Source organism: Megascapheus bottae, chromosome 18, assembly GCF_031878675.1.
Source record: "Megascapheus bottae isolate mThoBot1 chromosome 18, mThoBot2.hap1, whole genome shotgun sequence".
Taxonomy (NCBI): Eukaryota; Metazoa; Chordata; class Mammalia; order Rodentia; family Geomyidae; genus Megascapheus; species Megascapheus bottae.
This window is the reverse complement of record NC_143526.1, coordinates 48,142,666-48,388,045: the sequence shown is the minus strand read 5'-3', so window position 1 is coordinate 48,388,045 and position 245,380 is coordinate 48,142,666. Positions and strand designations below refer to the sequence as shown.

The 245,380-nt window shown below is 52.6% G+C and overlaps 14 protein-coding genes across 31 annotated transcripts; 8 read left to right on the top strand and 6 right to left on the bottom strand.

Annotated features, from left to right (window-relative positions):
- Positions 1 to 27,921: 27,921 nt before the first annotated feature.
- Npbwr2 (neuropeptides B and W receptor 2) lies at positions 27,922 to 39,207 on the top strand. Its single transcript, XM_090352740.1, is given in 8 exon segments — positions 27,922 to 27,944; positions 30,695 to 30,956; positions 33,330 to 33,389; positions 33,719 to 34,161; positions 34,163 to 34,233; positions 34,236 to 34,774; positions 38,657 to 38,774; positions 39,008 to 39,207. Coding segments are annotated over 8 exon segments (1,716 nt in total).
- Positions 39,080 to 48,349, bottom strand: Oprl1 (opioid related nociceptin receptor 1). The gene is made up of 5 exons (XM_090352912.1): positions 48,309 to 48,349; positions 45,004 to 45,302; positions 44,263 to 44,528; positions 39,810 to 40,165; positions 39,080 to 39,731 (listed from the first exon to the last, which is right to left on the bottom strand). Exons 3-5 carry the CDS (start codon positions 44,493 to 44,495, stop codon positions 39,208 to 39,210), a joined length of 1,113 nt encoding a protein of 370 aa, XP_090209038.1. The 5' UTR covers positions 44,496 to 44,528; positions 45,004 to 45,302; positions 48,309 to 48,349; the 3' UTR covers positions 39,080 to 39,207.
- Positions 48,350 to 49,929: 1,580 nt separating this feature from the next.
- Lkaaear1 (LKAAEAR motif containing 1) lies at positions 49,930 to 54,353 on the top strand. Its single transcript, XM_090352911.1, has 4 exons — positions 49,930 to 50,007; positions 53,053 to 53,450; positions 53,802 to 53,924; positions 54,240 to 54,353. The coding sequence occupies exons 2-4, from the start codon at positions 53,211 to 53,213 to the stop codon at positions 54,294 to 54,296; spliced, it is 420 nt and encodes a 139-aa protein (XP_090209037.1). The 5' UTR covers positions 49,930 to 50,007; positions 53,053 to 53,210; the 3' UTR covers positions 54,297 to 54,353.
- A 2,985-nt stretch (positions 54,354 to 57,338) lies between these two features.
- Rgs19 (regulator of G protein signaling 19) lies at positions 57,339 to 62,062 on the top strand. Of its 2 annotated transcripts, none has more exons than XM_090352678.1 (6): positions 57,339 to 57,448; positions 58,910 to 59,005; positions 59,139 to 59,260; positions 61,016 to 61,105; positions 61,196 to 61,418; positions 61,492 to 62,062. In XM_090352678.1, the coding sequence occupies exons 2-6, from the start codon at positions 58,976 to 58,978 to the stop codon at positions 61,681 to 61,683; spliced, it is 657 nt and encodes a 218-aa protein (XP_090208804.1). In that variant the 5' UTR covers positions 57,339 to 57,448; positions 58,910 to 58,975; the 3' UTR covers positions 61,684 to 62,062. The 2 variants fall into 2 exon arrangements, with proteins under 2 accessions (XP_090208804.1, XP_090208803.1); XM_090352677.1 differs by having other exon boundaries at positions 57,340 to 57,448; positions 61,184 to 61,418.
- A 784-nt stretch (positions 62,063 to 62,846) lies between these two features.
- Positions 62,847 to 70,324, bottom strand: Tcea2 (transcription elongation factor A2). 4 transcript variants are annotated; one of them, XM_090352674.1, is made up of 10 exons: positions 70,165 to 70,324; positions 67,615 to 67,677; positions 67,185 to 67,290; positions 66,194 to 66,284; positions 65,063 to 65,193; positions 64,762 to 64,818; positions 64,297 to 64,451; positions 64,079 to 64,225; positions 63,199 to 63,311; positions 62,847 to 63,034 (listed from the first exon to the last, which is right to left on the bottom strand). In XM_090352674.1, exons 1-9 carry the CDS (start codon positions 70,234 to 70,236, stop codon positions 63,240 to 63,242), a joined length of 894 nt encoding a protein of 297 aa, XP_090208800.1. In that variant the 5' UTR covers positions 70,237 to 70,324; the 3' UTR covers positions 62,847 to 63,034; positions 63,199 to 63,239. The 4 variants fall into 4 exon arrangements, with proteins under 4 accessions (XP_090208800.1, XP_090208799.1, XP_090208802.1 ...); XM_090352673.1 differs by having other exon boundaries at positions 63,199 to 63,270; XM_090352676.1 differs by having other exon boundaries at positions 63,199 to 63,270; positions 67,615 to 67,736; positions 70,165 to 70,247.
- A 12,326-nt stretch (positions 70,325 to 82,650) lies between these two features.
- On the top strand, positions 82,651 to 84,049 carry Sox18 (SRY-box transcription factor 18). Its single transcript, XM_090352910.1, has 2 exons — positions 82,651 to 83,089; positions 83,228 to 84,049. Exons 1-2 carry the CDS (start codon positions 82,771 to 82,773, stop codon positions 84,022 to 84,024), a joined length of 1,116 nt encoding a protein of 371 aa, XP_090209036.1. The 5' UTR covers positions 82,651 to 82,770; the 3' UTR covers positions 84,025 to 84,049.
- A 7,609-nt stretch (positions 84,050 to 91,658) lies between these two features.
- C18H20orf204 (chromosome 18 C20orf204 homolog) lies at positions 91,659 to 96,055 on the bottom strand. Its single transcript, XM_090352739.1, has 5 exons — positions 95,961 to 96,055; positions 95,808 to 95,829; positions 92,709 to 92,975; positions 92,001 to 92,153; positions 91,659 to 91,874 (listed from the first exon to the last, which is right to left on the bottom strand). The coding sequence occupies exons 1-5, from the start codon at positions 96,053 to 96,055 to the stop codon at positions 91,659 to 91,661; spliced, it is 753 nt and encodes a 250-aa protein (XP_090208865.1).
- A 1,705-nt stretch (positions 96,056 to 97,760) lies between these two features.
- On the bottom strand, positions 97,761 to 150,642 carry Prpf6 (pre-mRNA processing factor 6). Of its 3 annotated transcripts, XM_090352671.1 has the most exons (22): positions 150,410 to 150,642; positions 149,950 to 150,140; positions 140,919 to 141,087; positions 138,622 to 138,740; positions 135,049 to 135,127; positions 132,729 to 132,905; positions 132,158 to 132,313; positions 124,805 to 124,899; positions 123,964 to 124,120; positions 122,856 to 123,018; positions 119,910 to 120,028; positions 115,315 to 115,533; positions 110,825 to 110,947; positions 110,474 to 110,595; positions 108,536 to 108,674; positions 106,207 to 106,326; positions 105,618 to 105,794; positions 104,591 to 104,724; positions 103,994 to 104,085; positions 102,321 to 102,435; positions 98,732 to 98,858; positions 97,761 to 97,989 (listed from the first exon to the last, which is right to left on the bottom strand). In XM_090352671.1, exons 3-22 carry the CDS (start codon positions 140,979 to 140,981, stop codon positions 97,837 to 97,839), a joined length of 2,649 nt encoding a protein of 882 aa, XP_090208797.1. In that variant the 5' UTR covers positions 140,982 to 141,087; positions 149,950 to 150,140; positions 150,410 to 150,642; the 3' UTR covers positions 97,761 to 97,836. The 3 variants fall into 3 exon arrangements, 2 of the variants coding, with proteins under 2 accessions (XP_090208797.1, XP_090208796.1); XM_090352670.1 differs by lacking the exons at positions 149,950 to 150,140; positions 150,410 to 150,642 and adding an exon at positions 142,762 to 142,961; XR_016538691.1 differs by lacking the exons at positions 102,321 to 102,435; positions 149,950 to 150,140; positions 150,410 to 150,642 and adding an exon at positions 142,762 to 142,961 and having other exon boundaries at positions 97,902 to 97,989.
- Positions 145,637 to 150,561, top strand: Samd10 (sterile alpha motif domain containing 10). The gene is given in 7 exon segments (XM_090352672.1): positions 145,637 to 145,762; positions 147,894 to 148,075; positions 148,292 to 148,463; positions 148,983 to 149,083; positions 149,269 to 149,364; positions 149,366 to 149,548; positions 149,550 to 150,561. Coding segments are annotated over 7 exon segments (879 nt in total). The 5' UTR covers positions 145,637 to 145,671; the 3' UTR covers positions 149,604 to 150,561.
- Positions 150,643 to 154,799: 4,157 nt separating the features above from the next.
- Znf512b (zinc finger protein 512B) lies at positions 154,800 to 165,504 on the top strand. Of its 4 annotated transcripts, none has more exons than XM_090352663.1 (18): positions 154,800 to 154,905; positions 156,647 to 156,772; positions 157,005 to 157,147; positions 157,465 to 157,593; positions 157,687 to 158,309; positions 158,408 to 158,634; positions 158,734 to 158,805; positions 158,905 to 159,051; positions 159,209 to 159,333; positions 159,414 to 159,506; positions 159,640 to 159,738; positions 159,832 to 160,002; positions 160,585 to 160,776; positions 161,016 to 161,117; positions 161,445 to 161,507; positions 161,926 to 162,024; positions 162,294 to 162,547; positions 163,940 to 165,504. In XM_090352663.1, the coding sequence occupies exons 1-18, from the start codon at positions 154,800 to 154,802 to the stop codon at positions 164,016 to 164,018; spliced, it is 2,850 nt and encodes a 949-aa protein (XP_090208789.1). In that variant the 3' UTR covers positions 164,019 to 165,504. The 4 variants fall into 4 exon arrangements, with proteins under 4 accessions (XP_090208789.1, XP_090208791.1, XP_090208790.1 ...); XM_090352665.1 differs by having other exon boundaries at positions 157,005 to 157,168; positions 162,294 to 162,432; positions 163,940 to 164,027; XM_090352664.1 differs by having other exon boundaries at positions 162,294 to 165,504.
- Positions 165,505 to 165,578: 74 nt separating this feature from the next.
- Uckl1 (uridine-cytidine kinase 1 like 1) lies at positions 165,579 to 181,864 on the top strand. Of its 4 annotated transcripts, none has more exons than XM_090352667.1 (15): positions 165,579 to 165,748; positions 175,137 to 175,327; positions 175,415 to 175,521; positions 175,634 to 175,804; positions 175,898 to 175,969; positions 176,622 to 176,811; positions 176,900 to 176,961; positions 177,628 to 177,644; positions 178,372 to 178,420; positions 179,170 to 179,268; positions 179,650 to 179,712; positions 179,867 to 179,989; positions 181,183 to 181,290; positions 181,368 to 181,524; positions 181,594 to 181,864. In XM_090352667.1, the coding sequence occupies exons 1-15, from the start codon at positions 165,633 to 165,635 to the stop codon at positions 181,674 to 181,676; spliced, it is 1,608 nt and encodes a 535-aa protein (XP_090208793.1). In that variant the 5' UTR covers positions 165,579 to 165,632; the 3' UTR covers positions 181,677 to 181,864. The 4 variants fall into 4 exon arrangements, with proteins under 4 accessions (XP_090208793.1, XP_090208795.1, XP_090208792.1 ...); XM_090352666.1 differs by lacking the exon at positions 178,372 to 178,420 and adding an exon at positions 179,344 to 179,437 and having other exon boundaries at positions 165,580 to 165,748; XM_090352668.1 differs by lacking the exon at positions 178,372 to 178,420 and adding an exon at positions 179,344 to 179,437 and having other exon boundaries at positions 165,581 to 165,748; positions 175,137 to 175,216.
- An 8,011-nt stretch (positions 181,865 to 189,875) lies between these two features.
- Dnajc5 (DnaJ heat shock protein family (Hsp40) member C5) lies at positions 189,876 to 208,286 on the bottom strand. Of its 2 annotated transcripts, XR_016538690.1 has the most exons (6): positions 208,121 to 208,286; positions 192,187 to 192,304; positions 191,302 to 191,515; positions 190,607 to 190,778; positions 190,449 to 190,522; positions 190,108 to 190,194 (listed from the first exon to the last, which is right to left on the bottom strand). XR_016538690.1 is itself a non-coding variant. In XM_090352661.1 (5 exons), the coding sequence occupies exons 2-5, from the start codon at positions 192,291 to 192,293 to the stop codon at positions 190,091 to 190,093; spliced, it is 597 nt and encodes a 198-aa protein (XP_090208787.1). In that variant the 5' UTR covers positions 192,294 to 192,304; positions 208,121 to 208,282; the 3' UTR covers positions 189,876 to 190,090. The 2 variants fall into 2 exon arrangements, 1 of the variants encoding a protein (XP_090208787.1); XM_090352661.1 differs by lacking the exon at positions 190,449 to 190,522 and having other exon boundaries at positions 189,876 to 190,194; positions 208,121 to 208,282.
- Positions 208,287 to 216,853: 8,567 nt separating this feature from the next.
- Tpd52l2 (TPD52 like 2) lies at positions 216,854 to 241,399 on the bottom strand. 4 transcript variants are annotated; one of them, XM_090352655.1, is made up of 9 exons: positions 237,907 to 237,990; positions 233,477 to 233,622; positions 227,916 to 228,064; positions 227,107 to 227,166; positions 221,847 to 221,948; positions 219,817 to 219,843; positions 218,679 to 218,720; positions 217,502 to 217,550; positions 216,854 to 217,132 (listed from the first exon to the last, which is right to left on the bottom strand). In XM_090352655.1, exons 1-9 carry the CDS (start codon positions 237,923 to 237,925, stop codon positions 217,037 to 217,039), a joined length of 690 nt encoding a protein of 229 aa, XP_090208781.1. In that variant the 5' UTR covers positions 237,926 to 237,990; the 3' UTR covers positions 216,854 to 217,036. The 4 variants fall into 4 exon arrangements, with proteins under 4 accessions (XP_090208781.1, XP_090208782.1, XP_090208783.1 ...); XM_090352656.1 differs by lacking the exons at positions 218,679 to 218,720; positions 219,817 to 219,843; XM_090352658.1 differs by lacking the exons at positions 218,679 to 218,720; positions 219,817 to 219,843; positions 237,907 to 237,990 and adding an exon at positions 241,207 to 241,399 and having other exon boundaries at positions 216,945 to 217,132; positions 233,477 to 233,625.
- On the top strand, positions 237,026 to 242,621 carry LOC150050711 (uncharacterized). Of its 2 annotated transcripts, none has more exons than XM_090352659.1 (2): positions 237,026 to 238,386; positions 239,344 to 242,621. In XM_090352659.1, the coding sequence occupies exons 1-2, from the start codon at positions 237,761 to 237,763 to the stop codon at positions 239,411 to 239,413; spliced, it is 696 nt and encodes a 231-aa protein (XP_090208785.1). In that variant the 5' UTR covers positions 237,026 to 237,760; the 3' UTR covers positions 239,414 to 242,621. The 2 variants fall into 2 exon arrangements, with proteins under 2 accessions (XP_090208785.1, XP_090208786.1); XM_090352660.1 differs by having other exon boundaries at positions 239,250 to 242,621.
- The last annotated feature ends 2,759 nt before the right edge of the window (positions 242,622 to 245,380 follow it).

Here is a 245,380-nt window from a genome sequence, read left to right as displayed (position 1 = left end):
ATTAGCGTGAAAACACATTAAGCTGGGTCACTCCTGAAAAGTCAAATCTATCTCCCCTGGACATGCTGGGTGTGCCAGGTGACTTCCCAAACTGTTAGCATTCCAGAATTCTGTCCTCTGGACAGACTGCATGCAGGCCCCGGGTAACCCAGCATGCCATCGTTCCACGGAGAAGGTAGGATCAAAGGGAAGATCTGTGCTGAGTCACCCTGTCTTCCCAGCAGTTCCAACCAGCTCTGGAAAGCCACTTAACTCACACATGGGATGGTCAAACTTAAGAAACAACACAAGACAGAAGCAGCAACGGGAAGAAACTAACATGTACAACAAAAGAACTCCAGGGAGCATTACTGGTTTTGAGGGGATGGGAATTGTTTTCTTTACAATCCTCCATCTGCCAGCATTTCACATACCCTGTGAGTAACCTGGGCTTCCAGAGGTCTCCTCCAGTGGTCACCTGATGCTGCCCTTAGATTGCACACAGAAACCAAATCAGAACCTCCCTACTGCAGAACCTACAGCCAGAGCCCCACTGAGAGCTTAAGGGTGTACACGCGTTTTCAGATGAGTAAGGATATAAGATCTTTAGCTGGCACCAACAGCAGAACAAAGTGGAGGCGGGGCTGGAAACAAGCGGGGGTGGCAGAGGAATTTTCAGGCATGTTCCTCAGCCTGGCCACCTCCCTCCTGCCCTGGAAAGAAGCCTGACAGAACGGAGGAGTGGATGCTGCAGGCTGGTCAGAACTTTGGACAGCGCTCTTCCCCGCTGAGCTTGGCCTTTGTTCTCTGACTCACACAGAAGTCTTCAGTTCCCCAGTCCCTGGACTTATCTCTCAGCTGAAAGAAAATTCCAGACCCAAGCAACCAACCCAAACAACTCCTGCCTGTGACACGGTATAATCTAAAGCTTTTCTTCCTACACAGACTGAAATTTTGTCAGAATTTTGTAAATCATAATATTTTCTTTCCCATAGTGTTGGTATGGCACATCGTGTTTCTTTAAGTTCCATCTCATAAAAATCTGTACGAAAAGCCTGTGATACAGCCCTAATCCTAGCTACTCAGGAGGTTAAGATCTGAGGATCGAGATTCCAAGCTAACCAGGGCATGAAAGTCTGGGAGACTCTTGTCTCTAATTAGCCACCAAAAAGCTGCAAGTGGAACTATGGTTCACGTGGTAGAATACCAACCCTGAGCAAAAAAGCTGAGGGATAGCGCTCAGGACCGGAGTTCAAGCCTCGGATCAACACCCACACACAATCACACACACACACACACACACACACACAAGAAAAGAAAAGGAAGAGAGGAAAAAAAGGAAAAGGAAACATCTGTACGGAAGTTATATGTGCCTTTTTAATTTTTAGATTTGAGAAGATCCACAGAGGAATATTTCGTGTTGGATTGTTGGATCCTCAGACTCTGCATGAGGAAGAAAAGGGAGACTTCTCAAAATTAAACTTGTGACTGCAGCCGCCTCACTAAGACAAGTGCTTTGCATGAGGGGGCTGGAGAGGGGCTTAATGATCGCTTAGCTGGTAAGATCATTTCAAATAAGGTGTAATTACGGGTGTAAATCTGCATGCAGACATTCCAAGTGTCAGTTCATTTGCTTCATAAAAACTCTTTCAAGTAATTTTGGTCTAAACTTTCTGCATCTGTAATTGGCACCACCTTCTCCGGTGACCAGCTGGGGGTGAGGTTTTCTTGTTTTCCTCTGAAAGCTTCCCCGCAGATGGGCGCCTGCCTTAATGCTGCCGGCGACAATTAGGGCGTTGTGTGCAGAGCGGAGATGGTCAGCATTAACATTGTACAGAACAGCTGAGGGCTGGGGCGCTGCCCCAGGCAGGCCCTGGCAGATGGAGCAAACAAAACCAGGGGCCACTTTACCCTCACTTTGGGCTGACTTTGTGTGGCCTGTCTTACACTCACAAACATTTGGCAGCCCAGTTGTGAGATTCTCAGATGCAAATGACGCAGACACACACACACACCCCACAATTGTGAGTGTGCGGAGGCTACAGCCTGACCAAACCCCTCTGCCACAGGGAATCCCTGCCACCACACAAAAAAGCACTGGACCTCACTCTACCCACCTACAGGCCTGAAGGCACCCACAGTGACCAGAGGAAGCTCACTGCCCACACAACCTCCTCACCCCAACCCTCATGGTCAGGGCAGCTTTGCCCAGGACTCAGGGCAGCCAGCACTTTGCTGGCTGGGGGAACCTGCAGAGGAGAGCGCAGGTGGTTCCCAGGGGTCCTGCCAGGCGTGAAGGAGGGGCATGTCACCTCCTTCGCTGCTCAGAAACACGCACTGAGTGCTGACAAAAAACAGGCTGAACAGGCCCTGGGGGGGGGGGGTACGCACCCAGGAAGCTCCTGCAGAGTGTCATCCTGGCCAGGCGGGCGGACCTCCTTTCTGGGACCTGGACACAAGTCACTTCATGCTGGAAAAAGTTGCTGCATAAACTTCAGTGTCCTGGGGTCCTGGGAGCTCCTACCACAGACAGCCAATCAAGATTGGGAGCATATAATCACAAATTGATGCCTGGCTGCCTGCCAATAAGGATTCTTTCTCCACACAATAGTCCTCAGCCAGACAATGGGCCCCGCCTGCACTACCAGAGAAGGGAAAAGGGGGAGGCCAAGACATGGCCCCTCCCTGCACTAATGGACCAACTGTGAGGGAGGAAAGGAAGCCGGGGTGGGGCTGGCAGACTAGGTCAAGGCTGCAGCCCGAGGGGGCTGGTCTGTATGAGTGGAGAGGGCCCATGCAGAGCCCGACTTCCCCACCCCTCACCAGTCCCAGACAGAAGCTATGAAGGAATTAGTCGGGAGACGACCAGGACCCCTCCCTGGAAACCTCAAGAAGCCATGCAGATGGAGGGATCCAAGATGAGGCACTGGAACGCTTGTGTGCCTCCCAACAACTCCTTCCAGAGGAGAAAAGCCTTGTCTGGAACGATTCCTCTGCCTCCCTCCACATCCAGGAAACTTGCTGCCCATCGAGGACCTTCAGAACAATGAATCTGGCCACACCAGGTACTCTCTCACCACTTCAGTACTCTAGAGGTCCCTGTCAGATGGAAACTAAGTCAATACCAACCATTATGTCCTCTCTCCCCCCCCCCCCCCCGGCCTCTCTCCCTCTGTCCCCCCTCTCCCTCCCCCTCTTTCTCCCTCCCCCTTCCCCCCTCTCTTGTCTCTGGACCTTTATACAGGGTATTGCTAGTCATAGAGGGGGACACACGGCCAGTTCAAAGCTCTGGAGGGGCTGGATATGGACTGAGCCCTAGCCTACCACTCACAGCTTGGTGACCTATGCAAACAGTTTACCATCTACAGGAAAAGCTGTGCAGACAGCAGACAATCAAGAGCAGTCCAGGGGAGGCATGGATTCTTCCCAAGTTTGCAGAATTCCTGAGGAAAGGGGCCAGGGTTTGGGGAGGCTGACTGGGTGGGGACCCCAGGGGTCCCTGAGCTGTAGTGGGTGTGAGGGAGCTGGCTGGGAATAGCAGCTCTACTGGAAGTCTGGGCATCTGTTAGTTACTGACTAACAATGGTAGGAGGTGGGCCAGAGTTAGAAGGAGGGGGAGGGGTGTAGGGTCTAGGGGGAAGTAGCTGTCAGAGGGAAGGTGAGGCCAGGAGAAGTGAGATAAGGGAAACCATCAGGAGGGAGAAAATGAGGGTTAGGGGGAAATGGAATGGGTAGAAGTGGGATTAGGGAGGGGTGGGCCAGAGGAATGTGAGGAAGGGGTAGGGTTAGGAGGGCAGTGGAGACAGGAGAAGTGGGCTGGGGAGGAAGGAAGAGAAGTGCTGGCCCAGGTAGAGGAGTGGAAAACAGTGATGAAAGTATCTACAGAAGTTGTTGTGGGCCGGGCACAGTGGCTCGAGCCTGTCATCCTAGCTACTCAGGAGGCTGAGGTCTGAGGATCCAGGTTCAAAGCCAGCCGGGACACAAAAGGACCTGAGACTCTTATCTCCAATTAACCTCTAGAAAACAGGAAGTGGGCTTGGCTCTAGGGTAGGGTGGTAGCCTTGAGCTGGAGAGCTCAGGGACAACGTCCAGACCCAGAGGTCAAGCCCATGACCCCCCCCCCAAAAAAAAGAAGAAGAAGTTGTAGAAGTGCCCACTGTTCTGTTGTTTCTCCCTATTAGCAGTGTTTAGAGAAGGTGATCTTGGATGTGACAACCTCTCAATTTCTTCACAAATCAAATGAGAACCTGGGGAATGACATTAGGAGCCAGCATGCGTTAATGTGACATATTGGACTCTGCCATCCCAGCGCCACAGCCCCAAGGCCTGGAGTTTGTGAACCCAGTACACACCTTACCAGGACCACTACCCTCAAGGACAGAAGTGGGGGTCCAGAATATACAAGCACTGATTCCTTGTCATAGGACCAACCAAAATGAAACCACTTGGACAGGCTCAGAATCAGGTAAGACAAAGTTAGTGCTCCCTCTAAAGGCTGGGTTTTAAGGGGGCTGGGAGCGTGACCTATGGTGAGTGCTTGCCTAGCATGCACGAAGACCCTGGTTTGATTCCTCAGTATCACATACACAGAAAAGGCCAGAAGTGGTGCTGAGGCTCAAGTGGTAGAGCTCTAGCCTTGAGAAAGGCCAAGGACCGTGCTCAGGCCCTGAGTTCAAGCCCCAGGACTAGGGGAAAAAATAAAAACAAGTTTGGGTTTTGAGGCCCAGGCTCACAGTGTGTGCTCACAACTTTCAAAACCACCAGGCAGCCTACATACCGAGGAGTGCTTGGGGACATTTGCCTTGAGCTGCATGAGCATGTGGCTCGCATGTGGCTCGCATGCAGCCTGCAGCCTGAAAGAGGCCAATCCTGTGTTTACCACTGGGCTGCTGCCATTTCGGGTTTGGTCTGGGCTCTGGGCATCACCTGCAACTATCTACCCTCATCCACACACAGATATTTCATTGACCCAAGGGAAGGCTCAGGGTTGCCATCATCTACCACAGCCACCCTCCTGCTTACAATGGAGCCCAGCACTCCACGTCACACAGGCTGAAGTGGGGCAGAAGCCAGAACAAGATCTTGCCTACTTGCCTGTTCTGGACTCCAGGGCCACAGGCACCCGGCAAGGGCTGTGCTTTGTGGCGCTGTCTGACACAGGTGCAGCAGTGACTGGGAGTGCTGCCATGAGGCACCCTACTTGCTCTTCACACCGGGCTCCCCTGCAGCTCCGCCACAACTCAGAGCCTCTCAAAGCCCCAAAGCCTTGGCATAGCCAAGACAAAACCCAAGGCATCTTCTTTGCCTGGGTCTCATCTTCCTAAGGCCTAGAGCTTCCAGAGCCACGATTCAGCATAAGCAAGCCATTAGAACAGTGCTTTGGAAAGGCATTCTTTGAGGATGGCGAGGCAAGAATGTATGGCTGCATAGCTGGCAGGCCAGAGCTCTGAGAATAGTGTTCGCTCTCTGGGGCATTTATATCCAGAATCCTGGGGTCTGTGGGTAGCTCACAACAGAGTCAGTAGCTGCCATGCCCAGGGCCAGCCAGGAGTGAGATGTACACCAGGAGAAGGAAAAGTCACCATTAATGCCACAGCAGAGAGGAAGCTTCTTCTTGCATTAGGGGCAATCTCAGTCAGATCTCAGGAAGTACTTCAGGAGACTGGCCTGTCCCCTGTCTATGAGACAAGTATCAAGTAGTATTGAGACCACTGTGGCCTATACACAGAAGTGGTTGAGCAAGACAGCCAGCTCAGCCAGGCTCAGGCACCCAAGTGGATGAGAAGCACCGCTGCCCAGGACACTGCACTGCCTACCTGCCCATGGCAGCCTGGGGAAAGGAAGTATCAAGTGAGGCCCCAGCATGCATAAAGCCTATGTAACTAGAGGAGAAGGCATGTTTGTGAACAATGGGGTGAGAAGCTGAGGAGGCAGGACTCAGGTGAGGGCTTCAAGATGAGAGGCTCAGGCTGAAGGACTCTGGTGAAGGGCTCAGGATGACAGGCTCTGTTGAGTTGCTCAGGGCAAGGAACTCCGAGTAAGGAGCCCTGATGAGAAGTAGGGAACATACCACTCCAGGTGTCAGAGCTCTAAGAGGCTGAGAAGCCTGTCCACAAGCCCCCGTGACCTGACCACACTGAGGTAGGAGAGACACAGAAGAGAGATAGAGGTGCTCAGAGCAGAGACTAAGGAATGGCCACCTCCCTTCTGCCCCAGGAACAGGCCTGTACTGCCTGGACAGGGAGTAGATGGCAAAGAGCATGGCTGTACTGCCTGGACAACGAGTAGATGGCAAAGAGCAGGGCTGTACTGCCTGGACAGGGAGTAGATGGGATATGAGGTGGAAAGAGACAAGGACAAAGAAACAAAGGCATATCCAAGAAGGAGGCCAGGAGACTCGATCAAGGGATGACACAACGATGAGCATAAGCCACTGCAGAAAGGGCAACAAAGGCCCTCCAAACAGAGAAGAGACAAAGGCGGGAACAAGACGGACGTGGAACAGGGTCAAAGGAGTAGACATTTACACACACACACACACACACACACACACACACACACAGATACACACAGGGATCCACAGACACATAAACATAGAGGAACACACAGACATACACAGGGACCAACACCTGCACTGACACACCAAACTTCCAAGACAGTAGGAAAAGTGAGCAGCTACTGGAAGCCCCTTACAGACCCTACCATTGCCCTGCACCCTGCAAAGAGCACACTGTCCCATGTGTGCATGTACACACACACACACACACGCGCGCGCGCGCGCGCACACACACACACACACACACACACACACACACACGAGGACAGAGTGCTGCCCCATTCCAGGCTCTGTCTAAGTGGCTTTGGAATTGTGCTTCCAGAACAGATGGTCTTGGAGATAAAGCCGCCAGGCGCCTGGACAGAGAGCAAGCTGCAGGCGGTTGCCATGGCAGGAGGGGCTGACCGAGTCTGTTGTTAGTAGAGACGAAGGCCTGCAGAAGTCTAAGAGGGCACATGGAGAGGAGGGCCCGTAGCAGATCCTTTTCAGGAAATTCTTGTAATCCTGAGAGCCTGGGCAGTCTGAGGTTCGGGAACAACAGTAGTGCTGCATTTGCCCCGTCAGGAGAGACAGCCCTCCCAGGTTTCCATCCCAATCTGGAGATGGACAGGCTCAGGGCGAGAGCTGCATCTCAGGGCGAGAGCTGGTCCAAGGACCAGCACGGTTCCACAACCGTGGAGGCCAGGACAGCTCTGGAAGTGCATGAAGAAGTGGTCAGCAGTAAGAGTTGACCACAGAAGACTCCAGAGCCTCTGGGACACCCCCATCTCAGTGGGGGACATAGCCCAATCAGAGAAAAGTGCTCTGAAAGGGTGAGGGACTGATGCTAGCTCCATTGCAACAATAGTACTCTGAAACCTGCAAAGCCACCCCTACCAAGGGAGCCAGGTAGATGTCCCAGTGGTCAGACCACCCACAGGTCTAGTCCCTAGGAGGAGAGAGAGGAACATTCCCATCACTGGCCAGCACCCGCCTTCTTGTCCACAGAGCCTCAAGGCAACTCTGCACTCAACACACTGTTCCTGACTTGTCCCTATAGGCTCAGAGGGTCAAAGGATGACCAACTCTCAGAATAGAGCTAGAACTGAAGCCCATGGCTATCTGACCCCCAACCTGATCCTAGCCTTCTGCACCAGAGAGACCCCAGTTACACCTTCCTCAACTGAGTCCTGTGCTAGGCTTGAGAGAAGAGGCCAGAAGGGGCCCCAGCTCTAGAGGGAGCCAAAGGCATCCTAAGCCAAGAAGGATATAGACATAGAGACAGCAGAGAGCCCTAGGATGCAGAGAGTCCCTGGGCAGGGGCCTAAAGAGCACACCCACCAGGACAAAAAGGAATACTGATCAAGGAGCCTCCAGAGCTTTGGGCCTGACACCCCAACTGTTCAGTGGACTTGAATTAAACCAGGACTGGCAGTTTTGCCCAGGCTCCAAGACCATACCACTCCTGGACCCCATTCCAATCCCAGTTCCACATAGGCAGAGCCCAGCTTCTGCAAGCTAGGGTAACTTGAAACCTCCAAGCCTTAGAGCCCATGTAGTCCCCATTCTTGCTATACACAGACAAAAATGTGTGTACACAACACATATGTGCCACAGGCACGCATCATGACTACAGATACATCTGTGATAATTATACTGTACATGCACATGTTCATGCTGTGTGCCACATAACAATTATGGTGTAAGGTATGCATGTTTTTGCATTTGTGTGTACATCTACATTTACACCCCCCAGAGTGTATGTATACTCATACATGTGTGTGGACATGTGAAAGTACTTGTGGCACATATACATATGTGGTTTACAGGTACACCCTCACACACGAGCATGCATACATACATGTGACACTTGCACATGTGTGTGATACATGCCACATGTGCACATACATGTATCGTGCATGCATATACACACCTGTTCAGTCAGATGTGAGTGTGCATCCTGTCACATGTGTGTATGTGCACATCTCACACACATATGCAGGCATACACACTAGTCCTGAGCCATCCCCATAGTCTGAACTTTAGGCCCCAGCTTTGAGGATCTTGAGTGCATGCACAGATAGGAATGGTGGTATAGCTAAGTTCTAGAGTCATAGGTGTGGTTCATCAGGTCCCTCGAGCTAAGAGCCCTGCATGGCCAGCCTCACCACACACCCACACACACACCCACGCCCACACATACACACACACACACACACACACACCACAGACCTGAATGAAGTTCATCATCCTACACCACATGGGGCTTTCCTGACTGGAAGGGGTCAGAAAAGCTGACAGAACAGGACTACCCTCACCAGGCGGGATATGGAAGGGGATAATGGAACAGGGCCAAGAAGTAGCTAGGAGGGGATTCCAGGTGGTACCAGATAGCACTGGGATAATCAGGAAAAGAACACTCTCTCTGATTCATGAGACTATTGTGGCAAACCAGTTTTACAAGATCAGTTGAGGCAGGTTAGCTATAGGGAAAGAAAGCTGAAACCAATCCCCTCTACTCCTCCCAGTACCTCCCATGTGGTTCAGCTTGTGGGCAGCTTGTAATTAGATCTTCTCCACAGGGGTAGAAAAACTTAGGATCAGTTCTAACAAAATAGAGGCATCTGTGCAATGGAAACATACTTAGCCTGACTTTTGTACAACACACTCCTAATTCATACATCTACACTACAACTCAAACATATGCTTAAAAACATGAAATGGAAAACTGGAAAATGCCCAGATCCCTTCCCTGCCAAGTCATGATTTCTCACTTTCCTAATAGCCCACCATCATTATAATGACCTCTTCCCACATTCCCAGATTTCATAAACCATGTGGCTCTTGAGCCACCTTGCTCAAGATCACCATTTTCCTTCACTGTGTGTTTTTTCTATTAAACTCCTTGCTCTGCCACTGTGTGTGTGTGTGTGTGTGTGTGTCTGTCTGTCTGTCTGTCTGTCTTCATTCATTCATTCTCTGGTAAAGTCTCCAATAATCTGAGGTCTTCACCCTCCCTATTTCAGTCACACACAGAGTGTAGTTGAATAGTCATTAGTTGCTGGATTCATTAACGCACGTGGGACATCATGAACTAGAATGGACATTTTGTTGCCAAATCAGCCTTGCATCCTGCCTGAATCAAAGACCCCATTTGGAGGGAACCTCCAAGGCAGGCTTTCGCCTGGCCTAGGTCTGAGCCTTTCCTCTGATGCACAGACCCACCTAGAGCACCAAACCCAGAGATCCTCAGATGCCCACCAAGCCCATCTACCAGCACAGGTCAGGTCTGTTCCTCCCCAGAGCTCTTCTTGTGCAAGGAATAGGCACTAAGCTTGCTCAGGCTCCAGGCAGAGGACACAACACCACCTCCCACCACTGGCATAGAAGCAAGGCAGAAGCCCCATCTAGGCAGCAGGGAGTAAAGCCCATGTTCAAAGTAGCCATTGTCCCACCACCTGCACTTCCTGTGCTGGCTGCTGGCCACACCCCCTCATTCAGCTGCACTAGCACCTGTATGCAAATCCTGCTGGACATGTTGCTGAGCTGAGCTGACCAGACCTGAGCAGGGTGGCAGAGAGAAAGGCAGGAACATGCCCTGAGGGTAACAGCTGTGTGATCAGGGTAGCTGCAGGTCACCACCCCAGAGGGATAAGCAAGACTATGGGAGGAGGGTGCAGAGCTCCTCCCTGAGCCTGGGAGCCTGTGCCCCCTGCCCTAAAGAAGGGGCTGGCTGAGGAGCTGGTGAACAGAGCACAATGGGCCCGGGCACATCACTGTGGAGCTCATGCGCTGACTCTGCCTTACACAGCTGCAGCATTTCCTTGGAAACATGGCATTGAACCCGCCAGTTTGCATGAAGTATTAATGCTCAATAGTTGCAGCAAGAAGAAGAGTAGTGACCATTAACTAATCAGACAGCCACCCCAAATGCCCCAGAAATCATCACTGTGCATCAATGTTGCGACTCTGTCTGACATGGGGTCTCAGAAGAGCTAGCAGGCTTTCCTGAGGTCCCCACCAGTGTGACCAAAGAGGGTCTTGTCATGAGCACACCAGGTCCCATACCCTATTTCACAACAGCCATGACAGACTCAGAGAACCCGAGGCTGGGCATGATACAGCATCGCAGAGAGCACATAGGTCAGATCCAACATGTAGACTTGACACTCATGCACATGCACATACCACTCGTGTACGCACCCACCCACCCACCCACACACACACACACACACACACACACACACACACAGTACCCTAGGCTAGACCTCAGGTCTGCCTATGCCCTCACTATGACCTTACCTTTGACCTGGGCTCCCCCTCCTGATACTGAATGGGATCCAGAAACATGGGAATATGCTGTTACTGTTCTTTTTCTGCCCAATCCTGGGCCTTGGACTCACGGTCTGAGCACTGTCCTTGGACTTTCTCAAGGCCAGAGCTCTACCACTTGAGCCACAGCACCACTTCCAGCTTTTTCTGTGTGTATGGTACTGAGGAACTGAACCCGGGTCTTCATGCATGCTAGGCAAGCACTATCACTCGGCCAAACTCCTGGCCCCCCTGTTACTGTATTTAATTACAAAACACCCTAGACGTCCCATTAAGCTCCAAATTAAGGAGGCAACCTACAAGGTCCCAATGCACCACCATCTCCCTTTGTGTCCTAAATACCTATGTTTACAAAAACCTCTTGTCCTGTAGCCACATAGACGCAGCTGCAGAAGGGCACCCGCAAGCTGGGCACCAGTGGCTCACACCTGTAATCCTAGCTACTCAAGAGGCTGAGATCTAGGATTGCAGTCAGCCCGAGGAAGGCGAGTTTGTGAGTCTCTTCTTTCTAATTAACTACCGGGTAGGAGTGGGAGGAATGGAAGCAGAGCTATGGCTCAAGTGGCATAGGAGCCTTGAGCAACAAAGCAAAGAGACAGTGCCCAGGTCGTGAGTTCAAGTCTCAGAAGCAGCACAGAAAAAATAGCACCAGCAGGAAGGAGGCTTGTCTGTGAGTTCTAATTTCAGATTGAAACTGCTACCTGCCTCCAATTTCAGTGCCTATTGCATGTGCCTGGAAGGGTGAGAGTCAGGAGCCTCCCTGGCAACCAAGAGCATCTTGTGGACAGAAGAGCCAGGCACACAGACAACCCAGTCTGAAAGAGAAGAACCATATGCTTCCAGTACAGAGAAGACAAGATGGAGCATATCCACCTCTGGGTCTTTTTCTCTGCTGGCCACCAGCAGCAAACTGGCCTCCTCTGCTTGGATAGTGGATACCTCCCATGAGACCACACTCTAAGTTCCACGCACTTTGCTCCCTGCAGGACCTTAGATGTCTTCAGCAAACATCGCCTTCAGCAAGGGAATAACATTCAGTGTTGGTGTGTTTTCTTCCAGGGAGACAGAAGCTTCCCAACAGCTCCTACAGCATCAACTTTGCTCCTGAAATATTTGCTGAATGAACACTACGTGTCTGGTTCATCTCTTAGTCCTTCCAGGGACAGGCCAAGTCTTGGACTTCTCAGGCCACTTTTGCACCTGCCCGTGATGGCCCTTAGACCCCATGCTTTCTTGGGCCAAAGCCCTGGTGGTGGTCTGTGCTCTCCTTGGTGAGCAGCACACTTAGGCCCACCATAGGCTGTGCTCCCCTCCTTTCCTTTCATCACCATCTCCTACCCCAGGATTCTCTTGCTCAGCCACTCTCTGGAAATTGCTCGTGAATATTCTGGTGGCCCTGGTCTAGACCTGTACAAATTGTGTCACTGTCTGCCCAATATGAGGCCAAGGCAAACGGCTGAATGAAGTTCCAGTGCTTCACTAGATAACTGCTCAGAGAATTGTGGACAGAGCCGGAAGGAAGGCTGTTGAAAGGATCCCTAAGGCTCCCACATCTGAAGGAAGCTGTGCTTATGGGGGTGTCACTGGGGAGACTCAGAAAACAGGCCTTCTTTGAGAGGCCGGGGAGAGGCGAAGGGCAGAGGGGAGGGGCAGGCCGGAAGGCGGGGTCCTACACAAAGGGCTCCATTGGCAGAGTCAGCCCTGCACCTGCGCCCCATGAGGGAGTATTGGGAGCCCGCCCCATGGAAGAGCCCCAGAGGCACCCAGGGATTGGCCCAGGGGTGTATCACTAAGAGCCCCCCACCACAGGGGTTGATACAGCACCAAAGCTGGCCCAGAGGCTGTCAGAACAGAACCCCTGAACTAAGCACACTGAGGAAGGCAGGAGCCAGATCTTGCTATACCATCTTGCCCTGACATACTCAGGGTTCTGTCTGAGGAGTGACCCCTGTCCCATGAAAGAGCCTGGCCTCTACCAGGGCCGGGAGCACTTGGAGGGCTTTTCCAAGGCATTCGTCAGTGGTCTTAACCTAACTGAGGCACTGCCAGAGTTAGAGTTCGGGCTGGCAAACACAAGAAAGGAGCAAGCTTGTTCCACAGTGTGTTCAGCCTCAGGATAAGACACAGCAGCACCCATACATAGGATGAGATGGGGACCTCAGCCTCTCTTATCCTCATGGAGGTCCAGGCCCCACCCTTCCTCACCAGGCTCCAGGGCCACAGCTGAAGAGCGTGCTGGTCCCCATACAGTCCATAAGCCTCAGCCTCACTGTGCCAGGTCCAGCACCAACTAGGGATCTAGAGATGCCAGCAGATGCCACAGCCTTTGTGTGACACATCTTAACACAATTACAACACATCTGCACCAACCAGGAGACTCACTAAGCGGGACCAGCCAGCTCCTCCCCCGGGCCTGGAAAGGAGGCATGGGCAAGAAGGCATGAGCTCAGGTCAGCTCCACATAGAAGCATGCTGTGGGGCTTTGATTCTCCACTCGGTAGGCCACCCGCCAACCCTCCATCTGCACAAAGCAGCAGGGCCCTGAAATCCCTCCTCTCACATGTCAGTTGTCCAAAGTAGGGTCCATTCTGTTCCTAGCAGGAGGAGCCGACTTTTGAGAGGCCACAGGGAGCTCAGGCAGACTGCTCCAGGCACCACTACAGAGTGTCCTTATTGAACACCAGCCCTGTGGAAGGGCACCCTTGCTGCCTCTGCCTACCATGGGGTCTCAAGGATCCAGACTGATAAGCTTGAGCCTGACACAGACCCAAATTCATGGAGGTTTCAGGTACTAATCCCATAGTGTCCGATGTCTCACACCCAAATGCTTCCTTGCTCTGTGTGGCACACAAGCAATTCATCACAAGAGCTCAAACCTGAAGCAATTGGTGGAGTGGACATGGTCTTTCTCCCTCTACCACTAAGAGCCCCCAGGACAAATGTGTTCTGCTAAGCTTGGCACTGGAGAGGTTTTTGATTCCCAGAATGGAGGGGAGGAATCTTCTGAAGGGCCCTTCCCATAGGAAGTATTTAGCCATTATCTCTGCACCGAAGGCCTCTGGAAAGGACCCCACAAGAATGATCAGTCACTCTCAGAAAGACCAGAAGCAAGGCCCAGGACTCCCACTGTCCCTAAGGAATGTAGGGACCTTTTCAGCCTCATGTAGAGAAATCCAGGTGGACTCAGGCAAGAGCATGCCTGAGTTCAGACTTCTGGATGCCAACGTTGTCACTGTACCTAATACCCCAGTAAACTCTCTGGCGCCCAAATACACTCCTAAGTCAGTGCCTATAAACACACTGTCTCACACCACAGAATGATGCAGGTTGCAATGTGTGTAGCTGTGTATCCACACTATACACATATACACAGACAGTTGTGACCAAGGCTACGCAAGCCTAATATCCAAGGCTGTGACCAGAGCTATTTTCTGGCCTCTGGCCAGCACAAGAAAAAAACCAGCAGAGGCCTGTGTGCATGTGGGGCAGACCCCCATTTCAGATGGGGTGCTTAGCCCTGCTGTCAGGCTCTGGTCGTATCTCCCAGTTGGTCCTCTCAAGAGCTAGCAGGAACTTCCATGAGACTTTCTGCTCCCTGTGTGTGTGCAATTGTGTATGAGGGAGGGTGTGCAGCCAGACACTTGTACATGATGCAAAATCCATGTACATGGATGCCACTCATGTAATACATTCACCACTTTTACACTCATTACATGTGTATACTTAGTGCACAAGTACACATGTGAAAGTGCTGTGTCACATATGCAGGTGCAGATGTGTGTAAACATTTGTTTGTATGGCATATAGTCACATGAACACATGGATATATTCAGGTGAGCATGTGCGTGAACATATATGTGTGAACATGTCCATCATGTACATGTATGAATGAGCATGCAGTTGCCACTTGCTTGCACACATGAACAACCTTTATATACATTTGTGTTTGTGAATGAGCATGTATCACCTATGTATGCACCATTCATATACACAAGCTTCTATGAATGCTGAGGGTACCCTGGCACCCATGAGCATGCTACATGTGCAATATACACACATAAATGCACACGAGTGGGCATCTGCATGCAGATATATGTTCATACATATATTTCTTTGTGTGTAGTGTATGTGCATATACACATGAACATGGTGTGCTCTTATAAATACACAGGCCTACGTGCACCAATGATTACATCCCAAAACAGGCCTTGATGAAGACAGGACATACACATGAAAGCTCTAGCTTCCTCAAGGAGGAGAAGCAATTGCCTCTGAAACTAGTGTGGCAGGACTTTTGACCAGGCAGATGATCTTTCAGCTGAGGCAGGTCCTAAGCCAGCCTGCCCTGGGAAGAAGGTAGTTGCATTCTGATGAACAAACAGATGTAGGTGTGAACAGAGCAGCTCTATCTTGCTCTCTGAGGCACACAAGCTAGCAAGGAACCCAACAGACACCAACAAACACACAGCAGGCAAGAGGAACAAGAGACAGTTTCTTCAGGGACACAGGTTTGTTTCATGAAATTCCCGTTGTCCTGAAAGATAGGTAGGAAAAGTTGGGCAGGTTGAAAGGGCCTCAGATAAAAGGTGTCAGGGAGAGAGGGTGCAAGGCATCTGAGGCTGTGAGATTTGGAAACCAAACAACAGAGTGGTCAGAAGAGCCCAGCAAGGCCTGGCAGGTTGGGTCCAGCCTGAGGACAGCTGCAGGGGAGTTAGTAAACGACAGAGAGGCAGGAGTGTGGAGAGAGGTAGCTGGATAATGAGCCCATTGGCAAATGAGTAAACAGCAATTGCTTGATGAAAAATGTTTACAGTGCAATTAGCAGCTGTGCCATAAATAAAAGTTTAACTGTGTTTATTATGAACTGGTGAAACCACAGGAAACAGCTCTTCATAACTAAGCAGTCTCTGATGGTATTTACTTTGAAAATGTTCTCTCTGATAATCCAATATCCCCTCCACATGCATTTACTTTAGATTGTCACCCCTCCCCTGACACAGAGCATGAAACAAAGAGGCACTGACTAATCTGAGCTACAAGTCACCTCTCCTGCCTATACCTCGTCCAGGTCCCTAAAACCCATTTAACTAGGCCCACGTGACCCCAGTGGACCGGAGGAACATATGTGCCTTGCTTCTCTCTAAGAAATGGGACCCTGGAGTCACCACCCCACTCCTAAATCCTGCTGGAGTCCTAGAAGTTCTCCGTTTGCCAGACTGACTACCAGCTACACTCCCTCTGGCCCCACCTAGGGGCAACATCCTGACACACTTCCTCATTCTATTCCCCAAACCTAGCCTACTGGTAAGACTGCTTGCCTAGCATGCACAAAGCCCGGGGTTCGATTCCTCAGTCTTACATACCCAGAAAAAGCTGGAAGTGGAGCTGTGGCTCAAGTGGCAGAGAAAAAATTGTCCAATGTCAGTACCCAGCCCCTGAGTTCAAGCCCAACTGGCAAAAAAAAAAAAAAAGAAAGAAAACTCAGGTACACTGGGCACCACTAGCTCACAATGCCTACAATCCTAGCTACTCAGGAGGCTGAGATCTGAGGATCACGATTCAAAGCCAGCCTGGGCAAGAAACTCTGTGAGGGGCCGGGAGTTTGGCCTAGTGGTAGAGTGCTTGCCTAATATGCAAGACCTGGGTTTGATTCCTCGGTACCACATGCACAGAAAAACCTGGAAGTGGTGCTACGGCTCAAGTGGTAGAGCACTAGCCTTGAGAAAAAAAAGACCCAAGGACAGTGTTCAGGCCCTGAGTTCAAGCCCCAGGACTGGCAAAAAAGAAAAGAAAAAGAAAGAAAGAAGAAACTGTGAAACTCTTACCTCCAATAAACAAAAACAAACCAAAAAAAAAAACCAAAAACCAAAAAAAACACTGAGAGAGGCACTGGTTCAAATAGCAGAACACTCACCTTGAGCAAAAGAAACTCAGGGACAGTGCCCAGGCCCAGAGTTCAAGGCCCAGGACTACAACAAAAATCCAGACACCTAATGAAGACATCCTTGAAAACAGTTTGCATCATTTCTCCGCATACTTTCATGAGTTCCACATCCAGCAGTAAGGCTTACCAGACTTTCAGTTTACATTAAAGTGCTCATCCAGAACAAAACCCTTTCCAAGGTGCATCTGCTTTTCAATATCATTTTGTGAGGTTTATCTGATTTTAAAGCATGTAGTGTTATGCTATCTGAATAAATCACATCTCTAATTTCCCGTCAAGGACACAGAAGTCCATACACATTTCAATAATGCTGATTCCTGCTGTTAGGATTTTTCAGCCCGGGCTCTGTGGAGTTTTGAGCTGGTCATACTTTTGCTGCAGCTGGAAATTTCCCACTTCACATGAACTCAACACTGTGTTTTGCAGTGACGGCTGATTCCAGGTGCTTTTTCATGCAGTCTAGGGCATAGAGACAGACTCATGGATAGGAAGGGAGAAACAGAAACTTGATAGCCAATAGCGCAGAACTTCTGTGGCCACAGAGGGTAGAAGAGGCTTGACTCCCTCCCCTCTGTCCTTACTCCCTGGATTTCTCTGAGTCTGAAAAATTTCTCACTCACATCAAACAGTGATGTCTCCTACCCTCAAACACTCTGCAGCAACCCACTGATATGGCAATTTTCTTCTTGAAAGGGTCACAAACATCAGTCTCTGCTCATCAGAAACAACTAGCTCCAAAAGGACCACGTCCAGGAGAGAGATCAACACAGCATATGCAAAGGCAAAAAAAAAAAGCTTACTGTTCCCCAGTTCTCCCAACACTGCTGCTCACTTTTAACTACCAGATAAAATGATACAAATGTGGGTTTTTTATGTATTGTAAGCATTTTTCCCTGGTCCTTGCTGATAGTGTGGGTTATAATGTGGATGATCAGCTGACTCCTCCCTTCTCTTTGCACCTTGACCTCTGCACTTGCACCTCCTTCTGAGCTCTGTACCCTGTGTTTCCTTCTGATGACTCCCCACCTCTTCCTAGAAATTAGCCCCTCTCTGAGGCAGTCTCACAGCACTTTTCAGCTTCACACTGCAAAAAGTTTCTAGTGTGTTTAGAATTGCTTTACATCACGAAAATAAAAAAATAAAGAAAAACAAGAAAAGATAAGTTTTCCACTTTCTTTTTTTTTTTTTTTTTTTTTTGCCAGTTAGCCTCAGCACCACTTCTGGCTTTTTTTCTATGTATGTGGTACTGAGGAATCGAACCCGGGTCTTCATTCACGCTAGGCAAGCACCCTACCACTAGGCCAAACTCCCTGCCCTGTCATTGCACTTTACGTTAATCCCCTAAGAGTACCCTCCTCTGGTCCCACTCCATGCAAATGCCTAGAGTCCTCACATGCCTACAGTCATCATAGCCAGCTTGTCTTTTTGAGCTGATGAACCTACCTGTTAAAAGACAAGTTTATGGGCCGGGAGTTTGGCCTAGTGGTAGAGTGCTTGCCTAGCATGCACGAAGACCCAGGTTCAATTCCTCGGTACCACATACATAGAAAAAAGCTGGAAGTGGTGCTGAGGCTCAAGTGGTAGAGCTCTAGTCTTGAGAAAGTCCAAAGACAGTGCTCAGGCCCTGAGCTCAAGACCAGGACTGGCAAAAAAAAAAAAAAAAAGACAAGCTTATATCAGGCACTGGCACAAAAATAAGTAAATACGTGCGCTAGGTTCAGCTGCGCACAGTGGCTCCTGCCTGTCGTCCTAGCTAGTCAGGAGGCTGAGATCTGAGCAGCCCCGCACAAAAGGACCTGAGACTCTTATCTCCAATTCACCTCTAGAAAACGGGAAGTGGAGTTTGGCTCAAGGGTAGGGTGGTAGCCTTGAGCTGAAGAGCCCAGGGACAGCGCCCAGCTGAGTTCAAGCCCCATGACCCACCAAAAAAAAAAAAAAATGCACTAGGTTGAATCGCTAGCACTGAAATAAATAAACAAATAATTAATAAGTAGCCAATCGTCAGTCCCTTCCCCTCCTTTGCTTCGATGGTAAAATCATCTGAGGGCAACATGTTCCCCAGAGAACATGTGTAAGTAGCCAAGGGTGTAAGTAGCCAAGGGTTCTTTACAAACCCCAGACAAATGTGGCCTGACCTCCCAGGCTCCAGGAAGACAGAAGATGCAGGACAGGCCTGGCAGGAGGAGGATGTGAGCCCCTAGCTACACTCAGTACTGAGTTTCAATCTCATCCCCATGGGAAGCACCCTCTGGCACTCACAGTGAGAACCCTTAGCCCAGGGACAACTGTCCACAGTCCTGAAATTGTCCTCATTCTTCCTCCTGCTCAACCAGTGCCTAAGAGCAGAGTATGCAGAAATGGATACCAAACAGCCCATGGCCCCCTCTCCAACACCTGCTTCCTAGGGTCTGTGCTGTGGTAAGTCTCCAAGTTGATCTGCCCTCCACTGTTGTTGCTTCTATGTGCCTCTGCTGCACACGGGAACTACATGTACTGTCTGTAGCTGAGGGGTCCCCGGGGCCTCTTCCTCTAATATCTGTGGGCTTGAAACGGAATCAGAAGGAAGATCTTGACCCTTCTCGAAGAGGTTTCTTCCCATTTCTTTCTTTTTTTGGGGGGGGGGGGTGCTGTTTTTCTGTCAGCTGGAGCTCTCCAGATCAGTGAGACCAGGCATCACTTTGCCCATTGAGCCTGCTAGGAAAAGTGGAGGAAGACAGGGATCAGAATGCAAAAACACTGCCTATGATTCAGGAAGCATGCCTCGCCACTGCCAAAGTCAGACTGGGATTGGGCAAGCGGCTGTGGTAGAGACCTGGCAGTGGGGAGGGGAGAGGCAGCTACCGTAGGCCAGCACATCCCCCTGGGGCAAGTACCACATACTGGCACAACATTTGGGGGCAGGCACGACAAGCCAGCACATGTCCTAAGGGGCCAGCGCCAGAGGGCAGCTAGTTACTACCATTCCTGCAAGCTGTCACAGCCACCATCACCAAAGCGACACCACTACCTTCCTACTGTTGTCATCATCACCAGTCTTGAGATTCATAATTCCAGAGGAGGCAGTGAAGGCCTCTTCCATTTTATGGCAGCTAAGTGCAGACAAATGCAATACACTGGTGCAGGTGGCTGTGTCAAGTTCAAAGCCCTGGAAAAAGTGCCAAGAACAAAGAAGCACCATGCTATGACAAACAGCTGACCACAAAACTGCAAGCTAGCACCTTTAGCTTCATTTATTATACCCTCAGATAGCTAAACCAGAAATTCTGTCCTAGTACTGCCTCCCTTGTGCTACCCCATAAGCCCCAGTGATGCCTAATTCAGCTGGTTTTGATTTGTCTTTTGTGATTTTATCTCTAATTGAGAAAAGGAACTCTCCACTAAGTGCTGGTAACACTGAGAACTGAGATCAGGTAACACTACAGCACCACTTTGCTTTTTTGTTATTCCTATATGAATAAGAAAAAAAGAAAAAAATAAGCCTTGGCTGATTTGTAACAAGCTGAAGGGTAAAGTATCCACAGTCCAGGACATAAGCACTAAGACGCCACCTTCACTATTGAACTGGCTTCCTTACAGCCTGTGTTCTCCCCTGAGTGGACCCTGCCAGAAGGTGAGGCCCCCATGAGCCTTTCCAGAAGTCAAGGTACCAAGGCCACACTAACCCTAATGTGGACCCTAAGGGCTAAAAGTGACATGAAAGCCATCTTCAGATCTACAAAATCACATTTTGTAGGTGACCTATTGCCATAGGGGAAAAAGCCCCAATTGATCTTTGTGGACAGTACCTCCTGTACGCCCTGCCTCCTCCTGTCTCCCATAAACTTTGTTTGGTGTGCCCTTCCCAAACACTCTGTATCCACCAACATGGAAAGGACCATAGACTGGATGTCTTAAAGCAACAAAAGTAGCTGGGAAGCAGTGGCTCACATCTGTAATCCTAGCTACTCAGGAAGCTGAGATCTGAGGATAACAGTCTGAAGCCAGATGAGACAGAGGCAGCAAAGTTCATAAGACTCCTAGAAGCCAGAAATGGAGCTATGGCTCAAGAAACGGAAGAGGAAGAGGAAAGAGGAGGAAGAGGAGGGGGGGAGGAGGGGCAGGAAAAAGCCAGGGGCAGGAGAAAGCCAGGGTCAGTGCCCAAACCCTAAATTCAAGCCTCACAACCAATACAGAAAAAAGAGAGAGGAAGAAAAAAACACAGAAGTTTGTGCTGTTACAATTCCAAAGGCTAGAGCTTAGGATCGAGGCATTGGCAGAAACCCTCCTTCAAAGACTCTGGGTGAGGCTTTCCTTTACTATCTCTGGTCATGATGGAACACTTGGCGCCTTGACAGGATCCACTTCTGTGCATCTCACCCTCCACTCTCACCAGTTTTGATTGGGCCTCCACAGACCATCCCAAGCCCTGCCGTGCTGAACACAGGGCTCCCGCAGGCTCTCCTGCACCCTCTGACCTCCGGAGGCATTTGTTCCCAGCTCTCTCCCAGACTCCTCCTCCTCAGCCTGAGTCCTGTCTCCACTCTCTGGATTGCTCACCCATTTCCCCATCTTCTCCAAAGAGATACTCATCTATGACAGAGCGCTCACCACTCCTGTATCTCCAGACTTCATTCCCCTGAAGAATCCCATAGCACCTTGGCTCAGTACATCCAACCCTGAAAATGTAATAATCCTTCTCAAAACCATAGCAAACATTCCCAAGTTCCCCTCTCAGCTCCCACCAAGTATCACTGGCAGAGAAGTACACCTAGGCAGGGATCCACTGGAGTTCCCAGGTCCCCACTGCTGAGAAGTGGAAGGACATATTTGAGGAGATGGTATTGGAAATGGGTCCAAATTCAGAGAAGAGGGGTTGCTGGGAAAGGCGACCTGGGTGGATGAGTGGGTGAGTAGGTGGGTGGGTATGTGAAAGGCAACCGGATGGATGTGTAGGTGGGTAGATGGACACAGCATAGTAGACGACTGGATAAGTGAATGGGTGTGTAGAAATAGGAGTGGACTGGTGAATGAAAATACAGATGGATGGACGGGTGGATGGAGAGATTGGAGGTATGGGTAGGTAGATGATGGAAAGATTGGTGGTAGGTGGATGGGTGAATAAATAAATGGAAGGGGGTGGATGAATAAATGGATGGGTAGATAGTGCTTCCATTTCCAATGAATTCAGACCAGCATCTCAAAAACAGTAAGATTATATTTTCCCTATTGTACAGATGTGGAATTGAGTCTCAAAGAAGGAGAATGGGCTACTCAGGATCATATAGATATAAGACCCTAGCCTAGAGCAGGCATCACAGCATCAGAGCTGGCAACCCCATCCTTTTGATGGCAGCACCCATCCTTCAGCTACAGATCGCATCCTCACCCTACATCCAGTTTATCCTCAGGCTCTTTGTCAGCACGTTCCTCTGACAGCCAGAATATCAGCTCAGCCCCTGTGGTTCTCACTGGTCACCTTCTACTCACCGTCCAGCCAGCAGCCAAAGTGGGGGTTCCCAAGCACACATGTAGCCATGTCCAGCCTATGCCTGAAGACCTCTGGGCCCCATTGCCTCTGATTGTCTCATCTCCTCACATGCCAGCCTGTCTACCCTGTAGTGTCACTGGTCCCTAACTACCATCATAAAACACACACAGTGCCCTCTGACAGCCTCACCCATACACACTTCCACCATGGCTCTTCCACTCACGCTCTCTCTCTACTCTACTGGAGACCAGCTCAAGAGACGCCTCCTTTGTCGTGCTAGTGGCTCACACATGTAATTCTAGGTACTATGAACGCTGAGATCTGAGGTTCGAGCTTTGACACCAGCACAGGAAAGACAGCCCCTGAAACTCTTTTCACTAATGAACCACCAAAAAGTTAGAAGTAGAGCTGTGTCTCAAGAGGTAGAATGTTACCCTTGAACACAGACGCTCAGAGACAGGGCCCAGATCCTGAGTTCAAGCCCCAGAACTGGAACAAAAGGAAAAAAAGAGGGGCGGGCAGCCTTTCCAGGAACTCTGCCCACAGACCTCTTGACACCAAAATGGAGCTCCTTGGAGACATAAATCCCCTAACGTCCCCATAAAGCCACATTTTCCTGCCCCCAAACCAGCCCGCAAGTGTGTGCTGCAAGCATGCCCAGTCCCAAAGTTCTGCCTGAGCCTCCCTTGAGGGGTTGTTCTGTTGGCGGACCTGGAGAGATGGGTTAGTGTTACTAGAACGCTGACGCAATGCTCAGGGATGGCCACTGGAGGTCAGGATTGGACTACACCCAAAGTGGCCCAGCCACCATCACAAGCCCCACCCTCCATTCCACCTCCCATCTACCTCAGCCCTGGAGGCAATGCTAACTCTCAGAGCAGGACAGAGCTAGTCCAGAGGCTTCCTGGAAGAGGAAGTTAAGATGCTTGCCCTACACACAGAGCACGGTTCTGGGCCAGCAGCTGACTCTCTAGTCTCCACGTTCCATACATAGGTCAAGAATCACTCTGCACAAATCTCCAAGCGTCCCTCACTTCCTCCTAACCTGCTGTAGATAACCTCAGGTCAGTGATCCCTCCAGGCCAAGATCCCAGACAAGGTCCAGAGCTGCCGTGGTGCTTCCTTCTAGCAGAGCCCCCATCAGTTAAGTGTACATAGACACCAAGCTGAGCCCCTCACCTAATCCTGCATGTCCTCTGAAGCAGGCAACTTACAGTAAATAAGAACTGAACAAATATACCACACAGACTGGGCTGACCACCCCACCTAGTCTGCTTGGTCTTCCTACTCAAAGGACTGTTCAAGCCGCAATGGCGGCCTTGATTACCTCAGGCCCAGAACACATGTGGAGAGTGCTCTTCATCCAGGCTTTGCCACAATAATTCCCAGCCACATGCAGTAAGTACAGCAGAGCAGCCTCTGGGCCCTGACCAGAGGCAAGGCATTTCACATGCTATCAGGGCACACACCAGAGGACAAGGATGGGGGGCAAAGAGCTTTGCCTGACTCTCCAGTGAGCTGGGTCTGGGAAGGCCCTATACTTGGCTATAGGGGTGTATAGTCTCTGTAGACAGGAAAAATCCCCAGGAAGACGATGCACTAGACCTGAGGTCTCAACCCACCCACAGAACTCCTGAAGAAAGCCACAGACTGAGGGTTTTCAGGGAGACTGACCCCAGCACCAGGCTGTGCTTGGCAGTTCCCATCCTGCAGTCCAGAGGGAACTGCATCTCCAGAAAGATGGGGCTAGAAGAGAGGATTGTCCACATATACTTGACCATGGGGTGCTGGGGCCCCTCCTTCTGAGCCAGCCTGGCCCTCCCCAAGGTGTAAAATGGCTCTCCTCCCCGCACAGACTTCCTAGGCTCTGTACCCTTTCCTGTCCCCCAAGCAGGTCCCACTGACAAACATGTGCTCCCTGGGAAATAAGACACTCAACACTAAGACTTAGACAGTCACAGGCAAACAAGACTGCTGATGACCCTCTTTCCCACAGAAGGGGACTTTCTGGGCCATTGAAACCCTGAGCTGGGGCCAGGCCTGGTGGCTCATACCTGTAATCCTAGCTACTCAGGAGGCTGAGATCTGTGGATCAAGGTTCAAAGCCAGCCCAAGCACAAAAGGAACTCAAAAGGAACTAATACTCTTATCTCCAATTAACCTCTAGAAAATGGGAAGTGGGGCTTGGCTCAAGAGTAGGGTGGTAGCCTTAAGCTGAAGAGCTCAGGGACAGTGCCCAGGTAGAGTTCAAGCCCCATGACCCATTAAAAAAAAAAAAAAAAAAAACAACTCTGAGTGGGACTCTGGAGAGGCACAGCCAGAACATGATCTATGCCCATAATGCCCCCTCTGGGTTGCCATGGCATTGAGAGAGTCAGCAATCACCCGCTCATACCTAAATAGGGCTGGGGTCTAAGCAAGGGAAACATCTCCAGCAGCCACTCAAATTTCAAGAGAAGGCTGGGGAGTCAGGGACGGGGGTTCACCCCTATTATCCTAGCTACTGGTAAGGCTGAGATCTGAGGGTCACAGTTCAAAGCCAGCTGGGGAAGAAATGTTCAAGAGATTTTTTTTTTTTTTGCAAGTCCTGGAGCTTGAACTCAGGGCCTGAGCACTGTCCTTGGGCTTTTTCAAGGCTAGAGCTCTCCCACCAGCCCTTCCCCTCCGGCCCAGGTTCTTTGAATCAACCCATAAGCCCAAAGAGGGAGATAACACAATCTAAAGCCATGCCCTGGTGTGGCTCTGATGTCCTCAAGCTCTGACAGGTCAGTGAGACCAAAGGGCTCTGCTACCCCACCAAATCAGAAACCTCTTCAACTCAAGATTCCAGAATCCAAAAGGGAGCCACACCAAGGGAAGAACTCTTAGCAGCAGGCGCGGTGCCCACCCACCCTTTCCATCCCTGGCTCGGAGCGATTTGACAGCTCTAGGACCCTGCTGAGGCCCCTACACAGCTCCTGCTCCCTGCTGAATTTGCTAGCTTTTTATCATTGTGACAAAATACCTGAGTAAAACAGTTGTTTGGGCTCACGGTTTTAGGCCATAGCTGGCTGTTCTCAGGCCTGTGGCAGGGAAAAACATCATGGAGAAAGGATGTGAAGAGCAGATGTTCCTCCTGGCATCCAGGAAGCAGAGAGACAGGAAAGTCTCTCACGGGACAAGCTATAGCCTCAATGTGCCTCAAGGGAAGGGCGGTGGCCTTGAGCTGAAGAGCTCAGGAGCAGTGCCCAGGCTGAGTTCAAGCCCCATGACCCACAGAAAAACCAAACAGTTCAGCTCCAGGACCCAACTTCTGTTGTCCTGTACCCACTGCAAAGCTGAATGGAGCTGGTGGACCCACCACAGAAACCTGAACCCTGATGGGTGAGGGAGAGAGAAGAAAGGGAGAGAGAAGGCCTTTTCTGGGGTTTATGCAGGGAGCCATAATAGCTCAAGCCACACAGGGTGGCTGCCCTGAGGCATGAACCGCTCATGTAGGCAAAGGCCACAAGGTTGTTTTAGGCAGCTGTTTGGCCCAAAGTAAGCTCAGAGGGCTCTGCACTCCCAATAAAGGCCTCAGGAGAGTAAGGGTAAAAGGCTCAATGAGAGGCAGCCGGGAGGTGGGTGGAGGAGAGCCAGTTACTCCTGGCACTTCTCATCTCCTGAGTTTCAGCACAATCTGTTAGGAAAATGGAGGAGAAAGACTTGATCTTCCACAGTTGAGGACTGTTTATTGAGAGAGATCAGTGAGGGACACCGCCTTTCTGTAGGCTTGGAGACTGTCAGAGCTGGAACAGGAGCTGGGTTTTATGAGGACTGAACAAGGAAGCAGAGGTAAGTGACAATGCCGTTAGGTCAAGGGCGGTGGGGGCTTTTCAGTTGGGTCCACAATGGAATGTTTACAGCCAGGCCTAGGTGGCTTGCCCTGCCTATGTCAGGCTGTCTGCATACATCTTTGGTGGCTTACCTGAGATTTATATGTACCTGGGAAAACTGGGTGGGGGTCAATCCTTTATATCCCATTGTTGGATACATAAAAAGAATGGGTCAAGAGGGGTGAGGCAGGTTCTTCACATAAGGTCTTAGGGTTCATACAAGAATGGGCTGAGAGGGGAGCAACATGGAGTTACAAGAACAACGCAGGTCCCCTTCACTGACCATGCCACATGCCATAACTGTACCATTCTTCACCTGTGCCACCCCTCACCAGTACCAGGCCCCCCTAGTCTATGGGCCACAACTGTGCCATGCACACTCATATCCACCCTACCAGAGCTTCCCACATGGCTTCTAAACAGACCAGCACATGGACACCACATCCGTGCCCACATGGCCATCCTGCGGCAGCAGGAACGGGGTTACTACGGCAACCTCAAGACTTTGAAAACATACTTCTGTCACTTCTTCCTCTCCTGTTTTTCCATCTGCTTTCCCTGGGGATGGATAAAGAGAGCTACATGAGGCCCCATGCATTAGGCCTAGATGCCCTGGGTTGGGCATGGAAGACTTAGGCCCCTCCTGGAACTCAAGAGAATGTCAGATGTGTCCTGCAGTGCACATGACCAAAAAGATCAGGAAAAAAAATGGATAAACTGACTCGTAAAGTTTTTTGTTTCCCAGACTGAAGCTGTTACTCAGATACCTGTCCAGCTCAATCCCCTAGACAAAAGTCAATGCTGAAGTCCTCTCTGGGCCAGAACGGGTTCTAACCTCCTGGCTGCTTCAGGGTTGTAGCAATAGGTCCTTTCAACAAGCTCTGGAAAGGGACAATACCTCCCCACGGGTAGGTCCTAGCCCAGTGTGGAGCACTGAGCTTCAGCTCTGAGTCTTGACTCTAGAGCGCAGTGCTATTCTAAAGGGGTAAGGGCAAAGCCAAAGACAGCATCACCAATAGGACGGGGCCACCGCTGGAGTTACCAGGCTAAAAATACCTCCCCCTGTCCTGGGTTGAACCACAAAATGCCAACTCTTTGAAAAGGATAGGAATGCAGAAAGAGAGGGGCCAACAGGCCGAATTCAAGTGCAGCCCCCAGGGTGGCACCCAAGCTCCCCTACACAGCTGTAACAGCCCCAGTCTCAGTCCACGAACAGGATCCTGGAACCCTCTCAGCAGCAGATCTATGGTTCCACCGATTTTTACCACAGCAGGACTTTCTTCCCTGGCCATGGGTGCCACAGAGAAGAACGAGTGATGAGTTGTTGGTGTTGGCTCATCTAGTGCCACCAGAGCCCCTCCTGAGGCTTCTCAGTCAAAGAAAGGGTAGAGGCCAACGCCAGGGACAGACTCCCCCAGGGAAGCTTGTCAGGCTCTGAACATGAGGGGACATCTCAGGCACATCCATGAGATGTGAAAGGTTCTGGGCAACTGGCATGTGCGGGCTGAGAAAGTACATTAAGTCCTGTGTGTGCCTCAGCTGTGTCGGCCTCAGGTGAGCAAGCTTGAAACATCATGAGTGATATTTCAAGATGCAGTGGTCACGAAGCATGAGACTGCATGCATGCACCAAACCTATGCAATGGGAAGGAGGGCGGCAAGGGTGTGATCCAGGGGGCTCTGTACCTGCCTCGCCCACTTCCCCCATCTCTCACACCCTGTACCACCCAATCCTCCAGCCAACTGGAGCCCACCCAGATAGCCAGCCAGACTTGCCCTGTCCAAATCAATCTGGAGAAGTTCATCGAAACATGATGCGCAAGTATGACTGTGGGTATGTGTGTAGGTTGGACTTTTTATTCAGACATGTGCACGCGCGTGTTGGGGCTCTGGTCATGTAGGCACTGGAACTGACCGTCCTCAGAGGTAGCTGAAACTTCTAAAACAAACATCCATCCTCTGGAGTGGAGTGGGTTCCAGGTAAGTGGAAAGGGAAGAAGATGGGCAAAAGCTCCCTGGGTCCAACGGGCCATCACCCTGTCCTGCTAGCTGCCAGACTATGTCTTCTCTCCCCATGCTGGAAGTCCAGGGAGAGAGATGATAGGTCTGCCACTGAGGGTTGGTTGAAGTCTCAAGAAGGTCCCAAAGAAGAAGGAAAGATGATCCTCAACTCAGCTCTTAGGTTCTCATCTCCAATCTCAAAATAAGAATCTCAGGCCTGGAGTGTGGCCTAGGGGTAGAGTGATTACCTAGCATGGGCAAAGACCTGGGTTCGATTTCTCAGTACCACATACGTAGAAAAGCCAGAAGTGGTGCTGTGGCTCAAGTGGTAAAGTGCTAACCTTGAGCAAGAACAGCTCAGAGATAGCACCCAAGCCCTGAGTTGAAGTCTCAGGACCAATATAAGAAATATTCTCTCTCTGTCTCTCTCTCTCTCTCTCTCTCTCTCTCTCTCTCTCTCTCTCTCTCTCTCTCTCTCTCTCTCTCTCTCTCTCTCTCTCTCTGACACAAGACAAGGTAAGGTAAGGAAAGAGAAGCAATTTATGTATTTATTTATTTCTTTTTTGCCAGTCCTGGACTTGGGCTCAGGGCTTGAACACTGTCCTTGGACTTTCTCAAGGCCAGCACTCTACCACTTGAGCCTCAGCACCACTTCCAGCTTTTTGCTGTGTATGTGGGGTACCAAGGAACCGAACCCGGGTCTTCGTACATGCTAGGCAAGCACTCTACCACTAGGCCAAACTCCCAGCCCCGAGAAGCAATTTATCTAGTAAAAGAAAGCAAAGGAAATGACAGCACACACCTGACCTAGTAAAGACACACATGAAAAAACCAGACCAAGCTTTCTAACATTAGTGTACTTATACTGGGAAGGTAGAGCGGGGCATTTAACTTAACCATTCCTTTAGGCAGTCATTTTTGTAGTTACAGTGTTTGATGTTATCAATCCAGTCTAAAGATAATAAATCTAGTCAGTTTACGACATTTGTGCCACTGTTATACACATGTCTCCCTGAGCATCCCTACAAAGGATATGCCTCGCTATGTTTAAGTTGTTTTTGCAAGCACTTCTATGATCAAATAAATCATTTTTGCCAAATGTTCTTTTCCAGGATAACTATCTTTCTTCAAGATATGCCTGTCTGGCTCTTATGCCACAGTAATCTTCTAGGCAAGAATGGAGAGGAGTGTATTTCCACTGTATGCTGTAGCTAAGAGAATGTGAGAGCAAAAAAAAAAAAAAGTTATGTATGCTCCTAATCAAGTCATTCATTAATGTGATTGGTTTGGGGCTTGGGGGATTTGGGGTTTTTTTGGGGGGGGATAAGAGGTTGGGTTTGTTTTGGGTTGTTGTTGTTGGTTTTTTTGTTGTTGTTTTTACTTCCTGGCTTTTGAGCCCCACTTCATTTTACCTAAGCTAGCCTGAGGCTTGACTCCGCCCCTTTCCTCCCCCTCCCACATCTGCTCACAGATGGTCAACAATTCTGGCCACTGGTGCCCCTCAGAAGGGTTTTCACAAGTGCTAGGCCCATAAACCAGGTTAGCACAGGTCCTGGCCCCACAGCAGGAGATAAGCAAGCCTATGGGCAGGATGGCAATAAAGAAGGAACTAGAGCCCTGTCATCCTAGCTACTCAGGAGGCTGAGATCTGAGGATCGTAGTTCAAAGCCAGGCCAGGCACTAAAATCTCTGAGACTCTTATCTCCAATTAACCACTAGAAAACGGGAAGGGGGTGCTGAGGCTCAATGAGTAGGGTGGTAGCCTTGAGCTGAAGAGGTCAAGGACAGCAACAAGGCCCAGAGTTCAAGCCCCACGACCCACAAAAAAAAAGAAAGAAAACAAAAAGAGAAAGAAAGAAAAAAGAAAGAAAGAAAGAAAGGAAGAAAGAGGAGGGAATCAAAGAGGGAGAGAAAGCCCTAGGTCAGGATCTGTCTTGCCTGTCTAAGGCTCATTCAGCAAAAATTCAGAAAGAAGAAAAAGATAGGTTCATGTTCAACATTGGCCCTGAAACATTTCTGGACCAGTCTTGGGAGTCTGGGAGGTCCTCCCAGCAAAGGCACTGGCAGAGGGGTCCACACACACTGGCATGCCAGAGTGACCCCTCCACTGGAGACTAGAAAGCCTCTGTTCACTCCCTGCTCATCCAGCTGCTGCTGCTGCTGTCCTAGTGACCACAGCCCTGCCCTACCCTCACAACAGGGGGCTGGGTGAAGCTCTCCAGTCCTCTCCTATCACAGAAGACTCTGCATCTCCAGCTCTGCTGACAGCCCTTCTACACACTAAGATACCCAGGGACACACCCGGAAGTCAGGCACAGTGACTCCTCCATGAATCCCTGGGAGACAGAACAGCCAGGGGGGGGTGGAGGAATGGGGGGAGCCCTGGGAAGGGGAGGTGCCCTTTCCCCAAGACTACCCCCTTTGGCTTGCGTTCAATCCCTTCCATCCCTCTTGGTGGATGGGGCCTCTATGGATGAGCAGAAGAGAAGTAGCCAACAAGTGCTTTGGTAATTGATTAAAACAATTCTAGCAGAGCGAGCAAGTGCTGAGTCCCAGTGGAGCAATTCTGCTCCTTCCTGTTAGTGCCTGTAAGTCACGCCAGAATCCCTCAGTGGGCCCTGCCGCCTACGTGAGCCTGCCGAGCCTGCGGGAAAGCGGGGAAGAGGTGGGCCAGCTAATAGCTTTCTCCCTCGGCCATTCCAAATGGGACGGCCAGAAAGCCCCTGCCGTTTTCCTGAAGGCCTGGAAGTGCTGTGCCTCCCACAGACACAGCATAGGGCAGAAAGGGTCGCCCAGGACCCACGGCTATCCAATCGCTGACTTCCCCGTCCTCCACAGTACCCAAGTAGGGCCCCTGCCAAGCCCCTGCTCCCCACTCTTGCCCCACAGAGACTCTGACCTTAGGTCCCGGCAGACAGCCTCCCCCTTTCTACCTGCTTGCATGAAGCTCTCACCTTCCTCTGTATTCTAGTCACTGTCTACCTCCCCAATCAGGGGTTAGCCCCTAGAGGCAGGACTTTCCCCTCTACTCCATGGTTGTATTCCATGGGCAAATATTTGTGAATGAATGAAGGGCTCAGGGTCTAAGGCGAGCAGACACCTCTACCCAGACAGCCCAATTTCCCCTCCCAATGTTCAGGGCCTGCCTCCCCTCACCTGAGCCCAGGCTCAAATGGCCCTTGCCAACAGAAGGCATGACACAGCCAAGGGAGCCCTGCAAGAGAGCTGGGAACCTGGATGTGAGCACTCTAGGCGGATCAGTTGCCCTCTGCAGGTCTCCTCCTGGGAGGGCATCTGAATACCTTCTAAGGATGGTGGATTTGGGGTTAGCTGCACCAATCTCCCCTCCCAGCCACTCCTTCACCCCCTGCACAATAAGCAGACTCAAAGCCACTTCTCTGAACAGCCGCCAGGTGCAGCCCCAGACCCTCTGAATCCAAGCACTCTTGCCCTCCTCAAGCTCTGTATACCCCACCTACACAGCTGCCCTTCTCTCTGCCGACCTGTCTGGAGCCTGTGGTCAGGTCCGATGAGATGAGACGCACTCCACAGCCTTGTCTGGGTCATAGGAAGCCTGGCTACACCCTGTGTCCAGGTGCTGAGACTGAGTTCAGCCATCTACTCCCTGGCTGCTGCCTGACCCAGCCCATGCTTCTGTCAACGCCTTGATCCCACTGTTACGTTTCCGATTTCCAGGAGCCATAAATTTATCCAATACCTCTGCCCCCTACAATTACCCCCATATCACAAAACTCAGCCTGACCAATCTTTCTTCGTGGTCATTTATAGCTCCCGACCTCATGGAACCCACTTCCTCCCGTTAGAGTTTCCCTAACACGCAGACCCAGTGCTAGCCCTGCCCCTAGGACCCTGCCATCCATGCAGCTTCTACGCTGAGTGTCTACATATTTGAGTCTATAGGGAGAGGTGGGGGCCCGCCCACAGGGTTCCTGGACAAGGTCTCAGGCCTGGTGCCTTCTGGGCATGCAGGGCAACTGTCTAGGTTCCTGCCCTGATCTTGTCCAGAGGAGCACAAGGACAGACTTGACACAGTAACTCATACAAGAAGCCAGCCTTCGGGGCTGGTAACGTGGCTTAGTGGTAGAGTGCTTGCCTAGCATGCATGAAGCCCTGGGTTCAATTCCTCAGTACCACAAACACAGAAAATAAATGAAAGGAATAAAATGGAATTGCAGCCAGCCTTCCAAGTACGTGTGATGGCCTTGAAATCCAGAGGACAGTTGTTTCCATTTCCATTTCCATGGACAACCACATCTCCCCAGACTGAAAACACACAGCCCCTCCAGCCGGCGAGTCCTCACTAAGGAACTGTCTGCCCCCAAGGCCACTCACCTCAGCTTCAGCACAGCCAGAGGCAGCTTGTGCCAGGTGCCCAAGGGAAGAGCATGACAGAGACAGGAGCAAAGTGTGGCTCCCCCTGCCCAGTAGCCCCCCTAATAGCTCAGAAGGGGCCAGGAGCAAACACCTTTCTCCAGAGCCTCTCTTCACTAGTCCAGCTTTTGCATAGGTCTGTGCTCCCTTTTAGGAAAAAGAATTTTCTACGTTTCCTGTAACCAAAAAAATCCCATTTCTGTTTGAGGATCTACAGTCCCTGGCCCTGTGTTCAGCCCACAACACAAGTGGACCCCTTAGAGGCAAGGAGGAGTCACCCTCAGAAACCTCATGAGGCTGACACGTGCAGCACATGAGCACAACATGTTCCACAGGCCCGTAGACACTAGACACGTGCAGCACACACACACACACACACACACACACACACACGGAATACACACGTATGGCATGGGCCGCACCCCACTCCCACTCAGGAGTAGGCCCAGGATACACTCATATCTTAGTATATACACAAGTAAGTGTGTCCAGGGCGGTAGCACTCTTAGGCAGAAGTACAGATGTCCTTAGTGCCTGTGTGGTAAACTCCCCGAGCACACCAGCACACATATGCACAGACATACGCACGCTCCTCAGCAGGCACTGGGGCACAGTGCCACGTGGAGAGAAGCACCTGCCTCCACAGGTCCCACGTCAGCAATCGAGGCCCACCTGCCTGCCTCCCTCCCTCCCGCAGTTAACAGCACAGCGGTGGGCTGGGAACCAGGCTGGAAGCCTTAGGGCTGAGTCACCCGCTTGGAAGCCCTGCCGGGAGGGTAGATTCTGGCCCCTGCTGGGAGCCTGTCAGCCAGGGCTGCCTCCACAGGTCACCTCTAGCTCAGGAGCATCCACCATCCAACAGCTTCTGGCCACAGGCCCCAGACAGGTTAGTAGAGGGAAGCGCAACTGTGCAAGTGGGGTCTACATGGCTTGAAGGGGACAAGAGGACTTGGATTCGGGGGGAGGTGCGTGCAGAGAGGGTGCCCGGAAGGGGGGACTGCTGCAGCCAACCCCAAATTCACCATCCTTAGAAGGTATTCAGATGCCCTCACGGGAGGGCCCTGCAGAGGGGAACTGATCCACCCAGAGTGCTCACAGCAGGAAGCTAGAGAGCTCTACCAGGCTCCCTCTGGCTGTGGGACCACAGGTGGGAGGCGACCTCTGTTCCAGCAGCCAGTTCCCAAACTTTTCTTGTTTATTTTTCCCAATACCCAGACCAAGGCGGGCCCTGCCCAGACCTCTGCCTTCAAACTCCCCAGGATGCCACATGTTGGGCGCTCAGAGTCTCCTGACAGCAGAGCTGGCGCCTTCCCTGTTTCTGTGGGCACCAACCTGTCCCAGGACAGGGGCAGCCACACCAACACCACCTTTCCTGAGCCACTGTCACTGCTCTACGCCCTCCCGCCAGCCGTGTACTCTGAAATCTGTGCCACAGGGCTAACTGGCAACAGCACTGTCATCTATGTGATCCTCCGAGCGCCCAAGATGAAACCCGTGACCCACGAGTTTGTGCTGAACCTGGCCGTAGCCGACGGGCTCTTCACCCTGGTATTGCGGGCCAACATTGCTGAGCACCTGCTGCAGCACTGGCCCTTCGGTGAGCCGCTCTGCAAGCTGGTACTGGCCGTCGACCACTACAGCATCTTCTCCAGTGTCTACCGTGATGAGTGCAGACTGCTACCTGCTGGTGCTGGCCACCGAGAGAGCCTGCCGCACGCCCACACGCACCCGTGGGGGACAAAGGTGGCCAGCCTGTGTGTCTGGCTGGGCATCACCGTGATGGCTCTGCCCTTCTTCTCCTTTGCACATGTCTATAGCAATGAGCTGCAGGTGCCCAGCTGTGGGCTGAGCTTCCCAAGGCCTGAACGGGCCTGGTTCAAGGCCAGCCGCCTCTACACGCTGCTGCTGGGCTTTGTGGTCCCTGTGTGCACCATCTGTGTCCTCTACGTGGACCTGCTGCGTAGGCTGTGGGCCATGCGGCTTCGCGCCGGCACCAGGGCCCTGAGCAAGGCCAAGAGAAAGGTGACTGTTCTCGTCCTTACCGTGCTGGCAGTGTGCCTCCTCTGCTGGGCACCATTCCACCTGGCTTCTGTGGTGTCTCTGACCTCAGATGTGCCCCAGGCGCCCCTGGTCATTGCCCTCTCCTATGCCATCACCTGCCTCAGCTATGCCAACTCCTGCCTGAACCCCTTCCTGTATGCCTTTCTGGATGATCGCTTCCGCAAGAATTTCCAGACCATGGTCCTGTGCCGGGGGCGCCGAACCCGCTCCGTACCGTAGAGAGAGACCTGAACACCACCACCATCTTATCTCTTTCCGTGTAGGAACAGCAACCGTCCTGGTCAGAATTCAAACCCCATCCCTGGGTTCTCCACAGATACAGACCATGCAGACACAACCAGTGAGGCCCTTGCCGTTCACTGCCTCTTGAGACAGCAGAAAGAACGCAGGTCCTAGCCTCTAGTAGCTATGTCCCAACAGATAGCCACTGTGTCTGGATCTGAAACCTTTCCTTCCTGGGTAGCCCTGGGGCCTGGCTATGGCCTGCCTGCTGCAGAAGCCACATTCTGGAGCCCCAGGTCAGAGACTGTGTAATACCAGGTGCTCCAGGATCACCAGCCGCCAAAGCTGTGGGTCGAGGGCATGCTCGCCAAGGCTGCTTGGTGGGTCTGGAGCAAGTGCCCACTCTTGGCCCTGGTTTCCAGCTGGCTCACAAGCCTCATCCTGCAGTGAGTCCTCTCGACTCAGAGATCGACATTCCCCCGGCCCCCTAGCATGCATGACCCGCCCCAGCCCACTCCATGTTCCAGCTTGTCAGATGTCTGGTCCTCTGCCTGAGTTCAGATCAGGGGTACTTCACTCTCCAGGCTTCCATCAGCTCAAAATGACAATGTCATCTGACCAGTATTGTCCCTGGTCCAGCATTGTATTAGTTTGCTAATACTGTATACTAATTTTTTTTCAAATTTAGAAGCTGAGAAATAATAAATGTTTTGCTACTGAGAAATATGAGTGCTTTATTCTGTGGTTCTGGCTCAGTGTCCCATCGATTTCAGGCAAGATGCCAGCAAGGCTTTAGTCTTCTGGAGGCTGGAGAGGGGCTGAGGGGTCCTCTGAAAAGGCACAGTCCCACAGCTGCTGGTAGGGTGCGATTGCTCCACTGAGTTGCTTGAGTATCCTCATGATATGGGGCTGCACTGAGGGCTATGTACTTTTAAAACCACCACCCACATCGTAATTCTGCCAAGAACAACAAGCTGCACCTTTCCACCCCCAACAGAATGTAATTACCACTCCTTGATGTTCCTGCATAAGGTAAGAGGCTCTCCAGGGTGCCAGCCAAAGCTTGATCACGCTTCCCAGAGCTTCGTGCATCCTAGGCATGGAAGTAAGAGAACCCGCTGTGTAGGGTAATGAACATGTAATAGAGGAACAAGGTGAGAAAAGGTGCAGGTCCGATGGGGGCAGGGACAGGCTGCTGAGTGTGCCAGTCTCAGACAAGGCTAGGAACCCTGGATCTGGCCTCCCACTCCGATCCCAGGAAGATGTCATTATACAGTGGGTGACAACCAAGTCTCCTCTGAAGGCCCAGACCCTTGATTCTCTAGATGGCTCCGTTGCTCTTCCACAATATAGCAATGGGAATAAATCTCCCTCCCTCTGCAGATCCCTTAGGGTGACTGGGAGAACCAAGACGCAGGGACAACCAGGAGCCAGCAAGACTAGAACGGAATGAGAACTTCTCACCAGGACCTGTTTCCCTACTATGCTCTCCTCATATCCAAGGGAGGATTACTCAACCAAGTAGCCCAGAGAGCCCCTGTCATGGCCACTGACATGGCAACCTCTCTAGGCCCTCTGCTGGGCCTACCCTAAGCCCACAGCACCCTCTGGTGGCAAAGTCAAGAAGCCAGTGAACTCAGTCTTTCCTGAGGTCCCTTGGGGCCCTGACTTCTTCCTGCCCACCACTACCTACCCCATAACCCTGTAAGGAAAGTTCTATGGTTCCCTTTACAAAAAGGAGGAAAACAAATTCCCAACAAGCTGGACTTGACCAAGCCCAGAAGATGATAGGAGCAGAGGCATATGGAGGGGGAGAAGAGGATGAGGGTCTGGATGGAGGCAGAAAGGACTCAGGGAGGAGTGTGGCCTTGGAGTACTGGGGCACACTCACCTGTGAGGATTCCCTCACCTTGCTTGCCTGCTCACCACCTCCTGCAGACATTGATGGGGGTTGACCATTTGGCAGGAAGGTCAGAAGCCTAAGACCACTCACGTGAGCCCTTTCAACCAGGTCCACGCCATGTGGCTCCCAAGAGCACTGTCACCACCGCAGTGGGGCCTACTCTGACAAACTTTCCCCTGATGCGGAGTTTTCTATTTGAACAATGTATGTCTGTTGCTGCGTCTCACACCTGGTATCCTAGCTACTCAGGAGATTGAGACCTGGAGGATCTTCGTTAAAACCAGCCTGGGCAGAAAAGTCTATGAGAATCCATCTCCAATTAACCAGCAAAATGCTGGCACAGAGACATGGCTCAAGTGGTGGAGCATCAGCCAAGAACAAGAAGGCCAAACTAGAGCACAAGATCTTGTGTTCAAGTTCCAATGCCAGCACAAGAAAGAAACGGGGGGAAGAGGGGGAACACCAATGGCTCCCACACCTGTAATCCTAACTACTCAGGAGGCTGAGATCTGAGGATCGTGGTTTAAAGCCAGCCTGGGCTGAAAAGTTGTCATGAGATTTTTAGACTCTTTTCTCCAATTAATCACCAAAACAGCCAAAGTGATAGAGCACTAACCTTGAGCACTAAAGTTCAAGAACAGCCCCGAGGCCCTGGATTTAAGCTCCAAGACTAGCAAAAAAAAAAAAATTACAGTGAAGAGAACTCCGCATGAGAAGGGCGTCTGCCATTGTCCCAGAGGGAAGGAGAGAGGGTGGCTCCACTGTTTGGGGACTGTACAGAAAGGGAGGCTTCAGCCCCTGTAACAGCATGAGCTAGTTTCCCTCCCACCAAATGAGATCCTCCTGTTAGAGCTTCTACTGGGGGCAAAACAAGTAGAAAATCTTATCCACCTGGTCCCACAGCCCATCCTGCCAGGTGCCAATCCTGGAGAAATCCCTCCAACATCCAGTCCTTATGTGACTCAAGTCAGAAACACCTCTTCTAAGGACAGCACCAGTCGGTGAGCAGGTGTTTACTATGCCCTCCTTCATTATGCCAGAGACAAGTTCAGAGCCAGAGCTGAACACATGCACAGAGAAATACATTTATTGCATGCATAAATACATGAAGATGTATACATCACCAAGTTTTCACTATTGGTGAAAAGCATAGTACAGGCGGGCAGCTCTCACCTGGATGTCCTGCAGGAAGGACCCCTGCCAGGTTCCCCAGTGCTACCTCAGAGGTCACCTGATCACAGTCTCTGTGATTGTAAATGTGATGGGTACTTCAGTTCTTGTCAGTAGGAGGAGCACTTGCAAAGCCATCTGATTTTCCTGGTGCCCACAGGTACAAGTCCCAAGATACAGACCCCTCGCGTGCCCCGCAAACCCAGATGGTCCTTGAAGCAAGCCCTGCCAAGCAAAACCCCTCACACTGGCTCTGCATGTGAAACCAAACTCTTGTTTGTCTGCAAGCTCATGCCTTTTCCAGAGACACACTGAGGCTTGTAAATGGAGAGCCATTGAAAGTGTGAGGCTGCCAAGTGTCCGTCCAATGGCAGGCTGCTGGCTTCTGATTTCAAGCAAAGGAGGTCTGTGTGGGAAAGCCTGGGAGGCTATGGGACCTCCAGATAGAGCATGTATCCTGCCCTGATAAGGCTGTCAAGACCAGCACACAAGGCACTGGCTTTACGAGTGCAGAGCTCGCCTCATGGTCCACAACACGATCGTTCATATGGTAGTTTCAAAGTGGACCTTCTGGAAGAAAGCTCACTGGAAAGCCTCTGGGCCAGAGCTCCCATGAGCCTCCTGAAGGGAAGGTGGCTGGGAGTAGGGCCAGGACAGGTCCAGGCCCACAGGCTGTAGGAGGCAGTGTGAGGAGACCCTTCAGAAAGCTGCCAGCACATGACCAACTCAAGGCCTCCACCTGTGAATCCATCCCATTCCCCCTCCCGGGCGACGTGGCCACACCCCGGCACCCACAGGCTGAATGTCAGAGCAGCTCCAAGCTGAGGGCCAGCCACACTCCAAAGAAACTGCCCGCTGTACTCCCGGGCACCACAAAGCTTATCCAGTGGCCCCATGGAGACACAACCCGGCAAGGTCGAGGGCGGCGGAATCCTGTTTGCCATGCAAACAGCTGATAGCACATAGGACATACACAACCACACGACTACTGCTAGACCTCAAGGAGGGAGCCCATCCAGGCAGGGCTCAGCTGACGCTGAAGGGGAGAGGCTGGGGAGAACGTGTGGACACTGACTCATGAGACATGTCCACCGGTGCTGTGGGGATTTCCAGGCCGAATCCTCGTGTGCCCTCCGGCCCTGCTCCAGGAGAGCAGCTGAGCCTGAGAGGCCGCAGAGGAGCCGAGTGCCTTGACCCGTCCCGGATGTTACTAGGCCTTCCCCTGGGCCAGAGGGAAGCCCTCCAGGGCTGCGGGCTCTGCCTAGAGACCAGTGACCTGTGTGAGTTCCGTGTTGGGTGTGGAGGGGCTCTGCGGGCTGACCGGCCCCAGGGGCAGCTCCACGCCTAGTCATGCTGGCCGCGGGACGGTCTCTGAGACCCTGCAGGCAAGGCCCACATCCCTGGCAATGCTGCGGACACGATCCGACACCTGCATCTCCCGGTGCCGGGCAGACGAGCAGCAGAACTTGCGGAAGCAAGCCTTGAAATTCTCATCCAGGAAGGCGTAGAGGATGGGGTTGAGGCAGCTGTTGACATAACCCAGGACTGTGCAGAAGCGCAGAATGGCCACGGCCGCCTTGCTTCCAGGCTGGACGCCCAGGCCCTGGACCAACACAAAGACCTGGACGGGGGTCCAGCAGCCCACGAACACAGCCACCACCACCAGCACCAGCCGGGTGATGCGCCGCAGATTCCGGTCCTTCTCACGGGAGCCCGAGAGCAGTCGGACGCCGCGAAGCCGCCGGATCATGAGGCCGTAGCAGATGGAGATGATCAACACGGGGATGATGAAGGAGAAGAGGAAGACGCAGACGGCAAACACGGGGCCCCAGTAGTCCTGGGGCTCTGGGATCTCCACCAGACACTCGATCTCTGCAGAAGAGAAACAAGGTCAGAGAGGCTGCTAGCAACCTGTGGGAGCCTGGCAGGGAGGAGGGGCTGCCCACTGACCTTCATCCTCCACCTGGGCTGAGCCCATGATGGCAACAGGAACACCCACCACCGAGGCCAGCGCCCAGATGGCCACGTTGACAGCCTGGGCTTTGCTGGAGGTCCGGACGTCAAGGGCTCGGATCGGGTGGCAGATGGCCACATAGCGGTCCACACTCATGGCAGTGAGCGTGAAGGTGCTGGTGAACATGTTGTAGTAGTCAATGGCGATGACTGTCTTGCACAGAGCGTTCCCAAACGGCCAGAACCCCAGCAAGATGTCTGTGCCCTGGAAGGGCAGCGTCAGCAAGACCAGAGTGTCAGCCAGCGCCAGGTTGAAGATGTAAATGTTGGTGGCTGTTTTCATCTTGGTGTGCCTACAGAGAGAACAGGGAAAGAAAGTCTCCAGGTGGCCACTGTGCCCAGACCTAGAGGCCAAGGACAAAAGAGAGTCCAGTCTTCCCGGCCACACAACAGAGTGCCCAACCCAAGGAAGCATGCCAGCCAAGTCAGACTTGGAGGACAGGCATGGGGGTAGAAAGCCTCACGAAGCTCCTCATGTGATTCTGACACCCGCCAAAGGGCTGCAAGCCCTGAAGTCTAGTCTGCCCAGTCTAGAGCACAAGGGGCACCAGCATGCCCTCCTGCCTCTGAGTCTCCCTCAAGACCCTGCTCAGACTCAACTGCTGGCCTACAAGTATCAGAGGTTTCTGAAGTCTTTAAAACCAGGCCAAAGGTCTTCCTACTTCTCACAGCTGTGTAACAATGGAAATAAAAAGGTGATAGGGCTGGGTGTGGCTCACGCCTGTAATCCTAACTACTCAGGAAGCTGAGATCTGCAGATCGAGGTTCAAAGCCAGCCTGGGCACAAAAGGACCTGAGACTCTTATCTCTAATTTACCTCTGGAAAATAGGAAGTGGGGCTTGGCTCAAGGGTAGGGTGGTAGCCTTGAGCTGAAGAGCTCAGGGACAGCACCAGGCCGAGTTCAAGCCCCAGTAGCCACAAAAAAAAAAAAGAAAGAAAAAAGAAAGAAAGAAAAGAAAAGAAAAGGTGATGGGGGACATAAAAAGGAACGGTGATAGGAAGAAGAGAGGCAATGATAGGATATAGCTGGATCTAAGTGTGTGAAACAAGACTGGGAATTCTGTAAGAAACTGATAAGTATATGTTATTGCTGTGGTAGTGGTGGAGTGGTGGGTAATGATGCTAATGGAATGATCGATTAAGATAATTAGGATAGCAATATAGTGATGGTAAGGGTGCTAGTGCTTATGTTGGTAGTGGTGGTGGTGCCGTGGGGACAGCAGTAGAGACAACAATATTCTACATCAGTGTAGCTGCCATAAAGGAACCTGGGGTTTAATTCCCTTAAAGAAAGAGATGAAGGGCCGGGAGTTCGGCCTAGTGGTGGAGTGCTTGCCTAGCATGCACGAAGACCCAGGTTCAATTCCTCAGTACCTCATACATAGAAAAAAAGCCGGAAGTGGTGCTGAGGCTCAAGTGGTAGAGCTCTAGCCTTGAGAAAACCCAAGGACAGTGCTCAGCCCTGAGATCAAGCCCACGACTGGCAAAAAAAAAAAAAAGAAAGAAAGAGATGAAGACTAAGCAGGAAGAGGCCTTATCCACACTAACAATGTAACAATGACCATGAAAATGGTGGATCTGGGGCAGGGAGTTTGGCCTAGTGGTAGAGTGCTTGCCTAGCATGCATGAACACTGGGGTTTCTAGGTACCACATACACAGGAGGAAAAAAAAAGCTGGAAGTGATGGTGTGGCCCAAGTGGCAGAGCTCTAGCCTTGAGGGAAAAGAAAGTCCAAGAACAGTGCTCAGGCCCTGAGTTCAATCCCCACAACTGGCAAAAAAAAAAAAAAAAAAAAAAAAGAGGAAGGGGCGGGGGGTGGATCTCCATGCCAATTTCTTTACATGGACTTTAACCTCATTTGAGATTCACAAACGCACTATTGTTAATACAATCTCGTTGTTATTATTAGGGCACCATTTCTTAGGCAATGACTACATTTCTTTTTTTGGACAATGTCATCCCTTCCTTTGCACTCCTCACCTGTCCATAAAAGCACCATTTTTATCTTTATGAAGGAAAAAAACAAGCTCAGTAGATCTAGTTCATTTTTGTAAGGCCTTAGAGATGGAGAAAAAAAAAAAAGCAAAGCAGGGCTTAGATCAGATGATTCTGATGCTTGGAATCTGGCCTTACTCCTTGCCAGTGTAGCCACTGACCACTACTGACCACGACTGACCTCTAATCCAGGAAGTGGGCCAAAACAGTTAGGAGAGACATAGAATATTACATGCACATCGCGCGCGTGCGCGCGCGTACAAACACACACACACACACACACTCACACACACGCACACACTGCATACCCATGGCTTACTTTGAGGTGAGGTAGGGTTTGCTGGGGAACCTCAGAGAATGTGGGAAAGCAGGCCCTGACCTCTCTCCACTAACACACTTCCACCCCAACACCTCTACTGGGATCTGGAAGATCATAGGGGACCATGACTGCTTCCTTCAGACCTGCCTCTTTCTAAATAAGGGAGAACAACCTAGATTATTAAGAACTCTCACTGGTGGCTCATGCCTGTAATCCTAGCTACTCAGGAGACTGAGATCTGAGGATCACAGTCCAAAGCCAGCAAGAAAGTCTATGAGACTCTTCTATTAAACAAACAAACAAACAAAAAACAAGAAAGAAAAAAAGAAAACAAAAGGGAAGAATCAAGAAGTAGAGCTGTGGATCAAGTGGTAGAGCCCTAGTCTTGAACAAAAGAAGCTCAGAGACAATTTCTACTAGAGTTCAAGCCTCAGGACTGGAACCAAAACATTAATAATAACAAAAGAAACCTCACAGAAATGAACAAAGAGTAAACAAATTCAGCAGTGTCCTCCCTAGCCACTATGCTGAAAATGAACTATAGGTTAGGATAGGAGGAAAAAACTGGGAAAGAGTAAAGGAAGGAGTGGAATTGTCCAAAAAGAAATGTACTCTTAGCCTGGCACTGGTGACTCACACCTATAATCCTAGATACTCAGGAGTCTGAGATCTGAGGATCTCAGTTCAGAACCAACCCCAAGGCACGAAATCTGTGAGACTCTTACCTCCAATTAACCACTAGAAAACTTGAAGTGGCGCTGAGTCTCAAAGTGGTAAGAGTTCAAGCCCCACCACCAACCAAAAAAAAAAAAGCGCAGGCAGGAAAGTCAACAACACTCTTGTCTCCATGAATCACCAGAAAAACCAGAAGCAGAGATATGGCTCAGAGCAATAGAAGAGTTCAGGGACAGCACCCAGGCCTAAGGCTAAGGGGGGAAAAGCCAAAAGAGAAACGGTATTCTCTACCTGACTTATATAACTAGAGCCCCTTGGTATATCACCTTTATAATAACCATTTTTTAAAAGAAAGAAACCTCAGCCGGGAGTCTGGCCTAGTAGTAGAGTGCATGCAGGAAGCCCCAGGTTCAATTCCTCAGTACCACATGCATAGAAAAAAGCCAGAAGTGGTGCTGTGCCGGAAGTGGTAGAGCTCTAGCCGTGAGAAAGCCCAAGGACAGTGCTCAGGCCCTGAGCCCAAGCCCAGGACTAGCAAAGAAAGGAAAGAAAGAAAGAAGGAAAGAAAGAAAGAAAGAAAGAAAGAAAGAAAGAAAGAAAGAAAGAAAGAAAGAAAGAAAGAAAGGAAGGAAGAGGAAAGGGAAGGGAAGGGAAGGGAAGGGAAGGGAAGGGAAGGGAAGGGAAGGGAAGGAGAGAGAGAAACCTCCCCCTAGCTGTGCCATTATTGATCGCTCAGGTACCTCCCACAGCAACCTAGTGCCCCCCAATCTGGCATTCAAGACCTTTCCAGTGTCCCCAGTCCCCCTAAAGGCGCTCGGCTCCATCACTGCTCGTCTCACACTGACCCAGGGCACACTCCCTGTCCATGTTCCTTGCCCACCCACCCTGCGCCTCGGGCTATCCTCCCAGGATGCCCTTAGCAAGGCCCCCACACGATCCCTAGCACCTAACTATCTAGCCTTAGTGGTCTTCCCTTAGCCCCAAGCTTGTTCGTCTCTGCCCACAAGACGAAGGTCGCCCTGGCCAGCCTCCTACCACAAGCAGAGAGCCCTAGAGCCACGGGGAAGGGGCTTCAGGCCCTTCCCAGCACCGTGCCCCATGTCTCCCTTTGCTCGTCTGGGGCAGGCTGGGAAGAGCCATCTCCTGGGCTTGCTCTGGTCCCCATGAGGCCATTCACACAAACCATTTGGCACAGAGCCTGACTGCAGCTCACACCGAAGTTCTAGGTGGTGATGCCTAGCCCTGGACAAATGGGGACAGGGCAGGAGTTGAATACCCAGAGCCTCAGCCCAGACAGAAAGAAAGAGGATTTAATGGAGAAAGCAGGACGCTCATCCAGAAGAACCCGTCACCTCAGTTCCCCTCCACACTTTGAAAGGACCGTGTAAGGCCTAGCCTACCTGAGAATGACGTACATGACGAGGCAGTTCCCCAGCAATCCCCCGATGCACACAGCCAGGTAGAGCCCCACGATGGTGACCTTGAGGCCGAGGGGCAGGAAGCTGCTGTCGCTGACGTTGAACAGCAGTCTGGGGGGCAGATCAGTGTGATTGGTGGTCTGGAGGGACAGGTTGTCCTGAAGGTGACTCTCGTAGAAGACCTCCCAAAATGGGGCAGGGAAGAGGGACTCCATCCCGCCACCCTGCAGAGCCACTCCGTTCAGCACCTGGGACAGAACACCAGAGTGAAAGACCAGTGTTAGAAGTCGCCTGCGGGAGACCTGGATCACAGGGGTACAGCCAGCAGCCGCACGAAGCCCCACAGGCCTCCAAAGACACATGGACACACCTGTGAAGACACTGACGTGCACACGCACGCCTGGGAAGAAGGGCCACCCAGGCAGAGGACACACACAGGACACCAACACAACCCCTCCCGTTTGAGCTGCAGAGGCGGCAGCTGCATGGAGATGGTTACACAGAAACATGGATCCACACACAGGGGCTTAAGACACTCGGACATGCACACAGAACCGCCCAAACTGCCCTCCTGCATGCCCAGACACCAGACCAAGGTTCTCCCAGAAATGCCCAGGACACAAACTCGGGACACAGTCTCCTTCTGCCCCTCCCTGCCCTGCTGAGCAGCCCCAGCCCCACCCCCCCTGGAGGGCTTCTGCCCAACCCCAGCCCAGTCCTTACCTCCAAAACCTCCTTGAGAGCGGGGACTGAGGTGACCCCAGCCCTCCACAGCACATGGGGTGGACAAGAGCAGAATGGGCTGGGCACTACCCCTTTTCTCCACGCAGGGTCTGCACAGGCTGAGCACGCGCTCCTCAGCAGCGCTCCTCAGCAGATTCCAGACGAGACGCAGCAGTCAGTGCGGCAGCCAGGAGCGGGGGAGGGGAAGGAGGCTGCAGCTCTAGAGCAGGCGGGGTTGTGCAAGCAAAGGGAGGGGGCCATGAGAAACAGGACTGTGGCCCACCCAGTGCCGCTGGGCCCTGTAGCAGATGGAGACAAACACAAGATAAAGAGATGGACTCACAGACCCCACACAGAAAGGACTAGGTCCCACCACAGAGACATCTACAGACACAAATGAAAACACGCACAGGAACCCAGACACAGACTCAAGGAGACGTTTGCTCACTTGGAAGCAGATGCAGATGTCCAACAACATGCAGGTTCTGGACTGCCTCCCTGCCCCAAAATGTGCCTTTAGCCAGGTGTCCAGTGAGGCTGACACAGCAGCAAGCGGGCAACTGCCCTGACTTGACCAGCTTTCAGGGTAAGGGTCTTGTTGTGAACACATAGGTGATTGCCTGGACCCAGGGCCCAGTACTAGTACCATGCCTACTATGTGTTGCTGGACCTACTGCATGTCCAGGCCAACACAAACATAAACTGGGCATCGCATAAGCAATGGCCACTGAGATCCTTCTCCTGCGGATGAAGCTTCACAGGTGTGAGACGGCCTATCAATAGTGTAGAAACATACGGAAATCCAGTTTCACTTGTCGCTTGGAGCTATGCCCCCACCCCATGCACCTCTGCACAGGCAGGTCCCAGAAATGAGCCTTGGCATGCACATGGCTAAAGGGTTCCTGTGAACTCTTCTCAGCATAGGGTTCACAGGCACAGTCCACTGCGATGACAAGGCCATATGGGTAACCTCTGCCCTAAGTATCCAGCTCCCACTGAACCATGGCATGTTCTGTGAGGGAGAGCAGGCCTTCCCCCCACAGGCAGGCCTTGCTCATTCTCCAAGGATGGGGACCTGGTTGCTAGGCAACTACCAGCAGTGTTGCTAGGATACCTGTAGAACCAGAAGAGGACAAAGCAAGCAGACCAGGAAAGGTCAAAGCATCCCAAACTGTCTCCCAGGACTCATCTCTGCATCTATATTACAGCTGAGATGTAAGGACATAAGGACATGCAGTGGACACACGAAAACAAATATACACAAAGTTGTCCCAAGGCAAGAGTGAACATGTATATGTTCAGGAATGGCCAACAAATCACATACAGGCACATGAGTAGACACAAAAGAGTATGGACAGCAGTAGAAACAGGAAAACACAGACCAAAGCCCTCAGATGCCCTAGAACACACACACACACACACACACACACACACACACACACACACACCACAATACACATACTCCAGACAAATATGACTTCCTCGACCTCAAAAGCCCAGGGAAACAGAAATCTGAGAAGGCTCAGACTCCTGCAGCCTATTCCCAAACCAGAACCCCTACCCCAGCAGCCCCTGCCCGCCCATCTACAGAGCCTCACTTCCTAATAGCTTTCAGCTCTCTCTCCATCCAGGCCTCGGGCAATCCAACCATGACCAGAGCTGGGATTCGATCACACTGCTGTCAGATAGGTCTATGAGCTCAGCTCTTCACAGATAACAAGGAGCAAGTGTTAGTGGAGCATGGCACAGAAGCCAGCTGCAGTTGCAGGTGGAAGGATGGACTTGGCTCCCAGCAGGTGGACAGCCAGGATGGGGCCTAGCAGTGAAGAGGAAATAGCTCAAGCTTCTCTTGACCCCAGCAAGGGCCAATGGTCTCTCTAGAAAGACAGAGGCCAGGGGCTGGGAGTTTGGCCTAGTGATAGAATGCTTGCCTAACATGCACTAAGACCCAGGTTCAATTCCTTGGTACCATATACATAGAAAAGTGGTGCTGTGGCTCAAGTGGTAGAGCTCTAGTAGTGAGAAAGCCCAAGGACAGTGCTCAGGCCCTGAGTTCAAGCCCAGGACTGGGAAAGAAAGAAAGAAAGAAAAAAAGGAAGGAAGGAAGGAAGGAAGGAAGAAAGGAAGGAAGGAAAGAAGGAAGGAAGGGGCAAAACTAGGGCCTGACACAATACACACTTGTCACCAAGGGTCAGAAGGGGACATGTTACACGAGCAAGTATGTGCCAAAGAAGCAACACATCGACGGCATGAAGTCCCCATGGAACGTTAGCGGTGACCTCATGTCTGTCTGTCACAGTTACTGGTAAGGGCCACATGCCGATGTTTCAGGCACCAGACAGGGCTGAGGTGAACACATCCCTGTACTTCAGCATCAAACCAGATGGCAGGGAGGCGCTCTAACCTCAACGTCTGAGCAAGGGTGCAACCTGCTCCCCCAGGCCCTTGTGGGACAGCTGTTCCCCAGGGAGTCCAACCTCCAGCGGCCAATTGATGGAAGTCAAATGAGCAATTCTGACTAAATAAATCAGCTCAGCTTTGTCTCTTAACTTTCTAAAATTTATGTACAAGACCAGCTGGCACCAGTGGCTCACGCCAGTAATTCTAACTACTCAAGAGGCTGAGATACGGAGGGTTGTAGTTCAAAGCCCTGGCAGAAAAATCCACAAGGCCCTATCTCAAAATAACCAGTAACTGGAACTTGAAGAGTGTCGCATGCTGCCGCACCTGTTGGGAGCCAGAGTGGAATTAAACTGTACCTTGACTTGCATCAGACGATGGCTTTATTGTCTTATTGCTTTCTGGCCCTATTCTATGTAAATGACCTGAGAATTACCATATGAATGTAACACCTGGAGGTTCCCTGGGTCAGGAGGAGGAAAGAAGGGGGAGTGGAAAATAAACGCGGCAGTCTCCCGGCAGTTTTTGCCTGGACTGCGGACATCCCGGACCCGGTGTGTCTGTCTCTCTTCTTTTTCTTCCTAGTCCTTGTCCCCTATTTCAGGAACCCCAATCTGCGAACCCTGGTTTGCTGCCGGTTGGCCCCAGCAGCACCAGTCTGGGCACTGTGTCCAAGACTCTTCTCTTTGATTAACCACCAAAAAGCCAGGACTGGAGCTAAGGCTCAAGTGGTAGAGCACTAGCCTTGAGCACTAGCCCAACGCAGGGACAGTGCCAGGCCCTAGGACCATCGGACCAGCGTGTACGCGCACACACACACACCACACTCACTCACACACACACCAGGGCACAGTTAGCAACAGCCTCCTGCAGAAAGGCCAGAACCTCAGCTAGAACCTACCTACCTCTCAGCCAGGAGGGACCACAATAGGTGCTCAGGCTCCAGACTACAGAAAGTAACATCTAACCATCTAGAAACAAAAGCAAAAGTTATACATAGACCCTGAAAGTAACAAACATGTGAAAAGATTAGTACAGTACACTTATTTTATCCTAGTGTGAGATGAGCGTGTAAATACCTAGACTCTGAGTTCAGGGCCTTGCATTTGCCAGTCTCTCTACCACTTGGATCATGTTCTCAACCCTTTTCTACGTTAAACATTTTTCAGATAGGATCTTACATTGATGCCTGGGAAGGACTTCAGATCTTGATCTTCTACCTATGCCCCTGAGAAGCTGGGATTATTATTCTTACCACAACACATGGCTTTTTGGTTAAGATGGAGTCTTTTCCCCCCAGACGGGTCTTGAATCTGATTCCCCTTCATCTCTGAGTTTACAGGTGTGCACTACCACATTTGGCTTCTAAATACAATGATTAATGCATAAATTACAGAATTGAACAGTTAAATAACAAAGTGGGCACCAGTGACTCACATCTATAATCCTAGCTACTCAGGAGGCTGAGATCTGGGGATCATGGTTTGAGGCCAGCCTAGGCAGGAAAGTCTGTGAGGACTCTTAGTTCTGATTAATCACCAAAAAGCTAGAAGTGGAGGTGTGGCTCAAATGGTAAAACACTAGCTTTGAACAAAAACTCTTAGACAGCAGCCAAGCCCTGAGTTCAAGCCCTAGGACCAGCACAAAAAAATTAATGGTAAGAATATAAATCAAATAGCTGGGTGTAGTGGCTTACACCTGTAATTCTAGCTACTCAGCAGGTTGACATCTGAGGATCAGGGTTCAAAGCCAGCCTGGGCACAAAAGAACGTAAGACTCTTATTTCCAATTAACCACTAGAAACAGGGAAATGATGCGGAGACTCAAGGGCTAGGGTGGTAGCCTTGAGCTAAAGAGCTCAGGGACAGCGCCCAGGCCAGAATTCAACCCCCCCACACACACACACAAACACAAAGAGCTGGGCACAGTGGCTCACACCTGTAATTCTAGCTACTCACGAAGCTGAGATCTGAGGATCATGGTTCAAAGCCAGTCCAGGCACTAGCAAGCTGTGATATTCTTATCTCCAATTAATCACTGGAAAATGGGAGGTGAGGCTGTGGCTCTAGGGTAGGGCGGCAGCCAGAGTTCAAGCCCCATGACCCCGTCCCCCCAAAAAAAGAATATAAACCAAGTATAAAATTTTGAAACCTATGGTTCAAAACCCTAGAGACTTAGGGCTCAGCAAACCTTTGGATGATCTCTAGACATTTGAGATCTCACACTTGCCCTGGAAGAAGTGAGAGTCTCAGGCAGAACCTCAGCCACCAAGGTGTTCTATAGGTGAGCCCCTATCCAGAAAACTACCTCCAATGAGTACAGCCAGAATCAGAACCTACAGCTCGAAAATGGTACATGAGTCCCACTTCCAGGGCTCCAACCCAGCATCTCATTCTCATTCCCAGACACACTTAGGACCAGATTCAGCCTAGGCCCCTCCTCTGCCTGTCATGGTGGGATCACTGGGGCTCCTGGTTGCTGGGCAACCATGTCAACAAGCCCAGAGAATCCTGGCTAAGCCAGAAGTTCCCACTGAGAATACAGAAAGCCTGAGGACACAGGGCAGGAAGGTCTGACTAAGGACTGGCTGGTGAATCCTGGCTGGTAGGTGGGAACAAAGGAGCATGAAGAAGGGCAGGGAACTCTAGCTGTGTGCCTGGCCCACAGTGAGCCAGGACCTAGCAGATGGCAAGATAATCCAGAAAGAGGCTAGTCTGGTTTCCCTTGTCCCTGTGATCCTTGCCCCTTCTTCTCCCCTCCCTGTGGTCTGCTCCCCACATGTACACACAGCAACAGACACCACACATACACACACACACTCACACATCTCCTCTGTGCTAGCTCTTCTGTCCATGACACTGTGAAGACCTATGCCCTCCCCTCCCATCCCCCCAGAGGGATGGGCATGGAAATCCTAGGCCCAGTCCTGGGCAGGGCAGACCAGACCAGTCCCTGGGGTTCCAGTGGAACAGGAGTATCTTGATTAAATAATGACCAGCGACCTCAAAGCCCAGAGCAGTCCCTTGCCTCTACGTAGGGTCTGAGATCAATTCTCATGCCTCTGTATTTTCTCCATTCAATCAGAACTGCCCATGGGACAGGAAGAACAATTTCTAAAACTTTTTTTTTTTTTTTTTGTGGGTCATGGGCTTGAACTAGGCCTGGGCACTGTCCCTGAGATCTTCAGCTCAAGACTGCCGCCCTACCCTTGAGCCAAGCCCTGCTTCCTCTTTTCTAGAGGTTAATTAGAGAGAAGAGTCTCAGGGACTTTAGTGCCCAGGCTGGCTTTGAACCTTGATCCTCAGATCTCAGCCTCCTGAGTAGCTAGGATAACAGCGCCTGGCTTTTAAGTGACTCAGTCAGGTAACCTAGGAGCCTGCGGAGGGCAGATGTTAGACCCAGGAAACTTCCTGGGCAAAAGGGCACAGGCCAGGGTATAGAGCCTACTGTGGCTGTGGGAAATCCGGAAGAGACAGCATCCCGCAGGACAGTATGGGTAGGGCCCAGAGGGTACAGCGTCCCGTGGGGACAGTGCCCCATGGGGACAGTGCCCCGTGGGGACAGGGTCCAGTGGGACAGCTTCCAGTGGGACAGCATCCCATAGGGACAGCGTTCAGTGAGACAGCATCCAGTGAGACAGCATCCTGTGGGGACAGCATCCAGTGAGACAGCATCCCATAGGGACAGTGTCCAGTGAGACAGCATCCTGTGGGGACAGTGTTCAGTGGGACAGCGCCCTGTGGGGACAGCGCCCCGTGGGGACAAGGCCCCGTGGGGCAATGCCCCGTGGGGACAGCGCCCCGTGGGGACAGCATTCAGTGAGACAGCGCCCAGTGGGGACAGCGTTCAGTGGGGACAGCATTCAGTGAGACAGCGCCCAGTGGGGACAGCGTTCAGTGGGGACAGCATTCAGTGGGGACAGCGCCCTGTGGGGACAGCGCCCCGTGGGGACAGCGTGCAGTGGGGACAGCGCCCCATGGGGACAGCGCCCCATGAGGACAGTGTCCAGTGTGGACAGCGCCCCGTGGGGACAGCGCCCCGTGGGGACAGCGTCCAGTGAGACAGCATCCCATAGGGACAGCGTCCAGTGAGACAGCGCCCCGTGGGGACAGTGCCCCGTGGGGACAGTGCCCGTGGGGACAGCGCCCCGTGGGGACAGCGTCCAGTGAGACAGCATCCCATAGGGACAGCGTTCAGTGAGACAGCGTCCCGTGGGGACAGCGTCCAGTGTGGACAGCGCCCCGTGGGGACAGCGTCCCGTGGGGAGAGCGTTCAGTGCGGACAGTGTCTCGTGGGGACAGCGCTCCGTGGGGACAGCGCTCCCTGGGGACAGCGTTCAGTGGGGACAGCATCCCATAGGGACAGTGTCCAGTGAGACAGCATCCTGTGGGGACAGCGCCCCGTGGGGACTGCGTCCAGTGTGGACAGCGTCCCGTGGGGACAGAGCCCCGTGGGGACAGCGTTCAGTGGGGACAGTGTTCAGTGGGGACAGCGTCCAGTGCGGACAGGGCCCCGTGGGGACAGCGTGCAGTGGGGACAGCGTGCAGTGGAGACAGCGCCCCGCGGGGACAGCGTGCAGTGGGGACAGATTCCGTGGGGACAGTGCCCCGTGGGGACAGCGCCCCGTGGGGACAGCGTGCAGTGGGGACAGCGCCCCATGGGGACAGCGCGCAGTGGGGACAGCGTCCAGTGAGACAGCGTCCCATGGGGACAGCGCCCCGTGGGGACAGCGTGCAGTGGGGACAGCGTCCCGTGTGGACAGCATCCAGTGAGACAGCGTCCCATCGGGACAGTGCCCCGTGGGGACAGCACCTAGTGGGGACAGCGTCCCGTGGGGACAGCGCCCCGTGGGGACAACTCCCGTGGGGATAGCGCCCCATGGGGACAGCGTGCAGTGGGGACAGCGTCCAGTGGGGACAGCATCCAGTGAGACAGCGTCCGGTGCGGACAGCGTCCAGTGAGACAGCGTCCGGTGCGGACAGCGTCCAGTGCGGACAGCGCCCCGTGGGGACAGCGTGCAGTGGTGACAGCGTGCAGTGGGGACAGCGCCCCGTGGGGACAGCGTGCAGTAGTGACAGCGTGCAGTGCGGACAGCGCCCCGTGGGGACAGCGTGCAGTGAGACAGCGTCCCGTGGGGACAGCGTGCAGTGGGGACAGCGTTCAGTGGGGACAGCGCGCAGGGGGGGACAGCATGCTGGGGGGACAGCGCCCCGTGGGGACAGCGTGCAGTGGGGACAGCGTGCAGTGGGGACAGCGCCCCGTGGGGACAGCGTGCAGTGGGGACAGCGCCCCGTGGGGACAGCGCCCCGTGCGGACAGCGTGCAGTGGGGACAGCGTGCAGGGGGGACAGCGTGCAGTGAGACAGCGCCCCGTAGGGACAGCGTCCCGTGCGGACAGCGCCCCGTGGGGACAGCGTGCAGTGGGGACAGCGTGCAGGGGGGACAGCATGCAGTGAGACAGCGCCCCGTAGGGACAGCGCCCCGTGGGGACAGCGCCCCGTGGGGACAGCGTCCCGTGGGGACAGCGTCCCGTGCGGACAGCGCCCCGTGGGGACAGCGCCCCGTGGGGACAGCGTGCAGTGGGGACAGCGCCCCGTGGGGACAGCGCCCTGGCAGGAGTCCGACGTAGGGTCCATTCTCTCCCGCTCAGGACGAAGCACGCCGCCGCCCGCCGCCAAGGGCTCCCGGCCGCGGGCCGGGAAGAGCGGGCCGCCCGGGGCCGGCGCGGCGGGGCGCGGCGGGAAGGGCGCGCCCTCCCGGGAGCCCCCGCAGCCCGGCTGGTCCCTGACGGCGGAGGGGCTGAGCGGCATGGCCCCCGGGCCGCGCCGCCGCCACCTGCTCTTCGGGGACCTGCTGGAGGACGTGGGCGCCGCCGCCTCCATCTTCCCCCGAGACTCGGTGGACATGCCGTACGCCATGCCGGACCCGCGCGCCTGGGCGCAGCCGCAGACGCGGGCCGAGCGCCAGAGCCGGCTCCTGGGCGTGCTCCGAGCCGCCGAGGCGCGCGGCCGAGTCCGCGCCCTGAGACTGCGCTACACCCGCATGCGGGTGGGCGTGGAGGCGGGGCGGGGCTCGGGGGCGGGGCTCGGGGCTCTGGGTGGGGTAGGGGCGGGGCGCTGGTGGGCGGGGCACTGGGGGCGGGGCGTGGGGCGGGGTGGGACTCGGGGGGCGCGGGGCGGGGCGCGGAGAGGCCCGGGGCGCGGCGTGGGGGGCGGGGCACTGGGGGCGGGGCACGGAGAGGCTCGGGGCGCGGCGGGGGGCCGGGGGCGGGCGAAGGGGTGGGGCGGGGCGCTGGGGGGCGGGGCACTGGGGGCGGGGCGGTACTCGGGGGGGGGGCTCGGGGGAGGAGCCTGGGACTGGAGAGGGAGGGACCGCGGCCGGCTGGGCTCCCGCCCGCAGGCGGAGGAAATCGCCCTGCTGGTCCAGCGGCAAGACTCGGCGCGCACCGCCATCCGGCTGGAGCTCTTCCTGCCGCCGCAGCTGAAGCCCACGCGGATCCCGGACCCCCTGGACCGACAAGAGGTGCCAGCAAGCCCGGGGCGGAGGTCCGGGGAAGGAGGCCGGGGACAGAGGCCGGGGAAGGAGGCCGGGGAAGGAGGCCGGGGAAGGAGGCCGGGGAAGGAGGCCGGGGAAGGGAGGCCCGGGGAGGAGGCAGGGGAAGGGAGGCCCGGGGAAGGAGGCCGGGGGGCGGAGGCCGGGGAAGGAGGCCGGGGGGCGGAGGCCGGGGAAGGGAGGCCCAGGGAAGGAGGCTGGGGCAGAGGCCGGGGAGGAGCCGGGGAGGGCGGGCGGCCGGCCCCGCGCTTCCCCGCGCACCAGCCCCAGCCCCTCTTCCCGCAGCGGCGGCGCGTGGAAACCATCCTGGAAGAGGCCGTGGACGGCAACGCCTTCCTGTGATGGAGGCGTCCTGAACCTGCGGCCGAGCCCCCTTCGCACATAAAGTTCTCTTCCGAAGCCTCTGGTCTTTCCCTTCACCCCCCCCCCACCCAGGAAGCAGGGCGCGTGGCTGCCAGGCTTCTGCGCCCCTGGAGCCCCTGGAGCCCCGGGCCGCCGTGGGGCCCTTCCCCGGTACGGGTGGCCACCCTGTCCCCAGACTCCGGGTGTCCCCCCCAATCAGGACTCTTCGGCATCCATCCATCGGGGGTCTGGAAATGGCATGCTGGGAGCAAGAGAGACCACCTAGGCCAAAGCTGGCCTCTGGAGAGGTGCCAGAGGACAGGAAAAACTGGAGAGGGGCCCCCACACCCAGGCCCCCCCACAGCCAAGACAGAAAACCCTCCTGGAGTTCTCCATCATAAAGAGCCTGTTTGTACCCTCACCATCCCCAGTGCACACTTGGCCAGGCAATGAGTTGGAGCCCCACGACTGACAAACAAAAAAGAAAAAAGGCATAGAGAATGCGCAGATCCATGAGGAAAAATTCCAATATACTGGGGTGCAGAGCTCTGTCCCTACGCCCACCCCCTGGATCCCTCCTGGATTTCTGGGCATGCTCCATGCCAAGGGGCAGAGTCCAACCAAGTAGAAAACAGGCCTGAAGTGCCAGATGACCAGGAGGAATAGGAGATACAGTGACCTTCAAAGGAAGAAGGTACTAACCCCCCCTCCCGCTGGCAGTTTTCCCCACACTGGAAAGCTCTATAGGGTCAGCCTAGTTTTGCATCCTTAGCCCATTTCTGCTCAGTCTCCCTGTCCTCAACTGCACTTGTCTCTCAGGCCTGTTATCGAAACTAAAGCACATCTGCTTCCACTTCAGAGGAGCTTTCTGCTTTCTGCTGGCACATCAGCATAGCAGCTAGAAAGGTTCTGAGCACTGAAGGCAGCGTGATGGCCAGCACACATCCACTGCTCTTCCTTCAGCCAGGCCCCCGGGCTTCCCGGCAGTGCTCTGCACTCTCCGTCCTCTTCATCTCTCACCCTACCACCTTCTACCCTGGCTCTCGCAGTCAACTTCAGGTTGGTTCGTGTAGCTCACTGCCTAATACAATACGTGGGGACCCCAGATACTTCCCTAAGGAATGAAGAACTCGTGTGAAATCTCCCGCGGCTCTGCACCTCTCAGAGCTTTGTAGTGCATGACGTAAGGCATTTTCTGAGCAGGATCCTGACCCTGGGACTTAGCTAGGCCCACCCCTGTGCTGTGGAAGGCAGGATCCCGGTGGCAGAGGGTGGAGTGGAGAGAGAGAGCAGGCCATTTCCAGAGCAGGGCCAGGGCTGCATAGACACTGGTTCCAGAACACGCTGCGATAGCGAGCTAACATCTGAACTCAATTACAAAGACTCAGAGGAAATGGCCGATGGCGGGGGCATTCCTGACAGATTATCGTAGAGCAGCTTCAAGAATCCACGGGGATTCAGTCAGGCCACACAGAACAAGAATGAAAAACCTGAAACTCTCACTGCTGCAGCTCAACACCTTTGCTTCTTCCTCGGGAAGGCCCCGTCTTGACCTGGGCAGGGTCAAGACGATGGCTAGGGACAGAGGTCAGTCCTTCCCAGAAGTCTCTGTCACAGCAGGATCATAAGCATGCTAGAGCCCCACACTGGGTACCACAAGAATGGAAAGGCAAGTACAGTTCTGATCAGAGCTGGGCATTGGCTCAGGCCACCATGCAACATACACACACACACACACACACACACACACACACGGGTGGCACTCTGTACCACACACATGTACAAACATACATGCACATATGCATACACATACAGGCCACCCTCTGACCACACACATAGACTTCCCTCTGACATGTAGATGCACACACACAGGACACCATCTGTATCACACCTGTGTGTGCATGTGGGCTACACTGTGGCACACACGGGCACGCTGCACCACACATGTGCACCACACGCATGCACATGCAGTGCATGACACATGTGTGCACAGGAGAGCCTCTGCACTGCACACACACACACACACACACACACACTGCCCACAAGGCACCCCACGCATGAGCATGCGCACACAGGTACATGCTGTAGCTCACACGTGCACCACATGCATGCACATGCAGTGCATGACACGTGCACACACGTGTGCACAGGAGAGCCTCTGCCCTGCACACACACAGCCCACAATGCACCCCACGCACGAGCATGCGCACACAAGTACACGCTGCAGCACACACGTGCACCACACGCATGCACATGCAGTGCATGACATGTGTGCACACATGCACAGGAGAGCCTCTGCACTGCACACACACACACACTGCCCACAAGGCCCCCACGCGCGCGCATGCGCACACAGGGACACGCTGCAGCTCACCTGCACGCAGTACACAGAGGACCCATTGTTCCACCGTCCTGTGCGTGCAGCCTTCCTCTGTCCCAAACATGCATAGATATGCCCGCCTGCGGATGCTCACAGGGGCCACCCTGCACCCTGTGCTCGAGCATGTACGCACACGCACACGCACACGCACACGCGGGCCCTGGCCCGCGAGGCCGGCGGCAGGCAGGCAGGCCGGCCGGCCGGCGCGGGCCCGGGCGGGGCGGGGCGGGGCGGGGCGGCCTCGAGGAAGTCCCGGCCCGGCCCGGCCCCCCCCCCCCCCCCCCCCCCGCTCTGGGGAAGTGCCGCCTAGGCGCCTGCGCACTGCGGCCGCGCCCCCTCCCCGGCACCGGCGGGCCCTCGGAGAGCGCGGGCGGCGGCGCGGGCGCGGGGCGGGCGCGGGGCGGGCGCGGCGGGCGCTCGCGCGCGGGGCGTCCACGCGGGCCGGGGCGCCGCGGACCCGCGCGGGGGGGAGGGGCGCCGCCTCAGTTCCCCTTTTCCGCGACTCGGAGCGCGGGGAAGTGATTGCTCAAAGGCGGGGGCCGGAAGAACCCGGGCTTCCGAGCCCGCCGCCCCGCCGGCCGAGCGGGGAGGGCAGACGGGACGCCCGCCGCCGCCGCCGCCGCCGCGCCCCACGCGGGGCTCCGGCTGCGACTCGGCCCCGCCAGCCGCGCCCCCCGCCGGCCTCCCTCCGGCCCGGCTCGAGTCCCGGCCGCCGCGCCGCTCCGGCCGCCAGGGTGGGGCCGCGCCTGGCGCTCTCCCGCCTCGGGCCCTGGTGAGTTTCCCCCGGGAAGGGCCGGGCGGGGGTCCGCGGAGGGGAGGAGCGCCAGGGAGGCGGGAGGGGCTCCTTCCCCTCGGCGGTCCCCTCGTGCTCGCCTGCACGGACCGGGTGGGTCTCCACGTCCCGTCCCCTCTGCGAAGCAAGCAGGCGCTTCTGAGCCAGCGAGCAGACCGCTGCCGCTCCGGGGCCCAAGGAGCGGGAAGGCTTCCCGGGGCTGCCGCGAGCACCCCGACCTGCCCCCTTCTCCTGAGCACAGCCGGCTGGAGACGGATCTCCAGGGACGGGCCGAGGGTGGGGGCCTTGAGGGAGAAGAGTGGCCTTCCTTTCCCTAGAAGCTTCCCACCAAACGACTTCTGAGCCTAGGCCCCTCTGCCCTGTCCCCCAGAGCCGGTGAGACTCCAAATTCCAGTCTGAGGCCAGGTGTCCTACGTGTGCCCAATTCAAGCATTCCCCCCCCCCCCAAACTTACCACTAGTTATAGGGTCCTGGGGGGAAGAACTAAGTGAGAAACTAAAGTTGGGACTCTCATGAGTCCCTGGCTTCTGAAGAGGGTGGCAGACATGCAGAAAGGGTTCAAAACTTGGCCCAGAGGTGGGCACAGGCCCAGGGGAAGCATTCAAATCTGCCTCTAGAATGCTGATTGGCTGTCTTGCTCCAGTACCCTGAGGACACCGGGGTTGTGGTGAGCTTCCTGGTGGCTTTCAGGAGATCCTGAAACACCCTTCCTCATGTGAGTGCAGCTCAAGCTGGGGAGGAATAAGCCACTCACAGGAACCCCTAAAGCCTCCTCAAGGCCACTCCACCTGGGAAGATGACCTCCACTTCCTGGCTGGAGCCCCTGAAGTGTTTGCAGCTGGGAAGCATTGGTAAACCAAGAGAAAAGCCAGGGGAAGATGGAAGGAGTGTGTCAGAGGGAGCAGAGAACCAAAGAGGGACATGTTCCCGGGATACCTGACTCACCAGTGCACTCTCTTATGCCATGCACTGTGGAGAAGAGTCCAGAGCCCCACTCAAGTCCTTAATGCTGCAGGCCTAGCCTGCTGCATCTGGCTGAGCTGCTCTCCTGCCTCACAGACTGAGGCAGAAACACCTGAAAGGGAGATAGTGGGTCACAATTGTGACACCCTTGCAGCACCACCCTATAATCCAGCCCCTGTGGGAGGAGCTAGGAACCGGAAGCCAAGAAAGAGGAACCCAGGCTTCCTGCTTTCCAGGGTCTGAGCAGATGGGGGTGTCCTGGAACCCATCTTTTTAGGTGAGCCTCACCTAAAAAGAGAGGCCAGAAGCTGCTCCAGCTCCTTCCTCACTAAGCTGGACCCCAGAGCCACTGGTGTAGGCTGGGCTGGGAAACAGAAAGGGCTGGGGAGGGCAGGGAAGAGACTCTCTACCACCCTTGACTAGGGGGTGGAGAGGCACAGGATCACAAGATGCTCGGAACTTGGCCCCTCTCCCCAGATCCCCAGACCGTGGTGAGGGTCAGAAGCTGGCACCACAGAGCCTGGGTGACCCCTCCACCCACCCATGCCCACCCCACATGAGGCTGAGAAGCAGGTATGCCACTTCCTGAACACCTGGGGGCCAAAGGGTTCTTCCTTTAGGAGCCTAGACATGTGGGTGGGTGGGCAGCTATGCAGGGTCCATGCGGTTCTGGCCTGAAGGCTGAAAGTGGCCCCATCTTCCCCAGCACACAGAGCCAGAGGAGGCAGACAAGCCTCCCTCCATGTCCAGCCATGAAGCAGCCCCCCTGGCAACCCCCAGCCGCAACCCTTGCTGTTTGTGCTGGTGGTGCTGCTGCAGCTGTTCCTGGTATGTGGGCCTGGGGGTGGGACGTGGTCTGCAGGGGCAGATCTCGCAATATGTAATTGGGATATGAAGCTTGTGAGGACAAACCCCATGATGGCCTCAGAGGCATCACCTCACAGCACTGTCCAGGGACTGCTGGACGCTGGTGACTAACGGATAGCACGCAGGTCCCCCAGGAGACATCATAACGATCCTCTACCTAGTGTACAGAGGGTATGTCTGTGTGCAGGCATCAGGCAGACTGCACGCACGTGGTACCATACACCCAAAAGATGCCTGATGGTACCAGTGTGTGCGTACTGGGTATTTGGGAATTGGTGGGACAAGCAAGTTCCAGATTTGAGCAGAGTCCTAAATGAAGGAGCAGCTAGCTCAGTGCCAGAAGTGTGCTGAGGGGGTCCTTGAGCCTCTGCGGGAGAGAGGGTCTTCAGGTAATAAATGGGGTTTCCTAGGACAGTGTGGAAGCTAGTGGACATTTGATACCTCACAAAATGGCCCTGAGCGGCCTTAGAAGACCCAAAGTGGGATCTAACCCAACTAGCAAGCCACTGAGGCCCTAGCCCAGAGAAGAAACAGTATACAGTTAGGCCTTACTGCCAGCTTGGTCATGGATTCAAGTGGTAGAACAAGGAGAAGCAACACAAGTTGTGTTGCTGCTGAGGAGCTGGGCATGGGAAAAGCAGTTCAGTCTGTGTCTTTGGATTAGAGATGTCTGTCATCTGGTATAGCTGCTGCCAGGGCATGGACAGGGAAGAAGGTTCCCTTAAAAAGAGCCAGGTTGCCAGGTGCCAGTGGCTCACACCTGTAATCCTAGCTACTCAGGAGACTGAGATCTGAGGATCACGGTTCAAAGCCAGCCCAGGCAGGAAAGTCCATGAGACTTATCCAATTAGCCCCAGAAAACCAGAAGTGGTAGAGCACTAGTCTTGAGCTGAAGAGCTCAGGGACAGCACCCAAGCCCAGAGTTCAAGCCCCTAGACCAGGTGTCAGGATCCAGGACCAGGCAAGTCCAGACATGTAGGCAGAGGGACTCAAATGGAATCAACCAACAAGTCACATCCTTGTATTTGTGTTTTCTTCAAGAAAAAGATGAAGGCTCATGCCTGCTATCCCACCATTTTCAGATGGTTTGAAGCTAGCCCTGGCAGGAAAGCCTGTGACTCTTACCTCTAATTAACCAGCAAAAAGCCAGTAGTGGAAAGCCATGTGTGTGTACGTGCACATGTGGACCTGGAGGCATTGTTCAGATGATACCTCAGAGTGGTGGCATTGAGCAGAAAAAGCTAAAAGGGGCCCAAGGCTCTGAGTGCAAGCACCAAAAAGGGGGGTGGGGAGGTAAAGGGGGGGGGCATCAGGGCTGGGCCTGGCTGCCCATCACACCTGTGAGCCTCACTGCTCAGGAGACGAAGGTAAGTAGATGCAATCTGCGAGCAGCCAGGGCAGTCTTGAGACCCTATCTGAAAATAAAAGACAGGAATGTGGCTCAAGTGGTACAGTGCTTGCCTAGCAAAGGCAAGCCCCTAAGCACCAATTCCAGGACCAACTCCTCCTCCTGAAATGAAAGGATAAACCAAGGTCAAACTGAGGAACCGTGCCTTGCCACCCGGACAAACACGTTCGGTGCAGGACAGTGTGTATAGAGGACCCCTTCCACTAACGCCCTCCTTGCAGCAGGCCAACACCCATGCCACGCATCTGCCATGGCCCACATGTGGTAGCCCTGGTGCATAGAGCAGTGTCACCATCCTTTATTGCCAGGAACCAAGAGCGGCGACATCGGCGGCGGCAGCGAGCGTGGCAGGCCCCACCAGAGAGCAAGCTGCAGCCCCTCCCCAGCTGCGAAACTTGGTGAGTCTGGCTTCTGTCACCTAAGTGCCAACACCCGGTTTTGTCTGGCTTGACATGATCTGGTCCCAATGCCCACAGTGCCCCACCAAGCCCAGAAGACGTTCAGAGCTGGGCGCAGTCCTTTGACAAGCTGATGCACAGCTCGGCGGGCCGCAGTGTGTTTCGGGCATTCTTGCGCACAGAGTTCAGCGAGGAGAACATGCTCTTTTGGCTGGCTTGTGAGGAGCTGAAGGCAGAGGCCAACCAGCACACAGTAGATGAGAAGGCGCGGCTCATCTACGAGGACTACGTGTCCATCCTGTCCCCCAGAGAGGTGCGCCAGCTGCTAGGCTGGGTGTGGGTGGCCTGGGAAGAGCACTCTCTGACCTCAGTGCCAACCCCCACAGGTGAGCCTGGACTCCCGTGTGAGGGAGGGCATCAACAGGAAGATGCAGGAGCCGTCAGCACACACATTTGATGACGCACAGCTACAGATCTATACTCTCATGCACCGGGACTCTTACCCTCGCTTCCTCAGCTCCCCCACCTACCGTGCGCTGCTGCTCCAAGGGGTCCCACAACCCTCCTCCGAGGCATAGGCCGCCTGCCCACAGCACGGACACCACCTTCCCCTGGACAGACTCAGGGCTCATACCTGGCCCTTGGCTGGCTAGAAGATCCAGTCATAGTGGGCAACTGCCATGCTCCTTAGCTCTGCCCTTGCCTGGCTCAGCAAGAGCTGTAGGCCTAGAGTGGGCTAGAAGCCCCTATTCAGTGTGTGACTGCCTCGCCGGGTCTCCTGCCTTGAACCAGTGCCTCACTGGAGCTGTCTTCTAGGGAGCTGTGCGTGCACCCACAGCACGCCTCAGGTGGAGACAGAGCCTCTGTGGCAAAAGATATTCCTGCTTGAGCCGTCTGTGCCCCAGAACCTCAGCCAGATGTGGACCCTCAGAATGAAGCTCAAGTGACAGAGCCTAAGTATATCTTGTATGTTCATGACTTTAACCCTGGAAGTGTGCTCACTGTGTGCTTATCAAGAAAAGATAAAGGTGTTTTCATAGTCATCCCCATTCCTCCAAGGACCTAAAACCAGGTTACCTTATTCTAGCAGGAGCCTTGAAGAGGAGGGTCATCCCTGACGAGGCCCGGCCCCACCCCAGTGCACAGCTGTGCAGGTCCTGTGCAGGCTGCTAAGTCCGTACCTCGCAAGGGCTCGAGATGTGACAGGACTCTCATCTCCCAGAGGGCCTAGCTGAGTCAGGACTGCTGAGGTGACCTTCCCAGAGGTCCCTTCGTGCTGGGCATAGTGTCATCTTCATTTCCCTTTGTTTCTGGAGCTTAAGCAACTTGGAGTTAAAATTGGCCTAGGGTCCCGAAACTCCTGCCCCATGGGTGAACTTCACTCTTGTCTAGAAGCAGGATGCAGGACAAACCAAGTCACCAGACAGGACAGCCAGTCCCCAGGCTGTCCTCCCTGAGGAGAGCAGGCAGAAACTAGCTAGGGCATAGGCTGAGGTCCTGGACGAGACCTTCCCAGCTCGCCTCACACACTGGTGTACATGTGTGAGCTGTGAACAGGCAGTGCCACCCAGCACCATGTTGTTCTGTCACGTAACTCAGGTTACTGCCACAAGTCCCAGTCTCCCGTCTCCTGTATTGCTTCACACAAGCTAAAAGTCCAAGCCTTCCCTGGCCTTAAGGAGTGGAGGACGGGACAAAACCCAGGTGAAGTCAGTGGACAGCCCACTAAACCAACAATGGCAAGAAGGCAAAACAAAACATTTTAATAATGAGAGCAAAGGGCAGGAAGGTGCGAGGCAGGCAGGCAGGCGGGTGGGCTTGGGACAGAGCATGCTGCCTTCAGGAGGGTCTCCAAAGAAGCTGTGTTCACCCAAAACGCGGGAGCCATGGCTGAGAGCCGCAGCACATCTGCACAAGGGCTCAGCAGAACTGCAGGGAAGCCACAAGGTGTCCAGCTTAGGCTCCACAGAACCAGAACCCCATCCCTGAGGCTCCCTGGAGACTTGCCTGGCTCCCACCATCAACCAACCCCACCTAGACTAACACACCCCCACCCCAGACAACAAGGCAAGGGGGCCGCCAGGCCCACCTACCTTCCAGCGGTTCCCACACTCATTGCAGACAACAAAGGTGGTCATGGGCTCATCAGAGCTGCGCGTCTGCACCTGTGAGGCAAGTGGCTGAGCCCTGGGGTCACACGGCCTTGCTGCAGAGAGGAGTCCTCTGACCTGAGCAGCACTGGCCTTCTAGACCCTGGTCCCATGGACCCACCAGTGACTTGAACTGAGGCTTCCCACACTCTCCCAACTCTAGAGCCGGGCCTCAGAAAGGCAAGCTGCTGTGGCACAGACCCCGGTTTAGGCCTAAAAGGCTTCATGCTGGACTAGGCCCAAAGAGCCTAAAATGCCAGCTGAGGACAAGAGCATCTCCCCCCGGGAGCTCCAGGATGGGGGACTGGCCAGGTTCCAGGGGCCATGGCCATTCCCACAGGTCCAAGAGTGAATCCATCCCACAGGCTGAGCCGGGCCGCACTGATCCAGGTCCCTGAGGCCCCAAAAGGGAAGATGGTGGTTTCCGTGACCCTTTGCGCAATCTGGCCTGACAGGAACCACCTCAGTCCACTCTCCTTTACAAGCCGCTAACACTTGTCTGGGTCCATAGCAAGGCCCAGGGCCCTGCAGCTGTTTCCAGGTGGTACGTCATACCTGCCTCCCATCTGTACCATCGCACATGCCCCTGTCACTCTGTGCTGGGCAGAGCGGAGCCACCATGCCCAGCGCCCCAGCACAGATGAGACCCAGGACTTGTAAGACTAAAATGCTGCGCTTCCTGGGGAGGTGGGCTTGGATCCCTGCCTAGAGGCTCAGAGGGAAACCCAGTCGTAGACCCTCATCCTGACAGGCCCAGTGCCCAGCAGAGGTGGACAGGTGTGAGCCTGAGAGAGGCCTGCCTGCCCCAAGCACACAGTCTCACCTGTGTATAGGTGCAGTTCTTCTTCCTGCACTTGCCACAGGTAAACAGGTCAGTCTGAGTGCCGCCCGTGCGGGCCATCTGGTGCTCTCGGATGGCCTCCTTGGTCATGGCCTTGCGGATCTCCTTCAGCTCGTCGCTGGCCATCTCCTGGGGTGGGGAGGGATGCTCAGCCTGCAGCTCCAGGGAAGCAGCCCCACTAGCCCTCTCATGGGGTTCACCTCTGATGTCATCACAGCAATCTGCTGGGGCGTTATGACGCCACACAGCACATTCCGCCGCAGGTCAGGGTTCTTGGCATCCTTCAGGTTGGAGATACGGCTCCGCACACGATTCTTGTACTTCATGTCTGTGTTTCCCACATCCCGGAAGATGAGTGCAGCCATTTAAGGACCCATCTGACAACACCATGCTCTGCAGGGGGGCTATGTGAGCTGTGTTCTCCCAGTCACAAAGGGCAATCAACTTACCCAGATCCCGTGGAGAGCTGCAGGGTGCAGCCCTGTGCCTTCCCTAGACCCACCAACAGGCAGAAGCAGTCCCTCGTCTGATCTAGGAAGGCCCTCCTGAGGGAAGGCCACTGGGTCTTGGAGAGGTAAGGACATTAGCCCAGCCGTAGTGCCCAGCAGCCACCAGGGGGAGCCAGCCCATGGCCTACAGACTCTAAAGCCCTGAACAAAGGATATACTCCTCGATCTGCGCCGACAGATGTTCACAGTCCGTACCAACAGCCACATGGTCATCTGCAAGAGGGAGCCCTCACTAGCTCTCCCCAGTGGCTTCTCCACAGGCCACCCCTCAGCCTACACAGCACCCTGCCAGAGAAAGAAAGGGTACACTCCTCTCTGGTAGACACCCTCAGCAGGTACTCTAACAACCCCAAGACTCCTTCCAGAGTCAGGCGAGCTGAGGAGGGGCATCCCGCTGCCTGGGAGGTGGAGGCCACGCCACACGTAAACCTGGGCAGTGTCGGGAGCAGTGACTCACGGTCTGTTTGCAGGGCAGCCGTCAGCATCTCTCGGCATTTGTTGCGCACAGCATCACAGGTAACTGGCACTGGGGGAAATGTGGTGATCCGTGGAGTGGACGGAGTCCTGGGCAGCTCTAACCTCTTGCGGCTGGAGAGACAAGGCCCAAGCCCGTGCTCAGAAAAGTGGATGTCAAAGTGACATTCCTACCCTCACAAACCCTAAGCAAGTCAAATGACTTCACCCATCTCCAATCCAGCCCAGCAAGCCTATGTGTCTGTCCTGTGCAGACCACGAGGGGCCCAATGGGTCACAGCTCAGTCCCGTTAGGGACAAGATGCCAGATCCTTCCTCAGCAGACAATGTCTCAGCTACTCCACCCCCACCCCTCCCCCCCACACATACACCACCGTCCTGGTCCTAACAGGCTGATGAATTCCTGCTACTTCTGGGGTTCCACCCTCCAAGAGGCTCTAGATATGGACTAAACTATTGAAAGAGATAGGCAGGTAAAATGAGGCAGGGTCACCTAAGATCAGCTCTTCTATCACAGGTGGCAGCATGACTACAATGGCTCAAGGATGACCCGCTCCTGGTTCGGCCCCAACAGGAGGCTGGCCAATTCCCCTACGTGAATTAACTATAGCAGGAGGAGTCCCAGAACAAAATTAACTGTACAGTTGTATGGATGAGCCCAGACCACACCACCATGCCAGGAGCCCAGAGCTCAGCCTGCCCACCAACCAGTGCTCCCAAATCTGGCCAAGAATGAAGCCCCTGCTCTCCCACATGCTGTCCCCAGGACAACGGAGTCCATCTTGACCATGTGGCCCCCGTCTTTGGTTCTGTGTGGGGTCTGTTGGAGGGGCCCTAGCCTCCAGTACCCCTGAACTGATGAAGGCCAGCAGACAGGCCAGGGAAGGTCATCCAAGACAGAGAGGCTCGTACAGGCTGAGTAAGAAGCAGCCCATCTCAGCTAGGTGGAGAGGAGGCCCCGCTGTACCGCTGAAGCTGTACATACAGCGGGGGCTGACCAAGCCTACGTATGGACGGAGCACTGTCCACAGAGCAACACTCAGGCACATGGACATCAGCAGCCTTTTTCTGCTGAGGAAATGGATGCTAGAAGATGGCACTTCTGGTATGCTACCTGGGATCCATGGCCTCTGGGGCCTCCTTTGAGGACGATGGGGGTAGAGACATGCCCCTCCCTCGATCCCTCGTTTTGACATCAGAAGCATCTGCCATTGCCAGAAAAGAGGGGGACAAAGTAATCGAGGGCAAGCAGACAGGGGGATAGCTACCGCCAAGGCCTACCCTCAGCCAATCAGTCCCTATATCCCCTCCCCCCACCCCTCCCTCCCAGCCCAGCCATGCCAGGCAAGCAAGGTGCAGGAGGCTATTAGGCCCTCCTGCCAGGGGGCTTTCTTCCCAGCAAGTCTGTTAGCCTCCCAGAACCCTCTTTTCATATCCCTCACTTAAGCAGACCTCTATGGAGCCTCTCAGGGGCCTACCCTCCCACCATGTTGGCCAGTGACCCAGCACATGTCCTTCAGTCTCCTCCTGGGCCCAGCTGTGAGGAGGGCCTGGCCTAGAGCCTGCCCTGGGGCCTAGGGCATGCTGTGCCACTTGTATCTCGATGGACACATAGCTGGTAAGAATAACTGGTTCTGTGGCTATCTCACAAAGGTGTGAACAGGAGAGCTGAGACCTCTCCAGGGTCCAGAGGTATGGCTATCTTCCTAATGCAAAGTGGACTCCTCTGTCCACAAGAAGAACTTCCTTCTGCCCAGTCTTCATCTGGAGGCACTCTCCAAAGCATCCTGGCCTTGACCTTCCCTCCCACTGGAGTGACACACGGTGGGTTAGCGTTAGCCCAGTCTCAGCCCTAAGCTCTCTTCTCTCCCAACATACACCCTTGTCCAACAGTCAGCCCTCCCTACCATCACCGACGGCGCCCATCAACAGCTCACTTCCAGCTCTCACCTCCATGCTTCTAGGTCTGGGTTAGTCCCACTCCCACATGGCTAAATTCAGGGCAGCATGGCCAAGACAATACTGTGCTGACCAGCAAGAGGCTAGCTAGCTAGCCCTTTTCAGATGTCCCTCCTCCAAAGCAGCCCTCAGTGTCTGACCCGCACCTAGGAGCTTCTTCCAAGACTTGATGAGGGACTTAGCCAAGGCAATGACCTCCTCGTCTGAGCTCTGCTTCCGCAGGGCGTTGACAGACATCCCGACACGGGTAGACTGCAAGGCAAGCAGCCTGGGTCAGGAAGCAATGATGGCCCAGCCAAGGGGGAGGGCTTCAGACCCTCATAGCACACCCCCGGTTCCCACAGGACAGGGGCTAGCACACAACTCTCCCAGGGGATACTGTCCGATCCTGTCACAGGACAAGGTAGGTTATCCTCAGATATCCCCTCCCCACGTCACTAAACACCAGACATAAACAGGAACCCTTTCCTCCGAACAAGTGTTTATGCCAAACAAGGCCAAGGGGAGATAGGGAGCCCTGCAGATGCTTTGGAAACTGCTGTCCCCAGAGCTGTCCAAGGCTGGGACAGGGCCTACCTGGAGCAGGTGCAGTGTGACAGGCATGGCCTTCAGCTCCCGCAGCAGGTCCATGGCTCCCTCCTGGAAGGAGGAGGGACCTTCGTCAAGGGTTCCAGATCTCCAGATCACCCTACCTCCTTCTGCCCACGGGGGAGGGGAGGGGGTAACATAAAGCAGTAGCAGTTTACACATCAAAGGAAGCCACAGTTCCCCCACCTTGAGATGCCCAGAGCTCTAGGAACATGTTCTTGCACCACCGCAGGGGTCCTTACTGCCCTCACCCCAGGCAGGGATGGAGGGGAGTGCTCTGCAGGCGGCTCCTCACAGGTCAGGTGGCTTCCCAACCCGTATCTGCAGCAATGGGGCTTACAGCAATCACATCACGTCACTGACTGAAACACTGGTGTGGAAGTGCCAAAGCCCCTCACCAGCATGGAAAGCTCCTTCCAGGCTCACTGGCCTCCCACCCGTCCACCCTGGTGGAAGGCAGCCTCTCCTCACCAATGTGTCCACCCACCAAGCCAGGAGAAGCTGTCCCAACAAGCACCAGACTCACTTCAGTGACAGCCACAAGGCATTGGTCCCACTCCTTATTAGAGCTCCCCACCGCAGGCCAGCCACTTCGTCTCCTGGACACTCCCTTGTTCTTCCACTCTGCCTTGCCCAACTGCTTGGTTCACTTACATTCCTTACAAGTCCTACAGATAGGCTGCGCCTCTATGGCAAGGAGGCTTCTTACTGCTCCTCAAAAGTATCATGTTACCCCAGGACCCTTGCTTCTGAGGCTGCTGCCTCAACACCCTTCCCCGGAAGTCAGGAGCATCCAGATTTTGTTAAATCACCCTTCCAGAGCTGTGTTAAATCACTCCTACGGGGATCGGGAGCATAGCCTAGTGGTAGAGTGCTCACCTAGCATGCATAAAGCCCTGGGTTGGATTCCTCAGTACCACATACGCAGAAAAAGCCAGAAGTGGTGCTGTGGGTCAAGTGGCAGAGCGCTAGCCTTGAGGAAAGCCCAAGGACAGTGATCAGGCCCTGAGCTAAAGGTTAAAAAAAGGGGGGGGCAGTCCAAAGGTTGGTGCCAAGGACCTCTGAGTTCAAGCCCCAGAACTGGCAAAAACAAAAGAAAGTCCTACTGGGCCTGGGCCTGGGAATGTGGCTTATGTGGCTTAGTGGTAGACTACTTGCCTAGCACGCACAAAATCCTGGATTTGATTACTCAGCACCACATAAACAGAAAAAGCCAGAAGTGGTGGTGTGGCTTAAGTGGTAAAGTGGTAGCCTTGAGCAAAAAGAAGCTCAAGGACAGTGCTCAGACCCTTATTAGTTCAAGACCCAGGACTGGCACAAAAACAAACAAACAAAAAAGCCCTCCTACTTTGAACTGAGATTAATTCATGTAATATTCTACCCTACCCTCATCCTGTCCTGATGAGTGCTCACTGTGTATCCAAGACTCGATGGCTGACCAGCCACTCAGCCACCCGTGTTCTGTAGTGGACAGGGGAAGGAACAGAGCCTACTCAGTCTGTGCAGTGTCTCTGCCCAGGCAGTAGTGTCTTCTCACACAGGTCCTACCCCTCTAGCTGGGCTCAGATGAGCCCCGATCTCCTGAAACCTAGGGCATTCTTCAACAATGCTGCACACCCACCCATCCACCAGGAAGGACTGGAGATAAAACCCCAACATGTGCACTGGGGCACTCATGAACCCCCCTTCTAATCCTAACCTTCCCATCCCTGGGCTGCTTCTACTTGTGATGTGCTCCCACCAGACCCTCAATCTTCTACTCCCAGGACCCAGAGGGTTCCCGGGGCATCTCTGCTTCACCCTCACTTAGCATTCGTCCTTTGGGTTTGCCTCCTCTGGCCAGCAGGTCACTGCCACCTGGCTCTGCTGCCCACCGAAGGCCTCCATGAGGGGTCGTTTCAAATGTAAAGGAAGGTACCGGTGCCTGCCGTCCCCCTATCCAGTTGGACCCCAGCCCTGAACCCTCACCAAAGCCCAGGCCCCACCACGCTCTTTCCAAAAGACTATCCCCCTCCCCCAGGCCCCCCCACAAGCACAGCTGGGGAGGGCTGGGCAGGCCCGCGGGACGCCTGTGACTCAGCTGCCTGGGCTGCCCTGCCGGCCCCGGGGGCTGTCCTCGGGGTCCCGGCGCCCCCTCTCCACTCAGGGCAGGCAGGACGCTGGTGCCACTGGCTAAAGATGCTCCGAAAAGAGGCTGCTCGGGTGGCCGGAGCCGAGCCGGCCTAGACACCCCGACGGCACAGCCACCCCGACTTCGCGCGCGGCCGCCAGGGCCCCGGCCGCCGCGGCCTCAAAGCCCACAGCTGGCCCCGGGTCTCCGCCACCGGCCCACGCCCGCGGGCTGCTGCGTGAGGCCTGGCCGGGGCGGAATGAGAACTGACTGGAGAAGCCTGGCTCTGCAGGGCGGGGCGGAGGGGCGAAACGGCTCGGCCCCCCCCCGCTCCGGCCGGGGCCGGGGCCTGGTTCTGCCCGCAGGCGGGCTCGACCCGATCGCAGCCGAGCCGGGGCCCCGGGGACTTGGCGGCCCGCGCCCCTCACCGCGCTCTTCTTGGTCACCATCTTGTCCAGTCTCCGGGCAATCCGCGCAATCTCCTCCTCCTTGCCCATCATCGCCTCGGGGACAGCGCCCCTCACCCGGCCCGGAGCGCCCCCCGCCGCGGCCGCCGCGGAGCAGATCCGCGGCCCAAACCCCCGCCCCGCGACCACGGGGTCGCGCTGCATCTCGGGACGCGGAGTACCCGCCCCCTGGACCACAACTCCCAGTTCCGCCCCCCGCGGTGCGCACAGCCTCCTGGGAAATGTAGTCCGGACGTGGCTGCCCTCGGGAGCGGCTGCCGTCGGGAGCCGCTCCTCACGAGCCCCGCCCCCGAGCACAAGCTGGGGGACCCGGGACCCAGAGCGACGGCGCCCGTGGCGCGCCCTTCCGGAACCCCCCGAGGAGCCGCGGTGCGCCCGGCCCTGCGGCTTCCAGGTGTCCGGCCTCCGCCCCTGCCCTGCTCTGCTCCACATCCCGGGCCTCCCTCTCTCCTTGCAGGGCTGCGTCGTCCACCTGCGTGCACGGCCACCAGTGGCTCAGGCCTGTGGTCCTGGATATTCAGGAAAGACGGTGAGACTCCAGGGAGTCGGCAGAAAGCAAGACTGGAGGCCCACATGATGAGAGCCCCAACCTGAGCCTCAGAAGCCTTGAGTTCAAGACCCGGTGCCGGCCGCACGCACACCAGTGCATTGATCCACATCACACACGGCGGCGAACAAGGCATGGCAATGGGAGGTCCCCAGGAGGACCCAGGAGGGCCCAGGAGGACCCAGGAGGACCCAGGAGGTCCCAGGAGGGCCCAGTAGGACCCCAGGAGGACCCCAGGAGGACCCCAGGAGGACCCCAGGAGGACCCAGGAGGGCCCAGGAGGACCCCAGGAGGGCCCAGGAGGGCCCAGGAGGTCCCCAGGAGGACCCAAGAGGGCCCAGGAGGGCCCCAGGAGGACCCCAGGAGGACACAGGAGGTCCCAGGAGTACCCAAGGGGGTCCCCAGGAGGGCCCAGGAGGGCCCAGGAGGACCCCAGGAGGTCCCCAGGAGGACCCAGGAGGGCCCAGGAGAGCCCAGGAGGACCCCAGGAGGAACCCAGGAGGGCCCAGGAGGACCCCAGGAGGTCCCCAGGAGGGCCCAGGAGGTCCCAGGAGGACCCAGGAGGACCCAGGAAGACCCCAGGAGGTCCCAGGAGGACCCCAGGAGGACCCACAAAGACCCCAGGAGGGCCCAGGAGGGCCCCAGGAGGGCCCAGGAGGTCCCCAGGAGGACCCAGGAAGACCCCAGGAGGTCCCAGGAGGACCCCAGGAGGTCCCCAGGAGGACCCAGGAGGTCCCCAGGAGGACCCCAGGAGGACCCCAGGAGGTACCAGGAGGACCCAGGAGGTCCCAGGAGGACCCACGAGGGCCCAGGAGGACCCCAGGAGGACCCAGGAAGTCCCCAGGAGGGCCCAGGAGGACCCAGGAGGTCCCCAGGAAGGCCCTGGAGGAGCCAGGAGGACCCCAGGAGGACCCCAGGAGGTCCCCAGGAGAGTCCAGGAGGTCCCAGGAGGACCCCAGGAGGTCCCCAGGAGGACCCAGGAGGACCCCAGGAGGTCCCCAGGAGGACCCAGGAAGACCCAGGAGGACCACAGGAGGACCCCAGGAGGACCCAGGAGGACCCCAGGAGGGTCCAGGAGGTCCCAGGAGGACCCCAGGAGGTCCCCAGGAGGACCCAGGAGGTCCCAGGAAGTCCCCACGAGGGTCCAGGAGGACCCAGGAGGACCCCAGGAGGGTCCAGGAGGTCCCAGGAGGACCCCACGAGGTCCCCAGGAGGACCCAGGAGGACCCCAGGAGGGTCCAGGAGGTCCCAGGAGGACCCAGGAGGACCCCAGGAGGATCCAGGAGGACCCAGGAGGGACCAGGAAGGCCCAGGAGGACCAAGGAGGGCACAGGAGGGCCCCAGGAGGGCCCAGGAGGGCCCCAGGAGGACCCCAGGAGGACCCAGGAGGAACCCAGGAGGGTCCAGGAGGTCCCAGGAGGACCCCAGGAGGATCCAGGAGGACCCCAGGAGGTCCCAGGAGGACCCAGGAGGACCCCAGGAGGTCCCCAGGAGGTCCCAGGAGGACCCCAGGAGGTCCCCAGGAGGGTCCAGGAGGTCCCAGGAGGACCCCAGGAGGTCCCAGGAGGATCCAGGAGGACCCCAGGAGGTCCCCAGGAGGTCCCAGGAGGTCCCAGGAGGACCCCAGGAGGACCCCAGGAGGTCCCAGGAGGATCCAGGAGGATCCCAGGAGGACCCAGGAGGACCCCAGGAGGTCCCCAGGAGGTCCCAGGAGGTCCCAGGAGGACCCCAGGAGGACCCCAGGAGGTCCCAGGAGGATCCAGGAGGATCCCAGGAGGACCCAGGAGGACCCCAGGAGGTCCCCAGGAGGTCCCAGGAGGACCCAGGAGCATCCAGGAGGTCCCAGGAGGACCCAGGAGGACCCCAGGAGGACCCAGGAGGTCCCAGGAGGGCCCAGGAGGACCCCAGGAGGTCCCCAGGAGCGCCCAGGAGGTCCCAGGAGGACCCCAGGAGGACCCCAGGAGGTCCCCAGGAGGGTCCAGGAGGACCCCAGGAGGTCCCCAGGAGGTCCCAGGAGGACCCCAGGAGGACCCCAGGAGGTCCCCTGGAGGACCCAGGAGGTCCCAGGAGGACCCCAGGAGGACCCAGGAGGACCCCAGGAGGGCCCAGGAGGACACAGGAGGACCCCAGGAGGGCCCAGGAGGACACAGGAGGACCCAGGAGGACCCCAGGAAGGTCCAGGAGGACCCCAGGAAGGCCCCAGGAGGTCCCCAGGAGGACCCCAGGAGGACCCAGGAGGACCCCAGGAGGACCCAGGAGGACCCCAGGAGGTCCCCAGGAAGACCCCAGGAGGTCCCAGGAGGACCCAGGAGGGCCCAGGAGGACCCAGGAGGACCCACGAGGGCCCAGGAGGACCCCAGGAGGTCCCCAGGAGGGCCCAGGAGGACCCAGGAGGACCCCAGGAGGACCCAGGAAGGGCCCAGGAGGACCCAGGAGGTCCCCAGGAAGGCCCTGGAGGAGCCAGGAGGACCCCAGGAGGACCCAGGAGGACCCCAGGAGGTCCCCAAGAGGGTCCAGGAGGACCCCAGGAGGACCCAGGAGGACCCCAGGAGGGTCCAGGAGGTCCCAGGAGGACCCCAGGAGGTCCCCAGGAGGACCCAGGAGGACCCAGGAGGGTCCAGGAGGTCCCAGGAGGACCCCAGGAGGACCCAGGAGGGTCCAGGAGGTCCCAGGAGGACCCCAGGAGGACTGCAGGAGGTCCCCAGGAGGTCCCCAGGAGGACCCAGGAGGACCCCAGGAGGACCCAGGAGGACCCCAGGAGGTCGGGCCCAGAAGGGCCCCAGGAGGTCCCAGGAGGACCCCAGGAGGACCCCAGGAGGACCCAGGAGGACCCCAGGAGGTCCCAGGAGGACCCAGGAGGACCCCAGGAGGTCCCAGGAGGACCCCAGGAGGACCCAGGAGGGCCCCAGGTGGACCCAGGAGGTCCCAGGAGGACCCAGGAGGTCCCCAGGAGCGTCCAGGAGGTCCCAGGAGGACCCAGGAGGACCCCAGGAGGACCCCAGGAGGACCCAGGAGGACCCAGGAGGACCCCAGGAGGACCCCAGGAGGACCCCAGGAGGGCCCAGGAGGACCCAGGAGGACCCCAGGAGGTCCCCAGGAGGACCCCAGGAGGACCCAGGAGGACCCCAGGCGGACCCAGGAGGACCCAGAAGGACCCCAGGAGGACCCAGGAGGACCCAGGAGGGTCCAGGAGGGCCCAGGAGGACCCCAGGAGGGTCCAGGAGGTCCCCAGGAGGGTCCAGGAGGTCCCAGGAGGACCCCAGGAGGTCCCCAGGAGGTCCCAGGAGGACCCAGGAGGACCCAGGAGGACCCCAGGAGGACCCAGGAGGTCCCAGGAGGACCCCAGGAGGACCCAGGAGGTCCCAGGAGGACCCAGGAGGGCCCAGGAGGACCCAGGAGGACCCCAGGAGGGCCCAGGAGGACCCAGGAGGACCCAGGAGGACCTAGGAGGACCCCAGGAGGACCCAGGGGGACCCAGGAGGGTCCAGGAGGTCCCAGGAGGACCCCAGGAGGGCTCTGGAGGACCCAGGAGGGTCCAGGAGGTCCCAGGAAGACCCCAGGAGGACCCCAGGAGGACCCCAGGAGGTCCCCAGGAGGACCCCAGGAGGACCCAGGAGGACCCCAGGAGGTCGGGCCCAGAAGGGCCCCAGGAAATCCCCAGGAGGTCCCCGGAGGACCCAGAAGGACCCCAGGAGGACCCCAGGAGGTCCCAGGAGGACCCCAGGAGGACCCCAGGAGGACCCAGGAGGACCCCAGGAGGACCCCTGGAGGTCCCAGGAGGACCCCAGGAGGACCCCAGGAGGGCCCAGGAGGGCCCAGGAGGTCCCCAGGAGGACCCCAGGAGGACCCCAGGAGGTCCCAGGAGGACCCCAGGAGGACCCCAGGAGGACCCAGGAGGACCCCAGGAGGACCCCTGGAGGTCCCAGGAGGACCCCAGGAGGACCCCAGGAGGACCCCAGGAGGACCCAGGAGGACCCCAGGAGGACCCCAGGAGGACCCACGAGGACCCCAGGAGGTCCCAGGAGGACCCAGGAGGACCCCAGGAGGACCCACGAGGACCCCAGGAGGTCGGGCCCAGAAGGGCCCCAGGAGGTCCCAGGAGGACCCAGAAGGACCCCAGGAGGTCCCAGGAGGACCCCAGGAGGACCCAGGAGGACCCCAGGAGGTCCCAGGAGGACCCCAGGAGGACCCAGGAGGACCCCAGGAGGACCCAGGAGGACCCCAGGAGGGCCCAGAAGGGCCCCAGGAGGTCCCCAGGAGGTCCCAGGAGGACCCAGAAGGACCCCAGGAGGTCCCAGGTGGACCCCAGGAGGACCCCAGGAGGTCCCAGGAGGACCCCAGGAGGGCCCAGGAGGGACAGGATGCGGAGGTATGCGGCAGGCCAAGAGGGGCAGAGCGCCAGCCAGGAGCTGCTGTGTGAAGTATCACTGAAATTCAAGTCAAGGAACCATGAGGCGAGGTGGCCAGGAGGACACACAGATGACCTGGGCTCACCATGACGCAGTCACAGTGTCATTATAAATTGAGGACTGGCCATGTGGCCTGGTGGTTGAGTGCTTGCCTAGCATGCACAAATCCGGGTTCGATTCCTCAGTACCACATACACAGAAAAAGCCAGGAGAGGTGCTGTGGCTCCAGTGGTAAAGTGCTAATTTTGAGGAGAAAAGTTTCTTTTTTTTTTTTTTTTTTTTTTTGGCTAGTCCCAGGGCTTGTACTCAGGACCCAGGGACTGTCCTCGGGCTTTCTCAAGGCTGGAGCTCTATCACTGGAGCCACAGCACCTCTTCTGGCTTTTTCTATGTATATGGTACTGAGGAATCAAACCTGGGTCTTCATGCATGGTAGGCAAGCAGTCTACCACTAGGCCAAACTCTGGGCCCAAGATGAATTCCTTGTAGGTAACAAAGCTCTTCCAAAACAGAAGCACATGGTGAATGAGTAACCCTATGCCCCAGCTTCCATATCAGCTCTACCCCATTCTGCCTACTGGGGCCATGTCTCTGAGCCCAGCCCAACCACACAAGTCCTAGTGGCCAGAAACCTAAGTGTGAGCATGAGTGGAGGCCCTGAAAGCTCTGCTACCCCAGGTATCAGGAGGCTGGGGCCACAGGTTCAGCCACACTCCTGTTTCTGTGGGAGTGTGTGTGTCTATGTACTGGGGTTTGAATTCGAGGGTTAACACTTCCTAGGTAGGTGCTCTGCCATTTGAGTCCTTAACCATGATGGCTGACCACTGGCCTCCCCAACAATCAGAACCTGCTTTGGGCAAACTTTCAGATGACTGGGTCTCATGCCTGCCCCAGTGACATGAGAAGCAGCAGCCTGTAGGTGGCATAATTGAGCTATAAACATGGCCAAGATTTGCTGTCCTCCCCAGGGAGGGAGGTCCACAGGGCTCCAGCCATGACCTCCGAGCAGTCAGGATGAGAATGTGGTCAGTCCGGAGGGGCCCTCACTGTGGCACTGGCCAGCCACACACTCCCACCACCTCCCTGCTCCCAGTTCAGGTCAGTCAAACTCGCCTCAGAACCACCCCCAGATACACCAGGAGATGGACCACATCTGAATCATGAGCTTCCCTGGAAGCTTTCACCCCAGACCCCACCCCACCCTCTTCAGGAAGAAAGGGGCTCGGAACCTGCCTAGGTTCCAGGTGGAGGAGAGACCTCCTGGGGAAGCCTTGCTGTTTGGTCCACCCAACACCTGGGCCTGCCCTCTCTTCCTGGAGCTGAGCCCCCAGCTTCACTTGGGGATTCTGTCCCCAGCTCCTGAGGGTCTTCCAACTTCAAGAGCCTTGACAAGCAATGCAGCGTTGCCCTGGGAGCTCCAATCCAGGCTGGAGGTCTAAAGGTAGAGACAGCCCTAGTGAGCTGTGGGAGATGCCCTGCTGGTCTGCCCCACCAGACCTTTGGCCCTTTGCACCTTTGGCCCAGAGCCTGCCCCTCCCCAATCCTCAGTCCAGGAAACAGCGGAAGCTTGGGCCATTTATTTTTCTATTTGTGTCCCCTGCCTCCTGCCTACCCAGAGGGAGCTGTGACCCCAGTGGTGTCCTGCACGCTTCCCCTCTGCCAGGGCAAGACAGTGGTGGGAAGGCTCGTGCTGCCAAACTCACACGGTACACCTTTGTTTCCGCTCACCATGGAAATGGGGGGCACCCTGAGCTCTGGGAGCCCCTGCCTCCGCCTCACCAGGACAGCCCTTCCCTTTCACCTAGTCCACCAGACTCTCCAACCCCTCTAATGTTATGGAGCTATGATCTCAGCCAACCCTCGCCTAGACCTCCCTCAGATGCTAACATCTAATCAGGGAAGTGACCAGGAGTACGAACACCTATGTTAGGGCCGAGCAGACACTGGACGGACTGCTGCTGGCTCTGCAGGTGCAGCTGCCAATTCTGTGGGCCTCAGTCTCCCAGTCTGCAAAATGGGAAGAGCCACAGGCTCAGGGCAGCTTCTCTTGGAAAGTCCCCAGCCAACCCACAGCCTGGCTGGGGTCCAGCTCTCCCCACCCCCCAGGAGACAGAGCTAGAAGGCAGGAGGCATCCCCCAGAGACCAGTGTGGTGTGGCCCTGGCCTGCTCCAGGCTGCTCTAACAATGCTCTTCCCACATACAATTCCCAGAAACACCGCCCTCCTGCCCTGCCAGCCCACCAATCCCAGCCTCTCCACCCTCGTTCTCCCACAGAGACTCCAGGCAGCCACAAGGTCAGGGGCAATGGGTAAAATCTTGGGGTAGCTTGTCTGCCTTTCTCTCCTGCAGAGCCTCACCAAGGCCTTGCCAGAGCAGAGATAGATCACAACCTTCCGCTCCAAATTCTTGAAGCTTCAGTCAAAGGAAAAGGCAGCCCCAACACCTACACACTGAACACTTTGTCCCTCCAATCCTCAGTCCTCCCCCTCAACCTCCCCTTCTACACAGCAGCTACCTTTCCTTCCCTAGGACTTCCACAGTTGCCCGCTGTGCAGCATGCACGTAGCTACCTCAGGTGTAGTCTCAAAAGCCCCTTGAAGAAAGACCACCAGGACACCATCACTCTCCATACCTGGCGCCCCAGCTCTCATGTTTTTCTGGATTTCTTGATTTTTTGTATCTTCACACTACAACAGAGGCTTCCTACAGCAAGGACTTGGGACTGTTCTCTGCTGAATTCCCACCAAAACACAGTCTGATGCCAGCAGGAACTCGATATGGATGCATGAATGGTTTGACTCTGAATAAGGGAAGGTGCCTGCCCCACCCAGCCCAGCCATCATCTCCAGCTAGTTTCCCACAAAAGCCACTTGTCAACCCTAGCTACTCAGGAGGCTGAAATCTGAGGATTGCAGTTCAAAGCCAGCATAGGTGTGAAAGTCTGTGAGACTTATCTCCAACTAACCACTAGAAAACTGCAAGTGATGCTATGGCTCAAAGTAGTAGAGCAAATGCTAGCCTCGAGCTGAAGAGATCAGGGACAACGCGCAGTCCCAGAGTTCAAGCCCCACAACTGACTCCCCCCGACCTCCCCCCACAAAAATGTCTTTTGGGACCAAGAGTATGGCCTAGCAATAGAGTGTTCACCTAGCATGCACGAGGCTCTGGGTTCAATTCCTTCATTACCACATACACAGAAAAAGCCAGAAGTGGTGCTGGGGCTCAAGCAGTAGAGCGCTAACCTTGAGAAAACCCAAGGACAGTGCCCAGGCCCTGAGTTTAAGCCCCACGACTGGCAAAAAGAAAAACACTTGTCACCAAAGCCAGGATAAACAACAGAAAAACAGCACATTGCTCTTTAGCCTCCCTTCCCAGCCCCACTAGGTGTGGGCAGATGGCCACCTGGGAGTGATTTTTCCACTCCAGTCCTGGCCTCCCTCTCTGAAATGCTTAGTCTGGAAGGAAAGGGAGATCCAGGCCAACCTGGAATAGAACAGAGTGGGTACTACCTTCCAGGAGCCCAGAGCACCCAGCATGTCTACAGACAATGGTGAAGGCACACTAAGAGCACCTGTGCCTCTGGGGTTCACAGAGGCACAGGGGCCTGGGATACCCGTGGACCTAGGATCGAAGAACCCAGATGGGGTGGGGGGACCATTTTGGTAGAGGCTGCCAGCTGCAGGCATGGGGAGGAGCCAAGGGTGGAGTCAACGGAGAACTTGGGCCAGCAGGGTCTGGGGCAACTGGACAGAATGTCTGGCGCCTTCTCAGCCCATCAGCTCCCTCAGGCAAAGAGGCCAGCCTTCCTTCCTGAGCTGCTGTTTCCTGGCCCCGCCCTGCAGTTGCCATGGAAACCAGAGCAGCCCAGCTTCCTAGACTGGTTCCCATGGTGGGGACCCTCCTCCCTGCTTCCCCCCCTGGCACAGAGCAACATTGCTGGGGAGGCCCACACAACATGCCTCAATTCTAGCAGTTGCACACAGCCATGCAGCCATCCCAGAGCAGAACACTCAACAGGTTGGACAACAGCCCCAAGGCTCACACAGCATGTCCCATCCAGTGACCCTATGACAGTACCCTGTCCCCTGCAGGCCCCACACAGTGCACCACCTCCACTTCCCTAAATCCAGAAACAGCCTTCAAGATCTTCCAGAAATGTCCTCCAAACACTGGAGCCCCTACAAAACCCCTCCACTATGTGCAATGCCCTCAGGTAAACACAGCTATATAGTTTGCCCTCACCCATAATGACAATGTAGACATAGACTCCACAATCCCCTGCCTCACAACAGAGATGAACCCCTTCTCAGTCCCACTGATACAAAGTAGCTAGGATAGATCAGAGTCAACTCCACAACACCCTGAACATGCCTTAGCCCTACAAAGGCCCCTGGTAGCACTATGTATCGGAGACCTGCCCTCTCCCCTCCCTGTACAGATCCAATCCCTCACCAGCACAACACACACCCCACCACCACCACCACCACCAGGTATGACCTACACAGAAAGATCAAGGAGAATCCCCGCCTCAAATTCCCTATCTCCAGCCTCTTCCAGCCAAGCCTGGAGCTAAGGGAGGTAAGAAGTAGGTGGGGTCTGAATGTAAGACTATGGCTTTAAAGACAAGGCCTCAGGAGGTGAGAGGCCCCCACCTGAAGCCACATTAGCCTTCAACAGGGACCCCCACCTCACCCTTTGGGAGTGGGAGTGTCCAAGCCTGAAGGATTCAGTAATTGGTCCCAGCCTCGGCTGCTCCTTCAGCGGCCAGGGGTTGGCTGGTGGGAGCCTGGGAGGTCTGTGCCAGGCAGTGCCTGGGAGGTCCCACCAGAGCCACCAAGGGGACTACCCAGAATCCTTTCTAGGCCTCACCCGGAGGCCAGCGTTCCAGTCCAGGCTGAAAGAGGAAAATTAGGTGGAAGGCCGAGAGCATGCACCAGACACTCAGGCCAGCCCCATGCTTACAGAAAGACTGCCTCTCTACTCTGCCTTTCTGGAGCCAGGGACATACAAAGGGCCCCTCCTTCCGGTAGGCAGCAGCTGACCTGGGCAGGGCCAGGCTGAAGTTGGGTTCTAGAAACAGAGGAATGCCTTAGGCTCATGAACTGCTCCTCCTTGCTCCCGTTTGGAACGGAATTAGGTTGCAGCTCACGGTGGCCAAAAAAGTCCTTGGGTGGTGGTGCCAAGGGCCATGCTGAGCCAGACTCCGGCCTTCAACCCAGGAGTCTCCACCTTCTCATGGGAGAATCCAGCTTGTCTGGCTCCCAAGGCCCCAGGCAGGCTCCAGATTCAGGTCCACCTCCCCAGGCAGGGAGACCAACAGACACAAACACAGATGCAGACCACACACACTCCCTCTCACTCCCTCCCTCTCCTCCCTCCCCCCCTCAGATGGCCCTCCCCAGCAGAGATGATCACACCCACACCAATTCTACACAGGCCTGGGGACCCAGCCAGGTTCAGGACCACCTCACTGGCTGACTACATTCTCCTTCCTCACTGCGGTCCCCCTATTCCACCTTCACCCCTGATAAGCAGTGTGTAGGGGAAGAGGGCCTGAGCCTGCAGAGGGGAGGAGCATCCGGGATGCTCCTTCCCAGCCTTACTTGCAGGACAGGACAGCTGGATACCTGAGCCCCACAGCTGGCTGAGAGGGGAGCACACCAGCTGCTGGTGGGGGAACAGGGAGTAATACAGGACACTGACAGCTACTGTGTTCAGAGTACTAAAATGGCTCTGGGTCTCTGAGGGACAGCTGAATACCAGGCCTCAGAGAACTTCCAATCTGCCTTAATGTGGGGAGAATCTGCTGCAAAGGGCCCTGGAAAACCCTTGAGGAGCCTCAGCAACCTTCACCTTAGACCAGCCACTGCCCAAGCTAAGCTTGGCTGTGGGGTGACTCCAGACTATACCCATAAGAGTATGGGGGTAGAGGTGGGCCCTGCCAAAGGATGGTAGAGGTTGGGAAAGATCAGAGCAGCTGTGGTCCTTTGTTTAGTTTGCAGTGCCGGGGACTGGGGATTGAATCCCAAACCTCATACATGCTAGGCACAGCTCCACTGAGCCACACTTTCAGTCCTCAGCTCTAGTCCCGTGAACTCATCCTTCAACCTAGGGTCTTCCCACAGCTTCCTACCCTCCCACTCCCCTCCCCAGCTGCCCAGTTCACCTACCCAGCTACACCTGGCCAAAGGCTGCAGGTACCAACAGTGGGGATGGATCCCTGAGCTTGTCCACACCGCTGCTGGTTCCTGATAAAAGACTAGACATTCCACCCCTTTCCACTGCAGCTTCCCTAGCACAGCAGCCCGGCTTCACGTCCTATGCATCAGGTTTAGGACCGAGGATGAGCCTAGGGCTATCTGGAGATCGCTGGTAAATCTGGCCACCTAGTGCAGGCCCAACACAACAATGTCCAGTGAGAAGGTGGGGACAGATGGGCCTCCTGTCACAACCCCCAAGCTCAGGGATCGCCAATGGGAGGGCAGGGGACAGAAACTGCCCCCAGGGGGGAAGCAGGACCCCCATGGGGACCCACTAGGAGGTCTGGACAGCCACCAGACACCACAGAGGCCTAGGGCCACTGACATCTGTGGCCTCAACCTGAGCTCCCAACTTTCACAGGGAGGGGGATCCTGGGTGGCAGGGAGAGACGGGTCTTGACTCTGCCTAGCTACCTCCAAGGAGACCGGAACACCTCCCTCCCTCCCTCCGCCAGTCCTGGGGCTTGAACTCAGGGCCTGGACACTGTCCCTGAGCTTCTTTTGTTCAAGGTCGGCCACTGTGGCCGCGGTGCACTTCTGGAGCGCTCCTCCGCCTCGAGGCCACGCTCCGGCCAGGCAGCACTGGCTTTTGGAGCCAGGACCCCTCCTGATGGCGCGAGTGCACGGGCTCCGGGCAAGCTGCGGAGCCAGGGCTCCCGTGGAGCTCCCGGAGGGAACCAGCTTACAGCGGCCCGGCAGGCGCCACCACCGCGGGGCCGGGGCCGGGGCCAGGGCGAGGCAGGTCGGGGCCAGGCTGGCCGGGGCCGGGGCCGGGGCCAGGGCGAGGCAGGTCGGGGCCAGGCGGGCCGGGGCTCCCTTTGCCTGCAGGATGGGGCCGGGCTCTGCCCGGAGGCGTCCCCACGGGCTCCAGGGAAGGGCTGGAGGCCATGCCTGTGAAGCTGGGGACCTCGAGCCGTCAAACACGCCGTGGCCTCCCAAGAACTGGGTCCAGAAACAAGTCTGTCCGCCCCGGACCGCTCGGGCCCTGCCCCCGCTCCTGGGTGGGGCGGCAGCTCGCACCCTGCCCGCACCGGGGGTCTCCCCTGCGGAGGCGGGCCGGGGAGGGGGCTCTGCGCGGGGAGGCCTGGCGGGATCCGGCCGGGGAAGAAAGGGAGCCGTGGGGGGGGCGCGCCCCGCCGCCCCGCCCCGCCGCCCCGGCCCGCCCCGCCGCGGATTGGCTCCGCGGCGCTATATCAGGGCGTCCGCGGAGGAGCGGACGCCGCGTCCCCACAGCCGCTTGCCAGGCACAGGCGAGCCTGCCCGCCCGACCCCGCAGCGCCCGGCCCCGCAACGCCCGCCGCCCTCCTCTGCGCTCCCGCGCCGCGTTCCGCCCGGGCCGCGCCCAGCTGGAATGCAGAGATCGCCGCCCGGCTACGGCGCACAGGACGACCCGCCCGCCCGCCGAGACTGTGCATGGGCCCCGGGACTCGGGGCCGCCGCTGAGCCCCGCGGCCTCCCCGCCGCGCCCGCCGCGCCCCCCAGCCCGCCGCGCAGCCCGGAGTCGGGACGCCATGGCCTCAGCCCGGCCGACGGCGGGGAGCGTCCGGCCGCCGACGAGTCGCGCATCCGGCGGCCCATGAACGCCTTCATGGTGTGGGCGAAGGACGAGCGCAAGCGACTGGCGCAGCAGAACCCGGACCTGCACAACGCCGTGCTGAGCAAGATGCTGGGTGAGCGAGCGGGGCGCGGGCCGGGGCGGGGCGGGCCGGGGCTGGGCCGCCCTCGACGGGGGCCGGGGCGGGGCGGGGCGCGGGCCGGGGCCGGGCCAACCTCGACGTGCTGACGGCCGTGTCCGCCTCCGCCCGCAGGCAAAGCGTGGAAGGAGCTGGGCGCCGCGGAGAAGCGGCCCTTCGTGGAGGAGGCCGAGCGGCTGCGCGTGCAGCACCTGCGCGACCACCCCAACTACAAGTACCGGCCCCGCCGCAAGAAGCAGGCGCGCAAGGCGCGGCGTCTGGAGCCCGGCCTGCTGCTCCCCGGCCTGGCGCGGCCGCGGCCGCCCGAGCCCTTCGCGGCGGCGCCCGGCGCCCGCGCCTTCCGGGAGCCGCCGCCGCCGCCGCTGGGCTCGGAGCTCGACGGCCTGGGGCTGCCCACGCCCGAGCGCTCGCCGCTGGACGGCCTGGAGCCGGGCGAGGCCGCCTTCTTCCCGCCGCCCGCGGCCCCCGAGGACTGCGCGCTGCGGGCGTTCCGGGCCCCCTACGCCCCCGAGCTGGCCCAGGACCCCGCCGCCGGCTACGGGGCGCCCCTGCCCGAGGCGCTCAGGACCGCGCCCGCGCCGCCGCTCGCCGGCTTCTACTACGGCGCCCTGGGGGCGCCGGGCCCCTACGCCAGCCCGCTGTCGCCGCCGCCCGAGGCCCCGCCGCCCGACGGCGCCGAGCCGCTGGGGCCTCCCGCCGACCTGTGGGCCGACGTGGACCTCGCCGAGTTCGACCAGTACCTCCACTGCGGCCGCACCCGCCCGGACGCCGCCGCCGCCGCGCTCCCCTACCACGTCGCGCTGGCCCGACGGGGCCCGCGGGCCATGTCGTGCCCGGAGGAGAGCAGCCTCATCTCCGCGCTCTCGGACGCCAGCAGCGCCGTCTACTACAGCGCCTGCATCTCCGGCTAGGGCGCGGCGCCGCGCTGCGCTGCGGCCCGGCTCCGGCTCCGCTCCGGCCCGGCTCCGCTCCGCCCTGGCCCGGCTCTGCGCGCCCGCGTTGCGCCCCCTCTGTCTGTCAGTCAGTCTGTCAGTCAGTCTGTCTGTCTGTCTCTTCCCCCCTAGCTCTCCCTTCTCCTGCCTCCATCTCCCATCTCCCTCCCTCTCTCCCTCCCTGGCTCTCCCCTCTCCTCCCTGTCTGTCTGTCTGTCTGTCTCTCCCTCCCTCCCTGGCTCTCCCCTCTCCTCCCTGTCTGTCTGTCCCTCCCTCCCTGGCTCTCCCCTCTCCTCCCTGTCTGTCTGTCTGTCCCTCCCTCCCTGGCTCTCCCCTCTCCTCCCTGTCTGTCTGTCTGTCTGTCCCTCCCTCCCTGGCTCTCCCCTCTCCTCCCTCCCTGTCTGTCTGTCTCCCCCCACCTCTCAGATGTTCCTTGTCCTCTGCTGCAGCCGCAGGCGCCCATGCCCCTGCCATCTTCTGGATTGCTGGAGCTCCGGGTGTGGACTTTCCGGGAGCCCTGGTCCAGGATCTGCTGGCCGTTCCGGCTGGGCTCACATTTATTGAAGCACCTAGTTCTTTTCTTGCGGTGTATTTTCTAGAACAAGGCTGTGTTTTTTTTATTTGGCCTTTTTTATATACGTAATACAATATATTTAATTTTTAATTAAACTTTTTCTTCCAAAGGTTTTTAGTGACCACCAGCATCCATGTAGCAAGGGCTTAAAAAAAAAAATGCAAGGAGTAGCAATGTTTGCTGTAAAGGAGTAGCCAGGAGCTGGATCCCCTCTGCTGGGGGCCACAATAAAACTGCCTTGGCCTTTCCTTCTCTGTACACCGTGTCTGTGGTTCCTCCTGCTGTCTGTCTCCCAGGAGCCCCAGTTTCTCTTCTTCCTAGTTGGAGCCGCTGACGGCATTACCCTCTTGCCCAGCCTGCAGTCCCTTCCAGTGACGTCCTAACTCACATGTATGAGGATCTTACCAAACCAAGTCCCCATGCCACCCATAACCAATACATTAGGGTTGCCTCTACAAAACTCCCTGCAAGCAGAGGCGCCTTCACCTGTGCAGGCCCACAGCACCCTGGGACCCTAGCAGGTGTTCTTACCCAGCCAGTCTCCCCCAAGATTACCTGTCCACTGTCTGCGGAGAGAGGGCCAGTGACCAGGGCAGGGGGCCCCAGACCTCTCATCTTGATCTCCCAAGTCCAGATCCCATCACACTGTCCCTGCCTAGGCTTCTAGATGGACTGGATCCCTTTTTCTAACCCACCTCCCTGGCCTTCCTAAGTCCTTTTCAAAGACCCCACACTGGACAAGCCCCTGGAACCAGGGAAGGCTGGATCAGTCATTTCCAGAAGTGTGCCCAACACAATACTCTCTGGGCCTAAATTGTCTCCTTAGCCAGAAGGATGGGAGAAACACGGGGTAAGATCCTACCCAGTACCCTTGCACCGGTGGCTAGCTGGTCCTGGAAGGTTGCCTTAGCCTGATCTCCCAAGTGCGGGGTGTGGCCAGCCTCGAGCTAGGTGTTTATGCATTCACGTATGTCTGCACTGGGAGCCCCCACTGCCCCGGCATGTGGAGAGGGGTTGCAGAGGTGTCACTGGCGCTGTACTTTGTGACAGGTGTCCCACCTTTGAAGCAGGATGTAATCACCTCTGTATACACCACAAGAAGCCCCTCACCTCCAATGGCAGGTGGGGAATGCTGCACCCAGGCTCCCCATAAGCTGCAGGGCCCTAAAACCAAGGCAGAGACAGAAGGGAACAGAAGCATGTTCCACACAGGAGTAGGAGGCAGGGTCTGGCCTGGCCTGCCTGAGCCCATGAGCATCCTTCAAGTGCCTGCCTGCTTAAGTGCACATCTTTGCACAGGCACCCAACACAGCGACGCCTTTGGACACACCCAGAAGTGCTGCCCAGACAGTGTAGACTGCCTGGAGCAGGCCAGGGTGCTCACACTATTCTGGGTTCCACCCCTTCACTCTCTTTAGAGGGCCCATCCTTCTAGACCAGCAGGGTGGGGGATCAAAGGGCACCTTGGGATGGCAGAAGATTCCCTCTGTGTGAGGCAGGGGCGGAGCAGGGTGCTCTGGAAGCCCGCCCTCCAGGTGTCAGTGAGAGGCCAGCTGATACTCAGCATCAGAGCCAGTCCCAGGAGCCAGGTCAGTCACTGTGGCAGGGCTGGCAGTGAGCAGTGCTGGGATGGGGGCTCAGTTACCCTGCCTGGGAAGCCATCCCTCAAGTCCAAGAACAGTCTCCCTTCCAGGCAGGAACTATGTCCCCATCCCTCTTGGCCCTGCTGGTCTCCTCCTTCCACCAGCTAGGGCTCTCCTGCCTGCTTGAGCCCCAGTCTGTACCTGGAGTGACCTAGGTGGGATACTGAAGCAAGGGGGACTGACAGCAAGTGCATGGACTCTTCATCTTGGACATGCTTAGGGACTCTAACACAGCACGACTCCAGAGACAATGCTGTGTCCAGGCCATGCTAGGACAGGCAGAGAGGATCTGTGTGTATATAAAACCTCAGGGCTGGGAATGGCTTAGTGGTAGACCGTTTGCCTAGCATGCATGAAATCCAGGTTCCACTCCTCTGTACCACATAAACAGAAGAAGAAAAAAAAAGAAAGAAAGAAAGCCGACAGTGGCACTGTGAAAGCCAGGTGAGGTGGCTCACGTCTGTAATCCTAGCTATTCAGGAGGCTGAGATCTGAGGATTGTGGTTCAAAGCCAGCCTGGGCACTAAATACTGTGAGACTTATTTCCCAATTAACTACCAGAAAACTGGAAGTGGCGCTATAGCTCAAGGGATAGGGTGGTAGCCTTGAGCTGAAGAGCTGAGGGACAGTGCTCAGGCCGAGTTCAAGTTCCACGATGACGACCACCACCACCAACAAAGTGCCATGTTGACTCAAGTGGGACAGTGCCCAGGCCCTGTGTTCCAGCCCCAGGACTGGCAAGTAAATAAATAAGTAAACAAATAAAACCTGAGCCTCCACCTTAGAAGGACCTACTGAAAGACTGACTGGACATGCTATAGGAACCCCAGCTACTTAATTTACATTTGCTTTTGCCATTCCCCAGGGATCTGCCCCAACTCTGACCTTACACCAAACTAGGTTCTCACCAGCCTCTGCCATGGCACTTTGGAGAGGGCTTCTAGGAAGCACACAAAGTTCTAGGTGCACAACTCTGGTTATTGGAATATTCACAGGCATGGGGAATACTACTCTATGAAATTTGGAGAATTTTTTCCCATCATCTCCATAAACAATCTGCTATTATTCCTTCGTACCTACTCATTGTCCCTAGAAAGCACGAAGGTAGCTGGGTACCAGCTGTACCTGTAAGATTACACCTGTAATCTTAGCTACTCAGGAGGCTAAGTTCTGAGGATCTTAGTTTGAAGCCAGAATGAGCAGGAAGTCTGAGACTCCAAAAATGGATTTGTGGCTCAAGTGGTAGAGCATTAGCCTTGAACACAAAAGCTCAGGGACAGTGCTAGGTCCTGAGTTCAAGCCCCAGAACCAACACATAACCCTTATATTAGAGCCGCTAAAAAAACAAACAAAACAAAAAACAGGTCTAAGTAGAAGTGCCAACCCCAACCTCAAACAGGTCTGTGGATCTAAGGCTCTGCGGGGTCACACACTTCCCTGCCCCAGGCTGTGGGGTCTCCAGACAGGAGGGGCATCTGAAAGGCCCCAGCTCTTCCCTTCCCGCCAGCGGGCTCCCGCCCCTCCTCTCCACTCTCCTTCCCATCCCCCTCTCAGTAGCCCCTTTCTGGAGACCTGACCACTATCTGAGGACCCCCTGTCGCCACCCTGCCCCTCAACCCCACCCAGCGTCCCCTGGCCCCAGACCCCCGGACCCCCAGGACCTCACCCTCTCTCCCACGCCCCAGCACAGCCAGGAGAAAACAGGAAGCGCCGGTCACAGCGTCACCGCAGCCCTGGGGAGCTCAGGAAGCTGCTTATCTCCAGGGGCAGCCCTGACCCCTGGCCTCACGCCGGGCAGGGGGTGCCGGACCAGGGACTGGGCCTGCTCACCTGGCGGGGAGCCCTGGCCACTCTTGGGTGCCGCCTGGGACATGGCTACCACAACTGGGCTACACAGTCCTGAGCTCAGGCTACACCAGTGTGTCCCCCTCCCAGATCAGTGGGCCCCCACAGCAGCGAGTCCCTGCATCAGGGAGCACTCCAGATCACTGTGAGGCCCCGCTCCAGGAGCAGAGTTCGGTTAGCACTGCAGGTAGACCAGGAGCCAGGACCCAGGGTGCCCCACATTCCCAGCCACACACCCACAACCAGGGCCTGACCTCCCCACTTCCCCCAAAACAAGGCTCACTTCCTACAGCAGGTGCCACATCCCTGTGGTTCTTCCGATTTTAGTGGCTATGGGTGGAGGGGTGATTGGGGCTTTCCTTGCGGGGGGGGGGGGGAGGGGGGAGCAGAACAGGGGCTGACCCTGGATCTTCCCCAGAGTCCTGAAGGTCTCTGGATGGGACAATGAGCCACAGCACCTGGCTTCCCTGCGCCTCCTGGGGTAGAGGGCCTTGTTTGCTTCAGCGGGAACGGGGGACCTCCTCGCACACCTGCAAGTCTCCAGACCCCACCCCCACTCACTCAAATGCAAGGGCAAAATGTCCACAAGGCCAAACACCTTCCGTGGCAGGTGTTTCCTCCTCTTCCTCTCTGTTCAGGGTGCTACCCAGCTCTAGGCATGCAGCCAAGCTCTCTGCAGCCTCCTGCTCAGCTGCGGCTCCATGCAGATGTGTCATTCCTCCCACGGCTTCACTTGCTCAGCTCAGTGGCACTCTTGGGCTTGGGTGCTGTGCTGGGTGGTGGGCTGGGATCACAGCAGGGAGCACACAACTGGGCAAAGGTCGGCTGGCCAATTCCAGATGTTCCTTCAAAGGTTCTGGATTGGGAGACAGTGGAACCGAAGCTCAATTCAAACCCTACCAGACTCCTCCTCCAGGCACTGTGCATGGGTCCTGGCTCTTCGACTACAGGGAATTACATTGCCCTGGCCAGTGCACTGGGACCCTGTCTTCCAATCTCCCACAGTCCCTTCTGGGCCACAGCCAACATCCTCCTGTATAAGGCAAGGTAATACCATGTCATGGGCCTAGCCCTATAACTGAGTCTGTGTCTTCAAAGGCCAGTTCCAGGCAGCAAAACATCTGTTGTGTGGCTCCTGTTGTGTCCTGTGCCAGGGGAAGATGGGGAAGACATACTTTGTCCTCCCAAACTCCAAAGGGCCCCTGGATACTCCACTGAACACTGCAGCTGAGCCCATGAAGCCCAGTGTCTCAGGGTCTAAGCATAAGTAGCTTCCAACTTCTTCCTGTCTCTGTCTCATTTTTGCAGCTCTGAGGCCATGGTGGGATCCCGGGGCTTCTCCCTGCTGTGTTCACAGGGGATCCCGGGGCTTCTCCCTGCTGTGTTCACAGGGGATCCCGGGGCTTCTCCCTGCTGTGTTCACAGGGGATCCCGGGGCTTCGCCCTGCTGTGTTCACCGTGGGATCCCGTGGCTTCGCCCTGCTGTGCTCACAGGGGATCCCGGGGCTTCTCCCTGCTGTGTTCACAGGGGATCCCGTGGCTTCGCCCTGCTGTGTTCACAGGGGATCCCGTGGCTTCGCCCTGCTGTGTTCACAGGGGATCCCGTGGCTTCGCCCTGCTGTGTTCACAGGGGATCCCGGGGCTTCGCCCTGCTGTGCTCACAGGGGATCCCGGGGCTTCTCCCTGCTGTGCTCACAGGGGATCCCGGGGCTTCTCCCTGCTGTGTTCACAGGGGATCCCATGGCTTCTCCCTGCTGTGTTCACAGGTGATCCCGGGGCTTCTCCCTGCTGTGTTCACAGGGGATCCCGGGGCTTCGCCCTGCTGTGTTCACCGTGGGATCCCGTGGCTTCGCCCTGCTGTGTTCACAGGGGATCCCGGGGCTTCTCCCTGCTGTGCTCACAGGGGATCCCGGGGCTTCGCCCTGCTGTGCTCACAGGGGATCCCGGGGCTTCTCCCTGCTGTGCTCACAGGGGATCCCGGGGCTTCTCCCTGCTGTGCTCACAGGGGATCCCGGGGCTTCTCCCTGCTGTGTTCACAGGGGATCCCGGGGCTTCGCCCTGCTGTGTTCACCGTGGGATCCCGTGGCTTCGCCCTGCTGTGTTCACAGGGGATCCCGTGGCTTCTCCCTGCTGTGTTCACAGGGGATCCCGGGGCTTCTCCCTGCTGTGTTCACAGGGGATCCCGGGGCTTCTCCCTGCTGTGTTCACAGGGGATCCCGTGGCTTCTCCCTGCTGTGTTCACAGGGGATCCCGTGGCTTCTCCCTGCTGTGTTCACAGGGGATCCCGGGGCTTCTCCCTGCTGTGTTCACAGGGGATCCCGGGGCTTCTCCCTGCTGTGTTCACAGGGGATCCCGGGGCTTCTCCCTGCTGTGTTCACAGGGGATCCCGGGGCTTCTCCCTGCTGTGTTCACAGGGGATCCCGGGGCTTCTCCCTGCTGTGTTCACAGGGGATCCCGGGGCTTCTCCCTGCTGTGTTCACAGGGGATCCCGTGGCTTCTCCCTGCTGTGTTCACAGGGGATCCCGTGGCTTCGCCCTGCTGTGTTCACCGTGGGATCCCGCCCAGTATCTCCTACACCTTCCATTCCCTCCCTGCTTAGATACTTGTTGATGCCCCAGCAGAGTCCAGGGCTTCTAACCACCATCTACTTCACCATTGGTATTTCCCAGTACAAGATGGTCACATGCCTTTAAGGTAGGACCATGGGAATCACCCAGCATGCCCAACCACACTGGGCCAGAGGATCTCTACCAGCGCTAACACCCCTCCCTTCATATCGTCTATGGTTGTGCTCAGAAGTGACCTGGACAGCTCTCAGGAGTGTGAATGTCCACTGGAGTCCAGGAGGCTCGGGAGTGGAGGCCGCCACCACCCCTGGGGCCCAGCGCCCGCCCTAGCTCCAAGAGGGCAGGTGAGGCAGGTGTGGTGGTTCCAGGTGGGCTTGGGGCCTCCTTCCCTAGGAGCCAGGGGGGCAAGCAGGGAGGAGGGATCAGGGAGGAGGGATCAAGGAGGAGGGAGCAGGGAGGAGGGAGGAGGGAGGAGGGAGCAGGGATCAGGGAGGAGGGAGCAGGGAGTAGGGAGGAGGGAGCAGGGAGGAGGGAGCAGGGAGGAGGGAGCAGGGAGGAGGGATCAGGGAGGAGGGAGGAGGGAGCAGGGATCAGGGAGGAGGGATCAGGGAGGAGGGATCACGGAGGAGGGAGAATGGAGCAGGGATCAGGGAGGAGGGAGCAGGGAGGAGGGATCAGGGAGGAGGGAGAATGGAGCAGGGAGCAGGGAGGAGGGATCAGGGAGGAGGGACCAGGGAGCAGGGAGGAGGGAGCAGGGAGGAGGGACCGGGGAGCAGGGAAATGACCCCGCGGGGCGCAGGCCGGCGGCCCAGCCGGCTTCCCCTCGGCCGTTTCCTTTATCCGGTTGTTTTGCGCTGACTGCGCCGGGCTTCGCAGGGCTTCGCCGTCCCCTGCACGTCCGGAGGGGGCCGGCCGGACGCCCGGCGCGGCCCGCGGGGACCCCAGGGCCCGTCCCGCGCGCGCCCCCTGCCGCCGAGCCGCGGTTCAGGGGCCCCCGGGGAGGGGGCCGCGGCGAGCCGGGCGCGGGAGATGGGCACGGTCGTGGGGCCCCGGGCGCCCGGGCCCGGCGGCGCCCAGCGCGAAGAGCTGGTTCCAGCAGGTGGCGACCGCGCCCAGGGCGCGCACCAGGAGCCGCCGCCGCCGCCAATGCCGATGTCCACGCCAACTCCGGGCCGGGGCCGGGGCCGGGCGCCGCCGCCTCTGCGGGCAGGCACGGCGGTCAGCGGGCGCCCCTGCTTCCCCCCCCCCCCGCCCCGAGCCGCCCCCGCTCCCCGCCCGGAAGGAGGCCACAGCCCCCAGCCCAGCAGCGGCACCCGGGATCCGCACCTGGAGCGACGCCCAGCAGTGGCGGCGCATGGCCGCCTCGGTTCTCACGGCCACCGTCCACGCGGCTTTCTCCAAGGCGCCCTGGCGGCCTCCGGCCGCTGCCCCGCGCAGGGTCCCCACCAGAGCCTGCATGGACCGCAGGACAGCGCGCTCCTGGGGGGGGGAAGCGCAGGTGCGGGGACCCGAAAAGAGGCCCTGGGGAAAGAGGGGGGCCATGCTGGGCACGGGGGTGGGGGGCAGGGGGGCAGGGAGCAGGGGGCAGGGGTGGTGGGGGCAGGGGGGCAGGGAGGCAGGGGGCAGGGGTGGCGGGGGCAGGCAGGGGTCAGGGGTGGCAGGGGGCAGGGGGTCAGGGGGCAGGGGTGGCGGGGGCAGGGGGATCAGGGGGCAGAGGGGCAGGGGGAGCAGGGGACAGGGGTAGCGGGGGGCAGGGAGGCAGAGGGGGCAGGGGTGGCGGGGGCGGGGGGCAAGGAGGCAGGGGGTCAGGGGTCAGGGGTGGTGGGGGCAGGGAGGCAGGGGGCAGGGGTGGTGGGGGCAGGGGGCAGGGAGGTCAGGGGGCAGGGGAGACGGGAGCAGGGGGCAGGGAGGCGGGGGCAGGGGGCAGGGGAGGCGGGGGCAGGGGGTCAGGGGGCAGGGGAGGCGGGGCAGGAGGCAGGGGGGCAGGGGGCAGGGGGCAGAGGTGGCAGGGGTAGGGGCCCACTTTCTCTATACCTTCTGGGCACCACAGGCCGCCCCTGGTGGTGGTCGCAGGCCTCTCTGGCCCGGAGGGTGGTGTCTGGAGCCTGGCCTTGGACGTGGGGCCCTCAGTGCGGGGAACCGCAGCTGCAAGGCCGCCTGCAAGTCTTGGAAGATGATGGTGCGGTAGTGGTGCATCATGTCGGGGAGGCTGCAGGAGGCAGGCCCGGCCCGGCCCCGCGTGGTCCTCAGCAGCACCAGCGGCAGCAGCAGCAGCACACAGAGAGCAGCTTTGGGGGACACCTAGAGGGAGCAACAAGTCAGGGGAGCTCCAGGGCTCCCAGGGGCACTGTCCCCATCGGGGAGCCAGAGTTGATGGAAAAGAGATTCAACAACGGTTCTAGGAAAGGGTTAGAATAAATGTTTGCTCCCCCTCCCTTTTTGGTAGGTTGTGAGACTTGAACTCTGGGCCTGGGCGATGTCCCTGAGCTCTTCAGCTCAAGGCTACCTACCACTCTACCCCTTGAGCCACAGCATCACTTTCCGGTTTTCTAGTGGTTAATTGGAGATAAGAGTCTCACAGACTTTAGTGCCCAGGCTGGCTTTGAGCCTTGAGCCTCAGATCTCAGCCTCCTGAGTAGCTAGGATTATGTTTGCTTGTTTTTGAAAAGCAGAGATGGTAAGTCTGTGAACTAGATATAGCACCAGGTTCTGCTGCGGAATTTGTGGGGTGTATATTGAGGGGCCATGTCATTGAGCTCTGAAGGACCAGACAGGGACACAGGAGACAAGTCCAGAACAGGGACTTGCTGCTGTGACGAATATGGGAGGGAGGCAGGCAAGTGATGGAGGACCCACAAGTCTGGAGGCCTGGCTGCTAGGGAGGAAGAGACTCAGAGAGAAAAGTCCATGAGAGTCTATCCCTGCAAAATGCTGGACTGGAGGCATGTCTCAAGTAGTAGAGCACCTGTTGTGAGTATGTACATAGATAGAGCTCAAAGCTGAGTTCAGGCTTTGCACAGGCACACACACACACACACACACACACACACACACACACACAGAGGGGCCCACCTGGCTTTGCACAGCAGAAGTGAGCTTATTCTGGTGTGGACAGGATAGAGTTGTAGGAAGTGAGCTCATGCCCAGACTCATACTTGCCAGCTGTAGCCCCAACACATGCAATACAATTTCCTCTTGCGAATCTCTGGGTGGCCTCTGGATAGGAGGAGCCTGTGCTGCTTTCCTCACAGGAACTGAGGCCAGAACTGCTCAGCTCTTGGAGGCTTAGAAACCCCTACTTCCTATCAATGACTGCACAACCAGCTCAGAAATCCAATATGAACAAAAGAACTCAGAACCCGAAATCATACCCCACACTGGAAGAGAAGGCTAGGAAAGAGGTAGCAGGGGAAAAAGGACTACATCCTACCCCACATGCAGGCCTCATCTTGCTCAGAATGGAAGGGACTGCCTGGGGGTAGGAAGACAGCTAGGTTCATCCCCTAGATTCATCCACTCAAAGGGGGACAATCTCCAAACCTGTCCCAGGCCTCCAGGCTGGAGTCAGGCAGCCAACTCAAGCTGAAAAAATCAATCATGTGAACCCAAGGAGATGACAGGATAGGACTCTATTCAGCTTCCCAGCCCTGGCAGGGGAGTCTGAGCGCCTCTCAAACCTCCCCTGAGAGCTGAGTGAGGCCTCCTAGCTGAGACAAAGAGAAAACAGTTTACTGTGGCCCCTTCTTGGGACTTACTGGATGTTCTAAGAATTGCATATGGCCTCTCGGCTTGCTGCCAAAAGAGGTTACACTAAGAAGAGTCTGCTGAACTAAGTCAATGGGAGCTGCTGGAGAAACATCCCACACCTCTGCGCCCCATGTCAGGTGGGTTGGCTCCCAGATACACCCCTTCAGCCTGTCCAAAACTCAGGCTTAGCACAGAGTGGGAGGGAAGTGTTAGGAATGCCAGGCTTGTCTCAGTGCAGTGAATCACAGGAAGCAGCAAAGTTTCCAAGAGGCACAGAAGCAGCAGCATTCCCTGGGCTGTGCCTGCTCCCAGCCCCTCCACCCAAGATAGCTACTGCTCACCAGGGCCTCTCCAAAGCCCCCTACTCCCCCCACTGCTCACCAGGGCCTCTCCAAAGCCCCCCTACTCCCCCCACTGCTCATCAGGGCCTCTCCAAAGCCCCCTACTCCCCCCACTGCTCACCAGGACCTCTCCAAAGCCCCCCTACTCCCCCCACTGCTCACCAGGGCCTCTCCAAAGCCCCCCTACTCCCCCCACTGCTCACCAGGACCTCTCCAAAGCCCCCCTACTCCCCCCACTGCTCACCAGGGCCTCTCCAAAGCCCCCCTACTCCCCCCACTGCTCACCAGGACCTCTCCAAAGCCCCCCTACTCCCCCCACTGCTCACCAGGACCTCTCCAAAGCCCCCCTACTCCCCCCACTGCTCACCAGGACCTCTCCAAAGCCCCCCTACTCCCCCCACTGCTCACCAGGACCTCTCCAAAGCCCCCCTACTCCCCCCACTGCTCACCAGGACCTCTCCAAAGCCCCCTACTCCCCCCACTGCTCACCAGGACCACTCCAAAGCCCCCCTACTCCCCCCACTGCTCACCAGGACCTCTCCAAAGCCCCCCTACTCCCCCCCACTGCTCACCAGGGCCTCTCCAAAACCCCTACCCCACCCACTGCTCACCAGGACCTCTCCAAAACCCCTACCCCACCCACTGCTCACCAGGAACCTCTCCAAAGCCCCCCACCTCTCACCAGGGGTCTCTCCAAAGCCTCTTCAAGGCCCCCCCTCCCTTGGCTGCTCACCATAGGACTTTCACAGAGCTAGTCCTCCTTCACAACCACCTGCAGGTCGGGAACATGGCCTGAGATTCACTGGCCTACATGTACAGGGCAGTGGCAATCGGCTACACCAATGTGCCCACACCAGGTCCACACTAACCAATGGGGCCACCTTGGAGAGGGATAAGGGGTAGGCGGAAGAGGCTTTTGAAGCTGTCTCCCCTAGCAAAGGGGGGCGGGAAAAAGGAAGGAGAGGCCAGCAATCCAGTCCTGCTCCCTCCCCCTCTCCACCCTCTAATCACTCCAATTAACCTGACCCTGAAGCCCAGCACTTGCCTGTAGCGGCAGATCCATGCAGCTGCAGAACCCAGATTGAATGTCAGTCAGGAAAACTGCCGCCAAGGGGCAGGAGTGGCTGGGTGGGCATGCAGGGTTTAGCAGAGACCAGCCAGGGCAGCCAGCCTTCTTAAGACAGAAGCAAGACTTTGCCCCTTGCCCAAAATCACGGTCCCCACACTGGGTCCTGCCCTTGTGTCCGGGCTCCCTGCTGCTGAGCTGAGGGGGCTTCCACCATGGGAAGCCATGGTCCCCAGAGTACTGCTCTGCTCCAAAAGGTTGAGCAGCCTCTGGGGTACCAGCCCTCAGCTGGGGGAGAGTTTACATGTGCTCTCAGGAATGGAAGCTGGGATGCACACAGCGAGTCCACCCTAAAGCAACTGGGGAAGAAAAAGCAAGCAGCTATTATAACACATTGCATCTTTCCATTGGGACCTGACAGGAAGCCTCACCAGGGCTTTTTTTCTTCTTTTTTGCCAGTCCTGGGGTTTGAACTCAGGGCTTGGGCATTGTCCCTGAGCTGCTGTTGCTTTTTTTGCAGAAACTAGCATTCTACCACTTGGGCCACAGTGTCATTTCTGGCTTTTTGTTGTTGTTTATATGAGCACTAAGGAATCAACCTAGGGCTTCAAGCAAGGTAGGCAAGCAGTCTGCCACTAAGCCACATTCCCAGCCTCCAGGGTATCCTTTTATGTAACCACTCAATCTCTCCTGGGTTTTTCATGACTTTGGCTGCTTCTTTAGATTGAGTTTCCTGGTACCCTCATGGCTCCTGGATATGAGAAAACAGCAGCTCTTCAAGCCACTCCTGTGGACAGTTGTGTGCAGGGAACCCATGACAACTCCCCTGACTTTGTGTCCAGGTGACCTGCTTAGTATTCACCAATCAGCAGGCCATATCCCACACAGGGTGATGGAGAACAGAAAAGGTGGGCATGCCGGTGCGCACATGGGAGGGGAGTGCTTCTAGGACTCCCTGCTCTCACTTGTGAGGAATAGGCAGTGCAGACGTGGCCTGCCCACCACTGCAGGGTCACTGGGAAACCACAGCTTAGCTTCTGTTCTCTAGGAAGGGGTCTCTGAGAACCATCCCTTCTTACTCAACATGAGCCAACCTGAGCATGGCCACTGCTACCCACTAACCATGACCTCTAATTAGGTGGTCTCTGGCCCATTCCACCCACGCCCTTCCAAGACAGCTGGCTTGTTTCATTTTTTTGTTGTTTTGTCAATCATGGGACTTGAACTCTGGGTGTGGGCGCTGTCCCTGAGCTCTTCAGCTCAAGACTGCCCTATCACTTAAGCCCACTTCCCATTTTCTAGTGGTTAACTGGAGATAAAGAGTCTCACAGACTTTAGTGCCCGGGCTGGCTTTGAATCTTGAACCTTAGCTCTCAGCCTCCTGAGTAGCTAGGATTACAGGTGTGAGGTCTGGCTTCATGTTTTTAACTCAGTACCCATACATACACACACAAAACAACACACACAAAAGAATCTGAGCCCGAGGAAGACAAATGACGTCAGTCACAAGTACTTTAGGATAAAATGCTATAAATTAGCAAAGAGTCACCTACAGGAGAGAGCTCAGAAGAGTGCCATCTTCACAGAGGCCTGGGTGGTGGTGGCCCTGCAATGCCCACCAGTAGAGCACGGTCAGCTATTTGGACAAACTCCAGAGGCCCCAGCTGTCACCACACTAAAGTCTCCAACAGGCTTGGTCCCACTGTTTGTTTCCGCAGCTGTGACTCAGTACCCCCACTCTCTCCACAGCCTGTGTTCCATAAAATCTGTGAGCCCTGGTGTCCCATGACTCCTTCAGGTGCAAATGGGCACCTACAGAAGACCTCTCCAATGCTAGGCTGACTTCCACCCCTTGTAGGTGTAGGTACCCAGACTGGGGAGAAAAGCATGAGCCAAGGAAGGACCAGGAGAAAACAAGAACCCCAGCCCCAACACACTGCATAAAAGCCTTTAATAAAGGTCAGACAGCCCAGGTCCTCATGTGCTCGTCCCTGTGCCACCTCAGCCATCAGAAGGTGTTCTTGATGCGTGCAGCCACCAGCACCAGGATCTCCCCAATCTTCTTCTGCCAGTTGGCGATATCTTTGGACACAGTGCACCACAGCTCGCCGTGCCGGGGTTCGGCGTTCTCACAGCGCTTCCGCACGTCCTCCTGCTGCTCCTGAGGGGAACGGGCCACAGCACCGCAGGGGGCCTCTCAGGGGCTATGTTAGGAGCGCCAACTGCTCCTCTGCACACCCGCCCACAGAACTCAACCTAGCGCCTCCACTTAGCGAGCAAAACCGGATGACCTTCTTCCCCAACCTCAAGACCCAAAACAGGGGTGGGGCATATAGGCCAATACGAGGCTTGAACTCAGGACCTTGGGCTCTTGCATGGCTTTTTCACTCAAGGCTGGTGTATTACCACTGAGCCATACCTTCACTTCTGGCATTTTGCTAGTTACATGGAGATAATCTCACACACATGCCAGGTGCGGTGGCTCACGCCTGCAATCCCAGTTACTCAGGAGGCTGAGACCTGAAGATCGAGATTCAAAGCCAGCCCGGCACTAAAGTCTATGAGACACTTATCTCCAATTAACCACTAGAAAACCAGAAGTAGCACTTTAGGCTCAAAGGCTAGGGTGGTAGCCTTGACCTGAAGGCTCAGGGACAGCGCCCTGGCCCAGAGTCCAAGCCCCACAACTTTTCTGCTGAGGCTGGCTTTGAACCTCATTCCTCAGACTTCAGCCTCCTGAGCTGCTAGGATGACAGACATGAGTCATCCACACCTGGCTAGAATATGTTGGTCTTTGCCATCTCCTGATCCTCTAAGGGATGAGTGGGGCTCCCCTACAGTGTCAAAGGCCAAGGGAAAGAGACAGGAAGGCACCATGGGCTGGTTTGCTTGCAAAGCCTCACCTCTGTGCCATGCTGGAGCTCAAACTTGTAGAAGAAGGCCCAGGCATCCCCCAGGTCGGAGTCAATCTTTACTGTACGGTGGAACCACTCCCGGGCCTTGGTGATCTTTCGCTCACTCCAGAATAGCCTGTTTCAGGAAAAGGGTGATTGATAGTGTCACCTAGGGCCATCCTTACTTATCTGTGTGCACTATCAGCGGTACCCTGAACCCCACCAGCTGTGGGCCCTGCCATGGGATGGGCCAGGAGTAAATGGAGGTCACTCCACACTGTCCTCCAAACCTCTTCTTTTTTCTGTTTTTTAAAAAAAATCTAACAAGAGTGCATCTCTCCCTCTCCATACTACAGATCCACAGCTTTCAGATAAAAAAAAAAAAAAAAAATCTAACGAGAGTGCATCTCTCCCTCTCCATACTACAGATCCACAGCTTTCACAGATAAAAAAAAAATCTAATGAGAGTGCATCTCTCCCTCTCCATACTACAGATCCACAGCTTTCACAGATAAAAAAAAAAAAAAAAAAAAAAATCTAACGGTACTGGAGCTTGAACACTCTTAGCCTTTTTATTCGTCTGATACTCCAACCACAGGTCCACTTCTGGCTTATACTTCTTTTAAAAAGATTTCAACTCCTTAAAAATACTTTTTTTTTTCAGCCGGGCATGGTGGCTCATGCCTGTAATCCTAGCTACTCAGGAGGCTGAGATCTGAGGATCACGGTTCAAAGCCAGCCTGAGTACAAAAGTCAGTGAGACTCTTATCTCCAATTAACCACCAGAAAACTGGAAGTGGCATTGTGGCTCAAGGGGTAGGGTGGTAACCTTGAGCTGAAGAGCTCAGGGACAGTGCACAGTAGAGTTCAAGCCCCACAACCGACCAAAAAAAATTTTTTTTCCCCTTTGGCCCAGGAGTTTGGCCTAGTGGTAGAGTGCTTGCCTAGCATGTACCAAGACCTGGGTTCAATTCCTCAGTATCACATTCATAGAAAAATCTGGAAATGGTGCTGTGGCCCAAGTGGTAGAGTTCTAGCCTTGAGAAAGTCCAGGGACAGTGCTCAGGCCCTGAGCTCAAGCCCAGGACTGAAAAAAAAATTTTTTTTCCCTTTGAAGCCAGGTGATAGTGGCTCATATCCATAATCCTAGCTACTCAGGAGATCTAAGAATCACAACTAAAAGCCAACAGGAGCAGGAAAGACTGTAAGACTCTAACTCAGGGTCTGGGCACTGTCTTTGAGCTTTCCCAAGGTTAGTTCTCTACCAGTGGAGCCACAGTACCACTTCTGGCCTTTCCTGTATACGTGGTATTGGAGAATAGAACCCAGGGCTTCGTGCATACTAGGCAAGCACTCTACCAGTAGGCTATACTCCCAGCCCCAAGTCCATGAGACTCTTACCTCCAATTAACCACCACCAGAAAACTGGAAGTGGCACTGTAATTTAAAGTGGTAGAGTACTAGCCTTCAGTGAAAAGGCTCAGGGCCAGTGCAAAGGCCCTGAATTCAAGCCCCATGACTGAAAATAATAGTAATTTGCCAGGCACTGGTGGCTCATCCCTGCTTCAATTCCTCAGTACCACATACATAGAAAAGGCTGGAAGTGGTGCTGTGGCTCAAGTGGTAGAGCACTAGCCTTGAGAAAGCCCAAGGGCAGGGCTCAGGCCCTGAGTTCAAACCCCAGGACTGGCTAAAAACAAAAAAGGCTCTGATTAGAGATCCTCAGCAGAATACTTGCTAGGTTATTATTCTGCCTTATCTAGCCCCATGAAGATAGATCTCAGCCAGCACCAGAAACTTTGGGCTGCAAGCCGCTCAGTCCAGACTCCAGTAAACGGGCTGGTGTTCCTGTGACTTTGACGTCCCCAAACCAAGCTGAAGTGGACCAGGCTAGAGGTCAGACTCTGGAAGTAAAGGGTCTCTACGGTGCCCTTCCCACAGAGTAGATAAGTGGTGGAAAGGACAGAAAGAGGACAGACAGCAGTGAAGGCAGTGGGCACATAAGGACAGACTCTCTGGCAGGCCTGAAATGTGGGTACTGCTACCCTCCCCACAACTCAGCTCCTCCTTTAGCCAGAAGCACCAAAGCAGCTAGAGCACAGCTAACCCTTCAATTCCAGACAGCTGTTTGAGCTACTCTCAAGTACTGAACAGTGTAACTTCATACTTTGATAACTTGATTGTTTTTTAAGCCTTATGGTATTCTTAATTGCTTGGTGTTAGATAAACTGTGATTTAAAGAGCACAAACTCAAGATAGCAGACACAGAGAACACTGGTTTTGAAAGAGCAAGAAATGACTTATTTACTTTAGCAAAGCCTTTTATAATGTTTTATGGCTGTCATATCTGAGGTCCACACAGTCCCTCTGGGAAGAAGCAGCACAAAGAAGAAAGGAGAAATCCAAAGCAAGCACAAGCCAGACCCTAAGAAGCCCCCTTCCTATGCAAAGGCCACAGGCATCCATGCCAGACCATAAAAATCCAGCGCCCCCTAGAGCATGGCCAAAGATGGCTCAAGGACAGCTCTGTCTCCACAGTTCATCACAGGAAGATGGAGGTAAGGTGGCACAGTTAGGTGCTATACCCTCATGTCACCTGCTAACTACTTCTTCCCCTGCAGACCATGTATCTGCCCTAAGAGATAGTCTCTGGTTGGTCACCTCTGTACTAGAAGGCATCCAGATCGAGGGTTGTTCCCAGGACCAAAGCTGAAAGTGTCTGATTTCTTTTCTTTTCATCTGCACTGGGGCCTGAACTCAGGGCCTGGGCACTGCCCCTGAGCTGCTTTTGTTCAAGTCTAGCACTCTACCACTTGAGCTACAGCACCGCTTCTGGCTTTTTCTGAGTAGTTTGATGAGACAAGAATCTCACTGAAAGGGCTGGGAGCATGATCATGACCTAGTTGTAAGAGAGCTTGCCTCGCATGCATGAAGTCCTGGGTTTGATTCCTCAGTATCACAAACACAGAAAAAGCTGGGGGTGTGCTGTGGCTCAAGTGGTAGAATGCTAGTCTTCAGCAAAACAAGTTCAAGGACAATGTCTGTCTAGGCCCTGAGTTCAAGTCCTAAGACTGGCCAAAAAAAAAAAAAGAAGAATCATCTCACTGACTTTCTTGCCTGGGTTGGCTTCAAACTTCGATCCTCGGATCTCAGCCTCCTGATTAGCCACTGGCACCTGGCCTGATTTTTTTACTCTAAGAAATGAAAACAAATTTCTTGGCTAAAACCCCTTAAGGCAAAGGCTTTGCTTATTAAATTCTAGGTTATGTAATCCAGGCTGTGTGTGGTACAAACTGAAATGTGGAAGTCAAAGACAGATTGAGGAAGGACACTGAGGAAGGGCCACCTGAAATGGCCTCTCCAAGGAGAGGGAGTGACCTAGAGGGAGTGCACACATGAGATGGGCAGGGAATGTCTTATGGCTTCTGTCTAGCAACATACTGACCCAAAAGACTGAGGCAGAGCTCCTCAAGTCAAGTACCAGGGGCCTATCCTGCTGAAATGCACAAGTTAGCACAGGCTAGGAGAGGCAGAGATGCTGGCAAAAGGCCGAATCAGGACCCTTGAGGTCACTAACCCCAAGAAAACTTCTACTCACTTGGCCACAGCCAGGAGCACATGGGGGTCATGCTCACACTTCTTCAGGGCATCTACACTCTTGGTCTTTCTCTGGGGTCTTGCCTCGAGGAAGACAGCTTCTGACCACAGAATGCCTGAAATTCAGAACAAAGACCTGGTGATCTTCAGTCTCACTTCTGGTTCAAAACACGTCCACCTTAACAAGTTGCCCTGAGTGAGAGAGGCCTACTTCGGGTCAGCCATAAAGGTCCCATATTTCCACTCACCCGGCTGCCTCCCCTGACAGTGCAGACTGGACAGAGTTCTGGACCATACCCAAAGGCATCAACAACCTTCACAGTTTCACTCTTACTGACTCAGGAAAACACACAGAAGAAAATGGAATCCAAAGCAGTATTATTAAATTAAAACACAGGAGACAGCTAGGCATTAGTAGCACCTATTTGAAATCCCTAAACATAAGAGGTTGGGGCAGGAGGTTCACAAGTTAAAGGCCCAGCCTGGACTATAAAGCAAAATCCTATCTCAAAAATAGAAAGTAAGGGCCAGGAGTTTGGCCTAGTGGTAGAATGGTTGCCTAGCATGCACAAAGACCCGGGTTCGATTCCTCGGTACCATAAACACAGAAAAAAGCCAGAAGTGGTGCTGAGGCTCAAGTGGTAGAGCTCTAGTCTTGAAAAAGTCCAAGGACAGTGCTCAGGCCCTGAGCTCAAGCCCAGGACTGGAGAAAGAAAGAAAGAAAGAAAGAGAGAGAGAGAGAGAGAGAGAGAGAGAGAGAGAGAGAGAGAGAGAGAGAAAGAGAAAGCAAGCAAGCAAGCAGGCAAGCAAGCAGGCAAGCAGGCAGGCAAGCAGGCAGGCAAAGCAAGCAGGCAAGCAAGCTGCACACAGTGGTTCATGCTTGTAATCCTAGCTATTCAGGAGGCTAAGGGCCGAGATCGAAGGATTGTGATTCAAAAGCCAGCATGGGCACTAAAGTCTGAGAGACTCTTATCTCCAATTAACCACCAGAAAATCAGAAGTGGCACTGTGGCTCAAGAGGTAGGGCAGTAGCCTTGAGCTGAAGAGCTCAGAGACAATGCTCAGGTCCAGAGTTCAAGCCCCAAAACCGAGTTAAAAGGAAAAAAAAAAAAATGCTGGGCTTGGTGGCTCATGCATGGAATCTTAGCTATTCAGGAGGGTGAGATCTGAGGATCAAGGTTCAAAGCCAGCCCAGACAGCCCGGGAACAAAGGGGCCTGAGACTCTTATCTCCAACTAACCTCTAGAAAATGGAAGTAGGGCTTGGCTCAAGGGTAGGGCAGTAGTCTTGAGTTGAAGAGCTCAGGAACAATGCCCAGGCCCAAGGGTAGGATGGTAACCTTGAGCTGAAGAGCTCAGGGACAGCACCCAGGAGTTCAAGCCCCATGACCCACAAAAATCAAAACAACAACACAAAACATTGCTTATAGAATGCTGGTGGGGGCTCATACCTGTAATCCTAGCTACTCCAGGAGGCTGAGATCTGAGAATCAAGGTTCAAAGCCAGTCTGGGTGGGAAGTTTGTGAGACTCTTATCTCCAATTAATGGCCAGAAAACTGCAAGTGGAGCTGTGGCTCTAAGTGGTAAAGCATTTTTAGCCTTGAGCAAAAGAAAGCAGCGGCATAGCACCCAGGCTACTGCTTGCTGAGTCTTGGGAGTCAAGGAGTTTCTTACCAGAGCTGGGACACTCCTGGAGAGCTTTGGCCATGAGTGTGTTGGCAATGTTCTTGAGCCCTGCACGATACTCCAGTCTCACAGACTCCAACCTGAGGAGACAGACCAGAGACTACATCCAAGCCCTACCTATCTACAACCTAACACCCCCTTTCTATTCCTAATAGCCATCTATTTTCTGAGACAAGGCTACTGTGTTCAGTCTGGTACTCGATGTAACTGGGGTTGGCCTCAAACCCATGATCCTTCCTCCCTTAGCCTCTCTAGTGCTAAGATTATAGCAGGTGTGAACCCTCACACCTGCTCCTGCTAAGTTCGTGCCCCTGAAGGCCGTCTGTGTCACGTCTCTCCTGGAATCTACTCTCTCAGCTTCATCCCTTACTATCAGCTCCTTGTTTCCCCAGTGTTTTCTATTAGAAGCCCACCTACCATCTAGCCCCAGCTCTCTCAAGGCAGTGACCTGATTCTGCATGGCAGCCAGTACCTGCTGCCCCATCCCCCAAGGGAATGTGGATGTGTGTGACCCAGCGACATGAGGGAAGAGCTGTGTGAGGACAGCACCCGATGGCAGGGCTAGACCAGCAGCCCAGGACTCACCACAGCCCAGGATTCTTTGGGTTCTTCAAACGTGACTTCTCCAAAATGGCTCGAGCACGGGTCAGCTGCCCAATCTTCTCCTCAAGCCGGGAGAGCAAGAGCCAGAGGGGTGTGGAGTGGGGACATTTCTTCAACTGTGGACAACCAACCCAGTAAGAAAGGTACTCAGGACAGGCACAGAAGCTCACACCTGAAATCCTAGCTATTCAGGAGGCTGAGATCGGAAAATCAAGGTTCAAAACCAGCCAGGACATTAAAGTCCATGAGACTCTTACCTCCAATTAACCACTAGAAAACAGGAAGGAGCACTGTGGCTCAAGGGGGTAGTGTGGTAGCCTTGAGCTGAAGTGCTCAGGGACAGTATCCAGACCCAAAGTTCAAGTCCCATGACTGACCAAAATAAATGAATGAATGAATGAATGAATGAAAGAAAGAAAGAAAGAAAGAAAGAAAAGAGGGCCGGGAGTTTGGCCTAGTGGTTAAAGTGCTTGCCTAGCATGCATGAAGACCGGGGTTCGATTCCTTGGTACCACATACATAGAAAAAAGCCGGAAGTGGTGCTGAGGCTCAAGGGGTAGAGCTCTAGCCTTGAGAAAGTCCAAGGACAGTGCTCAGACCCTGAGCTCAAGCCCAGGACTGGCAAAAAAAAAAAAAAAAGAAAGAAAGAAAAGAAAGGTACTTAGCTGGTGTCCATGAAAGACTGCACGAGCTGTGATTGGCTTCATCTGAGAATATTGCAGGACGGGTCTAAACAGCCCTGCTCTTGGGCTTTCACAGATGGAACTGTGCTAAATACATGTCTAAGTGTGCAGGTGCATAAGGCATGCAGGCATCACTTTAGCTGTATGACATGCTTCTCAAGTACAGGGTGTAAAACTTGGTCCAAGGAAAAATACAGAACCTACAGCGAGGAAAGCAAGGTGTGGCCCTGACCACTGGAACTCTAACTGTCCTCAGGGTTGGGGGACAATGACTAGCTCCAAATATCGAGCTTCCTGGGGTGAGCTGTTTCGGGGCAGACACTTACCCCCTGATTGTAGGCCTCCCGAGCCTTTTCCATCAGCTCCCCCTGCTCTTCAATCTGCCCCTTCATCATCCATAGCTTGGGAAAGTCCTCATAGTGCTTCAAGGCCTCCTCACATAGCTCTTGTGCAGCCTCGATGTTCCCCAGAACCCACTCCAGCTTCACAGACTTCATGAACACCTGCAAAGCAAACCAACACTGTTGCACACGGGAGTTGCTTCTATAGCACCTTCCACCTGTCTGGGTAGGAAGCACCTTTGTGACACATGTTCCACACTGCAGCTCATTTTCTGCCCTTCGATTACTTATAAGGTTTTCACAGATTTCTCATGTATACAAAAACTGAGGGAAAAGAATGAACAGCTATCAGAACAAGTTATGAGACTTGCTAATTAAAACTATTGTTAAATATACAGACCAACAGAATAAAATAGGAAAAAAAAAAAAAAGGATGCATTCCTAAAGCCTAATAACAAACGTGGGCGGTAGCCTCAACACATTCCTTCCTGGCAAGTGAGCGTGGCTCTCACTAGGTCCACATTTGCATCAAGGCAACCCTGTGACCCTGTCCCATCCACCTGTCCCCACTTACTCGGGCAGTGGGTGCACTGCTCCGTGCTTTGGCAAGTAGTCTCCGGGCACGCTCATACTCATTGTTCTCTGACTCCAGTTTCACAGCTGCCAGCCAGATCTCCTCACTGTTGGGGTTGGCCTGCAGGGCAAGCATAGAAGCATCAATAAGGCTCAAAATAAAAGTGACCAGGGCTAGGATCACATTTAATAAAAACCAGGTGGCCCAGGAACTGAGCCAGGTTTTACTCTACTACAGGACTTGTATGGTCCAAACCCGGCTCAGACTAGATGACAGGACATTTCCAGCCACAAACCCAGGATCACCTGAAAACATATCTGTTTTCACTCTAGTACACAGCATTATGAATAGCAGCTGTAGGGGCAGGAGTTTGGCCTAGTGGTAGAGTGCTTGCCTACCATGCACAAAGACCCGGGTTCAATTCCTCGGTACCCCACATATATAGCAAAAAGCTGGAAGTGGTGCTGAGGCTCAAGTGGTAGAATGCTAGCCTTGAGAAAGTCAAGGACAGGGTTCATGCCCTGAGCTCAAGCCTAGGACTGGCAAAAAAAAAAAAAAAAAAAAAGAATAGCAGCTGTAGAGCCATCCACACAAGACATTCACAGCTTCTCAAAGACTCTGAGTGGGTCACATAAGTAAGACATGTAAGGGTATGCCAGCCAGAGCAGAAAAGTCCATGGGACTATTATTTCCAATTAATGAGCAAAAAAGAAGGACGGAGAGCTGTGTCTCAAGCAGCAGAGCACTAGCCTTGAGCAAAAAAGCTTAGGAACAGCACCCAGGCATACATGTGTAACCCAGCCACACCGAACCCCATTCCTTCCTCTCAGCTTCCCTAGTGTACCCACATGAGCAGGGAAGATAAGATGCCCAGCATATTGCTGATGAGGTAGAGTTTAGGGAACACAGAACTATGCTTTGAAAGTCTCCTTGGAGCTAATACTGTACTAATCATTGCAGCCACTCACTGCCCTCTACAAGACAGCCACCTCACAGACCTAATAAGCAGCCCCATGGTAACAGGCAAGGAAAGCCACCTCAGGGATTTCTGTGTGTCACAGCATGAAGTATAGCAGGAGTGACCAGACACATAGGAGGTCAAAATCTATTCTGTTTAGCATTGTCTCCACTTCTGAGTTCTCTTGAAGAAGTAGGTGGAACAAAAGAATGACCCAGGCCAATCCTTCCTGTGGTATTCTAATAACACCAAGCTTTATTATGTTAGCCTGGACTACAATAGAAGACTGACACTCACAAATGAAGAGTATGCCATAAAACCACTGAACACTCACATTCTCATAAACTACTAGAATACTGCATGTGACAATAAAAATTTAAATAAGGTACTTTAAAAATATTCCATAAGCTGGGCATCAGGAGGCTAGAATATGAAGACTGTGGTTCAAAGCCAGCTGGGGCAGAAGTCTTTGAGACTATTTTCTCCAATTAATCACCAAAAGGGCAGCAAGTGGAGTTGAGTCTCATTTACTAGAGCATTAGCCTTCAGCAAAAAAAACCCTCAGCAATGGCACCCAGGCCCCTAGTTCAAGCCCCAAAACTGAAACCAAAATATAAACAGCATTTCAGCTGGACACTGGCCAATCACACCTGCTACTTGGGAGGTCGAGATCTGAGGATTACAGTTTGAAGGCAACCCAATCAGAAAGTTTTGTTAGACTCTTATCTCCAATTAATCACTATTGAAAAAAAATCCAAGGAGGCTGAGATCTGAGGATCTTGGATCAAAGCCCGCCAGAAGGAAAGACTGTGAGACTCATCTCCAATTAATCACTTGAAAACTGAAAGTGGGGCTGGGGCTCCAGGGGTAGGGCAATAGCCTTGCACTGAAGAACCCAGGGACAGCACCCAGGACCAGAGTTCAAGCCCCATGACCAACAACAACAACAAAAAAACAGAAGTGGAGCTATGGCTCTCATGTAGAAGAGCTCTAGCCCCTGAGTTCAAGTACCAATACTGGCACTCACAAAAAACACTTCATACCTTACAACAGTCAGGCTTGGCAAGTCTAATTGAAAGGAGCTCCACTTATTCGGGTCTATAGGAATGTAGGTAACCCATGTAAGAGTTGTGTCCTTTGTTCCGGAAGGTCTAGCCAGTGGTCATACTGAATGGTAGTGACTAAAAAGTCAATGTTCCTCACTGGGCTGCTCTTTTGTCCTTGACCCCACAGTCCTGGCCACCCATGGGGTCCAATGTCCCTAGACCATGTACACCTCAAGACCATGCCTGGGGGAAGTTCTCAGGCACCAGTGGTAGCAAGCTGGGTCTTCATGTACAGCCCTTCTAGCATAGGCAACCTTTCACTCACCTGAAAGGCCAGAGCCAAGATGCTCCTTGCAGCAGGTACATCCCCAGCTAGCCACTTAGACTTTGCACCCATGAGCCACAACACCTCTGCCTTTGGACAGTGGGCAACAGCTCTCTGTAGAAGTGCTTCCAGAGACTCCCTGCAAGACAGAGGCCATGATCACCAGAGCCAGGGCCATAAACCAGAGCACACAGAGCAGCCACAGCTGAAAAGACAGTTACTATTCCAAAGTTCGGCACTATAAATGATTTACCTGATTTTACAATGAGGTAAGTGTGGGGAAATCGTTTCTCTCCATTAAGAGTCTAAAATCAACTACTGAAGAGGGTTTTACAAAGCATCACATTGTTTAAATAGCAGCGCCTTTTATAGCCTGTGTCCTGGAGGCCCTGATAATGTGGAATTCTTGAACCCTAAAAGATATCTCCGGATCCAATGATTTAAAAAAAAAAAAAAATTTAGGCTCCTGAGTCTGTTCTGGCATCCCAAAAAAGTATTTATTGAAAGCAAGTGATTTTAGGTCACTACTAAGCAAGAATACTGCCAGCCTTGGGGAGCAGGTGTAAAAATCCCTGGACTCTCTTTGGCTTACACTGATGACTTCTGTAGGCCTCCGAACATACACAAAGGTAACAGGACAATAAGTAGGCCCAAAGCCAAACAACATGGAACTTGGTCAGGTTCCATGCTAGTGCAATATCATGCTCCCCAAAGTCCTAGACCTAGCTCTAGGTCTTCACCATCATTTTATGACTCAGCACCAAGGAGAAAGCAGGGTGGTAAGACAGAATTGACCACTGAGCCTCTGCGTGAGCAGTATGTACACTCAAGCTACGAGCTCAACTCAAGGCTGTCAGGCTGACTATATAGATAAGTGACATTCTATAGGGTGAGCCATCAAGATCAGTTCAAAACGTCCCCTTACCCCTAAGGAGTCAATGTTGAAACACCAAACCAGCTGGCAGGGGAGAAAAAGTCCTTAAAGAGACTGATATTAAACAATGCCAAAAAAGAAAAGGCTCAGTGTGCCCAGCTGCAGCCTCAGTAAAACCAGCAGGGCCTATACCCACCAGCACAGGGAGCACCACATTACAGAAGAGGACCCAGGAGAAGATGGATGGAGGATGTCTGGAGTAAGCCTGATGCCCTGGAGAGTTACCCATTTAAAAACAAGAAAACGCAATGCCTAATTTAATCAACATTTATAGCCAATAAGGCAGACCCAAAAGGTTTTTTCAATTAAGGCACACAATTGAAGAGAATTATCAAGGACCTCCTCTGTGTACAAAACCAACCAAAACCCAGAGTCAGCACAACTCAAATGAAAAACAGCTTGTATGGACCTAGACATTATACCGCCCACAGCTGAAGTGCCCTGGTACCGGTGCCCTGGTACTGACCACATTGGCTCCAGCCTAAAGCTTGCACCCAGGCACTCCTAAAGTGCCGTGGGGCACTTGGGTAAGGCAGGCCTCCTTGATGCCTTGTTTTCCAACTATAAATCAGTGATAATCCTATCACAAAAGGGCTATAAAGATCCAGCTGCGAAGTTCCAAGGACCATAAAAGCTTTTTGCTCTCACCACAGAGGGTGAGCAGCACTTGAAGATCTTTGGGAAAGTGAGGTTTAAATTCTGAAGCAGGACTGGGAATGTGGCTTAGTGGCAGAGTGTTTGCCTAGCATGCATAAAGCCCTGGGTTCGATTCCTCAATACATAGAAGAAAACAGAAGTGGCACTACGTGGCTCAAATGGTAGAATGCTAGCCTCGAGCAAAAGAAGCTCAGAGACAGTGACCAGGCCCTGAGTTCAAGTCCTGGGACTCCCAATAAATATACTAACAAATAAATATTAAAATAAATAAATAACTTCAAGACTAGACAAACAGGAATTGGAGGTAGAGGTTTAATTACACAGAGGCCCTGAGTCCGGGGACATACCTGGTGCCATGGTTCTTCTCAAAGTATGCAGCTCGTAGCCACACACTCTTCTTACTAGGGAACACCTGCAGGGCATAGGCATAGATGGCTCGTGCACACTCCAGGGCATTATGGGCCACACACTAGAACAGAGAGAAGGCCATGAGGAAGAACAGTCCAGCAATGCAATGGAGCAGATGGTATGATGTCCCCTCTAGCTTTTTAGGGCTCACGGTAATGGCATGTTCTAGAAAGTGCACAATGGCGGCTGATCCATAGGAACCACAATCCAGGACAGGGACATGACCTCTAAAACAAGCCTGTGGGGCTGCCTACCAGACTACCCTTAGCAGATCACAACAGCAAACTCACACTATCAGCATCTTCCATCCATGTGTGCTTCCGATCTTCTTCTTCAATCCCAATCCCAATCACAGCTCGCATGACAGCCTGGCAGGTGGCCACACTTCCGGCCCTGTCACACTCTTCAGCATCCTGAAAAAGTAACACAAAATTCTGGTGTTTTGGGGGGCTGGAAGCGTAGCCTACTGGTACAGTGCTTGCCTAGCATGCACGAAGCTGTGGGTCCAATTCCTTAATACCACATACACAGAAAAAGCTGGAAGTGGTACTAGCCTTGAGAAAGCCTAAGGACAGTACCCAGGCCCTGAGTTCAAGCCCCAGGACTGGCAAAAAAATAAAATAATAATTCTGGTGTTTTTTGTTTTGTTATGGGGCTTTGAACTCAAGGCCGGGGCACTGTCCCTGAGCTCTTCAGGTCAAGACTAGCATTCTACCACTTGAGCCACAGCATCACTTCCTGATGATTTTTCTTTACAGTATTTCTTTACTTTGTAGTACTGAAGACAAGACACTTAAGTATGTTAAGCTCGACATGATGGTGCACACCTGTGATCTCAGCAGTAAGGTGGCTGAAGCAAAAGGAGAGCAAGTGTAAGGCAAGACCATATCTCAAACACAAAATAAAATAATAATAGACTGGGAACTTGTGGATCACACCTATAATCCTAGCTACTCAAGATGCTGAGATTTGAGGATCATAGTTCAAAGCCAGCCTGGGCAGAAAGTCCATGACCCTCTTATCTCCAATTAACCACCATAAAACTGGAAGTGGCACTGTGACTCAGGATCCCCATAACTGATGGAAGATAAGGAAAGAAAGAAAGAAAGAAAGAAAGAAAGAAAGAAAGAAAGAAAGAAAGAAAGAAAGAAAGAAAGAGAGAGAGAAAGAAAGGAAGGAAGGCAGGCAGGCAGGCAGGCAGGCAGGCGGAAAGGCCACTGAGATCAAACCACAATAATGCAAAAAAAAAAAAAGTACAATACTTGATACAGCAATTTCATCTTAGATAATTCATCTTCTGAATACGGTAAAAACAAACTTTGCAACTATGAATATAGAACAAGAAATCTTGTAAAAATTATTTGGGGGAAGGATGAAGTAAAAAAGGGTCTGAGATTGGTTGGAATACATTGTAAACATGTAGAAATGTAACAATAAAATTCTTCTCTTTAACTAATATAAGTAAATTTTTTTGGGGGGGGTGAGGGGTCAGACATGGGGCTTGAGCTCAGGGCCTGGGCACTGTCCACGAGCTCTTCAACTCAAGGGTAGCACTCTACCACTTTGAACCACAACACCACTTCTCGTTTTCTGGTGGCTAACTGGAGATACAAGTCTCTCCGACTTTCATTCCCAGGCTAGCTTTGAACTGTAATCCTTAGATATCAACCTCCTAAATAGCTAGGCTAGGCTTACAGGTGTGAGCCACTGGGGCTGGGCTAAAAAAAAAAAATTAAAGAAAAAGAATTCACCTTATAGTACTGGGAGTTTGGCCTAGTGGTAGAATACTTGCTTTTAGCATGCACAAAGACCTGGGTTCAATTCTTTGGAACCATATACATAGAAAAAAAAGCCAGAAGTGGTGCTATGGTGGTAGAACGTTAGCCTTGAGAAAACCCAAGGACAGTACTCAGGCCTCAGCCCAAGCCCAAGCCAAAAAAAAAAAAAAGAATTCACCTTATAATCCCATATGTACCAGGGTATTTTTGTAGCAAGCAGAAACATGAGCAAGAATTATCCTAATCTTTCCACTGGTAAGAGATTGAGGAAGTAGCGTTGTGGCTCAAGGTGGTAGAGTGCTAGTCTTGAGCTGAAGAGCTCAAGGACAGCACCCAGGCCCAGAAGTACAAGTCCCACAACGAGAGAGAGAGAGAGAGAGAGAGAGAGAGAGAGAGAGAGAGAGAGAGAGAGAGAGAGAGAGAGAGAGAGAGAGAGAGACAGAGAGAGAGACAGAGACAGAGAGACAGAGAGAGAGACAGAGACAGAGAGACAGAGACAGAGACAGAGAGACAGAGAGACAGACAGAGAGAGAGAAAGATTAGTCACAGATATATGTGCAGGATGGCAGGGAGATATACAAACAAGCACATAGGCATAGACAAATGACACAGGGACATAACCAAAAATGAAATAAGGAAGCAAGAAAGGACAGGAACCCTATCACCACTGAGGCCACTCAGAGCACTGTAAGTATCTCAGAACAGAATCAAACACTGAGAGATTTGAAGTCTCATAGTCACTTTTTGGGGGCCAGTCCTGGGCTTGAACTCAGGGCCTGAGCACTGTCCTTGGACTTTCTCAAGGCTAGCACTCTACCACTTGAGCCACAGCACCACTTCCAGCTTTTACCAATATGTGGCACCAAGGAATTGAACCCCGGTCTTTGTGCATGCTAGGCAAACACTCTACCACTAGGCCAAACTCGTGGCCCAGTCACATTAAAGCATAACAGAGAGAATAAGGCTGAGTCCAGACCCTCAGGGAATACAGCAAGAGTACTAGTATTTACTACACATGAACAGGAAGATTAAGCTGTGTTTGTTGCTGTGTGGTCAGCAAGGAAGCATCAGAAAATACTTCTGTGTACAGTAAATGCTGGTGACCTGAGACAAAAGCAGTCACCCCTTCTCTTTGTGATGACTGCCTTGCCATTGAATGGTAAAACTCAGAGACACATGAGGCTAAAGTGCCACCTAGCAGCAGGTGCACAGTGAAAGCATAATACACATTTGGGGTTTTCTGGTATTGAAACATTCCAAGTAATGGATAAACACATCAACGTCTAGAAAAAGGACTTAGAACTAAATTTAGAAGACTGTAATCCTAGCTCCTCAGGAGGCTGAGATCTGAGGATCAAGGTTCAAAGCCAGCCCAGGCACTAAAGTCCATGAGCCTCTCATCTCCCGTTAACCTCTAGAAAACCAGAAGCGGTGCTGTGGCTCAAGCGGTAGGGTGGTAGCCTTGAGCTGAAGAGGTCAGGGACAACGCCCCAAGCCCAGAGTTTAAGTCCCACAACCAACAACAACAACAAAAGAAACAAACAAACCAGAAATAGATTAATGCAACCTATACTAAGTTAGGAATAATCTATCAAAATTGACCCAAGGGGGGCTAGGAGTTTGGCCTGGTGATAGAGTGCTTGCCTAGCATGCACAAAGAGCTGGGTTCAATTTCTCGGCACCACATACATAGAAAAAAGCTGGAAGTGTTGCTGTGACTCAAGAGGGGAGCTCTAGCCTTGAGGAAAGTCCAAGGACAGTGCTCAGGCCCTGAGTTCAAGCCCCACAACTGGAAAAAAAAAAAAAGAGAGAGAGAAAGAAATGATAGAGAAATGATAGAGAAAGATATAAGGGAAATGACACATCAGAAGTTTGGAACAGGGCCAGGAATGTGGCCTAGGGGTAGAGTGCTTGACTAGTTTGCATAAAGATCAGGGTTCATTCCTTGGTACCACATACATAGAAAAGGCCAGAAATGGTGCTGTGACTCAAGTGGTAGAGCTGCGGCCTTGAGAAAGCCCAAGGACAGTGCTCGAACAACAACAACTTTGGAGCACACAGAGGAACAGAGAGTATCAGAAATAGCAACCATGTGGTTTGAAGGAAGAAAGAAACATGCAAGGAAAGCCAAGTGGCTCACACCTATAATCCTAACTATTCAGGAGCTAGCTGTAGCAGAAAAAGTCTTAAGAGATTCCATCTCCCACTAAACAGCAAAAGGCCAGACTAGAGGCATGGTTCAAATGGTAAAGTGCCAGATATGAGCAAGAAAGCCAAGCAAGAGCAAGAGACTCTAAATTTAAGCTTCAATATTGGGGGGGAAAAGAAAGTGACAGCAAGTAAACAACACCAGTGCGAATGTACCTGCTTCTTCTGCCTGACTAGGGATCCCCAATGTGATCTTATACCTCATATGAGAACTCAATATGCAGAAGCACATGCCGTGTGTGTGTGTGTGTGTGTGTGTGTGTGTGTGTGTGAGAGAGAGACATAGACACACACACACACAGAGCCAGAGAAAGGGGGAAGGAGGGAAGGAAGAAGAGAGAAAAAGGGACATGAAAGGGCACAGACAAAAGTCTCAAAATGTGGCTCTTATTGGCTTTAAATATAGCCCAGGCTCCTCTCAAACTCAAATTCTCCTGCCTCACTGATAAGCTATAAGCAAGTAGCATCATATACAATCCTTTTCTTTTTTGTTACTGACCATGGATCTTGATCTCAGGGCCGGGGCACTGTCCCTAAGCTTTTATGCTCAAAGCTAATACTCTACCACTTTGAGCTACAGCTCTACCTCCGATTTTCTGGGGATTAATTGGAGATAAAAGAGTCTTACCAACTTTCCTGCCCAAGCTGGCTACTAACTGCAATCCCAGATCTCAGCCTCTTGAGTAGCTAGGATTAGAGGCCTGAGCCACCAGCACCCACATCACCCTGAGCCCACATCACCTTGAGCCCACATCACCTTTGAAAGCTGACATGAGGACTTGGAAGCAGCCTACCTGGATCCACTGCTCACGATTAATCTCCACACCATTAGCCCGTAAGGACGTAATGGCTCGGTCAATGATCTTCTCCACCATCTGTGTATTCCCGTTGGCTTCCTCAAGTTTGGCAGCTGTGATCCAGATGTGCCGGTCTGTAGGAATGTTCTCACGAGCTTTATTTAAGACCTTGCGGGCATTTTCATAAGTCTCCAGCCTTGCCAGAGCAAGCCAGAGCTACACAAAGAGAACAGCAGAAAGATAAAGACAGGGCTGAACAGGGCTCCTCTAGGTCAGATGGCGGTCCACCTCACGGCATAATACCTCCACAAAGCCCCCCCTAAAGACTGTCAGAGCAGCAGGGGCGGGGGGGGGGCAATGGTAAAGTTCCTGCCTAGTAAGTACAAGACCTCTAGTTCAAACTCCAGTTTGAAAAACAAAATGAAACAGGCATGATGGCACATAACTGTTATTACAGCTACTTAGGGGGTGGAGATCAGGAGAACTGCAGTTTGAGATCTGCACAAGCAAAAAGTTAGCAACAATCCTTCTCAACAAACAAGTCAGGCATAGTGATATATGCCTATAATCCAAATCAAACAGAAAATACATGCAGTATTTCAGTTTGAGGCTGGCCCTGTGCAAAAAGCACGAGATCCTACCTGAAAATTAACTAAAACAAAAAGGCCTGGAGGCATGGATCAAATGGTAGAGCACCAATTTCACAAGCATGAGTTCTGAGTTCAAAGCTTAGTATTTCAAAAAAAATCAAAATACCAGTAATAAACAGGGAGAAAGTGAAGGAAGGGGTGGCACTGTCCAACAAGAAATGAATTTTTTTTTTTTTGGTCATGAGGTTTGAACGCTGGTCCTGGCACCATCCCTGAATTCTTCAGCTCAAGTAGCTCTCTACCACTTGAGTTACAGCGCTACTTCCATTTTATTTATTTTTTTTTCTGGCGGTTAACTGGAGATAAGCGTCTCACAGACTTTGGTGCCCAGGCTGGCTTTGAAACTCAATCCTCAGATCTCAGCCTCCCGAGCATCTAGGATTACAGCATGAGCCAAAAGCCTGGCAAGAAATATACCCTTTACCTGACTTATGATACCGTAATGCTTCTGTAATGACCTTTACAAAAAATTAATGATAATAAACTATTAAAATATTTTTTAAATGTGCAATATAAATAAAAATAATAAAAAATGTAATTTAAACAACATAGTCAGGAGGTGGTGGCTCATGCCTAAAACCCTGTCTACTCAGAGGCTAAGATCTGAGGATTGTGGTTCAAAGCCAACCCAGGAAAAGAAAGTCTGTGAGACGCTTCAAATTAACCAGCAGAAAACCAGAAGTGGTACTGAGGCTCAAAATGATAGAGTGGGGCTGGGAGTTTGGCCTAGTGGTTAAAGTGCTTGCCTAGCATGCATGAAGACCCGGGTTCGATTCCTTGGTACCACATACATAGAAAAAAGCCGGAAGTTGTGCTGAGGCTCAAGTGGTAGAGCTCTAGCCTTGAGAAAGTCCAAGGACATTGCTCAGGCCCTGAGCTCAAGCCCAGGACTGGCAAAAAAACAACAACAACAACAACAACAACAACAAAAAAAAAAAACGGTAGAGTGTTAGCCTTGACTAAGAGCTCAGGAACAGTGGCTAGGCCCTGAGTTCAAGCCCCACGACTGGGAGGCAGGAAAAAAGTACACCATACCATATTTACCAGCCATCCTAAGATGTCAGCTTCCTGAGAAGGTAGGTTTTCAGGGAGCCACTGGTACCCGACTCTACTTATTTTTATGTAAATAAAGTAAGGGTGCTTATTAAAGATTTCACAAGACAACACGGAGGTGGCTCACGCCTGTAATCCTAGCTATTCAGGAGGCTGAGATCTGAGGATCAAGGTTCAAAGCCAGCCCGGGCGCAAAAGAAACTGAGACTCTTATCTCCAATTAACCTCTAGAAAATGGGAAGTGGGGCTTGGCTCCAGGGTAGGGAGATAGCCTTGAGCTGAAAAGCTCAGGGACAGTGCCCATGACCCACAAAAAAAAAAAAAAAAAAAAAAAAAAAAAAAAAAGAAAGAAAAGACTGCTCAGAGACAGCACCCAAGCCCAGAGTTCAAGCCCCACAACTGACAAAAGTGTACAATGCAGTTTTCTGTTGTGATCAGTGATGAGCAAATAGTTATTTATGCACGTCTATCTTGTGTTGCATGCCTACCACCTGTTCTGCACTTTCTCAATAGCATGACTAACTGATGCCACCTACTACCTTGCCTAGTAGATGCCATATCATCCTGGAGTTCACGTTCACTTTCTAATGCCAGGAACTAGACTGGGTAAGCAGACGCCTCCACATACACCACTCCCAGACACTGAACTAGATTCTGGCCTTCCTTAATGGGGATGGACTTGAGCCTATAGACTTAATGGCCAGAGGTTCTATATGTTCAGGCTTTCTTTGCTCTCCCTTCTTGCCCATGCTTGCATGTTCTCCATGCTTGCCCTTCTCTCTACCAATCCTGCTTAACTTCCCCTAGTCTCCTGGCACAGGGGCAGCTTGTCCCTGCCATATCACCTAAGAGCCTGGAGCCTCTTCCTAAACCTGAAGTGCCTAATCCCCTGTTCAACACTGAAGACGCTGCTCCTCCTCCCCAAGCTGAACCTTTCCTGCCTTCATCTCCTTTTTCCTCACCTCCGGAAGCCCACACCCAATCCTGCACTGGTGGCTCACAGCCTCCAGCAGCCCCCTTATTTCCTCTGCGAGAGGTGGCAGGGGCAGATGGAGTTTTTCGTGCACAGGCCTTCTTTTCAATGACCCATCTTTCCCAGATCAAGAAGCAACTGGGATCTTACTACCAAGACCCTAATAATTATACCAAAGAGTTTAAATACCTTGTTCAGACCTATGACCTCATTTAGCATGACTTGTATACAGTCCTGTCCTCTACCCTTACCTCTGAGGAAAAGGAAAGGGTTTGGGTTGCAGCCCAGGCACATGCTGACGAAGCCCACTGCCTAGACAATACTTTCCCAGTAGAGGCAATGGCTGTGCCCAGGGAAGAACTCAAATGGGATTACCAAAATAACGCTCCTGGAAGGGTTAGCAGAAATAGGATGGTAACCTGCCTGGTAGCTGGCCTCCAGAAGGCAGCCCACCATGCAGTCAACTATGATAAACTAAAGGAGGTTACCCAGAGACCCACTGAAAACCCAGCCAAATTTCTTGATTGCCTTACACTGGCACTCCAACGTTACACTAAGCTGGGCCTGGAGTCAAAGGAAGGTACAGTGGTCCTAAATACCCATTTTATCTCCCAATCAGCTCTTAATATTTAAAAAAAAAAAAAGGTTGAAAAAGGCTGAGGATGGCCCTCAACCCCCCCAAGGAGATCTGGTGAGCATGGCATTTAAGGTTTTTAACAACCGGGAGGAACAGAAAAAAGCTGATAAGGTTGCCCGTAATAGGAAAAATTGCCAGCTCCTGGCTGCTGCCCTTTGGGCTTCTCAAAGAAGAAGCGCCCAACGCCCACCACCCAGACCATGCTTTAAGTGTGGCAAGGAAGGCCACTGGGCAAGAGCTTGCCCTAATCTACAACTACCATCTGGACCCTGCCAAAATGTTGACAGCCACACATGGGGAGGAGCCCAACTTATCCGAGATACTCAGCTTGGCAACAGAAGTGTGATGCTGCCCAGGGCCGCTGGATCCCACAAGCATCACAATGGAGGAGCCCAGGGCATGTCTCCAGGTTGCAGGCAAGCTACTTGTATCCTTTCTTTTGGATATGGGAGCCGGTTATTCGTTGTTACCTGAGAATTCCAACCTGTCTTTTCCCTCCCTCAGTGGTGGGTGTAGATGGCCTTCTTACTTGCTCTGCAACTACCCATGTAGAATGACTTTCCTTTTTTACATTCCTTTCTATTCTTATCCTGCTCAGCCCCTTAAAGCCCTTTTCCTTCTCCCTCAATTTTGCCTGAGGATCAAGTCTTTCTCAAGACCCTTCATCTGTCTGGTTTACATCCTCAGTGGACAGGCCCTCATCAGGTCCTGCTGACCAGCTTCCACTGCCGTTTAGCTCAATGGACAGCCCAGTCACAGTGATTTCTTTTGTCAAGAATGAAAAAGGCTCCTACTCTTGCTCCTTCTATGACTCCAAGGTGTCTCCCATCCCTGAAGAAGATTGCACCCCTGCCTCTTAAGACTTCTTTCCTTCCACCCTCAATGTCAACGCCCTTTGTTAGCAGGAAGTAGCCAGAAAGAGTCAGCGCCCATTTACAACTATCAGAAGGAGAGAATGTTAGCTCTGCCTGGAAGAAATGACTTCTTCCCTTGGCTCTCTCCCCCTGCACCCTGTAAATACCCGCCCAGCACCTGTAACCCTGGCAACTGGCATGCCTGGGGGCAGTGGGAGATCCTCCAGTCTGAGGCATTTCCCTATCCTCTGAGATCACATTCACTTCTGCTGTGGCTACACCCCTCCCCCTATATAATCTCTGACTTCCCGCCATAAACTCTCTTGCTTGCCATCTTGGGCAGCAGGAGTCTGCTCTTTCCTCACGCAATTAACCCTGTTCTCCTGAACTTCGTGGAGTTTCCTTTCGATAGACCTTACACTTACCTCTACGCTAGTAGGACAGCACTCCACAGCTCTGCTGAGCATGATTCTAGCATCTTCAGGTTCTTCTAGTTCAACAGCTGCTTTCCACAAGCGAACTGAGTTTGGAACATGCTCAAGGGCTGCAAAAGGTCAAACAAGAACCCAGATCACAGGAAATGGAAATAAAAACAGGAGGCTAGCCAGGCACTGGCAGTTTACCCCTATAATTCTCGCAAGGTGAGAATCAGGGGCTGGGAATTTGGCCTAGTGGTAGAGCACTTGCCTAGCATGCATGAAGACCAGGGTTTGATTCTTCAGTACCACACACATAGAAAAAGCTAGAAGTGATGCTATGGCTCAAGTGGTAGAGCTCTGGCCTTGAGAAAAGCCCAAGGACAGTGCCCTGAGTTCAAGGCCCAAATCTAGCAAAAAAAAAAAAAAAGAAAGAAAGAAGGAAAGGACTCACCCACAAGGTCAGCATGAGATGACCCACTATTCAGAATGCCAAGAAACTTAATCTTATGAATTATTTACTTCCAGAATTCTCTATCCAATATTTTCAAGCTGCAGTTAACAATGGGTAACTAAAACCTGGTAAAGTGAGATCATAGCAGAGGAAGGACTACTGTAATCATTGCAATGTAGAGCTTGGGGTTCAGTTGAATAGTAAAAGTGCTTGACTAGCATATATAAATGGCCCTGGATTTAATCCTCAGCAACACACGCACACACACACACTGAAATGTACTCAAATCCATGAAGTAGTCATATTCAGAAAGAAAGAAGATCACAAGCCAGATGCAAATAGCATAACACTGCAGTACTAAGTAGTCAAAAAGCTTAAGTAAGAGTATCACCTGAACTCTACAGAGTGGAAACTGCAAAATACAGTCAGATCCACCTCTTAAAAAAAGATTAAAGCCAGGGGCTGGGAGTTTGGCCTAGTGGTTAAAGTGCGTGCCTAGCATGCATGAATACCCGGGTTCGATTCCTCGGTATCACATACATAGAAAAAAGCCGGAAGTGGTGCTGAGGCTCAGGTGGTAGAGCTCTAGCCTTGAGAAAGTCCAAGGACAGTGCTCAGGCCCTGAGCTCAAGCCCAGGACTGGCAAAAAAAAAAAAAAAAAAAAAAAGATTAAAGCCAGCCAGGCATGGTGGCTCTCACATGTAATCCTAACTACTCAGGAGGCTGAGATCTGAGGATCAAGGTTCAAAGCTAGCCCAGCAACAAAAGGACCTGAGACTCATCTCCAATTAACCTCTACAAAAGGGGAAGAGAGGGTTGGCTCAAGGGTAGGGTGGTAGCCTTGAGTTGAAGAGCTCAAAGACAACACCCAGGCCCAGGGATAGAGTGGTAGCCTTGAGCTAAACAGCTGAGGTAGAGCACCCATGCCTCATGACCGCCCCCCCCCCAAAAAAAAGATTAAAGCCAGTTGCTGATGGCTCAGGCCTGTAATCCTAGCTACTCAGGAGGCTGAGATCTGAGAATCAAGGTTCATAGCCGGCCTAGGCACAAAAAGTCTGTAAGACTCTTATCTCCAATTAACCACCAGAAAACTGGAAGTGGTGCTATGGCTCAAAGTGGAGCATTAGCCTTGAGCTGAAGAATTCAAGGACAGTGCCTAGGCCCAGAGTTCAAGCCCCATGATGGAGCAAAAAAAAAAAAAGAGTGCTCCTTGTATAAATTCAATAGAAAGCATCAATACACAAACTGCTCATGAAAGTTCTGACCTAGGGTGTGCAGGCAGCAGATTTCAATTTTCAGGGCTGAGGAGACAATCTAGTCAGTGAAGGAAGGGGTTCTGTCATCATGTACTCTAATGGGACCACCAGTCAGCTCAGGCTTACACCAAGGAGCACATGGCCTTACACACAGTGCAAAGGGCTTAGCTGAGCACATACTTCCTACAAATTTGTTTTATTTTATTTTTTTATTTATTTATTTTGGTGCTAGCTCAGGGCCTGAGCACTGTCCTTGGACTTTCTCAAGGCTAGAGCTCTACCACTTGAGCCACAGCACCATTTCTGGCTTTTTTTTCTATGTATGTGGTACCGAGGAATTGAATCCCGGTTTTTGTGCATGCTAGGCAAGGACTCTACCACTAGGCCAAACTCCCGGCCCCCCAACAAACATCTTATTCAGCCTCCAGGGTACCAGAAGCAAGTTGAGAGTTCATGTTATTCTCATCTTGAGGAAATCTTGGATGACAGTGACTGGCCCACATCACACAAACCGGAGAGAAAGAAGCACAGTCTTCAATCAGAGTGAGACACTCTTACAGAGGATCTAAGAACAGAGTCAAGCTAGTCTAGGAAAAAGCCCAGAAAACCTCCTCCTCCTCTAACTTTCTTAACAAAAGCCCAAGTCAAGGAAAGTGTCTCTTAAGAGCAGCGAATCAGGAGTGAAAAAAACATATCATGGGCTGGAAATGTGGCCTAGTGGTAGAGTCCTTGCCCACTATGCATGAAGCCCTGGGTTTCATTCCTTAGAATCACATAAACAGAAAAAGCCAGATGTGATGTTATGGCTCAAGTGGTAGTATGCTAGCCTTGAGCAGAAGAAGCTCAGGGATAGTGCCCGGACCCTGAGTTCAAGCCCCAGGACTGGAAGAAAAAAGAAAAAAAGAAAATGCATCAGTGGCTCAGACCTATAATCCTAGCTACTCAGGAGGATTGCAGCTTGAAGCCAACCTGGGCAGAAAAGTCTGAGACTCTTACCTCCAAATTAACTAATCAAAAACAGTGGAACCAGGTTGTGGCTCAAGTGTAATAACATTAACATTGGGTAAAAAAAAAGCTAGGGACAGAACCCTAGCCCTGAGTTCAAATCCCAAGACCAGCACACACATGCATGTACACATACACACACATGCACGTGTGCGTGGGTGCGTGCACAAAACACAGCCATTAAGGCACTAGTCCCTGGGTACAACTGCTTGTTAATGGATACCTTCAAAGGAGGCTCACCTTTTCGAAGAACCCGCTTCTTTGCTCGAATATCTGTTTCCAGCTCTGCTGCTCTGATGTAAATCCTAACAGATTGAGGGAGATGGCGGACAGCTTGGGCCACCACAGCCTTGGCTGTGTCCCCGGGTTGCAACCTGGCTGCTTCTAGCCAGACATCTTCACTCTAAGACAACATAAAAGAGCAGTAAGGACATGTGCAGACTGTGAGTTACAATGAACCAGTTGGTACCTCTAGAATTGCCAAATTCTATGAAAGTCAAATATCTTGGACATAAATATACCGATACCAGAGCTTGCTTTGTAAAACCAAGGCTCAGAAATGTGGCTACTGTGTTCAAATGAAGGAAATATAAAACACTTTAGTAAGAATACAATCTCCTACAAGACAAGCCTACGGACAAAGCGGGCCTTATGTCTAACTGTGAAGCTCTGATTTGTACCTGACATTCTCCAGTAGTTCTCCACAGGCTTCTTTCCACTAGCAGGACTACTTGGTCTACACAGTAAATACAAGGACACTTAAGAGGGTGTCATAGTATTTTTTTTTTTTTTTTTTTGGTGCCAGTCCTGGGCCTGAGCTCAGGGCCTGAGCACTGTCCTTGGACTTTCTCAAGGCTAGAGCTCTACCACCTGAGCCTCAGCACCACTTCTGGCTTTTTTCTATGTATGTGGTACCAAGGAATTGAACCCAGGTCTTCGTGCATGCTAGGCAAGCACTCTACCACTAGGCCAAACTCCTGGCCCGTATTTTTTTAAGTTTGTGTAAACATCCCACCCCCCCAAAGCAAAAACACTAGAATATTCTCCTGAGTTAGAACTCATTTGTATTTATTTATTTTTAATACTACATGGGATGATGATCTGACTAATCTTTAGAGTTAAGGCTACTCTGCCATTAAAAGTAATGGTATGTCGGTCTTTGTTCCATGTGTAAATAAGAAGAAAATGCTTTTCCACTAGTAACATCCCCGCTTTGGCTTGTCTTAGCATCTGCAATTAAAATACTAAGGGCAAACAGGCTTGCTTCCGTTTACTCCCACAGGTATCAGCCTGACCAACTGGAGACTGACCATGGTGCAGCTGTCAAGGAAATGCCCTAAAGCTTCACCTTGGGGCACATCTCTGTTCCTTTCATAATAAGGTTCCGAGCCACTTGCAGCTTCCCAGTTACTTCTTCCAGGCGGGCTGAAGCAATCCAAGCTGGAGGATGATGAGGATTTGTCTCCCGAACAGATTTGAGGAGCAGGCGTGCCTTCTTGATGTCACTACAAGAGAAAGCATACACAGAGTTAGACCACCCTGTAACAGATGTGCTGAGATCCAGAGAGAAGGCATCCCCTTCAGACATGATGTTGACCTGTCAATAAAGACCTAACAAGAGACAGGAGCCAACACATAACTCTGGTCAGCTGGACTTTTAAGCCTATTAGATATCCTGCAAACAAATCCTGAGCCCTGAAAGTCTACAATAAACACCTGGGACAATAAACAAGCTGCTTTCTAGCTCAGCACAGGTACCTTGACTATTACTTGTAAAACTTTTTTTTTTTTTTAAATGCCAGTGCTTGGGCTTGAACTCAGGTCCTTGTGCTTTTCATTCACAGCTGACACTCTACCACTTAAGCCACACTCTTGGTTCCAGTTCTGTGTTGGTTAACTGGAGATAGTTTCTCAAACCTGTCTGCTCAGGCTGGCTTCCAACCCTGATCCTCAGATCTGAGCCTCTACATTACTAGGCTTATTGTCACCAGTACTCAGCTTTGCAGAACACTTAACACATAGCGTAAATGGATGCTGATAAACTAGAAATGAAACTACACTTATTAAAACAGCATAGTTAACACATTTACACTTATTAAAATATCATACTTTGACTGCATATTTTCCAAATAAAATCTAAAACATTCTAGGGTTCTCATCCCAACCCAAGAGTTCTGCAAAACACTCACTTGATGTCCCCTCCATGGGTGGGGATCATAGAGTTTAGATCCGTCAGATAGCCTTTGGGGTCCACGACAGTCTGCCCACTCACCGAGTCAGACACCTATGAGATAGGCTAGGCTGAGAATCAGCTGGATATGACAAAAACAAAACTAAGACAGGTTCCCTAGAACCCTTCTTCCCTTCCCACAACTCTGGCCAACAGTGAGTGGATAGTCAGGAGGAAAGGATAAACAAAATTCTTCTATATGGAAAAAAAATAATAATAAAATTCCTCCCTAAAGGCAGGGGTGGAGGAGGTATTAGAACTGTAGGTAGACGGAGCAGAATCTACCTGGGTTCAATCCACAGCACCACAAAAATAAAATTTAAAAGAAAAATCAAGCTGGGAATGTGGCTTAGTGCCTAGCATGCTTGAAGCCCTGGGTTTGATTCCTGAGTAGTACTACATAAACAGAAAAGGCCAGAAGTGGCACTGTGGCTCAAGTGGTAGAGCACTAGCACAAAGAGGCTCAGGGACAGGGCCCAGGCTCTGATTTCAAGCCCCAGGACCAGCAAAAAGAAAAGGAAAAAAAAAAAAAACAAAAAAAAAAAACAACCATAAGAATCCCAGGAGGGGCACCGGGAGTTTGGCCTAGTGGTTAAAGTGCTTGCCTAGCATGCATGAAGACCCGGGTTCGATTCCTCGGTACCACATATAGAAAAAAGCCAGAAGTGGTGCTGAGGCTCAAGTGGTAGAGCTCTAGCCTTGAGAAAGTCCAAGGACAGTGCTCAGGCCCTGAGCTCAAGCCCAGGACTGGCAAAAAAAAAAAAAAAAAAAAAAAAGAATCCCAGGAGGAAAAAACTAAGTTGACATAAAAAAGGTCTTTACAAAAATGAGTGAAACCGGAAGTCATAAAGCAAAAGGTAAGTAATTTCAACTGTGTTTTAAAACTATCATCTAGCAGTTCTTAAACTATTCTACTTGTAAGTTATTTTTTCTTTTGTTTGTCCTGGAGCTTGAACTCTGGACCTGGGTTCTATACCCGAGCTTCATTTTGGCTAGGGCTAATGTTCTACCCACCTGAGCCACAGCAGCCACTTCTGGATTTTTTTGAGTAGTTTACTGGAGATAAGAGTCTCAGGGGGCCTGGAGTTTGGCCTAGTGGTTAAAGTGCTTACCTAGCATGCACGAAGACCCGGGTTCGATTCCTCCGTACCACATACATACAAAAAAAAAAAAAGCCTGAAGTGGTGCTGAGGCTCAAGTGGTAGAGCTCTAGCCTTGAGAAAGTCCAAGGATAGTGCTCAGGCCCTGAGCTCAAGCCCAGGACTGGCAAAAAAAAAAAAAAAAAAAAAAAGAGTCTCAGGGAGTTTCCTACCTGGTCAGGCTTTGAACCACTACCATCAGATCTCAGCCTCCTCAAGTAGCTAGAATTATAGGCATAAGCTACCCCACCTGGCTAAGTTTTTAAACTACCATGATAAATGACAAAACAAAAAAAATTTTAAGGGGAATGAAGAAAGTCAAGTGCAAGCACAAGGCCCTGAGCTTTAGCCCTGGTTTGTGTGAGCACACACATGAAGAGACTGGAGATATAACTCAGTAATGGAGTGCTTGTCCAGTATATGTGAGGTTCCAGGTTCAATCCCAAGCACAACAAAATAAAATGTGTGAGGGAAAAGACCTGAATAAATATTCTATTTAAAAAAAAAAAAGATATATGGGGCTAGGAGAATGTGGCTTAGTGGTAGAGGGATTGCCTAGCATGTATAAAGCCCTGGGTTTAATTCCTTGGTTCACATACTAAGAAAAAGCTGAATGTGGCGCTGTGGATCAAGTGGCAGAATGCTAGTCTTGAGCAAAAAGTGTCCAGGGACAGTGCCCAGGTCCTGAGTTCAAGCCCTAGGACTGGCAAAAAAAAAAAAAAAATATATATATATATATATATAAATATGTACATGTGCGCGCGCACGCACACGCACAACACACACACACACACACACTGAATTACGCTGAATGCTAATAACTCAACATCCATAATCCTACCTACTCAAGAGGCTGAGGTATGAGGACTGATATTTGACGTCAGCCAGGGCAAAAAAATCTGAGACTCTTATCTCTAACAAACTAAAAAGTTGGGAGTGGAGCAAAAAAAAGAAAAAAGCACAGGGACAATGATGATTAGTTCAAGCACCAGCACTGCTGCCACCAAAAAAAAAAAAAAAGAAAAAAGAAAAAGAAAAGAGAAGACAAAAGAAAGAAATGTAAAATGGAGTTGGACATAGTAGCCTCTATCTATAATCTTAGCACTTGGGAGGATGAGGTAGAAAGCTTATGAGTTCAAGGTCAGGTTGGTCTATAAAGTGAAATCCTGTAAAGGAGAGGGGAAGAGAAAGGGAGACCCTTGGCTAGGGTTATAGCTCAATGGAAAAGTGCTTGTCTAGAAATGAAAACTGATGCAGCTTCTGTGGAAAATAGTAAACATAAATCCCATGAATTCCAGCAATCCAACTTCTGGATAAGTAGAGATCACAGAGAACCCAGAACTACCAAGTTCTGTGCTAAACAATGACATGGACATTGGAGAAGAGAAATCCACACTCGTCTACCAAAGCAGTACACATCTATATTCTCAGCTACTCTTTTTTTGGTCTAAGATGGGGACTTGAACTCGATATCTCAACCCCTGTAATCTCTCTTGAAGTAGAGGTAGGAATATCTCAGGCTGAGGCTGGTCCTCAGTAAAAGACAAAAGCTTATTCTAAAACAAAAGAGGGCTGGGAGGGTTATCTGTCTGGGAAGCTCAACAGAGTTCAAATGACAGTATTACCACCACAAAAAATAAAATTCTGATCCAAAACTTCTATCTCAAAGCTATTGCACACAAATGCTAACTCACAAGGGACATAAAGCCTGAAAATTCATCAAAATACAGCTTGTAAGCGTGAAAAAAAAAGGGACCACCATAGTCAAGATGTCAGGTGTGACAGAACATGCCTGTTGAATCCCAACACTTAAGGCAAGATGACTTAAGAATCTGAAGCCAGCCTGCACTACATTTGGAGACCCTATCTCAAAAACACAAGTGTTAGGAAGGCAGCTAGCATTAGAGAGTTTGTCTAGCATATACAAGACTACAAGACTCCTATGGGTATTGTCAACAACACCACATATACATGTATAGGTACGTACGTACGTACACACACACACACGCACACACACGCACACGCACACAAAGGTAGACTCACACCTGTAACTCTAGCTACTTAGGATCATGGTTCCAAGCCAGCCCAGGCAGAAAAGTTCCCATAGGAATCTTGTCTCCAACAAATTCAAAGAAAAAAAGGCAGAAGTGGTGCTATAGATCAAGTGAAAGATCATTAGCCTTGAGCACAAAGAGGCTCACAGTGCGCAGATCCTGAGTTCAGGCCCAGGACCAGCAAAATAAACACAGGCAAACAACAACAACAACAACGTCCATGGGCTAGGAATGTGGCTTAGTGGTAGAGTAGCATGCAAGAAGCCTGGTTTCATGCCTCAGTATCACATAAACAGAAAAAGCCAGAAGTGGCACTGTGGCTTAAGTGGTACAGTATTAATCTTCAGCACAGAGAGGCTTGAAAGGTTCAGGGACAGAAGCTAGGCCTGAGGTCAAGCCTTATGACTGGGGGGGGAGAGGGGGGGAAGAGACTTTCAATTTGTAAGTGAACAGGTGATTTACTTTTTTTTTTTTTTGCCAGCCCTGTCCTTGGACTTTGTCAAGGCTAGCACTCTACCACTTGAGCCTCAGCACCACTTCCAGCTTTTTTCTATGCATATGGTACCAAGGAATTGAACCCGCGTCTTTGTGCATGCTAGGCAAGCACTCTATCACTTGGCCAAACACCCGGCCCTGTCATTTATTTTTATTATAAAATATTTTGGGCTGGCCGCAGTGGCTCACACCTGTAATCCTAGCTACTCAGGAGGCCAAGATCTAAAGATCGTGGTTCAAAGCCAGCCCAAAGTTTGTGAGACTCTTATCTCCAATTAATCACCAGAAAACAGGAGGCTACATATAGGGGTAGGGCAGGAGCCTTGAGCCGAAGAGCTCAGGGATAACGCCCAGACCAAGAGTTCAAGTCCCACGACTGGAGGGGAAAAAAAAAAAAATTGGAGCCAGGACAAGATTTTGAACTCAGACAATGACAGATGCTGGCGGGGTTATAGAGAAAAAGGAACCCTACTGCACTGCTGGTGGGACTGTAAGCTAGTTCAGCCACTCTGGAAAGCAGTATGGAGGTTTCTTAAAGAACTGAAAATTGACCTTCCCTACGATCCCACCATACCACTCTTGGGCATCTATCCTGAACATTAACCCAGGATATGATAAGGACACCTGTTCAGCTTTTTTCTTTTTTTTTTGCCAGTCCTGGGCTTGAGCTCAGGGCCTGAGCACTGTCCTTGGACTTTCTCAAGTCTAGAGCTCTACCACTTGACCCTTAGCACCACTTCTGGCTTTTTTCTATGTATGTGGTACCGAGGAATCGAACCCGGGTCTTCATGCATGCTAGGCAAGCACTTCAACCACTAGGCCAAACTCCCGGCTTCCTGTTCAGCTATTTTCATCTCTGCGCTATTCACAATAGCCAGGCGATGGAAACAATCCAGATGCCCTACTGCAGATGAATGGATACAGAAAATGTGATACACACACACAAACACACACACACAAACACACACGCACACAATGGAATTCTACATAGCCAACAGACATAATAAAATAATGGCATTTGTAGGGAAGTGGATGAATCTAGAGCAAATCATGTTGAGTGAGACAAGTCAAGACCAAAGTAACAAAAGGCGCATGGTATCCTTAGTATGTGGCTATTAGATCCAAACAGTACAAGAGCGATGACTCAATATTTGCCTACCCAATGGTACGGACAAGGTACTGGAAATATAAACACAACTATATAGACATAAAAATCTATGACTCTATAGATTTATTACATTCATAGATTAATATGTATCTATAACATACAAACCCTCAGCCTAATTTTAATTATGTTCTAAAATCTAAGTGCCAGTGACTGTATATAGAGATTTCCTTCTTGAATACTTGTTTGTTAAATATGCCATTTGAAATATGATGTAAAAATCAATGTTAATAAATTCTTTAATAAAAAAAAAAATTGGAGCCAGGAGTGTGGTCTAGTGGCAGAGTGCTTGCCTAACATGCATGAAGCCCTAGGAATGATTCCTTGGTACACATCCAAAAAACCAGAAGTGGTACTGTGGCTGAACTAGTAGGGGACTAGCCTTGAGAAACCTCAAGGACAGTGCCCTGGCCGTGAGTTCAAGCTCCAGAGCTGGAAAAATGTATTTATTTTACTAAATTATAAAGTTCCTTCCAATGAACCACAAAAAAAAATAGAAGTAGAGCTGTAAGCTGAAGTAACAGTGTTAGGCTTGGGCAAAAGAGCTCACGGTTAGTGCCCAGGCCCCAAGTTCAAGCCTCAGAATCAGCACACACACCAAAAAATGTATAGTGAAAGATCAAATGAATTTTATAACTTTCTACTGCAAAATGAGGAAACAAGGCAACAGTGCCTGCCTCATGCCTATAACCCTAGCTATTCAGGAGGTTAAGATCTAAAGATCATGGTTCAAAGATAGCCCAGGGAGAAAAATCTATGAGACCCTAACCTCCAATTCACCAGCAATAAAAGTCAGAAGTGTAGCTGTGGCTCAAGTGGTAGAGTGCTAACCTTGAGCAGAAAAGCTATGCGACAGTACCCAGGCTGAGTTTACTTTTACATTCAGGGGAAACAATGCTAAGCTGCATCATTAAAGGACATTCTCCTAAGATGTCACCTTAGACCTTCAAATGACAACCATATTACACAGGACTGGCCTTCTGCATATAGCACTGAGTACACTGCACTTGAGAGCCCTGGGTGTGAACCTAGGTACTCACCTGCACAGAGAATCTCAATCTCTCTCTCTTTTCTTTTTTTTGCCAGTCTTGGGCTTGAGCTCAGTGCCTGAGTGCTGTCCTTGGACTTTCTCAATGGTAGAGCTCTACCACTTGAGCCTCAGCACCACTTCTGGCTGTTTTCTATGTATGTGGTACCGAGGAATCGAACCTGGGTCTTCGTGGATGCTAGGCAAGCACTCTACCACTAGGCCAAACTCCCGGTCCTTCAATATCTCTTTATACCAGGACAGGTTGTCTTTTCTTGACAAAGCACTTAACAAAAGATGAATTTGCCAGGAGCTAGTGGCTCATATCTGTAATCCTACATACTCAGGAGGCTGAGATCTAAGGATTGTGATTCAAAGCCAGCCACGGAAGAAAAGTCCCTGTGAGACTTGTCTCCAGTCAACGGCTGAGCAACCAGAAGTGAGGCTGTGGCTCAAGTGATGGAGCACTAGCCTTGAGCTGAAAAGCTCAGGGATAGCACTAAGGCACAGAGTTCAAGCCCTACGACCAACAAGAAAACAATAAAAAAAAACACCTAATGAAGGTTAGGAGGTAGTGTAATTGTAGAATCTTGCGTAGAGTACACAAGGCACTGGGTGTAATTTTCCAACATTGCAAAAAGAAACTAAAAATGAACAAATTCAAAAGAGAAATGAGAAAATTCATCTTTTTTTTGAGGGGGGGAGGGAGGGAACTGGTCTTAGGGTTTGAACTCTGGGCTTGGGGGCTGTCCCTGAGCCGCTTCGGGGACAGTTTCTGGGTGGTTAATTGGAGATTAAGAGTCTCATAGACACTCCTGCCTGGGCTGGATTTGAACCTTGATCCTGAGATCTTAGCCTCCTGAGTAGGTAGGATTACAGGCAAGAGCCACCAGAACCTACCTTTCATTAGGTTTTTAAAAACAACTATAGGGGCCAGGAGTTTGGCCGAGTGGTAGAGTGCTTGCCCAGCATGCATGAAGACCCAGGTTCAATTCCTTGGTACCACACGCAAAGGAAAAAGCCAGAAGTGTTGCTATGGCTCAAGTGGTGGAACTCTAGCCTTGAGAAAGCCCAGGACAATGCTTAGGCCCTGAGTATAAGTCCCAAAACTGGAAAAAAAAAAAAAAAAAACCTTATAGTAGTTTTATCTGACAATAAAATTTTTTAAATACCACTTGTAAGAAAATGCATGACAGGACCAGGAGTTTGGCCCAATGGTAGAGTGCTTGCCTTGCATGCACAAAGACCAGGGTTTGATTCCTTGATACCATATACATAGAAAAAAAATGAAAAAAAAAAAAAAGCTGGAAGTGGTGCTGTGGCTTAAGGGTAGAGCTCTAACCTTGAGAAAAAGTCCAAGGACAGTGTTCAGGCCCAGTTCAAGCCCCACAACTGGCAAAAAAAAAAAAAAAAATACATGACAAATCCTCACCTGGCTCAGTCTCATGTCCATCAGAGTATTTCTGGCTTGGCCAATCTTCCTCATGTCCAGCTCCCCTGTACCAGGCGTCATCAATCCAGGTGTCATGCCACCTGGGTATGGGGTGTTCAGGCCACCTGGGTATGGAGTGTTAAGACCTCCAAATTGCTAGAGAAAAGACAGAATACTGAGTTGCATAGTCATGCTGAAGAACTTTTTGCCTCCTCACTAGTTTACAGTTTTAAGAATTTACTAGATTACAGCCCATGCCTGTAATCCAAGTTACTTGGGAGGTGGAGATTGCAAGGATTATATAGTTTGAGTTCAACCCAGGCAAACAGTTAGCAAGGTCCCAACATGCCAGGCAGAAAAACACCTGCCTAACAAGGATAGGGTCCTGAGCTCAATTCTAGGACCACCAAAAAGAAAATAAAATTTACTTGCTCTGAAAGGTCCCACTGTGGCCTGATAGGCACAGCTATGGAGACTGAACTATAGAAGCACTAATATCCTCTACAGTTCCCAGCAGGCATTTTCCAACTACACTGAAGAAGCCCCATCCACCTCCTATCCAGATGCTTACAGTTTGTCGAGGATCCACAGAAGTGTGGTTCTCTCCAGTCTGTAAATGTTTGGCAAAGAAACTATCGGGAACAGGGGTCAGCTTCTCATAGCGTGGATTCCTTTGGCGTTTGTTTCTGGCGTCACCAACCTCTGGGATGCTCAGCCACTCTTCTTCTGTGACTTCTGCCAACTTCCTCTGGAAACACATAGCCCCAAAACATTAATTGCCTTCAGGATTTCACAGATCAATAAAGATTATGGTCACTTCCGGACTACAGTCTCTCCTGTCTTAAAAAGAACTAAAGCAGGGTTGCAAGCATAACCTAGTGGTAGAGTGCTCCCCTAGCATGCATGAAGCCCTGGGTTCAATTCCTGGGTATCACATACACACAGAAAAAGCTGGAAGTGGTGCTATGGCTCAAGTGGCAGAGCGCTAGCCTTGAGCAAAATGTGTCCAAGGACAGTACCCAGGCCCTAAGTTCAAGCCCCAGGACTGGCAAAACAAAGAACTAAAGTAGGGATAGGGGTATAGCTCAAGCAGCAAAAGGCCTAATTAGCAAGCTTAAGATCTTGAGTTCAAACCCCAGTACCACCAAAGATAGAAAGATAGTAGAATGGGGAGAATGATGAAAGGGTTAATTTTAATCAAGATATATTCATGAACACTTTGTTGAATACCAACTCCTCTGTACAACTACTTAAAGATAATATAGCAAGACACTGAGTTTCATGCCTGTAATTCTAACTACCCAGAAGGCTGAGATCTTAGGATCACAGTTCAAGCCAGCTTGGGTACAAAAGTCCACGAGACTCTTATTTCCAATTAACCATCAGAAAACCAGAAGTGGCCCTTTGGCTCAAAGTGGTAGAGCACTAGCCTAGAGCTGAAGAGCTCAGGCATAGCACACAGGCCCAGAATTCAAATCCCATGACAGACCAAACAACAACAACAACAAAAACACATTAACCCTCTAAATATAACCTTTATAATAACAATAAAAAAAATGTTATGGGGCCGGGAGTTTGGCCTAGTGGTAGAGTGCTTGCCTAGTATGCACGAAGACCCGGGTTCGATTCCTTGGTACCACATACATAGAAAAAAGCCAGAAGTGGTGCTGAGGCTCAAGTGGTAGAGCTCTAGCCTTGAGAAAGTCCAAGGACAGTGCTCAGGCCCTGAGCTCAAGCCCAGGACTGGCAAAAAAAAGAAAAAAAAAAAATTGTTAGGCCGGCATGGTTGCTCACGCCTGTAATCATAGCTACTGAGGAGGTTGAGATCTAAGGATAGCTGTTCAAAGCCAGCCTGGGCACTAAAGCCCATGAGACTCTTATCTCCAATTAACCACCAGAAAACTGGAAGTGGTGCTGTAAGTGGAAGAGGTAGGGCAGTAGCATTGAACTGAAGAGCTCAGGGACAGCACCCAGGCCCAGAGTTCAAGTCGTCCCATGATTGACAAAAAAAAAAAAAAAATTGTAGGACGGGGAGTGTAGCCTCACTAGTGCTTGCCTAGCATGCACAAAGCCCTGGCTTTAATTCCTGAGTAATACATATACAGAAAAAGCTGGAAGTGGTGCCATGGCTCAAGTGGTAAAGCACCTTCAGAATGTCCAAGGACAGTGCCCAGGCCCTGAGTTCAAGCCCAGGATTGCCAAAAACAAAAACAAAAACTCTGGGCCTGGCCCAGTGGCTCACGCCTATAATCCTAGCTACTCAGGAGGCTAAGGATCAAGGTTCAAAGCCAGCTCTCAGGCACAAAAGGACCTAAGACTCTTATCTCCAATCAACCTCTAGAAAATGGGAAGTGGGGTTTGGCTCAAGGGCAGGGTGGTAGCCTTGAGCTGAAGAGCTCAGGGACAGCGCCAAGGCCGAGTTCAAACCCCATGACCCACATATACACGAAGGAGAAGGAGAAGGAGAAGGAGAAGAAGGAGAAGGCAGTACCACTCCCGGTTTTCTGTTGGTTAACTGGAGATAAGAGTCTCTCCGACTTTAGTGCCTGACTTTAGTGCCTGAGCTGATTTTGAACAGCAATCCTCAGATCTCATCCTCCTCAAGGAGTAGCTAGGATTATAGGTGTGAGCCACCACACTCCGCTGTATATCATTTTTTTTTGTTCAAGGTTAGCACTCTATCATTTGAGCTACAGCTCCACTTTTGGCTTTTTTGATAATCAGAAATAAAGAATCTCATAGGACTTTCCTTCTTGGTTTACCTTCCAGTGGTAATCCTCAGATCTCAAACATCCTGAATAGCTAGGATTACAGGCTTGAGCCTCTAGTGCCCAACTCTGCTACTTAATGATTAAGTGCATAAGAACTAGCATGTCAGCTTCTCCGCTTACCTTAAGATCAGAAAACTGCTGCTGGATTTTAGGACGTTCCATTCGGTATTTCTCAATCTCTTCTTTCTCTCTTTGCTCTCTAGGTAATAAAACATGTACATATATTAGAAATACTGGAGTCCATTCTAAAGCAAAGTTAGTTTGTTATAAGGTAATCACAAAAAATAATATAGTAAAATAATATTACTGAGTCACCTAAAAAAATGTGATTTTCTACATCTATCTATGTTACTTTAAAACAATCACAAAGGAGTTAAATAAAATTTTTTTTTTGGGGGGGAGGGGTTCTGGGGCCTAAACTCAGAGCCTAGGAGCATTCCCGGAGCTTTGAGCCACGTCTCTACTTCAGGTTTTTATTTTGGTGATTAACTGGAGATAAGAGGATTTTCTGCCTGGGCCTGGCTTTGAAACACAATCCTCAGAGCTCAGTTTCCTGACAAACTAGGATTATGGATGTGAGACACCCAGTCTTAAAATCAATTTTTTTAAGTAAAACACAAAGCCTACAGTCCTAGCTACATTCTGGCAAGGAAAGTCCATGAGACTTTATCTCCAATTAACCACCAGAAAATAAGAAGTGGAGCCATGCACCCATGGCTCATGTCTGAAACCCTAGCTCTTTAAGAGACTGAGATACCTGGTATGGTGGCTTAGGCCTGTAATCCTAGCTACTCAGGAGGCTGAGATCTTAGGATCATGGATCGAAGCTACCCCAGACACTAAAGTCCATGAGACTCTTATCTCCAATTAACCACTAGAAAACTATACATGGAGCTGTGGGTCAAGTGGTAGGGCAGTAGCCTTGAGCTGAAGAGCTCATGGCCAAAGCCCAGGCCCAGGGGTAGGGTGGTATAGCATTGAGCTGAAGAGCTCAGAGACAGCACCCAGGCCCAGGGATGAGGCAGTAGCCTTGAGCTGAAGAGCTCAGGGACAGAGCACAGTTCAAGTTCAAGCCTCATAACCCACAAAAAAAAAAAAAAGGTAACAATAAAGTACTTACTGAATATACAGAAAGCTTTAGGTTTGAGTACCAAAATCATCAAAAACACAGCTGGGCACCAGTGGCCCACATCCATAATGCTAGTTACTCTAGAGGCTAAATAACTAAAGCAAAAAGGCTGGAGGTGTTGCGGCGTATGTGGGAGAATGCCTGTCTAGCAAATCTTAGTTCAATCTTATTATTGCTCCAGCCCCACCAAAAGGAGGCCAGAAGTTGTGTGTTGGTGGCTCACAATAATCCTAGCTACTTGAAAAGCTAAGATGAGGACCATGGTTCAGAGAAAGCCCAGGCAAATCAGAGATTCTTATCTGCAATTGGGGGGTAGGGGGGGAAATAGAGGCACCGGGTAGTGGCTCATGCCTGTAATCCTAACTACTCAGGAGGCTGAAATCTGAGGATCTCCAATTAATCACTAAAAAGCCAGAATTAAGTAGAGCTGTGGCTCAAACTCATGATAGTGTCTAGGCCCTGAATTCAAGCTCCAGGACTGCCAGTCTCCCTCCCCCCCCCCCCAAAAAAAACTAACAAACCAGAGGTATGGGTCAAGTAGTAGAGTGCCAGGTATAAATGAAAAAGCCGGGCTGGGAGTTTGGCCTAGTGGTAGAGTGCTTGCCTGGCATGCATGAAGGCCCAGGTTCAATTCCTCACTACCACATACATAGAAAAATCTGGAAGAGGTGCTGTGGCTCAAGTGGTAGAACTCTCTAGCCTTGAGAAAGCCTAAGGACAGTGCTCAGGCCTTGAGCTCAAGACTGGGTCTGGAAAGAAAAAAAAAAAAAAAAAAGTCAGAATTGAAGGCATGGCTTAAGTGGGAGAGCACAAAGGATGAGTAGAAAAAGAAAAAGCTGAGTGTAGCCTAGTGGTAGAGTGCTCACCTAGCATGCACAAAACTCTGGGTACGATTCCCTGGTACCACATATTCAGAAAAAGCTAGAAGTGGTGATGTGGCTCAAGTTTCAGAGCACTAGCCTTGAGCAAAAAATGTTCAAGGTCAAAGCTCAGGCCCTGAGTTCAAGCATTAGGACTGGTGGAAAGGAAGGAAAGAAAGAAAAAGAGCTAAATATGAGGTCTTGTGTTCAAGTCCCAATACCAATACACCAATACAAAGAAAAACTGAGCAAAGAGCCAGGAGATTGACCTAGTGGTAGAGTGTTTGCCTAGCATGCATGAAGACAGGGGTTCGATTCCTTGGTGCCACATACATAGAAAAAAGCCAGTAGTGGTGCTGAGATTCAAGGGCTAGTGCTCTAGCCCTGAGAAAGTTCAAGGATAGTGCTCAGGCCTTGAGCTCAAGCCCAGGACTGGCAAAAAAGAAAAAAAAGAAAAAGAAGAAAAGAAAAATTGAGCAGAGTAGTCTCTTTTGTCAAGCCTGGGGCTTGAACTCAGGGCCTAGGCACTGTTCTTGGGCTTTCTCAATGCTAATGCTCCATCACTTAAGTCACACCACCATTTCTGGCTTTTTCTGTGTATCTGGTACCAAGGAATCCAACCTAGGGCTTTGTGAATGCTAGGTAAGCACTCTACCACCACTAGGCCACACTCCCAGCCAGGCCCTGTACCACTTGAGCCACAGCACTACTTCCACCTTTTCCTGTTTGTGATACTGAAGAACCGAATCCAGGGCTTCATGCATGCTAGGCAGGCACTCTGCCACTAAGCCCTATTTTTTTTTTTTTTTTTTTTAATGCTCGTACTGGAGTTTAAGCACAAGGTAACTTGCTTGTTCAGCTTGCTTGCTTGGCTACTGCACTAGCATTTAAGACATGCACACAGCTGCTTATGTTTGAGATTGGAGGCACTCCAACTTTTCCACCCTGGCTGGCTTCAAAATATATGATGTTCCAGATCTGTCTCCTGAGTATTTAGGATTTCAGTCATGAGCCACAGCACCAGCCATTAAATTATCTTTGTTGGTTACGCTACTAAGTCAACTGAGATCTGAATTTCAAAGTGCAAAGCCAGCCTGGGCAGGAAAGTCAGTGAGACTCTTATCTTCAATTAACCATCAAAAAGGTGGAAGTTGGGTAGGGAGTTTGGCCTAGTGGTAGAGTGCCCGCCTAGAATGCACGAAGACCCAGGTTCGATTCCTCAGTACCAAATACATAGAAAAAGGCTGGAAGTGGTGCTGTGCCTCAAGTGGCAGAATGCTAGCCTTAAGAAAAGCACAAGATGGGCCAGGAGTTTGGCCTAGTAGTTAAAGTGCTTGCCTAGCATGCATGAAGACCCGGGTTCGATTTCTCGGTACCACATACATAGAAAAAAAGCCATAAGTGGCGCTGAGGCTCAAGTGGTAGAGCTCTAGCCTTGAGAAAGTCCAAGGACAGTGCTCAGGTCCTGAGCTCAAGCCCAGGACTGGCAAAAAAAAAAAAAAAAGATGGCAGTTGAGTTGTGGCTCAAGTGGTGGAGCACCAGATTCAAGAGAAAAACTTAAGTAACAGTGCTTAGGTTCTGAGTTCAAGCCCTAGGACAGACATTTAAAAAAAAAATATTAATCTTTATTTTTATTTTTGGACAATACTGAGGGGTTGAAAATAAGTTGAAACAAAAATGTTCTTGTAAGGTGGATAATTTACCTTCTTTCTTTTCTTCTTTCATCCATCCTTTTATCCAGAGCTGCATAAATAGCATCTGCTTCCTCATCATCTTTTTCATAAGGTCCACTTGAGAAGAGGCTTCCAGCATAGCCATTAAACTAAAAACCAAACAACACTTTTAATATCCCCTCTAACACAATCCCAACCAATAACAGAGAAAATACCTGGTTGTAATCACTTGCTAATTATGTTTTCCATAAAACAATCCTAAAATAAGGGCTACTCTACAGCAGCTGACTAACATGCCTCAAGCATCAGGGAAATAAAAGATAGTGGAACTGGCAGGGTGGTGGTGGCTTGCACCTGTAGTTCTAGCTGGTACTCAGGAGGCTGACACCTGGGGATTACTGTACACACCAGCCAGAGCAGGAAAGTCTTAAGACTCTTATCTCCAAAAGGGTAGAAGTGGAGCTGTGCCTCAGGTGATAGAGTGCTAGCCTAGAACTGAAAAGCTCAGGGACAGTGCCCAGGTCCTTCAAGCCCCAGGACTGGAAAGAAAAAGGGAACAAAACAAAATACCAAGGTAGCAGTATTTTGACCTTCAAAGTATATCTCTTTTGTAAGGGAAAAAAAAGTGGCTTCTTGGGCCAGGAGTTTGGCCTAGTGGTAAGAGTGTTTGCCTAGCATGCACAAAAACCTGGGTTCAATTCCTTGGTACCACATACATAAAAAAGAAAGCCAGAAGTAGGGCTGGGAGTTTGGCCTAGTGGTAGACTGCTTGCCTAGCATGCACGAAGACCCAGGTTCGATTCCTCGGTACCACATACATGGAAAAAAGCCAGAAGTGGTAGAGCTCTAGCCTTGAGAAGGTCCAAGGACAGTACTCAGGCCCTGAGCTCAAGCCCAGGACTGGCAAAAAAAAAAAAAAGAAAGAAAGCCAGAAGGAGTCCTGTGGCTCAAGTGGTAGAGCACTAGACCTTGAGAAAGCCCAAGGACAGTACTTAGAACCTTAGTTCAAGCCCTGAGACTGGCAAAAAGAGAGAATTTTAAATTTTTTTCATTTATTATTGGGGTGATGTACAGAGGAGTTACAGTTACATTCATCAGGCAGTAGGTTGATTATTTCTTGAACAAGATTGCCCCTTCCTATGTTTTTGCCCCACTTTCCCTCCCCTCACCTCCTCTTTTTTTTTGTTTTGCCTTTTGCCAGTCCCAGGACTTGCAATCAGAACTTGGGCACTGTCCTTGAGCTTTCTCAGGACTTGAACCACAGCACCACATCTACCTTTTGCTGTGTATGGGATACCAAAGAATTGAACTAGGCCAGGAGTCTGGCCTGGTGGTAGTGCTTGCCTAGCAATGCACAAAGATCCAGGTATGATTACTCGGTAACATACTTAGAAAAAGCTGGAAGTGCTTGGAAGTGCCGAATGCAGTGGCTCATGCCTATAAATCCTAGCTATTCAGGAGGCTGAGATCTGAGGATCAAGGTTCAAAGCCAGCCTGGGCATAAAAGAACCTGAGACTTTTATCTCCAATTATCCCCTAGAAAACAGGAAATGGGACTTGGCTCAAGGGCAAGGTGGTAGCCTTGAGCTGAAGAGCTCAGGGACAGCACCCAGGCCAAGTTCAAGCCCCAGGACCCACAAAAGAAAAAAAGAAAAAGCTGGAAGCAGTGCTGTGACTCAAGTGGTAGAATGCTAGCCTTAAGGAAAGCCCAAGGACAGTGTTTAGACCCTGAGTTCAAGCCCCAGGACTAGCAAAAAAAAAAAAAAAAAAATTGAACGGAGGGTTTCATGCATGCTAGGCACTCTACCCCTAGGCCACACTTCTGCTCCCCCACACACACACCCTTTTTTTTTGTCAGTCCTGGGGCTTGAATTCTGGGCCTGGACGCTGTCCCTGATCACTTCAGCTCAAGACTACTACCCTATTTGTTTGAGCCACAGCACCACTTCCAGTTTTCTGGTGATTAATTGGATATAAGAGTCTCATGGAGGGCTGGGAGTTTGGCCTAGTAGTAGAGTGCTTGCCTTGCATGCACGAAGACGCAGGTTCGATTCCTTGGTACCACATACATAAGAAAAAAAAAGTCTCATGGAATTTAGTGCCCAAACTGGGTTTGAACCACGATCCTCAGATCTCAGCCTCCTTAGTAGCTTACAAGTGTGAGCCACCGGTGCCCAGATCCCATTTTTCTTCAGGGGATTTTTTTCCTTTGGATTTTTACTACTCCTCTCTCTCAAACTGCTAAAGATGTTCCATGAATCTAAGGCCTTCAGCACAGAGACTAGGTCAGTCCTTCTATTAACTGGTAGGCGCAGCCATGAAGTCACCTCATCATAGTTAGTGTCGTTTAGATCCTCATCGTCATCATCAGCAGCCTGGTTTTTCTTCATCTGGTCCCCCACAGTTCTCTTGCCTGGTGGGGCATGTCGATCATCCACAGGATCATTCGCATCACGAGCAGGTCCAATATCTGACCGAGTGGTGAAGCCTGTGGCACTACAAGAGGCCCAAGACATTTGTTATCTGGGTGAGCCTGATCCTCCTCCACCACTAGTCACCACTTAATAACACCTCTTTGTATTACCCCTCTGGGAAGCCCCAAACCTTCTGGTGATGGAAAACGCTGTTCTCAAGCCATGCTGCCTAACACTACTTGCCTGAACACTTCATCTACCTTGACAATTGCTGTCCACCCCAAGGTATCCACATTTCTCCTCTATGTGATTTCCAGGTCTTCAGACTTTCTTTCTTTCAAGGTCCAGCCTCATATTTCCAACTACCTGATGAGCCTGATCTTCCAACTTTCAACCAGGTCCAAACTAAGTTCATCCTTTTCAAACCTAGTAGCTAGCTGCTCTAGGCTATTCGGTTGTTAGCAGTAATACCATATCAAACACTAAGGCAGGCACCATGACATCATTTTTGCCTCGCTCTTCAGTCTTCTCCATTCTGTCTCTAAGTACTACTGTTTCCACCTCCAATCTCCCCTTCCTAGACCATAACACCCACCATAGCTAGAAATATAGCCATCCTTACCTGCTGGGTGATTCTTCCTAAAACACAGCTCTGATTGAGACAATCCTTAGTCGCTGCCTCTCCAAAGCCTATAGGAACTCTAGCCTAATACAAAGAGCCCCTTTGAACTCTTGAAGATCCAATCCACTTGCCCCACATTCCACTTGATGCTATTCCAGTCTTTTTTTTATGGTTGGTCATGGGGCTTGAACTCTGTGGCCTGAGTGCTGTCCATAAGCTCTTCAGCTCAATGCTACCACCCTACCCCTTGAGCCACAGCACCACTTCTGGTTTTTTAGCAGTTAATTGGAGATGAGTCTCACTGGATTTTAGTCTTTAGTGCCCAGGCTGGCTTTGAACTGCAATCTTCAGATCTCAGCCTCCTGAGTAACTAGATTTACAGGCATGAGCCACCACACCTGACTTTTTAAAGGTGTAACCCAGGCTGGTCTCCAACTCGTGACACTCCTGCCTCACTCTCCTCATTGAGTACTGGCATGCAACACCACAGCCAGCTTTTTTTTTTTTTTTCCCAGCCCCATGATGGACAAAAACAACAACAACAAAAAAAAAAAACCTGGAGGTGGTGTTGTGGCTAAAGTGATAGGGTGCTAGCCGTAAGCACAAAAAGGCTCAGACGGCGCCCAGGCCCTGAGTTCAAGTCTCACAACTACTCTCTCACACACACAGAAAACCATGCTTTTCCTCTACCCTACTGTGCCATGTATGACTTCCCCTGCACTCTGCAAGTCCCCGGCTCTCCAGGACTCCAATTATTCTCTTACTGACACAAGCACTAAGCTGTAGTGCAGACCCCTAGGGACATGGGAAGTCCCGTGTGCATTGTGCCGTTTCCAATACCACTATGCACGGCAGACCTGGCGCGCCTGCTCTCCAGCTTCCCCGTGACCCCGAGGGCTGAGCCCGACCCCTACACTGACCAGCCCCGCACGGCGGGGACCGGGCGGAGGCGAGCGTCGGGCCTCACCTACGGCGACGGCCGTCCTGGGTGCCCGAACTCCGGGGCCAGGAGCGCTGCCTGGCTTAGCCTCGCGGGCTGGAGAGCCCGGGGCGCCCGCCCGCCCGCCGAGGGGCGCTGCACCGGGACCCCACCGCCCGGCCCGCCGCCCCGCCCGCGGCAGCCCCGGGCCTCACCCCCGGCCCAGCCCCGGAACGTATCCGAGCGGAGCGGGCATGCCCAGGAACGGTTTCTTCTTCTTGTTCATAGCCAAGGCGACAAGCAAGACCGAGGAGGAGATGAAAGCACCGGCCGGCGCCGAGGCGTCGAATCGTCGCGGGGTCGCCGCAAGAAGCGTCGCGGCAGCCGCCTCACCCGCGCTCCGGAAGCAATCCAGCGCAGAGCCCCGCCCACCGGGACTCCCGGGCGGAAATCGCGGGTGCCCCGCCCCCGCGCGCTTCCGGACGCTCCTGCGGGGCGCACCTGGAGCGGGCTCAGATGCGGGAGCGCCCTCGAGTGGCCAGGAGGACCACAGGCAAGCAAAGGGGGCCCGGCCCCGCCCCCGCCGTGGCTCCGCCCCGCCCCGCCCCGCCCCGCCGCCAGCCTAACCGGAGGCCCGAGCTGAGCCCCGGTGCCTGCCTGCTCCGAGCCAGACCCGCGTCCAGGCCCTGGGCGGCGCGCTGGTCCTGCTTCCGAGCTGGCCCTCGTACTTCCAGCCCGACTGACTACGTGAACCTTCCTCTGCAGGCCCTGTGCGCACAGCTGCGCAACAAGCGCCTCCCCTAGCCCTGGGACCCGGGTTCAGGCCCCACGGCCGGCACTTCAGGACGTGGGCAATGTCGGGTGGCCCCAGCGTGTTTGGGGGGGACTCAGATGCGCCGTAGTCTTCACGTGTTTGTGGGTCCATGTGCGGCAGACACCTGTTATCTTCACCTGCCTCTAGGGAGAGACAGCCGGCGTCCTGGGCAGAGCAAGCAAAATAGCCAGCTGCAATCTGGTCATTCTCCCTCTTTTTGTGCTAGTACTGTAGCTTGAACACTGAACACCGCCCTTTTTCACTCAAGGCTGGTGCTCTACCACTTGGACCACAACTCCACTTCTGGGTTTGGTTTGGTTTTGCCTGGGGCTTGAACTTAGGACCTGGGCACTGTCCTTGAACACGTTTATGTTCAAGGCTAGCTCTCTGCCACTTGAGCCACAGCACCACTTCTGGCTTTTTCTGTGTATGTGGTACTGAGGAATCGAACCCAGGGCTTCATGCATGCTAGGTGAGCACTCTGCTACTAGGCTACACTCCTGCCCTCCCCCCTACTTCTTGATTTTTGTTGGTAAATTGGATAGAAGAGTCTCATGGACATGTCTACCCAGGCAGGCTTCAAATTGTAATCCTCAGATCTCAACTTCCTGATTAATTAGGATTGCAAGTGAAAGCCAGAAGCATCCATAAGACAGCGGCAGCTGTCTGATTGGTCATGTGCGTTTGTGTGTGCTGGCACTGGACCTTGAACTCAGGGCCTGCATTCTCCCCTGGCTTTTTCTCTCAAGACTGGTGCTCTAACACTTTACTACTGAAGCCACACCTCCACTTCTGCCTTTTTTTTTTTAAGCTTGTTCATTGGAGATAAAAGTCACACCAACATTTTTCACTAACATTCAAAACCATGACCCTCAGCTCTCAACCTCCAAAATAGCTAGGATTATAGGTGTAGACCACCATTGTCTGACTTTCTATGGCATCTTAGTGGGGGACAAAATATTTCACTTCCACTTCCGCAACCCTTGGCACTTTTTTTTCCCTCTTCTCCTCAATCCAATCCCCTTTCAGTTACTGAGTACTGATGTCCTCTCTCCTTGCCCTGGACACTAAGCCAGAGTTAAGAGTTTCTCTGGGGAAGAAGGAGCTCATTTGAGTGAGAGGCCTCCTAAGAGATCAACAGAATGCCAGGTGCTGGTGTCTAAACACCTGTAATCGTAGCTACTCAGGAAGCTGAAATCTGAGAATTGAGATTCAAGGCCAGCCTGGGCAGGAAAGTCAATGAGATTCTTATCTCCAGTTAATCCTAAAAAAGCCAGAAGTGGAGCAGTGGCTCAAGGATCAGAATGCTAGCCTTGCTCAGGACAGGGCTTAGGCTCTGACGTCAAACCAACTAGCAGAAAAAAAGGTGGGGGGGAAGGCAGGAGAGTTTGGCTTAATGGCCTTGGTCCTTGCCTAGCATGTGCTAAGAATCAGGTTTGATTCCTCCGTACCACATACATAGAGAAAGCTGAAGTGTTGCTGTGGCTTAAGCTGTAGAATGCTAGCCTTGGGAACACTCAAGGACAATGAGTGCTCAGGCCCTGAGCTCAAGCCCCCGGACTGGCAAGAAGAAGAAGAAAGAAGAGGAGGAGGAGGAGGAGGAGGAGGAGGAGGAGGAGGAGGAGGAGGAAGAGGAGGAGGAGGAGGAGGAGGAGGAGGAGGAAGAAGAAGAAGAAGAAGAAGAAGAAGAAGAAGAAGAAGAAGAAACAGAAGAAGAGGAGAAAGGAGGAGGAGGAGACAAAGAAAAGGAAAGAAAGAAAAGACAGAGTGCAAGAGAGAGGAGTGAATAAGCGGGGCCCAGTGGCACACCCCTGTGACCCTAACTACTGGGGAGATCAAGACCTAGAAGATCTCAGCTCCAGGCCAATCCAATCCGAAAAGTTGACAGACTCCATTTCCAAAATAAATAGCGAAAACATGGCTCAAGAGGAAGCGTGCCAAGCCAGGCACTCGAGGACAGACGCGGGCGTCTGGGAGGAGTGGGCGCTGCCCGGGCCCCGCGCTCCCTGGCGTCAGGTGCGCTCCGGGCGCCTTTTGTCCCGGCGGACACCCTCGGCGGGCAGCCCGCGCGCCCCCGCCGCCGCCGCCCGCCCCGGGGCACCCAGAGCGCGCCCGCCGCCGCCGCCGCCCGCCCGGCGCGGCTGCGCTCCTCCGCTCAGCTCGGCGGCAGGTGCCTCCGCGCGGACTCCCGGCCGCGGCTCGCAGCGGGCGGCGGGGCGGGGCGGGGCGGCGCGCGCGCTGCCCGCCGGCCACACTGGCCGCCCTGCGCCCGGCGAGGGGCGTGCGCCCGGGCCCGGCCCCCGCGGGCCCCATGTTCACCGAGCTGAGGCCCAAGCTCAGCCCCCCGCGAGGCCGCGCCGGGGCTGTGCGCCGGGGCTTCGGGGAGCGCCGGGATGTGGACGGTGAGCGGGGACGGACGGGGGGGGGGGGGGGCGGCGCGGCCGCGGCCCCGGGGCCCTGCGCCCTCCGCGCCCGGCCCGAACGCGGTCGAGGGGCCTTTGTGCGGCGGGGAGCGGGGCGGGGGCCGGCGCCCGGGCTGTCTCCCCGCTGGACCACCCTCTTCCTCGGGGAGCGGGGGGCCGAGGCGGGGCCGAGCCCGCCGCCCAGCCGGGCACGCCGGCTGCCCCCGCTGTCCCCGGGACTCTGACCTCGGTGGCGGGGGACGGGCGGGGCCGGCAGGTGCGCGCCCCGGCCGAGGCGTCCGACTGGTTCCCCTGGATGCCCCTGGAAGGCCCCTGGAAGCTCCGAGGCCACCGTACTGGTGACCTTGGAAAGTGGGGGCTTAAATCGTTTCCCACAGTGCGAGGGGGGCATCCTGTAGCCGACCTTAAACCGCAGCAAATTCAGTGCCACCAGGGGCCAAGTGCAAAGTTGTAACAATGGAGGCAGGGAAGATGCTGAGCCGCTGAAGCCGGGGGAACCTTGCCTAAGGCGTGCACCATCGCTAAGCCCCCGGGGGAAGGGAGGGCCAGCTCCTGCCAGGGCCCTGGCGTGGGCCTGAGCCCACCTTCCATTGTGCACCGGCAGACGGGACACCCAGCCTTCCTTTACTCATTTGCAGTGCTTCCGAGAGCCTCTGTGCATCCAGACCCGGGCAGCAAACCTGAGGGATACAGAAATCACCCCTTCACGTGGGTCATTGGTAATCTCAGAAATGACTCTAACCAGGCGCGGTGGCCCACCCCTGTCATCCCAGCTACTCGGGAGGCTGAGATCTGAGGATCGAGGTTCAAAGCCAGCCCTGGCACAAAAGAACTGAGACTCTTATCTCCAATTAACCTCTAGAAAAGGGGAAGTGGGGCTGTGGTTCAAGGGGTAGGATGGTAGCCTTGAGCTGAAGAGCTCAGGGACAGCACCCAGGTCCAGAGTTCAAACCCCATGACCCACCAAAAAAAAAAAAAAGAAGAAGAAAGAAAAAAGAAAAATTACTATAACACTGAAGCATGACTAGTATCATGCAGTTGGTATGGGGGAAGAGAGTCTCAAATGTGTGGATGGTAATCCACACCTGTGTTGAGCAGTCCATGCCCAGGAGAGATTGCATCCATACAGTGTCATGGGCCCTGTGGAGGAGAAACCGCAGGAAAATCCAGCGGCAAGTCCCTGTAGCTGGCTTGCCCAGAGTTCAGGCTTTTTGTCCGTCATAGCTGCCAAGTATTATCAGGGTTAGAGTCAAGTCTGGAACACCAGGCGGGGCTGCTGGAACTGAGTACTTGCAGTGGTAATGAGTGCCAGCAACCTCAGCCAGACCTCTTCCCATAAGGGCCTTTCAGGAAGTGGGGCCAGCTTTTTCCTTGAAGACACATCCTATGTAGGCACCCAGTTCTGTATGGGGTTTGTGAGTGTGTGAGCTTGTGTGCAAACCTAAGGCAAGAACAAAGGAGTTCAGGGAGGGTCTGGGAGTGGTTTCCCTTACCTAAACATAGGTCTAAGATTCCCTGGGAGGCAGGTTCTCCAACCTAAGCAAACAAAGCACTGAGGGGAAGAATGTGGACTGTAGACTTGGAAGGAAGAAAGACATGTCCACTTTATCTTTGGAGTACGGGGGGTGAGAGGGGAAGAGTCCTCTAGAGGACTGTAAGGGCATGGCTCAAATCATAGAGCACCAGCCATGAGCAAAGCATCTCAGCAATGCATCTCAGCAATAGAAGAACCAAGGTTTAAAGCCAGCCTGGGCACAAAAGAACTGAGACTCTTATCTCCAGTAACCTCTAGAAAAGGGAAAGTGGGGCTTGGCTCAAGGGTAGCATGGTAGCCTTGAGTTGAAGAACTCAGGGACGGGCCCAGAATTCAAGCCCATGATCCACAGAAAAAATCTCAGCAAGTGTGAGGCCCTGAGTTCAAGCCCTTGTACTAGCATACACACAAATCTCCACATATTTTCTTCTGCTTTAGGGGTCTGGGTTGTCCTTAGTAGGAAAGTGATTCCCCTCACAGAGATGGAGGCAAGATGGCCTAGGCAAGGATCTGGTTCTCAGGGGACGAGACTCTGGCCCTGGCTATGCCACCCTGACTGGGCATCCCTGCGTACAGCCACTGCCCACTTCAACTTCTGCCGGACCCTCCTGGAGCACACTGTGTCAGCTGAGAGCATCCCCTGCCATGTGCCTCCGACACCAGGCACAAGCCTCACATGGCACGACTCCCGAAGTCAGAGAGCCTCCAGCAGCAGACCAATCAAGCTTCTTCAGCAGCCTGGCACAGAGACTTCCCAGGTGCCCACTCATTTACCTAACCTGAACACTTGCCCTTTCTCCAGGTTTTTTGTTTTTTGTGGGTCATGGGGCTTGAACTCTGGGCCTGTGTGCTGTCCCTGAGCTCTTCAGCTCAAGGCTACCGCCCTAGCCCTGGAGCAACAGCCCCACTTCCCCAACATTTGCCCTTTCTGCTCTATTACCTTCACTCTACATGCCATTCCTCCTTCCTTGCAGGGCCGTCTGTACTCTGACCACTATGGCCTATACCATACAAGCCCTTCACTGGGTGGCTTGACCCGGCCTGTGGTTTTGTGGAGCCAGCAGGATGTCTGCAAGTGGCTCAAGAAGCACTGTCCCCACAACTACCTCGTCTATGTTGAGGCCTTCTCCCAGCATGCCATCACTGGTACGGTGAGGCCATGGGTAGAGAGGGGCCAGGATGCTCAAGAGAACATCTTCTCCCACTGGCTACCTGTGTCCTTCTGGGTCTTTACTGTGTGGGTCTCTCTATGTCCCGCGTAATCACTTCATCACATACTTCTCTACTTAGCCTCTCTTCTTTCATTCTTTATATATATAATTGCCAGTCCTGAGGCTTGAACCCAGGGCCTGAGCATTGTCCTTGGGCTTTCTCAAGCGTAGGGCTCTACTATTTGCGTCACATCACCCTTCCAGCTATTTTTCTGTGTATGTGGTACCAAGGAATCAAACCAAGGCTTTGTGCTTTGTGCATGCTAGACAAGCACTCTACCACTAGGCCAAAGCTCCCAGTCCTTCTCCTCTTTCTTTCTTGTCCCTGCCTTTGCCTGCTATTTTTTCCCCAATTCATTCTGAGGCAAGGTCTCACTACGCAGTTCATCTATTGTGGTCTTAATGTGGCTTCTGCCCTCACTAGGGCCCTCCTCTCTCTTCCCTCTTTCCACAGGCCGAGCACTGCTTCGGCTGAATGCAGAGAAGCTGCAGCGGATGGGACTGGCGCAGGAGGCACAGAGACAGGAGGTGCTGCAGCAGGTGCTCCGCTTGCAGGTGCGAGAGGAGGGGCGGAGTCTACAGCTGCTCAGCCAAGGTCAGTGGGAGGACCGGAAGTGCTGGACTGAGGGGGACTAAGCCTAAAGTGCAGGGTGAGTGGTGTAACTAGAAGAGGGGGGCTGGAGGCCCTGGTAAGGACTGAGATGTGGTAGGCCAGTTCCTCACACCTGTCCATCCCACAGCTTCCTTCGGAAACATGCTCTAGCTGCTGCCCAGGCTTGGACCCCAGACCCCAACACTGTGACCGGAGCCCCCAGCCAAGGATGAGGCAGAGCTGGCCCTAGGGCCCCACTTGGACCTTGGCAGGAGGCCCCAATGGCTAAACTCATCCCAGTGAACAGGCAGGACCAGAACCACAACTTCCAGATGCCTCTGGTTGGCAATCCAGGCTGTGCCCTGGGGAAGGGGAGGGGACTGCTTGTGTGTAGCCCCTCCTCCTGGGACCCAAGCCCAGACCTACTTCCTGATGCTGCTAGCAGCAAGCAGGGCAGATTCCTGGAGCCAAAATGAGGTTTGAATGGCCCCAGACTCCTAGGGAGTCTGTTTATTTACATTCCCTTCACCATGTGACCATCTTTCTCTTGACTCATCCAGTTGCTTCCTCCCTGGGCCCTGCCAGGCCAGGGGCACAGTGGGACAATCTGCCTTGGCTCCCTTTGGCTTGTGTTCCTGCCCTACCTGCTCCAGGCCCCGCAGGCTCCGCCCACTTTTCAGAGCAATGACCACCAGTACTGCCCCAACCCAGCCAGGCACTGGCAAGGGCAGAAAGAGGCCCAAGGAGCTCAAGTCCCAATGACAAAATGTGGCATCCAAGCTCTCCAGCCCTGTCCAGCTCACCAAGTTCAGCAGACTTCTAGCCTTACCTTTAGAAGAGTCTTGCTTTTAAGCATCTTCCTAACTCCCTGGCTCTTGGAGACCATCTTCAAGAAGCAGTCCTGCTGTGCGTCTTCTCTTGTTGCTTTCTCCAGGAGAGGCTGTCTGGAGGGTCTTCTCCTCACATCTGCCACCAGGCACCTGAGCAACCGCTCCCTGTGTGTTTGGGGGCTGGTGCTGCCTGGCAGAGGAATAAAAAGTGTGGTCTTAGCAGCCACCTTCTCATTCTTCTGCCCTTTCCCACTCCTCCAGGGACTTTGAAAAATCTCAGGGACAGGTGGGGCTAAGCCTGCAGTCTGTGTGCCAAGAGCTGGCTTTGGGACTTGAAGTTGATCATTGCAGGTACCAAGTCAAATTTGGACAACTGGCCTGATGCCTCTCATACTGTATGTACCCCTACCCACCAGGGACCCCCTGGCATATCTAGCTGCTTCCAGTAACCCTGCCTACCTTGTGCTGTCAGCCTGCAGTCAGAGGCCCGTCTCTGCCCCCTTTCCCTCCTCTAAACTGTCTATCCAATGTTCTTGTCTTGTCTTCCTTGTTTTTCCTTCACTTTTTTTATACTCTGACAAAAAAATATCAGAAATAAATCTGGTTCTCAAGTAAGTGCCCAAAGTACTGAGTCTGGGAGGAGTGGGTATCTAGCACAGTACCTACAGCTAGGGTCACTAGGAGGCATGGTGCCAAGTCCTGGACCCCAGGAACTGGACAAGAAACCTCAGGCAAGGGCTTGTGAATGGTACCGAGTGTCTGCACACAATGCTCCCCACACTAGAAGCCACAGAAAACCCAGAAACATGTTCCTGGGCTGCTGTAATAAAGGACTGTGAACAGTAGCTTCCAACAACAGAAGCTGATAGTGTAACTCGCTGGTAAAGCATGCACAGACTCTGATCTGTGATCAAGGTTTGATCTCCAATACCAAAAAAGAGGGAGGGAGAAAAAGAAAAAAAAAATATATATATATATATATGGCTCTGTAGATAAGAAATCAGCAAGGCCAGGCATGGTGGCTCACACCTGTAATCCTAGCTACTCGTAGGCTGAGATCTGAGTATCACAGTTCAAATATCAACCAGGCACTAAAGTCTGTGAGACTCTTATCTCCAATTAATCACTAGAAAATGGGAGGTAGGGTTGTGGCTCCAGGGGTAGGTCGTAGCCTGAAGAGTTCAGGGACAACACTGAGGCCCAGGGTAGGGCAGTAGCCTTGAGCTGAAGAGCTCAAGGACAGTGCCCAGGCCCAGAGTTCAAGCCCCATGACACACAAAAAAAAAAAGAAAGAGAGAGAGAGATAGAAATCAGCAAGGCTATACTCCCTCAGGATACAAAGGAGGAATTCTTCCTTGCTTTTTCCAGTTACTGGTAAGGGTGATTGGGATTCCTGCTCAGGGATGCAACATTGTATCTCTCTGGTCTCATCATTCTTCTGCCCTCTGCCCTCAAATCTCTCTGTATGTCCTATAGGGAAATTAGAGTTAGGGCCTACTTGAGTAATCCAGGTTGACCTATCATTCAATCAAATCTGCAAAGACTCTTTTCCCAATCAAACCTAACCACAGGTTCAGAAAGTTGATACAGTCATCTCTTAGAACCCACTATTCAGTCTCACATAGAGCTGTGCTCTGACATATGGAGTACACAGATCAGAGCACCCATCTGACACACATACACACAGCAAACAGACATATAAATAGGAGCACAGAGGTATAACACATGTACACAGAAACATAATGGTATAATATTCAGACATACAATATGCCTCAACAAAGATAAACACCTGTACGTTTGGCCAGAAACACAATCACAAAGATTCCCACAGATATATAATAACAACCTCACATACAAAGATGTAATTACACACAAATAGTACTGTACAACACAGTACACAACACATTTATGACATGCACAAATCTGCTGTATTGCACAATACCCTGACATCTAGATATACACAGAAAGCAATTGGTGCTTCACCTGGCAAAATAGATATTTACATGAGGTATCATATTCTAGATACACTTATGCTAGGATAGAGACATGTACTCTAAGGTCTAATAACCTGGATATCAACATACAGGTAAGCAGCAATCTTACATAGTACAAGATATGCAGCTATGCCATGATACTGTGATCTCCAAACATGAATGCCACCTGACACATAGGGCCACTTAGACACATACCTATTTGTAAAGATCCAGATTTACACAGGGAAAGCTAATAACCTTAGTGTACCTCAGGTGACACACTGACACCTCCCAATATCCTACTAGTCCATCTCCATGGTGGGGAAGACAGAAGGGTAAGAATATTTATTATGAGAGCAACTCTCTTCCTTTTGAGGTCCAGGAACGGACCAATTGATTAACTCTTCTACACAGGGCCCAATCCTTGCCTCTGTGTAGAGTACTCTGTGTAGGCCTCGTCCAAAATAGATTCCGAAAGGTCCTGTTGAAGCCAGGCACCAGTGGCTCATACCTATAATCCCAGGTTCTCAGGAAGCTGAGATCTGAGGATCATAAAGTTCAAAGTGAGCCTAGGCAGGAAGCCCATGAGACTCTAATAAACACCAGAAACCGTTCAGTGGAGCAGTGGCTTAAAGTGGTAGAGCACTGGGGCCAGGAGTGTGGCCTGGTGGTAGAGTACTTACCTAGCAAGTATGAAGCTCCAGGTTCGATTCCTCAGTACCACATACGCAGAAAAAACGCCAGAAGTGGTCCTGTGGCTCAAATGGTAGGACATTAACATTGAGAAAAACCCAATGACAGTGTCCAGGCTCTGAGTTCAAGTGGTAGAGCACTATCCTTGAGCAAAAGAGCTCAGGGACAACACCCAGGCCCTGAGTTCAAGGCTCATGATTTACGAAAATAAATAAAGGTCCCTTTGAGAAAAGCCAGATGCCATATCCTCGGATGTCATTTCTCCCTTGCTCCCAAGCAGTGCACTTAAAGGATGATCCAGGAAGTGTCTGGACAGGAGGCACTCCAGAGAAAGAGCTCCACTTGGAAATTTTATTTCCTCACTAGCCATTTTCAGCCCACCTCCTTTTTTTTTTTTTTTTTTTTTTTACCAATCCTGGGGCTTGAACTCAGGGCATGAACACTGTCTGGGCTTTTCAAGCCCAAGCCACAGCACCACTTCTAGCTCATTTTTTTTTTTTTTTAATGTATGTGGCATAGAGGAATCAAACCCAGGTCTTTGTGCATGCTAAGCAAGCATTCTACCACTAAGCCAAATTCCCCCCCCCGCCCCCCCACAAACACACATGCATACCACTTTTTTTTTTGCCAGTCCTGGGCTTGACCTCAGGGCCTGAGCACTGTCCTTGGGTTTTCTCAAGGCTAGAGCTCTACCACTTGAGCCTCAGCACCACTTCCAGCTTTTTTCTATATATGTGGTACTGAGGAATTGAACCCGGGTCTTCATGCATGCTAGGCAAGCACTTTAACCACTAGACCAAACTCCCGGCCCATGCATACCACTTTTGAGTCCAAAAATCTTTGTGGAATGCAACAACAGCAACAAAATACCTTTAATGTCAGTTCTAGACCAGGCACTGATAGCTCACACCTATAATCCTTGCTACTCTGGAGGCTGATATATAGAATTGTGATTCAAAGCCAGCCCAGGCAGGAAAGTACAAGAGACTCCCTCCTCCTTCTCCTCCTCCTGCTCCTGCTCTGCCTCCTCCTCCTCTTCTTCTTCTTCTATCTTCTTCTTTTCCTTCTCTGTCTCCTCCTTCTTCTTCTTCTGGTGGGTCATGGGGCTTGAACTTGGCCTGGGCACTGTCCCTGAGCTCTTCAGCTCAAGGCTACTGCCCTACCCTCTAGAGGCCAAGTCCCACTTCCCATTTTCTAGAGGTTAATTGGAGATAAGAGTCTCCTGTTCTTTTGTGCCTGGGCTGGCTTTGAACCTTGATCCTCAGATCTCAGCCTCCTGAGTAGCTAGGATTACAGGTGTAAACTGCCAGGCCCGGCTTGAGACTCTTATCTACAAATGAACACCTGAAAGCCAAATAACCACCCAAAAGCCAGAAACTGGAAGTGGAGCTGTGGCTCTAAGTTGTAGGGTGCTAGCTAGCCTTGAGCAAAACAGCTCAGCACCCAGGCCCTGCATTCAAGCCCCACGACCAACAAAAGAATGAGGTCAGAAAAATAAAATAAAATCAGTTCTAATAATAAAAGCAAATACACATGGTGACACAATATTTCAACGGTTTTGTGGGCATCCAATGGAAATGCGGATTTCTGAGGCGCTCTGGGCAGGAAGAAGGGGTGCCTTGGAAGGAGGGCTGGAACACCCCCTGTCTCATTAACACCTCACCCGACACCAGCAGAGCCTGGGCTGGCGCTGGGAGCCTGGCCTAGTGGCCGCGCCCAGGCCCAGCATGCACGAAGCCCAGTTCAATTCCCGGGTGCCACAGGCACAGAGAAAGTGTCCTGGGACAGTGCCCGGCCCGAGTCCACCCCACCCCCCGGCTCTGGGCTCAGAGCCGGGCCCGCTGGGAGAAGCCGGGTGGTCTTCAGTGATCCCAGTCAAGATGCGGAGCGGACCGGGTGCTCGACGGACTCCTCTCCACAGAAGGCCTCCCTCGGGCCGGCCCCGTCCGTCCGTCCGTCCCGGGGGCCCGGGGTCCCGGGGTCTAGACGGAGGCCGCGCCGCCCCCTCCCCGGCGCCCCCTCCCCGGCGCCCCCTCCCCGGCGCCCCCTCCCCGGCGCCCCCTCCCCGGCGCACGGCGGCGGCGGCGGCGGCGGCGGCGGCGGCAGGAATACCGCGAGAGTTCGTCCCCCCCCCCCGCCCCCCCGCAGTAAAACTGTCAAAGGTGGGAGGGGCGGGAGCGCGCATGTGCGCAGCGCGGCGCGCAGCCGACGCCGCCCGGACCCCGCGCCCCGCGCCCGGCCCAGGCCCAGGCCCGGCCCGGCCCGGCCGCACCCCGCTGGGCGCCGCAGGTAAGCGCCGGCCGCGGGCCCGAGCCCGCCCCCGCCCGGCGTCCGCCCCGCGCGGGGCTCGGGGCCCGGCCGCCGCCCCCCGCCCCGCGCGCCCGCACCCGCGCCGCGCCCCGCGCCGGCGCCGTCTTCCTGCCGCCTCCGACAGAAAAAAAGTCGCCATTTTGGTTCACCGCCGGTGCCCCCCCGCGGTCGGCCCTTCCGGGCCGGGCGGGCCGCCGGTGACAGGTGGGTGGCGACCTGCCTCAGGTGCGCCGGGCCTCCGGCCGCCCTGCCCCGCCCGGCCCCGGCAGACGGGCGGGCCGGCCCCGGGGTCTCCCAGGGCCGCGAGGAGCGGTGCCGCAGCGCCCTCTCCCCCCTCCCGCCTCCCCTCTCCCTCTCCTTTTCGAAAGGACCGAAGGAGAACTTCGGCCCCCCGGGACCTCCTCCTAACGCCGACGTAGTCAGTGCCACCTCTGGCGGCCCAGTCCCCAGCCCCCTGGACTCAGCAGCCCTCCCAGCCCCTTTGTGGCTCTGAATGTCTCTGCGGGAGCACCTCACAGGGCTCACTGGGCGCAGAGGTTGTCCTCGGCAGAAAAGTTCCTTTGGAGGGTCAGCCTCGGGGGACCACCTATGCCCTGGTCAATACTCGGGCAGGCTCTGGAGCGAGCGTGAGCCGCTGTTGCCAGTGTTGGTGGTAACTGCGCTTAGTTAAAGTGGGCTCATAGACAGAAAAAAAATCCTAGCAGCTGTTGAGAGTAGTGGGGAGGGAGGCTTTCCAGTCTGTGGGAGATCAGGGGCTAAGCGGGACACCTCCATCCGGGCAGAGAGGCTCTGGCTATGCACAAAGTCTAAGAAGGTAGCCGGGAAGAGTGGTTCAGCAGGCAAAGACCAGAATGGGATGCTGGTCCTCAAAGTGGTTTTCTGATTGGAAAGTGGGGGTCGGGGTGAGTGTCTTAGCACCCACAGTAGCTGTCTTCTGTGCTGTAGAAAAGGGTCCAATAGTGTCGACCTGGGTAGGTTGACCGTGCATGGGGCCTGAGTGAGCAAGAGCAAATACCCAAGGGAAAGGTCCCTGAAGGGCCAAGGCCTGGCAGCCTGATCACTAGTGCCATAATTGGCTCCCAGGAGGGATGTTGTCAGCCTCCTGCCCCACAGGTCACCCCTCCTGAGGACCGTCCCTTGCCCAATCCTCTGTTGCCTAGGGGATAGCACAGCTACTGAAAAGTCTCAGGTCCCTCTCCACTGCTTTGTGCCCTATGTGTGTGTGTGCACATGTGCGCGTGTGCGCGCACACGTGTGCATGTGTATGTGCTGTGTCAACACGCATGTGTGCATGTGTGTGTGTGTGTGTGTGTGTGTGTGTGTGTGCTAGTCCTGCAGCTTGAACTCAAGACCTGTGCACTGTTCCTGAGCTCTTTGACTCAAAGCTAGTGTTGTATCACTTTGAGCCACAGCTCCCCTTCTAGTTTTTGAGTGGTTAATTGGAGATGAGAGTTTCATGGAGACTTTTCTATCCGGGCTGGCTTCAAACTATCATCCTCAGATCTCAGCCTCCAGGGTAGGATTACAAATACGAGCTCCTTGGTTGTACTTTTAGGGTTATCTGAAAAGACCTTGCTTTGAAATCTCTTTGATGTGATGGACACAGGAATCCAGGCCTCCTTCTAGCCGGAGGTCTTGTCAGAGGCAGGCCCTAGAGCGTCCCCATGAAAGTCCTGAGGTGGGCCTGTCAGGCTTACAGATCTGTGCATTTGCTCTGCAGAGATGACTGACCCCTTCTGTGCTGGAGGAGGCCGTCGGCTCCAGGGGTCTGGCAAGAGTGGATCCGGGAAGGGTAGCAGCCGGAAGGAGGTCCGACTTCCCATGCTGCAAGACCCCCTGAAGCTGGGTGAGAAGTTAAGCTAGAGTCAATTCCAGGGAGTCATGTAGGCAGTGGTAAAGTATCTTGGGTACCCTCATGGCCTTCTTGGGGTGGAGACTGGCTTGGATAGAGCCTGATGCCTGGGCTTTTACCCTGAGTGGGATGTGCATACCAGTGTCTTGGCTCCCCTAAGCCTACTGCCCCTTGGTGGCTGGTGATGCTGTGCTGCCCCTGAGCGTTGATGCATCCTATGTCATAGGGATGCCGGTGGCCCACAGTGGACAGACAGTGCCTGGCCAGGCCCCACTCTGCTTTGACCCAGGAAGTCCAACCAGTGACAGGACAGAAGGAAAGAAAAAGGGGCGGCCGAAAGCTGAGAACCAGGCCCTCCGAGACATCCCTGTGAGCCTCCTGAGGGCTGGGGTAGGACTTATGCTGGGTCAGCTTGTGGAGGCCACTGCTCTGCTTTAACCTGCCTTCTGCTCTCTTGTGTCATCTCTGAGTTTCAGCATGCGTCCTGGGGTCCTTGTATACAACCCGCAGTGAGGCCCCAGTGGACCCCAGCACAGTTCTGGGGTAGGACTGAAGTTCTCCCTGTGGTCCTGAGATTGAGGGATTCACAGGACCTCTGTGCCCTGCAGACCTGGGGAGGGCTCCAAGTCTGGCACTCAGGTTAACAGAGCCTGAGGGTTAGTTGCTATGTCTTTCCCTATGCCCAGCTCTCCTTGATGAACCAGTGGAAAGATGAATTCAAGGCACATTCAAGGGTGAAGTGTCCAAACTCAGGATGCTGGCTGGAGTTTCCCAGCATCTATGGGCTCAAGTACCATTACCAGCGGTGCCAAGGGGTAAGGGGCTATGGGTTGGGAAAGAGGAGGCCTGGGGGTGCATCTGGGCAGAGGTCCCCGGGGCCCCGTCCCACACCTGCCCTCCCTGCCCAGGGTGCCATCTCAGATAGGCTGGCCTTTCCTTGCCCCTTCTGCGAGGCCGCATTCACCTCCAAGACCCAGCTGGAGAAGCACCGGATTTGGAATCACATGGACCATTCCTTGCCTGCCCCCAAGCCTGGCCCAGTCAACAGGCCGGTCACCATCAGCCGGCCTGTCGGGGTCAGCAAGCCCATCGGAGTGAGCAAACCCGTCACTATTGGCAAGCCAGTGGGAGTCAGCAAGCCCATTGGTATCAGCAAGCCGGTCACAGTCAGCAGGCCTGTGCCAGTCACCAAACCTGTGCCGGTCACTAAGCCCGTGCCAGTCACCAAGACTGTGCCGGTCACTAAGCCTGTGCCAGTCACCAAGGCAATGCCAGTCACTAGACCCGTGCCAGTCACCAAGCCCATCCCAGTCACCAGACCTGTGCCAGTCACCAAGCTTGTGACAGTTACAAAACCTGTGCCAGTCACCAAGCCAGTGCCGGTCAGCAGGCCCATTGTGGTCAGCAAGCCAGTGCCGGTCAGCAGGCCCATTGCCGTCAGCAGACATACACCACCCTGCAAAATGTTACTTCTGACCAAGTCTGAAAACAAAGTACCTCGTGCCACCGGGAAGAACAGCAGTAAGAAGAGGTATAAGAACTCCCTCCCAAGTGGGAAGTCTTGGGCTGGGCCTGAGGTGAATGGGCAAACCAGGCCTGCCCAGCCCTCATCTTGCCCATTCCCTGCAGGGCTGCAGATAGCCTGGACACCTGCCCCATCCTGCCCAAGCAGGCAAGGTCAGAGAATGGGGAGTATGGCCCATCCACCATGGGCCAGAGCCCAACTTTCCAGCTGAGTGCAGGCTCCAGTAACAGCTCCCTGCTGCCAGGGAGCAGGTCCTCAGCTGGAAAAGAGATACTTCGGTCCTCAGGCCCTTTGACCTCTCCTGAAGAGGACCCGGAGCGCATGAAGCACAGTAAGATGAAAGTACTATGGGCAGCGGTAGTATGGGCTCTGACCTTCTAATGGTTATTTGACCAGAATCTCGGTCCTCATTTTCTCTCTCTCGAGTCAGGAAGGAAACAGAAAACACCCAAAAAATTCACAGGGGAGCAGCCATCCATCTCAGGAACATTTGGGCTCAAAGGTGAGACTCCAGTTAGCTAGCTATTTCAAGCTTGGGTATATCCACATATGTGCCAGCACTTAGACCTTACCTTACTTCCCATCCTACGTGTGTGCACAGGCCTGGCCAAAGCCGAAGACAAGGCCCGAGTTCATCGCTCCAGGAAGCAGGAAGGGCCAGGGCCTGATGATGTGCGGAAGAAGGTGCCGGCTACTCCCATCACTGTCTGCAAGGAGGCAGCAGCTCCTGTGGCCCACCCAGCCCCAGGTGGGGGCTACCTGGAGGGGCCCAGGGCAAGTCTCCCTGGTGGGCTGGATCCCATAGCACAGGCATGGGGGCTAACTGTGCTGCCTGGGTGCTGTACCTGGTGTCCAGAGCATCCAGGAGCCCCCACAAGCCCCTGTGGCCTGGCCCTGCCTCACAGGTGGCCCTGAGGAGCAGTGGCAGCGAGCCATCCACGAACGGGGGGAGGCTGTATGCCCCACCTGCAACGTGGTCACCCGGAAGACCCTTGTGGGACTCAAGAAGCATATGGAAGTGTGTCAGAAGGTAAGACTGCCCCAGGAGTAGCCCTCAGTGGAGGGCCTGGGCTTCTCAAGCTGAGCTGCTCATGGCTGGGCTGTCTGTAGCTTCAGGAGGCACTCAAGTGCCAACACTGCCGGAAACAGTTCAAGTCCAAGGCCGGCCTCAACTATCACACCATGGCAGAGCACAGTGCCAAGGTATGCTTCCTGCCCCAGGCCTGACTACCTACCTCTCACCCCACTCTCTTGCGTCTCCCTGCGCCAGTCCCTGGGCCAGAAAGGCCCGAACCCTTGGGCTGGAGTCAGCTGTGAGCTTCCCTCTGTTCCCCAGACCACTGATGCTGAGGCCTCTGAGGGTGGGGAACAAGAAGAACGAGACCGGCTGCGGAAGGTGCTGAAGCAGATGGGGCGGCTGCGCTGCCCCCAAGAGGTCGGTGGAGGGCCCTGTGCCAGGGTGCTGATGTAGAACACAGGCTTGGGTGCCTTGCGGGTCACTTATTCTACTTCTGACTTGGACCTTCAGGGTTGCGGGGCCGCCTTCTCCAGCCTCATGGGCTATCAGTACCACCAGCGGCGTTGCGGTAAGCCACCCTGCGAGATAGACAGCCCCTCCTTCCCCTGCGCCCACTGCAGCAAGACATACCGCTCCAAGGCTGGCCACGACTATCACGTGCGCTCAGAACACGCAGCCCCGGTGAGTGGCCATGGACCCCGTGTCTTTGTGGCTCTTGTGTGGGCTTTCCTGGATGCCATGCATCTGTTCACATGTCCATGTATGGCCTGATAAGTGAGATCCCTTCCTGTAAAAGTTGTCCTAGCAGCCAGGCACTGGTGGGTCATACCTGTAATTCTAGCTGATCAGGAGGCTGAGATGTGAGGGGCATGGTTCAGAGCCAACCTGGACAAGAAAGTCCATGAGATTTCTTATCTCCAGATAACCACCAGAAAACTGGAAGCAGAGCTATGGCTCAAGTGGTAGAGCACTAGCCTTGAGCACAAAAGCTCAGGGACAGAGCCTAGGCTTGTAGTTCAAGCCCCACAAACAGCTACAAAACGTTACACCAGGTCTTGTGTTCTGGTAAGAGGGAGGATGGGAGCCTGTGGCTCCATCTTCCCTGGAACTACTTATATGGCCCACACCCTTCTCATACTTGTATGCACCCGGAACCCAGGGCCTGCAGTGGCCACACGTGGCCTGCACCTCGTGCTAGCCTTGACCCACTTTCTCTAGCTAGCCTGGGTTTCACTCTGGTCTTCCTGTGTCTCTCCTCTCCAGCCCGCTGAGGAGCCCACAGATAAGACCTCTGAGGCTGAAGACCTGGGTGTGGAACGGACCCCAAGTGGCCGTATTCGCCGCACATCGGCGCAGGTTGCCGTGTTCCACTTGCAGGAGATTGCAGAGGATGAATTGGCTCATGACTGGACCAAGAGGCGCATGAAGGATGACCTTGTGCCTGAGACTGCGCGGGTAAGCAGCCCTCCCAAGTGACGGGCAGGACTCTGAGCCATGGTCACCCCTGATGGTCCCTCCTGATCTCTGGTCAGGACATGCCTCCTTGCGGAGGTCCCCGTGACGGCCATGCCCACAGGACCTTGACCATCCGCCTGTCGGGTTATAGAGGGGCCTTAAGTCTGCTACAGAAATGCATGGTAGAACAATGGGCACTGCAGCCTGGGGCTGAACTGATGCTGTGCCTGGCTTTGCAGCTCAACTACACTCGGCCAGGCCTCCCCACACTCAATCCCCAGCTGCTGGAGGCATGGAAGAATGAAGTCAAGGAGAAGGGCCACGTGAATTGTCCCAATGATGTGAGCTGGGGTTGATGGAAGGTGTGGGAGCTGGGCTTCAGAACAGAGGGCCATTTAGCGAGCAGCAGAGGCTAAGACAGGCCTGTCAGGAGGTGGCCACCCTCAAAGTGACATCCTCCTCGTGACCCTGGTCTCCCACAGTGTCCTTACGTGGTGACCCCACTGACAGAAGGGGCCTCAACCTTGAACCCCACATCCAGCCTATCCACATCCCAAGATGCCCAGGGTTGTACCCCTATACCAGTCTCAGTGAGGTCCTGGAACTCCCTGGGGCTGAGGTGCGGGATGCCCTGGCAGGGCCATCTCATAGCTTTCTCCTACCTGCAGTGCTGTGAAGCCATCTACTCCAGTGTGTCTGGACTCAAGGCCCATCTTGCCAGCTGCAGCAAGGTCAGTGCTAGGACCTTCTCAGAGTGGGGTGGGCTACTTAGCAGCATATTACTAGGAAATCCTATCTTGGCCATGAGTCTCTCAGTTCTAAGTCTTGGACTGGTGCTCCTTACCTGTGTGGATATGCGTGGTCACTCTGACCTGAGATGAAGTCCTGTCCTAGGGTCCCTGCCTCTTCCCATGCCTTCACCTTGGCCTCTTGCCTCCCCTGTAGCAAAGATGGCTCAGTAACCCTGCTGAAGGGTGGTCTTATGGGTCCTTGAAGCCTACCCATTGGATACCCATCTTGGCCCAGAGACAGTGTGGTGGCTTCCCTGGCTGCCTCTGCCCCTAATCTGTTAGCAACTGGATCAGGACTGGGCTAGATCTGGTGCTTTGGTCCTTCTAGGGCTGAGGACTATATTGCTTTGTGTTGCAGGGAGACCACCTGGTGGGGAAATACCGCTGCTTGCTCTGCCCCAAAGAGTTCAGCTCTGAGAGTGGTGTCAAGTACCACATCCTCAAGACCCACGCAGAGGTGTGAAAACAGTGCCTGTACTGTTTGCGGGTTATGCGGTAGAGAGTGGGATCTCAGATGGTGTGGGTGTGGTTTCTTCTCAAAGCAGTGTCCAGCTTCCCGGAAAGAGCCACAAGGCTGAGTTGTCCTGAGCTGGCACCTTGGACAGGAGCCTCTTTGGATGGAAGCCCTGCCCCCAGTTCCTTGGAGTTGCCTGCCTGGCCTAAAGGTGGCTACGTCTAGCTTTGGGGCAGATCCCTGGCCTTTACTACTGCTTTTCTCTCCCCTAGAACTGGTTCCGGACCTCAGCTGACCCACCTGCCAGACAAAGGGGCCAGGACTCCTTGATGCCTAGGAGAGAGAAAAAAAAAAGTCTAGCAGGTGGGAAGAAGCGGGGCCGCAAGCCCAAGGAGTTGTCCGCAGAGGAATGTGAGTCCAAGCTGCCTCTCCATCAGGATGACTGGCCTCCAGGAGCCAGAGACAAGGGTGCCCGGGGCTGTGCTGGGCGGAAGGTTGGAGCTGGAGCTGGAAAGGCACCGGAAAAGTGAGCCCCTTCAAGCCCCACTCTGTTCAGAGTAGGGGACCAGCTTTGACCTCCTGTTCTCCACTCCCTTACCCCTCACCCATCTGTTCAGTGGGAGTGGCGAGCTTCTCTCCCCTCCAGAAAGTAGCCCTGTTCAGGCTGCCTTGGCACATCTGGACTAGGAGCTCCAGGATGCCAGGGGCAGCAGCTGAAGTGCAATAGTCTGGGGGACCAGCTCTTCCTACAGGCTGTGTATGGTCCCGGCGGGGTCTAGGGCCTTGGCACCCTCAGTGCTATAGTCAGAGAATTCAGAAGGTCCTCGGTCCCTGTCTCTGCCCCCTTGGGCCCAGTGAGGGTTCCCACTCTGGCTCCCACAAGGCTCAGGTAGGAGCCTGACCTCATGGTTCCAGGCTGATGAGGGCCCCTGAGCAGCCTGGCTGTCACATCTGGGCCTCACCTTCACCCAACACTGGAACTCTGGTATCCCCAGCTACCTCCCAGGACAGACCCCGTCCAACCACTGCCATGCTGACCTGACAGCCACCTGTCTTCCCCCATCCACCCATCTCTGTCCCTTTCCTTTTTGTTTTCTACCTCTCTGGGCCTGCCCCCTTCTCTGTCATCCCTACTGTACTTCAAGCCACATCCTACTGGCCTATGTGATCATGGTGGTTCTGCCTACAGAGAGGCCTAGGTACCCAGCTGCCAGTCTGCACCCAAGAGGCTGGTGTTGTCTGCCTCTAGCCTTCTGCTCCTAAAGTTGTAAACCTGAGATTGGCAGCCTGAGGAGACCTCTCTAGAGTCAAAGGGTGGGGAAAGGGCTGGGTTCACCATGCCAGGCTGACCCAGGGGCTTAGCTTGGTGAAAGCCCTCCCCCCTCTTATCAGCTTATGTCTTCTGGCCAGTGATAGTGAAGCCTCAGCCAAAGTGGTGGCCCCAAGGCTGGACTAAACCCCTTTGGGGTTCTGAGGATGGCCAAGTCTGCCTGATAAGCAGAGCCAGGCATGGTGTCTGGCTTCCTGGGAGTGGTCGTCCTGCATGCAGTCTCATCTGGTGGCCTCCTTCTTGGCCTCACGTTCTACTCTATTTGCCAGGAGGAGGCTGGGAGAGGGCTGGGTGAGGTGTTTTCCAGTGTGGGGGTGGGCCGAGGGATCAGGCTCTGATCCTAGATGATGTGAATTTTGATATTTGCCTGTGTGCGTGTCTCTTGGGTGTTGTGGATGCCAGTCTTGTTGCTGTGACAAGTAACAACCTTTTTTAAAATTCTGTTTTTTATACAAAAAAATACAACAATTTGACATTTTGGTGCTAAGGGTTTCCTGGTGCCAGAAATGGGGCTGGGCTGTGGCTCTAGCCAAGGCCCCTCTGCTGCCCAGGGGGCAGTATTGACCCCAGCACCCCTTTTGCCTCCAGGAGACTTGGGAGTGAGGCTGCTCTCCTCTTACTGTCTGGAAGGGATCTGACTCTAGATAGCCCTGGCCTGATGTGCTGAAGAAGGGATAGAGCTGGCTCCCTATTCCCAGACTCCTTGACCTGATCAGAAGATGGCTGCATTGGTAGACATGGGTATGATTGCTGGGCACCAGTGCTCACGCCTGCAATCTCAGCTACTCAGGAGGCTGAGATCCGAGGATCACGGTTCAAAGCCAACCTGGGCGTGAAAGTCCATGAGATTCTGTCTCCAGTGAACTACCAGAAAACTGGTAGTGCTGTGGCTTGAAGTGATAGAATACTAGCCTTGAGCAAAAAAAACAAAAAACAAAAACAAAAAAAAAAACCTGAGATGGCACTCAAGCCCAGAGTTCAAGCCCCAAGATCAGAAAAAGAAAAAAAAAAAATAGTGGTTATGACCTAGTGTCAAAGGGTAAGCTGAAGTTTTTGAGCAGTGATGTGCAGATAGGTCGGGGAAGGGAGGACCAGGCAGGTGTACTTTGCCCTTATTATGGCAGAGAAAGTTGTACCCCAACACTTCTGTGTAACATGGCTGCCCATCCCAGCCTGTCAGGTGCTTGGCACTTGGAGATAAGTTTTTAGGACAGTCCTTGACGCCTGCAGGAAATCTCCGGTGTGGAAAGTGGAGATCCTGGGTGACTTGATGTTTAGCACTTTAACTTCCTTCTTTGTCTTTGAGGTAAGCATGGATGGGGGCTGCTGTCAGAAATGGCTGTTGGGTTCAACCCCTCCCTTCCATACTGGCTGGCAAGGGGCAGTGGCAAGCTGGTCTGCAGAGTCCTCAAGGGGGTAGGACCCTGAGCAGGGCTCAGCATGCCTACCTCCCAACTCTGGCCCCATTGGCATCTACAGGCACCCTCACTGGTACTGAGAGGGACCAGTGTGGTAGCTCCCAGGGTGTGGTGAGCATGGGTCCAGGGTCCAAGCCCTAGACCCATAGCAACATGCCACAGTAGGGGGTCTCTCTGCAGATCTACCTCTGGCTTAGCACACACCCTACCCTGAGAACAGGAAAGTACCCACGGGGCTGACACTTCACAAGCTAGGATGCACTTTATGTTCCTGCACAGGCGGATGAGTACGTGTCTCTCTGGTGGTTCTGAATGGAGGCCGTAGAAAGGGAGGGTTGTTACTGCACCTCCACTAGGTGGGAGCTTGGTTCAGAAGGGCCAGGGGTCATTCCCTCTGCCTAGTGGCCATGCGTCCTAAACTTTGGGTTCCTTGATTTTCGGTTGTTTTTGTTTGTTTTTGTTTTCTAAACTGCAGTTCTCAGTACACAAGTGCATTTCGAGAGACAGGTTCGAGCTATCACATGTAACCATATCTATATACACATATATATTCTATCTACAAAGTGTTTATTTGCAAGATGTTTTGAGGTGAGCTTGGGCGCTGCCCACGTTGTGACCATCTATGCCCATCCTTGTCCCCATCCTGCTCCCTGGCCTGAGAGGCGCAGGGGCCGGCCATCCACTGTATGTATTAAAAATGACTGTATCAAATAAATGTTTATTGATTTTTTTCCAGGGCTCTTGTGCGGCTGAGTTTGTGGGGGGAGGGGCACGCCGGCCGCGAGGGCTTGTGGGACTTGTAGTCCACGAGTGCCCCTGGCCGCCCGCGCGGCTCCTCGGCCGCCACCCGGTCTCGGGACGCCATGGCCGCGTCGCCGCTGGCCTCCGCGGACGCCGCCCCCTCGCCCCCGCCGCCCGCCGCGAACCAGGACTCTTCGGGTGGGCCGACGGAGCCGAGCGAGACCGCATGCGAGGACCGGTAGGCGCCGGCCGGAGGGCGGAGGCCGCGCGCGCGCGCGCGCGCGCGCCTCGGATCTGCTGGGGCAGGGCAGGGCGGGAGGGGCGCCTCGCGGCCGGGAGGCCTCCGCAGGTCCTGCCCGGAGCCCGGCCGGCCCGCGCGGCGCCGCCTCCCCGCTGCCCCGCACCCCTCCCTCCGCCCCCCGTCAGTACCTCCCCTCCACGAGAGGCGGGCGGGGGTCTGTCGGAGAGGCCTCTGGATCCTGGGCGGCCATGCTGGCTGGGTGCGCGGCCCGCCCCTGCCCACCTCCGCCCACTGGTTTGGCTCTGGGAGGGAGGTGGCGCAGGGCTGCCGACCCATCGATCGTCCCCCTAGGCCGGCCTACCTGGGCGGGAGGGGCGCCTCCCGGATGTGGCCGCGGGGGCGGGGCCACACTCGCAGCTGCGCCGTAGGGCCCTTCCGGCGCGGCGCGGTCTGCGGGCGCTCGAAGCCGTCCAGCCCCGGGGACCCGGGAGCGTTTGCCTGGCGGGCGGCGACGTGGAGCCCGCAAACAAGGCTCGGGAGGAAGCACCGCGGGTGGGTGGGCCGGGTCCGGCCCCGGCCTGCGGTCTACACTTGGCGGCGCCGTCCCTGCACCTGTCCGCTGCAGTCTGAGGGAGACAGGGCTGTGGAGGCCGGGAGAGCACTGCTGCCGGCAGGCAGCTCGCCCCCACCTCCCCTGTGCAATCGGCCCGAGACAGCTCTGAATGAGTCAGAGCCCAGGGGGCGGCCGCGACTGCAGGCAGCCCTGCCGGCGGGCGCCGTCCACGCCGGCCCTCCGCAGTCTCCGCGGACATGTGGTGCTGGTTGTTTTGTCTGCTGGCATGGAGGTTGTGTGCCAGCAGATCTGAGAACTGTTTACATGTCTTACCTACTGCCTTGGTGTTCTTTATTAACTATGGGGCACCTGCTACCGCTTTTTTTTTGGGGGGGAGGGGTGGCAGTCCTGGGCTTGAGCTCAGGGCCTGAGCACTGTCCTTGGACTTTCTCAAGGCTAGAGCTCTACCACTTGAGCCTCAGCACCACTTCCGGCTTTTTTCTATGTATGTGGTACCGAGGAATCGAACCCGGGTCTTCATGCATGCTAGGCAAGCACTTTAACCACTAGGCCAAACTCCCGGCCCCTCCTTGGGGTTTTTTTTGTTGTTGTTTTTCCTCAAGGCGAGAGCTCTACTGTTTGAGTGGAGCCACAGCACCACTTCTGGCTTTTTTTCTAGGTATGTGGTACCAAGGAATCGAGCCCTGTCACTAGAAGTTTGGCCACTAGGCCAGACTCCCGGCTCATCTCCCACTTTTTTGGTGGGGTGCTGGGTTTAAACTCAGGGCTTTGTGCAGATCACATACCGCTTGAATCTTGTCCCCAGTCTATCTGTAGTGTACCTAATTGGCCAGGAGTGGCAAGATGGTGGCGATGGAGCAGTCTGAGCCCCACCAGACATTGCTATGACAGGATTGACCAGGAGAGAGTAAAGAGTAAAGCATATGGCCTAGTGGTAGTTTGCCTAGCATGCACAAAGACCTGGGTTCTATTCTTCCGTACCACATACACAGAAAAGCCAGAAGTGGTGCTGTGGCTCACATGGTAGAGTGTTAACCTTGAGGAAAGCCCAAGGACAGTGCTCAGGCCCTCAGTTCAAGCCCAGGACTGGTAGCCGTGATGCTTATTTGCTGAGATGAGTAGGATGACAACTTCCATCTGCCTCAGGCTCACACACTTGAAACAAGAGCAAACCCCGGTAGGAGAAATTGGTCCACTGGAGGCACAGGGTTCTGTTGGAAAGTGGACTAGCAGGTTGTGGGTGGGCTGTATCTGGACTCGGACCTCCCCTTTCATGGCTGGTAATGTGGCTTCCCAAGAATCTTGGTGTCTACCCATAGGCGGGGCCAGCTGAGGTAAAGGACAAGTATGACCAGCCTGAGTCTCCACTGCTCCTCAGGTAGTAAGTTGCCAAGTCAGGAAACCGATACCCAGGACCACTTAAACTTCCCTGAGGGTGGGCCAGGTCCTGCCAGGACTAGAGTAAAGGCAACCAGCCCTTGAGAGTGGGGTTAGATGGGAGAAGTTTTTGAGATAGGCCTGCCTGACTCGGGGGCCTACTGAGGGGAGGCAGACACAGACCTGTGTCTGGGAGAACATCTCCAGGGCAGCTCCCAGGCGTGGCCCCTCAGGTGTGCATGGCCTTTTCCTTGAGCCCTGGCCAACCCAGTCTCACTGCAAGGAGACCTCTCCCAGGATCAGGGTCGGTACACACTGCCCACTACTCTGGAAGAAGGTCTGGGGCCAGCAGGACCCTCTGGGCAAATCCCATAAGTCAGTAAAAGAATTTCAGCTGTTCCTCCCTGGGTGGGGTTGTCCCCAGCTGATTGCTAAGCACTTAAGTGGGCAAAAGGACCTTCCCCAGGACTCTGAGGTGGGGGTGGGGCAGTTATTCTGGGACGTGGGGAGGTAGGGTTTCAGATTTGTTTATGCCAGTCAGAGATACCCTGGGGCCAAGGGTGGGGTCCTCCAGCTCAGCACTGCTGAGCGTCTGGTCAGCAGGGTCCTCGGATTTCCCTGTCTTGTGTGAATGGTGGGGCAAGGACAGCTGTGTGTGTTCCTGGGAATCCTAGCTAGTACAGTCTGGTGAGCATGCCAGCCTGCACACAGGGTAGCGCACATTGACTGCTGGTTGGCTGCGGGATTGTCCAGGCCACAGAGCTGGTGCTATTAATATCTGGTGTACAAGCGTCACTGAGTGATCCTCTTAGGCCTGTGGTCTTGGCCTCTGAAGCTGACAGTGAGTGTGTTTTGACTCCTGGGGCCTCCCAGCTGTTGTGCCCACTCCTGGTGGAGGCTGCCTCTGCTGGGGGATGGGGGAGGGGCAGTGAGTTTCCTGCTGTGCTGCCTGTAGGAGTGTCTCCTCCATGGAGACCCAGCTCAGCTGGCCAGAGCTTCTTCCTGAGCTGTCCTTGGGGGTGGCTGTGGGTTCAAGGTAGTAATACCCACCCTAACTGCCAACACCTAGGCCACACACACCCGGGGCCCCACCTGCACCCTCGGCCATGAGCAGCCCCCCAGCTTACCCTGGCATCAGGATCTCAGGGTGCTGGACCCTTGGAACAGAAGACAGGTGAGTTGCATCAGAGTCTTGCCGACAAGAAGAGCCACTTCCACAGTGAGCGGACCACTGGAGACCAGTGCGCATGATGCGTGTCTATGGATCTCAGGAAACAAACAGGCTGGCAGGCACTCCTGAGGGCTTAGCAGAGCTTGGGCTGCAGGCGTGGCTTAGTTGGGGCTGTGGGTGATAAGTGTTACATCTGTTGTGACTCATAATCCTTTTCTTTGAGATTCTTTTTCTGGAAAGATACACGCTAGTTCATCTGTAGAAAATAAGATCCTAGATTGAAAGTTTTGAGAGTGTACAGTCCTAGTAAGCATTTGGAAGAAAGCGCTTAGATACCTAACCGTAGGGAAGAAAAAAAAGATCCTTTGTATAACTTTCTCCATTCAAGAAGTACCTTTGTTGAAAACTTGGGTGGGGCTTTGTCCCTGGCTTCCAGAGGCAAAGACTAATTTGAAGAAAGGCAGTGGAGCTGAGTTTGGTGCTGACAGACCCTGGTGGTTTAGACCCCATAGCAAGGGAGGTATGGTAGAGGTGCGGCAAAGCAGCCTTCTCAACAGTGTGCCTCACGCCTGTCACCCTAGCTGCTCAGGAGGCTGAGATCTGAGGATCAGGGTTCAAAGCCAGCCCGGGCACTAAAAGTTCATGGGACTTATCTCCACTTAACCACCAGAAAACTGGAAGTGGTGCTGTGGCTCAAGTGGTAGAGCAGTAGCCTTGAGCTGAAGAGCTCAGGGACAGCGCCCAGGCCTCATACTTGTAATCCTAGCTATTCAAGAGGCTAAGACCCGAAGATTGTGCTTTGGAGCCAGCCAAGGCAGGAAAGTCTGTACAATTTTTTTTCTTTTGGCCAGTCATGGAACTTGAACTCGGAACCTGGGGTGCGTCCCTTTGCCTTTTCGCTCAAGGCTAGTGCTGTAGTCCTTTGAGCCACAGCTCTACTTCTGGCTTTCTGGTGGTTAATTGGAGATAAACAATCTCAAGGACTTTCCTTCCTGGGCTGGCATGGAACTGTGATCCTCAGGTCTCAGCCTCCTTAATACCTAGGATTACAGGTGTGAGCCACTACTGGTACCTGGTTGTCTGTGAGACTAACACACACACACAGAATGAGGCTGTGATTCACAAAAAGCTGAGTACCCTCAGTACTAGGGCTGGCAGGAAAACAAAGTCTGGGGTGGTAGTCATGGGGGACTTAAAGGCTCCCAAGGAGCCTTGTATGATAAAGCCACAGGGACACAGGGACAGCTCTGGTTCCCCTTTCCAGTGTCTGTCTGCTTCTGTCAGGATGGGAATTTTGTCCCTGAGGTTCGGGGCAGAGGACAGTCTCTTTTGGATCAGGAGGGAGGCACTGAGAGTAGACAAATGGCTTATGTTTGTTGTCTGCCTACTGTGGCCTCTGGAAGGGCTATGTCTGTCATTATCTGACTGGCATCTCCTAGCTTAGGGGCCCTGCAGGCTCCACCCACTCTCCAGAGCTGTCTCCACTGGGAGCAGTAGCCCAGAGGTGAGTCTCAGGGACTCATTTGTTTACTGCTGGTAGATTAGGAAAGCAGTCATCTGCCCTCCGTCTGGGGATCTGGGAACATCTAAGCAGGCCTGAGCAATGCAGAGGGCAGCCTTCAGGAGGCTCCTTAACATCCTGACCTGTTTTCTTCATGCTGTGGGTACTTGCTCCATCTTAGTGCAGGACCCCCACTTTACCAACTCAGTATGTCTGACTGTCTTACTTGTGCTCAGCCTCTGGAGCCACAGAAATGAGGCTAAGTACAGCAGACTGGCTAATTAATCCCTTCACTCACTCCCCAAGCTCTCCTGATGATGGATGATACAGAAACAGGTAGGCCTGCCTGTTCTCCAAGGAAAAGTTCCCATGTTTTCCAAATCAGATACAGATGGGTCATTTCCCTGTTCTTTATGGCTGTGCTGTGTGTGTGTGTGTGTGTGTGTGTGTGTGTGTCTGTGTCTGAGTGCTGCCAGTTTGACTTAACACAGGTGAGATGTCTACTTGTTCATTTTTTTTTTCTACTCCTGGGTCTTAGGGCTTGGGCCTCTTGGTGCTCAAGGCCAACACTCTACCACTTGAGCTACTTCCAGCTTTTTCTGAGTAGCTTGTTGAAAATAAGAGTCTCCCATGGGCCGGCAGTGTGGCCTAGTGGTAGAGTGCTTGCCTAGCATGCATGAAGCCCTCAGTTCAATTCTTCAGTACCAAATACATAGAAAAAGCCAGAAGTGGTGCTGTGGTTCAAGTAGTAGAGTGCTAGCCTTGAGAAATCTTAATGACAGTGCCCAGGTCCTGAGTTCAAGCCCTAGGATTGGCAAAGAAAAAAAAAAAAGAAAGGGAAAGTAAGAAAAGGAGGGAAAGGGCCGGGAGTTTGGCCTAGTGGTTAAAGTGCTTGCCTAGCATGCATGAAGACCCGGGTTCAATTTCTTGGTACCACATACATAGAAAAAAAGCCAGAAGTGGTGCTGAGGCTCAAGTGGTAGAGCTCTAGCCTTGAGAAAGTCCAAGGACAGTGCTCAGGCCCTGAGCTCAAGCCCAGGACTGGCAAAAAAAAAAAAAAAAAAAAGAAAAGGAGGGAAAGAGAGTCTTGGCTGGAGTTTGACCTAGTGGTAGAGTGTTTGCTTAGCATGCACAAAAACCTGAGTTCAATTCCTCCATACCACACATATTAAAAAAAAAAAAGCTGGAAGTGGTGCTGTAGCTCAAGTGGTAAAGCTCTAGCCTTGAGAAGCCTAATGACAATGCCCAGGCCCTGAGTTCAACCCCCAGGACTGGCAAAGAAAGAAAAAGAAAGAAAGCAAGTCTCACAGACTATTTTTTTTTTTTTGTGCCAGTTATGGGCTTGAGCTCAGAGCCTGAGCACTGTCCTTGGACTTTCTCAAGGTCAGAGCTCTACCACTTGAGCCTCAGCACCACTTCAGGCTTTTTTTTTTCTATGTATGTGGTACCGAGGAATCGAACCCGGGTCTTCATGCATGCTAGGCAAGCACTTTAACCACTAGGCCAAACTCCTGGCCCCTCACAGACTATTTTTACCAAGGGTGGCTGAAAATTATGATCCTCAGATCTCAGTCTTCTGAGCAGCGAGGATTACAGATGCGAGCCACGAGTGCCTGGCAGGCTTCCACTGTGTTTTAACACAGTGTTCCTGGATTGGGTCCCTGCTGAGCTCTGGTAGTACCCGGAAACATAAGTGTTCCCAAGCTGGAGAAGTTAAGCTATTGTAGAAATCAAAAGAAGTTTGTCCCAGAATTCTCATTCCAGGCCACCCTAGTCAAAAAAATGAGAGGTCCCATCTCACCAGAAAAGCCTGACATGTATACTTGTCATCCCAACTATAACAGGAAGCAGAAATACATCCTGGCCCTGGGAAACCAGGCACTGATAGCTCACATCTGACTACTTAGGGGATTGACATCTGAAGATTTGCAGTTCAGCCAGGGCAGGAAAGTATGTAGGACTCTTATCAGTTAACCACAAAAAGTGAGAAGTAGAGCTGTGGCTCAAGTGGTAGAGCACTAGACTTAAGCAAAAAACCTTAGAGCCAGCACATAACAAAATCAACCAAAACAAAGGGACAGTCCCCCCAGGCCTGTGTACTGGCACCAAAGTTTAAAAAAAAAAAAAAGAACGGCTCAAGATGTAGCTTGAGTGCAAGGGTCCTCAGTTCAAACACCAGCACTATGAAAAAGGGAAGGAAGTTTGTCCAGGCTGTGTTCTAATATACACTAACTTAGACAGTTTGTCCCCTGCTGCGGCCTCACAGCAGCCCATACCTGTCCCAGTCTGCCTGGGAAGCAGGCCTCCTTGGGGCCTGGAGACAGGATTCATGATGGCAGGAGGAGCTTCCCAGATAAACTCAGGTATGGGGGTTTTGTGTTTCCTGCCTTCCTTCCTTTTTTTTTTTTTTTGCCATTCATTCCTGGAGCTTGAACTCAGTACCTGAGCACTGTCCTTGGGCTTTCCTCAAGGCTAGCACTCTACCACTAGAGCCACACCACCACTTCAGCTTTTCTATGTAGTGGTACTGAGGAATCAAACCCTGGTCTTTGTGCATGCTAGGCAAGCACTCTATCACTAGTTCAAACTCCTGGCCCCTGGTTTGTTTGTCTGTATGTTTGTGGGTCATGGGACTTGAACTTGGCCTGGGCGCTGTCCCTGAGCTCTTCAGCTCAAGGCTACCACCCTACCCTTGAGCCAAGCCCCACTTCCCCTTTTCTAGAGGTTAATTGGAGATAAGAGTCTCAGGTCTTTTTATGCCCAGGCTGGCTTTGAACCTTGATCCTCAGATCTCAGCCTCCTGAGTAGCCAGGATGACGGGGTGGGCTGCCATGCCGGTTTGCGTTTTGATACCAAAATCATTGCTACCTGTAAGACAGTTTCATGGGAAGGAAGTCCCTGTCCCAAGTTTTGGTGCCCAGAGTGATATCGAATCCCAGCTTTTCAGGGCGTTCATGCCTTGTTCATTGGTGCTGAGCACAGCCAGGGGAACATCTTTGATTTATTCTGGCATTGCTGGGAATCAAACTTAAGCCTTCTAACCCTGAGCCTCATCTTCAGCTTTGAACAAGCATTCTCCATCTGCTGCTGTTTACATAAATGGAATCATATTTCAATTTGCTTTTCTCACATAACTGTGCTCCAAAGATACCTGCCCTATGCATACCTGAAGACTCACTGCATTTATCTCAGCTTTACCTGGTATTTTGTGCAGTATTCCATCACTTATGGGTCTCCAGACCTTGCAGTTGGCAGTGTTGCTTCTGGAGGGATCCGCAAAGGTCTGGTCCTGTACTATTGGCCATGCATATAGATCACCTTTCTGTCCGTTGGGCTCTGACACCATCCCCCATGGTCCACTCAGGAGGGACGTGACTCATCTGGCCACACCACTGACCTGAAAGCCTCTTGGGCATCCTGAGAGGTGATGCTGGGGCCATTTGACAGGCAGGAGCCAGTCTGCTCAACCTGGGTCTTGTCCCTATGACAACTGCACACCAGACATACAGGACAGACTGAGAAGCCTTCTTAGAAGCTCTCCTCTAGGTTTGGAGGCTGTAGCCATAAATGGCACAGCAATCGTGAGGGCAGCAGTAGCCCAATGGGGTGTAGGTAGATAAGGTGCAGTTCTGTGCCTCATTCAAGACACATTTCTCTTTCATAGCCTCAGTGTAGCTCACAGGGTCAGCTCCCAAGCAGCCCAGACTGGTGGCATTTGCACATTGCTGAAGGTGTCTATTGTGGGGCCACCCAGCTGGTCTGTCGTGCTTTCTGACAACCAGAGAGGCCAGGCCAGGCCACTGCCTAGCACATGGCCTTGCTCTCACAGGCATCTGGCCTGTGCACTACTCTCCATCTCTTGAAGGGTTTGGCCTGCAGGTTGGCAGTGACCAGCCTGCCTAGAATGAAGGAGGAAGAAGGCAGTCCTCAGGGGGTCTTCTTACCCTCGTGCCTGCCTGTGTCCTCCGGGACCAGGCCCTGGGCGGTCTACACGGAGGAGCTGCTGCTGAGATGGTGCTTTCTTATTTTCTCATCTCTGTTTGCTGTTCTTTTGTCCTTGCTGTGGACAGATGGTCCGAGGCTCTGTCTGCACCATATTCACCCTATGCCATAACCCTTATAGACTAGACACAACCAGGTTTCTTTTTGTTTTGCTTTGTTTTTGTTTTTTGTCATCCACAGGGCTTGAACTCTGGGCCTGGATGCTGTCCCTGTCAGCTCAACGCTATCTACTGCTCTACCACTTGAGCCACAGTGTCATTTCTGGTTTTCTGGTGGTTAATTGGACATAAGAGTCTCACTGACTAGCCGGGCACAGTGGCTCATGTCTTTAATCCTAGCTCCTCAGGAAGCTGAGAGCAGAGGATCACAGTTCAAAGCACTAAGGATGGTGAGACTCTCATCTCCAATTAACCACTAGAAAACCAGAAGTGGCGCTGTGGCTCAAGGGGTAAGGTGGTAGCCTTGAGCTGAAGAGCTCAGGGACAGGGCCCAGGTCTAGAATCCAGGCCCCATGACTGAAAAAAAAAAAAAAGTCACTGAATGTCTGAGCTGGCTTTGAACCTGGATCCTCAGATCTCAGCCTCCTGAGTAGCTAGGATTACAGCCGTGAGCCACGGTGCCCAGCTCAACAGGCAGATCTCTTATGCTTCTAGTTGAGCCCATCCACCTTGGCCATGCTGTGCCTGCCCTCCTGGAGCATGAGGTGGCCATCCCGGAGGTCAGCAGCTGTGGTAGACACTGAGTGTGTCCCTTTTCACAGTGGCAACACAGGGTCCTTGGACAGACTTCTCCCACCCGTTGGTACTGGGCGCTCACCCCGGAAACGCACCACCAGCCAGTGTAAGTCTGAGCCGCCCCTGCTGCGCACAAGCAAACGTACTATCTACACGGCTGGACGGCCGCCCTGGTACAATGAGCATGGCACGCAGTCTAAGGAGGCCTTTGCTATTGGTGAGAACAGTGTGGGCAGGCACTGGTAGGGCCCATCTGTCTGGCCAGTCCAGCTGCTCCTAACCGCCGGGTCTCTGCTCCCAACAGGTCTGGGGGGCGGCAGTGCCTCTGGGAAGACCACTGTGGCCAGGATGATCATCGAGGCCCTGGACGTGCCCTGGGTGGTCCTGCTTTCCATGGACTCCTTCTACAAGGTGAGACTCCTCCATCCTGGCCCCCTGCAAATCCCGGAATGCAGTCCCTGGGCCTGCATGGTCTGAGGGCTGTGGAAAAGCACAGCCCCGCCTGCACCCCCGCCGCCCCCAGGTCCTGACGCAGCAGCAGCAGGAGCAGGCTGCTCACAACAACTTCAACTTCGATCACCCCGATGCCTTTGACTTTGACCTCATCATCTCTACTCTCAAGAAGCTGAAGCAGGGCAGGAGTGTTCAAGTACCCATCTATGATTTCACCACCCACAGCCGGAAGAAGGACTGGGTAGGCCTGGGGACTGAGGGCTGCAGGGCTGCAGGGCTGCAGAGGGAGCAGAGGCCTGAGCTGGGTATCGACACGCTCGAGGTTCCTTTGCAGAAAACGTTGTATGGTGCAAATGTCATCATATTTGAGGGTATCATGGCCTTTGCGGACAAGACCCTGCTGGAGGTGAGAACATGCCATGGGCTTCCCCGCTGTCCCACCCCAAGGCCTCCACACCGCATCCCAGCATCCTCCAAGCATGTCCTGCCTCTCCTCATGCCCCGGGGTGCAGTGTGGTCCACCAGATGGGGTTTGGCTGCAGGGGGGATTGCGGCTCCTCCTCCCACCCTCTGGGGCCTGTTTATGTCTGTGGTGCTTTTGTTATTCTTGTTCCTTGCTGAGGGACAAGTGAAGACCTGAGGTCAGCGATTTGACTGCAGATCACCTTGCACCTCCAGTGCAGCATGAAGTGTGACCCCCCCCCCCCGCTCCCATGCACACAGCAACCTGCATCCTTACATGGTTCTGTCACACCTCTGCCTGGGTGGGGGCCATGCCCAGAGTTCATCAAGCCCCTGCCCTCGGGTTTTGGGAGATACATTAGGTGAAGTCACAGCAGTACTGAACTGCCTGGCCCAGCTCCTGTCTCGAGCCCTCAGCACCCTGGCCCAGTGTTCTCACCCCCACCACTCCATGCCTCTGGCCAAACCCGAGGAGTGCCATCCCCCCCCCCCCCCGCCCCGCGGCCTCACCAAGGCCGCCGACCCCACGAGGACTCCTCTGCCACACGAGGCCCCTGTGGGCACAGGCCTCAGCCCTGCTCCCTGCCCTGCTCCAGCTTCTGGACATGAAGATCTTCGTGGACACAGACTCTGACATCCGCTTGGTGCGGCGCCTTCGCCGGGACATCAGTGAGCGAGGCCGAGACATCGAGGGCGTCATCAAGCAGTACAATAAGTTCGTGAAGCCCGCCTTTGACCAGTACATCCAGCCCACCATGCGTCTGGCAGACATTGTGGTGCCCAGAGGTAACCCACCAGGCCACCAGGGCGGGGCTTGGGTGGGGCGGACAGACAGCCGGGCCTCTGAGCGTCCCTCCTCGCTGCTCCCCTGCAGGCAGTGGGAACTCGGTGGCCATTGACTTGATTGTGCAGCATGTGCACAGCCAGCTGGAGGAGGTAAGCCGGCCAGGCAGCGCCTGGACCCCTCCCCACCGCTTCCCCTTCCCTTCTACAGCCTGTTTATCCCTAAACCCCCACTCCCGTGTGTCCACTCACACCTGCAGCCACCAGCCTCTGAATGTCCTCGGCCTGTGCTGTTAGCTTGTTGAGCCAGTCCCCGCCCTCTGGGACGGGTGCTGGGTCCCTGCTGCCGTCATCTGGCCAGAGGCTGGCTTTGCATGGAGGGTGTGCGCGAGCGACAGTGATGACCCACTGTCCCACCAGCCTGAGATGGTAGCTTTGGCACTCAGTTCCACATCCAGCCAGGGGCCCCTCTTTTTCTCAGTGGATTACTATGGAAGCCCTGCTGTCCCACTAGAGGTTCCACAGCAGGCATTCCTGGCTGGGTCTTCAAGTCTGATGCAGATCTAATAGACTGCTAGAGGCATGGGGTCTGCAGAATGTAGTTCAGAGGTCCTGGCTATTCCCAGACTAGAGCCACAGGTTCCAACCGAGGTAAAGATCCTTAGAAACTCACCCCCTCCCACTGTGGGCAGCCACCTGAGCCTTTTCCCCATGGGGCTGCAGTGTGCCCGTTCCTGGGTGGGTAGGAGTGGCCTGGCCACTGCCCTGGTCACTGATGCATCCCCCGTTCCCTTGTATCTCCCTGTGTTGCTGCCACAGCGTGAACTCAGCGTCAGGTAAGACTTCCGCAGCAGTCTGCACAGATGGAGGTATTTCCAACATCCTCATGGAGCTCCAGGCTGGCTGTCACCCAGCCAGGTGGCCGACAGAGGACTCTGCTAGCCCCAGTCCTCTTCTGCTTCCCTTTGCTGGCACAGAGAGGCTAAAATTTCCAAGGTCATGCGGTCCCTGTGTTGGCCAGACTTTGGTGGAGGCTCCTTTTTGGTGTGGGGCTGTCCACTGGGGACAGCACAGCTCTGTGCCAGGCCTGCAAGGCAGGGGTGACAGGGCCTGGGCCTGGCTCTCACTCCAGGATGGCTATATCTCCTGGTGTGGTGGCCAAGGTTTGGCCTTGCTCTTCCCTCCTTGCCCAGCTTCCCCTGCTGTGCTCCAGCTCTCTCCTCAAGCTGCAGCCCAAGTCAGGAGAAGCAGGGTTGGCACCTCTGGCTGGGGAGTAGGGCTGGGCTGGGCTGTGTCACATTGTCCTACCAGAGCCCCTAGGCAGGGGTGTGAGTGGGGTCAGTGCCAGGGACCCACCCTGCTCCCAAGCTGGGCTACCTGTGGACACCCCACGGCCCTGGGAGCTCCACGTGAAGGTGAAGTAAGTGCTTCAGGGGGGTTGAAATGCCTCCGGGCCGTCTTTAGCCATGCTGCCTCTCGCTCCTACACGACTGCCCACTGGGCCTCCCCAAGACCTTCCGAGAAAAGTTTCTGGGTGTAGCCAGCTCCACTTTCTGTTCTCAGGTCAGCCAAAGACGTGGCCAGCTGCACAGGCCCCAGGACGTTGCTGGTGGTAGGAGGGAGGGGTTACACCTAGGATGGCTAGCGTGCCACACCGTGCCATCCGGGGCCAAGGCTGTGGCCCTGGCCTCCTGCTTCCTCTGCAGGAACGCTGCTGTTGCCCCCACTCACTAAGTGGTCTTCTCTTTGTTCTTTTCCTCTTTGTAAACCCGTTTCCTGCCTTGTTCCCTCCCTGAACACGCTCTTCACCTGGCGAGCAGAGGAAGCTGCGTTGGGATATGTGAGCAGAGCGCGCTCTGGTTGTGCCGCGCTGTGTGCCACCCCACCATCCTGCACTGCTCCTGCCGCCTCCTCCCTTCTCTGCTCACCGCCCTCCCCACCCCTGCTCCCCCTCCACTGTCCCTTCCTACTGCTCCTCACTCCCCTCTGACTCTGTCCCCGGCTGGGGCTGTGGGTGGGGCAGCTGCACCAGCCTTGAGCCAGCTTCGCCCCCTCTCCAGATAGGGACAGAGGAGAAGCCTACACAGGGCTCCCCCACAGCCCCGCTGCTCCACCAGGAGGGGGTCTCACCTGCCCCCCTGCCTCCTCCCAGCCTAGGAGGGGCACCTCAAGCCCCAGCTCCTCTCCTGGGGCCAATGGCAGCAGCTGCGCCGGCTTTGTCACCTTTCCCTGGCAGTTCAGAGCCAGGCAGCCAGCTCTCACCTGCACATGCACCGAGGGGTGCAGCCATCCTGAGGGGAGAGAGGGGCTCTGACCTGGTGCCCCACTCGTGAGCAGCCCCTGCCCTGGTTTGTCCCCCAGGGCCGCGCTGGCTTCAGCTCACCAGTGCCACCCACTCCCCCGGACACTGAGTGTCCTCAAGAGCACGCCCCAGGTGCGCGGCATGCACACCATCATCAGGTGAGCTGGGGGGGAGGGGAGGGGCGGGGGCGGGGGAGGGCGGGGCGCCCCGGGCTCAGCTCGCCCCGTCCCCAGGGACAAGGAGACTAGCCGGGATGAGTTCATCTTCTACTCCAAGAGGCTGATGAGGCTGCTGATCGAGCACGCCCTCTCCTTCCTGCCCTTCCAGGTGCGGGGGGGGGGTCCTGGGGGGAGGACGGGGGGGTGGGCAGGGGGAAGGGGGGGGGTCCTGCGGGGAGGGCGGGGGGGGGGGGCGGGGGGCGGATCCCTGCTCGGAGCGCGCCCTCTCCTTCCTGCCCTTCCGGGTGCGGGGGGGGGGGCGGGGGGGGGAACGGATCCCTGCTCGGAGCGCGAGCGAACGCCCCCTCCCCGTGCGTGCAGGACTGCGTGGTGCAGACCCCGCAGGGCCAGGACTACGCGGGCAAGTGCTACGCCGGGAAGCAGGTGGGGGTCCTGGGGGGAGGGCGGGGGTCCTGCGGGGAGGGCGGGGGGGGAGGGCCGGGGTGGGGTGGGCAGGGGGCCTGGGGGGGCGGGGGGCCTGCGTCGGGGGTGCGGCCGGGGTGGGGAGGTTGGAGGCCCCGGCTCGCTCACCCCCCAGATCACGGGCGTGTCCATCCTGCGGGCGGGGGAGACCATGGAGCCCGCCCTGCGCGCCGTGTGCAAGGACGTGCGGATCGGCACCATCCTCATCCAGACCAACCAGCTGACCGGGGAGCCCGAGGTGCGGGCCGGGCTGGGGGCCGGGCTGCGGGGCGGGCGGGGGGGGGGTGGCCGAGGTGCGGGCGCGGGGCGGGCTGCAGAGGGCGGGCGCGGGGCGGGCTGCGGGGCGGGCTGGGGGGGGCGGGCGCGGGGCGGGCTGCAGAGGGCGGGCTGCGGGGCGGGCGGGGGGGGGTGGCCGAGGTGCGGGCGCGGGGCGGGCTGCGGGGCGGGCTGGGGGGGGCGGGCGCGGGGCGGGCTGCAGAGGGCGGGCGCGGGGCGGGCTGGGGGGGGGCGGGCGAGGTGCGGGCTGCGGGGCGGGCTGCAGAGGGCGGGCTGCGGGGCGGCCGTCGGGCCCGGGCTGAGGCTGCGGGCGCGGGGCGGGCTGCAGAGGGCGGGCGCGGGGCGGGCGCGGGGCGGGCTGCGGGGCGGGCTGCGGGGCGGGCTGCAGAGGGCGGGCTGCGGGGCGGGCTGCAGAGGGCGGGCTGCGGGGCGGGCTGCAGAGGGCGGGCGCGGGGCGGGCTGCAGAGGGCGGGCGCGGGGCGGGCTGCAGAGGGCGGGCTGCGGGGCGGGCGCGGGGCGGGCTGCAGAGGGTGGGCGCGGGGCGGGCTGCAGAGGGCGGGCGCAGGGCCGGGCGCGGGGCGGGCGGGGGGGGGCTGCAGAGGGCGGGCGCGGGGCGGGCTGCGGGGCGGGCTGGGGGGGGCGGGCGCGGGGCGGGCTGCAGAGGGCGGGCTGCGGGGCGGGCGGGGGGGGGGTGGCCGAGGTGCGGGCGCGGGGCGGGCTGTAGAGGGCGGGCGCGGGGCGGGCTGCGGGGCGGGGTGGGGGGGGGCGGGCGCGGGGCGGGCTGCAGAGGGCGGGCGCGGGGCGGGCTGGGGGGGGGCGGGCGAGGTGCGGGCTGCGGGGCGGGCTGCAGAGGGCGGGCTGCGGGGCGGGCTGCAGAGGGCGGGCGCGTGGCGGGCTGCGGGGCGGGCTGCGGGGCGGGCTGCAGAGGGCGGGCTGCGGGGCGGGCTGCAGAGGGTCGGCTGCGGGGCGGGCTGCAGAGGGCGGGCGCGGGGCGGGCTGCAGAGGGCGGGCGCGGGGCGGGCTGCAGAGGGCGGGCTGCGGGGCGGGCGCGGGGCGGGCTGCAGAGGGTGGGCGCGGGGCGGGCTGCAGAGGGCGGGCGCAGGGCCGGGCGCGGGGCGGCCGTCGGGCCCGGGCTGAGGCTGCGGACGTCCGCAGCTCCACTACCTGAGGCTTCCCAAGGACATCAGCGAGGACCACGTGATCCTGATGGACTGCACGGTGTCCACGGGGGCCGCGGCCATGATGGCCGTGCGCGTGCTCCTGGTAGGCGGCGGCCGGGGCGGGGCGGGCGGGGCGGGCGGGCGGCCCCCGGGCGGGCACTGACCGGGCCACCCTGGCAGGACCACGACGTGCCCGAGGACAAGATCTTCCTGCTGTCCCTGCTCATGGCGGAGATGGGCGTGCACTCGGTGGCCTACGCCTTCCCCCGGGTGCGGATCATCACCACGGCCGTGGACAAGCGGGTCAACGACCTCTTCCGCATCATCCCGGGCATCGGTGAGGCCCCCGCTCCCCCCCCCGCCCCCCCGGGCCTGGCCCCCAGACCCCGACCGCCTCTCTCTCCAGGGAACTTCGGCGACCGCTACTTTGGGACGGACGCGGCCCCCGACGGCGGCAGTGACGAGGACGAGGCGGCCTGCACGGGCTAGCGCGGCGCCCCTCCTCGCCCCCGACCGAGAAGACGTGGCTAACAATAAAGCGAGAGGCTCACCTTCTCTAAACAAGCGTTGGGAAGCATTAAAGGCGTCCAGGTGTGCCGGGCCCTCCATCCCAGGCTCTGAGCTCTCAGGCCACCCCAGAGCACGGAGGCCAGCAGGCCGCGGGCTTCTACCCCGCAGGACGGAGTGTTCCCGTTTGTCTCCTTTGCCGGGTGATTCGCGGGCAGAACTGGGACCGCAGGTCTTGGTTCGCCACCTGACCTGGACCCGGGGGCAGACTGGGCCCTTCCAGGCTCGCAGTGTCCCAAAAGGCAGCCTCTAGGTCCTCTTGTGCACAGCCAGGGAGTGGTGGCAGTGAAGGAGGCGGCCAGGCCTGCGTGGCCCTGCAGTGAGCAGCCTGCTTTCCCATGTCTGGCCCTGGCTTTGCTGCTTCTGGACTCTGGAGGTGAAGGCAGGCTTCTTAGCTACCCCTAAATGTCTGGCTGTGTGGATCCTGTCTTAGGTGACATACACATGGTACCCAGTGCCCGTGTGACAAGGGGGCTGGGACCCTAAGACAGGTACCCCAAGTTCTGTTTAGGTCTAGCATGTGCCCCTCTGCCCTCACCTCACAAAGGCCTGGACACAGGGAACCTTGTCGTGAGGTGTGGACAGGAAGTTGCTGCCCAGTGCTGGTCAGAGGCAAGTGGCTTGTCTAAGAGGGGCAGCCAGGCACCCCCAGGGTGGTGTCCTAACTGCAACAGGGCCGTCTCCAGGCCCAGTGAATGGAGCCTTTCCCATGTCTCCCAGACCCATTCACTCACTGACTCTGTTTAGGGGTCTGGGCCTAAGTTCTTATAAGCTTGGGAATGCCAGTCCACTCAGTCCAGTTTTCCCTATGAGGAATGGGGGAAATTAATTAGAAGCTGACCAGGAGTGAGATTCTGGACCCAAGTCCAGCCAGAGGGACTTGCAACACACACACACACACACACACACACACACACACACACACACACACACACACTACATACTACACATATCAAGTGTGGATGAAAGGAATGAGCCCAGTGCCTTTAGTCTTTTCTTCCTGGAGGCCAGTGGCAGTCTCGTGGAGAGCACAGAGGCATTCTCTGGCCGGGTCTGAGAGTCCTGCTTCAGTATCCCTGTCATGCTACGGGGGCAGCCTGGGGCCTGCTGGTATCAGGAAACAGCCAGGACCCAGCTCCCAGCCCTTTTTGAAAACAGCTCAGCCTAGCTGCCACAGCGTGCCCAGGGTTTTCATTCCCCCAAGTGACGAAAGCCTTGGGGCTAAATCTGGGCAGAGGTATCCAGGTACCCATTCCCTCTGATGGGCTGCCTTGGGAATTGTAGTCAGATGGTCCTTCCAGGAACCTTCCAGGCTCCTCCAGGCCAAGCTCAGGCCGAAAGGGTGAAATGCCCCCTGGATTAAGGGAAGCCAAGTTCAGTGAGCATGGAACCAGGCTGAAGATGGCCCAAGTTTAACGGTGTGGCAAGCTGATGCAAGCCAGGAACTCCTTACATTTGTCCAGACAGGGTGAGGGGCCCTGAGAAGCCCACCTGCCCGGGCTCCAGCAGCTGCACACAGGTGCTGCCTCCAGGACTGTCCAGCTTGAGAATGGTGAGTCTGCAGGGCCAGCCGTAGGTTTGTCAGCCCGTAAGGCGCGCCCTACCCAGCACGGCTGCTCAAGTGACGATGGGTGCCTTAGTAGGGGTGGGATGGGAAGGCTGGGGTGCTGGGAGCTTTGGAGTGGCCCAGTCCTAAAAGGCACCATGTGCCTGTCACACTGGCAGGGGTGGGGTGGCCAGGTCATGCATGCTGCAGATGTGGTGCCTGCAGTGAGCCAGGGAAAGAGCCTGCTGACGGCTGGGCCTAGGCCAGACCTCCTGAGCCAAGCGAGTCCTGGAAGACTGTTCTGGATGAAACATGGGCCTGGACAGTTTTCCTCACAGGTGGGAAGTGAGGTAGCCAGAGTGGACCTTTTAGACTAGCAGATTTTGAGGCTCCATGAGGCCATGTGCAGGGGTTGTGGCAGGTGTACAAGTTTACGGGTGCTGAGACTCCAGAAGGTAGAGGGGAGAATGTGGATTTGGGCTCGGCTGTGCTTGGGCTAGGACAAGAATGGGGCTGTTTGAAAATGAAGTCAGACTTAAGCTGAGAGCTGGACAGAGCTGCACTTCTGGCTTATGGCTTGGGCAGCATGTGGGTCATGGGGCTTGAACTCTGGGCCTGGGCGCTCTCCCCGATCTCTTCAGCTCAAGGCTACCACCCTACCCCTGGAGCCACAGCCCCACTTCACATTTTCTAGAGATTAATTGGAGATGAGGCTCATGCTCTTTAGTACCTGGGCTGGCTCTGAACTGTGATCCTCAGGTCTCAGCCTCCTGAGTAGCTAGGGCTACAGGTATGAGCCACTACACCCGGCCCTTCTTGTTCTGTGTGTGTGTGTGTGTGTGTGTGTGTGTTTCCCCAGGTGTGGGACTAGAACTCAGGGCCTGAGCACTGTCCTTGGACTTTTTTCGAGGCTAAAGCTCTACCACTTAAGCCACAGCACCACTTCTGGCTTTTTTCTATGTACGTGGTACTGAAGAATCATTCATGCTAGGCAATCACTCTACCACTAGGCCAAGCTCCCGGCTCCCATCTTGGGTTTTGACTTGCAACCTCTAGTTCCAGTATAACCAGACCTGCACAGTGGAAGCCCAGTGTCCTGGCGCAGGCTGTCTAGGGGTGGGATGCTGTCCCTGACAGAAAGGGCCAGTAAGGATGTCCATGTGGGGTCTGCCCACTGCACTGGCTCCCCTACAGACCCCTGAGCACCTAGAAGTCCCCACCCATGCCCACTTCCTCCAGCTTGGCCAAGAAGCCCTTCCAGGTCCTGCCAGACTTTTCTTCTTGTCCCCTTTGGAATCAATCCTACAAGAGGGTTGTTGGCCTGGTCAAATGAGCAAGTGCTTGGGTGGGTGCTACATCCCTGGATGGGACCAAGGGCCGACCCAGCAGACCTAATGGACAAATCCGGTCCCTCTGGGTCAGGGTGCCTTCTCTTAGGGCACTACAAATTTTCTTTTCTTTTTGCCATTCCAGGGCCTTGAACTCGGGGCCTGAGCACTGTCCTTGGGCTTTCTCTAGGTTAGAGTTCTACCACTTGAGCCTCAGCACCATGCTAGGCAGGCACTCTACCACTAGGCCAAACTCCTGGCCAGATTTTTTCTTTTGTGCCAGTTCTGGGGCTTGAACTCAGCCTCAGTGCTCTCTTTGAGCTTTCTAACACTTGAGCCACAGCTCCACTTCCAGCGTGTTTTGTAGTTAATTGGAGAGGAGTCTTACGTACTTTCTGCCTGGGCTGGCTTTTAACTGCAATCCTCAGATCTTCTGAGTAGCTCACGGGTATGGGCCCCAAGTGAGAAGATCCAAGTATAATTCTTGCTGCTTTCCCAATGTGTACAGACTGGCACCCAGGGACACACAAGCACTCAAGCAGGCATGGTGGTTTCCAGTATGAAACCAGTGCTGGTCACTTATCCTAGAAAAGGGAGGGCAGAGATCCAGAAAACCCAAGGGCTGGGGCTAGCTGCATCTAAGACACGGGTGCCCCATGTTTCGGCTAGGGCTCCCAGCTCCAGCGGTGGGGAAATGTCTGGGTGAGAACGCCTCAGCTGTCACTGGAAAGGCTGGGTCACCATCAACTCAAGAGCTGTTCTCTACAGCCATGTTCAGGTACTAGGCAAGCTGCCGGCCAACCCAGTAAATATGGCCACAGCTAGACAGAACGGGAGTTGTCTCAGGTGCAGGGGTCACTGCTCCAGGAGATACATGGCTGGCCGAATATCAATGCTGGGCTATCGTGATGGCCTCCGCCCTTCCCTCCTATGCTGCTAGCACAGGGGAAAGAGCTCAGGCACACAGAAGTTTAGGCAGTGATTTATGACTGCCTTCCAGTCCTGGGGCACTATCCTTAGGCTTTTTCTGTGAATGTGGTACCCAGGAATTGAACTGAGGGCTTCGTACATACTAGGCAAGCACTCTAGCACTAGGCCACGCTCCCAGCCCACTTACTCCATCTTGGCATTTAGAAAATGAGTGGGCAGGGCCCAGAGTTTGGCCTGGTGGTAGAGTGCTTGCCTAGCATGCACTAAGACTCAGGTTCAATTCCTCCACATACACAGAAAAAAGCCAGAAGTGGTGCTGAGGCTCAAGTGGTAGAGCTCTAGCCTTGAGATAATCCTAGCTACTCAGGAGGCTGAGATCTGAGGATCATAGTTCAAAGCCAGCCTAAGCAAGCAGGAAAGTCTGTGAGACTTTTTGCCAATTAATCACCAAAAAGGGTCAGCACCCAGGCAGAGTTCAAGCCCCAGGACCAAGGAAAAAAAAACGGGGGTGGTGGTGGTAACCAGATAAGAGAGAAGTTCTGGCACCGAGGGGACTTACAGTGGCCAGAGGTAGAGACTGGATTTCTGCAGGAACTGCTAAGTATGAAACATACACCTGATCTGAGGTGAAAACGTTTGTTTTACAATAGCTATCTTTATTTTTGGTCAACATTCAGACACAGGAGATGGAAGTCACCATGTGGAATCATCTGGCGTGGCCCCTGGAAGTGCCCAAGGGGTCAGGGTCAGCCAGGGCTCTGGCAGCAGCCACACCTGTGACCACACTCCTACTGGGGTTAAGCCAGCACATGGACAACTGCTTTCCATGCACTTTTCAATTCTTAAGAAGTTTCTATAAACTTCCTCCCCCCATGGTGTATGACATATGGCCCTCGAACCAGTCCCTTCTTAGAGGGACATCCCATGGCCTGGCCCTTTCCAAGTGCACAGAGCGGAGTGCATGCAGCTCAAGGCTGCTCTTCAGATGCACTGTCCCTTACTCTGTCCCACTGCCTGCTAGTTCCCATACCTGTGGCCGGATGTGTGGCCCAGGCTTCCAGACAGGCAGGTGCTTGAGAAAGTGCCAGGGCCCTTTCCCACGCCTTGCATTTAGCCCTGTAAGAAACCCGATTCTGGTGGATATATTTCAGAAAAACCCCCTGTGAACAACAGGCCCAGGTCTGTTTTGCCTGAACCACAGTCCCTGTCCCTGCCCAACTGGCCAAGAAACCACAGACTGTCTTAGAGCCAACTTTTATTGTACTTGTTGATTTGCCACTGGACAGCAGCAGGCAGGCCTGCTGCACGATATATACATATGCACATATATACACACAGACACACACCACAGCCCACAGCCCAGCACGTGACAGCACACACCGTGCTTGTGCGGGCAGTTCCACAGGATGGTTTATAATCAAAACAACAGAAACAGACCAGTCAGTCCTGGCTGCCCGAGTTCACAGCTCAGGACACTAAGCAAGGGATGGGGTTGGTCACTTGTTTCTTCTACTTAAGCCCCTCCTGTGTCACCAAAGGATGGACAGGACCCGGCACTTCTAGGGACAGCTTGTGTGCAGGCACCACCCTCTCTCCAGACCAACCAATGACATGGGTGGCAGCAAGACAAAGGGGACCACACGGGAGAAACCTGGAGACGTCTCAGCTGTTCTGATTCAGGGCCAAGTGCAGCAACCAGCACTGGTGGTGGAATTCCCTGCTAGCCGCAGCGAGTATTCTTATTTCTTTTACTAACAGATTCCCACTGAGTTCTAGCTGCATTAACCGAGTATCAGAGAACTAAGAAGGCTCACAGACACTGAGCAGCAGCCACGTATCAAAACAGAGCAAAGCCAAAAGGGAGACAAGGTTCCACTGTTGAGAGCAACAGCAACTCCCAGGCCAGCACCTGTGGTGATGCCCGAGCATCTCCCATACGCCTCCTGCAGCTCACAGCTGCCTGCACTGGGGCACCTGATGCAAGGTACAGGCCTTCATGCAACATTTTGGTAGCTGGCCGTGGTGCTGCACTGCTCAAGAGGCAGCCCCACTCGGCTACCAGCATAAGCATGGGGGGATGAGTGGGGGGCATAAAGGTCATCTGGATTGGCTGGTACTTATGACAGGAGAAGGCTCAGGCTAACCCCACAATTGGTGGTTCTGTTCACAACAAGAAACAAAGCCAGGAGGATCTTTAAGACGGTCAAACCTGTGGAGGGTCTGCCAAGGGGTGGGGGGGGTGGGGGGAGCAGGGGTGCCTATACTGTCATCTTGAGAATCTCAAATTCTACATGATTTAAGTTTTCTTGTTGCCTTTCTTATTTTTCTTTTCCAGTCTTGGGGCTTAAAGTTGCCTGGGTGCTGTCCCTGAACTTTTGCTCAAGGCTAGCACTCTACCACCTGAGCCACAGCTCCACTTCTGGTTCTGTTTTGTTTTGCTGGGTAGTTCAGTGGAGGTAAGACTCACAGATTTTCCTTCCTGGGCTGGTTTTGAACTTCCACCCTCAGATCTCAGCCTCCCGAGTACCTAGGATTAGATGCGTGCACCACTAGAGCCTGGCACATGATTCAGCTTTAAATCCCCTACAGCACTGGGGCTCAGCCACTGCCCCAGCACAGCCACTGTCTGTAGAGCTCACTTTGCAGGACTCACTGGGACATGAGGGAAAGGGACATAAATCCGAGGCCTGGAGGGTCAGGCCACCGGATAGCAGCGCTGCACCCCTCTTCTGCACTACGGGCCTGGTTCTCGGTTGTGAAGGAAAGGCCACCACGGCTGACTGGCTGAGTCACCCACCTGTTGCTGGGTTTGCATACCACACTGTCTAGGTATCTTATGTCCTCCTTTTCCAGCATGAATCCAACCATGGATTTCTGATGTGCCACCTTGCCTTGACGGAGGTCTGATGTTAACGGGTTTCTACCTTCAATCTAGCACCGTCCGCTTCATTGAATGTCTTCACAGTCTTCTGAAGAACCAGACAGACAAATGCACCCAGGACCAGCTTCTGACTGGTACAGATCTGCAGAAGGACCACTTCTGGCATCACAGTGGTCTCACCAGACCTTGCCAGGGACTCTCAACCATTACCAAGTTTGTCCTCATGTCACAGTCCCTTCTTGCAACTTCTTGGCACCCTGACTTGCACCCTCCAGGTCCGGGTGGGCCAGCGTGAGGTGACAGGGACAGGTGAGGGGAGTGTGTGGTAATTCATCTGGCCAGAGCCACCACACGAGCCTTCTCATTCTTCAGTGCTAATGAAAGTGCACGAGATGGTCACGAGCAGGCATCAGGAAGTGTCGGCCGGAACCTGGTGCCCCCAACACAGTGAACTGCTTGGGACATGGGGTGGCTCTGAACCCTTGGCCAGCACGGGCACATGGTACCCTCATTTCCTCACTCGGAGCACCACCCACAGGTCTGGGACATACACCAGAGAGAGGCTCACAAAGGGGCTCCCGAGTCCAGTGCTGGCCTCCTGTGGGTGAAGCATTCCTGGAGATGCCTCCTGAGCCCCAGGCACCTTCTTCCAGGAACCCAATGTCCAGTTCTGCCTGAGGCATAAATAATGGGAGGGCAGGCGAGGAGGGGGCCAAGACAGGGGTGGCCAGGGCTCGGGCAAGCACAACAGGAAGGGCAGGGGAGCAGGGGACCGAGGCAGGCAGCATGGCGGATGACAGCATTTGTCTCCTTGCCCACAGCTGGGCTCACAGACCTCCTGCCTGCGAGCAGGAGGCAGGAGCCACCGGGTAGGGTTCACATAAGTCTGCAAAGGGCTTGAAGGAATGTGGAGAGGATGACTGGGGGAGAGAGGAGGAACTACGGGCAGTCCTCCAGCTCTTGGTCGGGAAAAGTGCAGCAACAGTGAGGAGGCCCTGGTGGAGACACTGGCAGACAGCCACTCCTGGAAGGAAGGGTACAACCCCTTTCTCTACGTCCGGTCTCTTCACATGGTGCTGAGCACACCCAGCACAGAAGCCTCGCTGACAACCCAGGCTGGCACTGCCTGTAAGGACGTGGCCCAGAAATGAGATCCAAGTCCATCTCAGGATACCAGGTCAATTGGAGATGCAGCTTTACCGCCTCTGGCCCCCCCACACACAGGGAGGTTGGGGGCTGCCCCTCCATCCCCAGTCCACCTGGCCGGGTGGAGTCTGACAGCAGCGGCTTGAACTTTTCTGGACCCACTAGAATGACAGCCTCGGGCAGCTCCCTCAACCAGTTAATGCAGCCAGACTGCAGCATGTCTACAACACAGACACTGAACATAACCCATACATGCTATTAAAACAAAACAAAACAAAACAAAACCAGAAGACCGTAGCTACACTGCTTTAAATACTGCATGCTACGCACTTCATGTATCAAGGGCGGATGGATGGATGGATGGGCGGGCGTAGAGGAGGTGGGAGGAGCCAGTTGTGGCCCGACAGGACGGTGGTGGCGGCTCCCATCTCGGTGACTACAGTTCATGATTCTGGGTTGCAGTGGCCGGTACCGACTCATCCTCTAATCACAGCCTCTCCTGAACTTAGTTGAACCCATCAGTGTGGTAGCTGGGGTGGGAGTCGGCTGTGAGCTGGGTGGTCTCTGTGGCAGACGCTGGTTGTATGACAATTGGTGTATCTGTGGCCTCTGAAAAGCAAGCAGGCAGACTCATGGCACAGGGGCAGCAGCGGGCCCTGCGTCCACCGACACGGTCCGCACACCACAGCACTCAGCCGCCTGGACACTCCGAGGGGAGAGGCTACCGCTCACCTCCACCCAGACACTTCCTCGGTGGTCTCAGGGCACGCCAGCCCTTGGCCCTCCCTCCCCGCCTTCTTGTCCCCGTGGATCTACGGCTACCAGAGTGCACGGGTAGGGACAGCTCTCTGTGCCTGCTTTACCTCAGTGTCCACGTTCACACCTCAACAGTCCCAGCTGCCACCACAAACACTCGCGGCACAGTGTCAGTGCCCTCCTGTTTGACAAGACAGTTGATACCGTTCAGGGCCCGTGCTGGCTCTGCCCCCCCCACACGCACAGGCCTGGGGCAAGCACTCACCCCTCTCGTCAGACTGCAGCTGTGCCTCCAGGTCCTCTGGTGATACGTAGAACTCAGTCTCCTCGCCCTCGGGCGCCTTGGGCTTACACTTCCCACAGCAGCAGTTGAAGCAACAGCATAGACAGCAGCAGCAGTAGCAGCAGGTGAGGAGGCCGCAGAAGACGAACAGGGCCTAGGGGAGAGAATGCTCAGCCTCCCACCACCTCAGGCCAGGGCCCCCCCCAGGCCCCAGCCCAAGAGAGCTCCTGGGAAGAGGGAAGCCACGGAGGCTCTCCCTGTGCTGAGGGGTTGCTTTCGGACTAAGACTTGAAAGTAAGGCAGGAGAGACAAACGGAAGTCATCGCTGGGGATCAGTAGCGGACGAGGAAAATTAAAAACACCCTCCTCCAGCTAAGGGTCATGGTGTAACTAACTCATATTCTCTGGCACTCTGTATGTGGTAAGCAAGAAAGGTTAATGAAAAATCCAAAGCAGCATTTACAGACAGATACCTTCTCTGATAAGAGAAGATCCTAGGTATAGGACAGCAATAGGCGAGGTGTCAGGGGGTATGGACACACGGCTCTGGGTGACCCTCTCCTTCTCGTGCTCTCCTTGCGCTCTGCACGGCACATGGGATGGCCTCAATCAAATGCAGTCTCTACTAGACATGGAGTCATGTCAGTGCCCAACTACTGCCAGCAGCCTCTCCTCACCTTGGCCCACCAGCTGGAGAGTACAAAGTAGGTGTTGACATTCTCCTCCCCAAACTGCTCGGCCACGTAGAGCCCCAGAGAGCCGTATTTGTCGTAGATGTTTCTTTTTGTGGCATCAGTCAGAATGGCGTGGGCATTGTTGATCTCCTTAAACTTGTCTGCAGCCTCTGGGTTATCAGGGTTCTTGTCAGGGTGGTATTTCAGGGCAAGTTTCCTGCAAACCAAAAACCATTTCCTGGCTCTATCTTGGTCTTGTATTTTATACTTATTCTATCAGAGTCCAGGAGAAGAAATGTTTACCTGTTACCACCTCTACTTTCAATTTTCCAAATGTCTAGATCCGTAGGTCTAGAAATGCCTGCATGGCTTCCAGGGACTCGCCCTGGACTCTGGATACATGCACAGGGAGGGAGCCTAGAGGCAGGAAAACCCTGCTGCTGACCTTTGGAGTCGTAGATGGCTAACTGCATACTGGCAAACAAGAGGATGATGACACCGCAGTGCCAGCACCAAGAAGACCACTCAAGGTATCTAGACTGATGGTGAGGCCTCTCTAGGTTAGGGCTAAACCCTTCTTTTCTGGAGGAAGCAACAGGTTTAAACTCAGGGCCTCCTCAAGTTTCCTAGGCTAGTGCTCTATCCACCAACGGAGCCACCCGGAAGTAAGCGGCTGACCCCCCAATCAGAGGCCACATCACTTGGCACTGTGAAGTTGTGGTTGTGTCTGGGGGTCTCCTGCAGATTACACCACTGAAAACATCTGCCAAGTGTCTGGAAGGGAGCAACAACATTACGTAACAGACTACGAGCTAGGAAGAAGTTATGTGCAATGGTTCTGGTAAAATACAAATAAACACACATGAAGGCCCATGTGTGGCTTCTTACCGATAGGACTTTTTAATGTCATCTGAGGTTGCATTCTTGTCTAGCCCAAGAACATGGTATAGTGATTCCCCGGAGGTAGAGAGTGAGCGCTGCCTCTGATCAGCCATGTTAAATTAATCTAGAAGGAAGATAAAAACATCGACAGGATGCAAACCAGCGTTGGGTGCTAGTGGGTCATGTCTGTAATCCTAGCCACTCAGGAGGCTGAGATGTGAGGATTATTGTTCATAGCCCACTTGGGCACAAAACTCCGTGAAGTTTTTTTTTTTTGGCAGTCCTGGGCTTGAGCTCAGGGCCTGAGCACTGTCCTTGGGTTTTTTTCTCAAGGCCAGAGCTCTACCACTTGAGCCTCAGCACCACTTCCGGCTTTTTTCTACGTATGTTGTACCGAGGAATCGAGCCCGGGTCTTCATGCATGCTAGGCAAGCACTTTAACCACTAGGCCAAACTCCCGGCCCAATTTAATGAAATTTTAAAAAAGAATTAAAAATCTAGAACAAGAGAAAAAATGCGAGACAATTATAATTTTAATACTATCAGAAAATACAAAAACAAAAAACAAAAAAGCACCCAGGAAAACAATGATGATGTGAGCCTCACCATTGACAAACGCAGTACCTGGGCTCCGCAGAGTGGGTATTCTTTCTCAGTGCACTCTGAATTCTCCAGGACTAAGCAATGTATCTATAAACTTAAGTGGGCTAAAAGCATAGGCAGTATGTTATCTGATCGTAATAAGACTAACAGAGAAAATCCAGATATCAAGGAAAACTGAATATTTTGGTTTGTTGTGGGACTTGAACTCAGTCTGGGCACTGTCCCTGAGCTCTTAGCTCAAGGCTACCTACCTACCTACAGCCCCCGCCCTACCCCTTGAACCTCAGGGCTATTTCTGGTTTTCTGGTGGTTAATTAGAGGCTCTTAACTCTCAGAGGTAAAATTAGGGTGTGTGTGTGTGTGGGGGGGGGGGCTTAGACATAAGCTAAAGCTTAGTCTTAACGCTTTCTACATGTTTTATGTTAGTATGAATTATATAGCTTCCCCCTCCCCTTTTGCGTTGATCCTGGGACTTTTGAAGTGGGTGCTATTCCTGAGTTTTCTTTTTTTTTCCTTTTTTGCACAAGGCTAGCACTCTTCCACTTGAGCCCCAGCTCCACTTACAATTTTTTTGCTGGTTAAAGGTACGAGTGTCCTTACAGACTTTTCTGTCTGCTTAGCTTCAAACATCCAATGTCAGCCTCCTGAGCAGCTAGGATTATAGGCATGCCTGATTTGATTTTGAAGCTGTTTAGTCATCTTTATTCGTTCAGAATTCTTTTTACGTTTTTCTTCATATGGTCAGCAGTATTTAGTCTTTGAAAGGGTGGTCAACATAATTACTCACTTGGAAAACTGAACTAACATCACCAGATACTAAAGGACTGATGCATTCATTTATGTAAGCCATCAGGCCCACTGGATAATTATTCACATCACTGCTGGAGTCTCTATAGCACCCTGCTCACCCCGCTGTCCTGTCCTGTCCACTGCTCACCCCGCTGTCCTGTCCTGTCCACTGCTCACCCCGCTGTCCTGTCCTGTCCACTGCTCACCCCGCTGTCCTGTCCACTGCTCACCCTGCTGTCCTGTCCTGCCCACTGCTCACCCCGCTGGCCTGTCCTGCCCACTGCTCACCCCGCTGGCCTGTCCTGTCCACTGCTTGCCCTGCATGTCCTGTCCACTGCTCGCCCTGCATGTCCTGTCCACTGCTCGCCCTGCATGTCCTGTCCTGTCCACTGCTCGCCCTGTATGTCCTGTCCTGTCCACTGCTCGCCCTGCATGTCCTGTCCTGTCCACTGCTCGCCCTGCATGTCCTGTCCTGTCCACTTCTCACCCTGCATGGCCTGTCCTGTCCACTGCTCATCCCGCTGGCCTGTCCTGTCCACTGCTCACCCTGCACGGCCTGTCCTGTCCACTGCTCACCCTGCATGGCCTGTCCTATCCACTACTCACCGTGGCCAAGGTGGTCTTGTTGCTCCCAAGTTAGAGAACACGCGACTATAAATACAGCAGACAACTGTAAGACAATGCTAAGTTTTTACCTATCTAAACCAGTGTAAAAGCAGTGTCAGTACACAGGGACACTTAAGAAAGCAGCCTGCAGGAAGGAAGCCCCTTTGGGTCAGCCGGGGTGGGTGGCGGGTGAGTCAGGACAGCGCAGCAGTGCTCTGGCCTTATCAACACTGTACACTTTGGTGACTACACTTATAACATTTTCTTTAATAATAAACTAACCTCAGCATTTCATATCTTTTTTTTTTTTTGCCAGTCCTGGGCTTGAGCTCAGGGCCTGAGCACTGTCCTTGGACTTTCTCAAGGCTAGAGCTCTACCACTTGAGCCTCAGCACCACTTCCGGCTTTTTTTCTATGTATGTGGTACCGAGGAATCGAACCCGGGTCTTCATGCATGCTAGGCAAGCACTTTAACCACTAGGCCAAACTCCCGGCCCCATATCTTTTTTTTTTTTTTTTTTTAAGTGAATATGCCTTTCAATTTTTCCCTTTTGAGACGGAGTCTCATTCTACTCTCCAAGCTAGCCTCCTGCTTGCAGCACTGCACCCTCAGTCGTGGGGCGGCTGGGCTGTTACGCTAGTTAAAACCAGCCATGACTTACTACAACTACTGCTATTTGGAAGTAAAGCATAGTTTGAACCAACGTTCTCTACAGCTTCTCTGCTTTCGCTACTTTCATGTTATGCATTTGCCCAGGGCTGGCCTGATCAGCAGGCCTCCCCCTGCTTCTAGCACCGTGGACCACACATGCACCACTCTACCTAGCTGGCTGGTTAAGATGGGGGGGGGTGTTCTTGTCCGATTTCACTTAAAATGGATCCTCTTTGATCTCTGCAGCTTGTGAGAGTAGCTACCTTTTGAGAGAACAGCTGGAACTTCAGGCATGAGCCACTATGACAGGATTGTAATTTTAATTTTTTTTTTTTTTTGCCAGTCCTGGGCTTCACTCAGGCAGGGCCTGGGTACTGTCTTTGAGCTTTCTGAGGTCTAGCACTCTAACACTGGAGCCACAGCACCACTTCTGGCTTTTTCTGTGTATGTGGTACTGAGGACTCACCCAGGGCTTCCTGCATGCTAGGTGAGCACTCTACCTCTAGGCCACTCAAGTAGCAGAGTCGTAGCCTTGAGCAGCAAAAGAAGCTCAAGTACAGTGCCCCAGGCCAACAACAACAATAAAAGTGCTAAGGGACCGTGCCCAAGCTGAGTTCAAGCCTAGTACCAGCAGCAGCAACAACAATAACAAATGTAGGAATGCTGCCCTGTAGCTTTTGCTTAAAATCCTAGTTTCTCAGGAGGCCAAGATCAAGAGAATCTTCGTATGAGACCAGCCTGGACTGAAAAAGTTTGACATGAAGGCATGCGAGAATGAGGCCATAAGTCCAAGCCCCAGTACTGGAAAAAGGTGGGGGGGAACATGGAGGAAAAAGAAAAAACCCTAATATACAAAGCCTAGCACTCAGGAGATTGAGGCCTGAAGATAGCAACACCCAGTTTTAGATAGGTAGGTAGATAAATATAGTTAGAAACAGGCAGAAAAATAGCGATAGATAAACAGAAATAGGTGGGAGGATAGGTAGAAAGATGGAACTAGGAAGGTAGATAGGGAGGTAGACAGGCAGATGGACAGATGGATGGATGGGGACACAGTGTCAAGTCATTCATGGCACTGCCCTTGTACCCCAGGGAGGAGCTGTCTGCTCTGATGACAGTGCAGCCTCTGGATACCTCCTCAGGAACGCACCAAGATGCTTTTTGAGAAGGAAGCACACTTCAGAAACACATGCAGGGTGACGTGTCTGGTTTAATTTTTGTCATCACAGGTTGGCATCTTAGGAGTACTGTACCATAAATATCGCTCCCCTCTATGAAGGAGAACCTTTCAGTCTTGCATGCTGTCAAAGTTCTTTTTTTGGTGGGGGGGAGGGGGAAGGGAGAGTGTTGGGGCTTGAACTCTGGGCCTGGGTGCCCAGACTCAAGGCTACCAACCTACTCTTGAACCACAGCCCATTTTCCATTTTCTAGTGATTAATTGCAGATAAGAGTCTCACAGCTTTGTAGTGTCCCGGCTGGCGTTGAACCTTGATCCTAAGATCTCAGCGCCTTAGTAGCTAGGATTAAGGATTACCGGTGTGAGTCACTGCACGTGCTTGGTGCAGTCAAAGTTCTTGAAGGAGTCTGCTGAAGTCTGCAACAGCTTCAATTAAACCTGTGTCTCAACGTCCCTGGGGTTCTTCCTGTTTTTCTGTCATTTCTGCTTCTCTTCAACTGCACATGCCTATTCCAGTCCCAACAGCTCCTCTTGGTTAGTTTCTAGATCATGAGAGTTCTTCCCATGACTATTCCATGAACTCAAAATTTTTAGTCAGCTTGACAAAACAGAAACACAACATTTCATTTTCTCATTTTCTTCTTGCCATTGGCTAGCGTTCTATCACTTAAGCCACAGTGACACTTTTGGCCTTTTTTTTTTTTTTTTTTTTTTTGCCAGTCCAGGGCTTGGGCTCAAGGCCTGAGCTGTGCTTAGATTTTCTCAAGGCTAAAGCTCTATCACTTCAGCCACAGCACCATTACCATTTCTGGCTTTTTTCTTTCTATGTATGTGGTACTGAGGAATTGAACCTAGATCTTCATGCATGCTAGGCAAGCACTCTATCACTAGACCAAACTCCCAGCTCACCACTTCTGGCTTTTTCTGTATATGTGTTACTGAAGAAATGAACTCAGGGCTTCATTCATGCTAGGCAAGTACTCTACCAGTAAGCCTCAGCTTTAAGTCTCATTTTTTTTTTTTTTCCCGCCAGTCCTAGGCTTGAGCTTAGGGCCTGAGCACTGTCCTTGGGCTTTCTCAAGGCTAGAGCTCTACCACTTGAGACTCAGCACTACTTCCGGCTTTTTTCTATGTATATGGTACTGAGGAATTGAACCTGGGTCTTTGTGCATGCTAGGCAAGCACTCTACCACTAGGCCAAATTCCCAGCCAAGTCTCATTTTCTGTGTGTGTGTGTGAGAATCTATCAGCACTCTGAACAGGGAAGAAAATGTTGTGAGTGTGTTGGTAACCCTTGGTTAGGATTACTCAACTAGGCAAAATAATGAAAAAGAAAAAGCTATACCAATGGAAATGTTTTAAGAGGAAATCATGCAAATTCTATGCTTTAGGTTAGCATAAAGGATGGCATTATTTGTACTTATTTTTTTCATTACTGTATCTTTACACTGGAGAATATATATTAATTCAGTTTCTTTAGCTATAAAATTGGGTAACAGCTAGCTTGCCAGGCTCTCCTAAGTGTTGAGGCTAAGCATATATAAAGTAACCTTTGCCTGCTGAACAAACCCCATTGTATCCATCACTTCAGAGTGTTTGCCCTTCAAGGGACTGCTCAGTGAATTCCTACAAAAACACTGTTTCAAGGGGGTGACAAGTTAAGAGATACTTCAGTCATTCTCCAATGCAGTAATTTTTAGTTGTTATCTCAGGTTTAAATTGGAGCCTGGCAGGTATGGCAGCATTGAGAAATGCTGAGGCGGGAGGATTTTCGGTCAGCCTGGGCTATACAGCAAAACTTCACATCAAGAACAAACAGCTAGGGCCGGGAGTTTGGCCTAGTGGTTAAAGTGCTTGCCTAGCATGCATGAAGACCCGGGTTCGATTCCTTGGTACCACATACATAGAAAAAAGCCAGAAGTGGTGCTGAGGCTCAAGTGGTAGAGCTCTAGCCTTGAGAAAGTCCAAGGACAGTGCTCAGGCCCTGAGCTCAAGCCCAGGACTGGCAAAAAAAAAAAAAAAAAAAAAAGAACAAACAGCTAGCCAGGTGCAGTGCCTCATGTCTGTAATCCTGACTTCTCAGGAGGCTGAGATCTGAGGATCTCGGTTCAAAAATCAACCTGGCACTAAAGTCTGATCTCCAATTAATCACTAGAAAATGGGAAGTAGGGTGGTAGCTCAAGGGTAGGGCAGTAGCCTTGAGCTGAAGAGCTTAGGGACAATGGGCAGGCTGAGTTCAAGCCACATGACCCTCAAAAAAAAAAAAGGGGGGGGACAAATAGCTGCCAGGTGTGGTGGCTCACGCCTGTAATCCCAGCTGAGGACTGTGGTTCAAGGCCAGCTTTTGCAGGAAAGTTTGTAAGATCCTTATCTTCAATTAACTATCAAAAAAATTGAAACTAAAGCTGTGGCTGCAGTGAGTACAGTACTAAGCAGAAAAGCTCAAGATAGTGCCCAGGTTCTAAATTCAGGCCCACAGCCACCACCACCACTACAAATGTTGGTATAGATTTTTTTTCTCCCCCTCACAATTTCTGTGATCAGCTTTGAGATTAAAAGTATGAGATAAGGCCAGGAGTTTGGCCTAGTGGTAGAGTGCCTACCTAGCATGCATGAAGACCCAGGTTCAATTCCTTGGTACCACATACATAGAAAAAGCTGGAAATGGTGCTGAGGCTCAAGTGGTAGAGCTCTAGCCTTGAGAAAGTCCAAGGACAGCGCTCTGGCCCTGAAGTTCAAGCACCAGGACTGGCAAAAAAAAAAAAAAAAGTATGAGACAAGGGCCGGGAGTTTGGCCTAGTGGTAGAGTGCCTGCCTTGCATGCACAAAGATCTAGGTTCAATTCCTTGGTACCACATACACAGAAAAAGCCAGAAGTGGTGCAGTGCCTCAGGGGAGAACACTAGCCTTGAGGAAAGTCCAAGGACAGTGTTCACACCCTGAGCTCAAGCCCAGGACTGGGGGGGGAAAAAAAAAGAGATAAATATAGTCCAGCCTGAAATACCATTTTTCTAGTTAATCTTTTTTTTTTTTTTTTTTGCCAGTCCTGGGCTTGAGCTCAGGGCCTGAGCACTGTCCTTGGACTTTCTCAAGGCTAGAGCTCTACCACTCGAGCCACAGCACCACTTCCGGCTTTTTCTATGTATGTGGTACCGAGAATCAAACCCGGGTCTTCATGCATGCTAGGCAAGCGCTCTACCACCACTAGGCCAAACTCCCGACCCTCCAGTTAATCTTAAAAAGATGTTAAAAGCCCTAATCCTAATTACTCAGGACTCTGAGACCGAGAGGTCATTGTTCAAAGCAGCCCATGCAAAAAGTTGCTGATACGCCATCTCCAAAATAACCAGCAAAATACCATAGTAGGGGGCTGGGAGCATGGCCTAGTAGTAGAGTGCTCACCTAGCCTGCACAAAGCCCTGGGTTCAATTCCCCAAGACCACATACACAGAAAAAGCCAGAAGCTGGGGCCGGGAGTTTCGCCTAGTGGTAGAGTGCTTGCCTAGCATGCACGAAGACCTGGGTTCGATTCCTCAGTACCACATACATAGAAAAAAGCCAGAAGTGGTGCTGGGGCTCAGGTGGTAGAGCTCTAGCCTTGAGAAAGTCCAAGGACAGTGCCCAGGCCCTGAGTTCAAGTCCCAGGGCTGGCAAAAAAAAATCAAGATAGAGTAGATTTGCCAGGGAGGCAAGTACAAAGTCTTGAGTCCAAACCTTGTTACTAGGAAAGATAAAAAAAGATATCAACTAGTTTCAAGTATTCTAAGAAGTTTAGTTGTGTGCTAGAGCCTCACACCTACTATCCTTGCTACTTCAGGAGGCCAAGCTCCAAGAGGAAGAGAAGACAAATCCAGGAAGAGGGTTGTCTAGCTGAAACATCTGCTAGGCTACTAATCCCTTCCTGTAATAAGAGAACATAAAGAGCAGGCAGTGAGTGGCACTTTGTAGAGCTCAAATCACTCCTGTCCTGAACTGGTTCAGACTTCCCTTTATTTAAATGAGGACTATCAGAAGGGAAACCTACAATCTTAGAGCCCTAGGTCCCTAAATTCAGTTGTTGGCCCTTGAAGTGACTCAAGAGTTATTACAGGATGGGGTATTTTGGCTATGTTCCTATTTCTATAGAACACAATTTCTACTCTAGCTGATAAAAAAGGCAGCTTCTGGGACCGGGAGTTTGGCCTAGTGGTAGAGTGCTTGCCTAGCATGCACGAAGACCAGGTTAGATTCTGAGGTACCACAAACATAGAAAAAGCCAGAAGTGGTATTGTGGCTCAAGTGGTAGAGCTCTAGCCTTGAGAAAGCCCAAGGACAATGTTCAGGCCCTGAGTTCAAACCCTAGGACTGGGGGGGGGGGGGGAAGAGGAGGCGGACAGCCTCAAAAGGCAGGGGGAACACTGGCCACACTTCTTTCTCAGAGATAGCCAGAAGGGTAGGAAACAGATGACCTAAGGCACAAGCAAATAAGCATACCAACCCTCTGACCAATAGGAAAATATTCCATGGAAAACAGCCAAGGGAGAGCCAATGACTGCACGTTTCACCTGGTAAACCAATTGCTAGTAATATATGACCAGTGAATAAAAGTACAAATAATCCATTATGATGAGTAAAGGTCACTTACAGAGTCAAGGGAAGTTTCTGAAATCCACTATGTGTCACAAAATCTTAAAATACTGAGCCGGGTACCAATGGCTAGCGCCTGTAATCCTAGCTACTCAGGAGGCTGAGATTTGTGGATCAAGGTTCAAAGCCAGCCCAGGCACAAAAGGACCTGAGACTCTTATCTCCAATTAACCACTAGAAAACGAGAAGTGGGGCTTGGTTCAAGGATAGAGAGGTAACCTTGAGCTGAAGAGCTCAGGGACAGCGGCCAGGCCCAGTTCAAGCCCCATAACCCAACAAAAACAAAAACAAAAACTGAGTTTAGTAAATCAGAAATAAATGACAAAACTGTCACAGAATTAAGGCTATTAGGACACTCATCTAAAATGCAGAGGAGTCTGGCCTAGTGGTACAGTGCTCACACAGCATACACAAAGACCAGGGTTCAATTCCTTAGTACCACATACAAAAAAAAAAGCCAGAAGTGGTGCTGTGGCTCAAGTGGTAGAGAGCTAACCTTGAGAAAGTCCAAGGACAGTGCCCAGGCCCTGAGTTCAAGCCCCAGGACTGGCAAAATAAGCAAACAAATAAATAAATAAACCACAGAGCAATTTTGGAATGAAGTGAAACCGTAAGTATTTACAGATCAATCCTGAAGAGAAAACTGATCACAACAGAATTTTTCATGATTTATCCCCCAAAATCCCAAAGGATCAGGGCAAAGAGTTTGGCCTAGTGGTAGAGTGCTCACCTAGCCTACACGAAGCCCTGGGTTCAATTCCTCCATACCACATACATAGAAAAAGCTGGAAGTGGTGCTGAGGCTCAAGCAGTAGAGTGTTAGCCTGGAGAAAAAAAAAAAAAAAAACTCAGAGAAGCTGGATGCTGTGGCTCACGTCTGTAATCCTAGCTACTCAGGAGACTGAGATATGAGGATCAAAGTTCAAAGCCAGTCCGGGCACTAAGGTCTGTGAGACTCTTAAGTCCAATTAACCACCAGAAAACTAGAAGTGGGGATGTGACTCAAGGCACAGGGAGGTAGCTTTAAGCTGAAGAGTTCAGGGACAGTGCTCAGGCCCAGAGTTCAAGTCCCATGGCTGATCAAAAAAAAAAAAGAAAGAAAGAAAAGCTCAAGGACAGTGCCCAGCCCTGAGTTCAAGCCCCAGGACTGGCAAAAAACAAACAAACCCAAAGGATTAGATAATTATTAGGAATTTCTTCCTTTGAAGAATAAAGTGCTATACTTCATTTTTACAATTTTAATGTGAAATATCAATGTCTGAAAAACTTAAAATTAAAAGCAATGGCAAACAGTGTGCTTGTAATTCTAGCTACTCAAGAGATCTAAATCTGAGGGTTTGAAGCCAACACTAGCAAGAAAGTCTCGAGACTCTTATCTCCAAGTAACCACTAAAAGGCTGGAAGTGGAGCTGTGGCTCAAGTGGTAGAGCACCAGCCTTGAGCAAAAAGAAAAGCTCAGACACAGTGCAAGGCCCTGAGTTCAAGCCCTATGATTGGTAGGTAGGAAGGCAGGAGGGGAGGAGAGGGGAGCGCAGGGGAGGGGAGGGAAGGGGAGGGAAGGGAAGGGAAGGAAGGGAAGGAAGGGAAGGGAAAGGAAGGGAAAGGAAGGGAAAGGAAGGGAAGGGAAGGGAAGGGAAGGAAAAGAAGGGAGGGAGGGAAGGTGGCATAGTGATAGAGAGTGGTGGGTCATGCCTATAATCCTAGCTATTCAAATCTGAGATCTGAGGATTGTGGTTAAAAGCCAGTCCAGGCAGTGAAGTCCAAGTCCAAGAAACGCTTATCTCCAAATAACCACCAAAAAGCCAGCTGTGGAGCTGTGGCTCAAAGGCTAGAGCATTAGTCTTTTTTGTTGTTGTTGTTTTTTTGTTGGTTGCTGGGCTTGAGCTCTGGGCAATGTCCCTGAATTCTTCAGTTCAGGGTTACTGCTCTACTACTTGAAAAACAACACCACTTCCAGTTTTCTGGCCGTTAATTGGAGATAAAAGCCTCAGGGACATTTGTGCCCAGGTTGGCTTTGAACTGCAATCCTAGGATCTCAGCCCCGAGTAGCTAGGATTATAGGCATGAGCCACAGGCACCTGGCTAGAGCACTAAGTCTTAAGCAAAAAAAAAAAAAAGCTGAGGAACAGTGTAACAGTGTCCAGGCCCCTAGTTCAAGTCATAGGACAAGCAAGCATGCCTCCCCCTACACCCCTCAAAAAGAACAAAAAATTAAAACAATGTTTGTTTCTAACAGTACTCAGGACTTCATGCTTGATAGAAAGGTACTCTATCATCAATCCATGCCTCCAGCTGCATTTTATTTCTAAAAACCTGTTCCTACTAAATGCCATGCATGAAAACTAAGCAGAACATGTTTTTTCATTAACATGACATATTCAAGTTAATGTAATGTGTCAGGAGAGATACAATCTACACTAAAGGTTGTTGAGTAATCTAAACCTTAAATCTTCCAGGTTGAATAACTAGTGACTGGTAACAGGCTAGCAGTTAATCCTCCTTAGGAGATGTCAGCATCTGAAGCAGCTTGGTACAACAGCCCAGGCTCTTAGACCAAGGGAACCTTAGTATTTTCATAAATAAAGATACCACCAGGCCAGGAGTTTGGCCTAGTGGTAGAGTGCTTGTCTAGCATGCAGGAAGACCCAGGTTCAATTCCTTGGTACCACATACATAGAAAAAAGCCAGAAGTGGTGCTGAGGCTCAAGTGGTAGAGCTCTAGTCTTGAGAAAGTCCAAGGACAGGGCTCAGGCCCTGAGCCCAAGCCCAGGACTGGCAAAAAAAAAAAGATACCACCACCATTTTTCAGCATCTTTGCCACCTCCATTTAGAAAGCAGCCAGTGAGATATCTTTTCATTGTCTTTCTTGCTTCTCCAACAGGCAGGCAGAGCAGGGCCATGACCTCATCTCACAGCCCACAGTGGCCTAGGGACTCTAGGAGCTCCCATCTTATCAGCTATAGTCTCTCCCCCTTTCAAGAAGAAAAAGCTAGGAGTTGAAGGGTTGAAACAGAGCAGAAAGTGTATGCGACAATACACCTCATTTTCTAGACAAACCACCAGGATTGGATTCTTCAGTACAGAATGATGAGCTTCATATTTAGATGTTAAGAATGCCTTTGTTTTTTAAAGTGGAGAGGGAAGGGTGTATGTGCTGGGAATCAAACCCAGGGCCTAGCACACCCTATAAAGCCCTTTACTGCTGTGCATAGCCTGAGCAATGCATGCTATTGGGGGGGGGAGGAATGTTTGGCAGGCACTTGACACTTAAGCTACCATGCCACCCTTTTCTGAGACAGTGTCTCACATTTTTGTGAGCCTGGACTATGATCCTATTTACGTGTCTTAATGTGTAGCTGGGATGATAGATGTGTATTACCATGTCCAGCCTATTATTATGTTGAAATGGAGTCTTCTGCATCTCTTTTGCCAGGCTGGCTTAGAACTGCAACGCTCCCGAGCCTCTCAGCTCCCAAGGTAGCTGAGGCAGCATCACCACATCCAATACTGATTCAGATGGTATCCTGTGGAGTTTCTGCCCCAATTGGCTCTGAACTGAAACCATCGCAACCTCTGCCTCCCGAGTAGCTAACTAAGCAGGATTACAGATATGAGCCAACATGCACAGCTGGGTGTCACATTTATAACTATACCCAGACACAAAAGCCAGTATGGAAGACTAAAGGTCCTCAAGTGCAGGACTGATTCCATACAAATACCTCTAACCAGTCCCCTGAAGACTCTAACAGTGTCTGTTTGCTCACTGGAGAAAAACACGGTTTCCATACAGTGCTACATACTACAAATCCACGCTCCATGCTCACCTTTTTTGTGTTGGTTCTAGGTCTTGAACACAGAGGCCTTATGTTTGTTCAATTTGCTTGTTCATCTTGCTTGCTTGTCTGGCACTCTAATCATTTGAGCCACAAATTTCCAGCCTGGCTTGAGCCTCGACAGTTAATTGAGATGGAGTCTCCTAGACTTTCTGCCTGGGCTAGCTTCAATTCACAATCCCCCAGAACTCAGCCTCCTGAGTGGCTAGGATTACAGGTGTGTCACACCATAGGCTTGCTTTATATTCATCTTATTCTCTGACTGTACAAACAAACTTTAGATAAAACTTATACCTTATCACAATGTCCAGCCTCCTGCATTTCAGTCATTTCGTAAACCTACTCGACATCTATTGTGTATTCCATCTATATGAGCTCTAAAAGTTCAATTATGGGACTCAGCATGGCAGAGGTGGAGAATGGAATTGGAAGGAACCTGGCTCAAGCTCCAGGTGGATTATTAGTAATAGAGAGACCTGGAAGACTGCCAGGGAGGCTCTACAATGGAGTCAGTCCAGAGGCTTCTACCCTTACCAGAACAAATGGGTTTCATGAGCTCAAATGATACAGTATTATGTTCAACTTCTGAGAATATACCACAAAATTATCTTCAAGAATACAAGAAAATCTACTCACTAAGTCTAGATGGGTAGAAAGCGAAGGTCCTGGAAAGAACTCCAGACTCCTTCAGGCACGGAGAAGGTTCTGCTGGACTTTTACAACATCCCAGTAATAATCCTCCAATTGAGAGCACCAGGAACTGTTACTCTTATGCTGTGAGTGTAATCTCAGTGTGCAGGGGGGATTGAAGCAAGAAGATCTCAAGTTCCAGGCAAGCTTGTGCTATACAGCAAGACCCTATCATTAAAAAAAAAAAAAAAAAAAAAGACAGAAAAGAGGAAAAAAAAAAGAAGAAAAAAAGAACTGCTTCAGAGGAACTGACCCACTCCATTTCACCCAATCACCTAAGGCTACAAGAGTGCAGGTAACCAAAGATAATTCCTAAGAACATTATTGCCAAGTGGCATATCTGACTTTAAAAGCACCTTTAAGGGCCGGGAGTTTGACCTAATAATCGAGTGCTTGCCTTGCATACACAAAGACCCGCGTTCAATTCCTGGCTACCACATACATAGAAAAAACACGGGAAATGGTGCCGAGGCTCAAGTGGTAGAGCTCTAGCCTTGAGAAAGTCCAAGGACAGTGCTCAGGCCCTGAGCTCAAGCCCAGGACTCGTAAAAACAAAAACAAAACAAAAATCACGTTTAAGCTGGGCGCGATGGCTCATATCTGTAATCTTAGCTACTCAGGAGGCTGAGATCTGAGGATAAAGGTTCAAAGCCAGCCTAGGCACTAAAGTCCGTGAGACTCATCTCCAATTAACCACCAGAAAACAGGAAGTGGCACTATGGTTCCAGAAATAAGATGGTAGCCTTGAGCTGAAGAGCTCAGGAACAACGCCCAGGCCAAGAGTTCAAGTCCTACAACTGACAAACAAAAACAACTTTAAATTCTGAGCCAGGTGCCAATGCCGCTGGCTCACGCCTGTAACCTAGCGACTCAGGAGGCTGAGATGTGAAGTCCGTGGTTTAAAATCAGCCCAGTCCACGAGACTCCAATCTCCACGTAATCACCCAAAGGCCAGAAGCAGAGGTTTGGCTCAAACGGCAAAGCACTAGCCTTGAGCCACAAAGCCAAGAGCCAGAAGCAAGGCCCTAAGTTCAAGACCTAGGAACAGTGTGTTTGTGCGTGCAAGCACACACATATGTAACACACACATGCGCCAGGCATGCAGTTTCATACAGAATTACAGGAAAATCCTAAATACCTTTTAATTGGCTAGCCTTTCTCCAATAGGTAGAAAGGAGTTCCTTTTGGGGACAAGTGGTACTCACCCCCCATACCTCTTAAGTGGTCAGTATGCATCCACAATGCTCCTGGTTACAAGGCCATCATGCAGCATTGCTACTGTGAAGTTCATGTCTATGTCTTTCTTTCCTTTTTTTTTTGGTCAGTGGTGGGTCTTTAGCCCAAGGTTACCACGCTACCCCTTGAGCCACAGCACCACTTCTGGTTTTCTAGTGGTTAGAGTTAAGAGTCTCACAGACTTTGTAGTGACCAAGCTGGCTTTGAACTGAGATCCTCACATCTCAGCCTCCTGAGTAGCTAGGATTACAGGTGTGAGCCACCACCCCCAGATTATCAGTCTATTTCATTCAATAAATATGTACCAGGCACATTACCACGTGCTAGCAACTATTTTTTGAGAAAATCTCTTATGGATCTTACCCAATAGAAAAATGTTAAGTAGGAGCCTGGAGTGTGGCCTATTGGTTGAGTGCTCGCCTAGCATGCAGGAAGCCCAGGGTTTGAGTCTTTGGTACCACATACATAGAAAAGCCAGAACTGGTGCTATGGCTCACATGGTAGAGTACTAGCCTTGAGAAAGCTCAAGGGCAGTGCCCAAGCCCCAGGACTGGCAAAAAAGAAAAAAGGAAAGAAAAATGTTAAGTATACTAAATAGGACATTAGCAAGATCCAAGTGGTGTGGGGAAATTAAGCAGGGCAGGGAGGCAAGAAGTAGAAGGTGTAGAGGAAGTGGGAATGTGACTCAAGTGGTTCTTGAGTGAAAAAGCCAAGTAAGGAAGCAAAGCCCTGAGTTCAAGCCCTACTGCCAACAAACAACAACAAAAACAAGAAATAGGAGAGGGAGAGAGAGAGAAATTATAAGTAGGAGAGTCAGGAACTGAGTGTTTCAGGCCGACTCTGAGATGGAGTCGCCTTCAGTTTGTCCAGAAATCATGGAGAGGGTTGCTGAAGCAGGGCAAGTGAGTCGGGGGTGAAGAACCTGCAGAGACGGCTAGGCCGCCCATACCTGCAACCACACAGCCCGCCAGAGGACAGAAGTCGAAAACACACCAGGTTCGAAACTTCCCCAGAGCCTCCTGGCTCGAAATTTCACTTGGCAATTCACTCTTCCCTTAAGCCAACGGGGCATTTTTCAAAGGAACAATTAACAAGTCCTGGATTAGCGACAACCACACCAAACGACAGGTCACCGTAACGCTGGGTCACGTCTGAAACCGACAGCGCCTTACGGGATTTGCCAACCCAAACCTCCAGGTTCAAGCCAGAAAACCAAATAAAACTGGAACTTCCGCTTCCTTTTCCCGTAAGACGAAACGGAACCGACTGCGAGAACTCTTCCCGGACCCCGGGGCGCAGCGGCGGGCGCTGGCGGCGGTTCCTCCCGCTCTCCCCCCGCCCGGAGCGCCGTCCCCGGCTTGCAACGAGGACGCTCCGAGTGACACCCACACGACGACGACGACGACGGCGGCTCCGGGGGCGGCCGGGCCTGCCCTCGGGTCCCCGCGGGGCGGCCGCGCGCGGACCCGGCCGGCCCCGAGAGCCGGGCGCCGCCCCGCCCCCGCGCCAGGCCTCGCCGGGCCTCGCCGGGCCTCGCGTCGCCCCGGCCCGGAGGCCCCAGGAGCGGGCCCGCCCGGGGGGCCGCCATTTCCGGCCGCGACCGGCCGGTCCCTGCGGCTCGCCACTCCGCGCGCCGCCCTCCCTGCCCAGCCCTCGCCCCGCGGCCGCGGCCCGGCTCCCTCGCCGGTCGGACTCAGGATTCCCCCGGCCGACCCGCAACCAGCGTACCTGTTCTCTCGCCCGCCCGCCGACTCCGCGGTTCCGCTTGCCGCTCCGCGGCGCTGCTGGGCAGCCGGCCGACACGCTCTTCAGCCAGTGGAACCCGGGCGGCGGAGGGGGCGGCAGAGGCGGCGGCGGCGGCGGCGGCAGAGGGCGCGGGAGCAGCACCGGCGGCGGCAGGGACGCGCACGCGCACGCACGCACCCGCACTGGCGCGCGCGCCCCCGAAAAGACGTGGGCCGTCTCCACCCCCAGTTGGCCGCGCACGCGCTCCAGCACCAAACGGAGGTTCTGCCCATCGGAGGCGGGGCTTCGTATGACAGCCCAGAGGCGAGGCCCCGCCTCTTGGGGGCGGGACATCGGCTAGTAGCCAACCGGCGATGTTTCCGGGCGCTCCCACCGCCCGTCGGGGCGGGGCCAGTGCTGGGGGGGGGGCCAGGGGGTGGTACAGAGCCTGCCTTCGTGGACCCCAAGTGGCTTCTGCGGGCTCCGGTGCCCTGTAAGACCAATTCCCGAGAGAGCCGCATGGAAAAGTGCAGGTTTGCCTTGCAACAGCATTTGCTGTAAGAATAAGAAAATGTGTCGTCTTTATCAAAGAACCGTAGACCACCGCCCCCAGTCGCGAGCTGTTGGCATGGGATGGACATTGGCTCATCTCTGGAGAGGGCAGAGAAGGGACTTCCTTCCACTCTGCCTGCCCAGTTCGCTGCAGTGCCACCGCCATTACCCAGCTGTCCTCTTGGAACCACCGGCAAACAATAGCGTGCAAGGACCAAAGCAGCTTCCATTCCACCTCCCACTCTGTCTGGTACAGACAGTTGACCTGCTGCAGGTGGGGAAACTCGTTCCCCTTGCCTGTCACTCTCTGTAACTGTCTGGCCATTTCTAGTGCTATGATGTATTCATAGCACTAGAAATAGGCAGGTAAGTAACACTTTTTATTTCATAGCCACACAATTTATGCAGCCAGTGCTCCTGCAGTCTCACCTCCAGCCTTGCCTGTTGACTATTTTCAATAGCAATCCTTTAAAAACAGAAAGGAGATGATACCTAAGCCCTCCATTGCCAAACTATTCCAACACACCAGCCCTCTTTGCTCCCCTTTATCTTTCCCAGTCTTCATTCTGTTTCTACCATTTTGTGGATTTAGTTTCCATGCTTGTTCCAGGCCCAGGGGTGGATCAGCAGCAGCAGAGAGCTGAAGAAACCTCGATCAGTGAGTAACATCTGACAGACAGAAAAAAATACCAAAAGACATAAAAAAAAAAAAAAAAAAAACCAAGAAGCAGCTGGGCACTGGTGGCACAAATCTGTAATCCTAGCTTCTCAGGAGGTTAAGATCTGAGAATCGTTCACAACCAGCCCAGGGACTCTTAACTCCCATTAACCCCCCAAAACCAGAAGCTAAGCTGTGGCCAAGCAGTAGAATAATGGCCTTGAGAGGGAAAAAAAAGGGACAGTGCTAGACTCTGAGGCTCTGAGTTCACACATGCACTCACGGGTGTGTGCACATGCACACACAAACACACACACACACACACACACACAGAAGACAGACTAGGTTGATAATGTCTACTGAAAGACTGGGAGCCTGAATTGAGGAAACAACAAAATGGAACTGGTATCCATTTCCCTATTTCATATACAGCTATATTCAGTCTGTGTTGGGGGCTGTGAGAATTAGTGAATTATGCCTTGAATCCCTGTAGTAGATCTAGCAGTTTATGGATATTCTCCTAAGAAAACATTCCTAAAGTTACAAATAATAAATTTTTCTTTTTTTTTCTTTCTTTCTGTTGGTCATGGGACTTGTTTTCCCTGAGCTCTTCAGCTCAAGGCTACTGCCCTACCCCTTGAGCAACAGTGACACTTCCAGTTTTCTGGCAGTTAATTGAAGATGAATCTCACGGACTTCAGTGCCCAGGCTTGCTTTGAACTACAATCCTCAGATCTCAGCTTACTAAGTAGCTAGGATTACAGGCGTGAGCCACTGCACTGGGCTTACACTAATTCTTTTTTTTTTTTTTGCCAGTCCTGGGCTTGAGCTCAGGGCCTGAGCACTGTCCTTGGACTTTCTCAAGTCTAGAGCTCTGCCACGTGAGCCTCAGCACCACTTCTGGCTTTTTTCTATGTATGTGGTACCAAGGAATCGAACCCGGGTCTTCATGCATGCTAGGCAAGCACTTTAACCACTAGGCCAAACTCCTGGCCCCCTGTTCAGCAATTTTCATCTCTGCACTATTCACAATAGCCAGGCGATGGAAACAATCCAGATGCCCTACTTCATGCATGCTAGGCAAACACTTTAACCACTAGGCCAAACTCCCGGCCCTACACTAATTCTTTTATGGTAGCATTATTTAAAGTAGTGAAATTGGAAACCTTCCCATTATACAAGTAAACATACTTAAAGGAATTTTAAACATGTATATTTATCCTGATATTCAGGGGGAGTCCAAGGCTGTAACTCCTCTCAACAAATAATGAACAGTTGAACAAAATTAACATAAGGGGGCTGGGAAAGTGGCCTAGTGGTAGAGGGCTCGCCTAGCATTCATGAAGCCCTGGGTTCAATTCCTCAGTACTACATACAAAGAAAAAGCCAGAAGTGGAGCTGTGGTTCAAGTGGTAGAGTGGTAGCCTTGTGGAAAAGAAGCTCAGGGACAGTGCCCAGGTCCTGAGTTCAAGCCTCAGAACTGAAAAACAACAACATCAGGAATATGAAACATGTTGTTTTGGGGGGGATGGGAAGGAAAGGGAGGCAAACAAATGGATGGTTACAAGATGCAGTACTTGAAGGAAGTTATATAATTTGAGGGTATGGATGGGGCTGGGGAGAATGGGAAGAAGGATGACATTGATCAAGGTGCAGTGGACACATTATCTGGTTTGTTGAATGGAAGTCCTTTTGAACAACTACTTAAGATTGGATATTTAAAAATGTAATCCATGTCCTGAATACCAGCAGCACATGCTTGCAACCTTAGCTACTTGGGAGCCTGGGATCAGGAGGGCTGAGACCAACCCAGGCAGAAAAGTTCATGATAGGGGCTAGGAAAGTGACAGTGGTAGATGCTGGCCTAGCACGCATAACACCCCGAGTTTGATTTCTCAGTTCCACATACACAGAAAAAGCAGGAAGTGGTGCTGTGACTCAAGTGGTAGAGTGCTAGTGTTGAGCTAAAGCAACTCAGGGACAGTGCTGACGCCCTGAGTTCAAGCTCCAGGATTGGCAAAAATTAAGAAAAAGAAGTAGGGGGCAGGAGGTTGGCCTAGTGATAAAGTGCTTGCGTAGCATGAAGACCCGGGTTCAATTTTTTGGTACCACATACATAGAAAAAGGAGGAAGTGGTGCTGAGGCTCAAGTGGTGAAGGTCTGGCCTTGAGAAAGCTCAGGAACAGTGCTCAGGCCCTGAGCTCAAGCCCAGGACTGGCAAAAGAAAAAAAAGCATTAAAAAAAATAGCTCACAAGACCCAATAGTTCAACCAATGCTTGGGCATGGTGGCATACACCTGTCATACCAATAATGAAGAGACTAAGATAGGTGAAACATGGTCTAGGCACAGGTCCTGGCAGAAGCAAGATCCTAATAAAAAAAAACATCAGTGTAGCCATGCAAGAGTGGCTCTGGCTGTAATTCTAGCTATTCAAAGACAGTCTGGAAAGACACACCTATGAGACTTTTTTTTTTTTGGTTGGTTGTGGAGCTTGAACTCGGCCTGGGTGCTGTCCCTGAGTTCTTCAGCTCAAAGCTGGTCGTGCTCTACCACTGTGAGCCACAGCACCACTTCTAGTTTTCTGTTGGTTAACTGGAGATAAGAATCTCACAGAGGTTTTTTTTTTGTTTTGCCAGTCCTGGGCTTGAGCTCAGGGCCTGAGCACTGTCCTTGGACTTTCTCAAGGCTAGAGCTCTACCACTTGAGCCTCAGCACCTCTTCTGGCGTTTTTCTATGTATGTGGAATTGAACCCGTGTCTGCCTGCATGCTAGGCAAGCACTCGACTACTAGGCCAAATTCCCAGCCTCACAGACTTTCAGGCCTGAACTGGCTTTGAACTGTGATTCTCAGATCTCAGCCTGTGCAGCTAGAATTACAAGTGTGAGCCACTGGCACTCAGCTTATACGAGACTCTTATCTCTAATAAAGCAATAAACCTTTGGAACTAGAAGCATGGCTCAAGTAGTAGAGCACTACTACAGAAAAGCTAAGTAAGAGTATGAGGCCCTGAGTTCAAGCCCTATGGTACATATACACACACACACACTCACAGCCAGTGGAAAAAGGGCTGGAGATGTGGCCCAGCAGTAATGTGCCTACCTAGAAAGCACCAGACCCTGAGTTCAAACCCCAGTTACTCTTCACACACACACACACACACACACACACACACACACACACACACACACACACACGGACAAAGAGTGAATGAACTATACAACCTGTGGGTGAGGATGAGAGGGAAGTGACATTGTCCAAGAAAAAAATGTACTAATTATCTGACTCATAAAACTATAACACCTTTGTGTATCACTTTTTTTTTGTAATGGAGCTTGAACTCTGGGCCTGGACACTGTCACTGAGCTTCTTTTGCTTATGGCTAGTACTCTACCACTTGAGCCATAGCATCACTTCAGGTGTTTTCTGCTTATGTGGTACTGAGGAATTAAACCCAGGACTTCATGCTAAGCAAGCACTCCACCACTAAGCCACATTCCCAGCCACATTGCATCACCTTTATAATAACAATAAAAATAAGTAAAAGAAGCCAGGCACGGTGGCTCACTCCTGTAATCCTAGCTACTCAGGAGCCTGAGATCTGATGATCACAATTCAAAGCCAGCCAGGGCACAGACCTTGAGACTCTAATTAACCCTTGAACTAAAGAGCTAAGGGACAGCCCCCAGGCCAAGAGTTCAAGTCCCATGACCAAAAAAAAAAAAAAGAATACATATGCATATTCTTATCTTTTTTGTATTAAGAGACACTAGGGGGATGTATAATAAGAGTTACTATAGAAAGTGGGTAGAAAATGATAGCTTGTTTCTGAACACTTCTTTGAACAGTTTTCACTTTTGGTTGTTGGTTGTGGGCCTTGAACTCAGAGCCTGAGCACTGTCCCTAAGCCTCTCTGTGTTTAAGGCTAGTGCTCTACCACTTGAGCAACTGTTCCATTTCTGGTTTTTGTGTGGTTAATTGGAAATAAAGAGTCTCATTGGGATTTTTCTGCTTACGCTCACTTTGTGAACCTCAGATCTCAACCTCCTGAGTAGCTAGGATTACAGGTGTGAGCCACCAGAACCTGGATAGTTTTACCTTTTAACACTGTAAATAAATTACTTCAAAATAAGGAGTTCCTAGCTACTCAGAAAGCTGAGATCTGAGGATCAAGGTTCAAAGCAGCCCAGGCACAAAAGGACCTGAGACTCTTATCTCTAATTAACTTCTAGAAAATGGGAAGTGGGGCTTGGCTGAAGGGTAGGGACAGCGCCCAGGCCAAATTCAAGCCCTATGACCCACCAGAAAAAAAAAAAAAAAAACCTCAGGGACATGGGGGTGGGGGAGAGGGAAATGGGGACCAAGACATGTGAAAGGATATCCATGTATGGGAATTAATGCACCATCTATCTGGCAAATATCATGTAACCCTTCTATTAATTACAATAAAAAGTATATGAAAAAAAAAAAAAAAGCTCAGGGACAGTGCCCAGGACCTGAGTTCAAGCCCCAGGACTAGACAAAACAACATGGAGTTCTTCATTGGATTACAAAAATGTAGCACATATTCACAATGAAACTTTACACATCCATCAGAAAGAATATTCCATCATTTGCAAAAAAATGGAAAGACCTGGAAAAAATCATGTTAAATAAGTCAGGCCCAGAGAGACAACTGATGAATGTTTTATCTCATAAGCCAGAATTAACTTGTGTTTACTTGTAAATAAACACTCCAGGGTGGTATGCTAGTGTACACAAAGGTATTAACAGAAAGCCAGGCCTGGGTGGCTCACACTGTAATCCTAAGAACCTAGGTCCTGAGTTCAAGCCCCATGACTGACCCCTCCCCCCAAAAAATTAACCAAAATATGGTATATTCAGGGGAGAACTCAAATGGTGTAATTCCTTAGAAAAGCTAATTCACAACCCCAACAAAATAAATGCCAGAAAATGGGTACATGAAAGGTGGAAGCAAGGTTAAGGAAACGAATAGTTGTATGAAAGAAAGGGCGAGAGGGCTGGGTGAGGCCTGTCATCCTAGCTACTCAGGAGGCTGAAATCTGAGGATCTCAGTTCAAAGCCAGCCTGAGCACAAAAGGACCTGAGACTCTTATCTCCATTTAACTTCTAGAAAATGGGAAATTGAGTCCCACCACACACACACACACACACACACACACACACACACAGAGAGAAAGGGGAAGAGAATATAATTTAAAGCTCAATGCATACCCTACAAAATAAAGACAATGGTGAGGAAGAGGGTTGGGAAGAGATGCTGGAGGATGAAATGACTAACACCAACTAACATGCATGCACTCATAAACTCAGCGATGGAGTGAATTACTGAGAGGCAACCACAACCTGGATGGATCTCTAGGAAACTCCTTCGTACAACTATTTATATAAAAAGATTTTTTAAAAAAAGCAAAGCAAGGAGTCCTTGCATCACCCATTCATCATAACATCCAAGGTGAGCTTTCCTATGGCTGATAGCACCTGAAGATCCGACCATATGTGGTTGCTGCCAGATCTGGACTGTCTAGAGCTGTTCCATGAGAATTCCAGTCTCCATCTTACACCTGCCCCAGCCCTCTGACCTGAGCCAGCGACTCCAATTTGTTTTGTTCACTCAACACTTTAGGGGCTTTAGTTACCTGTTTCAAATGGTCCCTCATCTGTGAGCATGGGACAGCAAATGCATCTCTGAAGCCTTCAAGCTATTAGTCTAAAAGTAAGATATTTTTTTGGTACTGGGGCTTGAATACTGTCTTTAAGCATTTGGCTTTTTCTATGTATGTGGTACCGAGGTCTTCCTGCCTGCTAGGCAAGCACTCTACCACCACTAGGCCAAAACCTAGCCCTTCCCTGAGCTTTTTTGCTTAAGGCTTGTGCTCTACCACTTGAACAACAAGCCCTACTTCCTGCTTTATGGAGGTCAATTAAGACATAGTCTCATAGATTTTCCTGTCTGGGTTGGCTTCAAATCATGATCTTCATACCTCAGAGTCCCAAGTAGCTAGGATTACAGGTACGAGCCAATCACACTCAATTTTGCAATTTGTACTTTTGATTGTTTCTCCCAAGGGTGGGGGGCTTATGACAGTAAGAACTTACATGATTTACTCCCCATTCTTTTGCTGTTATTTAAAAGACACACCAGATGTGGACGTTCCCCAAAGGAATGCTTTATTGACAAATTTCCCATTATTAACTGAAGGAAGACACATCAGTGACTTGCATTCACACTGCCTACTCACAATAGTGGGTTTTTAGCCCTGGAAAATGGACACCAAGTAGTACCCTTCTCCAACCCCAAGTATTTTAATCGTGTATGTAGTGCAGTCCCCACGGGAGTCCAAGGTGGACAGAGCACTTGGTTTCCAGAAGACACTGTCATACTCTTATCAATGGGGTACTTGTGCACTAAGCCACCACTCTCCCCAGGAAGAGTACACAAACATGCACACAGCAGGCAAGGTCTCAGTGCTTTGCAAAGAGCCACATAAGCACAGAGCTCTCCCTTTGCTCCAGACTACTCCTCTCAACTCAAAGGGTCCTGGTGTGAAAAATTCTGTTAGGGTGTGGTGATTTAAAAAATGGGGAAGACATTCTTGTTGTTTCTGAGAAAAGATTACAATAGGGTTTTGACTGATCCATAACCTCATCCCTGATCTAACCTGTGGGGCTAGTTCTGCTTCTCATTCATCCTGTATGCCGTGAACACGCACGTGAGAGCCACCAGCTACAGCTGGGCCAGCCAGGCCAGGCCCAAGGAAGGAAGCATTATTCTGGACATGTACCACTCATAGGATGCTAAGGACAAAGCTTCCCTTCTCTTACTATCCCACTGGCCCACAGGCACATGAGGTTTATAGTCAGCACAGGGAGTCAACGTGAGTTTTTGAGAGAAGTAGGTTTTGCATACTAGGAGAAAGGGCATTAGTGAAATTAAACATGTAGACAGATAACAAACAGGCAGGGTGCAAAAAGATCCTCATGTAAAATTCTACAGAGTGCTCAGAACCCATTAAAGAACTCTTATTTATATATATAAAAAGATTATAAACAAAGCATAAGGCGATGTAAGGCTTGAATTTCAGTCCAAAGAAACAATACTCCTTTAACAATGAAGCTGAAGTTGTTTTGCCCAATTTTAATTTTTGAAAAGTCTGTTGCATTTAAAAAATAGTGAATCTGTTTCTATCAAAGCCAGGTCATTAGTGTAACAATCAGGCAGCAGCTAACAATGTTTCCTTTCTGGAGTCTCAGAAAATGAACAGTCTTCTCATTCAGCATCTCAAAATAAAACTTTTGACCAGGCAATGAGTCTCACAAGAATATATTCCCTTTCCAGTTAAGGAGGAGGGAAGGCCAGAAAATGTCACTCATTTTATCCATACGACACTTCCTCCTTCAATGTTCTGGTGAGCTAATTTCCAAAGGAAGCATGGGCTTTGGCTCAGAACCCCTCCTCCACCCTGCCCATTTCCTGTGGCCCTAGAAAGGATGGCACAGTGATCTGCTTCATCTATGGACTTTAGTGTAAAGCATGTATGTATAACTCATGCGGAGGCAACAGCCACATCTGCATGTAGGCAAGCACGACTGTCCTCAAAACCAGCTGGTCACCAGACCTGGGTGGTGGCTCCGTTGCGCAGAGTGGCAGATGTGAGGAGGAGGTGTGCTTGCATGTGGTCTGTGGCTTAGAAAGGAGAGTGATCTGGCAGAGGCTGGTCACCACTCCCGGCTGGGGAAGGGAGGTTGTCACTGCCGTTTTCTTTGCCACCTACGACCTTAGACTACAGAAAAGATCAAGAGAAAAAAACCTAAGACAAGTGAACATAAAAGGCAGCACCAGCCCAAGCTGAATTCTCTACGTAGGTTTATAAAAAGTTAACACTGCTCAGCAGTAGAATGGAATAAATTACTACGAGCACAGATTACAGGCTGGCAGAGCCTGGCTACTGACACACAGTGTGATCCTGGTAGACATAGACATTCTGTGTCTGTGTCCTTGTCATGAGACTGCACCCAAGTTCTGCAAGATGTCATGACATAATGAGTTCAAGGAACCTCTGTATGGCTTCTAGCAACTTGAGTCTACAATAAAGAAGTTGATGTGATAGGTCATATCCCATTATGAGAACCAACAGTCCAGGGGCAGTTACCTTTATGGTCCCCACTCGGTCTTCAAATGACTTGAAGGTTGCAGAGTTCCTTTAAAGAAAGAGTGGAGAAGTGTTTGTGTGATAAGCAAATGCAGAGCCACCCTTGTCAATCTGAAGAACTTTATAGCTATGACCATGACTGGATCGTGCCCCTAACAAGGACCTGAGCTCCACTTTAAAAATGTGACACATCAGAAAGGGAGTGGGGGGTCTGGCAGAATCCAGCCAGGACCACTTCAGGGTTCTGCAAGGAAGGCCTGAATGTCACACTGGAGCAGTGCAAATCCCTGACCACATTCCAGGCAGGATGTTCCTTACAACATCCCAAGCAGGGCAGAGCATTTAATACATACATAAGGCCTTAGATTTTGTCCTCAACACTGGGGGAGGAGGGGTGGAGGAGGATGGAAGGAGTGCAGACCTCTTGGCTCTTCTGCACTGGGGTTATGGTCAGATGCAAGGGCTTTCATATATATGAAGATCAAATAATAGGAAAGAGAAGGACAGTTCTATAACTGTGGAGAGGCAAGGAAGCCGACAACTTCCACCCCACCATTCCTTATACAACCAAGTCTCCAACAGAATTCCTGAATTAAGAATGTAGGGCTGGAAGTTTGGCCTCGTGGTAGAATGCTTACTTAGCATGCACAAAGACTCAGGTTTGGTTCCTTGGTACCACATACATAGAAAAAAGCCAGAAGTGGTGCTGGGGCTCAAAAGGTAGAGCTCTTAGCCTTGAAGAAGCCCAAGGACATTGTTCAGGCCTTGAGCCCAAGCCCAGCACTGTCAAAAAAAAAAAAAAAAAAAAAAGTGCTCTGCCAAGTTGCACTGCTCTGAATAGTGATAGATCATGCAGTACACAGATCATGTTTCCATGGGGCTCAGAGACGAGAGGATGCTACTAATGAGAGCTGCTTCTCTTCTCACTGAATCCTCAAGCATCCAGGACCAAGTGTGTAGAATTCAGGAGAGGGCTTTTATGCAGCCTCAGGAAGAGTTTCATTCCCTTTAGCTCTTCCTTGCCAGCCTTTTAGCTAAAAGGAAGCCACCAGGGGAATGATCCTGCACCGAGGAGTCCAATATTAGGGGGAAAAGGGAAGCACACTGTGTAACTGACAGAGCTGCCCTGCCCACACCCAGGCATGACTCTGGAACAACAGAAGCGAGCATACTTTACCTCATGGTTGGCATACTTATCGAGTGGCGGATGGAATAGCTGCTGCTTGGAAGCATGGAGAAGCAGAGAAGGACATCAAGAGTTAGCAGGGGAAGCTAGACCAGCACAAGCTTGCCAGCCTAGGTTACAGATAAACTAACTTCTAAGTAGGGGAAGTGGTAGGACCTTGGAAGGGGATACTGGTTCCTCTACAATGTTCAGAAGGCAAATTTCCCTAGGCTCCTCTCCTGCCTCTACAGGAGCTATCCAAGGCTCCAAGAGGAAGAACATTAAAATAGGAAAGTTGTGAGGAAACCTAAGCCTGGAGCTTCTGGAAACATTTAGTCCACAGAAACTTCAGATACTCTCATAGCAAAATAAGTGATCTCCTGGTGAAAAGAAAAACACTCATAGTAATTCAATTTAAATATTTAGCCTCAGATGCTCTAGATTTGGTAGTTGGTCTCCCCGAATCAACGGAACAGCAATGTTACACAGTGTCAGCACTAAGTAAGGGACCTCTGTCAAGGGTTCTTTAAGGTAATTACGGGGGATAGTAAGGAAAACACAGCTTAGGGACAGGACTGCTAGCCAGGGAGCAAGGAAACAGGACCTGGGAACTGAAAGAATAAAGAGCACTCCAGGAGAGTGCTTCTCTTCAAGAATAAAATAAAGACAGGGAGGCCGGGAGTGTGGCCTAGTGGTAGAGCACTTGCCTAGCAGGCATGAAGACCAGGGTTTGATTCCTCAGTACCACATACATAGAAAAAAGCTGGAAGTGGTGCTGGGGCTCAAGTGGTAGAGTTCTAGTCTTGAGCAAGCTCCAAGGGCAGTGCTCAGGCCCTGAGTTCAAGCCCCATGACTGGCAAAAAAATAAAGACACAGAGACACATTCATTGTACCAGGCCAGGGCAGCCACTCACTGTCCAGCAGCAGGCACCTGAAACATGTCCACCAAGCACTCACAACAGACATATTTGCCAAGGAGGCCAGCAGTGGCAGCCCTAACATGGGCTATGCTGCTTTCAGAGAAACAGCTGCCTGGTGGGTGCTGCCCTGCTGGGAGTTTCACACTGGCTAGACCATGGAGATGGGCACAGATCCCAAGGAATCCCGCCTCAGAGAAAGGCCTTCCACATGTGTCCAGGATCACCCTTACCTAAAGGAATGTGAGAACGGATGAGCCCTGAATGGCGGCAGCAGGAAAAAAGAAGAAAGGTAGCATTAAGCAAAAGAGGCTAGTACTGTACAAGACCACCCCCACCCCCAAAACGAGCCCAGACCTCTCTGCTCAGTGGAAGAATATTTCAACTGCGCCTTTAGTGCTCATACCAACAGAAATGGGAGGACATGTGATTGATCCCGCAAGAGATCACAGGAGAACACAGATTATTTCTGGGCATTGTCACAGGTATGAGAGGCTCCATGTCCACACGGAGGGTAAGAGAATGTGCTACAGCAAAGCTGGTTTGACACTGTCTATGGAGAGGTCTGTTTTCTTTTTTTTTTTCTTTTTTGTCCGTTGTGGGGCTTGAACTCTGGGCCTGGGTGCTGTCCCTGAGATCTTCAGCTCAAGACTACCACCCTATCCCTGGAGCCACAGCGTCACTTTCGGGCTTTCTCATGGTTAATTGGAGATGACTTTAGGGCCCAGGCTGACTTTGAACTGCGATCCTCAGATCTCAGCCTCCTGAGTAGCTAGGATTACAGGCTTGAGCCACGATGCCCAGCTGTGGCCTGTTATCTAAAGCTAAATGGAAACAAAATTATCATGAAGGGACCTAAAACACACTCAAGGATAAGTGTATTTGCTCTAGGCTCTGTGACCTCAGTCAGAGGCCAGCCTGGAAACATTTATGTGCAAGAGTGGCTGCTGGTACAGGGGCAATATTCCTGGCCATCCTTCTACAGTAAAATCAGATTTCCACCTTTAACATGCTTAAAGTCAAAGTACACCACTCCTAACACGGAAAACAGCCCTAAAGAATGCGCTAAAGGGTTGGCTCCTCTTGTATCAGGTTACTGGGCCAGTGGGAGCCCTAGGATAAACCACTTTGACCCAAATCCAGTTCTTGCTCCCCTCCCCCCTTCTATCCCTAGGGCATACCAGAGACCCTATATTCTTGCTGGCAGCTTTCTAAGTCTGGCTGTCATACTAAAGAAGCCCTTAACCCTTAGACACTGTCATTAATCTAGGAGGTTGATGGACTTTGGCCTCACCACTGTGACCATCTGGTGAGATGCTTGGGATCTGCTGTGGCCCAAAGAGGTCAGAGTTCACATAATTAGTACAAACACCAACAAAATTGCCCTGTTGGGGGAGATGTCAGCAAATGAAACCACCCTTTGGGCACTTTATACATAATCAACCATCTGGAGAGAGACAATTCTTCAGAAGCTCATGCTTACTAGGCTGGCCCAATTCATGCCAAGTGAGACCAAGCATCCAGACAAGATGATCCTAAGGGCCTGCTACAGCCCAGAGGGTCAGGGGTAAATCTTAGTGCTCTAGGTAGAGAGTGGAGGCTACATTCCTTAGCAGAGAAGGAACAGGAGAAATGTAGATTTACTAGCATGTCCTTATGCTCCCATAAAAGGCAGGGTATATAAGAATGGTCAATCATATGACTCACATTCCAATCAGCATTCATGGCTTACTCCACCATATTTCCACCTAGATGCGCTAAACTAACCCAGAAGGAAGTGAGAACACTTAATATGAGTGAGCCACCCAGAGTAAAAGGGAATACTCCTCACGGAGACAGGTACTCGTATATCTGCACTCTGGGGTAAAATGGACATGTTCAAGGGGTGGACAACATCTTTTCACAGTGGTTCCAACAAAACCCTGCCTCACCTTTGTCAGTCCCTGAGAGCAAGGCCAGAACAGCAATGGTGTGACCAGTGTACCAGGCTTACCACCACGTGGGATTATGTTGAGGACCAGTCCTAGAGACAGACTGTGCTTTGCATCATTGCCTCCTAACCTTAATTTGGAGGCCACATCACTATCTCTCGACAGAACCCTAATGGAAAAGAGCTCCATCAAGAATACAGAAGTGATCAAAAGCAGGCAGCAAGAAGCAGAGGACCATCTCCTTTCCCAGAAAGTCCACAGGCAGACTGGTCCAAGTCTCCAGGTTAACTATCTGAGCACTGGGGTGGCAGGCAGGCTTCCTGGAGTCTCACCTCATATCTCCAAGCTTTCTGCTGATAGCAGAGCTTACAGTGGACAAGGCAGCAGATGTCTTCTGTCCAGCCTGTGAGAGGGTTTCCTGAGTCTTCTTGTACCTAGGAGGAGACATTCCTGTTGGAACCCCCAAACAGCAAGGGCAGCTACAACCCATGCCGAAGAACACCCGGGGGAGGTGATAAGGAGGAGTCTGGCAGGTGGCAAGCACTAAGTTACCATGGGGGCAGTCTCCTGGCTCCCCCCCCCCCCCCACACACACCTCCCCGGGTCTCTGCTATACCTCTACATCATCTTGAGACTCCATTCACTTTCTGGTCTTCCCACAGCACCTAGGACTGCTTGGGAAATGCAATACCTGCCTGCTACCGAGAAAACACGCCACAGAGGTACTGAGTCTGAATGTACACCAATGCACTAAGAAAATGCCTGAACCAACAAAATCAGCAAGCAAAATTTGCAGCTCCTGGACCAAGCAACATAACTCAAAGTGTCCCTTTCTCTTTTTCACACAAGTTACTCTCCTGAGGAGAAAAAACAAAAGCTCAACTGCTCCATGGAGGATGTCCCAGTGTGAGCAAGCTGGTGCCCATGTGGTACCGCCTCCAGGCTGAGGAGGGCTGGAGGAGTCCCTCACTCTCCGCACTGTCTGCCAACGTCCTTTCAGATGTGCCCTCCAGAGTACAATACTGTGGTTTTAGCACTACTTCCCTCCCCTCCCTGTTCCATGATGCCTTCAACACCAAAAGCAGTTTAAGGATGGAAAAGATTCTCTGAGGCTTACCAAGAAAAGTCAACACTTAAGGATGCTGGCACTTGCAAAAGACCTAGAAGCTGCCACAGTGACAAAACCTATGATCAAGCCCCAAATTTAACACATCTAGGTCACAGAGCCTCACTGAGAGGCTAGAAGAGCTTAGAGCTTAGTAGGCTAAGTGGGACTTGTGAAGTCATCTAGCACAACTTTAAGAGTTTATTCCCCAAAACTAGGTCAAGCTGGAGGGACAGCAGCTGACCAGAAGATGAAGCTCCTCCAATCCCAGCTGGTGTCACCAGGTCACAGCAGGCACCACTAACAGCCTTCCAAGACTTCCTTCCATTCCATCCTCACTCTCTGCAGGAGATCCTGAAAGCATCTGTCAGCCACAGACCAAGTAGACTGACAAAGGCTAGACAAGGGTATGTCTGGCAGCCCACAAAGGATTCTCCTGCTTTTTCCTGGGCTGGCTGGCATTATCTATGCTTGTCACCTGGCACTTCCTGCCAAAGCCAGGGAAGCCAAACTATCTGTAAGCAATAGAACAGCAGTGGAAATAAGGTTTCTTGTATAAAATGCCAGGTTTGAGGTAACTAGGACTGCAACATTTGGGTGCAGACATAAAAATTTAGGGTCTCCAGCCCTTTTTTTTTGAAAAAAGGAGAAATATACAGAAATTTCTGCTATATACAGAAATATGGCAGCTTTGATAAATGATAAATATCGCAAAACCCCAGAACTTGGAAGGCTGAAGCTTTGAGTTTGAGATCAGTCTGGGTGAGTTCTGCTTCAAGGGAAAAGAAAAATAGAAAAGAGGTGGGGGTGGGGGGAAGGACCATCCTAGATTTCTTTCCCTGAGCTCCAGTACTGTAGGACTATTTAGTGCTGGGTGCAGGTGGCTCACACCTGTAATCCTAGCTACTCAGGAGGCTGAGATCTGAGGATCGTGATTCAGAGCCAGCCTAGGCATGAAAGTCTGTGAGACGCTCATCTCCAATTAACCACCAGAAAACTGGAAATGGTGCTGTGGCTCAATGTGGTAGAGTACTGGCTTTGAGTCGAAGAGCTCAGGGACAATGCCCAGGCTCAGAGTTCAAGCCCCATGACTGACTAAAAGAAAAAAAAGGCTTGGGCACTCAGACACATGCACGCACACACACTCTGGACATCATTACAAGACAAGGATGAGGATGCTGAGCTAATAAGGGAACACTGGGCTGTGCCTCCCCAGCCAGCTTTCTTAGAGAGTTATTTAGACCTCTTAAGAGAAGAGTCCTGGGGCTGGGAGTTTGGCCTAGTGGTAGAGTGCTTGCCTAGCATGCACAAAGACCCAGGTTCAATTCCTCGGCACCACATACATAGAAAAAACATGGGAAGTGGTGCTGAGGCTCAAGTGATAGAGCTCTGGCCTTGAGAAAGTCCAAGGAGAGTGTTCAGACCCTGAGCTCAAGCCCAGGACTGGCGAAAAAAGAGAGAGAGAGAAAGAGAGAGAGAGAGAGAGAGAGAGAGAGAGAGAGAGAGAGAGAGAGAGAGAGAGAGAGAGAGAGAGAGAAAGAGAGGGGGGAGGGAGGGGGGAGGAAGGGGGAGGAAGGGGGAGGAAGGGGGAGGAAGGGGGAGGAAGGGGGAGGAAGGGGGAGGAAGGGGGAGAGAGGGGGGGAGAGGGAGAGGGAGAGGGAGAGGGAGAGGGAGAGGGAGAGGGAGAGGGAGAGAGAGAGAGAGAGAGAGAGAGAGAGAGAGAGAGAGAGAGAGAGAGAGTGTCAGAGAGAGTCTTTCCAAGGTTGTCTCATTCCTAATAGGGCCAATCAGAGGTTGTCACCTGTCTGGCCAGCAGAGTACACACCTGGACCATCTTGTCTGCCTGCAAAACTAGAAGCAGGGACTTCTCTAACAAGTAACTCCTCTTACCTGTTGGCTGGCCCTTTTTTTTGGGGGGGGGGAGGGACGGTAGGAGGAAGCTGGGGGCTTTAACTCAAGGCCTGGGTTCTGTCCCTGAATTCTTTTGGTCAAGGCTAACCACCACTTAGGAGCCACAGCTCCACTTCCAGGTTTTGTTTTGTTTATTTTTGGTGGGTCACAGGGCTTGAACTCTGCCTGGGTGCTGTCCCTGAGCTGTTCAGCCCAAGGCTACCACCCTACCCTGGAGCCAAGCCCTACTTCCCATTTTCTAGAGGTTAATTGGAGATAAGAGTCTCAAGTCCTTTTGTGCCCAGGCTGGCTTTGAACCTTGATCCTCAGATCTCAGTCTCCAGAGTAGCAAGGATTACAGGCATGATCCACTTCCAGTTTTTGAATGGTCCCATGGGGACCTTTCTGCCCAGGCTGACTTTGAACCATGTGGGATCCTCAGATCTCAGCCTCTTAAGAGATAGGATTACAGGTGTGAGCCTCAGTTACCAGGCAATGGTTGATACCCTTTAGCTATGCTGCCACCTATAGTCCAAAGAATTCAAAATACACCAACTATCAACTGCAGGCTTTCAGATACATCTAAATAAAAGGAATATAACAAGGTAAGTTTCATGATCCACAGAAGTTAGCTGTTCCTGAGCTGGGCACGGTGGCTCACATCTGTAATCTTAGCTACTCAGGAGGATGAGATCTGAGGATCACGGTTCAAAGCCAGCCCAGGCACTAAAGACTGTGAGACTCTTACCAATAACCACTAGAAAACAGGAAGTGGTGCTGAGGCTCAAAGGGGTAGGGTAGTAGCCTTGAGCTGAAGAGCTCAGGGACAACAACAACAAAAAGAAATTGACTGTTCCCACTTATGGAAGTGACTAGTCACGAAAAGTAATTCCCAGTGGTATCTCAGTTATGTAGATAACACACAGCTTCCTGAAACTCAAGAGAGGCAGGCATTATAGCACCTATAGAAACCCTACTTTCTATTCTTGCCCTCCAAGGGTACTGCTGGCTGAAAGGAATCTATAATCACATAGCTCACGAAAGCCCAAGAATTCACACCTAGCCCTGCAAAAGCTACAGGTGCCAAATCCTTCCTGAAACCTGACCAGAATAGGTTCCACCCAGACAGAGGACACAGCACATTCAGCTCACCCCCCCCCCCCCCACCTCCTCCTGCAAGCTGCACTGTGCTCCTGGGCTCTCAGTGTGGAAAAGTCTCCTGCTCCATAGATACCATTGTGACTAGCTTTACCAATAGCCATGGGTGGGACTCTAGGCATAATACTCAGAAAGGGGCATTCTACCAGCTACATTTACACACTGAGCCTCAAGCTTCCCTGAGGGATCAGAAAATCACCTGAGCAAGTGTTATAGCAACTCTATATATCAGATGGTTTCACTCACTTTCACACACACACACCTACCTCTCAAAATGATCAAGAGTTTGGCTTGTAAGCCTATCGAGAGCCCTAGTTGAGCCACTGCTCAGTGTAACCCTAAAGGCAGTCCCCCACTCTTCCCTATGTCCCTAGAATATCTAAGGCAACAGCTGGCTAAGCTGTCAGAGCTTCTGGGCACCATATGACACTAGACCTAAAGGTCCCATACACAGCAAACTAAGTTGGTCCTCAGGGGCCTTCAAGACAAGTTGAGCAGGATTTCCTTCCGACCAAGTGTACAAGGTCCTGGCCATGCTTTATAATAGCATTCCCTTTAAAACAAATATTCCCCTAGCTAGAAACGGGACAAAATAATCAACACACATAAATGATGTGCTATTATCTAGACTATGGAGGCATTCTGCACAGTAGCTTTGACAAGCACACAGCTATCTACAGATACTATGTGTATTGCTGACATTCTACATAGCCAATGGTAGAGTAGACAGGACTTCAGTATCTCATCAGCATGGCCTGCAAAGTCACACCCAAGCTCCTCTCAGAACAACTGAAGCTGTAAGATCCCAACACCTGGTCTGTTCAAGAAGAAAAGAGACACCCACCCACCCCCCCCCCAAAAAAATCACCAATAAGAGCTAATGCCAGTGGTTAATTTTAGCTACACAGGAGGCTGAGATCTGAGGATTGCTGTTTGAAGTCAACCAGGACAGAATCTAAGAAACTTTTATCTCCAATTAACCAGCTTTTTGCTAGCAGTGGAAGCACAGCTCAAGTGGTAGAAAGCCTTGGGCAAAAAAACTGAGCAAGTGCTTAAGCCCTTGAGCTTAAGCACCAGTCCCAGCACGCGCGCACGCGCGCGCGCGCACACACACACACACACACACACACACAGTCACTGGCTAAGTGAATCTCTTTCAGCTACTGTACCCTGTTTCACATCACCCTAATTTGTACACACACACACACACACACACACAGTCACTGGCTAAGTGAATCTCTTTCAGCTACTGTACCCTGTTTCACATCACCCTAATTTGTACTTAGAGAGACAGGCCGGAGCTGAAAGAAAAAGGAAAAGCCAGTGACCACTCAAAAGGAGGCTGGCACCCAGTGTGTATAGCTCCCCTGCCCCAGGGAGTATTGAGGGGCAGGGAATGAGAGGAGGTAGAAAAGGGTACTAGCAGTGTGAGTACTCACAGGTCAGACTGAGTCACTTTCTCATTCCACTCTCCAAGTTTCTCAGAAGTCTTCACATAGCTAAAAACAGAAAGTCTAAATATTAAAATATCCTGTTCTCCTTCCTTGGTCTATTATAGCAGAGTCATGTGGCCAAAACCAGGGCAAAAGGCTGCACTGCCCAAATTCAGAGCTGAGTCACACATTAAGTTAGAGATCCTGGGCTGTGACCCTATTATGCTAATAAGAATGGTGCCCATGTCAACAAACAGAAGTCTTTTTTTTTTTTGCCATTGGGGCTTGGACTCAGGGTTGAACACTGTCCTTGGGCTTTCCTCAAGGCTAGTGCTCTATCACTGAAGCCACAGCACCACTTCTGGCTTTTTCTGTGTATGTGGTACCGAGGAATCGAACCCAGGGCTTCGTGCATGCTAGGCAAGCACTCTACTACTAGGCCAAACTCCTGGCCCCAGAAGTCACTTTGATTAAAGACCTAATTAGTGCTCTAGCCAATCAGGACCCTGAAACACTTTGTGTCAATTTCTGCTTGGACAACTAATATGTCCATCCACCTTCTTAAACACATATACACTTTACATTTTGAATAAACACAAGTACAGTCCCTAAGTAAAGAACTGAAGACCTCTGGCTATCTGCTGCCAGAGGCTCACTCAGTGCCCAATGCTGTAAGGCATTCCCAAGCACTCACTTGCCCCATTCCAAGACAGAATCAAACCTTTGGGAGTGCTTTTTGTGGGGCTGGTCCTATGCATTAGAGACTTGGGCATCATGGCATAACAGAGGTGACTCACTGTGGGGCTGGTACCTACGCATTAGAGACCTGTACGTCATGCCAGCTTCGGGACAGATTCTGCTTCAGCCCATCTAAGGTGGACAGACCCAGCCTTCTTTTCAGCTCTCCACAGTGCCTTTCCTTGGCTGCCAGGACCTGACGTAGAGTGACAATTTCTTCTTCGACCTATAAAATATGCAGGTGTCGTGACAAGTCATCACTAATCAAGGAAAGTGATGAATATCCTCCTTATACATGCTACAATGAGGTTTCCAGAATTACTTAAGAACTTCCCACTTAAGGAAATAACTTGCAGTTGGGCTCGGGGCTCATGCCTGTAATCCTAGCTACTCAGGAGGCTCAAAGCCAGCCCAGGCACTAAAAAAAGTGAGACTCATCTCCAGTTAATTGCTAGAAAATGGGAAGTGGGGCTGTGGTTCCAGGGCCAGGGCAGGAGTCTTGAGCTGAAGAGCTCAGGGACAGCACCCAAGCCCAGAGTTTAAGCCCCATGACCCACAAAAAAAAAAAAAAAAAGAGGGGCTGCGAGTTTGGCCTAGTGGTAGAGGGCTTGCCTAGCATGCAGGAAGACCAGAGTTCAATTCCTTGGTACCACATACATAGAAAGTGGGGCTGTGGCTCAAGTGGTAGAGCTAGTGCTCTACCATTAGTGCCCTGAGAAAGCCCATGAGTTCAAGCCTGAGGACTGGCCAAAAAAAAAAAAAAAAGAACTTGCGGGCCAGGAGTGTGGCCTAGTGGTAGAGTGCTCGCCTAGCATGAACGAAGACCTCAGGTCAATTCTTTGGTACCACATACACAGAAAAAACCAGAAGTGGTGCTGTAGCTCAAGTGGAAGAATGCTAGCCTTGAGAAAACCCAGGCAGTGTCCAGGCCCTGAGTTCAAATCCCAGGACTGGCAAAATAAATAAATAAATAAATGAAGAAAAAAGAAAAAATAACTTGCTGGGAGATAGAGGCTCATACCAGTAATCCTAGCTACTCAGGAGGCTGATATCTGTGACCCAAAGACACCTAGGTGAAGCAAGTCCATGAGACTCTTATCTCTAATGCCACACCAAAAAGCCTGGAGTGGAGCTGTGGCTCAAGTGGAAGAGCACCAGCCTTAAGCAGAAAAGCTAAGGACAGCACCCAGACCCTGATTTTAAGATGCAAAACTAGGTCACCCCAAATAGAGAAGCATAATTCATCTTAAAAACAGAAAATGGCTGGGTACCTGTGGCTCACTCCTGTAATTCTAGCTACTCAGATGTCTGAGATCTGAGGATCATGGTTCAAAGGCAGCCTGGGCACAAAAGTCAGTGAGACTCCTAATTCCAATTAACCACCAGAAATCCAGAAACAGCCAGGCTCAGGGGTGCACAGTGGCTCACGCCTGTAATCCTAGCTACTCAGGAGGCTGAGATCTGAGGATGAAGGTTCAAAGCCAGCCCGGGCACTAAAGGACCTGAGACTCTTATCTCCAATTAACCTCTAGAAAATGGGAGGTGGGACTTGGCTCAAGGGTAGGGTGGTAGCCTTGAGCTGAAGAGCTCAAGGACAGCGTGCCCAGGCAGAGTTCAAGCCTCATGATCCACCAAAAAAAAATAAAAAAAAAAAAGAAAGAAAACCAGAAGCAGAGCTGTGGTTCAAGTGGTAGAATGCTAGCCTTGAACTGAAAAGCTCGGATAGTGCCCAGGCCCATAGTTCAAGCCCCACAGCCAACAACAACAACAACAACGAAGACTAGTCAGGCACTGGTGGCTCATGCTTATAATCCTAGCTACTCAGTAAGCTGAGATCTGAGGATAGGGGTTCAAAGCCAGCTCATGCACAAAAGCCTATGAGACTTTTACCTCCAATAAGCCACTCAGAAAAAGCCAGAAGTGGCACTATGGCTCAAATGGTACAGTGCTAGCCTTAAGCACAAAGAGGCTCAGTGCCCTGGCTCTGAATTCAAGCCCCAGGACTGGCAAAAAAAAAAAAAAAAATGCTTTCTGTGGACCAGTACCTATACATTAGAGACTTGCACGTCATGCCAATTTCTGGATAGGTTCTGCTTCAGTCATCTAAGGTCAAGAGGCCCAACCTTCTTTTTAGCTCTCCTAAAAACAGCTATTGCAATAGCTGTTTTGCTTATTTGGCACCAGTACCCAAACTTCTAGAAAACTGTTCATTCCAACTTCCCACTCCCAAGCTATGTTGTTCCGCTGGGGCTGCCAATCACCGCACAGACTCCTCCCACCCCAGTATTCTGAAGTCTCTCTCAGGACAATCAAGAGAGGCCTGTCAAAAACTCTCCTAAATCTAAGTATGGGTGTCAAAACAGAAGCTGTTTTTTCCTCTGAGCACCATGTCTGGCTTGGAAACAGGACCTGGAGCTAGTGGCGGCATAGTTCTTGCTGTGCCAAGGGAGAGAGGGAGGGAGATGGAGGCAGAGCTGACAAACAGCTGAACCCAGCCTCAAGAGAGAGAAACGCCTGTGCATGAGTACAGCATGGTCCCTGCTGTGCCTGGGGAGAGCCTCAGTACAGTGAGGAGGCAGAGCCAACAGGCAAAGGAACCTAGCCTTAGGTGACAGAGAAAGACCTGTGCATAAGAACATCTGTTTCAGGCTGGGAGTTTAGCCTAGTGTTGGAGTACTTGCCTAGCATGCATGAAGACTGGGGTTCGATTCCTCAGTACCACATACATAGAAAAGCCAGAAGTGGTGCTATGGGTCACGTGGCAGATGGCTAGCCTTGAGGAAAAAGCCTGAGGACAGTGCTCAAGCCCTGAATTCAGTCCCCAGTACTGGTGAAAAAGGAAAAAAAGAAAAACCAGTCTAAGTGTAGTGTAACCCCACTTCTTGGGAGGCAGAGATCAGAAGGAACACAGTTTAAGGCCAACCCAGTGCCTCCCCCCACCCCTGTATCTGCAGACCCAGATAACTAGGAGCTATAGGTTGGATGAGGTCTGAGACTTGTCCTAGACCAAAAGGCTTGATTATTGAATAACTCAAGTAAAAGGCTGATGGCAAGGATCAAGTGCTAGGGCACCTACCTACAAGTACCAGGTCCTGAGTGCAACCCCAGTACCGACGGAACAAAAAGTGATTGTTTGGGGCTGGGATGCAGCTCAGTGGCAAAAGTACTTGCCCTGCAAGTTCAACATCCTGAATTCAATCCCCAGTGCCCCACACCCCCCTAATAAAAAAGAAAAGAAAAGAAAAAAGACCAAAAAGAGTGATTGTTTGGCATAAGGCAATAAAAAACAAACAAGCAAACCACACAACTTACGGGTTGGAAGTGTGGCTAGGCGGTAGAACATCAGCCAATGAGAAAAGCAACAGGGCTGGAAATCTAGCTTAATGGTAGAGTGCTGCACAAAGCCCTGGGTTCGATTCCTCGGTACCACATACACAGAAAAAACTGGAAGTGGTGCTGTGGCTCCAGTGGTAGAGCACTAGCCTTGAGAAAGTCCAAGGACAGTGCCCAGGTGCTGAGTTTAAGACCTAGTACTGGCAAAAAAAAAAAAAGTGAGAAAAGCATCAGATCAAGATCAAGAGATCTTTGAGTTCTGGTCTTCTACAAAAGTACGACTCCTCAGGGCCTGATTATCACCAAGCTCTACTTCAGGAACTTGAATGGAATAAGAGATGACCACCCATGGCCCAACCAGTGTTACAATCCCTCACCAACAGAAGCACAGACCTGGACATAACACAACTGCTGTGACAACCAACAGGCTCAACAACAATACTCACAAATTTAATATTATTATTTCTTTTTGTCAGTACTAGGGCTTGAACTCATGGGTAGGATGTTGTACCTCTGGCTTCTTTGCCACACCTTTTTTTCTTCTACTTTTTTTTTTTTGCCAGTCCTGGGCTTGAGCTCAGGGCCTGAGCACTGTCCTTGGACTTTCTCAAGGCTAGAGCTCTACCACTTGAGCCTCAGCACCACTTCCGGCTTTTTTCTATGTATGTGGTACCGAGGAATCGAACCCGGGTCTTCATACATGCTAGGCAAGCACTTTAACCACTAGGCCAAACTCCTGGCCCCTTCTACTTTTTTCTTTTTTTTTTTTGCCAGTCCTGGGGCCTGGTCATTGTCCTTGAGCTTTCCTACCATTTGAGCCACAGCACCATTTTTAGACTTTTCTGTGTATGTGGCAATGAGTAACTTGAAACCAATGCTAGGCAAGAACTCTACCACTAGGCAATGCTCCTGACTTGGAGTGGGGAGGGGGTACGGGGGTTGGTCGTGGGGCTTTAACTCTGGGCCTGGGCACTGCCCTGAGCTCTTCAGCTCAAGGCTACTGCTCTACCACTTGAGCCACAGTGCCACTTCCCACTTTCTAGTGGGTAATTGGAGATAATCTCACAGACTTTGGTGCCCAAGCTGACTGGCTCTGAACCTTGATCCTCAGATCACAGCCATCTGAGTAGCTAGGATTATAGGCGTGAGCCACGGAGCCCAGCTAGAGCCACACTTTTACTTCCTGGTGGTTAAATGGAGATAAATCTCACATACTTTGTTCCTCAGACTCAGCCTCCTGAGTAGCTAAGATTACAGGCATGAGCCACCTGTGCCAGTTCAAACTGATTTTTTTTTTTTTTTTGTGGGTCATGGGACTCGAACTCTGGGCCCAGGCACTGTCCCTGAGCTTTTCAGCTCAAGGCTACCACCCTACTCCTAGGCCTGGGCATTTTCCCTGAGCTCTTCAACTCAAGGATACAGCTTTACCCTTTGAGCCACAGCCCCACTTAGCGCTCTTTTTTTTTCTTTTTAAGTGATTAATTGGAGTAAGAATCTTATGTTCTTGCCTGGGCTGGCTTGGAACCGTGATCTTCAGATCTCAACCTCGTGAGTAGCTAGGATTATAGGCGTGAGCCACTGTGCCCAGCTTCAAATGTATGTTTTAAGCCTGGAGTGGTGGCTCACACCTGAGTTCAAGCCCCAGGACTGGCAAAACAAAAAACTGGGCTGGCCTCTACAGACAAAGCAGAGGACTTCAACAAGCAAAATTACACACTTTGCTTGGCGAGATGCTATTGGGGGGTGGTTGGTAAGGAGGGGGGGTTGTTAAACAGTAATTGTAAAAATTGAAGCGAGTTGCTGGTGAAATTCTATCATGAGATGGAATAAAACTTTTAAAAGTTAGTTTGAATAGAAAATTATGATTAGAGGTTAGAGAATGGCCAGGAGTTTGGCCTAGTGGTAGTGTTTGAACCTTGATCCTCAGATCTTAGCCTCCTCAGTAGCTAGGATTACAGGCATGGATCACCAGTGTGAACAGCAATTTGTGAGGTTTTAAATATAACTGTCCAGGTGTTAATCCTAGCAGAAAGCATGCCTAAAGAGGCATCTATGTAAGGACATTCTCCTCATAGAGCACTTATAAAGGTACCAGGCCAAGGCAGGAGGATGAGACCAGGCTTTGCCTCCACTGCCAGATGGCTGAGTCCAATCTCTGGAGCTAGGAGTATACAAAGAGATGGGTGGGAACACAGAATAGATAGACAGTCACTTAAGCAATTCCTCCAGAGGAGCAGTGTTCTGCTCCTCTAAAACTCAAGGCCTTAACTCATAGTCACCAAGATACACAACAGAGCTGCTGCACCTTGACAAGCTCAGCCCGGAGCTCCTCCTCCTCTGCTTCAGTCAGACCCTCCACAGCAGGAGTCCGAGCAGCCACACCTGGGTCAACAGGGACGTCAGTCATGAAGTCAGACAGCATACCTTTGTTAGGAGAATTCAAATTGATGTCTGTCAGAAACAAAACGAGGTCAGAATGTGTCAAATAAGTTATTACTCCACTGAAAGAAAGCGAAGGATTGGAAAGGCAGTGGAAAGAAACAATAAAGACCAATGACACCTGCTTTGTGAGGGCCTATGAAGACAGTTTGGGCAATGGACACAAACACAACACTGTCTTTCCCAGTGAGGGTACCATCTTTTCTTGCAAGAAACCATTGCAACATAATTAAAAATAAAAGTAGCCAGAAGTGGGCAGGGAGTTTGGCCTAGTGGTAGAGTGCTTGCCTAGCATGCACAAAGACCTGGGTTCGATTCCTTGGTACCACTTACATAGAAAAAAGCCAAAGTGGTGTTGTGGTTCAAGTGGTAGAGTGCTAGCCTTGAGGAAAACCCAAAGACAATGCTCAGGCCCTGAGCTCAAGCCCCAGGACAAAAAAAAAAAAAAAAAAAAAAAGCAGCTAGTTGAGTGAAGAAACAACATGGCTAGAAACACAATGAGAATTCCATTCAAGTGGTCGGCCAGTGGCATGCTAAAATTATATACAAAGAATATGTGTTTGTCATCTAGACTGCAAAAATTTAGGGGAAAAATCCACCACCAACATTTCAAGCCAGGCGCTAATGGCTCACACCTGTAATCCTAGCTACTCAGGAGGCTGAGATCTGAGGATCGTGGTTCAAAGCCAGCCAGGGCAGAAAAGTCCATGAGACTCCAATAAACTACTCAGAAAAAATCAGAAACAGTGCTGCGGTTCAAGTGGCAAAAAGAGGCTCAGGGACAGTGCCCAGGTGCTAAATTCAAGCCCCAGAACTGGCAAAGAAAAAAAAAGCCTACACCTTTAATCCATCCCAATTCTCATGGTAGAATTAGGAGACACCAGCATGTGCCAAGGTAAGCACACTTTCATACACCTTGGCCACACCAGATGAGGTTCAAATTCTTGCAGTTGCCTAGAAGATACTGGCACATATTTTCCCTACCTCCCTCTAAGCCCAAGCACATGAAAACTGCTTAGTTCTTTCATATGTTCAGCACTGAAAACATCTTTCCTCTTAACTCACACTTCCTATGAGATTTTTCCCCCCACTGCTAGGGATTGAATCTACAGGTTCATACATACTAGTCCATACTTTACCACCAGAACACTGCCTTTAATAAACAAGTTTTCAATGACTTTTAGTACATTCAAGAATAACTTGAGAGTGACAGAGCAGGTTGAGTCTGATGACAGTATATTGTACGCATATATGACTATGCCAAAATAACCCCCTCTTGTAGAAATTATTGAGGCTAAAATGTGGAAAAATGGGACCAGGAGTTTGGCCTAGTGGTAGAGTGTTTGCCTAGCATGCATAAAGACCCAGGTTTGATTCCTCCATACCACATATATAGAAAAAGCTGGAAGTTGTGCCATGGCTTAAGTGGTAGGGCGCTAACCTTGAGAAGCCCCAAAGACAGAGAGCTCAGGGCCTGAATTTAAGCCTCAGGATTGGCCAAAAAAAAAAAAAAAAAAAAAAAAAGTGGAAAAATGGGACTAGGAATGTGGCTTAGTGGTAGAGTGCTTGCCTACCATGCAGCCCTAGATTCGATTCCTTAGTACCACATAAATAGAAAAGGCCAGAAATGACACTGTAGCTCAAGTAGTAGAGTGCTAGCCTTGAGCAAAAGCAGCTCAGGTACAGTGCCCAGGCCCTGAGTTCAAGCCCCAGGACTGGCCCAAAAAAAGAAAAGAAGCCTGGAGCCAGTGGCTCACATCCTTACTACTCAGGAAACTGAGATCTAAGGATCACAGTTGGAAGCCAATCCAAGCAGAAAAGTCTGTGAGATTCTCATCTCCAAAGAAGCTGAAAGAAGAGCTTGTCTTAAGTGGTAGTCATAGCCTTGCGTAAAAATGTTCAAGGACAGTACTCTAGCCCTGAGTTCAAGCCCCAGGACCAGTACCAGGGGGGGAAAAAAAGTGAAGGTCACTAAAACAGTTTCTGCCTGTGAAGCTAAAACTGGATCCCATGGAAATTATTCCCAGATACAAACTAGGCAGTTATCAAACATGTACTAAGCAACTTATTATAGTCATTTTGGAGGGTAACAACCTCACTGCAGCCTCACAGGTAGAAGGCATTCAAATTGCAGGCTCAAATCCTAGGCCGAGGCTAGGATTTGAATGCAATACTTACCAAAGGCACTGCAGAAAATAATTAAGAACCTGGTGCCACAGGTAAAACTAGTGATCCAGAGCCCTCACCCCAGGGTCTCAGCTCTAAGACAGTATACTCAAGGCAGGCGTGATGAGACTGAGGCTCAGTGGGCCTTTAATTCCAGGGAGGATTGTCTTTTGAGATCAGTCTAGGCAAAAAACAAATAAATACTAGGAACATTCCATCTCAACCAAAATCTGGACATAGTGGTAAAGGTCCTATAAAGTAAACTACAAGATAGGATATGGGTGGTAGGATTGGTCTGAAGCCAGACCCCACATGAAAAACAAACAAAGCAAAAAAGGGCTGGAGGTATGGCTCAAGTGGCAGAGCACTTGCAGAAAGAAGGAAAGAGAAAGAAAGGAGAGGGGAGGGACAAAAGAAAGAGGGAGAAAAGAACAGAGAGAAAAAAGGGAGGGAAGGAGGGAGGAAAAGAGAAAAAGAGAAAGAAAAACAGAGAAAAAAAAAGGAAGCAATCAAGTTGGTGCCTCAGGAGGCTGAGGGTCTTTTTTTTTTAATGCTTTATTAATTTTTAATATTTTTATTTTTTTGCCAGTCCTGGGCTTGGCTCAGGGCCTGAGCACTGTCCTTGGGCTTTCTCAAGGCTGGAGCTCTACCACTTGAGCCTCAGCATCACTTCCAGCTTTTTTCTATGTATGTGGTACTGAGGAATCGAACCCGGGTCTTCGTGCATGCTAGGCAAGCACTTTAACCACTAGGCCAAACTCCCGGCCCGAGGCTGAGGGTCTTAGTTCCATAAGCCAGTCCAAGCAGATAAGTTCGAAAAACTCATCTCCAATTATCCAACAAAAAGCCATAAGTAAAGGTGTGGCTCAAGTGGTACAGGAGCAAACTTGATTGAAAAAGCTGAGCAAGAGCTGGAGGCCTATATCCAGCAGCAAAATGGAAATAATACAAGGATAAATCCTCTCAATGGGTTACTCAAATTACAAAAAGTCATTTGAGAAACAGTCTAGTGTCTGGCACTAGTTTAGCGATCAGTGTTTTCTGTTTTGTTTCGTTGTTATTGTTTTGATGTGGTGCTGAGAGTTGAACACAGGGCCTCAGACATCAGCTAAGCAAGTACTCTACCACTGAGCTCCAGCCCCATCATCTGAAAGATCAGAATCTAGTGATTGTGATGCTTAACTGAGTCAGAGATGCAAGTAAAATAATAAAAAAACTACTGAACTTATCAGAGCTAGACTTCCGATGCTGAACTATTTGTAGACACACATCCAAGTAGAAAACTATCCGGTGCCTGTGGCTCACGCCTAAAATCCTAGCTACTCGGGAGGCTGACATCTGAGGACTGCGGTTTGAAGCCAGTCCTGGCAAGAAACTCTACGAGACTCGGGTCACCAACTAATCAGAAAAAATTTCAGAAGTGGAGCTATGGCTTAAGTGACAGAGCTCTGGCCTCAAGCGAAAAAAAAAAAAAAGCTGAGGAACAGTAACAAGCCCGGAGTCAAAGCTCCAAGAGACATAATGGTCACACACGACAAACAGAGCGCAATCAAAGCTTGGGACTTGTAGTGCACACAGTATAAAGGCTCCTGAACCTGTAACTGTGACCGTGCAGGAACAAAGCCGGCATCCGCTCTCCAGAACCTCGGAATGGAAGACTCTGTACTACTCAAGACCGCAGTAAACCCTGGGCCTGTTCCGTTGCGCACAGGGGCCATCTCTTACTGGCCTGCAGTGCGTGTGTCGTGTGTCGTTCTGGAAACCGGCCTAGAGTGCTGAGTGCGCCCGACCCACCTCGCCTTCGCCCCATGAGGAAAGCCCTAGGTAGACTGGGCTGGGAGCAGCGTTGCCACCCAAGGGGCAGTGGGCTGAACGCGAGGAACAGCTTCACGCCTCGGCCCACGGCCAGCGCCAGCTGGGGTCCCCGCGGGGGCCCTGCACACGGACCAGGCAGGCGGGGCCTGGGAACAAGGGACCGGCGCCCATGGAACACACCTCGGAGCGCCCTGAAAGGCCACAGAGGCCCGAGAGGCGCACCGCGAGGCCCGAGGCCCATCGAAGCCGAGACCCCGGGAGGCCACGTACGGGCCGGCCTGGGGCCAACCGCGCGGTGCCGGGCCTGGCAGGTACCTTGGCCTGCGGAGTCCATGGTCCGGCGGCGGCCGAGCGGCAGCTGGGAGTCCGAGCCGGGGTTGCGGGCGCCAAGGAAGCAAAGCAGGCAGCGCCGGGCGTCGCCGGCCGAGTCCACACAAGCCAGCGGAAGCGCCGGGCCCCGCGGCGCCGCGTAATCAACGCTGCGCCAACCCACTTCCGCTCCGGAGGGCGCCTGGCCTTCATCCCGCCCTCGCGAGCGCCGTCCAATGGGAGCGTCTGCTGGCCAGCTCTGTTTGTGCGCTCCAACCTGATAGGCCGCAGCCGCGGCGAGGCCGGAAGCCGAGGGGCGGGGCGGCCTCCCCGGCGGACTCCACCAGCGAGGCACGGAGGTAGAGCGGCCCGCGCAGCCGGCGCCGGCGGTGGGCGGCGGGGCGTCCGCGCTGGTCGGGGAGAGCCCTCCACCGCCCGACCCTGGATGTGGAGGTCAGCCTCACCGCGGCTCCCGGAAGAACCTCCGTAAGTTCTTTTCTCGTAACAGCTTTCCCCCTCTTTCCTCTGAGGACTTGGAGCGCAGCGGTGGCGCCGCGGCCCTCCGGCCGGCCCCGAGGCTGCGGGCCCCGCGCCTGCTCGACCGCGTGGACCCCCGCGTGCCGCTCACACCCGCGTAAGCTGCGGGAGCCCGCGCGGGTTCCCAGGCCCTGCGCTGTGCGCGGGCACCCGTGTGTTCTCCTTTCCCAACGACCGATGAACCAGCTTGTTCTCGAGGAGACGGAAAAAGGCTTGTTTGAAGTCACGCAGCTACCCGAGCGGCTGCCAAGATGCCGCGGGGCTTCAGAAGGCGCTGGTTGCTCCCGTCTCTAATGCTTGCCACGCAGAGGGCAGAGGGCTGAGGATCCCAGTTCGAAACCAGCCCGAGCCCTTGAGAGGCTTTTTTTTTTTTTTTTTTTTTTTTTTTTTGGTCTGTCGGTCGTGGGGCTTGAATTCTGGGCCTGGGCATTGTCCCTGAGCTCTTCAGCTCAAGGCTACCGCCCTACCCCTTAAGCCACAGAGCCACTTCCGGTTTTCTGTTCGTGCCCAGTCTGGCTTTAAACTGCTATCCTCAAATCTCAGCCTCCTGAGTAGCTAGGATTACAGGCGTGAGCCACGGGCTCGGCTTCCGAATTGATCGCCTACACTGCATTTCACTCTTTCAGCCAGGCCCCTGCAGATACAGACCCCAGGCATGGATACCTATCACTCTCTGCCTCTCCCTTTACTTAGCTCCCAACTCCACAGGGTGTCATACACAGCATATCTGTATTCTGCTCTGGGTTCCCCAATAATATGTCTTCTCTGCTTGCCTCCCTGCACAACCCAGTCTGGCTCTCCTGTCCACATAGCTGGAGGTGACAGGGACAGCCAATGGTCCCTGCTTCATGGAGTAGCTGTCTCCCAGATAATGGTGAGCAGAAAGTGCCTCATCCTGTGTTGCAGCCCTGAAGAAGATCCAGGCCTGGCCCAAGGGGAGACATCAGTAACAACTGGTTCATGCGAGTATCTTTAGGACCCATGCCACCCTGCGCAATTACTCTGAGTCTGTTACTCTGTGTTGGAAAGAGAGCCCTGCACATCATCTGGAAATATCCAGCTGCTGAGTCACACACTGTAGCCCTACAGTGCCACTGTCCTCTTTTCATAGCTAGAGACAGTTGTGCACACAACACTCAACTGACAGACTATTCCTAGGAGCCGTACTGGTCTGACCCCAGGGAAGGAAATTCCCATGTGGCCCCAGTTTTCGTGGGAGCCTTTTGTTTGGATTAGACATCTTATCACACAGCATTACCATAAATTAGGTCAGGTATATCTTTGCATTCCCTTTGGGACTGTGCACAGGCATCCAGATGTGTTTGTGGGAGGGAGAGAAGGGGAGGTGGAGGAGAAGGGTAGAACAGACAGAAGGTCTCAGCACAGTCCAGATATACTGCTTGGTTTCCCTAGACAGTCAGTATCCTACAGGGACAGCGTTTGTGGTTGGGTGTAGAGAGGAAACAGACTCAAAGCCTGGAACATGTGCTAGTGCTGGAACATCTTAGCTACAAGAGGACAGCCCCCAGGGCAGCTGGAAGTCCTCTGGCTCTAGTGGGCTGCAGTGAGTTGCCTCCACATTCTTGAGGTGCTTGCGGGCCAGGAACAGGGCCAGCTGCCTGCGTCGCCGACGACTCAGGCCCCGGCCCACAAGCCAGGGGAAGGTGGGCCCATGGGGTCCCCAAGTCTCCACATCCTCCGGCTCCTCCTGGCAGCGTTCACGGTAAGAGCGTAGCATCGCCAGGCACCACTCATCGTCTACCCTGTAGCGGGCATAGAAGGCAGCCTCCTGTGCCAGGCTGCTGGCACGTAGCCAGCGGGTCACAATGGTACGGCCCTCTCGGGCCATCACTGATGGGTATCGGTGCTGCAGCAGTTGTAGCAGCAGCTCATTGCCCCGGTTGCCCTCCACGTCACCTTCCATGTCACCAGATGGTAGGGTGGGCAGGTGGTCTGAGGTGCTGACCACATCGTCCTGTGTACGCCGGAGCAGCAGCACAGGTCCTGGGTAGCAGCACAGCTGCTCGGCCACGTTGAGGTTAAAGTGCTCCCGCACCGTGCGCACCACTAGCCCCTTCCAGCTATGGGGCATGACTTTCAAAGCAAGTGGTACAAGGTCATCAAAAGTGGCATCCAGCACCAGTGCACCTAGCTCTGGGTAAGTCATGGTGGCCCATGTGGCCGTGAAGCCTCCAATAGACCACCCATAGACCACCACGCGGGCCGGGGGGAAGTGGAGGCGGTGCAGCGCGTACTTGACCACCACATCCATGGCATTGGCGTCATGCTGAGGGAAAGGCGCACCTGTGCTGCCCCCGAAGCCCGGGTGGTTCCAGCCTAGGACTGAATATCCAGCCTCAAGTGGTGCAGAGAGACAGCCCATCTCATAGAAGCCAGCATTGCCTTCGCAGCAGATGACCAGGCGCAGCCCTCGGCCGTGGCTGCCGGGGTGCTGCCTGCGGTCCATAAACATGGTGTCAATCTCATTGCCGTCACAGGCCACCAGCTTGGCTCGCCGGCCTCGGTAGCGCTCCACTAGGCGCTCTTGGCCCTGCTGTAGCAGTGGCAGCAGCGCCCGTGTCATCAGGAACATGGACCCAGGGTATACCAGCCAACGGCCTAGGGAGTGAGCCAGTGCATAGCTGGCGAGCTGGCTGGGCAGCTCTCGGATCTGCTGCAGGAGGCACTGCACCTGACTACGAGCCCCACGGGGTGGTCGCCCAGGTGTGTCCCCGCCCAGCGCTGCGTCATGCAACAGCCACACTCCGGCGGCAGCTGCTGCACACGTTAGTGCGCGGTGACTGCTGCCACCAGCACCAGCTTCTCGCACATCATCCCAGCGAAAGTCCACTGGCCAGCTGCGGAAGTTGTAGGTGTAGTTGGCTGTCAGGTAGATCTTGAACACATGTACCAGCGCCTTCACAAAGCAGATGACACACATGGGCGCCAAAGCTTCTCATTTGTCCACACTAGCCTTGAGGCCCAGTGGAGGGACTGGAGTAGCTGTAGGAGTCCCAAATCCAGGCCAGGCCCAGTGGGCAGCTGCTGGGGTCAGTGCAGTGCAGGGTGGTCTCCTGGTGTGCCTCCTCCAGGTAGGCCTTAATTCCCTTTATGACCTGGGCCTTCCAGTACAGAGAGGAGGCTGCATCTGCCCCTGGCTCCCCAGGGCTTTGTGAGTCATTGTTGCTAGGGCAAGGATGATGTTAGGGTGGTGGGCTCACAAAGGGTTCTGGGGTGTGGTAGACCTCAGTTTCTGTCCCTCCCTCTGGGAGGGATACATGCCTTTGAAGCCAGGGGGCGCCACACTCCCCAGGCCCTGCTTCACTTGGAGTGGCTTCCAGGTCCTCCCGTCTTTTCCTGAAGTTGGACAACTAGAAGCCAAAAATGACCTTTTCTTGAAAGAAGAGGGAGTCTGGCTCAGAAGAAAGCCAGAAGTCTGAGCAGCGCTGGTGACCTACACCTGTACTAGCTACTCAGGATGCTGAGATCTGAGGGTCAATCTTCAAAGCCAGCCCAGGCACACACAGTCTGTGAGGCTTACCTTCAGTTAACTACCAAAAAACCGGAAGTGAGGCTGTAGCTCCAAGTGGTAGAGCCCTAGCCTTGAACTGAAGAGCTCAGAGACGGTGCCCAGACTCAGGGTTCAAGCCCCACAACCGACCAAAAAAAGAAAAACAAAAAAGCTGCTGAGCAGGGTTGGAATTTGTTCAGAGCCTCCATACTTGCCATATTTCCAGCAAGCTGGAAACCCCCTTTCATGCCTTCCATAGATCCTCTTTCATCACCATCAGCAAAGATCTGCAGGTGAGTCCTGCCCGGCTACGGTTCCTCTTTTTCGGCAGTACCTTCCTCTTTTGTAGAGGGATCTGGCCAGTTCCTCTTTTCTCCTGCACTGTAAAGGGTCAGCCTACCTGAGGTCAAGGAGGCAGTGAAGGGCACTGCTCAGGAGGACTTATTTACCAGCTGCCAAAACCTGAAAATAGTCGTTAGGCCATCTCCTAAGCCTAAGGGCCATGCCAACCTTTCTGAGAAGGCCCCAGGCTTTTAGTGAAGCGTGTTTCCAGGCCCTACTCTCCTCCCTCTCCCCAGCCTCCCTTACTCTCAGAACTGGGTTGTTACTGTGTTAAGGCTTGGAAAATTGTACTCACCTGGAGCTTCAGATAAAGATTTTTCTTTTTAAGTGTGTGGTGTGTGTGTGTGTGTGTTCAAGACAAGATCTTGCTATATAACCCATGCTGGCCTTGAACTTGTGATCTGTCTTATGAGTAGTAGAATTTAAAGCATGTGGTAATATACCTAGCTTAAGCAATTTTTTGCTATAATTTTGCATGGAACATAGATTAAGACTATATAGAAGCAGCATAGAGGGCCAGGAGTGTGCCCTAGTGGTAGAATGTGCTTGCCTAGTATACACAAAGCTCTGGGTTCAATTCCTTGGTACTACATACTCAGAAAAAGGCAAAAGTAAGCTGGGCACGGTGGCTCACGCCTATAATCCTAGTTACTCAGGAGACTGAGATCTGAGAATCATGATTCAAAGCCAGCCTGAGCAGACAGAGCCATGAGACTTTTTTTTTTTTTGCCAGTTCTGAGCTTGAACTCAGGGCCTGAGCACAGTCCTTGGACTTTCTCAAGGAAAGTGCTCTACCACTTGAGCCAGAGCACCACTTCTGGCTTGTTTATGTAGGTGGTACCAAGGAATCGAACCCCGGTCTTCGTGCATGCTAGGCAAGCACTCTACCACTAAGCCAAACTCCTGGCCATGACCCCCCCCCCCCAAAAAAAAAGGGAAAAAGATAGAAGTGGCGCTGTGGCTCAAGTGGTAGAGCACTATCATTGAGAAAGGCCCAGGACTGGCCAAAAAAGAAAGCAACATACCTATACTGCCATTTCTGATTTCACTTATAGTAAGATATTCTCTTGGTTATATGATATATTGAGTATTTTATTACAAAAGAGGCCTTATGTTAAATGATTTTGTCCAACTGGCAGCTGATGTTCTTTTTAAAAAGTAAGTCCTGAGGCTTGAACTCAGTTTGGGTACTATCCCAAGGGATTCTTTCCCTTCCATTCCTTCCTTCCTTTTATGCAAGACGTAAAAGTGGAGCCTCAGCTCCACTTCTGGTTAATTGGAGATGAGTTTCACTGAAACTCGATGCTAGTGGCTCATATCTATAATCCTAACTACTAAGGAGGCTGAGTTCTGAGGATTACAGTTCAAAGCCAGCCTAGACAGGAAAGGCCAAGAGACTCTCATCTCCAATTAACCACCAGTAAACCAGAAGTGGCGTTGTAGCTCAAGTGGTAGAGTGACAGCATTTGGCTGAAGAGTTCAGGGACAATGCTCAGGCCCAGAGTTCAAGCCTCATGACTCACCTCCCCCTCAAAAAAAAAAAAAATGGTAGAGCTAGCCTTGAACAAAAAAGCTCAGGGACAGGGTCCAGGCCCTGAATTCAAGCCCCATGATTAGCCAAAAAGAAAAAAAAAAAAAGGTGACTTCTTCAGCTCGGCCCACCTGCCCTTAGCTTGTTCCCACTCTTCACAAAGTGGGGGCAGAGTAACCCTGGGAGAGGGGCAGGGATCAGGGCTGGAACACTAAGCCCTCAGTGACTCCATGCCTTGCCCTGTGTCTGGCCTGGCCCTTGACCCTGCCAATCCACAGGAGCCCAACTACTCCAGAAGTACCAACTCTGTGGAGGCAGGAAATCATGTGACAGGAAAGGAGCTGTCCCCTTCAGAAAAGCCCCTGGACTGGACCAGCTGAAGCAACAAGGACTTCTTATGTCCCACACCCTCTGCTCAACAGTGTGAAACGGCTGGGGGGATTCTGTCCCTGCTTATCAGTTCATGAAAGAATTCCCCCCATGTCCTCTGGAGTATACACCAGCCCCCACTAGAGCCTGCTAGTCCAGCCTTCCACCCTCCCCACTAAGGCCACAGGGCCTGCTGGTCCAGCCTTCTGCCCTCCCCCACTAAGGCCATGTTTCCTCCCTGCCAGTTCTGTTTGCCTCCCTAGAGGCCCTTGATTTATGCTGCTGAGCCTGCAGAGCCAACCTTGGAGAAGGAAGGAAAGGAGAGAGAGAAAACCTGTCCCAGAGGCCAGAGGGGCTGGAGCTAGGATCAGAGCCCCTGGCAGAGGATGCTCAGCTCAATGTCATCTGACCACACTAGCCCTGGACCCAGGGAGCAAGACACTGGCCTCAGGAAAGGTGACGTTCTCCGCAGGAGGAGGAGGAGCTGAGTCTGCACAAATGCCTCTGCTCAGGAAACAGGGTGTGGGGAAGATGGGGGTGGTTTGAAGCCAAGGACAGGAGGGAAAGCTTCCTGGGCGGATACAGGGTCAGAAGAAGGGGCGGAAATGTTCAAGACAGCTGCTGAACATCTGGAGTCACTAAGAATTAATGACCCAGCACCCTGGAGGACAGGGTTGGTGAGGGAGCAGTCTCCTTCCTGGCCTTCTCTAGAGCCTGTCCTTTTCTTTCTAGCCAGAGTGAAGGACCTACTGAGCAGCCTGTCTACCAATTGTCCCTTAGGACATCCCAGAGGCGATGAAGCCACAATTATCCCTTCTGATCTTCAGCCACACTGAAACCCTGTGACCACACAGAACACATCCTCTAACTGCCAGTGGAAAAGAGAAGGTGAAGGGCCAGGACCTGGAGAGGGCCGCAGCTGACGCCCCTGGGCCTTTGGGGGGGACAGGCCAATATTCCTCCAGAGTCTTGGTGGCAACAGAATGGCCATTATCCCTCTGCTCCCCACCGAGAGGTGGACTCACCACCCTCTCCCTGGGCAGTAGACTCCATGGATGGGCAGTCCCCAGGGAATTGCCCAAAAGCACCCTACTCTGGGGGGGGGGGGTCATGGCTCATAGTGAGTCTTACCCTTGGCTTGAGCAGTTCTTTTGTGCCTGCTTCTCTAGGCAGGTGCTCCACCACTGAGC

Bases quoted from the DNA above. Each gene is read 5' to 3' on its own strand.
- Tcea2 (XM_090352673.1), bottom strand. From the start codon at position 70,236: ATGATGGGCAAGGAGGAGGAGATTGCGCGGATTGCCCGGAGACTGGAC. The intron at 67,291-67,614 runs GTAGGCCCTGTC...CTTGCCTTGCAG, and splicing joins TCACACTGCACCTGCTCCAG to TCTACCCGTGTCGGGATGTC. The intron at 63,271-64,078 runs GTGAGACTGTGT...CTTGCCTCACAG, and splicing joins AGAACTGCACCTATACACAG to GTGCAGACGCGCAGCTCTGA.
- Tpd52l2 (XM_090352658.1), bottom strand. From the start codon at position 241,378: ATGTGTGTCATCTGCTTTGTGAAGGCGCTGGTACATGTGTTCAAGATC. The intron at 228,065-233,476 runs GTGCAGCAGCTC...CATATTTTATAG, and splicing joins TCCGGGCTGAGCTTGTCAAG to GTCGAAGAAGAAATTGTCAC. The intron at 217,133-217,501 runs GTAACTGCCCCT...TCTTTTCTGTAG, and splicing joins ACCGAGTGGGGACCATAAAG to TCTAAGGTCGTAGGTGGCAA.
- Znf512b (XM_090352662.1), top strand. From the start codon at position 154,800: ATGTGCGCAGCGCGGCGCGCAGCCGACGCCGCCCGGACCCCGCGCCCC. The intron at 156,773-157,004 runs GTGAGAAGTTAA...CCTATGTCATAG, and splicing joins GCAAGACCCCCTGAAGCTGG to GGATGCCGGTGGCCCACAGT. The intron at 159,739-159,831 runs GTCGGTGGAGGG...TTGGACCTTCAG, and splicing joins GGCTGCGCTGCCCCCAAGAG to GGTTGCGGGGCCGCCTTCTC.
- Dnajc5 (XM_090352661.1), bottom strand. From the start codon at position 192,293: ATGGCTGATCAGAGGCAGCGCTCACTCTCTACCTCCGGGGAATCACTA. The intron at 191,516-192,186 runs GTAAGAAGCCAC...TTTGGTTTGCAG, and splicing joins GACATTAAAAAGTCCTATCG to GAAACTTGCCCTGAAATACC. The intron at 190,779-191,301 runs GTGAGGAGAGGC...TCTCTCCCCTAG, and splicing joins TCTCCAGCTGGTGGGCCAAG to GCCCTGTTCGTCTTCTGCGG.
- Lkaaear1 (XM_090352911.1), top strand. From the start codon at position 53,211: ATGGCCCCCGGGCCGCGCCGCCGCCACCTGCTCTTCGGGGACCTGCTG. The intron at 53,451-53,801 runs GTGGGCGTGGAG...TCCCGCCCGCAG, and splicing joins TGCGCTACACCCGCATGCGG to GCGGAGGAAATCGCCCTGCT. The intron at 53,925-54,239 runs GTGCCAGCAAGC...CTCTTCCCGCAG, and splicing joins ACCCCCTGGACCGACAAGAG to CGGCGGCGCGTGGAAACCAT.
- Uckl1 (XM_090352666.1), top strand. From the start codon at position 165,633: ATGGCCGCGTCGCCGCTGGCCTCCGCGGACGCCGCCCCCTCGCCCCCG. The intron at 179,713-179,866 runs GTGGGGGTCCTG...CTCACCCCCCAG, and splicing joins AGTGCTACGCCGGGAAGCAG to ATCACGGGCGTGTCCATCCT. The intron at 179,990-181,182 runs GTGCGGGCCGGG...GGACGTCCGCAG, and splicing joins AGCTGACCGGGGAGCCCGAG to CTCCACTACCTGAGGCTTCC.
- LOC150050711 (XM_090352659.1), top strand. From the start codon at position 237,761: ATGGAACACACCTCGGAGCGCCCTGAAAGGCCACAGAGGCCCGAGAGG. The intron at 238,387-239,343 runs GTAAGTTCTTTT...CCTGTGTTGCAG, and splicing joins CGGCTCCCGGAAGAACCTCC to CCCTGAAGAAGATCCAGGCC.
- Rgs19 (XM_090352677.1), top strand. From the start codon at position 58,976: ATGCCCACCCCACATGAGGCTGAGAAGCAG. The intron at 59,006-59,138 runs GTATGCCACTTC...CATCTTCCCCAG, and splicing joins CACATGAGGCTGAGAAGCAG to CACACAGAGCCAGAGGAGGC. The intron at 61,419-61,491 runs GTGCGCCAGCTG...CAACCCCCACAG, and splicing joins CCATCCTGTCCCCCAGAGAG to GTGAGCCTGGACTCCCGTGT.
- Sox18 (XM_090352910.1), top strand. From the start codon at position 82,771: ATGCAGAGATCGCCGCCCGGCTACGGCGCACAGGACGACCCGCCCGCC. The intron at 83,090-83,227 runs GTGAGCGAGCGG...CTCCGCCCGCAG, and splicing joins CGTGCTGAGCAAGATGCTGG to GCAAAGCGTGGAAGGAGCTG.
- Prpf6 (XM_090352670.1), bottom strand. From the start codon at position 142,832: ATGAACAAGAAGAAGAAACCGTTCCTGGGCATGCCCGCTCCGCTCGGA. The intron at 124,121-124,804 runs GTGAGTGTTTTG...TTTCTCTTGTAG, and splicing joins ACCCATGGAGGGGACATCAA to TGACATCAAGAAGGCACGCC. The intron at 120,029-122,855 runs GTGAGCCTCCTT...GACCTTTTGCAG, and splicing joins GAAGCGGGTTCTTCGAAAAG to CCCTTGAGCATGTTCCAAAC.
- Oprl1 (XM_090352912.1), bottom strand. From the start codon at position 44,495: ATGGAGTCCCTCTTCCCTGCCCCATTTTGGGAGGTCTTCTACGAGAGT. The intron at 40,166-44,262 runs GTAGGCTAGGCC...TTCTCTCTGTAG, and splicing joins GTCATGTACGTCATTCTCAG to GCACACCAAGATGAAAACAG. The intron at 39,732-39,809 runs GTCAGTGGGCAG...TCTCTTCTGCAG, and splicing joins AGCCCAGGTGGAGGATGAAG to AGATCGAGTGTCTGGTGGAG.
- C18H20orf204 (XM_090352739.1), bottom strand. From the start codon at position 96,055: ATGGCTTCCCATGGTGGAAGCCCCCTCAGCTCAGCAGCAGGGAGCCCG. The intron at 92,154-92,708 runs GTATAGAGAAAG...TCCCCCCCCCAG, and splicing joins CGGCCTGTGGTGCCCAGAAG to GAGCGCGCTGTCCTGCGGTC. The intron at 91,875-92,000 runs GTGCGGATCCCG...GCCTGCCCGCAG, and splicing joins ACTGCTGGGCGTCGCTCCAG to AGGCGGCGGCGCCCGGCCCC.